The sequence below is a fragment of the Odontesthes bonariensis genome, chromosome 7 (genome assembly GCF_027942865.1).
Source record: "Odontesthes bonariensis isolate fOdoBon6 chromosome 7, fOdoBon6.hap1, whole genome shotgun sequence".
NCBI lineage: Eukaryota > Metazoa > Chordata > Actinopteri > Atheriniformes > Atherinopsidae > Odontesthes > Odontesthes bonariensis.
Genome location: NC_134512.1, coordinates 21,790,068 through 22,049,335, shown reverse-complemented (window position 1 = coordinate 22,049,335; position 259,268 = coordinate 21,790,068). Strand labels below are relative to the sequence as shown.

Sequence of the window (259,268 nt, the reverse complement as noted above, 5' to 3'; positions counted from 1 at the left end):
AAACAAAATCTAAACACTATAGAAAGAATGCAGTGGATAGAGTTTCAACGAGTGGCAACCAAAACACAGAGCAGAAGGTGTACAAAGGCGCTCAGACATAAAAAAAAAATCAAAACACAAAAACCATGGACTGTGACAGCTTATGTGTGGGTCCTGTTTGTTGGTCCATGTTTTTTTGTGGTTTTCCTTCAGGTAGAAATATGATGCAAAGTCAGACTGAGATGAGGTGACTTGGGCATTGCCAGATATTCCTCTTCTTAACCTTCAGTAACTCCTGAACTGTACTCTGAAGCTCTGTTCAACTGTGCTTGAATCTGGGCAAATAGGATGTCTATATACACTTCAGAATGCAACACAAGTGAAGCTCTGCCAATGGAAGCTATGCATGCTAATGCCATCTCACTTGTCTTGTGTTTCATAGGTGATGCCACGTGCTGTCGATTCTAAGACTTTTTAAAGGTCTCCATACTTTCACTCAGTCATTCAGGTGCACATTTAGTCTAACCAAAGACCTGGTCTTTGCTAGATTTGTTTTCTCTTTTTGGTAAAGGTTTCTGGTCTTTCTTTAATTGAATTGTTTGCTTCTTGTGGTGAACCCACTGCTGTATTTGCTAAGTCTTCTTTGAGATAAACTTGTGTAATTACTTGTCTACCTCCTGGTAACTGTTCACCATTTGGCTCAGTGTTATGAAGAGGTTTATCTTTACCGGGAATGCTTCAGTTGTTCACCACTGTTTTTTTTTAAGGTTAGCAAACTCATCAGTGCACTCTTATTTATAGAATGTGCCTTATTTTTGATTAGAACTCCCTTGTTCCTGCTTTCCAGTGTATCAGTGAGTGTGGCCTGCTTCACCTACACTGAGAGCTCCCTTTACTGAGTAGGTTCACAACATTTTTAAGTACAAATGCAGCACATGGAATAAACCTCTGTGCTTCTCCCTACTTAGTAGATTAAACAACAATGAAGAAACATCCCACATCTGTCAATGAAACAGCATCGGAGTCAACAGTAAGTTTGAGCTATTGACAAAAAGAGCTCTTCGTATGAAAAAGCTGTCATTCCTTATCTGCTCCTCCAATCTGGATGTGAATGCCCTCAGAGTAAAGCTCAGAGTCTAACATCTGTATTCATAATTAATACATACAGCAACTTAACTGTGTTTTGTTAAACAGCTAAACTAACTTATACTGTATCAGTTCTGTGTCAAGTCTGTTCAGGCCTGACTCTGAATATATGAGTATGACAGACTGAACACTGTTAAGAATACATTCTCTCAAGGGTTTTTAGAAACTGAAAGGCACTTTAATCCTTCATTATGTTGACTGGTTGTTTTTAGCAAAGAAAGTCCCAAACTTGAGTGTTAAAATGGGCTAAGGTTAGCCTTAGCCCAATGACCACTCCTTGGTCATTTTCTATTTTTCAAGTCATTCATGTTCAATCTTTTGCCCAATAAAAATCTACATAGTAACCTACAGAGTAGTCTAACCAGTGAAATGCAGATGAGCGTCAGAAACAAAACAACTGTCAACAAAGTCATGATGACATCAAGAGAGTTGTAAACGAACCAGGACATTTTGTGGGACTGTGCGCGCAGATGACGGGCTCCTTTATGTCTTATAACATGCTCTATCCAAAACACTGCCTGATCCAGAGGTTTCATTGGCTGATCTCTGTGCAGCCTTGAGAGTGTCTGCATGTTTTCTTTGTAGGTGGAATTGTAAAGAACGGTCGTCAGTGCATCTTTAAAGATGTGCCTGTCCAGCATGGCGATATCCAGTATCACAGCTGCTCCCTTTGCTCTGATCCTGGAGAGATTATCAGGCTGATCGAAGAACAGGGGAAGTCCAACTACAGGAACCCCGTGGTAAATTGCCTCTTGAACACCATTGGTGCCCCCATGGGTCACAAACACTCGAGTTTTGAGATGTCCTAAGAGGTCTTTTTGTGGCAGCCAGTTGACCAGCAATGTGTTGTTGCCTAGGTTGGTTGGCCTTTGTCCCATATACCTCCAAATAACCTTTTGAGGGAGCTGAGCAAAGGCTGCAGCAATTTCCTCAGAGACTTCCAGAGGAAGCTTTCCGACCAAAGTTCCTAGAGTCATAATTATGACACCGTGATCTCCAGAGCTCCGGACAAAGTCCTCTAGATCAGCAGGGAGTGAACTTGGGGGCTTGCACTGAAATCCACCCATGTAGACAATATTTGGCATCGTTGGACGTGGAAATTCAAAGATGAAATCATTTCTCATTAGCCATATATCAGCATCCAGGAAAAATGTTGAGTAATCCACACCAGGGCCAAAGAAGCGCCTAACTATTGGCTTGTAAGCTGGTTCTGTGATGTGTGATAGAGTGTACATCCCTGCAATGTAACTCAAAACATTCTTTATTCTTTGAGTGAAAGTCATCTTATCTGTCAGCTCTGTTGCAGTAAAAGGGATGTATGCCAGCGGTGAGGGAGCCATAAGGAAGTGAGCTTCACCTTGAATGGTCCATCTCACATTGAAAACCAGAGGAACTTGGAGCCACCGTGCCAGCATCGCACCTCCCCCAATGCCAGGGTCAGTCAATACCACATCGTACTTGGCAGCATGAAAAGACTGCATCAGGTTTTCATCTTCAAACATGTGGATTATGGTTTCACCAACTGTCTTGTGAAACTGTGCGAACTGGCCTACAAGAAGCTGCTCCATCTGAATATGGGTCCATAAGTGGGACCAAAAAGATGCAGATTTCCGCAGCAGCCGGATCTCCAGCTGTTGGGTCAAAAAGCTTTCAAAGTTTTCCTCAAATCCACCACGACAGGGAAGGGTGACAGAGGTGTAGAGGGGAGACTTTTCACTGATGTACCAGCTGTCCGATGGACGAATCACGGTGATCTCGTGGCCGCTGGCATGCAGTCCCTCTATGAGTACTTTCATGTTTACCCAGTGGCTTCCATCCAGTGGGAACACCAGAATTTTGCCCCCTGATGTGCTGGATAGTTGCATGACCAGTAGAGCAAAGGTGAACAAAGACAAATGAGGCATCTTCATGTTGACTGTCAGTTACCTTGAAAACAGACAAAACACATCAGTAAAAAGGTCTTCCTGACTGGTATGCAGGTTTTTCTGTTAGCGTGCAGTCATACAACAAGATTATACCACATTTATATTATACTACATCTTATTCCTACAGCTCAGAAGCATTTTGTCCTTTTTCAAAATTCACTCATTTATTTATTTTACTAAATCAGTAGTTGTAATTAGTTTTAACAATTAAGAAAATGCATATCAGTGACTGGGACCCTATGTCCTTTTTCCCATTTCCAGTCGTTACTGTAGCAGATTCTTTGTGAAGGGATTTTTTTCCTCTAATCTTTCAAAATGGTTTCACCGAAGTTACTGATTGAGGCACATACTGATTGCCTAACAGAGCCTGAGGCCCAGAGGCTAAAAGGGTTAAGGGTCTTCAGATCTTTTCTCAGAGGTATGATGTGCCTTATATCCCATAAAAAGAGACACAAAATGTCCAAAAATAGATTCAAACAGTCACAAATAGATGCAAAAATGTCCAATATGTGAAACAAAACAAACAAAAAATTCAAAAATTAGGGTAATTGGGGTAGAAATAAGGCTCATATGTGGATATAATGTTACAACAAAGAGACACAAAATTATTGAAATTAAATGCAAAACTACCTTAATGAGACCCAACGTCTAACACAAAATTAGCTGACACACAACAGTCAAAATTTGGCCGAAACACAAACATAAAAAGGTTACTAAAACAAAATACAGTACAAATGGCTGACAATGACTAAAGCAACAATCATAAAGAAATCTCGAAAAAAAAACACCAGCAAGATATCTACATAAAAACTCAGTCTATACAGTTTAGGATTGATTTGGTTCTCTTTCAGTTTTGGTGTCTTAGTCTTTTCGGCAGGAGGAGCGTGTGTCTTTCACACGTTTGTGCTCAAGAGACACGTTTCATTATCTGTTCATGGTTTCGGTCAAAATATATAAAAAAATCCATGTAAAAAAAACTGGGACCAATCTATGTGTTATCACAATGACTTTACATTATTCGGCTTAAGTTTCCCTCAGATTTACCTTGCTGTTCCTTGAAGTGGGAACATCTGGACTAAAAGGGCTCCTTGTATTTGAAGTAGTTTGAACTAGTTCCACTTTTAATAGCTACAAAATTATGTCGGTTACATAGGATATTTTACTGCCCTCTTAAAACTATTCGTACCTAATCTATTGGTCGTATTCACACAAACATTTGTACTTTTGATACCCCGTTTAAGTTCTCCAGATAATATTTCTATACTTTTACCTCCCATTTTGAAGGGCCATTCAAACTTTTACTGATACTTCTGCTAAAAGCACAAGATTCTAATCATTTTCCACCTGCAGCCTCAGCGCAGTCATTGATCTCTACATAAGCACGAGTGAGCCAAATACCAACACAGAAACTAAATGCTTAAATGCGGTGAAACAAAACAATGATATTCAAAAGTATACATTTACAACAATTTCTGTAAACATATCTCAACTTCTATCACTTGCACGACAAAATTGTGACCTTTTGACTCACATTGCACGCCAGCTTCGACTTCCCTGTGTTTGTAACAGCTTTTCAGGGTGTGTTATTTGATATTCTCACTTAAATCCAGGGAAAAAAACAAGACTTTTCGAACTGCAGCCAAAATGTCACAGTCATTTCAGACTGAGCTCACCCTCTAGTGCACTCATCGGCGTCACGACTATAATGCAGGTCACCTGTCATGTAGCCGCTCAGATAAGGATCCTGTGGTGAAACGTGTGCACTGGTCAGTGAGCAGCCACAGTACAGTTTAACACAGAACTGATTCATTGGTTGTGCCATCTAGTGTCAAGTCAGTTCATAACTTTAAAATGGCTTGTGTAAGTCAAACTGATGTTGAGGAGTTCAGCCGCACCGCTGTCCTGAAATAACGTGAACTTTACACTACAAAGGATTTTTCTGTTTTTACACGTTATCCTGCATTGCCTGCCAAACGCACTGAGGGCAGAGCAAGCTCAGTTGCAGAAGGGTTGTGCATTAATCAGCAGCCGTCTCGCCTGCTTGCATGTCGACATTAATAATTTAAGCACAGTACGAAAAAATCTAATAAAGCAGACTCCTATCATTTAATTTTGACTAGATTAGCCTGTCTGGGCAAATATTTTCTGTTGCCCCTGGGATGCCTACAAGCTTCAAGCTAAGTTCGCCCTGCAAACTGTAGATGACAACTTTACACACACACACACACACACACACACAGACCCAGAAACAAACCAATGATCCTTAAGGTTTTTTTTGTTCACCCCAAGGTCAAAGTTGTTTGGACTACTGTGTAAAATCTAAATAAAAGACTGAAAGTAACAGTAAGTCAATAATTTAAACACTTTGTGCAATTGAAAATAATGAGTGATTAATTAATGTGATTAACCCGACCCAAGTGAACCTCTCCATGCAGGTGGTGTTTCAATAGGTACCCAAACAGATAAAGAACAAATGTCAAGGACATAACAGAGCCATACCATCTACTCAGGACCTCCACGACTTTAACCCACATTTGTTTGACTAGTATACATTCCCAGATACCGTGTGGGAAAGTTCTCCCCTGGTTTTACATTCCCATCGTAAATGGTCCTTGATCAGTTTAATTCAGCATAGTCTTATTGGAGTGTGGTAATGCCTGTGTACGATATCAGGTTTTGTGAGCTTTCCTCTAGCTTCCTTCAGCAAAATTTCCAGCAATGTCCTGTCATCGATGTTGTTGTACCACAAAAAAAAAAAAAAAAAAAGCTGTGGGGCATTCCTGTGTTATATTCAGGTAGTCCAAAATGTTGTCCTTTGTAGTTCCACTATACCTGGATTTTCATTCACGAGTAAAAATTTCTTATAAGACATTAATTTAACATCTTTATGCAGTCCCATTGTGTGTGTGCAATTTGAATGCAACTGCTTTCAGTCTACAAATACCCAGTGCAATGCAACAGCAGGGCCGTGCCATAGTGAAGCATATATCACATAATGCAGCCTCAGTTATGGGAACCAAAAGTTTTTCATTATTAAAGAGCACATTCTTCTTTTTCTTTATTTTACATTTCAAGCAGCTGAAAGCTTTAGCTTGTCGGTTTCCTATAATATTATAAAAAAAAAAATAAATTTTAAATTCTCATATAGATGATATATTATATAGATATAATATGTCTATACCAAGAACATGAGATGTATGTCTAACCCTGTACTCACATACTCTGTAAGAATTCAATAAAAAAATTAAATGAATAATCATCTCCTGAGTGTCTCTGTTTCTTATCACGCTTACATGTCAATTAGTTTGTGGTCATTTTAAGACTGTGAGCTTTACATTTAAATCTAGGCTAAAAACCTACTTATTTAGGATTGCTTTTAATACCCAGTAGTATGATGACACTTTTATCTTATTTTATCTTATTTGATTTGTTGTATTTTATTGCTTTCACTGTTCTTTTATTGTTTTTATTTGTTTTTACTTATTCTTCTCTTTATTTATTACCTGCTGTAAAGCACTTTGGTACATCGTAAGGATTGTCTGTAAAGGGCTGTATAAATAAATACATTTACATTTACATTTACATCACAGTGCTGGACCTAGATGTGGCCTATTGTGATGCAACGATTTGTAATTAATCAATTTTGCATTTTATATATAAATATATATCAACTAATTTGCACTGAATCCACTAGCGTTGATGCCAGGGGATAAACAAAAGGAAGATCAAACTAATAGAAATTATATTGTGTCATGTCTGTCAATATGCTCACGGCAAGTGTGCAGCATACTGTGGGTTTATGATAAAGCTGAGCTCCAGCCCTTTGTTGTTGTTCTCACGCTAACATGCGAGATCCGAGGACCCGACTCCACTGCGCGGTCGCATTCCGCCCTGACTTCCCCTCTGCCAGCGGCCTGGTGGTTTGAGATGAACAGAAGATGTCGGTTTCGGGGCTGAAGGCCGAACTGAAGTTTTTGGAGTCAATTTTTGACCCAAACCACGAACGATTTAGAATAATAGACTGGAAACCCGACGAACTCAGTTGCCAATTCAACGTAACAGGCGAGAAGCTGCTGATCATTCACTGCAACATCACGGTGAGTCCAGGCCAGCTCAGCTCTGCGCACAAGCTAACACAGCCTCCGACTACCCACTGAAACCAAAGCAGTCCACGGAAGATACCGTGTTTACTAATGGAACTGCGAATAAACTGTGGACTTGTTTTCCTTCAGTAGTTAGCGGCTAAGAATTAAGAAATACGGTTGTTCAAAGGAGTCACCGCACAGTCAGTGTTAAATTAACTTTAAAAAGTGTACAATAAGACCTCGGTTGGTAACGACGCTGCGGTAGCTTTTTGCTAGCCTGTTAACTGAAAGTAACGCTAGCTTGATCTGTTAGCCAAAAATAACTGCGTTACCTCTCGCAGTGCTGGGACTACCAACTTTGTAATGATTGAAATGTATTTGATTTAGTCGCCACATGATTTAGTTTAAGCGTCGGGACACTTTTATCCCATTGCAGTTTTTTTTTCCAACAAGATTTCAAGTAATACATTTGCCAAGCCCGACGAAGGGCTGTAGTCGTATTCGCGTCTGTAACGTCAGAATACAGGCGATTTGATGGAATGTTGATCACTGTTTTTGTGCCTGCTCAGTAAATAGACTGATCCCCCTTGGCTCACTTATTACAACGGTGCGGTCAGTGGCTCACCAACCCGATACCAAAACCCACAAAATCTAGAAGACCTATGTGCGCACTCTCTCCACTGTACTTGATTTGTTTTGTGTGTTTATTTAATTATTTGTTAACACAAAAGATGGGCCTTGCACTTCACCGCTATCAGTTTTAATAACTCTTTAATGAATCATACGTCATGGAGGATTTGAGTCCCCCTCAAACTTGCGTTAATCATCACATCATAGATGAAAGACGTGAGAAATGTCCCTGTTGTCACATCACTCGTTTTTTTTTTGTTACGGTTCAGGTGGCACAGATGAAGAACCTTCTTGACAGCCTGACCACATCCTCATCTCTCTGCAGAAACACGCACACAGTTCCACTTTTGCTCTCTTTTGGGGGCACAAACAGGCCCGTATGAGATCATATTCAGACTCCACATCACAATATGCCTGATAGGATGACAGGCGAGGGAGTAAAAGGTGGAGGGTTGGTCAGCTTTTCACCTGGCTTGAAGCAGTGGTGGGCGATACAGCGATTTTTGGTATAATGGGCAAACTGCATTATTTTAACGCACTGGTGCAAAATGCAAGAATTGTAAAATGATTGATCCCATCTATGTGGGGCCAATAGGAAGTTAGTTAGTTTGTCTGGTAGGAGGCTCGGATGCGCATGCTCTTAGTGCACCTGATGGAGAACACTAACGTACAGACTCCAGGGTCTAATAATGCAGATTCCTGCTAAGACACAGCCGGTGTTTTTTTTAATTTTTTTATTTGGTCTGTTTTCTGATCAGGTGCTATTTTCGAATGTGCCGTCTTGTTCTCTCTCATGCACCCACAGTTTGAGGCCCTCAGTTTTTCCACCTCCCGGCCAGCTCCCGTCTTTTCTGTTCGGCGGCAGCACAAAGGCAAATTCTCTCAAATTGCACATGAGAGCGCAAATCTCAGCAACGTTCGCTCTAGATTTCTTGCAGTTGTCTGACCAGCCGCTTAGTTAGAAAAGTGTAGGCCGTCCTCTGGAAGGTTTACGGCGAGCGAGTGGGTGTGCTGCTAACGTTTACTGCTTCATTCTCATCTCTGCTGACCCGTATGTTGCTGTACACTCACGCAACAATATCGGGGATGTAAGTAAGTAATACAATATGTGCTTTTGATGTCTGCATTAAAGAAAAAGGAAAAAAAAAGGGCTTCTGGGAGTGTCATCTTCTTTTAGCACAACAGAAATTTCTTAAAGCATGCTTTTTGCATCATGTTGTGCATCCTCTGCGCTCTACCCGGGCACCCCTCTGTGGTTTTTCCACTTATGACAATGCACCGCCTGCTGTGAAATGCCCGATAGAGAACCAACAGCAGCTGTGGAGGAAGTCCAGGCCAAAGGTTCTGCACGTTCTCTGGTGTTCATGTGTGAAAACAACCATTGATGAGCAACCCTGCACGACATCATAACTCTTTTTTTTAAAATTATTATTATTATTATTATTTCCATAGGTGGAACCGCTTCTATAGAGGAAAAATTACACTTTATTTTTCAAATTCTACCTGCAAAAGTCCAAGAGGCGTCAAAATTCAGCTTTTGAACAGCCATTACCGCATTTAGTGAGGCTTTGAATATTATTAAGAGAGTAAATATTTCCCAATTAAATGCATCTGCACCACTTATTAAAACCCACAATTTATCGATTGGTACAGTAATGACTTGTAAAATATAACAGACTTGGTATATCTAGCACGAGTTTGAACCTTGATGAAGCCATGAAAAAATATTTCTTGCTGGTTTGTTTGTGTAGACGGTGTCTAGCAGCCATGATGGCATTGTATTTTATTTCACCAATGGCATCACCCTCGAGCTTTGGTAGTTTTCAGCAGAGCTGATGGGAGTTTTGGTGGCTCCCACCACGAAAAGATGGTGACTGAATCCACCATAATTCCAAGTTTCTGACATTAAAAGCTTCAACGATCAATCATTATGACCTAACTGGAGTTTAGAGCAGCACAGAGCCACCTGTCATTGCCGCTCGAGGTGCTACTTCAGTGGGCGGCTGTGTGGGCCGAGCCTTTAGGTTTTGAATAATTTGCAGCACTGAAATCAGCACTTTTAAGTCACAGTAGAGCGCCATCTGTAAACAATAAAGGTTTTAACAGCGAAGCAGCTAAATGACCGTGTCTGTTGTCTGTTGTAGGAATCCTACCCTTCCACACCACCGATATGGTTTGTTGACTCTGATGATCCCAGTTTGGCTGAGGTGTTGGAGCGCCTGGAGGATGTGAGAAAAGGCAGCACGTTGGTGAGTTGGCCGATCTGGATCCCTCCTCAGAGAGAACAATTTATTTTAATTTATTTTTTTTTCAAGATTCAGTGTACGTCAATGTTGACCAAATGTTTGAGAAAAAACATTTTAGACTTATTTAGTTTTGACATCAAGCGGCAAAGCCTGCTTGCTGGACCCTTCATATATCACATTTTAAGGATCTCAATGTACGGTCGCAGGTAAACCAGCTCCTAGGCCTCACTATCCAGACGACATTCCAGTTTCTGGAAGTAATGGACAGATGCCGGGTACTCAGTCCCAGTGCAACCGTCAGTATCACAACATGTCACCCTGGTCGTCTGTCCCATGCCTCCGAATACCCGCTGCCTCTCCATTCTCCTTCCTCCTCCAGTTGAAGCACAGTGGATTAGAGTGGGCAGCCCTCAGAGCTCCATTTATAGTCATAAAAACAATTTGATTTAAACGGTGAGGAGAGTCATACCATCAAGGGCCATTACAGACATCAATGGCTTTAATTCCATGCAGTAACCTGCACAACCGTCACCCCATTTCACCCTCGGTGATACTGCATTTAGTTCCGTTGAACTCTCCAAAAACACAGTAGCCCAACAAAAACAAAGGACTCAATCAACACCTCTGTGAAAGTATCAGTAAGAACTGAAACGTTAAGTGTAAATCGTAAGGCATTTGGATCGGATTGAAAGAAGACTGCCTGCGCAGCCAATAAAGTGGACGCTTGGTAGTTTTTATTGCTACAACAATGCAAAGTTTACAGAGTTGTTTGGTCTTTGTTTCCCATTTACTGATATTCTCTTCCCTTTATGATGCCTCTAGCTTCTTCAGCAGTTAAAGCGCCTCATTTGTGATCTCTGTCGACTTTACAACCTGCCACAACATCCAGATGTGGAGATGCTAGACCAGCCGCTACCTGCTGGGCCGATTACCCAAGAGCGTAAGGTATGCGCGAGAAACGAGAGCTCGGTGTTCATTTGTTGCATTCAGAAAGTCCTTGTTTGTCAGCTTGCCATTTTTAACCCCACGACAGCACGGTCCACCAGACGAGGTGACATCTGAAGAGGAAGAGGAGGAAGACATGGGAGAGGTGCCTATATATGATGCTGAGGGTTCAGTCAATTCATATTATAAAAGGTCTATTTCTCCAATCTATTTTACATTCCTTGTTTCTTTGGGGGGATATTTTACACGTAATCGTTACACTGTGGCAGCAGGACATAGACCTGGACCAAGACCTGGACCATTACGACATGAAAGAAGAGGAGCCAGCCGAGGGTAAAAAGTCAGAGGATGATGGAATAGAGAAAGAAAATCTGGCCATCTTGGAGAAAATACGTAAAAACCAGAGACAAGATCACTTGAATGTAAGTGCCTGCTCTGTCTGCGTTTGTCTTTTATCAACCTTAGTAACAGAGCGGAGAAGTTACGAGGGTGCTTCCTCCATTCGAGGAAAAAAAAAAAAAAAGAATTCTCATTCAAACAGTGGCAGCCGCCTCAGTATTACTCCGCACAAAAGCACCGTGTTCTCCTTGTTTGGACTGTTGTTTGAAACCTGCATAGATGTCCCAGATAGTAAATGGCACGTATAGCCTTATCTTCCTTTGGGCATGTGTGGGTGTTTGTGTTGCAGGGTGCAGTCTCTGGCTCAGTGCAAGCCTCCGATCGCCTAATGAAGGAACTCAGGGAGATCTACAGGTCACAGAGTTACAAGACAGGTAGGTAACCACGGGCGACATTTCTGTGCAGTTTTTTGTTTGTTTGTTTTTTAAAGTGTTCTGAGCCGATTGAATTGCAGCTATATTGTTCCTACTTGTTTTTCAGGTATTTATTCAGTCGAACTAGTCAATGACAGCCTTTATGAATGGCACGTCAAGTTAAGGACGTAAGTTCTCGTTTCCGGTGATTTTTGTATTTTTTTTAAAAATGAAGCCGCTGTGGATGTGATGTTTGGGTTTTTTTTTGTTTGTTTTTTTTTCCATTTCAGGGTAGATCCGGATAGTCCATTACACAGTGACTTGCAGGTTTTAAAAGAAAAGGAAGGAGTGGACTACATTCTGCTTAATTTCTCATATAAAGTGAGTTATGTGGAAACATTCCCGTTGTGTGTTTATCTGGAAGGGGTGTGAGGGTGGAGTTTTTCTCAAGTTTTCCTTTGTTGTCTCCCCCGTGTGACAGGATAATTTTCCTTTCGACCCACCTTTTGTACGGGTCGTGTCGCCTGTGCTCTCCGGAGGGTAAGTGTGTTGCGGCGTCTCCCCGCCTCACTCACACAGCAGGACATGCAGCAAACTGTGCTTGTTTGCGAAGCTTCGGTTGTCAGATCTCCAAGTGAACTGTTGTACAGGCGCACAAAACAATTTTCTCTAGACTTAAGATTAGATCAGATATAGACCGTGAAGAGTTGATAATACTGTGATAGTTTCTTCAAACATTCCAAATCATATAAATGAGCCAAAAGGCTTCAGATTATGAAAAGACGAGAAGCAAACTGCTTGATCTTAGTGGGACATCTGTTGCATTCACAACGGTTTGACTAATCATGTTGAAGCTTCTTTTTCCTACAAGGAAAATGACGAAGTGACGTTGGAAGCAAATTAACTTTGTTGATGACGGTGGCTAACGCCTGATATTTAAAGTCTATTTTAATCCTGTTTTTCATTTTTCAGGTATGTTCTAGGAGGGGGAGCCTTGTGCATGGAGCTTCTCACAAAACAGGTATGTGGAGAAGTTTCACAAATCTTCTGACGTTCCTTTAAACGAATGGAAAAACTGGATCGATTTGGGTGTGTGTTTACAGGGCTGGAGCAGTGCCTATTCCATAGAATCTGTCATTATGCAGATAAATGCAACTCTGGTGAAAGGCAAAGCCAGGGTGCAGTTCGGAGCCAACAAGGTAGTTTTAACACGCTGTCATGTTTGGATGATTGTCTGGATTTATACTGTAAAAATGTATGACGCTCTCCTTGTAGTTCTTCAACTGAGAAGTTTCTAACTTGCAGGAGATGTGTACTTACTTCACACAAACGTAGCGTTATGCAGCCGGCACAGAGGGACTCGTGTACGTCGATCGAGAAATTGAAGTTAATCATCAGCATGTGTTTTCTTTTAGAACCAGTACAATCTTGCAAGAGCACAACAGTCGTACAAATCCCTGGTGCAGATTCATGAAAAGAATGGTACGTTATGGTCTTAAGAGTCACTGGTTCTTAGCGAATTGTCCCAGTTGCATCCATAAGGAAAGGAGTTGTTCTTTTTCTTTTCTTCCAGGCTGGTACACACCACCTAAAGAGGACGGATAATGAGCTGCCACCACTATGCACTAGGAACGTGTCTTTGGGTCATCTTGTTTTTTTCCGGAATATTTTCCCTCTCTGACTTACTGGGAATATTATCATCTTTCTCACGGAAACCATCTCGTTGGCTATTTTGACAAGTATTCTTTCGCTCTGCCCCAGGAAAGACTCAACTCCGGTCTCACTTCTCCCCTCAATGAGGAGCGTGATGATGTCACTCGTCCTGTTTTCTAGATATGCTCATTTGTCTTTTGGAAAAAGAAGAAAGAGAAAAAAAAAAAGAGACTTTTCTCCCTTTTAAATGTGGGGAAATGCTTTTTTCTTTAGCTGCTTTGACAAATTGGGCCCCACAGTCAGTTAGCCCTCTTTGAATGGGAATTTTAAAGGAAGATTGATACCGAAGCTCTTGAAGTGGCACCTCATTGCACCTGTTTTTAATTGACTGTGATTTCTTTGCTTTGTTTTTCTTTTGAAAATGAACAGGTACATAAATGCAAATTTTGTTTTAGTCGTATTACTCGGCAATTGTTTTTGTTGTTTGAGCATCCGAGACAATACAAGGAGCCGATGTCTTATGTTCGAATCTTATCTTGAAATTGAGATTATCTACTACTCGGTATCATTAGCTCCCTTTTTAAGTGTAAAAATAGAAAAAAAGAGACATCTGGTCGCGCAGATTCAAAATGCCGCGGTGTTGTCGAAGGAAGATGGCCGATCAACAAGACAGCCGGTGATAAAATGAGATGCATCTCTGCATCGTGTATATCTTGGAAAGATGGAGTTTTTATCAGAAGACGAGTGTTGTTGTGAAATTTTGGCAGTTCTAACAGGCCTAGTGTTGAAGCTGAAAGGCTCTTTTTGCCTGATTTCTTTTAATGGCCCCGCACGTGCTATTGTTCTAGTCTGTTGATTATGGCAGTTGGGGATGATGCTGACAGTGAAGCCCTTTGTGTGCACACAGTCAACAGCTCGTTGTACAGGAGCCTCATCTCAACCGCTGCTGTGTAAAAAGATGGTCGGATTCGACTGCAGTCGGAGGAGTCGGGGTCGGCTTGATAGAGGGAATAAAGAGGGGTCGCACAGATGTTGGATCTTTCATCATTCTTCTGCCCATTTCTATAGCAGTTGTGTCATCTTCCTCACGTCGTGAGGTGTGGCTATTAAATGAGACTGAAAAATGTAATTCTGTCACGATGGTGGCCTTTCAGTTTCCTTCCCCTTCTGCAGCAGCACGCGACTGCGTTCTGGTCCTTCTTCCCGTGTCTCAGATGTTTTTTTTATTCTCTCAGACGAACCACATGGTACTATACGAAGTGGGAGGTGGTCAGGTACAGCGAAGCAGTTCTTCGGTTTAAAGAAAACTGCCCCGCTGATGCTCCGTCCACATGGAGCAGGTTCGGTGTTGCTTTTCCTACGTGTCTTTCTTCCGTTTTGGAAATTTTGACCAGAAATCTTAATCTCTGAAGTTGGCCAATAAAAAGTAGCTTACTGTCGCAAACGGTGAGGAAATCTGCAGGAGTGACATATCGTTTAGGATGGACAGAAAGGATGTACGACTCTCGTGTCGATCTGGCACAGCGGAAATTGTTGGCCGAGCTCTTAACAGGAAAGTTTAAGGATCAGAACTAATATGGTGCGTAGAGGGCTGTGCTAGCGCTTGTGCCGCTGGGGGATGACACAATTTTCCTACACCTTCAGCCTCCTCTTTTTGACCCTTCAGCACAGCTTCCAGACTCCGTTTGCGATACTCGCGTGTGGAAGGATTTCGGAAAACTAAATTACAGTTTCAGTCTCATTATTTAATAGCCACACTTTGTAGATTGATTATAGCCCCATCCCATGTAAAACCGTTGCTTTCTTTTGCAGCCGGGGATTATCCCTGCTGTCTCTGCAGCTGAATGTCCGTCATCTGTAGGACTCCGTACCGCAGGTGTGTTTTGATGTTACTATTAGAGAGAGGGATCATTTGTAGTGTGATGAAAGCCTAAAACTCAGTACCTGTATGAAACTTTACATTTTATCCTTAAAAATGCAATATACTGCTGTCCCCCCATAACACAGGACACGCACTGTATCTATCAATCTGATGGCTCTTTTGCAGCATATTTGTCAACGTTGCAAAGCTGTCTAAATGGCAACTCAGGTAACAAAGAATTTTTTCGGGCGGGGCTGATACACGTTCCTGTTATCGGTGACTTTCTGGGATTAATTAGCGCTCTGCACCGCTGATGTTTGGCCTCCTCGCCCACTGAGCTGATGTCAGAAATGGAAAGTGAAACGAGCTTTACAATAGAGGCCGCATGCTTTTGTAATTCAAACAATGCAAGTTGGAGACAGTTACACAAATAGTCTGGGATTTCAGTAGCATGATGACCTCCTTAGCATCCATTGTAATCTTTGCTTTCGTACTCCAAGTTGTAGTTTGTGGTCTTCGAAATTTTCCGGCTTAAGGCGTTTGCACGACTGGCAGAAATGTGCCTACAGAGGTGGTTTAACAGAAAGGTGAGGCGAGTATGTTCAGATCAGGAAAATGTTTCTCAATACCCTGATCCACTTCCTGTTACATTGCTGAGATCTATCCGAGGGGGGGAGGGGGGTTACCAAGCATCCTTAGAAGTGTCCTCACCTCTGGCCGGTCTGCTTTGTGGTGACGAGAAAAAAAGTTATATCATAAATGTTTTGGAGTTTTAACAACAAAATCTATCCATCTCTCTTCAACCATCCCAGAGAATGTCTCAGAAAATGCCAAAACTGGTCACAGGAGAAATGCAGAGATGATTCATTTTGACAGTCATGCTGTGGTGATTGGACTTGCACGCTTCACTAACTGGACTGTGTGTTGAAAAGATTTAATTTATCTCAATTGTCAGTTCGTTTTCTGGATCAAACAAGCGATCGAGTCTGGCTCTGTTGACTCGCTTTGGGTTTCTTTTGTTTTTCATTTCCCATTTGAAGAAATTTTGACCATGTACAGTAATTTGTAAACTTGCATCAAGTTTATGAATAAAGAATTTTAAGATTATTGCTGTTTTTTGCTGGTTTGTCTGTGTGCCGTTAATACTATCACTCAGGTTATTGGTGTGAGCAAGGCTTGCACATAAAATAGGTGGGATTTATGAATGTGTTAAATTGTGTCGACTAAGATCTATGGTTTTATAATTACTGTAATAGAACGCTTAGTTTGAATAAGATGCACTAAGTTTGGTGCTAACTTAATTGAAAATGAGGATTTCCTTGAGAAATACTCCATTTAAACCTCAGCAAAGATCCAGGAAATTAGATTTATTCATTTTAATCAGAAAGCCTCTTGGAAATCACCTGTTTATGACACCAAGTGGAACCAAATTGCGTGTCTATAAATATTTCAGAACCCCAATGTAAGCTATAGGAGAATCTCTCCTTGTATTGAATGGATAAGAATGCATTGGGAGTAGATGTATTGGAAAGCTTTAAATTGGAAAAATGTGGTCAGAATCCTTTTTAGATTACATTTTTTAATCAAAAAGTAAAAATCTTGCATGTTTATTTTCTTACTTGTAGCCATTTTAGAATTTCTTTTCACACCTTCCTGGTTCTGAATGGGTTTTTTTTTTACATGCCAGTTAAGATCAATTAAGAAGGATTTGGACACATTAGAATTGGTACTAAAATTACATAAATACTGTACTACATTATATCTTAAAAATCCTGCTTTCGAATTCTAATTTAGTGGTTGGAACTATACTATATAAGCAAAATGTACTCAAAAAGTGAGGGTAACATTTATGATGTCTCATCAGCCTGCTTTAAATTGTTTAAAAGTGTGTGTTGAAATATCTTATGGACAATGTGTGAAATTTGACTCGCATCCAGGTTAAAACGGCTCTGCGAGGTGTATTGAATATAATCTACATAATAACTCGCATAGAGGGAAATTAATTAACAATATGTTGAATCGCTGCTTGCCTGAGTGATCAAAGGGTGAATGATTAAGAACATTGCCAAAGCAATGCTGTGACAGGTTAATTTTGAGAGCAAAAATGCTTCAAGAATGTCGGAACAGATTGCTTTCAAAGCCCAGCTCATCCTTCTGTCAAAAAATGAAAAGGAACATGTTTTTTTTTAGGTGATTGCTGTTGTTAAAAACTTGTCAGAGTTCATCTGAGTAGATCTATCTGCTCAGAATAAGAAGCTCACACTAAATTGGATTTTAACCAAGGAGAAAAGCTGTTAATTAAAGTTTTGTCAGTGTGGAGATGAAGCTTGGAAACATTTATTTAATAGAAGGGTGTAAAGGTTGGATGTCCATGCAGACTGTGTATGTTTTTGTGACGATCCGCTGTTTCAGGGAATCATTTGAATCCTTTTTTTAAAACAGAAAGTAGTCTCCTCTTTCATGTCACCTAAATGTATCAACAACACCTGAAATTGAGATTTATGACTTTTCTACATCAACAAAAATGGCCGGGAAATGTAAAAAAAAACCTGTGTGCATTCCTATAACAAAAGAGCAAAACAGGATGCAACAAGAACTATTTAATATCTATAAGGATAAGACCAAATAATACAAAAGTAATACACAAAAACGTATTCCTCATGTAAGTCCCTCATGGAGACACAGCCCCCTAAAACACTTGGTTCACCTTATCAGTGCATGTTCCTTTTGAATGTGTTTATCCATGGCTAACATTTACCTCCAGTAATTATATATTTATAACTACTCATGATATAGTACATGTTAATACATTTTATACAACATACAGTACAGTACGTGTGGGAACATGGGAAAGGAAATGGGAGGTGGCTTTTCAGAAGCTTTGATACAGCAAAATGAAACGTGTAACCTGTCCGAAGCAGTGCAGTTCCTAGTACACAATAACTACACAGCTGTGAATTCCATGTTCACATGAACCGTACGTCCATATGGCAGAAAGTTCACCGTGAGAAGTACTACACACACACAAATGTGGTTTGTTCATTCTTATGCAGTCCTTCGCATTTTTCCCGTGGTGTATAGGAGTAATCGGCTGTGCATTTACTAACGGACGAGCAGACATGTAGTGCCGTTTACAGCGAAATAACTACTTCTTCTGCATCTGCTGGTGAAAATGTTACACAACCGCAAAATCATACTCGTGCGGTCCAACTTGAAAACAGGCCCATTTCTTTTTCATTTCATAACACTTAGTGTTGTGGGTGTTAATCTTTACTGAAGCCTGCTTTTTGCTGAACTCGACTCGGTACGGTTTCATATAGTTACATCAGTATTGCTGCACTGTAGGTTCTCTGTGAATTTAGTCTGCAGTGAAGATCAACAGATGACCCAGCACGAACGTTTGCTAGAATTCTCAAAAGAATTGTACGTTTAAAACGGAGAAGGGAGAAAAAAAAACTACGCCACAGCCATGGAAAGACACAACAAGTATGTGCTTCAAACTCATCCGCACATCCCCCAAACTACATTGAAAAACAAAGGTCAGTCCAAAATGATAAAAGAAAACAATAAACTGTCTACTGAATATCGCATCATCACAATCAGACAGAACCACTCACAGATTTTGAAATTAGGAGCATTCAGATTTGTATCTTCACATCTGTTTCAAGTCTAATACTGTATATAACTGTAGTAACCATCTAATGAATGTGGACAAAGTTCTTAAAGAAGACTCGAAGTGACAAAAACCCTCTCGATGAAATCAACATGGCTCTGACTCAACACACCACGCCTCCCGGGGGATTCACATTAGTAGCCTCTTGTTGAATTCCACTCCATAAAGAAATAATTGGCTTTAATTGAATATTCTATCTTTTTTTTATATTACATTGATTCATGGAATAACACCAACAGCCACAAAATGACACACTACTGTGAGTCCTGAAATTCACAACTTCAGAAACAAGTAGTCGTTGAAGCATTTACATGTAGGGATAAGCGGGAGAATTTACCAAAGGGGGAGGGGGGGGACATCCATCACTCCAAACGATGCTATGACCACCCACAACAAATATTACTATTATTCACTGTTTTTTCCACCTGGTGGGGTTTTACTTTTCTTTTACTTTTCTTTCACTTTTCACATGTACAACATTGATTTGGAATGTTTATCCAATAAGCACTAATCCCTAAATACAGTGTGTGCTTCACTTTAACATGAAATGATAAAAAACATTCAACTGAAATCAGCCTACCCCACATATAACCAGCATGTAATGACAAAACCAAACATCTCGAATGGTCAAACAGGATAAAAGGAGACAAAAGCCCGACATGATGACTCTCTATGGGCTTTAAAAACGGCTATCACACCTTTCCTGAGAATGTGAAAAAAGTTGGCTTCAACTGCATCATCAGTTAAAAACAAAATAAGTCACTAAACCAAATATCTAAACATTCTGATTCGAGTTTAAAAAGAAAAGATAAAATGAGACATGGTTATATTGACCTTAGTTGCCTTGTTGAGGAGATTTAAATAAGAACAATAACAGTGCTATAAAAATCGTTATGGAGAAGATGAAGTTATAGTCCGCAGCCCGTTAATTTACCTTAGCTTAGCTTAGCATAAAGACAGGAAGTAGCAGAAACAGCTAACATGACCATCTGCAGAGGTTATAAAATCTGCCTCCGAAAAAACCTCTTAGATGAAATACAACATGTTAGTTACAGAATCGGGACTGCTGTTGAGTGGATTTTGGTATATTTGGACAGACTTAGACCAGTTGTCTCACCGCAGTCTTTATGCCAAGCTAAGCTAACTAGCTGTCAGTGGATGCATGCCATTTATTCTCATTTAACACTTGGCACAAAAAAAAAATGTAAATAAAGGTGTTTCCCAAATTGTTGAGCTATTGTGTGAATTAGAAATAACTCATACATTTTTTAGACACGTTTTATGTGTGATTTAGTAGCTGAATAATTATTAAAGTGCATCAACTGAGAAATGTTTTAGCATTCATTGACCTTCAGGCTAAATAAAAGTGAACACACTGAATGAGAAGTGAAACACAGAGTGTGGCTCTGTGCAGATAATACATGAACCTGCCTGAATTAAGCTAATGAAGGGCAGGGGATTGCTTTTAGCCATGTTATGTGACACTGTTGGAAATCAACATACAAATACCTGCTAAAATTAAACAGCAAAAACAAAAGCAACAACAGTTTGTTGGATAACTGTCGACTTGAGTGTGAGCTGTTTAAAATGATTAAATCCCACATGTCATTTTTCTGTTTGAAATCAGCTCGCACTGTGTTATAATGAAGGGCACCTAATTCGGAGTTGTGTTCATAATTGATCCCTTTTTAGCTCTCCCTCTCTGTTGTCTGGCCCCCTCGTCTGTCCTACATCGGGTCGTCATAGTTGTAGGTGGGAGCTGCAGAGTACTGGTTCTGCTGCATGGCTCCCTGTGCAGCCCCCATGGCTGCCTGCTGAGCTGCCTCTTGGACATGTGGGTTCTTCCAGGCCCCCGTGGCCCACTCCTCCTGGGCTTTACCCAGGCTGCCACCACTGCCGCGGTAGAAGTTGTGAACCTGCAAAGTACAGCACGTAGGAGATGGGATGTAAAACGATTTGTTCGGCCATTACAATGTTCAAGAGCAAAACACATTTAAGGCATCCTGAAAGTAACATACCTGTTTGCTCAGAAATCAAGATCATGCAGTGTATTCAAATCATTTTGAGACTAAATCCAAAATAGATTTTTTTCCACGGTCAGTTTTTGACACGAGATTCTACACGATGCAAAATGGGAAACAGTTTTTTGGTGTTTTACTAGTTTTTAATGAGTTAAAGAACAAGATACTTCACGTATATAAGTATTCAAACCCTTCACTTAGTGCTTGATTAAGGCACCTATGTGAGCTACTTGAGCTTCAACGTTTTTGGGAATGATCCCAAACATTTGGCACACTGTTCCTTTGGAAGCCTCTTCGACTCTTTCTGGCAGAAATGAGCAGCCAGGTTGGTTGGGGAGTGTCAGTGACAGCCATTTTCAGCTCTCTCCAGTTATGCTGAATTCAGATCCACATTCTTGGACACTCTCTCAAAAAGTTTCACTTTGTATGACTCTCTTTTTGCTGCTTCCACAGTGCCTGTTCCTCACAGAGTGTGTTTGACTGTTGGGACAGTATTAACGAGAGGACGCTCGGTGCCTGATTTCCTCCACTCATGCTGCTTGGAACTGTGGCCAAATAGTGCAATATTTGTTTCAACAGATCAGAGGATTGTGCCTCTCAGGATCTGAGACTCTCTCAGGTGCTTTTGGCAGATTCCCAGCTGGCCGTCATAGTGAGGAATGGTTTCTTTCTGGCCAATGTACCACAGAGGCCTGATTGGTGAAGTAATGGCTACAGAGAAAACCCTCCCTTTTCACTCACATGAATAATTCTGTAAATGTGATATGTCTTATATTTTTGAATAATTAACAAAACTCCCTAAAGCTGATTTTGTTTTGTTATAGAGGAGCATTGTATGTGCACTTGCCCTGCAAGAGCCCAGTGCCAATATTTGAAAAGTCGTAGCTCAGAGCAGGAAAAGGATATCGATTGTAAAGCTTTTTTCTATCCAATTCAAATAGTTACTTGCTTCATCCATCCTTATGTACTGTCTATGACTGGATCACATCTTGCCAACATGAGACACAGTGTAGACGTGTACGAAAGCCTGTGACAGTTTATGCTTCATCACCTCATTGCAGTGATTTGTACTGGCCATGATCATTCTGTGTAATTCCTAAAACCATTTCCAACCATCTGTTTGAAAATGTCTGACATAAAACTCTATGTTTCTATGACTGTTTTGCAGTTTATTCTGTGGTTTAATGGCATCAACTCTTTTTTAATGAGCTAAACTTCTAATTTCAGACCATGTGCGGTTTGTTGGGGATCTATTTACACTTATGTCAAAGACTGAGACTTTTTGTCTTAGTTGTAAAATCAAATTTTGTGACAGACCTGCCTGTTAAACCAGAAGATGTTTTACATCGTCTTATGTAGACTACAGCAATATGCCATTGCAAAGTTTCAGTAAGGTGCATCTACACTGAAGACCTGCCCTAGTCAGAAGAAGCTGAAACATTAATAAAGAAAAGCATAGATTACCTTTGTGAGGGCGACGAAGGACAGCACAGCCACTGCAGTGAACATGATGGTAGGAATCAGCATCACCACAGCTGAGCCGATGTTGGTGCTGAAGAAGGTGATGGTCGCCAGCCAGCCGCTGTAGGGATCAACGGCGGCGTCATCGCACACATACAGCAACGTATATTTCATTGATACAGTAAAATTCCAGTGGGGTTATATTCCCAGAATTGCTTTGATAGCATGTGTCATCACTGATTTTATTGCGTCGCTGATTTTTCAGACATTTGGGGCGAACTGTAAACACAACAATGACGTCAAATAATCAAGTTCACACAGCAAAACTGTCAGGAAACATTTGTTTGTTACACTCCCAGAATAAATGGAGCTTTAATTCAGAGTTGTGTTAGCATTCACCCAATGAATCTCATATCAACTCATCTCTGTTGTTTCTTGCTGTTGTGCTGCGGGTTATTATTTCTTTAAATGCTGGTTGTTTTTTTTTATTACAGCAGAGTGAACCAAAAATAAGGGAAGCCCCATTCACATTACACACAACAGCTTATCGTGTTTTTAATAGGAAAATGTTCGTATGAAAATAGTGAGTACAGTTCTGTCTGAGGACGAAAAAACCTTTACTGACAGATTTTGTTTTAGATTCATTGTTTCTCTTTAATACATACGGGTTAAAAAGAAAATGTTTGCTGCTCCAGTTGAACCTTTGAGAACCAATGCAAGCCAAGTGGCACTAATGCTCTTTTGTTTGAATTCGTCATCTATTTTTACAGGAAAGATGATAATATATGTTACTGAATAAACCATTGAAAGCCTCTTACCACACTCCCCAACCTGGAATGCCAACAGTCTGGATAATACTGATCACCACCTGAGCCATGAAGACGAAGAAGAAAGCCATGAAGTTGAAAGAGCTGTCTGTCCTGCAGAGAGAGAAGGATCAATATAATAAATTATGTGATTTGGAAGAACAGTGGTCGATACTGTTAAATATTAGAGCAGGAATGCTTACTTAAAGGCCTTATAGATGGGCCTAAACCAGCACACATAGGAGCAAGGGGTGAACAGTAAGAGCCACAGGAAGGCCATGCCAAAGTTGGTGGCTCCGCCACCTCCACACATCCATGCCAGGCAGCCAATCAGATTCACAGCTAGTGTGGCAGCATTCACTGTCAAAATCACATAGAAGAAGAAAGGGAACGGAACGTTAAACTGTGGAGAAAAAACTGTCTGCTGAATATTCCAATACTCATAATGGAGCAGGATTCATTTCTATGAATCTGTGCAGATACTCAGAGGATCGTTCCACGCCAACTCACTAAACCCTCCCAGATCATTTTTTGGTCTTCCTCACAAAAAAGTGAGAAAATATATAATGTGAAAATTCTGTAAAGTCCATCACACAGAAATGTTTTTTTTTTTTAAACAGACAGATAATTAGCAACTAAACTAGTGATGTTGTGTGTTTTACAGCCGAAATAGTAATAAATAATATTCCACCTGAATGAAGAATGCTAAGTTCTCAATATCTCCTGAATAATAAAACGAATGCCGCAGGTCTTGCAATATTCAGCTTAGAAATGCACCATTTGCAGTTTTTTGCTGATATATTTACTCATGAAGGATAATTGCACAAGTCAAACAGTTAATTACAGAAATCAAAATAAAACTAAAAGATGTTACATTATTCCATTATTCATCTATTCCATCTATTAGCCAAATGAGGTTTAGGTTAGGGGGCCAAGCCTCTATTATTCATAACTAAAGTCATATTTGGAGCAGGGTTTAAGTTTTGTTAGGTGAACTTAATGGATGACCAGTGACATTAACTGGGAGGGTTACGTGAGTTGGCTCCAAAGCACAAGACTATGAATACTATTATTTTGTGTTCTATATTACAGCTACAATAATGTGGACTGGAGCTACATTTTAACACACACACAGCATAAATGTTCTTCTCTAGTATCAACTTACTAGTGCCAAACACTGTGTCTACACTAAACTACTTTTTCACCAGACTTACATTCTCGTTTTCAATGGGCAGAACCTAAGCAATAATAGAAAAAGATGCTATGTGAATGTCACAAGTTGACACATTCATTATATCTAAAGCAACGAATGATATGTTTCTTTGAGTGATTAATAATTTCTTATTATTTTCTTCAGATGTTATACTTCATGTAATGATTGAAACTTTGGGAAAAACAAATGAAAGGGCAGTGCACCCTCCTAGAGTCCAAGATATCTTAATGCGTCATGATTTCTCTGGTTTAATGAACAATTTCTGATCTTCAGCCATTCTATAAGAGGCTGAAAACATAGAAAATCTGAAACTATTTTGCTATAATAACAATAATTGCATTTTGTGCCAATCCAATTGATCAAAATCAAATGGATCATTTTGTTAGTTAAAATAACAGCAAATGTGCCATTCAATCTAATTTAAAACGCAAACATATTTTAAAAGACAATGACAATGGGGGGGGAGTTCACATGTTGTGAGACCAGTTGTTCTGGTCTCCCTGCTGTACGATGTCTGTGATGTTTGGATCTCAGTGTTTTGGGTAAAACAAAGTGGCGTTCACAGGGTTCTTAGACAGCGTTGCAAACGATATAAATGCTGACAGCTCATATTGATGGGAATAATATGGAGCAAGGTGCATTTACTGCACGACAACACACAGCTTTCTCCCTCAGGTGCACTCACAGATCCAAAGGTAGTAGAGCCTCTTGCACATTGTGCGATGTTGGTCTGGGATTTCATTGAAGTCTTGGTAAAAACACGGCTTGAGGGGGATGAATCGAGGCAGGGGAGGGAAGTTGTTTTCTAGGACAGAGACAGATATTTCATTTCCACACGCCAAAGTCATAAGGACAAGTCAAGTCAAGACAGCTGCACAAGAACTTAGCTTTCACAAGGTTGCTTAAGCGGCTATAGTTCAATGAAAAAGAAAGAATATCTTACCAGCCATGATCACGGTTGAGTATCTTTCTCCACTTGCAAACAGGCACACGAACCTCAGTGACAGCTGCCTTGAAAACCAAACTTCACAGAGAAAAGTTGTCTTAATAAGAACATCAGTCACAAACACTGCTCTCCTTGTGACCACAGGCCACAACCCTCTACAGGCCTTAATGATCATCACACACCACAACGCGATAAGAAACTCCCCATCCTGATGTGCTTTCATGAAAGGTGATACCCTTCTAGAGCATCCACCTAACATGGAGCATCATTCATTGAATGTTCAGAAATTCATATTTTCTTAACCACGTTACAACAGTATAGTGCGCGCAATTGGGCACAGTGTGGCCTTGTCGCTATCCATCAAATTTACCTTACCAAGGGCGCAAAATTGGCGTGTTAACCAGCCTGCACCAGTATTTTTTGAGCTATAAATAGTTCAGCTGGTTGTTTAATTTAGGATCATTGCCAGTGGGGTATAATGAACCGCCTCCCACATTATCGGATTGTTTGTAGCCCTCCTCCGGTAGGGATCATGGTGGATGTATGGTGGGGTATGAAGGGCATCTTTCTGGCACATATAAAGCCATATTTGCCGAACGAAACGCACTGATCCGGGTGGATTTGACGTACTATCATCCCCAGGCTGTCTCAAATGTGAATATCATACGGCGGGTGGCAGTGATGCAGCAGTGGGACGCGGTGCATCGTGATCACAGGCGATGGAGAAGCGTCCTTCAGCCTGTGCGACACGGCGCGCCGGCGCTCCTTTTTTCATCCGGACAACGCGCATGTCGAGCCACAAACCCCTCACGTTCAACACCCCAGCCTATAAATTTCGAGGTTTTATAGGGGTCAACAACACGGAGATTTCCCCTCCTCACCTAGCTGGAGTGTAATGAGTGAAAATGCAGCGATTGAAACGCCTTACCTCCAGCTTCGTCCGAGAATGGCGCTAGAATCCGTCCGCTCGTTTAAATTGCATCCTACAAATGAATCTGCATTAAAAGCACGCAGTCGGAAACAGCCAGACCCGCCGCTGTTCAGACAGATATGTGCCCCGTATATTCCTCAAATGATGGGCGACTGGGATTCAGATGTGGTCACGTGACGTAAGGTTTTTTTTTTTTTTTCTTTACGCACGTACCCCCTCCTCCTCTGGCTTGTACCCGCGCGGGAGGACCACGGCCCCGGGAACAACATGGGATTTGTTACTAGTCTGTGCCAACCAATCATTAAGCTGAGATGTTTCGCCAAGCCCCGCCCCTCTCGAAATGCTGTCCACAGTGCTGAAAAAGAGGCTGATTGGCTGCCTCTATTTATAGATATGTTGTATTTCTGTTTTATACGTGTTGGTCCTCTTGTAAATGTACGACATGCAAGTTTATTTGTGTAATGTCAGAGCCACTGTGTAACTAGGACATCTATTGTGACAGAGTGTGGGTTCAAATTTTCAAGCAAGTTCAGAGGTTAAAAGATTCTAATTTGAAAAGTTGTCTTTCTATAATGTTGTTTCCTGGGACGGATGTGTTCCTGGTCAGTTGGGTCATTTCATTGCGGTTTTTGTGGGATACAGACACCAATAAACAGATCAAGCAACACCATAATATCTGTGATTTAAAAGGGATTCAACCCCCCCCCCCCCTCTGATATGAGTTGTCTTACATTATAACCCACCTCTGTGGGTATTTGGTAGGTTTTAGGCTCACTTTGTTTTTGATCTGGCAAAAGGAGACCTGGAGAGATTGGGTCCAAAGTGAAAAATACATCTTAAAAGATAACCAATAAAATGCAGGACTCATAGATTAAAAGCAAGTATTCTCATACGGAACACAATTTAGTGTAGAAAACAACATAAAGTCTGACGCAGGGTAATGCAATGTTTTCTTTTTCTCCAAAAATGTGCTGCTCTGAAGTGACACCGGGTTGCTGTGGAACCTTACAGACTTTTATGCACCTGGTTTGGAGTGATATCTGTTGGCTGACCACCTCTTAACACTGCACTTTAATTCCTTCAGTTTATCCAAATATCTGTTTGACCATGAACTGATGAACTCCAGACTGGGTAGAGATTATATTTCTGACTGTTTCCTGCCTGGTGAGCACGAAAACTCTTTTTGTGAGGTCTTGCCTTGTGCCACGACAAGGTTTAAACATGACACACTGCCAACCCAAACCCTTAAATTAACTGTCAAGTTGTCAGACCCCAAAAGTTCACATCCTTTTGAGACTCACAAATGTATAACATGCCACCATTTATTTCAATGAAAATGTCAAGTGTGTTCGTCTTACTTCTTGTCCTTGATATTTAGGACTTGTGGGGAAATTTGATGATGTTTAAGTCATATGTAGAAATTCCTAATTCCATGCAAACACCAATCATGTCAAAATATTCATTTTCATGACCATATTATTTCCTAAATTCTTGACTCAACTAAAGTTCACCTGATTTATCTGTGCAGCCACATTATGTTACAATTATTTAGTTTGTTTTCTGTCCAGATTTTTTATTCCAAATCAGCGCCTTTATGTAAGAATGAGTCACTGCCGAGAAGAGCTCTGGACTGATGGGTTGTCCAGTTCATGGTGACCAGCTCTGGCCAATGTTAATTGATTGAAAACATTTCTACTATTACCACAAGATGGTGCGAATGAACCACTTCATTTTGACTGCAAAAATAGTTTCAGACTGGGCTGACATGATAAATCAGAGAAACAGAGGAGCAGCAGACCTCAAACTATCCATGTATTTCCTCATATATGAGGATATTTAAAGATAGAAACGTATGTCTTTTTAAAAAAAGATTTCAATGAAAGATTCAAAGGATATGAGAAAGCCTAAATAACTGTAAATAAATTAATAATGAAGATGTGAATCTGATACGTTCCATTTTCAACGGAAAAGTTAAAAATATGTTTGCTTCTTTTCACATTATTTCACAGAAGAGCTTCAGCGTGAGATACTAATGATTTGTTTTTTGTTTTGAAAAAAAAATCACATTTCAGCATGTTTTACAAATGAAAAAGGTCAAATGTGAGTAGAAAAAGTCAAACAATTTCCCACAAAGAATCCAGTCCATTGTCAAACATATGTTTTATCAGTTTCATGAAATCAATTGCATCTCTCTAAATGTTTTATTTTCCCTCATGAGCCTCGAAACAAATAAAGACATTTCATCAATGAAGTTCCCCTTTGAACCTGTTAAAGTTGTTGCGTATAGAAGGAAAATAATGACTCAGTGGAAGAATGGGGTAATATTTTGAAACTGAAATGAATTCAGTCCCCATGTGATAACTTGCACAATGAGAAGCTTTTATTTGGTATAAGAATGCTTTCTAGGTTTTCTGTGTAAATATGTGAACAATTCATTGTCAAACTGAACACGCAGTGAATTGCATGAAGTGACGGTAAAACATCGAAAGGTGTGTTTGGATGTTTTCTTTTGACTAGTCTGCAAAAAAAAAGAGAAAAGACGTAATGAAAGTCTCAAAACGAGCTTCATTTGCACTGCAAATTCACCGTATAGAACTCGTGGAACACGAGAAAGACAATTACTATAGATATTTTTTAAAGAAAAGTAGAAAAAGAAAAAGCACATTGTCTTAGACAAATGACATACAACATAAGTAACATGACATGACCACAAAATTCAGTGAATACAATGATGAGCATGTTACACACTGAATCTGGAAGACAGGAGCGCATAAACAAATTCAAACTTGGAAAAAAACACATTCTGACAACATTCACATTCTTAATTATTTGATGGCATCACAGAGTTCTGATGTGTTCTGTTCTGTGAAGGTTTCCACACGGGTACTATCTGACCTCCAGACAAGAAACCTATCTGAGTGGAAACAGAGCGCAAACTACAACAAACTCTTCACAACATCTACCAAAACCACAACAACACGATGTGTTCAGTCAACGTGGAGAAAAGGGAAAACTGCAACAAGTCCCTCTGGACTCCCAAACAGAAATTCAGAAGCTGGCTGCAGAAAATAATGCTCTGAAGGCACAGCTCGCCATCAAGGAGCTCTGCAGGGAGCAAGAAAGACAGACGATGCCGAATGAGGCCAAGGTAAAGGAGGAGGAAGTCCGCTCCTTGAAGGAGAGTCTGCGTCTGCAGCGCAGTGAGACCGAGGAACTCCAAAAACTCTGGAAGGCCGAGAGAGACAAACTCAACCGGGTGAAGAGCTCTTTTGACAAAACCATCCAGGAGTGCAGTGCTGAGTGGGAGAATCGGTGGCTCAAAAAGCAAGAGGAGATGGACACCCAGTTTAAAACTCTGCAGGAGGAGTTAAAAAAGAAAAAGTCAGCGACATCATCCAGGAAAAGGAGACTGATCAATGTCCAAAGCAAAATGAAGTGTCTGGCAGAAGAGGCTGAAAGTCATAGAGACTGAAACAAACCAGAGAAAGGCTGAATGGGAGAAGAAACTCCGAGCTCTAGAAGGTCACCTCCCATCTGAGCTGGCAGCAAAACAAGAAGTCCTCAAACAAGCAGAGGAGCTGCAGAAACAGATCAGTCACACTGAGGAGAAGTGGCACACAGAGGAGCAGGAGTGGTTGAAGAAGGAGAGCAAGATGGAGGAGGAGATCGAGCTCCTGATGCGGGAAAATGCTCAGTTTCAGGCACGTCGCATCAGCTGATCATTTGATTTGAATATGCTGTTGTTTGAGGTCGGGCCTTTGGAGTAAAATACTGACATGTATGCTGACTCTGTCTTTCAGGAGCAAACCTTACAAACTGACAAAGAAAAGGCTGAAGCTGAGATAAGCTGAAAAAGGAGCTGAAAGAAAAGAACCATAAAGAAAAACAAGAGAGAAAACAAGACGACAAAAAGGAGGAGGAGGAGAAGTGGACTAAAATCCCTTTTGTGTTTCTAAAGCTCTTCACCCTTTACCCCTCCCCTCTTCCCCATTCCCTCCTCTTCATCACATCCTCCTTCCTCTCCCCACCTTACATCCTTACTCCTCCACCTCCATCTCTCCTCCCATCAAACCCATGCTCCTCCTTTCCTCACCTAAATACTGCATTCACCAGACTGAACAAGGTCCCCTTCAACAATGCCGATGATTAAAACACAAACTCATCAACCAAATCTCACAGCAAAACATGAAAGAATCACATGCTTTTCTATTATGTGACTATATCCCATTTTGATGCGAGACTAGGATGGACTGTAACAACATTAGGAGGACGAATAGGATTATTGGAGGTGGAGTCATTAGTAGAGAAAGTGATGTGGGAAAAGGGTTTTTAAAGAGAAAAAGATAAAGGTATTTTTCCACCACCTGGCTGCCATAGCTCAGTATGCAAGTCTACAGGACACTTTATTCATGAAACCTGAAAAAAGGGACATGTAATTAAACTTGTAAATTTAGCAGTCACTAGAATTTCAAATTAAAAGCATGGTTCTGACTCTGGAACCTCTTCTTCTACATGAACGGATCAACACAAGACAAAAGCATTTGCTGTAAATCTAAAATTTATTTTCAAGGGTCTAAATAGCATTCAGATTAGTCAGATGACTTTTTAACTGAGAATTTGATTTAAAAATACTTGATTTATCATGATAATAACAAAGTAAAAATGTATCCAAATGCAAATGAGAGAAATGTGCAGGCCAACACAGACAAGCAAGTATATCTTACATTTCATATGAAATTTTTTTTTCACAAATATCATATAATTTGTGGGAAAATAGTGTTATACATACATTCTATCATTGTATTTTGTTGGTCACACTCATGACATAATGAGACGCAAAACACCTGTGATTTGTCCGTTCATTACTGTCTGATAGATGCTGCCTTCTCGTGTCCTCGTAAATTATTACTTCCCCGTTGCCTCAGGGTCTGTTTTGAAAGAAACTGTTGAAATACCGCACCAAAATGGATTTGGATGTATCAGCATGACACGTCTGACACAATGGTAGTGTATTGCTCATTCTCAATATGCAAGAAATGTTTTCCGCTTTCACGTTTTTTTATGCGCTCCTGAAGATTTGAACGCACAAAGTTTTCGCTGCACTTGAATGCAGCAGCACGTATGCTAAGCTAGCATTAGCTTTTGCTGTAGTGCTATGAGTTGAGTAAGACTGGAGGTAAGAGCGATTAGCTATTCAAAATTAGCGCCTGTGAAGGTATAGGGGCCACACTGGCATTTCCCTGATATTAACAGGAACCAATAGGACTGTGACAATGCAGTATGTGTCGTTTATATTGTTAAAAGGTGACGGATGTGTAGCTCTGAGCTCATGTTAGCTATGTTTACGTAGCTTCCTCCCAACCCCCTGCTAGTTAACAATGACAACTAAGTATGGAATTTAAATGGTAACGTAAAATATATATATATATATATATATTGGGAGTGTGCCAGCTTCTGTCTATATGTCAACCATAAAAGTTCCCAGTGAATGTAAACTCATGATTATATCGACAACACGGTTACCCAGTGTGGTAAGTGACCTGATTTACAAGTGGTGTACAGTCAAGTTTTGCAACGTCAGCAGAAAACGTCACCTCCTTCAGATCATGAGCAGAGCTGCAAATGGAAAGCTAGAAATAACCAAAAAATGCTGATTTCACTCCAACAGTTGTAAGCATCGGAAGCTTGTTGTCCTTTATGAGGTTAAACATCTTTAGATTTTGGACATAATAAAGACACAAGCCAGAAGGCATGAGACTGAGAAATGCATCAGTTAATGAGAAAAATACACTTTAAACAGTAATAGAAATAACTGTCAAGTTCAGTCTTGAATCTTTTGTCAACCCTCATATTGCCAGCTCTAGTTGTTTGTTTTTCTGTTGACAGATAACTTAATTTTTCACTGAACCCTCCCGTGTGTTATCACTTGTGTGTGCAGAGCTGGGAATGCAGCCACCGCTGCCACCTGAGACTGTCAGAGAGCTGGTGAGCTCCTGCCTGCACAGAGACCCGGTAGCAGCAGACCTCCGCTGCAGCCTGTTTGTCGCAGCTGCAAAGAGCTACAAGAGGGACTCTTTGCTCAGACCCTTCCCTCCTCGGTACTTCAGTCGTGACAATAAGGACTTTGAAGAGCTGGTGAGGGCGATAGTGATTGTCAAAAGCTATTGCGGGCCATAAATCGTAGCAGTCATGTCCACATGTCAAACACTACCGGTCTTTGCGTATGCTTGAAGAGGTAGATGCAGGAGCCACGGAAAACGTTTCCAATGCAGATAATCTGGAGTTTTGTTGAGAAATGTTGAAAGAAAATTAGGTTTGTGATGTCAGTGCAGATTTAGATTAGATCATTTTTGTATTTTTGTATTTTTTTTTTTTTCAAATGACTCATTGGTCATGGGATTTGTGGAATCTGGTTATTATTTATGCTGAACTTTAAATCAGTCCTCAGTTAAAATGTGACATTTTTGACAGGCATTGTGCCTGGTGTTACAGATTTTTACTTCTGTGGCTCCGACAGTCACTCACAAGATTTGACTCTTGCTTCATTAAAATGATCCAAAAAAATTGTTCAGTTGGCAGATGTGAACCCATTGCCGGGTGTGAGAGATTTGGTAAGACTGCGACCTGGAGAGGGAGATCATCATCTGGCTCTCACACACTGGATTCTGTCCTCAAAGAGCTTCGCTGTAAAGACTCTACAAAAAGACGAGGTACGGTGCGACAAATGTAAATGCTTTTAACACTTTAAACGCTTTTTCATGTTTTAATTGAGTGTTTTTCGATCCTCATCAGTATGCCAAACTTTGTAACCTGACGGAAAATGAAGGGATCTCTGCTCCCGTGCCAGACTTCCTCTTTGAGCTGGAGTACTCTGATCCCGCGAACGCCAGGTTTGAGAGAACGAGAGAAGGACGAGACGTATTCTATGCATTCCACGGGAGCCGACTGGAGAACTTTCACTCAATCATTCACAACGGCCTGCACTGTCACCTCAACAAGGTAAAATGCTGAAATCGTTTCTTATCGAGATGTAAAACACAAATAGTTTTTTGTCGCTTTCTACGAAAGAATGATGACTTTTTCAAGAGTGGCCCGGAAGTGGGATCCACTTCTCAGACATACAAACTGACATCCTCCTGTATCTGGTTTGATCTGTGCGTGTGCAGAACTCTGTGTTTGGAGAGGGGACCTACCTCACCAGTGACCTCAGCATGGCTGTGCTCTACAGCCCCCACAGCAGCGGCTGGCAAGAAAGCATCCTGGGACCACTGCTCAGCTGCGTCGCCCTGTGTGAAATCATCGATCATCCAGATGTTAAGTGCCAGGTGAAGAAAAAAGGTGCGTTTGAGGAAGTGACACGTCGACTGGGTGTAACTGATGTTTAACTCAGCAGGTATGACTGACTGCAACCTGAGGTTGGATCGTCCAACTCCACTCGCTTCTACTCAGACTGCTTAGGATTAGGGCAGGCTCAGTGCCTAGAGTGTGTCGCATCTCAAGTAACACGAAAAAACATCGTAGATTAGGTTGGAGTTGGATGGTCCGTCGCCACCTTCCCTTAGGTCGCAGCGAGTGTTCATCTCGCATCGGGTTGAAGCCCCCTGCTTGTTTTCTTTTTCAGATTCTGAAATCATAGACCGGCAGCGCTTGCGAGCAAAGAACAGTGAAGGCGGGGATGTGCCACAGAAGTACTTTATAGTCACCAACAATCAGCTTTTACGAGTCAAGTACCTGCTGGTTTACTCGCAGAGGAAGCACCTGTCCAGGTAAGAATCTCCTGGGTTGGATATGAATGCTGTAGACCTTGTAAGCCACAGTGGAGACACAAAAAAACTTCCAAATTTATTGATTAATTTATTTAGTCATTTATTATTGGTATTATTATTATTATTATTGTTGTTGTCTAATATACAATCATTGCAAATATTTTTGTTTTGAGCTACTTGACTCATTTGAATTCCCCCCATTGGGGGATGAATAAAGTATTTTTCTATTCTTTTTGATTGTAAATGATTGACCTTGTTTATGAATATTTTTTTTTTAAATCCATTGATCCATTGACATCGACGCGACTTGTGTTTCACTCCGGGCTTGAAATGAAAAATGATGCATAAGTCATTCGGTTAAATGTCTTTGACACCATTTTTTGTCAAACCACATGAGGCTGGTTCAGTACAGTTAACTTCTATGGGAAGTACTTAATGCCCACATATGACTGAGGCACAGCGCTGTTTCCGCTCAGGACCGCCGTGTAAACGAAATGAAAGTGAGGCTGACTGTCCTCCCACGCCGCTGTTACAAACTGCAGAGTTCCCACTATGGTTGGAAATTTAAAGTTTTATTATCTGATGATGTGCAGTCATGCTGATGTGAGGAAATTGCATCCCATCTGCAAATCCTGTGCTCATCTGACTTTTTACTCGACTTTGCATCTTTGGTTGTGTCTATGTCGTCTTCATCTAAAAGAACTTCTGCTCAGACCTGTGATCAGCCGACAAACGGTGAAATGTACAGATTAGTTAAGAACGACTGTTTCCAGTTCATAACTTTACTCTGAGCAATACCTTTTTGTTGCCGTCTTATTACAAATAAACAAAATCTGCTGAAGAATAGAGAGAGATAGAATAGAAAAATAATGTTATTTTAGTAGTATTTGACTTTCAGTATAGCTGGAAAAACTAAATGAATGGTAAAATATAGGCCTATATGTTTGCTGGTTGACTTTTCCTGATGAGCATGGCTTTCCTCGTGTTTAAATTATTAATATTATTATTATTTTTTTTTAAATCAGGCATTCCCGCAGCAGCTCGTGGCTCCTTAGGCACCACTTTGCCATCATGATGAGTCTCTACCTTCTGCTGCTCGTATTCATCGGTGCCTTGAACTCCACCACCTTCGTCTCCTTCTGGAACAGACTGTTCAGGTGACGAGACGACAGGACAGGTGGCCCGCCGTGCCTTTCTGATCAGGGACTGACTGGCGGTCCGAGCTAATGTAAACTTTTATGCACATTTACACTGTTTATCTCTGCTATAGTTCTTTATTTGTATAAATAGTTATAATTACTGATATTCCATGTTAACATGTCTTTAATTAGCGACAACAGGGATTCTTTTCTGCATTAATTCTGTTGAAATAAGACCACTGTGCATTTTAAGAATATTATGCAATGTTTCATCTGTAATTTGTATGGTTTAGTAAACATTCTTTTGTGGGAAAACTCTGCTTTATTTTTCCTTTTTAACCTCTGAGGACATTTTTTCCCAACCAGAGACGAGCGCAGGACCACGCCGCACATTCAGTCATCTGGTTGAAGGAACTGCACAGTGTGTCTGTGGGAGGGTTTGAGAGGAAGCCTGGGAGGCCCCTCGGCCATCTTGATCCTGGGGAGTTTTCTATTGTTTTCAGGTTTTGCGTTGCATTCGAAAACGTTAACACGGGTCACCCATGACAGGAGCACGTTTATTACAGATGGCACACAGACAGTCCTCTGTTATCTGCTGTTTTTATCAGTGACAAAAAGCCAGACGGATATATGGGGCTGATAACGGAGGCGGCCTGGCTTTGGTGCGGATCCTGTCGTACTAATAGAAAACTGATAATATTCATAGAAGCTCGAGCAAAGCGTCTCTGCAGCAATGTGAGATGATGGAGCACTAGAATACCACACAAATTAAAAGACCAGAAAAGATCTTCTATCGTCAACTGGATTTTTGCTAGTTCATAAAACTGAAGCGCACATTTTTGACAGATTCGGGTAAAACTGTAGGTCTTGTGGCTGCTCATTTTTTTCACAGGTTCGTTTAATTGATTGTACAGTTAACTATACAGTGGAATAAGTCAACGCTTAACTGATCTCCCTCCTCTGGCTCTCTTTGGTTAAGAAGTCTCATTAGCCCGATAAAACTTTGGATAATATTGAAAAAAAAAAAAAAGAAAATCACTCAAGGTCGAAAATGCAACTGAATGACTAATTTAAAGAAGATGAAAGCAAGTGCAGGCCATTGTTTTGGCTCCTTCTTGCGAAATCCTTTCAGATAAACTGCGTCTCTCCTTCAGAAGCAGCTCACATTTGAAGGCCACAGAACAAACTGCCCATTGTTGGTCCACACTTCAGTCCCTTTCTGTGCAAGCTCCATTATTGCAGCCTCATAAACTGTCTGTTATTCAATAACCATCATCTGTGTGGGGGGGGGGCGGCAGCAGCGATGGTGGAAAGACTCCCAAAATGGGAAGCACTTAATCAGAAGAGATGCGGTGGCACTTTTAGTTCTTTTACAGCTGGATTATTCCACTTTAATTCCTGGCCTCAAGTATTGGTTTTTTTTGGTTTTTTTTTTTTTTTAAACCATGCTTCTAATGCAGGTCTGCTCATTCATTATTAAAAGCTATAAAGAAGCACGACTAAGGCTGATGGAAATTGCAGTACTTTTGCAGATATCTGGTCACAAACCAAAGAACAGAAGCAGAAACACCCAGTTGCGTCTTTTCACAACCATCCATTCGAACCGGGCTGACGTCAGAGGCTGATTGATCATCAGACCTCATGGCGATCATCAGTAAAACATTTAAGATGATCAATTTACAGACATCATTTATTAGCTACTTTTTATGGGCCATTGTGACATTAACTGTATGCCAGTACATGAAGTGCACAGACTACATGTTTAGATAAAAATGTGGTAATTTCAGATTTTATTTGCCCACATTTGACTGAAGAGAATTTATCAAGTTATGTTCACAGTTGGTGGATTTCAAATTGGGATTAATGACCTAAACTCGACGTCAGTTATTTCCAAGACGACACAAATCTTATTATATACAGATGTTTTTTGTTCGTTTAAACACCCATTTCAAATCAAGAATCGGTCGATGGATCGTGTATGGATGAACAAAAATAAGTGCACATATAGTTTATATGGTAAGGATGCTGATTATCATCACAATGTGTGGATTTAAACTGACTGCAAAAGGTGTACAGTGAAGCATTGGCTTATTAAATAAGCTTATTATTATTATAAGTCTATTTGTGGAGAAGAGAGGAAAATAATAAATATACAATCACAATCTCCCAGAACTACAACACCTAATGATATCCATCTCTTCAGTCTCTTTTTAAAAACCTTTTTGATTTGGTAATGCATCTTCAGTTTAACTTGTTTTTGTTTCTTCATCACGTTAACCCTCTGGCTTTATTTTTTATTTTTTGGCTTTAGTTCTGATCTTAATCTTTGTAAACATGCAGATCCCTCTTTCTCCACATTTGTTGTGTCTGAGAGCTGGACAGAGCCTGGACGTATATCACATTTAAACTTTAAACACGAGTATGTCAGAGAATAAAAACCCCGAAGATCTGCTTAAACCAGCATCAACTGAAGTCTGGAACATCGATCGTCCCCCTCACGCAAAAGAAATCAGACAGTACGAGATGACATGGAAATGTGTTTTTCACCCTTTAAAATACAGGTTATTTTTTACAACTTTTTTCAGATTTAAATCACAAGGTTACAGTTTGCATTACAGAATGTGATCGTAAAAGGTATTTTCAAGTTATTCACATAGTTTAAACATAGCTGCCTTCTTCTCTTTTGCTACATGGGTTTGTGGTGATGTCCTCTTGCTTTCTTCTCCTTACATGAGGAATCATTAGTGCTAGTTTGCACAGCCGGGGACCAAACACACAAAGTGCCCCTCACTGTTTCTCTAAGAAGGGGGAAAAAAAGAAAAGGAAACAGATCGCACAGATTTAGTCTAAAGTGACAATAAAGGAAAAGAGCGGACCGTTTCTCTGCACTTTCTCCCACCTGTAGGTTGCTGTGGCACACAGGGTGTGGGGGAGCTCTCAGGTGATTGTGAACGCACTTCCCAAATCGGTGCAGACAGTTAGAATCAGACGGGGTGCAGGTGTGGGGGCACGACGGGCGCCTCATCATGAGGCAGCTTGAGCAGGTGGTGTGCTGGCAAGAGCCCTGACACGATTTTTTCTCCAAAGACACGAACCTGCGAAGAGGAGGAATTCTGGTTTAAGATGCAAAAATACACTATCCAAAGCATTAGGAAAAAGAAGCTTCCCTGCTCAAACTCAGTCACCTGGCAGAACAGATTGCAGAGTGGTTGGCCTGACAGTACTCCTTGGTGCAGTCTGGGTTACAGCTCTCTGGATCCAGCGGTTCAATCACTGCACAACACAGAATCTGTCAAACTCCCACATCTTCTCCAGAGCGGCAACAAAACACGACCGTCTCCACTCTCGTAAGACATTCGATACGACATCTGTAACGGTGTCAACGCTTTTCATCACGGGCAGATAAGAGGAGCAATTATGTGAGCAGAAACCTTTGAATCAAAAGAAGCCTTGACCACGCTATCAGTCCTCGCAGCTCATAAACGAGACTGGCACCATTCCCACGGCAATTATTTACATTGATTAAAATGCAACCGAGTGTGTTTACGCTTTTGGTGATTTCTCCAAAATATTTCCTTTGCATATTAGTGGCACAAAATGTGTTGCAAGATGATGCAAAAGTTCAGTCGCTGCTGCATCTTTTCCCATGTTCCCACCGAGACCTCGCCTTCGCTGTCTGACTGCAGTGGAATAACACCCGAGAACCACTACCTGCCTGTTAATCTTATCTCAGGGCATGAACTACTGTCTCACCTGCCTTACAGACTCCGTTGCGCTCCGAGTCTGCTCTGTCATCGGCTGATTCCTGATAAACACACACCAGACCCTCGTCGCACTTTCCCAGGTAGTCCCACGTCCCCCCGCAGGTCTCCCCCTCCGTTCTGGCGCACACGGGGCAGCAGCCGCAGACACCTGTGGTGACACCACCTTTGCACTGGAGCCTCAGCACCCGTCTGGAGGAGCAGTGTATCCTCTCGCAGGGCGGGCAGTGAAGAGCCTGAAGCTGCTGAGGGTCTCCAACAGGCGTTTCCTGGGACCCCGGGACCCCCAAGGAGGCGCACAGGAAGAAGAGCAACCACGTCCTCGATGTCACCATGGTGTTATCATAAGGTGAGCACACCTGTCTGCACCGTTTATATTGACAAGGACCAGAAACTTCACACCAGCAAGGCCTCCTTGTTAATAAGCCACAACCCCTACCAGCAGCCAATAGATGAGGGGCAGAGGGAGAGGGGTTTAATAAACCCCTCGTCTTATCTCCACACTATCGGGATTTTGTTTTGAAATAATTCTTTCTTCTGAGCACAGTTAGATAAGTCTGATGAAGCTGGAAAGACTGCCCCCCTTTGTATTTGGAGTCACATGACCTCCAGAAGGGGCAATTCACTGCACACCTACAATCAGGTAATGACCTGTTTCTCGAAAGAACAAAAGGATCAAGACACCAGCAGGTTATCTGATCAGGAGATCTCGTAAGTGTTGTATCTGCGAATAAAAACTCTGGCGGGATGTGTGCACAATAATAAAAGATGGCTGTAGGGTGTCACAACCCATTATATGGCCGTCTCACTCCCCATGAAAGAGTCGGTTTCATCAGTAGAGTTCCTGCTTTGCGCCACTACACAAATTTTTCGGGTTTTTGATCATCTTTAAAAAGCATTTACTGTGTTGGTGCCCTCGAACTGTAATTCAGAATTGACAAAAATGCTCAGAAGTCAGTACGAATGAACTCATTCTGAATTCATCGGGTTGAAAGAGTGACAGCCACTAAATGTTTGATGTAATAGCACAGTAGCCACAGTTCCCCAGGACCAAACTGTTTGCAGGAGTTCTTTTTACAGTGTATATTTCAGCTCACTCTGGAGGTTTTTCAGTGGCATTTACCGTGCCACCCAGTTTAAAACAGCCCACCATCTCTTTGGTGACGTTGGACGCGAGCTTCAAGTAGTTGTTCAGCTGAATAGACTTTAAAACAGCTCTGCTTGTGTACAAGTCTCTTCACAGTCAAGCGCCAAAGTACATCTCTGACATGTTAGAGCCACATGAACCAACTCGGGCTCTGAGAACCTCAGGGAGGGGTCTCCTGCTGGTGCCCAAAGTCAGGACTAAACAAGGTGAGGCTGCGTTTCAGTTTTATGCCCCTAAAGTCTGGAACAGTCTTCCAGAAGATGTGAGACAGGCCTCAACTCTGACAATGTTTAAATCCAGGCTGAAAACAGTTCTATTTAGCTGTGCATATGACACCTGAAAGTATTTTATCTGCACTTTTCACTTTTAAATCAATGAATTAATGATTATTTTTTATGTTTTTATTGGAATGATTTTATTGTCTTCTTGTGATTTTATGTAGCTGTAAAGCACTTTGAATTGCCTTTGTGTACGAATTGTGCTCTACAAATCAAATTGTCCTCGTGGGCTACATTTCATTAGCCTGGCGACGCCATCCTACGTACTTCCGCCCAAAGATTTTGGCTCCGCACATAGTCTGGCCAAATCCCCCTACCTCGGTTCGCTCAGTGTTTTGCCAATCAGCAAACAGTTGCGAGTGGTGACGCAGAACTCACGCGCGGAGTCCATTGTAGTCCATATAATTGTAGTTCAACCGCAGCGGAAATAAACATGGCGACGGAAGAATGCTAGAAGCTATCCATGAAGTTGTCTCAACTCTGGAGATCATTACACAATTAAAACGAGAGCAAGAGGAATGCCTCGTCAATTTTGTTAGTGGCAAGGATGTCGTAGCTCTCCTTCCAACTGGCTTTGGGAAAAGTTTGATTTATCAAATGGTACCGGTATAATGAAAGCGGATGTGGGAAGCGTGATTCGCGAGCTAGAGACTCGCGAGAGTAAGCATGAACCTCGGCGCATAACCAACGTCATTTCTAAACATTATGATTGGTTAAGGGAACTCCGTTACTCCAATGAATTTAAGTTGCTGAGTAAGGTCCCACCCTCCATGGAAACGGATTCCTCTTGGGTTTTCCCAGACTGTTTGACAAAGTCAACAGTCGGCTTTCGCCCAGGCTAACATTTCATAGCCTCCACAAAAAAGTGATGCACTGCTTTGGTCTCATCCAGAGAGACTGTGGCCTCTTTGCTCTCTGTGTATGTTGCAAACTGGAACCACCGATCCGAGGGCTTCAAATCAGCTCCTAAGATGTCCTTTTTTTTTTTAACTTTGAAACTTCTTGATCATTTTTAGACAATTTGCATAACCTTTTCATTGTTCATCTCTGTACACATGACCACTGAGAGTTTACTTCAATTTTTATTTTTTAATGTATGTGTATGTGATTTGTAGTCTGCTTTTTTTTTTTCAAGTTTCTTCATTAGTCAGACGCTTTGTTAAATATTAGAAATGTACAAAATCTGTTTGTGTAGATTTTCTAACCCATGAGCCTATTAAAAAAAAAAAAAAAAAAAAAAAAAAAAAAAAAAAAAAAAAAAAATCAATAAATCAATAATCCGTGTTACTGCAGCCCTCATTTAAATTTATTAATTGATTATTTATAAAAAGGATGATAGGTCACATTCTCCAGTTTGCTCACAGTTAAGCGTTTTTAGGACAACATAATCCGTCATGTTCTTGGACCACCGCTGTCGCACTGCTAGAGCTCTTTGTGCCGTCCACGCCTGCCGGTAACGTTCATGTAGTAAAACATTCTCCTCGTCTGTCCTCCATTTTAGTTTGTCTAATAAAACATTCACGAGGAGGCCGCAAGTCGTATAAAAATGCATTTATTTTCAAGGAAACCATTGAGTAACACTGAATACACCGGGAGTGATCATTCAATAGTCAATAAAACGCGTGACTCCTACATCAAAGATCCAACATACAAGACATCTTGGAAAACAAGATTTCAAAGCAAACATGTTGGCAATTTGCTGGTGCTACAATTACACACACCCCCGCCCCCATCCCCACATAACAAATTTAGGCGATACACACCTGTGTAGAAAAGTGACAAGATTTTACATCAACTTACAAAGGGCTGGATGTCAAAGTGCAAGATGCCTGAACCTCAACCCCCCCACCAACATCAGAGAGAACGATCAAAGTGTCGAAATCAGAAATGGACTCTCAAGATACAAATTTCCAAAATTATTGTTTGGCCATTATGGCTTTGCATTCATTTGATACCTCATTCTAGCTTACATTTCATAAATTTAAAATATTTCAGAAACATTTTTCCTCCCAAAGAGATACACTTTTTTTTTTTTTTTTTAAACTGCACCTTATTACAGACGTAATGGAGTAAAGCGTCACAGGAATACTGCAGGCTTACCACGGAAAAGCAGCCGCTCGTCGACGACTTCAAACAAAACCGGGACATTTTGTCGGTTTATAAAAGCAACTGAATCAAAGGAGCACGTACTAAAATCTGAAGTGAAAGTAAAATTACATAAAAATCTTTTTTTTGGGGGGGGGGGCAAAAACCCAAAAACAATTATGTACATATATTTACAAGTAAATAGAATGAATAATATACAGGTCTGACTGGCCGTTCAAGGTCAGGCTGAAACCATCAGGGTCCGTATGAACCAACACTGCGTGACATTCAGTTTAGTCAGTCCAAAAAAAAAAAAAAGGTTGTTAAAGACAAACTGTCTTCCAGAAGGCCGTCCGTTTGTTCCGATTCTGGTCTGAGTGTGTGTACGAAAACATCCAGGACGTTTAGACTCAAACATAGCTGCAATTTACTTCTTTAATGTGTGTGTTTTAAAAAAATAATAATAATATTAATATGGCAATGTCGTGTGTGTGTGTGTGTGTGTGTGTGTGTGTGCAAAGAGAAAAACCACTGAATGCATCCTTCCCAGTCTTTATCCACGCAACCGTTGTTTACCGCGTCAGAGTGACAGACGAACACGAGCTCCTCAGTCTGGAGGAAGGAGGTCGTGCAAACGAAACTGCTCTCGGATGTGCGGCCTGACGTCTTGGTTCTGTGATTAAAAAAATAAAATAAAAAGGGGACGGGGGGGGGGCATTATAAAAGCAGCAATGAAGCGGACTTTCACAGCTGCATTCGTCACATTGCGTGATCGGCTCTGCAGAACTTTAAGAGCAACATTTCCCCCTTTATCGAGATCCATCAGCCTGCTGACAAACGGATGTCTAAAGCCAACGCCGTTCGATACTGCAGCCCAGCAACACACCGCACAATTTAAATTAGAGTGCAGCGTTTGATACCGTTCGGAGACGTGTGTGCAACACTGCGGAGGGGGGGTGCCAAATGAACTGGCGACTGATCAGAAAGTGAAACAAACAAAAAAAAGGAGCCACTGCGTTGTTTAATGGCCTTATTTCATCAAAGCAGGATAATAAACAAACCACTCATCACTGCAGTCTTTCTATAATAGGGACCTTCAACAGAATTACCTTTGATTTAGAATTTAGTGACGGGTTCTGTCACAGTTATTTCACTTAAAAAAAAAAAAAAAAAAAAAAAAAAAAAAAATCAGGCATCTTTTTCCCTCTTAGAGGACTTGCACTGTGAGTCATGTTGTACAGAGGACTGATAATCTCTGATAAACACTCTGCTGGCAGCAAACGGATATTTCCAACATGCTACAGATGCCAAAAGTCAATATACATACCAGCTGCACGAGTTTCTCGAGGAAAGGAACGAGCTTCAGAAGCTCGTTGTCATTTCTATCCACAAACCAGCTCTCAATTGGGATTCCGTTGGCAAGCTGCAAAAGACAAAACGCATAATAGTATCCCGGTGACACAAAAACACCACAAAAAGTCTCTTTTTTTTTTTTATAGTGTCAAGTTTTACCTGATAAGCAAAGGCTTGGGGCGAGTTGTCGATTATTACCGTCTTGGAAAGATCCCGCCCGAGAATGTTCAGGTCTTTAATGTAATTTCCTTGAACGCACACACAATGCTCTCGAAACAGTCTGTGCCTAAAAAAAAAAAAAAGAGGAGAAAATGATCCTCGACGTATAACAAACCATGGTTACTGATTACCAATCTTGTCGTTTTTCAAGAGTATTAATGACTTGTGCTTTTTCCTTATTTTACTGCCTTTACAAACTTAAAAAAAAACTATGCTCATCCTGAGGGCGATAGACACACAGTGACACACAGGCCCAGACAAACTGCTCCAACTCCTTTAAGTCAGCTGCTTTCTGCTGGCGTTCACCCATCTTTAGGTCACACCACAGATCCTCCACCTGACTGAGGTTTGGCCTTTGACGAGGACATTTCAGGGCAGTTTAATATTTTGCTCTCAGACCCTGCGCGTTGTTTTAGCAGCACGTTTGGGGTCGTTGCCGCTTCCGTTATCGTCTCAACCCTCTGAAAGACTGAGATGGGTTTAAGTCAGCAGTGTGCGTGCATTTTAAAACCATTCGTCCTTCCTTCAATTCTGACCAATTTCCGAGGACCTGCTGATGACAAACATTCCCAAAGTACGCTTCCCAGCTCACTTCTGGCCTCTTTGTTATGGTTACCTCTCTGAATAATGCCTTCCTGCTATGTGAGTTTGGGTGGTCTGACCTTTACTTGGTGGGTTTGTCGCGGCACCGTATATTTTCCATTTGCCAATTCAACGCTGCTCTGGGGGATATTAGTTTTTTTTAAATTACCCGACCCCAACCTGTAATCCTCCAGAACTTTGCCCCGACTGGTTCGGACGACATCTTTGTCTTCATTGTTCTGCTTGCTTCGTGGTGTTGAAGACACCCGTGAACAGTGAAGGCAACGTGACACACAGGCGGTGTTAACCGAACTATCTAACTTTGTCACTTCTGAAGGTAACCGGCACCAACCGACTGTGCCACCAAACAATGAAGGGTCATTATAGACGTACCAAGAGGATTGAACACTTTTTTGACAGTGAGATGCCGAGATCAGAAATCACCAACCTCACTAATTGCTTTTTGGGATCCAGGATGTTGAGCAACTTGTCCGCGTAGACTTTCTTCGAAGCCGTGAAGAGAATAATCTGAAATTTTAAAACGGACAGGATTAAATGCGCTTCATTCAAAGTGACGGGGGTGAGATCCAACAAACACTGCCAGGACGAAGCGGTGAAGAAAAGTCTCACCTCGTACAGCTGAGACATGCGCTCGAGGAACTCCCGGAAAAAGGGCCTCAGCCGAACGTACACCTTCAGACGCATAAGGAGGAAGTTTTAAATGATTGGCGGTAGGGGTGAGACTCTTTAATTAGAGAAAGACTTTGTCACTGCTCCTACCTGGTATATCACGTCTTGAAAGAGCACAGGGAATGTCAGGGCTGCGTCTTCCAACTCATTCAAACTGCAGTGAACCAGAGTTTCATCCTGGCAGCGGGAGCACAAAAACCCATTAGAGTCCATTTATTCCTGATGCTGAGAAATAAATGCACATCAGGACGTCACTGCTTACCAAGTCCAGGACCAGAGAGAACTCAGGCGTGCTGCGTGTTTTCAAAGGTAACGCTGGTTTGCGTGTTAACTGCTCTTCTGTGAGAGGAGGCACGTGCTTAATGAAGAAGTACCTTTAAAGAGAGAAGCCATGAAAAGAAGATAATGTTAACTATACTTCTGTACTAGCACAGTAACTACAATATCATCGTCAGGTAGGTGAGATCTGGCTTTGGTTTGTCTGATGAAGTGCAACGGTGGTGTGAACATGGAGGCGCATGTTGTTAGTGATTATACGTAAGCTCTGGTTTTTTGCCTCCATCTGGTGGTTAAAAGTTTTCCACTGCAGTTAAAGTCTCCTCCCACAAATGTGCAGTGTCACTTTGCATGCGATTTCAACTTGATCAGATTATCACAAACGGCTATCAAAAAGCAGAGCGGAGGTCCTTAAAATCCCTAAAAAGCACCAAGTGTGATCAACTTACGGGTCAAAAACTTCCCAATCCTCATCGTATGAGGTTTCAGGAGGAGCTGAGGGTATCGTGTGTGCGTAGCTGCCATCTGACATACATCCAGGAGCTGGTGGAGACACAAAGACCAGAAGATTAATTCAACTGCTCAAATTACATTGAGGGGAGGCTATAACTGTATAAAAGATTAAACCCGAGTCTGAGATTTTAAACCAATGCGGCAGAGCCTTCAACCTGCATCCTATGGTCTGCCTTCCAGGCTCTTGTCATCTCCCGCCTGGACTACTGCAACTCCCTCCTTGCTGGCGCCCCGGCTTCTGCCATCAGACCTCTGGAGCTGGTTCAGAAAGCTGCTGCTCGTCTGGTGTTCAACCTCCCCAAGTTCTCCCACACGACTGCCCTTCTCTGCTCTCTACACCCGCTCCCTGTAGCTGCTTGCATCCAGTTTAAGACAGGGCAGTGGAAGGAACAGCTCCTTCATACCTCCAGGCTATGGTCAAGCCCTACACCCCCGCCCGACCACTTCGATCTGCGGCCTCCAGGCGCCTGGCTGCCCCGTCACTCAGCGGCCCCTGCGCAAGATCAACACAGTCACAACTTTTCTCTGTTCTGGCACTCCGATGGTGGAACGATCTCCCGACAGATGTCAGGACAGCTGAGTCGCTGCCCATCTTTCGCCGCAGGCTAAAAACCCATCTCTTCAGGAAACACTACCCTGGTCCACCCTCTTAGGACATCTCCTGTTTCGTCCTAGCTCCTTACGCACTTATTTGTTTTCTAAATTGTCTTCCCATTTGTCTAGTTACCTAACTTACCGCACTTACTCTAGCACTAGTTATGCTCTTAGCTGTTTGGTTTTGAAAGGAAATGCACTTGTGATTTCTTGTGACCTGAAGTTCTTTTGCCTACCGATGGGGAACACACTTATTGTAAGTCGCTTTGGTTAAAAGCGTCTGCAAAATGACTGTAATGTAATGATGGTCGTTTTGTTGCTTTTCTCTACATTAGTGCCTCCCGTGATGTTAAAAAGCAGTCAGCTGATATTTGCCGTGAGTCGACGAGGAAGTGACCTCACTCTTCAACTAATAAATGACCTCAGGAACAAACTGAAGTTTATGGCTCAACTGCTACTTGCCCCATCTTCTTGAATGCAGCATTCTGTAACTAATAACCCAATTTTCAGTAGAACAGACGATAAGGCAACGTGTGTGTCAGGGCCAGGCCACAGATGATGAAGGTGGTAACGAACAATAATATGTTAAACTACGTCCGTCTTTTTTTTTTTTTTTTTTATTAGGCAACATCCTGTAATTCAAACTTACTCTGCTTATGTCAAAGTTTCCTAAATCACAAGAGTGACGTCGAGGCTCAACGGGAGCGTGGTCTTACCCGTTAATGGGGGCATGTCAATTTCTGTGACGATCTCGCCTTCTTCGATGGCTGCATCAGAGGCGATTTGAAGACTCTGAGGTAACAACGAGGAGGTGAGACACTGAGGGATTCCTTCGGTGGATGTGAGAGTGCTGCTCGGTATTTCTTCCGCCTGCTCGATGTCCAGCTGCTTTATGATTTCCTCTGCTTCCACTGCTTGGCCCGGAGAGTCCGAGCCTGGAGTGGCTAAAAAGCAGAAGAACAAATGGCGTGAAATATCAATGCCACTTCACTAGGAAATGAGGTTATGTCAAATTTATAGGGCTCCAGAGTGTAAAAAATGGTGGTCGCATAAGATAGCTGGAGAGCATGCAAGTGAAACTACGGGTATCTACAGGCTTGTTACTGTGTCCATAAAACTTTAAACTTCAACTGTGACATAGGAATCGCTCTGTACTGTGCAGCACTTCCTTTTTCTGGCAGTGATAAGATGGCAGAGAGGAATTGAGGAGTGCACGTGGGCAATCACTTCTGTTAATGAAGACTCAAACAGCTCTGCGAGTTGTTTCTAATAAAATGCTTCAACATAAACACGAACGCAAGAGAACTTAATTCATCCTCAATGGGAAATTTACCACAACAATTAAAAAAATACCAGTGTTTCCCACACAGACTAATTCGTGGCGGTGCGCCACAGATTCAACACCGGCCGCCACATATTGCGTTTCGTTATTATTATTTTTTTTAACGCTATTTAAAAAAATACTCGTATTCGTTAAGCTGCATTTCCTTTCCCTGCTCTCCCTCCGTCTCTCTGTCCCTCGCGCCTCTCTCGCATAGCCTACTCACACACACACAGCCCCTCCCCTCCGTGCTTCCCTGGAAGCTTGCTAGCTTCAGCGTCGCGTTAGATTAGCTCTATAGCTCTGGCTCAACCGAAAGAAGACGGCTGGCGAAATTCACAAAAGGTTGGTATCACTTGCACCTTTATAAAATCACACATTAAAAAGTCCTATAAAAATATTTTATATTTTTAATACAATGTTGTCCCGTCCCGACCCATAGCAAACACGCGATTACGCCTTCTTTATAAAGTTAACTAGTCGCAAGTTTGTCGTAAAAAAATAAATAAATAAAATAATGTAGTTGGGTTGTCGAGGTCTAAACACTAGCAGCTGTGAATCAAATAAAGTAGTTTTTTTAAACTCTTACACTGAATGTTTGCTGCTTCAATCCAGATGAGTATTAAAAAAATATTTTCCGCGATTGAAAGAGAGACGTGCGTGTTGATGATGAGGACCAGCCTGAACCGGAGGTATCAGTCTGAAACAGCTGAACAGTCCGACCAGTGTAATTAGCTATGTTATTCATTTGTTTACAATGAAGATGTGAAAATCTGCAGATAAGCCGCACCTGTGTCACCCACCGTGACACAGGTGTCACACATCCTTACGTCCCCCATAATTTTCCTTGATGGAGAAATTATCCAGGTTCTTAACTCCCAATGTGACATATGTCACATTACAATCTCTGACAGTGGGGGGTGGTATTCTGGAAAAAAAATTCTGAAATGGGTTCTCAGTCCTGAATAACTCACGTCTGCAAATTCCCTAAAAATTAATGAACTTCACTGCTTTCTTACCGGTTTTGGTTGCTGGTGAGAAAAAGTTAAAGACTGGAGAGAAGATGGTTCCCAGCAAGGTGGTGCGCGGTGGGCTGCTCACTGAGTCGACGGGTGCCTCCACTTTACCGTTTGGCTTTAGGGGTTTACTGTTGCAGGTCACCGTGTCTATTTAAAAAAAAAAAATAATAATAGCACAAAAGGAAGAAAAAAATAAGAAAAGAAAAAGTTTTTCCAGTTCTCAGTAAAGTTTTTTTTTTTTTTTTTTTTTTAATACATAGCTTCAAACAGGCTGCACAGCAAAGACTCAGCCTGCATTACCTCTGTTGGGAGTTTTCCGGCACACTCTGGACACAGACTTGTTGGTGAGACCCCTGGTCTGTGGCGTTGAAGTAATGAGATCATTGCCAGAATTACAATCAATTCGACTCCTCTTGGCTGGGATGTCCTGCTCCACCTGGGAAAGAAAAGCCAAAGACACACGAGTCTGGATTAAAAATGAAAAGTCGCTGAAGAAAAAACAAACAAACACAGAAAGGTTAAGTAAATAACTGAATAAAACCTTAATATCTGGAATTCATCTGAATTTAACCTTGAAACAATCCACAAATCAAAGCTCTGTGGGTCTTTTTTGTTTGTTTTCAGAAGGCGTGTGTGTTTCACAAAAGTGCCTTTGCTTCACAGAGGGACAAAACAAAACAAAACAGTTGAGAACAGCACCAAATTACCATCTGTACCTACCTTGACAGCATTTCCACGAATAAATTTCTTTATGGTGGAGAGCAGTCCAGTTTCATTCTTCTGCATTTTGCCTCGACCTCTCACCGGGGATGGCTGCACTTCACAATGTTTCCTCTTGGCCTGGGACGGGTGCGTTCGATGGCCTGCGTTCAGCTGCTGAGGAGCTTTACGCACTCTCAGCCTCATCATGCACCAACGTCACATAGACAAATCTGGCTAAAGTAGAGAAAATCTGCTTCAATCAAACTCTAGATTCAGGTTTTGGCTTGTGAAGGTCTACGCTGGAATGCATTTTGCAGCCAACAGGGGTTTGATACTCCTAACAACATGTAATCATATTTAGGTTAACCTGTAACATGCAGGCAACATTTCTAATTTTCCATAAAGTCCAGTGTATGGTTTGGACTCTTCAAGCTCAAGCATGAAAGACAAACAACATTTTGACATACAGTATGTTATCATCCACTTATGTTTGCAGTTACTCAGTTCCTCCATCTCAATTCAGGACAAATAATCAGAGATTACAGCTGCCCCTTAAAAATCCAACAGTTGGTTGCTTACTTTGGCGAGACAACTCGCTCACCTAAAACCTGGCGTAATAAACCTTTAATTTGACATCTATAACTGTGAACTTAAGTCTTTGAAAATCACAGAGATGAAATCTCCAATTTTGACCAACAAGTCACGTGCAGTAAACCCGATCCCACACACACACGTCTATCAAAACATATGCAATTTGCTTGAATGGATGAAAGTAGAAAGTTTGTTAGTGAGTTTTTTTTTTTTGACAATCGATATTCACTCAAAAAAACCCTCCAAACCCAACAAACAAAAGAACATTCAACCAAAAGCTGTCAACAAAACAAAACAAATGTTTGTACGGGCAGTCTGAGGAGTGCTGCTGTTCATCATTTCACAGACATAAGAGGCAGTCGTAAATATTATCATTACAAGGGATATGTTAAGAGTTCAGCTTGTGTACAGTAGGAAAAAACATGCGTTTTTGGTGATTGTTTCAATAAGATCCAATCGCAAACGGAACCGCTGACTGTCGTTATGCAACATCGGATAGGCTGTATTAACACAAACAGCGTCAGCCGCTAACGCTAGTCAAGTGCTGCCATGTAGCAACAACAGCGCATTTGAAAATGAGGTTGACGCTGACGTCTCGTGTTCGATAGTTAAACTGCGTGTGCGTTTGGTCCCAAGGGAGACTAATCAGTTAAATGGGTCAGCCGTTAATTACAATTAATGCCACCACACTGTCCGTGGGTTCTCTGGCTAACAGGCTAAAGCTAGCTTCGGGGCTAACAAAACGCGAGAGGCAGCAAAAGCAATGCCGTGACATTATGCAGACCGCAATGTAGCGCACCATGTGTCCCCGATAATGTCTGCTTGTTTACTGTGCAAACTATACATAATGTCGTTGGTCAAATGAAAGCAAATAAACAAGCCGTTTTGTTCGCTCCATAACTATGTTCAGCCATTAGACTACGCCCCCTTCGCTGACTAACGTTAGCCGCTAGCTAGCAGCTGTTGGCTCTCACGAGGACAAACGTTTCTGTTTATGTAATGTTTATTACATACCGATTATCTTGGAAGCTTTCGGAAACTTGCCCCAGCGCTGTCAGCTCTCGGCCGCGACCGTGGCGGCCACCAGTAGAGGTCGAGCCGTGCTTACTGCCGAGCCAGCTGTGTCCGTCGCTCGTTGGCTAATCACAGATCAACCATGTCTTCGGACGCCATTTCCCGCCTCTTCACAAACATAACGTTGGTTGTGCGCAGGGGAATGTAACACAGACGTAGAGGAACCAACGTGGCGGAGTCAACAGGAAAATGACAATAATGTGCACAGCTGGGCTGACGCTCTCTATCACCCCGCTGGTGCTGATGCGTGACAACAACAAAGCTTTAAATAACAAATGAGCCGATTATTTTCATCGATATCAGTATTACAATTTCGTGTGCACGTTTGTTTTAATTGATCACATAAAGGACTTAAAGGGCATTGCTCCATGGGCCCAAGGAGTCAGGTGGTCTTGATATGATCCTAAAGTTGTAAAGTTTCATATGTTGAACAAAGCAATACAAAGCGACCAATATTAGACGGACAAAAGATAAGTAAACTTTAGAGGGTTAAATGGTAACAAAGAGGCAAAGAACATTAGAACACCATTCATCCATAACAACTTAAATTACACACTAGACCATTTTAAAAGAGACTTAAAATGGGGTTAAAGTGAACAAAAATGGAACATTATAGAGGAAAATCTACGTCAAGAGTCACGACATAGATATGTGGGTCAGATATGGAAACTTAAGCATTACAAAAAAGGAAAAACAGGGAAATAATTGCTATCTAGGCCCTGTGATGGGCTGGTGACCTGGGCAGGGCGTAACCTGAGAGAGGGTTCGCTCTTCACAGCAGACTCCAGGAACTGTGACTTGATGCCTCGAGGTAACAACAAATACAATTATCACACTGAAAACAGGTAGACCGGTTGTGTTAACCAGTGACAACATGCAAAAGTGAACCTCAATAACCCCCAGCATCATGATAAGAGGGACAAACCTTTGCCAATTTACAAGTAAAACAAATCTAATAAAACTGCAAAGCAAATAATATTTGTACACAACACTGAACAATGTATTGTATGTTGAAAATATCCTGCATATAATTTCATTGCTTTCAAATAAAAGAACAGCCAAAAAAAAAGTTTTTGAAATTAGTTATTTAATTGATTCAAGAGTTATAACTCAATTCTGAAATTCAACAATGAACTCAGTACTGTGTACCCTGATGTTTAAAAATTACCTCGGGATACAGTTAATAATCACAATGTAGGAAAACATTACTTCGACAATGAAATTTTTAATGTAAGAAAAAGCACTTGTGGTAGTTTCCATGTTCATGGTCCTGTATGAATAATGCGCTCATGGATTGAGCGCCTCAGTTTTTACAGCTTCACAGAGTGAGACATTTAAAATCCCACTACTAATAAATGTTTGATACATAATTAGCGACAAAAAGAGTATATTCGTATGCTGTGCTTGGTGACTTCCGTCGACAACGCTCCTTTATCACAGCTGTGGAGTTATGCATACATAAAATATTCTGCAGCGAGAAATCAACTGTTTAATTAGGCCAAAAACGGGTGAAGCAAGATTTCGCTTTGCAAGCTTACACTGCAATTTTGCACATACAATGCACAGCTATTATGAGTTCAGTCAAAGGATTGTGTGTCAATTTACTGGAGTAATTTGAGCCACCTGGACGTGTAGTCTATACACAGCGGAGAGAAGCTGAGTCAACTTCATTCATCTTCCGAGATTTCGGTTTGAAAAAAAGAGAAAAAAAAACAACAACAAAAAAACCGGCAGGCTTCATCTGATGCGCACAAGCATGCAGAAAGGTGCAAAATCAGCACTTGAGAAAGAATGCTTAAACAACAGAAACAGAAAATTGTTCTTGGCTGCAACAAATCTTGACATTCAACGAAAAAAGAAGCATAAGATTCGCCTACAAGCTGCTTAAAGCAACTTGCACTAAAGTGAATCATCAACAGCACTCTTTGTACGCATTTCTAGACGAAACTGATATTAAGTCCAACACGTTGCGACATTCAAGATAAAAAATTTACCGATTCCTGTTCGAGCCACGCACGTCCATCCTTTTAGGCCCCGGTAATTCTAGTAAATGTGCCCTTAGTCGCGCGAGCTGAAGCTCAGCTTCTACTTCATCCCAAGATGAAAGAGCTTCCTGTATGGTCCCGGTCCGCCCCACAGGCCCCTAATGAAAGAGAAAAAGAGGGAACTTTTTAAGTTGCGGAAAGACTGATCCCCATCAGCGCTAAAAAGGTTAAGTAACGAAATACGTACCTAAGAAGACCATGCCAGTAGAGGTGAGGCATCACGTCAGCTTTCATGTAGTACATCAATCTTCTTTCTTTGGCTTGGTTGATGGGGAATGTTTCCAGTGGCTGGGCATTGTAGTCAAACTCTGCCAGGACGACTGTGTTGTAGCTTGTGACCAACGGACAAGAGGTGTACCCATCGTACTATAAACAAGAAGATGATTGAGGTGTATTTTCAAATTCTTCAAACTCAAAGGAATGAATGACGGTTGATATTCGTGTGCCTCTTACTTTTTTATCTGGCTTCTGATTTTTCATTATTTGGCTGATAGTTCTGCTCAGGACTGAAGACTGTGCGGCTGAAAAGAGAAGACAAGATTCAAGTTTTTTTTCAGACTACTCGTATTGCATGAATCCTAACCCTTGAACTCTATTCGCTGGGGTAGAACCCCCATGGCATCTCTTTCTCGTTTACATTTTTAAGTCGAAACAATGGCACACATTTTTTTTTTTTTATTTTTTTTTTTAGCATCTGCTACTTTTACAAGTAGCAGATGCGAGGCAACAAAAAGGGTAAAGGGTGGTGCTTAGTGGCCATGTAAACAGGACGTAGTGTCAACATGAGATATCGGAAGGCAATTGTTATTTTGAAAAAGAAATATAAAGACAATCTCAAAACTGCGGGCAGGCCAGCACCATCAAAGAGTGGTGTTGTCTCCAACCTCCACAGGCACAGGCAGTTTTTATGAAACGTTTCAACCAATCAGAAGCCAGAGCTGTTGAGGATAGTTACTGCTCAAAACAAGGCACATAGCAATGCAGCAAAAAAGCTTTTTCTTTCTTTAAGCAGGCCCGCTGTAAAATAATCAATGATGACACAGCTTATCAAGCTCTTTGCTGTATTAACTCTATGCACTGATTTACTTCAACTTGGTACCTGAATATTTCAATTAGAAGACATTTCTCAGAGCTCCACTTAAATTTAAGAGTGATAATTATCACCTGATTTTAACTTAAAATGATGTATATGTATATATTTATTGCCAAATGTTCATCAGCATGATCTAAGCTAATATGTAATGTTTGTCAACACAATCATATCTAAACTAGCAGCCTTCAATCTGTGCGGCATTTTGCTGCAACTCTGGCAACCTGCTAATGGTGCGGCCTCTCGCTCAATAACTGCTGGGATAGGTTCCAAGATTCCAGGGAAAGGTTTTAATAGAGTTTCACGTGTTTCCCAAAAACATGTTTTTAACTTGTCATTAAAGGTTACTGAGTTTCAGCTGATGGGGAAAAAAGTCCATTTGAAACTGCATAACTACGTTACAGTGCGGACAAGGTTAACAGGTCTTTTCTGGAACAGTACTGTACGTTTTTTTACACTAAATGATGATGAGATGATAAAGAAGGAGTCTTGACTTTACTGCACTAAACTGCCAAAAAAAAAAATATCACAATGAATTTCGTTAAGAATAAACTGAAAGGAAGTGACACCATCCCCCGGATGTTTGATTCATCCTGCCAGACAGGATCCAGCTTTCTCAACCGTGTGTTTTCGACATGCAATGACACAACCGTACTCAAAGATAAAGATAACAGCAGCTCATCAGGTACTGGGTGAAATTCCATCACATTAACTTCATACGGGTGTGGTTTGTGTCTTTATGGTGCTGTGTAAACAGCGGATTGTGCAATGAAGTTTTTAAGGGTCATGGCCTTAAAATCACAAAAGACGACAGCACAAACTGCTTGTAGCGACCTGGCACGTTCCAGCAGGGTTAAAAACGATGACACAAAATCCGCTTACCTACAGCTGCGCCAGTTTTGGCTGTGGGCAGGCTGGTACAATCTCCAATCCCAAAGACATTTGGATATCTGTTATGTTGGAGGGTCTCTTTGTTGACATCCAACCAGCCGATCTCGTCCGCCAGTGGACCGCCTTTAATCACTAAACTTGGCCCCATTGGTGGTGTGACATGGAGCATTTCATACTGATGGAGGAAACAGAATATTTTTTCTGCCAAAGGTTGTCCATAGTGCTGTATCATTAGGGGAACTCTGGTACGTGACAGAAAAATTAAAGTTACCGTTACCGTTTAGTTGGACAGTTACCTCAAACACTTTGGTTTCGCCTGGTTTGTCAAGATTTTCAAACACAGCCTCTTGCTTGTCTGCGCGCACTTCAATCAGATTATGCCGAAGGTTCACCTGTAGATCACGAGTCTTCACAATATCCCAGAGCGTGTCGGCATACTTCTTGATCCCAAAGAGCACCGGCAGTGACGTGTTGTATATCACATTTGCCTTTTCCCTTTTTCCTGTCTTTAATAGGAGCAGAAAACTGAATCAGGCAAAACAAACTTTCAGTTCTTTTAATGTATGATCAATCGATTCCCAAAGATTGTAAAGTACCTTTCTGAGGAAAGCATCGGCCAAGTACATGATCTTTTGTGGAGCTCCAGCACATTTCACAGGGGTATTTGGGAAAGTGAACACTGCATTGCCCTCTTTGAAGTCCTGCAGAGCCTTCCACGTTTTCTCCACAGTTTCAACAGAGTAGTTTGACCCAATCTTTGGATGACCAAACCCCTCTGGCAGTCCTTTAATCTACACGTAATAAGCGTATCTACATACAATGGCAACATTTACCAGGTAGACGCTGAATGAAGGAGTGAAAAAAAAAAAAAGCAGGATCTCACCTTCTCATAATGAAGTTGTAAACCAAGAGACACAATCAAATATTCATAAGAGATCTGTAGAAAAAACGTTGACATAGGACTACATTTGATGAAAAGCATTCTTTTCACTACTTGTGCATATTTATCTTAATCTGAACACAGCAACTCAATGCCAAACGAGTTCAGCCTCCTAAATTGAACATACCTCAGACCCATCATCTGTTCGGACACTGTTTGTCTCTGGATTTATTTCCTCAACCTTTGATTTCACCCACTTCACTCCAGATGGCATAATACTTGAAGTGGGGCGACCTGATGAGGCTACAGTTTTTGCACCAGCACCAACCAAAGTCCATATTGGCTGATAGTAGTGCATCTGAAAAAGAATAGTGGAGCTGTTGAGACAGAAGCTTTGCATAACAAAAACACTGCCATATGTCTGAAGGACTGAAATTTGTATGAAAATGTACAGATTCGTAACTTTTTGACGTCAACTAGTGTACTGTGTTTCACAAATACTGTAAAAGAGGCAGGGTAGACATGTGCTAATAATAAACACATGGATTCTTGCCTCAGATGGCTCCACAACAGCCACATTCTCCGCTCCAACCATTCTCTTCAGACGTGCACTCATTGCAATGCCCCCACTTCCTCCTCCAAGGACGAGCATTTTGTAGTGCTGCTTGGCCGAGGCCCGGCTGCTGGTGTGATACTGAGAGATAGCGATGCCTGCAGGGTGGCACTGCCTCAGATGGCGCACCAAAGTCATTTTGACTCCGATCCTTCAAAAAAGTCATTTTTGTTTAGCAAGAACTCCACTTGTGCAGTCTAAGGCTCAATCTCACCACTGCTGACAACAATCTGCTCTTCCTGTTTTGTTGCTTCACATTCAGATTGTTTTTTTCTTTTTAATCAGAGGTGGTGGAATGGGTACAGTAAATAACCCATTCTGATCACTTATTTAAAGAGTATTTCATCAGTCCAAATAATTAGCCTGCTGCCAAGCTCTAATGATAGTAATGAGGTCATGGGTGTGATTGTGGCTTTGATAACCACAGTTATTGTAATAAGGAGGCTTACAAAGTAGCTGGCTTTACACAAAAAAAATGTCAGAATATGTATAAATATTTAAATGTCTAACATTTACGTGGATGGCTGCGTTTTTACATTTCTATAAAGCAAAACATAGCAGAAACAGGGCACTTGTCTATGATGACTTTGAGATTTCAGACAGTGAAAATATGCTATTTACTTACTTCGACAGGGCCTTTATAGCTGTTACATAAACAGCAGAAATAAACACGGAAGGTACATTTTATCTTAGTGTATTATTTGTCTGACCCCATTGTTGCTGCATACTGCGCACTCAACTGTGCTCACTACACTCATTCCTACACAGACTTTAATGGCAGGTTCCGCTTAGACACACAAACTTACATGGCTCTTACCTTGAGGAGCGGTGATGTCAACCGTCCGTTTTTCCGTGAATTCAAGGTGGGGGGATACAAGACGATTTGTCTTTCCTCCTGTTACACCTGAATAAATGGAGAGGAACTACACCACTCCCGAAAAAGCAGCAGTCATGTAGACTTTTAATTACCGCCCCCTCAGATGATGGGCAGAGCTGGTGTCCAATAGCAATTGAAATCTGAAACCAAAGGTCCCGCCCTTCCAATTTCTAACCAATCGCAGACGATTGTTTTTAACCGTCACTTCAGCAAATTAACTCCAACTTAAACTTCTGTAACACGTCTTAACGTGCAACAGCAAAGCGTGGCTTTTCGACCTCACATCGACGTCAAAAATGTAGGTCAACTATTTTTAACGGGATGTTTTGGACATGTGTGTGGGAAAGCTGAAGGTTATGCTGCAGTTAAGTAACTCTCTATGGCCTGGAAGCACCTTTGTGTGGATGTGCGTGGAATGACCACTAAGCACGTCGCCATCCTACGTAAAGTAAACCGAGGCAGTAAACAATAAAGCATTGGCACGTAGTGTTTCTAATACAAAGCCAGACGTGCTTTCTTACGACAACAAGAACGCTTTAAATAACATATGAACCGATACACTTATTTTAATCGATATCAGTATTAGAAATTTGTGTGCACGTTTGTTTTAATTGTTCACTTAAAGGTCCTAAAGGGCATTGTTCCAGGGGCCCCAAGTGGTCTAGATATTTTCTTAAAGTTATAAATTTCCATATATTGAAAAAAGGAATACAAAGCAACCAAAATTAGACGGACAAAAGATAAGTAAACTTTAGAGGGTTAAATAGTTACCATGAAGGAAAGAACATTAGAACACCAATCATCCATAACAACTTAAATTAAACACTAGACCATTTTAAAGAGACTTGACCAAAATGAACCAAAAATGGAACATAATAGAGAAAATCCACGTCAAGAGTCATGCGGTAGTCTGTGCAGGGCGTAGCCTGAGAGAGGGTTCGCTTTTCACAGCAGAGTCCGGGAACTATAGGCGCATTCCCACTGTAGGAACCTTTGGCAGTTCCTATAACCTTTTCAGAAATGGGGCCGTTTTTTCCCACATTCGGACATACAGGAACTCGGGACCACGGCCCTCAGTTCCTATAACCATTTTAGCTCCTTCTCCGAGGCGGGGTCTTTTCTGGGTTCTATAGGAACACATCTGACGTAGGTGTTTGGTAGCTACACCCCTTGTCATGTTGCCACACCTGAAATGTTTACTCATACGAGACGGACACAACCTGCGCGTGTTTAATAAGTTAAACTTACACTTTGTCTCCTTTAGCCGCTTTCGGACAGAGCCGTTCTAAGAACGCAGTTATCAGAACTGTCCTACTGGAATTTCATTCTGATAACTATCCTTCCCCAGCGGAGCTGTTTCAGTCTGCATTCGCACATGAGTCGGGACCAGGTCGGGACTGATGCGCAGCCGTCTGCATCAGTGACGTGTTACGTTAGCCGTTTAGCGGCACATTCAACAACAAAACAAAACAAAACCCGTAAAAGTAAGGAGAGAAGAAAAAACACCACAAAGAAACTAACATGGAGAGCGGGGAGGCCACCGTGTTCATGGTCTGCATGATGGTGATATTAATCATGGACGATCATATCAGGCGTCTAACATCGAGGCTGGAAGAGCACACAGAGAGAGTCAGGAGACGATACTTTTTCATTTCATGAAGGAAGAAAGGAGAGCAGAGCGCCGCAGACAAATGAGACCAGTGTAAGTTTAACTTATTAAACACCCGCCGGTTGTGTCCGTCTCGTATGAGTAAACATTTCAGCCGTGATAGCATGACAAGGGGCGGAGCTACCAACCACCACACACCTAAGTCAGATGTGTTCCTATAGAAACCTGAAAAGACCCGACCTCGGAGAAGGAGCTGAAATGGTTATAGGAACTGAGGGAGATAGCCCCGAGTTCCTGTATGTCCGAACTAGAGCCTGGCTCGGGCTTGATTTTTCTGTCCGAGCCCGGCCCTCAACCGACAGAAAAGTTCTCAAATCCGACCCGAGCCCGAGATTAATTAAAATATTTGTGTCCGAGCCCGCCGGAAGCCCGAGACCAGTGACCAACGCAAGACGGCGCACCCTAATCAGTAAATACACATTGGTGACAGCACACCATTATCCACCATAATCCACCATAATCCATTATAAAACATAGGCTACACATTAATGGCGGTGCACCATAACAAATGCACAAGCACTCTTCGACCAGAATAAACACCCATTAAACTCAATACAGAGAGAAAAAAAAAGTTGACTAATAAAACAGTAGAAACATTCTCATTTTCCACGACTTTCAGTTCTCCAGAAGCTATTTTTCTTTTAATGTCCTCCATAGCGCTTCCAGCCAACTGAGCTCGGCTGCACTGATCGCACGTGTTTAATGTAAAGTTGTTCGAATGTTCGATGTGCGTGCGTGCGCACCGAGCATGCACAGACCACAGATGCACACAGATGCATGCTGCACGGCATAGCATGAGGCACGAATAGCCTACCAACATTTTCATTTATGCATATTCAATTATTTATGTTTATCACAAAAACTGACGTTTGCAATGAACTGAAACCTGTCCTCTGGCTGTTTATAATTTTCACGATGTCTGCTTGCTTTCGAGCCCGACCCGAGTCCGACAAGACATTCTAATTTTTTGTCCGAGTCCGGCCCGGCCCGTCGGGTTCCGACCGGGCCCATCGGGCTTCGGTCGGGTTGCCATACTCTAGTCCGAACACGGGAGAAAACGGCCCCGCGGATTAAAAGGTTATTAGAACTGCTAAAGGTTCCTACAGTCCGAAAGCGGCTTTTGTCTGTGGCGTTCTGCTCTCCTTCCTTCATGAAACAAAGAAGTATTGCCTGCGCTCGATCCTGGCTCTCTCTGTGAGCTCTTCCAGACTCGATGTCGGTTATTAATACTTTACCCCAGGTCCCCCCATTAAACTAGTCCCGTCTGAATAGGGCTTAAGGCTCAATCTCACCACTGCTGACAACAATCTGCTCTTCCTGTTTTGTTGCTTCACATTCAGATTGTTCTTTTCTTTTTAATCAGAGGTGGTGGAATGGGTACAGTAAATAACCCATTCTGATCACTTATTTAAAGAGTATTTCATCAGTCCAAATAATTAGCCTGCTGCCAAGCTCTAATGATAGTAATGAGGTCATGGGTGTGATTGTGGCTTTGATAACCACAGTTATTGTAATAAGGAGGCTTACAAAGTAGCTGGCTTTACACAAAAAAAAAATGTCAGAATATGTATAAATATAAATGTCTAACATTTACGTGCATGGCTGCGTTTTTACATTTCTATAAAGCAAAACATAGCAGAAACGGCACTTATCTATGATGACTTTGAGATTTCATTCAGACAGTGAAAATATGCTATTTACTTACTTCGACAGGGCCTTTATAGCTGTTACATAAACAGCAGAAATAAACACGGAAGGTACATTTTATCTTGGTGTATTATTTGTCTGACCCCATTGTTGCTGCATACTGCGCACTCAACTGTGCTCACTACACTCATTCCTACACAGACTTTAATGGCAGGTTCCGCTTAGACACACAAACTTACATGGCTCTTACCTTGAGGAGCGGTGATGCACCTGTTGCACCTAAATAATTGGAGAGGAACTACACTTTACACGAAAAAAGCAGCAGTCATGTGGACTTTTAATTACCGCCCCTTCAGATGATGGGCAGAGCTGGTGTCCAATAACAATTGAAATCTGAAACCAGAGGTCCCGCCGTTCCAATGTCTCACCAATCGCAGACGATTGTTTTTAACCGTCATTTTAGCAAATTAACTCCAACTAAAACTTCTGTAACACGTATTAACGTGCAACAGCAAAGCGTGGCTTTTCGACCTCACATCGACGTCAAAAATGTAGGTCAACTATTTTTAACGGGATGTTTTGGACATGTGTGTGGGAAAGCTGAAGGTTATGCTGCAGTTAAGTAACTCTCTATGGCCTGGAAGCACCTTTGTGTGGATGTGCGTGGAATGACCACTAAGCACGTCGTCATCCTACGTAAAGCAAACAATAAAGCAATGGCACGTGGACCCCGACGTGCTTTCTTACGATATCTTGTGTGAGCAGCGTCAGACTGCTGCATACTTTCCCCGTTTTTTTTTTTCACAATATCGAGCAATTCTGTACAATGTACAAATACATGTCCGTAGAAATCAGTGTCATTAAAGCTACACTCAGTTTAATTGTTGTAAGCTTTCATTCCGTGAACTTTAGAGTAACTCTCAATGTATAACTTGACGTTTCAGTTGTGCTGCCTTCGCATAAATCATACCTGCCTCATTGTTAGAATACATCTCTAGGATGCTCCTGAACACATCATCAGTGATGTGACCTGGGATCCTCGGGTGTTTCGGGTCTTTCAACATCAGACACCCTCACCCAGGCGACCCAGCCAAGGTTGATCAGACCCGGCTTGTGTTCAGGTGGCATTCGCTACTCCCCATGGATCTCTTCTCCTGATCCAGAGCCATCTGGAGGCTTTCTCTGCTTCCTCCGTGATGTTTTGATGGCTCTTTTCCTCTCCATCCCTGTGATGCCCAGCGAACTCAAGGCTTTGTAGAGTGATTGGCCCGCAAACCCTCTGCAGCCTACCTCGATGGGCATACACTTCGCCTTCCAGCCCTGCTTACGGCAGTCAATGACCAGCGGTTCGTACTTGGTCCTCTTTCTTTCATGGGCCTCGTCCAGTCGGTCCTCCCATGGCACTGTGAGCTCCATCAGGAGGATGTTCTTCGTCTCCTCTGAGACCAGGAGGATGTCTGGCCTTAGGGTGGTTGTGACTATGTGCTGGGGGAACTTCAGCTGTTTTTCCAGGTCAACAGACAGCTGCCAGTCTTTCGCAGTCGCCAGTAGTCCTGGTGGATTCCTGGCTCTTGCGGTTTTTCCCAGGCGCTCGCCAGCCTTCACAAAGGCGATCGTCTGGGTGATGGAGCGGGACCGTCTACTGCTGCTGATTCCCATGCTGATGGCTTCCGCGATGGGTTTCAGGACTTGGTTGTGGCGCCAGGTGTATCTCCCCTGCCCAAGAGCTACTGGACAGCAGCTCATGATATGCTCTAACGTGCCCCTGCCTGGGCACTGCGGGCAGTTGGGAGACTCCGTCTTGCCCCAGATGGAGAGGTTTGATGGACTGGGCAGGATATCGTACACTGCCTGGACAAGGAATTTTATGCGCTGAGGCTCCGCCCGCCACAGCTCTGTCCATGTGACTTTTCGGTCAATGGCCTGCTCCCACCTTGTCCAGGTACCTTGCTGCCTCAGGCCGACAGCTCTGCTAGTCCTCCGCTCCTCCACCTCTGCCCTCACCTCCTCCTGCACCAGTCTGCGTCTCTCCTTCCCCTTGGCCTTCGCTTACTTTGGTGTTGTAAAGGTCCCCAGGCCAGCTCTACCACGGGTTACAGTTCCAACCAGGTCTCTGTGTCGTATCCGAGACTCTGCCTGTGATACAGCTTCCTCGGCTCTCCACTTCCTCCCGGTTTTCACCTTGACCCCTGCCTGGGCCACCTTGGGGTCGCTGGAGTCCCTGTACATCATTACCTCTCTGGCCCTTGTCACCTTAAATTCCTCTTCAAGTGATCTCAGGGGCAGTTGGAGCTTGGTGTTGCGTCCATAGAGAGCAATGCTGCTAAGGCTCCTAGGCAGACCCAGCCACCTCCTGAGGAAGCTGCTGACTTTCCTCTCTAAGCCCTCCACGATTGAGATGGGAACCTCGTAGATGAGCAGAGGCCAAAGTACCCTAGGCAGGATGCCGTGTTGGTAGATCCAAGCCTTGAACTTACCGGGAAGCCCAGACCGGTCGACTGCTCTCAACCAGCTCTCCAGCTCCTGACAGGCTTCCTGAATGGATACTGAATCCTTCAGGCTGCTGTTAAACACCTTGCCAAGGCTCTTCACTGGCTTCTCTGAGACAGTTGGGATTGATGCCCCGCCGATGCTGAAGCGGAACCTGTCCACGACTTTGCCCCTCTTCAACACCAGTGACCTTGATTTTTCAGGCTTGAACCTCATCCTTGCCCATCCGGACAGCTCCTCCAGCCCTTGCAAGATCCACCTACTGCCGGGTACTGACTCGGTGGTAATAGTCAGGTCGTCCATAAACGCTCTGATTGGTGGTTGACGCACTCCCGTTTTGGTCTTCGGGCCCCGACACTGAATTTCGGCGGACTTCACAAGCATATTCATTGCCAAAGCAAAAAGGATCACAGAGATGGTGCAGCCTGTGATGATCCCGACCTCCACTCTATGCCACTCTGATGTTATGGACCTCATATATATATATATAAAAAATTTTTTTCATGCATTACAAATTACTAATATGAGAAGTTAACACTTTGCTTCCATGGAGCCCCTTTTTAAATGTCCACGCACACACAAAAAAGTGACCTTTTCAGTCAGTCACCAGCATATCATGTTACTTTTTGTTTTCCAGAATCTGACGAGTCTATATAAACATTAGTGAGAACTAAAAATCCTGATCAGGTTACAAAATCTGATGACTGGTGTCACACAAAAGCTACAACACAAGGTTTTAATCACCATGACTCAGCTGGACTTTACTCATCGTGCTGGATTTACAAGTTCAGATCCTGTCCCCATGTAGGCTGCATGTAGTCTGATATTTATATATAAGTAAGTCAAAAGTATCCCCCCCCCCAATTAACTTTTTTTTTCTTGCTTTCTCTCTTTCGACCAATAACAAAACTGTCAACACATAACACTTGTTTCCAGTCCCAGTCTTTTTATCAGTCTAATCTCTCTATAATGAGGACATCAGGTGGTTTTATGTCCCCTACAGGCTCTGCCTCGCCCTCTGCACACCTGCTTATGTTTTTCCCTGTTCAGACAGTGCAGTTTACGATTCGAGCATTGCAGTGACCATGAGATTAAATGCTGAAATATATAGAGGCACTTAATTGATTAACCGTCTGATGTGGCTGATCTATTTTAAAACCTTCAGAGGAAAATGTCACAATCAGAAGCAATTGCTCATTTACAGAGTAAGGTTAACAAACCTCTTGGCAGTGGTTTATTTGATGGCCACAGTAATACTGCTGAGCCCAGCCTGTGCTTTGTAACAGCGCGTGGCACCTCTGAAAAGGTGTGGTAGCGTCCAGCTACAGATAGTCAGATGTGTAGACAGAACAAAAACAGCTCCATGTTCTTTCCATTGTTTTTAGGCTTAGCATGCTGGGGTATTCTTAGATAAACAACCAGAAAGAGGTGTGGAGAAATGTGAACGACAATGATGGGAATGACAATTCTTTCTACAGCCTCCCGAGCCATCGCTTAATCAGTGTTTGAACAAGTGGTGTCTGGTTCCTTCTGGCTGTGTTATTGAGGAATTACTGTGGCACCGGCTACCATTCACAGACTCTAGAAACAAAACCACTGGCTCTTAAAAGAAAAGACAACAGCTTTGTGCAAATTAACCTGCCTTTGTTGTCAAATTTCAGATATTTAAAAAAGGAAAATCAGATCAGGACAAATAATCTGTAGTAGTGTTTGTTAAACAAACATGAAGCAGTCTAATGGGTGACCTGCCCAGGGTGTACCCCACCTCTCATCCAGTGGCAGCTGGGTTAGGCTCCAGTATTCTACCTTTATGGGTGGATGTCCACTGTAAAGTTTCCTGTTTGCTCTTAGTATTTGTGGTACCAGGCTGCCGTCAAATGAGGAGACACCTAATGTAACAGGAAGAGATCTCACTCTCTACATTCCACAGCGATATCTTTAATACAGTAAAGTGAGTAAATAAAGCATTATGATACAAACGCTAGAAGCATAAGAGTCTCCAGCCTAAATAAGAATTAATTTTCTCTTTACCCAAACATTTTGGAAAAAAATCCAGGAGCACAAACTGTTTGACCAGAGTTCAGCAAGTTAAAGATAAACTAAATGTTACAGCCAATTAACAGTGTCACAGTTATTTATTAAAAGATTATCTCTTTTATAAATCAGGATTATCTGAACTACTTTAATTGTTGTTCATATTTCCTTCTATGGTAAACATTCCTCTAAATCTGAAAAAGAGGAGTCTCAATAACATGTTTCTTTCAATGAAAAGTCCATTCATCCCCAGAGGTGTTTTTCAACATATGAATGAGTTCGTTAAATACAGCTTTCTCTGAATGACATCATTCACAAGTTCGGCTCCGACATTAAGATACGAAGCGAGACTGCAGCTGATCAACATCCAGACGCACTTCTCTCTTATGGTAAAAAGAGAAGGGGTCCGAGGCACTCTGAAGTCCTTAAAAGTCCTTTATTAAATCATGGACATCCAAACAAGCCGACGCGTTTCGGTCGCGTGCGACCTTCTTCAGGGCTAATTAAAAGTAAGGCATACAGGTGTGTTTTTTTTAAAGTCACAGAGACATGTAAATCACATGACAGAAACTACACCATTTGACATACAATAACACAAAATGACACAATGAAGTACAACTAGAGAACTACACTCACTATCCATTTAAGACGATGTGTAGTTGAGACAGTAGAAATGTACAAAGCGCCACCAATCAACATTAACACAGTAGAGCTTGGGACATATGCATAGTCAGACAACTCATGGGAATTCCTACGGATCTTGACTCATCACATCACATAGGACCAACAAGGAGCAAAATAAGATTACATTATAGTATACAGTAGTGTGTGTGTGTGTCATAGAAAAACAGAAAAATCCAGTTCCTCGTTGAGTCCAGGAAATGTCACCGCCTGTAAAGTGTCAATCCAGAAGGATTCTCTCTGGGCCAATGTCCTTAGTCTATCACCCCCCCTGATGTTTTTTTGGATCACCTCAATGACCATTACTGTAAGGTGAGAGGGGTTGCAGTGTATGGAGGACTGAAAATGTTTGGCAATGGGGTAGTTTAAGTTCTTTGTTTTTATCGCATACTTATGTTCCCCAAACCTGTCCTTTAATCTCCTTTTTGTGAGGCCAATGTAAAAACAACCACACTTGCAGTCCAGACGATAGATAACATGAGTGGAGTTACAATTAGCAAAATGTTTGCACTGGAAGGATCTTGTACCTGTAGCATTCATGAACGTAGTGGACTTGTTAATGTGAGGACAGTGTCTACAGCCTCCGCACTGAAAGGTGCCTGTAGGTTTCACAAGGAAAGTTTTGGGTTTGGAAGCAGGGATGTAGTTTTTGACCAGCTTATCCTTGAGAGTGGGGGCCTTTTTCACAGCAAATTGAGGGGGTTCAGAGAAGACAGGGGCCAGAGTAGTGTCGCTCAATAAGATGTCCCAGTTATTTTTAATGATTTGTTTGATTTTATTGGTTTGGTTGGTGTATTGTAGAGTGCAAAAAATTCTGTTACTCACAGGTCTTCTGGGTTTGGATTTGAAAAGGTTTGTTCGTTCAGTTGATCTTGTTTTTGACAATGCACAATTTAGAGTTCTGTCCTTGTAGCCCCTTTGTTTGAAGCGCTCATACATTTCAGTTGACTGGGTCTCAAAGTCAGTGTCTGAGTCGCATATGCGTCGAAGTCTCTGGAATTGGCCGTAAGGAATGTTCGAAATTAAACTGGTTGGGTGGAAACTGTCCGCTCTGAGAATGGTGTTCCTGTCGGTGGGCTTCCTGTAAATGGTGGTGTGAAGGGTCCCGTCTGTGTCCACATAGATTTTCAGGTCAAGAAAGTTGATAGAAGTTGTACTGAAGTCCAGGCTTAGTTTTATGTTGTGGTTTATGCTGTTCAGGTACAAGTGGAAATCCTTCAGCTGTTGGACAGCACTTCTCTCTTATGTTGACCTTTGTCAGTGCCGTCTGTAGAATAAGTAACATCACAGCAACGTGACTCGGTGACCTCCTCTAGTGGCGACCCCATCATTAAGGAACCAGGTGAACCATCTGCGGGTCACTTCTTTACTGGAGTATTTTCAGTTCAAGTTAAATGATTGAAGTTATTTTGCATCTAATTTACAGCTAAAGTCACTTCAGTTTTAGAGAAAAAAAGTAATCAACTTATACAATGTGCTTTTCAGTCAGAGTAAAAGATTTCACTGAGCAGTGGGATAGTTTGAGTGTACTTCATCTGATTTTTACTTTCCAGCCTCTGAAGTTTACACGTCACATTGTTTCTGATTTAGTCTGAGCTGTCGGTGTCTCTTTCTTGATCATGTTGATTTCTGCACACAGTGACGGCTTCGTCTGTGCAGCTCGGTTTAGGAAAGTCTTCATCATCCTAGTTTTGTTTCAGGGTTCGGTGGTGCTGCTGGAGCTTCCTGGGATAGGCTGACGTCCACCTACAGGTGATCCAAGGAAACTCAAACTAAAAACAAGACATGAATAAAAGCTCCTAAATACATCCATTTACAAAACTTTGAAGAAATATAGTTATGATCTATTATGATTTAAACCTAATCACAATTTTATCTCTATTTGGTATCTTTTGTTGTCTGAATAGTAGCTTATTTTCTCACATTTTTTTATCCAGCTCAATCTTGGCTGTCGTCCACTTAAAGGGATAGTTCGCCTCTTTTGACATGAAGCTGTATGACATCCCATATTAGCAATATGATTTATTAAATTTGATTAACCCCCTGCTGTGTCCTGTGAGCCGAGTTCCTGCCTCGTTTTGGTGTTGACGAAGTTAGTCCGGCTAGTTGGCTGGGGCCACAAAAATAAAGCGTTTTGATTCTCAAAACAATATGCGTTCAAAAGAGTAATACATTTGCATCACAAAGTCGTTGTCCAGGAAAAAGTCAGACCTCACAATCGCTTGGCACTATTATCTCTCCCTTTGTATTTTGAGAAGCAAAACGCTTGAGTTAACTCACAAACTTAGCTGCACCAGTAAATAATGATATAATCTTGCACAACATATTATCCAGCAACACCTGATGTATGCTTACATATAGGCATAGCATGGCCACCACAGGAGTCTGAACTCAAGCAGTTAAAACAAAACCATAATCATAGTCGCCTGTCATCAAAAGTACAAGAAGGAAAGTTTGTGATGACGCATAAAACAACAGTTCATATTCTGGGTCGAGTTACAAACACTCCTTCTCACATCTCTCAGCCTGCCCCGTGTGTCAGACACTTTTTTATAGCTACTCCAGCAAGCCTCCTCTCTCGTTCCTCCTCTCTGCTCCAGATGCCCTTTGGGACTTGAGACGTCCTCAGTGGTGTTGTGCTGAGGTCCATTTCTGAGTCACAGGCAGGTGGACCGAGAGGAGACGAGACGCGGTGGCACTAAGTAGAGGAACGAGAATAACCCTGTTTCATTGCTTCATGACTCTAACCGTGCTTTCTGTGTTTTCTTCCCTGAGTTCCAGATTTTCTCTTCCCCAAATGATTTGTCATCCTGGACATCAACCGCCACTGGCCTGCTCATTTGTCACTTTTCCGCTGATCCACCATCAGCATGTTCATCTGCTCTAAAGTCTTAGCATTTCAACATGTTCTCAGAGTTTTGCATTTTAATTCTATCTGTTGTCTGTAAGGACACTTTTCTTGAAAGTGATAGTAAAGGGCATCAGTTTTTTTTTTATTTCCCACAATTAATCTATGCTGGCAGCACTGTGTTTGAAACTGTGCTGACCTTTGTGCCTCTGCCCGCCCATGTTAAATATAAAATTTGTGGTTGCCAAGGATCGACTTACAAAGTCTAAACCCACAACAGCATGTATGCTCACTCCCACACACTGACAAGGACTAAAAGCAGCATCACAATGTGTAAAGTGTGGAGACAAGAGGATCAGTTTAGCATTTGTGAGACTGGTCTAATATATTGTAGGTCAACACTGCGTATCATTCTTTCATGTGCAGTGTGACCATGGGAAGAGAAAAAAGCTGTCCAAATCTGTTTTAAAGGACTCTTGTTAGCATCTGTTGTTGTTCGTCTCCATGACATGGTTGAGTTGTACTGCTGTTACGCGCCAGGGGCCCAGTATATCCGTCTTCGGCGTATGGACATCAGATGCCAACTGATTGAAAGTCAACATTAACCATGTGAGAGTGTCAGAAATCGTTTATTGGCACTTTCTTATATTTATTCAGCTGTTGATCACAAGTTGTCTTCAAATGCTGGTGTAACTGAAATATTTGTCGTGTGCCAAGCTTCTGGAAACTTGGAGTCACCTTTTCAGCCAGGATTATGGTATATCCACAACCCCTCATGTGGCGATCTATAAATGTCATCTCAACATATTTTGCACATAAACAGCCCCATATCATTACAAACTAAGTTTTGGTGTCAAGACAACGCATACAGTGTGACTGTCCTGTTTAGGTTCACCCCAAAGATGCAGGACCCCATCTTTCTTCTGACCAAAGAACGTGGCCCCCATCATAATCAGGGTTTCTTTCACACTCCTTTGCTAAGTTTCAACTTGCAGTTTTGTGCCAAAAAGCAGGATAGGTTTTGTGTCTTTGGACATCGACGACTGAAGTTGATATTTCACAGTGTCCTTCACACTGTCTGAGCTGTTAGAGAAATCTGACTCCCACACTGGAAAAATGCCCCTCCAAAAATAAGTGAAAAAACAACAAATACAAGAAGTTTTCGCTTGAAATAAGCAAAAAAAATCTGCCAATGGAACTAGTGAAAATCGGCTTGTCAGGATTTTTTTAAATAAAATGTGATATTTAGGACTTTTGAGTTCAAAGTGATCTTGAAATTAGCTTAAAAACCTCTTCAAATAAAAAAAAAAGCTTGTTTCATGTGAAATATGTCTCAAAACAAGATGTTTTCAAGAATTTTTCACTTAACAAGATATTGAAGATGTATTCTAACAAGTCCCTATATCTGGCTGAAATGGTACTTGTTAGGCAGTTGTGTCTTATATTAAGTGTAATGAGATACTCAATGAGAAAAATATACTTGGTAAGATTTAGATTTTTTCCAGTGCACTGCTGACTCCCACTGGTGACTCCTGAGCCAAATCAGAGGCACCTGCCTGTTTTTCATGTGATGCACTGCGGCATGGCCCTTTAGGAATACGGCGACTGCAGCTCTGATGACTCGTCCAACACCTCCTCATCACTAACGCAGCTGTGATTAGACTAATTTCGAGTGGGATATCAATCTTCTTGTATCGTTTTTCTGTACTTCAAGACTCACGGTCAGATTTTTGAGTTGCATTTGAGGTGGAGGCACAACGCATACATGCAAACAGATACCACCTGCAGGTCCAAAACTGAGAGCCTTCTAGTGTTCACAGATCATTTTTATAAACACGTTCTTACAGGCAGAAGAATTGGAAATCATGGAGGTATTAGCTTTAGTTTCACTGATCATTTTCAAACTTGTGTGTCAGCAGGTGTATTTGTGGCAGTGAGTCTCTCACTTGAAACATCTTTTTAATTAAGGTCTATTTTTTTTATTCTTAATAAGCAAATGAAGAAGAACAATCTTGTAAACTCAAAAATAATGTGATTATAGAAATGTTACAGAGTTGAATAATTTGACATTTAAGTAAAACTGCACACGGACTGAATCACTTCTATTGTGAGTAGTAAAAAACATGACATCTTTTGGATGACTTTTTATTAAACCTGTGGGTTTTTAATATAACTACATATGCTCTTATTGGAGTCTGCAGTCTTCTCTAATGACTTATGATTATAAGCTAAAATCGGAATAGTTAAATATTGGGAAAATGACTGTCCAATCAGTCTAAGATGCTACGATACAAGATGCGTGACATTTAAAGTGAAACGGGTAATACAGACTGGTGTAAGCACCATTTTGTCTCACAGTTTTCTAGTAGTTTTAGTCCCGGGTTTTTATCTTTTTTTCTCTTCGAAAATGGCAGCCACATCACAAACAGACCAACAGCTAAAATCAGTGTTAATACTGGCACAAAGAAACATGCAACAACAAAAAAAACAGCCTGACTGCAGTGATGCATTTCTGCAGTGGGCAGTGGATTCTCACAAATACTCCACGCGGGGGCGCTAAAATCACGAAGATAAAACCTAATATGAAAGAAAGGAAAAAGAAAATGGAAAATAAAGGCAGAAGACGACTTAAAAAAAAATCTCTTTTAAAATACTTTCTGCTCAAATAAAACGACAACGAAAGAAAAGCCAAACATGTTTATCTTTAAATAAACGTAAAGGTATAAGATACTACCATTCTATTTTCATGTTGTTTCATTAATGATGTTTGTTTTTTTTGCCTTTACACTGCATTATTTGGGACGACACAGTATTGTGGTTAAGTGCAAAAAAAAAAAAAAAAAAAGCATTATGCGCCTTACCTGAATTAACCCAATTAATTCAGTGTAGTCTAATTAGAGCCCCAGACCTCAGCAGTTTCATCATTTCAATAAACAAATTTCGTGGGATGAACATTCAGTGTGCGACTGTTGTTTTTTAAAGTCCGCAGGTTTTCAGGATTCTTCACGCGCTCGGGGACAGAGAGGTGCTCGTTTGGAACACTTGCACCCGCACGCGCACGAACAGACTTCCACCTTTCCCCGGTGATGTGGAGACTCCTGCTCCTGCCTCAGCTGCGCCCACACGTCCCCCCTTCTTCTCGGTTCTCCTCAGGTTAACAGACGCTTACCATCCGCAGCTTTCCTCCGCTCGTTACAGCTCTCTCTACTGACTCACATGAGTCCGTCCACGTCTGATGGTTATTTCAAGAAGTGGATAGCGTTTACTGCGAGGAAATCTGCGGAATGCGGCGCTTGAAATAAATGGTTGTCAACGACTGGTAGGATTCATGGAGACAACACAAGACTGCGCCTGTGACAAACTTGCGCAAGGTATGAACGGAGAGAGAGCGCACTTAAGATTAGTCTGCTCCCATTTTGTTGGCATTTCATTCCGCAGACAGATATGAAGAAAACTGCATCAAACAGGCACTTGTATTTCGTTTAGAGCAAAGGAAACATGGATAGACTTTGTTCAGAGGTTACACGCCCAGCTTTGGGCTTCTCATCTGGGATCTTTTTCCCACTTGAGATGTAACCACTGCTGCTAGTTACACCTCTTTTGTTTCCAAGTTGTTTGTCTCGACAGAAAGGACAACACTTTGCCATGTTATTTTTATTGCTCGTTCTGACATTCTGTGAGTCCGCCTTTGGCGTCGGTAAAATCTTACGTATGGTTCCTCCATGTGTCTGATAGGGAAAGCCTGGGGATGTCCCAGGAAAAGATGGCATTCTGGAGGAGAAATCCTCATGTTGGTAAGACACATTTTCATTTGTTCATTTATTCTGTCGTCAACAGTTTCCTCTGTTCAACCCAAATGTTGAGATTGGAGGAAGTGTTGTATTCAATAAGAATGCAGTTGCAGTTTACTGACAGCCCAGTTAATGCATAAATACATAAAAGAATAGTTAAATAAATAAGATTCAAGACTACTACAAATTTGGGCAAACAAATTGTGCCTATCTTGGCCAGGACACTCTTGGAAAAGAGATTTCAAATCTCAAGAGTTTTATTTTGTGGTGAAAAAAAAGGTTGAATACAAATTTTAAAGAACAGGAGGAAGAATTTGTGCTTTCCTGGGTGGATACACACCTTTCCCCAGGTTTACCTTTACCCAGGGGTGTAGAGATTAAATAAAACTTCAAACAGTAGCTCTGTCTCCATCTTTGAGTGTCTGTCTGTATTAGTTACTCAAACTACTGTTTGAGTTATAAACGTCTCAGGGATAAAGATGTCTCGTAGCTAATGAAAACTGACCATCTTAATTCTTCTGTCGTCAAAATGAAACTAGGGTTGTTTTTTTTCTAAAATACATCCTGAAGCGTTTGTGAACCATTTCACTGTAAGCCGCCCAGACTCGCAGCCCAAGAATCAGTGGAAAATCCCTGGAAAAAGAGACACACATATTAGACTGGGAACAGCTGAGATAACTGAGCAAAACTGCACTTAAATATCCTCAAATGAAATGCGTAAACAGTCTAAAAGCTTTGAATAGCAGTATAATGAATCAATAATTAATAGTTGTAGTAACTGATAGCTTGGCGCTCTCAGTTGTTCTGTGAGATCATCTGTCCTGTTGCAGCGCGTTGCAGGTGTGTCATGCATAATTCAGCAATGATTTAACCTTGTTGGGCCCCAACAGATGTGTGTTCTGGCTCAGCTGCTGGTGAAAAGTTAAAGTGCTTTGGTAAATGGTTTCATCACCTTTGAAGCTGCGACTGTTATGCAGTTGTTTATGTATTGCGTGTTTTTCCTCTAGAGACATTATAAAGCGAGACGAAGCCTGTTACCGAGCCTGAATGCATCACCCCGGAATATGAATGATGAAGTTGTAACTTCAGGTGTGGAAAGGGCAGGTGCAGGCATGAATATACGGGCGTTCTCTCAACCTTGTTTCATCAAATCCCTGAACGAGACTCAGCCAGTGAGGTGTCATTTCAAGTGGTAGATTCCCAAGCCGACCCCATCAACATATCAGGGTTCATTCATGTACATACATACACTCTCAGACAAAGGCTCATCCATCATAAGTAAAAGATTAAAGGATATGTAAAAGAAGCACAGGGACGTATCAGATGATCATTTTCTGCATACCGGACAGCTACTCAGCTTTTAACAAATACTAAGAATTGTTGAAATAGTGATGACTTGTGGATTTAGAACAGGGTTTACACTTTGGTTTTGGTCCATACCTGCTACAACACATTCATTCCTGAGTTTTGTGCTGGTTGGTGGATTGTATTTCCTTTAGTTAGAGCTGTGCTAACCGTCTTCCTATGAAGCAACTCTTGTGTTTTCCTTCAGGGGTTGAGTGTGAAATTGAGCACGGTCAGTCTGTAAAAATTGGTGTAAAATCTAGTGCTTTTGTAGCTTGAGCTATACTAAATTCTAATAGTTATTAAATTTGCCTCAAAATCGCTCCAGTTTTGACCATTAGAAAACTCTGGTGGGAGCACTTTCCCTTATGAAAGTGCAGTACAACATCTCTGGATTATTACTTCAAACAAGAAGTCGGATATCAGGTAATAAATCAGACTGAAGTAATAAGCAGCTTATAGGCAGACACTAGATACTAATTTGTACTCCACTATATGAGAAAGCCTTGTGAGGGGAGAAAGGTATAGGGACAGTTTATTCATTGAAGTCCCATGTCTGTTTTATACAATCAGGATAAATGTTTTTTTTGCCTTTACTCCCCCTCAGATTTATAATCTGTATTTTGCTTTCTGGCCCCACTGAGAATCTTGTATCCAGCTGGTATCTCTTTATGCTTCTGTACTGTCTGAAACCATGGTTACCATGTTACTTGGGCTGTTGTCTCAGGACTGTATAATTATTTTTGCTTTTATGACACACTAACCTGCGCACACATCAGTCAGAAAAAGAATAAATGAGACCAGCAGGTCTTGCTACAAGAACATTGGGAGGCGGGATGACAGGAGACTGTGGTTTGATCATTTCACTAGTAATCTGTGCCCACCACCACCACCACCATTATCCCTCATATCCTCATATCCTTTACTGATTTAATTCAAAGGTAGCTTTGGGAATCCTGTTTTTTGTAAAAATGCTTTTCAGTTTGAAAAAAAATCCAAGTCTATAGAATTTTGTCCATGTTCTATTCCTGCTTAATCCAATTCAGGGTCACAAGGGGACTGGAGCCTGTCCCACCTCTATAGAATTATGTTTACGTAACTTTTTTCTTGCTCAGATATTGACTGTGGGGTCTGTGTTTGTAGAGAAGGAACGCCGTGTGAAAGCCAACGCACGCGACTACAACGACAAGTTCTCCTATGCTGTAAGTAAGCCTCAAGTTGCATTAAAGGAGACGTGCCTCTTTTTTCCCCCGGAAGTTGACACAATTTTCTAAATTCTTAATTAGATTTTTGTCACAGGCTTTGGTCGAAATTCCTTAGAGAGACAGTATGACACTCCGCCTTTCACTAACTCTTTCCATAACACCTGGTTTTAAGGAGTGGAGTGAGCAGCTCGACTCCACTCTCCTTCCTCTACCATGGGGTGTGTCTTAATGGAGATCTGTCCTCCAGCTTTGTGCTACTCTGCCAATTAAAGGATGTTATCAGCATATGAGAGAACATATGGTAAATAGCCTGAGAGCTCACACTGGCACACACAGCAAACTGAGCTCCGGCAACCACACACCAAACTGATTTTATTCCCAATAACACACATTTCCCTCTTCTGAAGTTTGGCCTTGGGACAGCTGGCTCTGCTCCCTGTTGTAGGCACAATCCCATTTTGAGTCGTATCGAACTGGCTCAGGTTGTAAAAAGACCACACCACAAACAGGAGGTCAGAAATCATGTCATAATTCCTTCACATAAAGGCTTCAGACACACAAATATATGCTCTCAAGCATAGAAAAAATGATAGTTTTTTCGAAAAATGCCTGCTCTAAGTTAACTTCAAACAAAAGTGGAAGGCTGTAGTATTTAATCCTGAATGTTTCTCAACATGTTCTTCGCTCAGGACAATCGCATCAAAACCTCAAAGTACAACATCTTCACCTTCCTGCCCGTCAACTTTTTCGAGCAGTTCCAGAGGGTGGCAAATGCTTACTTCGTAGTATTGTTGATACTGCAGGTATGAGCAACAGCTATTGTATGTGGATAAAAACCTAAACTTTATCAGTTTGATAAAACTAAAGCTCGCTAATTCTGACTTTTTCTTTCAAAGTTAATTCCAGAAATCTCCTCCCTGTCCTGGTTCACAACTATCGTGCCTTTGGTTTTAGTGCTGGTAATCACAGCTGTCAAAGATGCTACAGATGACTATGTCAGTTCCACTATTCATCAAGTAACGACTCCTCTAATCTGACATCTTTTAACTGCCGAGGTAACATTTTTACACATTTTCAAAATTTAGTTCCGACATAAGAGCGACCGACAAGTCAATAACCGCCAGTCTCAGGTTCTCATCAGGGGAAGGTACTTTCTTAATTTTTCTGTCTTTTTCATTTGAACGTTTTTGCACCACTCCTTGGCATTTATTTGCTTTTGTTTCCAAGTTTGCAGAATGAGAAATGGATGAACGTTCGAGTGGGGGATATCATCAAACTGGAGAATAATCAGTTTGTTGCTGTGAGTAAACACACGCTGTCTGACTTTGGATGATCCAGTCTTCCTTTTCTCATTCCAGTGCAGTCTTTGTTAGAAGTTGTTCAAGTGCGTATTTCATATTCAAATAGAATAGCCAATATTGAAGCTGCTGAGTGCTGTTTCAGGTTCAGTAACGCAGATTGATTTATTACCTTGTCTAACTCTTGAATGTTTCATATTTGATTTACATGCAGGCAGACATCCTACTCCTCTGTAGCAGTGAGCCTTATGGTCTGTGCTATATTGAGACTGCAGAGCTGGACGGGTGAGTGCCGCAGTTGTTGTGTCAAATGAAAGAGGGAAAACCCGCACAAAAAAAATTGGGCAAGACGTTCATATGAGCAAGGAAACTGAGAGCTGCTCAGTAGTTTAAATGCATAGTATGACGGTGACTTTTTTGATATTCTCCCCAAATAGAGAGACAAATCTGAAAGTCCGTCAGGCTTTGACTATCACCTCAGATTTGGGAGACGTTTTAAAACTGATGGACTTTGATGGTGAGATGATGCAGAGTATTGAGTTTTTTGGATTTGTAGACTTAGAAACTATGTCCAGAGTTAACACTGAGTATTTGCCAATCAGTCCCTTTGTTTTTGTCTTTGCTCCACAGGAGAAGTCATCTGTGAGCCACCAAACAACAAGCTGGATAAATTTACAGGAACATTGCACTGGAGAGACAATAAGTACTCACTGGATAATGAAAAAATGCTTCTGCGAGGTTGTGTTCTCAGAAACACTGAGTGGTGCTTTGGAATGGTCATCTTTGCTGGTATTATTATCATTAACGATATTAATATTCTATTTTTTTTCAGCTATTATTCACCACGTCTATGAGCTTGTTTTTTTTATGTCAAGATTCTCAACAACCGAACCGTCTTATTACTGTTCTGTATACGCTGACTGTTGTTTTTGCCTCCACCCAACAGGGCTACAAACCAAACTCATGCAGAACTGTGGGAAAACTAAGTTTAAAAGAACTAGTATTGATAAACTTATGAACACCCTGGTTTTATGGGTAAGAATTTTTTGATTTTTTTAAATAACAAAACATGAAACTTCATTATCTAAAGAGTTTGGAGGCTTTGCAAAATTGAAATGAAAGACAGGGATTATTTGCTATTTGTTATTATTCAGTTTATAATATAGACAACTTATGAAACAAAAGGCCGCACCTGTGAGCATTTTGTTTTAAAACAATAAACTATGACATTTCTTAGTTCCATTATTTGTTATGCTGTTTTGAACACACGAACAGCGCTAGGCTCGTGTTTTTAAACTAATCAAGGTTATGGTTATGCTGTCAGGACCAGTCACCATGGAGTTGTATCACAGAAGTTCCCCTCATGGTGGGAGAGTAGCCACTCCAAGGTAGAAGTTAAAAAAGACCATCAGATGGAGTCCTGTGAACCATAAGACAAGCACACACAAAGAAAAAAAAACAAAGTTCCCGTGGACCAAAGGCACAAATTTTCCGCCAAAAGTCCACCTCAGGCGTGCTGAAAAATGCTTTTCATTAAATTGATATAATCCATCCCTGTAAAACCTTAAAAAACGCTGTTATTTTTCAGATCTTTGCCTTCCTCATATGTATGGGAGTTATTTTGGCAATTGGAAACACCGTTTGGGAGACTTGGGTTGGCACAAGGTTCGAGGTGTTTTTGCCGTGGAATGAGTTTCAGAGCAGTGCTGTTTTTTCTGGCTTCCTCACCTTCTGGTCCTACATCATCATCCTCAACACAGTTGTGCCCATCTCACTGTATGTCAGGTAAAACCAAACAACATTCCCAGCTTCATCATCACACATGACAATGCACATATCACGTTGAAAGACAAGAGTTGTACAGTTACACTGAGTTAATTGATCTGATGTGTGAATCTTCCCTCAGTGTGGAAGTCCTGCGTCTTGGTCACAGTTTCTTCATTAACTGGGACCAGAAGATGTACTTCAGTCAGACGGACACTGCTGCTGAAGCTCGCACCACCACCCTGAACGAGGAGCTCGGTCAGGTGGAGTTCATCTTCTCTGATAAGACCGGCACCCTCACGCAGAACATCATGGTCTTCAGCAAGTGTTCCATTAATGGACAAACGTACGGTAGGACTGGCACTCATACAGGGTCAGCGCACTGGGATAAATCCTTTCTCATATCATTTGGAATAAGCACAAACGTTGTTGAATAGTTCAGCAAATGGTCTGGAAAACAAACAAATTCCGAAAAACACAGAAGCCGACATTTTGCCAGATGTCCTGGCGAAACATTTACTACCAACATTTATATTATTTCGGGGGGGGGGGGTCATGGTTATGTTGAAGTTTCTTTAAACTCATAGCCAATCAAGTAAATTCAGGGGGCAAAACCATAATTCTGCAGTCTTTGTCAAGGCGATGCACTGATTGAACACCTTTTTCCTTTCCTAGGTGATGTCTATGATGAATTTGACCAGAAGGTGGAAATTACAGACGTAAGTAGTTTGAAACAAGCAAAAAATTTCCCCTTTTTTTTTATCATAGACGTATAACAAGGTTAAAGTAGTTATGCAATCTGTATCTTCAGAGAACAGCCTGTGTGGACTTTTCCTTCAACCCTCTCAGCGACGGAGCGTTTAAGTTTTACGATGGCAGCCTGGTTGAAGCCATTAAGCAAGAGGTTCCTGCAGTGGAGGAGTTCTTCAGACTGCTGGCTTTGTGCCACACTGTCATGCCAGAGGAGAAGAGTGAAGGTAGACTGTGACCCCGTTGTTGATGCAGTAATAACTGCTGTCATTCAGTGTTATTAGATGTTTTATTTTCTTTTTCTGATAAATGTTTATGTTTAAATGAAGGGAATTTGGTGTACCAGGCTCAGTCACCTGATGAGGGAGCGTTGGTCACTGCGGCACGAAACTTTGGGTTCGTCTTCCGGGCCCGAACCCCAGAAACCGTCACACTGTGGGAGATGGGAAGAGCTGTCACCTACCAGCTGCTGGCCATACTGGACTTCAACAACGTGCGCAAGAGAATGAGTGTCATTGGTTAGGTCTTAACTTATAACGGCAATGCTCTGATTAACTCATCGAAATCAATGGCAAACTCCATCTGATGACACTGTCTTTAAACATTTAGTTAATACACGTCTAACAGTGTATGTACATTTATATGCAGATCTGTGACCTATGTATTTTTTTGTATGTTTACTTATAGTATTTAATTTTTGTTCAGTAATATTTGTTATCTCGCTGTGTTTTGTTATCTAGTAAGAAATCCACAGGGCCAGATTAAACTGTACAGCAAAGGGGCCGATACAATTATATTTGACCGTCTGGATCCATCCAATGAAGACCTCATGAACACTACCTCAGAACACCTCAATGTAAGTGGTCTCCAAATCAGACGGCCAGTTTAAATAATGATCGCAAACAAGTTTCTTATCTAACCTTTCCATCAGAAGACGTTTTAATGCGTAAAAGCACATATTTTTTCTTATGGTCTACATTGCTATGTCCTGTCTTTTGTCATCTTTTGAATGAAACACTTGATTTCAGCTTTTAAGTCTCTTTAGCACTTCATGCCTAAGAAGTCAGCTTTTGATTTGAGAGAAAAGAGAGAAAAAATTGCTTGTGGGCACGCCCCATGCAAACGTTTAACACGGCGATGAAGATGTGTAACCGAAGAGAAACCGCTGCTTTGTCTTCTGGGAGAAAGAATTCTGGCGCTTGGCGCTCTCTTTATAACTTTGGAGACCTTTTACAGGCACAAAAAGTCCTGTAAACACACATAAGGATAGAAAAAAACCAAAGAAGCACAATTTAAATTCTATAAATGATTGCATTGTGAATTATGCATCTGTATCCGTAGCCTCAGAAATTTGGATTTGGAATTTGTTCTACCAGATTAATTACAAAAGAATTACTCATAATTCAACCTAATTGCTGTTTTGTGTGTTTTTTTCTTTTTCTTTTCATCGTTTTCCTTGCAGGAATTTGCTGGAGAAGGGCTTCGAACGCTAGCCCTGGCCTGCAAAGACCTCGATGAAGAATATTTTGAGGTTTGGTTGAAGAAGCTTTTGTTCGTGAGCACTGGGATCGAGAACCGCGAAGATCAGTTGGCTCTTCTGTATGAGGACATCGAGCAGGGCATGAAGGTAAAATTGACATCCTTGTGTTTCCATCCTTGAAGCAATTGATCCCGTTCAGCAACTACAGGCTGACTGTTTGACTCGGTTGAAGCTTTTAGGAGCCACAGCGGTTGAGGACAAACTTCAGGAAGGAGTGCCAGAAACAATCGCCTGTCTGAATTTAGCTGACATCAAGATCTGGGTCCTAACAGGAGACAAACTCGGTAGCTAAAAACTAATGAATCTAAATTATGCTCTTGATCAGAAAGACAATAGCTGCTTACTTATCTGTGGAGAGCTACACAGCTGTAAACTGTGATATTTCAGAGACAGCGATGAACATTGGCTACTCCTGCAACATGCTGCGAGATGACATGAATGAGGTGTTTGTTATCTCTGGCCACACACTCCTGGTAGTGCAGCAGCAGCTCAGGTGACTCATCACACTCACACAACAAAAGCCACAGAGGAGCACTGCTGTGCAGCCTTGTTTGCTCACTTGTTTGTGGGAAATCTGTGGCTTTAAGTCATTTCTTCATCTGCCTAAAGAGATTACTGTAACAATACTGTAATTAATTGATTTCGTCAATGTATTGAAAATGCGTGCTTACCACCTTTCCTCTCTCCTCAGGAGCGCTAAGGAGCGCATCCTCGGCCTGAGTCGAGTGAGCACTGCGGGAGAAATTGAGAAGACTCATATGTATGCAGAGGATTCCGTGTTTGAGGAAGCCATTATTGCAGAGTATGCCTTAGTCATCAATGGACACAGTTTGGTAAGATGTTGTTAAACAGCGCACAGAAATGTCTCAAATTAAATGTTATTTTATCCCCCGTCGTGCTTGGGTTCTTATTTAGGCTGTGATGACTGCTGATTTTACACTATTAAATATTGGCTGTGTTGTTGTCTGCTGAATCTGGCGTTTCTCTAATTGCTGCTGACTAAACATAGTCTAATTACCAGAAAGCTGCTGTGCTGCCAAGGGCCGTCAGATCTATTACAGGTTTTCATTAACATCCATTGCGTACTCCCTCGCTGCGCCTGGGGCAGTGTGCAGCATACACAGTTACACTGGGCTGTTGCTTGGCGCTGCCTCTGCGGGAGGTTGAGGTTATAGCGTGGTAATGATGGGTTAACTGGTGTGATGTATGTGTTTGCCTTCCAGGCTCAAGCTCTGGAGCCCCAGCTGGAGCACTTGTTGCTGGATTTGGCCTGTTTGTGTAAAACAGTCATCTGCTGTCGGGTCACTCCAATGCAAAAAGCTCAGGTGGTGGAACTGGTGAGGAGGCACAAGAGGGCTGTCACCCTGGCTGTGGGAGACGGAGCCAACGATGTCAGCATGATCAAGAGTAAGTCTTAGAAAGAGCAGTATAAAGCAAGCCTCTTGTGTGTTACTATTACATTCAAGTCACAAAAAATTCCCCATAAAAGCACAGTTTACATCAAGATGTGTGCAAACCCAGAAAAATATAACTTGACACTTAAGTGTATTTTGGGCAGCCCAAACTAATCTCGTGCCAAGCAGGAGAAAGCCTCCAAAGCAGACCTTTGAAAAAACAGTTCTATGAGTTTGGTGCATTTTTTCCTTCAGAACGCAAAATCTGAGCTTCAGAATATTTCCTTATAGCACCAAAACTGCTCAAAAACATGACAGTTGATGTAAATTACACAGTTTGTGATCTTAAGCTTCTGGAGGCACACAGACAGACAGACAGACAGATCATTATTGTTATTATTTCATTTCTTTATGCAGGATATCAATGAGTCAAAGACCGGTTACGCCTTTTTACTTTGACTTAGAAACATCTTTTGTCAGAGATTTATCGGCCAAAGGGAATGTTTGTGCACCCTAAAGCAGGGATTGGTTACTAAATAAATAAATGAATACTTTTGACCTGACAATGGTGCAAAAATTATATTAATTTGCTTGTTTATAACAAATCAATATTCTTGTTACCTCGGCTATCTGTAGCAAATTCTAACTCACATTAATCCATCTCCATCCTCATGTTGACCAGCTGACAGCAGTGATAGAAAAGTCACAATAGTTTGTAGGATTCTCTGGGAGAACAGCGACATAACACCTACTCTTTGTTTTTGTAGGACAAGCAACATAAATATGCATTTAAAACTTGTGTGTTTACTCCTTTAACTCAAAGTTTATGACCACACAGCATACATCTGATATAAGTTTGCACACATTTGAAGCTTCCATCCTACGGATGGAAAATCAGTTTTGGTCTGTATGACTGCTGATTTTAAAGTGATCCTCATTTGGATCATAAGATGGGCCTTTAATTTGGTAAATATATGAATTTTTTCTTCTTCGAGGTCTTAAACCACAGTCGTGCATTTTTCTGTGCAGCTGCTCACATTGGTGTTGGCATCAGTGGACAGGAGGGCATGCAGGCCGTTCTGGCGTCAGATTACTCTTTTGCTCAGTTTCGATACCTGCAGAGGCTACTGCTGGTACATGGACGCTGGTCCTACTTCCGGATGTGTAATTTCTTGGCCTACTTCTTCTACAAGAACTTTGCCTTCACCCTTGTTCACTTCTGGTACGGCTTCTTCTGTGGTTTCTCAGCACAGGTAAGAAATTGCAATGTATCATGAAACCTTGGTGCTTTACCAAAGTTAAACCAATTATGTATATAACTGTCCTTGTTCCCACAGACTGTGTATGACCAGTGGTTCATAACCCTCTTCAATATTGTCTATACATCTTTACCAGTACTGGCAATGGGACTTTTTGATCAGGTAATGATAATTGATATGTGACATAAATAATTTAACGCAGACTTTGGTATTAAATATTAAATCAAATGTCTTTTAAAGGCTACATCTTCATTTATGCATTTGCACAAGAAATATTTCTTTTAGCGGTCTCCCTTGGAAACCTCCTTACCTATCTTTCATTTATTTATTTTTCTTTTAAAGATACTGTAAAGTCATGCAGGTGAATATTTCATTATTACTTGAAATTACATTATTTTTTCTGTCATCTTTGATAAAAGTCCCACAATTACCTAAAATCTAACCCAGCAGGGACTTAATTGAATTTAACTTCATGTGTGACTACAACCCCTAAAACCAAATACTACTACGACTAATACTATATTGCATACTCGTCGTGCACATCATCAACTCACCGTTTGCCATGCAACTCCTCTTAATAACCTTTCCTAACCATGATACAGTACAATCTCTATAGTATTCAATAGCAGAGCATATCACGTTATAGCCACGACACCTCTGTTTTTTACAGGATGTCAATGACCAGAACAGCCTTCGCTATCCAAGCCTGTATAAACCCGGCCAGCAGAACCTTCTCTTCAACAAGCGCCAGTTTTTCCTGTGCGCACTGCAGGGGATGACTACATCATTCTTGCTTTTCTTCATTCCCTATGGTGCCTTCTCTGTTTTGGTGAAAGAAGATGGCTCCCACTTTTCTGACCAACAAGCATTTGCTGTCACCATAGCAACCTCCTTGGTTATTGTTGTGAGTGTTCAGGTGAGTCCCTCAGCAGAACAAAGTGAGCTGAAGTAGCCCTGGTTATTAAAAAGGCTTACACTTTAATAACGTGTCTGCTCCTAGATCGGACTTGACACTCACTACTGGACGGCAGTCAATCTTCTCTTTGTATGGGGCAGTCTGATGGTGTACTTCGCCATATTGTTTGCAATGCAAAGTGATGGCTTATTTGGTATTTTCCCGAGTAATTTCCCATTTATTGGTGAGTTTGGCTTAATGTGACAAACACGAGACAGGAAAATTGATACGTGGAAATTGAGCGCCGTTAAATTTCTCTCTGTGTCTCCTCAGGCACGGCCCGGAACTGCCTTTCAGAGAAAAGTGTATGGTTGGTCATTCTTCTCACCACTGTGGTGTGTGTTATGCCTGGATTAGTCATTAGCCTCTTGAGAGTGGACCTCTTCCCAACTCTAACAGACAAGGTACACTAACTGTGCTGTGAGGAGTCTGTATGAAGTAGGTAAAACCAACTCATCAAAAACCAGTTGGAACAGTAAAACGCAGTTTTCTCAATGACGCATCAGTTCTGGAAACATAATTGTTATATATACCAATATTTCAATTAATGTCATAAAATATTGTGTTTACTCAGAATAGGGATCTGAAGAATTTCATCCCTAAGAGCTGTATTTCCACAGGTCCGTCGTCTCCAGCAGTCCAGGAAGAGGCAAGGACCCCAGGAGCAGAACCTAAGGCGAGTGCGCAGGACAAGCTCTCGCCGCTCTGCCTATGCCTTCTCCCACCAACAGGGCTACGGAGAGCTGATTACCTCGGGCAAAAATATGAGGACGGGCCCAGGAACTTCCGCTAGCTCCCCTCAAAGAACAGCACATAGCTCCAACTGGATAGAAAATATGTTAAAGAAAAAGAACGAAGTGTCTTGCATCTCCCACCAAGAAGCAGGTGCAACAGAAAGCAGCACCGGAGTGATACAGACTGTGAACTCCTGAGTGAGGGACTGTGGACAGTACAGGATTTATGGATCCTAACGACCAAGCACAAGTTTTCAGTGTCCTTCATTTGGGTGAATCTAGGCTCAAATCAACAATACAAGCGTACCTCATTTTTTATTAGTATGACTCATGTGGGCTGAATGGTGAAGGCCAGACAAAACACGTTTATCTGGAAGAACCGTTTCCCAAGAATCTAGCTGTAAATGAAAAATGGTGAACATTTTCATCTCTTAAATTTACAGACTTTCCCTTTTACAGCAGCGGGTATATTTTTTATGCCATATTGTTTAGAATTTGTCAAAGAAATATTTCTTGTTAAGCGAATATTATCAACGGATCTTCAAGCATTGGTACGTTTTGGTGTTACATACATACATACATACAGGTGTTTGTGTAAATACTCAAATGGAGCTGCTGAACATCTTGAAAAGCACAATGTATTACATTTTCCTCACTCTACATTGTGAAAGTCTCTATGCGAAAGTGGAAGTATGGAAGCTGTAAGGCTAAGACGAACTGACTTCCCTGTTCTGTGCACACCATAAAGAGTCTTTACCTCTTTTTGTTGATGTTGGATCTTTCTTTGGCCTGAATGTATTAGAGGGGGTGTGACTCTAGGATGCATGGCTTGAATCCATGTTCTTTAAAGGAAAAAAGAAATGCTTCATTTGAATGTGGTCAGTCTCTGAAAACGTTGAAGATAATAACCGATCGAATTACGAACATATCAACAAAACGAAACACTAAAAATAATTCTAAAAGCTATTTAAAACAAGCGCACATTTTCTTTTACACGTGGAATATTAATTCGATATTTGAGCAAAAAGAATGGGCCTGCGCCATTTACACGCTGGTAAATACGAGCAGGATGCCGAGCCGGCAGAGTCCGCGCCTCATTTAGATGGCGTCTCAGCTGGTGCTTATGCTGTTGTCCAGCTCAGATCCAGCAGGCATTTACACTCACCTCAGCCATATGGTTGATGCAAAAAGAACAGGTTCTTTAAATACCAGACAAACGGTTGTTTTAAATGGATGAATAAAGTCATTGACTCCACCGAATGCGTTTCATTCAATGCTATACATTAACCAGTACATAATTACTCCTCCCTTGCCGCTTGTCATCGTCTTTAGACGGCTCACGTGCCGACGAAGGGTCAAGGTGGGGGACCCAGTGACACCTCGACTGTTGACCACCATTTGTTTCAGCACCGTGGAGAAGCCTACTGTCACTGGTCTCTAATTATGTGAGAAATGAACCTGAGCAGAAACCAAAACCCAGTGTCGGGTCCAACCATTACTGCGCCAATGATACCCAGTAAAGCCTGAATAATTTTTTCTTTTAATTTTAGATTTTTAAATGCATTTATGATTTACAAACAGATTGCTGGATTTTCTTAGAATAAATGTTTTTTTTTTTGTTTTTTTTAAATCTACAAACTGAAAAATGCATCATTATGAAAATCATACCAAATCATAGCATATATAAAAAATAAAAATCACATTTTAATGCAAAGTAATTGTTTGGCCCTTGGTCAAATCAAACTTGTAAAAATCACTTTTTTCCCAGCATCATTGCATTTGAAATTAAAACACCGTGATATGAAGCATAAATGAGTGAGAAATTTCACTCCTCCATGAAAACTGCGGCTCCGCCACCTGGCTTCGATACAAACAAACTTTGCTTTTCCATCGCTGCTCTGCGTGCGTCAGGGAGGTAGTATGCAGCTCTGACAGCTTGCAAGAAAGATTCCACCTTCTCATTTGGAACCATGGAGACGGCACAGCCTCCCCATCCAGCTCCTGTCAATCGCGAACCAACAGCCCCCGACTTCCTGCGACCAGAAAAGACAATAAAAAAAGCGCTTTTTTTATGCTGAAGACAGCATTACTGAAGCGGTAGAATAGAGTACTCAATGCTAAGTCAATAGCTATGCAGGAAATGGATGTATTCTTTTCACAAACACGGGGTGCATAAATATATGAAAGACCAAATAAAAGCATAAAACAGTTCAAAGTAAAGCATATGGAGCAATATAATACACACCTGTCGGTGCCGACCTGGAGATATGCACACTCATGTCCAAGCTTCTTCTTAATCTATAAAAATGTACTTTTCAGTTAAATCCGACAAAGAGCGTAGAGCTCTGCTAATGTTTCTGTAAGGCTGTGTCGCACGCTGACACATGCTCAAAAGTTCACAAACAATATTTAACAGTTTAAAAGTCTGACGGTTGGGCATTTTGTGGAGATATCAAACACTGGACCAAAAACAGAAGAAGGGATCAAATAAAGGAGAATGTCTCAGGTAGATTTGGAGTGTAAACTTTCCCCGCAAAAAAACGACATTAGCTGCTGACTTTTGTTTCTGAATAAACTTGAAAGGCATTTAAGATGCATTAAATCAAATCAATCAAATCAAATTTATTTGTATAGTGAATTTCATGTACAAAACAATTCAAAGTGCTTTACATTATTGCTGAGTATGTCTGGTTTAGAGACATGTGATCACATATTGACTTGGTAACGTTGTGGTAGGAACAAAATACTTTGAAAAGGCCACTTCATTTTTCAGAGAGCATTAACACCATATCCCACAATGCCGTGTGCTCCAAGGCGAAATGAAAGGGTAGCTTCTGGTGAGGAAGAGGTAAAAATGCTCAGGACTCACACTGAAGCAGAACAATGGACCCAGCAGCAGTTCTAAATAAACCTTTTTCTACATTTATCAAAACGCTCTGAAATGGCGCTCACTGACATAAATGTCTATCTTGCGGCACTTACAGACAGATGTCCACCAGCTGGTCCAGTTCAGGACAGCTGCACTCATACAGGTCTCTGCAGCTTGCGTGGCTCTGGTTCATCAGCTGTCCCAGCAGCGGTACGGATTCAGCAGCTCCAGAGTCGCACACGCTCTTAAACGTCATCACACGCGCAGCTTCTCCGTAAACATGCTTGGCTCGCTGGTGAAGCTTGAAGTGTGTTTCTGCGGGAGAAGACGAAACGCAGAAACAAAGTTTGAGAGACATCCACTGCTCTTATTCTCCTGTATGGAGACTCAAGTCCAGCCATCTGTATGGGACGGACTAAAGTCCAGAGTCCAGACTAAACACGGAGAAGCAGCATTTACCTGTTATGCTGCAAACAAGTGGAACAAACTGCCAGTGGAGATTAAACTTTCATCAAAAGTAGACATTTTTAAACCCAGGTTAAAGACATTTCTTTTCTCATGTGTCTATGCATGAAATCTGCACGATATCTTTGAACTTATCTGGACTGTTGCTTGTTTTTAAATTAATTTAAATTATTTTATTTGTTTCTCTTTATATTCTTTTATGTATTTTTTAATTGTTTTGTACATGAAATGTGCTATACAAATAAATTTGATTTGTTTTGATAAAGATTTCCAGATGTGAGGGTGTATTTCATCAAACGCTTCAATTATCAGCTAAATGTAATGGTTTCTTAAGGATTTCTTGGTGATTTATGGGAAACTCTGATAAAGAAGAAGCATTTCACTCAACTAGGTGAATACGCTTTAATACTATAAAATATAATTAAATCCAGGATAGCACAGACGTCATAAAATAAATAAATTCCAAGATGAGAATTTTCTTTAAAATTGACCATTTCAGTGTGAATAAATGACAATTTGGTCTACAGCCGTCAATCACTTTGACTATCAATTATGTAGCAACTGATCTCATTTGTGTAGTTTATTAAATGTCCTGAATAATGACAAATGCCTGAGTCTGAGTCTGCTCCAAAAAGGCTTTTAAAAGCTCATAATTGAGTTGACACAAAGACTAATGCTGTTTCTCACCTTGCTGAGTGTTAGCGCTCAGCAAGTCTGTGGAGAACTGCTGCGAGGTGATGCACAGCACCTTGCAGATCTCCTCTCGGCTGTACGGCTCAGGATGCAACACTTCATCCACCAGAGCCAGCATCTCCTCCAGCGAGGCCTTCAGCTCCCCCTGAACCTGAGCCAGCTTCAGCAACCTGCTTGGATCTAGGCCCCGCGCCTGCGCCAGCATCTGAGCTTACAAACAGATTTATTTAGCATTAAATTGGATGCAGTCTTGCACATTTTTTCATTCGCTGTTCATAATCATGCATACGTGCGATCTCGTTGCATTAAATGTCAACAGTGGATGTCTCGAAATAAATGAACAAGGAAATTAGAGTTCAACTCAACGTACATAGTAATCTATGTTTTGTAGGCAGCGATCTTCTCAACTACTCAATTCAACTGCAGATCAAATACTTAATCAAGCTCATCAATACAGTAGTCAACATCTGAGATGCACCCGTTGGGATCACGCACCTTTGTGGCGATCCGACACTCCACTACACGGATGTTGTAGTGGGAAGAAGCAGCTTTATTCATCTCTTTGCAGCAGTTGGAAATCACAAACACGGCACTATCTGGAAGCTTGACGTCAGTGGCCCGCAGAGGCTGGAACTCGATCAGCTTTGCCTGACAGACCATTCAAAACATTTGAAAATTAATTGAAAACAAGGCCTTTGGACACGCAGCTTTTGCAAATGATCACACAATCAATCGTTCTTGTGTGCTTCTGGATGTGCCGATGCTTCGTGCGCATCACTTCTGTCATACGTACTTGCCAAATATGGTATTTTGAGTTTTGAGAATTTAATTATACATTCGAATGTCTGTTTACTTCACAAAATTATTTACAATGCTTACACTCCCCCTCTGAAAAAGTCTGTAATGCTCTGCTCCGAAAACACAGCACGAGTAACTCAGTCTGTTACAAGGGGTGAGTGTAGCATTCCTCAACGCAGAACTCAGTTTGGTAGCTCTTCTTTTTCATGTGGGGCCATAAGTCAGTGGAATGTCCTTCCCACAGAAATGATCTCATGTATGAATCCCCACACATGCTTATCAAAGCGCTGGTTATTAAGTAAGTAAGTGACATGTGAGTGTGTGTGTGTGTGTGCGTGTATATATGTCTGGTTGCTGGTGTGTGTAATGAGTGTGGTTGTTGGGGGAGGATGGGGAAGGGGAAAGTTGGACTGTTATCTGTGTGTGTGCTTGTGTTTGAATGTGTGATGAGAGTAAGAGAGAGTATGTGCTGCTGATCCCTATTGTGCACTTCATGATTTTGGCGCCCTTGTTTCCTGTTTTCCTTTCTCCTTTTTCTTAATTTTTGCCAGTGTATTTTGTCTATTTTTAAAATATTATGGTCTGCATATTACTTTAATCTGTCATATTTTACAATCTTAATCTGTTCTTAATTTACGTGCCCAGGGACTACAGGTGGAAATTAGAAAAAGTTGCTACAACCTGGCACAAGGCATCTCTTCTCTAAAGATTAATGCTTTTGTGCATTGTTCCTGTTTTAAATAAATAAATAAATAAATAAATAAAAATAGGCAATCGTGGATGTCAGAAAGAATAACTACGCACAGTTCCTTTCTCTGCCAGGAAAGATATGGACTGGTCCATGCCTCCTCCCTCTGTACCAATGTATCGCTCACATTTGGCACATAGCTCAGCAAGAGCCACCTGGAGGAAGGATTACACAAGAAAACGGAACATTGAGGCACCAAAAAGTGAAGAATCCTCCATCTCTCTATCAAATACTCGTTGACTGCTGGCTTCAAAGTTAAACCTAATAAGAGTTAATTTCAATGTTATGAATCATCTGGTTAAATATCTCATTTTCTGCCTAGTAAAACTTTAAAAATATGCCTGAAATTTTTTTAAATCCAAGTTAAATTTAAAAGATTTCACCTTGGAGAGGGACTTCTGATTTGCCTCCATGGTTACGAGACCAGAACAACAAACTAAGGCACTTGAACTGGACAGACCAGAGCTGGGAGGAATGGTTCCATCCACCAGACATGACATCCCTGCTAAACGAGTGATCCCAAACCTCTCCTGTAAAAACCAAAACACCCCATCAAACACTGCAACACATTTCAACAAAGTATTGTTTTAAAACTGCATGTTTTTACATCTAGGGTTACACGCATCTTACCTGAATGCCTTTAACTCCACAGAGAAAATAATAATACCACTTTGGATTGTCTCGGTCTATGGTGATATCCTCCGAGCATGACACTGTGAAATCCCTGCAACAGACAAGCTTTCTGAAGAACAAGATACCACATATGTGCACGTTTCAAACTAAATCAACATCATAAGAGAAAAAAGTGCAGCAAAGATCACGAGTGTTGGCATCTTACTGGTACTGAGGATTTGTGTTGGACAGCTGGATTGTCCCTGAATTGTTCATAGACACGGCGGCCAGGATGTTCTGCTCAATGGCCATTGGCAGTACCGAATACCCACAGTAATCAATATGCTCTCCTGGTGAAAAGTGACAAACATAATAAAGGGATATATCAGGAGGGAATTATTGTCGATTTGACTGAAAACTTTATAATTTGCCTGGATATATTACTTTTACACCGTGTTTAAGCATTTAGGTAACCCACAAACAAAGTCAATTCTTTCTGGGGGTTGTTTAAATATTTTCAAAAACAGGGCTGTTCGTGGAGAAACTAATTAAAAACACTGAACATAGAAAAAAAATTCTGAAATATCTGGAGCCTATCAGTTTTTTTTTCTGACATCAGACATCACAATAACTCATTCCTCTCACTGTAACAATTACGAAAAGATTATTCTTACAGTAGCAATTTAGAAATAAGACTACAATAATCTGTCTATTGCCTAAAGCTGCAAAAACAAAATAATTTGAAAAACTTAGTCACCTATTAGATTTACCCTTCCAGGTGCACATGAATAGAAGATAGGTGATTCTCCATATTTAGTTTCAAATGTGTTCTTCAGGTTTTTCAGCCTGTAAATGACAAAAAAAAAGGATCAAATGAAAGTACCACTGGCTACATATCAGGACAATCAGCACCTTCCACTGCTCCTCACCTTTCATTAGCAGTTATCTCTGTCATTATCTTGGGTGGGCTCGTGGCCATTTCCACCTGATCAGGAATAATAAGCCCAATACTGTAATTTTCGTTGTTAATCTGAAGAGATCCAGGTTCTCGCCGAGCCTGACTGCTGTCAGCTGACTGACGGAGGGATCCCGGATATGAAATCGCTGAACTCCGGTCAGCTAAAAAACAGAGGCTCGGCCTCCCCCAAGTCGGAGGAGCTGACTCTAGAACAGCAGCTGGGGCAAAACACGGAAGTTGCCGGAGGAACATGGAGCGTGTGCAACGCATGTCCGATACGGGCCACCGTACACCGCGAAGCTCCAGGACGGTGAAGGTAAATTTCATCTCCACAAGTCTGACTTCAGACGCCCAATCCGAGTGTGATTTTATCATCAGTCTGCCACTGTTGAATGGATTTCCTTAAAAAACAAAAGCCAAAAAGAGTTTTAATACTTAAGAGAATTCAGGTTGGATGAAATTCAGTGGGTGTAAAAATAAAGGCTTCCCTTATATCTCTCTTCGCTTTTGTGTTTTTAGCAAATAGAAATAGACAGGAAACTTTTTGCTTCGCCAATATATTTGTACTTCACAGCTGCACGTTGCCAGTTCACTGTTTTGCCACAAGATGAGAAGATAATGCAGCAGATCCAAAGCTTTGCGCAGAAATAAGGATGTCTTGTGACAAATGAGCTATACAATCTCCATGTTAGAATGAGAAATGAAAAAGAACACATATTCAAAAACCAGCTTGTAGTTATATAAGTGACCATATTTTGTACACAAAAATGCTTATCTTTTGTCGAGAAATTTTCTGAAAAATCACTACAAATGCTATCGCTGTGTATTCATCTCCAAAACAAGAAACAAAATCATATAATGGCAATTACGTCATAGAAAAAGAGAATAGTAGATTTAAAATAAAAAACAAATTGCATTCATCAAACTTTGGGATTTCACGTGTACATCTCAGAAATGCAGACCGTGACTTCTTTAAACCCGGAGAAACAAAATTGTGCAAGATAAGGCCCATTAGAGTACAACATTTTTCTCAGTCTCAGAATTTTGTTGAATTATTTGAAGAATGTCATTTTATATCAGAAACGTTACAAATGGGCCTTGGCACTTGAGGAATCCTGAATAAAAATAAAACAGACGATATATTCAGCTGAAAGAATACTTTATGTTTGAGGAATCGTGAACAAAAAGAAATAAAGGCTATACTTCAGATTTGAGAAAACTGTATACTTTGGGCTTCGAAGCAGCTTCAATAAAAGCCACTGACTACACTACCCATAATTCTAGATACTCAGTTACCATGGAGACGGGGTTAGCTAGTTAGCATCTTGTATTTTCTAGTTCCGGGATTGACAGCAACTACTAAAATATTTCAAGCGTGCACGTTTTGCCCAGGTGATAGTATTTCAAACAGATACAGCTGTGCCAGTAAAGTAAAGTAATTTGGTGACATTTGACGCCGTGAACAGTCACAGTGTGGAAGTACTCTGCCGCGTACATCAGCAGTTGTTTGGCGCTGCTAATGCGCGCGAGTTTTCAAAGTGGGCAAGTCCGTTTAAAGCAGAGCCGTAAAAGTGGACCCTTAACCGGCTAGTTAGCCGGAGTTAGCTTTGTTCTTGTTAAAGTTTACCGTTCGGGGAAAATGCTCGTGAAGTGGCTTTGAACATTAACTTGACCGAAGAATTTGCGTAAAATATCAAATGTGTTTGGCATATGTGTTAAAGCATGTCTATCCTTTTTTTTTTCACAAAGCGAGGGTTGACGCTTGTTAGCTAGCTAATGTCCCTGCTATGTGATGTAAACAGCTAGCTGTGAATGTTACCACGCATCAACGTTACGTTGAAAAAGGGATAATCGGATAAGGAAACGAAAATTCTGCCTGTTTTTTTCTTACAGGTAATAGGTAAGCGATATATATATATATATATATATATGTGTGTGTGTGTGTGTGTTTGTTCGTGACCGAAATTTGATTTGTTTTGTATTGTTCTGTTGTGACCGTTTCGTAGCTAAATAAAGTTGCTTGTAAGTTGTAACGTAACCTTGCCTCGGTCCAGACCCTTGAATCCCAACGTTCCTCTGAGTTGGTTGAGTGTAAATAGTTGACAGATTTGTCTGATAAATGCAGGACCACCTTATGCCTTACCACATTTTAAATTAGTTTTACTTCTTTCACCCACCAGGCTGTGGAACATGTCCATTGATTTTGATAGTGCTGCTCTTCAAACTCAGCATGATGAGGAAGAATACGACCAGGAGGACTATGCAAGAGAGCAAGAGGTGCAACACATACACAGCTACAATTGTTGGAATAACATTTGTGCTACAGCATTTCCATTTGTTGGTCGTGAGCTGTTCTAACACAAATCCACCCATACACACACACAAAAAGAAACCTAGAAGGAATTTTACCCCTGAAAACACTTATTGTTGCTGTGTATTGCAGTTAAAATTTTCCTTAACTAGCAATTTTTCTATGTCATGTTTACATATTTCCCAAAAGACTCCTCTCCTTTGCAAATGTAAAGTCTATCAGGCTCCTTTTTGTTTTTGATTAAATTGTGTCATTTGGGGAAAGGGGTGAGGTGTACATTGCTTGAATTTCACAATCACTGCCAGCCTCATACAGATACACATCTACGTAATGTTGTTACTCACGCCTACAGTCCGTTTTGCTGTGTGGTCTATTATTGGCTCATCTGGAAAGCCTCCTTCCAGGTGTGTCACTGCCGAAACTAGCTCTGCCTTGTGACCTCCTTAAACTCTCTACGTTGGTTATTTTTGCTTGTGTTACTGATCCTGCAGGAGCCAAGGAAAGCTAAAGAAACTGTTGGATATCTTAACAGTGGGCTACAGAACTTAGCAGAATGTGACTTGAATATTTATACTAGATTTTTTAAATTGATCATTTATTCATTTTTTTTTTTTGTAATAGCCTGTTTGTGCTATAAGTTGGTCAAGTGGAAACTGTTTGCCACCAGTAATTGGAATGTTTCTGCTCCAGTTAACGCTGCTATATGTTTTGTCTAGACAATAGACTTGTTTTTGGAGCAAAATGCAGTAATACCACAGGGAGCCGACAGCATAACTGGCACGTTTTGGATGTTTCGTGCAGGAGGTCATCTGTGCAGACAGAATAGGCTGGGCTGGTTGTTTTCTTCATAGCTAAAGCAGAGGGGGTTTCCACAGTCTTTACCAAATGTGTAATTGTGCTGATATGGGTCCCTCGCTTGTCGACACAGAGGAGGATTTGAGGAATATTCAGCAGTCTTTGTGGGAAGTAAGTCCTGCAGGCATTGATTTATTTATTTATGGTTATTACACATGGCTGGTTGAAAAGGAAGCCTGGTCAGTATGATACTGACAGACGGGAGGTGATTTGGCTTGCTATACGTGTTTTGTGAAGAGCTGATATATGTACAATAAATCACACTTGTTTGTAAAAATCAGGACTTTACTTCAACTTTTTTACTAATGATTCATTTAAAAGTATCAAATCCATTCATTTGAGAGGACTTTCTTTGGATTTGTATCTGATAAATCACTTGCATGATTAATGGATTATGCTTAAATTAGTGCTTAAAAATAACGGTACAAAAGGAGGGTGATTTATTTTACTTTCATTTCTTAGATAGATATTCAGTTAAACCCATCTTCAGGCTGTTTTTATGAAAACTTTAATGTAGCAGCTATTTTTCAAATAGATTTTTATTTTTCATCTTATTTTCCATACTTTTGGGCAAATGAACAACCCCCCCCAAAAAAAACAAAAAACACTTTTGCTGCCTCTTGGCAATCACTGACTGCTTCTGCTTCTCTGTATTGTTTATTGTGTGTTACTTTATAACTCGGTTGCGGAGCAACCTTGGTGATTCATTTCCATGTGCCATATCTCTGCAGCTGCACAAACTGCTTACAGACCTGCCAGATGACATGCTGGATGACAGCAGAGACTCCTCCTCCCCCGAACTGGAGTGTTCTACCTCCAGCAATAAAAATGCTGGCAGCAGGTAACACATGTTGCCATTAACTCATTAGTGTTAACAATTCTGAGGACCCTTATTCTCAGAGCCATGTTTCCCAAAATGATAATTTTTTGCATTTTTCTTCTTAGCCCAAAGTCCAAGTGGACTCAAGAATGGTCTGATCCCGCAAGGCCGACCTCTCACGTTCAGGTAGAGTGTCAGTTTATATACGTTCCATATTTTTGCTTTCTGATCTTATGAAGGAAACAAAGAATGATGCTGGTAGTGTCTCTCTCTCTGAAGAACTGTAAAGTTGACTACAGTGACGGCTCTCATGATGAGTACGCTTATGAGGACGAAGCTGCTCACATGAATGGATATGGAAGCCACCCTCAAAGTCAACCGCTGCCTCACGCTTGGAGCCAGGATCATCAGTTTGCACGGGGAGATCATACATCCACGAGTATGAGCACAGAAAACTGTACGGGGATCAGCAATTTTTCTGCAGAGTTTGAGTCTAAGCCATTTCCTGAAAGCACCGAAAACCGTGTGGAATATATTGAGGAAGGAGGGTACAGGGATAAGCCACACCATGAAGACCATAATTCCAGAAACCATTTTCAAGTAAGTGCCTTACTTCATCATTGCAATCATCAAATATTAGCTGTGTCCTATATATTATATCACACCAAACATTTTAATACATTTTAAAGTTGTATGTAATCATTACTGCTCTTTCTCAGTTATTCTCAACATAAACACAATACCTGGGGTAGCTGTTTTAAAGGTAGATTAAGCAAGAATTGAACCCAAAAAAGGTAGAAAAATGTACTCTTCTACCCTATATTACATCTCCTGTGATCTCTTAGAGGTGCATGGAAGTGTATTTATCTGAGGAGAGATTTTCATCTAGCCACATTCTCTTGGTTTTCATCATACTTGGAGGATTTGGGGCTATAAAATAGGGCTGAACGATATGGACAAAATTTCATATCTCGATATTCATGCCAGATATCTCGATATCGATACGATATGACTACGGGTTCGGTGAAAACCAAGCATTTTTCAGAAAAATAAAAACATCATAAAACAAAAGAGTGCAGTTTTATTGATTAATTTTCGCCATGCACGACCTGCACAACACCTCGCTCTGGTCGACATCCTTTCTAAATCCAAAATACCTCCAAATAATGGAGGATGATTTATGTTTTGGCACTAAATTAGATTCTGCACTGCCACCGGCCGAATTATCTTCCGCGCTCATGTCACTTTTCTTTCGTTTCTTTCGTTTTGATTTCGCCGTGAATTCCCCGTGAATGTGTGTGGCTGTGTGCGTCTCAGTCTACTTCTCCCTCACTCCCACCCTCCTATGTTTGTCATTGGTTGGCTTCAGCTGTCGATCCACAGCAAGCGTGAAATAAGCTTTGTGGTTGGCTGGCGGTGGGGTGCGTTCAAGCGCAATCTTAAAAGTAATGTTTATGGTGACTGCCGGAGCTGTATAAGCAGGGCGAGCGCGGGGGAAATATATCGTTTATATCGTTGCTTTTTCGAAATTACTTTCTTGAATGTTCATGTCTCGATATAGATACGATAACGATATATCGTTCAGCCCTACTATAAAATCATCGCAGGCCTAAAAAAAAAAAAAAAAAAAATGCACATCTGTGGAACACACAGAGACGAGGACTTTCACATCATGGTGATCCCATGTAGTTGTGTGGAGGTTTGGCTGCGCTTATATATGCTGTTTTATCACTGTGAAAGATTCCACCGTAGACCCACCACAGCTGAAATTTACCCTCAGACATCCTTTTGCAGGTGTTAACGTTGGACCCATCCCACAGTCGTCTGAAAAAGTCATAACAGAGTTGATCAGAAAAATAATCAAATTTCCACATCTTTCTATTGTCTAAAAGCACTAAAACGTTGATTGTTTAGCTTTAACTTGGTGTATTCATGAGCTATGGAACAGATTAACATCTACACCTCTAATTCATATTTGTTTTAATCTGTGAAATTTAAAGCCTGGACCGGGTGACAGGGGTGTAAATCAGTATAAAGCCAGCTACAACCCTCACCATCCTGCCCATCCTGCCCATCAGCAAAAGATGTTTAACTCTCAGGCGGCTCAACAAGAAGGTCAATTTGACCATCTACAAAGAGAATTCCTTGATTCAACACAGCGTAAGTCGTGCTGTCCTCATTTCTTTGCTGGATTAAAGGTCCCAAATAATGAAAAGAAGATTGTTTTGTGAACCCTTTGGTGTAAAACACAAGTTTAGAGAATTAAAGCTGGAACAAATCGGTGGTGCAGTGCTGCAGCTCGCCCCATGCACTGATACAAAGCATCGTGATGCAGCCTACATCTGATCACACAGACCGTGGGTTGTGTCATAATGTCCAGTTTTTCATTAATCATTTTTTATAAATCAGTTCTAATCAGTCATTTTGTTTCTTGAGAGCAGCAGAGCAACCTACGGAGTTGGATGTCTGGCATATATTGTTTTTTTCTGACTACAAAGAGTCTCAACTTACTGTTTTATTTATGTATATTGAAAGGATAATGCAGGGGGCCTACCAGCTTCTGTCAGTGGGTGGCATAGTTATACCATTTAAGTGGGATTTAAGATGAGCTTCTACCAGAAAACATACAACTATCATTTTAAGATTACTCCAGCTATTTGCATTATAAATTGAAATGTTCACCCCCAAAAAATGTTGTCAGCTACAGGAAAACATTAGTTTAAACTTCTGGATGCACACAACTTAAACTTGGAGACCTACCTGAGGTGCTGTATATCTGACAGTGGGGTGGGGTGGGGGGGTGGGGGGCTCTGTTAGAAAATGATAAGAGCTTTTGTTGTGACGGGAATCATCCTGCACCTTTTCTCCCTTTAAAACTGTTTTACTGCTGTTATTCCATCCAGTATCACAGGAGGTGGTCTGCTTCTCCATCACAGTTTTTATCTGCTAGATCATTTGTGTTACTTTGTGAAATTGGGGAGTTTTGTGCTAGTTAAAACAGCAACGTTGCACATTAAGCAAACAGTTACAGATGGAGGCAGCAGGGGTTTCCGGTAGCTGAAATGACAATGGTTTGTCTGATATGAGAGAGAGAGAGAGAGATATATATATATATATATATATATAGAGCAGTGAAAATGTCCTAAATGTAGCCTTAGAATAGTCCAAAACAACCCTTTCACGCAGTTGCTAATTTATTGAAGCCATTTCAGCTTCTATGAAACAAACTCAGCTGGTTTTTAGCAATTTGTTCAACTGTTTGTATTTCTTCATGTCTCTGTGCTCACATACTGCAATTCAGTACAACCAGATTATTAACAAAGCCTTCTCATTTGCTTGTTCTTCTGTTTGTGTATTTTGACATTGGGAAAAGTCTGAAAGCTTGACACAAATGCAGCTCATTAGGACGTCGTTAACACATAAAGTTACGAACCACTTGTTGTCTTGGCAATAGCTTTGCTCTGTGCGGCATCATCTGATTAGTTCAGTGTCAAAGAGATTTACCAACAACATGAACACTGTTAATTCAGCTCTACATATCCAAGATGTAAAGGCAGCGAGAATATCGGAGGATTCCTTTTTTTTTTTTTCCTCTCTCTGAATAATAGGAGTGCTAAAGTTGAATTGTGTAACGTACGTCCACTGAAATGACGCTAGTTAAAAAGAAGTGAAAGAAGAGTGGTAAATGATCGGTGTGTTGAATGGAAACCTTTTCTGGGTTTTAGAAAACGTCGATCGGGAGCAGCTTGCCCAGCTGCAGATTTTGCACAAAGCTCAACGGAGGCAGATTGAAGACTTGGAGCGAAAACTGGAGGATTCGCGGCGCAATATGAGATACCTTGAGCATCAGTTTGCAATAGTCAAAGGTATGTTTCTTAGTTTCTTGCAGTAGACACCTTCAGATGAGGGGCGTCTCATTTTCTTGTTGCAAATAGGCTCGTGGAAGGTAATATGATCATTAAATGTCATGATGTTGCACATTCCTTTAGAGATTAAAACTCACACAGGTGCCATCAAACAAATACCTTGAACTTTTACGTTGAGCTTTCACTTAACAGTTATGAGTTATGCTCTCAGAACAACACATTTGACGCCACATATCTTCAGTATTGATAGGTGTACTTTCCCATACTGCCGTCACATAATTAAAGCTGATGTTGTGTCTACAGTGCCGACTGAAACGGGTGGAATAGATTAGAATGACAAACACACAGTATTTACTTCATTATTTACCTGCCCCCTTGTGCCGTTTAAAGGGACAAAGGCACAAAGTGGGCCCAGCACTAGCTTTGTGTAACTCTTGCTTCATTTTAGTGAATGTGGGGCTCAGGACAATATGATATCATTGTTTTCATGAATTATCAATAGACGAAAAGGATGGCCTAGCGGTGAGTCTAAAGGAGTCGAGTCGATTGATCGAAGAGGCCAAGGAGAGAGAGGTTCAGATGCAAAACAAGCTGAAGGCGATGGAGCAGCGAGTACAGATTCTCAATGACAGAGACCAGGAGGTAAATGCCTAAATGACACTCGGTTTTTCTTGTATCTCTTTCTTTTCCTCATTATTTAAAGCAAAGTGTATCTTGTAATAAGCAAACACACTTGTAAAATTGTTATTTTTAAGACGCCAATCGCTTGTATTATGTAAAGCCAGCAATGGTCTACAGGACCGTCCACCGGAGCTGTTACTTTTTAGTGTGTTCAGCGGTTATCGTTTGCTCGTAGAACGCGAAGAAACAGAGGGTGGCAGATGCTGCCGTGGACAGCATGAAGCAGCAGATGTTGGAGCTTTGTCGCTCCGACACCCTGTCCAGATCCCGGGAGCAGCACGACCGAGACCTTGCCATCATAAAGGAGCAGCATGAAGCTGCACTACTGGGCCTACAGCAGAAGCTCGACTCCACCTCTCAGGCTTTGAGTGAACAGGTCTGAATGTGTCATTTATAAATCATTGTTGTTATTTTTTTAATGGAAAATATAAATAATCTATCAAACTGCTGTTCTCAACACATAATTTTGTAATTGGACATATGATATATTCTCTGGGTCACTGGCAGATCTCTTTAGCTCCTGTGTTGTTCTGCTGTTTTCAGGCTGATGTTAATCAGAGGCTACAAGAACATATGAAGTTATTGCAGCGCCAGAGAGAAGAGGAGCAGCTCGAGAGGGCCAGAGTTGTCAATTCTCTCACTCAGCGTCTGGAGGAGAGTCAACAACAATGTGCCAAACTGCTGCAAACAAGTGAGTGAAGGGGTCTACATTCATCCAGACAACATATCACTGAGTAAACTCTTGTGTATGTATTCTGGTTTTACTCCAACACAAATGACCTTCAGCTGTTTTTATTTATTCATTGTAAGATTCAGTGCAAGAGATGAGCCAGATGCAGATCAAACTACAACGGGTTCTGTCAGCCAAGACACTGAGTGAAAACACCAACAAGGTTTTACAGGTCGGCTCTCTCATATTTTTCTTCCATATAACACAACAACTTTCTGAAGAAAAGGCCGAGGTGGCTCAAACTGTCTGTCTTTTTATTTTTATCTGTAAGGAGGATATGGCTGATCTTAAGGAGCAGATCACTCTGTATGAATCTGCCATGAAACATGGCGTTATCGCGATAGATGTAAGCGGTGACTGGGAGAACCACCTGTCTGATTCCTGTATGGATCTGGGATTGAAGAAAACAAACAGGAAAAATGGCGCTCTTCACAGGTACACTATGATCATCTTCTCCTGGGGTCCGTTTCACGTAGCAGGTTCAACCAACTCTGAGTCTATTCCTGATCTCTGAGTTGATCTACTCTGAGATAGAAAACCCTGAGTTTTCGGTTCCACAAACGCTGATTTGAGTGAGGTTAATCAACTCTGAGTAGGACCTTGAGTTTAGCGCGTGCACCACAACTTTAAAAAGCCAGCATCAATGGAGCCCCGATTCGACGAGTCACCTTGGCAACGGGGAAGAGGAGGGGCTACGTTTTTCACCAACCTCGAATTGGAAATCTTAATGCGCTCATACGGCGAGTTTCAACACGTTTTTAGAAATAAGTGCAACACCGTTGCAGCAGCAAAAGTGTAAGTTTAAATGTAGTCCTTTGCAATCACAATAATATTACAGGGAAACTGCTTGAATGGTAGCCCATTCATTTATTTCATTTAGGTGCAATCTCGCGGGGGAGAAGCGCACTTGGCAGTTTAAGATGAAATATAAAAACATTGTTCAAACAGGTGAGACCTCGGCATGGAGGTTCCTCATTTTGATCATGTTTTACACTGTAAAATAAATATTAAGTGGCTATTTGACTGTGCAGTTATTTTATTCCCAACATAATGCTGTTTTCACACACATAAACTATGTCTTCTCATCTATATCATCCATCCATCCATTATCTATACCGCTGAATCCGTCAGTCGGGTCGCGGGGGGGCTGGAGCCTATCCCAGCGGTCAATGGGCAAGAGGCGGGGTACACCCTGGACAGGCCGCCAGTCCATCACAGGGCCACATAGAGAAAAACGAGACAAACAACCATACACACTCACACTCACTCCTAAGGACAATTTAGAGTCATCATCTATATCATGTTCTGTTAAATAATTAAGCCTATTTAAACTAACACGGACTTCTACTGAGCCAACAGAAAGAAGGCAGATGCCCGTAAAACGGGTGGTGCCCAGCACCGCCACCTCTAACGGGAGGGAAGTGGCTGAGGGAATCCCTGGAGGGAGTCCACCCCCAAGACACGAGTGCCTTTATAAAATATAATAGGCCTATATATGTCTTTTTTAAGCTTATTCATACAAATATTTATTTGTCTTTTATGTCTTTTTTTTCTTTTGTCCCAACACATTCTGATGGTGCCGCTCAAAAAGATAATTGTCTGTAAATGCAAAAATCTATGCGCGGTCTGATAACCATCTCCGACGAATATTTATTTCTCTGCGCAATAATGCTGCACCTTCATCCACGGGGTCGTTGTCAAAAGGACATGCCATGTTCGTGAAAAAAGTCGCCTCCTACTGTGCCTAAAGGACTTCTAGAAGTAGAAGAACTCGCTCTGCTGACTGAATGAATGAGGAAATCAAATGTCGTGTGTGGCTGAAAGAGGACGGAGACAGAGAGAAACTCGAGGTTTCTTGAATAAAACCTGGTCCCGACCAGGTTAGGTTCAGAGAGTCTGTTACTATGGTAACTGACCGTGAGGTTAAGTTACCTCTCTTTGTGAAACAGGCTAGAGTTACCCCTCTTTCTCGGGGTTGAGTTACCTCCCTTTGTGAAACGGAAAACTCAGAGTTTCCCTCATTTCAGGGTTAACCAACTCAGAGTTTTCACTAAACCTGCTACGTGAAACGGACCTTTGGTCTGCGGAGTCTTTTTTTGTTTTTGTTTTTAATGAGTGCTGGTAAAGATGAAGCATCGCCTTCCAGCTGTAATTTCATATCCACACAAACCAACAGAACCAACAGGTTTACATTGTTCCTTTCGCTTTGTCAGTCCCGCTCTGGCTCACCTGTCAGACTCCAAGCTGCCCAAGGACGAGGCTTTAAAGCTTCTGCGAGCGGAGATGCAGCGCTGCCTGGGATGTTTGAAAGGGAAGAGGAAGAAGATCACTCAGCTGCAGGAGGAGCTCCAGCACTGCCAGGCTCGAGCGAATGAGCTACAAACCGAGCTGGAGGAAGCCAAGCTCAACTCCTCAGTAAAGAATCCCCTTAACGGCCATTTTTAAGATTGGATTTTTCTCTTTCTTTTTGTAATCTTTTAGATTTAGCTAAGAATAAAGAAATGCGCACGCACAAAGGCTCAATAATGTCATCTATGATGCTATCACTGATCAGAAAAAATAGTTCAAGTTTACTTCCTGTTCTCAGGTCAGAGAGAGCAACCAGATGAAACATCCAGAGATGACAGGAGACTCTCAGGAAAGATTCACGAGACTACAAGAAGAAAAACGCCACTTGCAGGAACAAGTGGAAGTTAGTTGAAGTTTATTGTCTGATTGTATTTCTTTTATAATAGACGAAATCCTGAAACCTTTTTGTTTTTCTTCAACTTGTAGGTGCTAGAAAAGAAGAACAAGGAGCTGAAACAGAGCGAAGACAATGTGAAAACTGCCAATTTGGAGCTTTGCACCAAAATGAGGGAGATGATCCAGGAGTTGGACCAAGAGAAGCAGGAAGCTGCTGAGAGGTAAGACACAGAGAGAAAGAGACATTTAGTGTTTTCTCTACCTTATTTTGAGTCGATTTGGTTGACTATTTGTATGTTGTTGTTTTTGTGTTTTCTTTAGGTCTGAGAGGATTCATCAGCAGTACAGAGATGACGTGGTGAACAGAGTCAGAGCAGAACTCGTGCAGGAACACGATGCTGATATTGAACAGCTGAATGCACAGCACCAGCAGCAGGTTAAGCAGTTGCAGTAAGTCTTCTGTTAATACGGCTGAAACTTATTGTCATCTGGAACCCTCTGTGGCATCATTTCCACAACTTTTTACTTCCTTCACAGAGAACAGCTGTCGGAAGTCAATGATAAGGTGTTGGCCGTGCAGGAATGTTACATTTCTGTCTGCAAGGAGAAGGGCTTGCTTGAGGAAAGAATATGCAGCAAAGAAAAAGGAGAGGCTTTGATCAAAGAGGAGAGTAGTACAGCTGTGGAGAGGCTTAGAAGTGAACTTGAGGCTCAGCATCAGGCCTCCATAATGCATCTCAAAGCAGTCTGCTCCAAAGAAATGGAGACTGAAATTCAGCACCAAGCTGAGGCTAAATGGAAGGAGAAACTGCTAGAGGTCAGACTTAAGAAAAAACAAAATAGCCCATATCGTACCGATGATGATTTCATCTCATACTCTTACTTTTTTCTTCTTTTTTTTTCTGCTTCAGCAGATGGAGAAGACCTGGGTTCAGAAGCTGGAGGAAGTGAGGAAAGAAAGACACAGAGAGGTTGCTGAGATCACCTGTCAAACAGATGAGACTAAGCCGAGCAGTCTGACACTTTCTGCTGAGGAGCTGGACTCCAGGCTCAGTGCCCAGAAACAGCAGCTGCAATTGGAAGCTAACAAAGCGCGACGCAAAGCTGTAGAGGAAGCCAGAAAACAGGTCCAGAGAGAGTTACAAGAGAAACACCTGGAGGACATGGCCAAGCAGGTCAGTGGCTTTGATAATCCCCAAAACAGTTGGCAAATGGGCTTTACTGAATAATTATTCCTTTAAGTTATTTAAATTTAGGGGTTTACATCAGTATTTTGGTGTGTCAGGTTGAAGGTGCAGTAACCCGGGCCTACAACCGGTGGATTGAGGACCTGTCTTCATTACCCGAATACCGAACCTCTCTTCACACAGAGCGGGAGAAATGGCAGGAGCTACAAGATGAGCTCACAGAACAAAGGGTATGACATGGATTTGTGACTTTAAAAAAGTATCACTGATGTCAACTACGTTTTATTATTGATTCTGAATGTACCAGGTGTCCCAGGCCTTGAGGGAGGCAGAGGAGCAATGGCACAAAAAGCACAAGAACCAGCTGGTTGAGCACGGCTCCGGAGCTCAGAGGGCGGAGGGGCTTGAAGAGGAAGTGACAGATCTGAAGAGCCAGCTGGCGCAAGCAACCAGAGAGCAAGCCGCCCTGTTGAAAGCTGAGCTTGCTGGAGCCAGAGCAGCCTGGAATAGAGACAAACAGCAGGAGATCTCCATCATTAGGGTCCGCAGCGAGGAAGCGTACCAAGTCAAGCTGGAAGAGCAGCGCAAAAGGCTGGAGCAGGCTGTGAAGCAGGCCAGGGATGATGCTGACCTCCAAAGAGAGGAGCTACACTTGCAGATGGAGGCAAAGCTTCAGCAGACTGCGAGAGCACAAGAGGAGGAGTGGAGGTGCCAGTATGCAGAAAAGGAGCTGGCCCAGAAACGGCAGATGAGAGATGAATTTCTAGCAGAAGTTCAAACTGGACTGACAGAGGTCCAAGCCCAGGTACTCAGGGCCACTAAAACGGATCAGCTGGGGCCTGAAGACAGCAGAAGAACCAGTGGATTCACATCAGAGGTTACAATAACAGACATCCAAACTTCATACAGAAACCTGGTGACCAGAGCAGTGTCGGAGGCCAAGATGGAGTGGAAGAAGGTGAGATGTTGTTAGATTATCTCATATGTAACAAGTGATTGGAGCATGTGGTGATACAAGAAGGACGGGCTTCTGGCAAGATTTTAAAGCATTTTTCCTTTTAAGATTTCGATTATGCTTCCACAGATAAGTGAAGAGAAACTGATTCGTGTCCTCAAAGAAACACAGGAACAGCATGCGAGAGAAATCACCAAAATGCAACGTATGGAATGTGCCCATGTCAAGTTTAATTAGTGTAATGCGCATTGTTAATTTCATAAAGCCACAACAACGCCATTCCTACTTTACGTGAGACAAATGTCCGTGACTTTCAGGCTCTTTATCCCAGAAGAAGGAGCAGTCTCGTTGCAGGAAGGAGTGCAGTGAAACTGTAAGTAAGCTGCAGAAGAAGAACCAGGAGCTCCAGAGACATTTAGAGAAAGCCTGCCGTCAACTTCAGCACAGCATTCGACAGCACAAAACTGCCCTGCAGAACCTTAAAGGTATATTTATTGCATTTAGAGTTTTACTCTGAATGATGTTTAAAAAAAAAAAAGATCTTTGTTGACTGGATACACTGCTCTGGCTTGTAGACGAGCATGAAAGCAGCTTACAGAAGGCGAAGGAGCAACACCTGCAGCAGTTAGACGAATTGAAGAGAGCCACAGAAACTCAAGGGTTTGTTTTTATTCTCTTGATAATGATCTTTCCATTAATTTAAAGTCCAGTGAAATGTTGCATTCTGGGGCATATCTAACACATAGTTGGGTAAACTAATGGGTGAATCTTTTTTTCTCACAGAAGTTCTGATCACCAACAAAATCTTCAGCAAGGCCTCGAAGAAATGAAACGGCAGTACATGATGACTGTAGAGAAGATTCGAGGTCTGTGTGGGAGGGGTCCTGTGACACCCTCTGTGTCCTTGTTTTAAATGTGCTTTAATCCTCGCCCTATGTTGGTACCAGGTAAATAAAACCGATTATTCTTTTGTTTTTGTTACGTGTCAGGAGACATGTTGCGTTACCTCCAGGACAGTCGGGAGCGTGCAGCAGCGATGATCCGCACTGAGGTGCAGAGGGAGAGGCAGGACACGGCCAGAGAGATGCGGCGCTATTATCTGAGCTGTCTGCAGGAGTTACTGGAGGATGGGGGAAAGACGACCGGGCAAGAAGCCATTACTGTGCTAAACTCGTTTGCTTGCTTCATTTGGGCTCCTCGGGCTAATCGTATTGTTCCTCCTGTCTTCTGCAGAGCTGAGAAGAAAATAATGAATGCTGCAAGCAAGCTGGCGGCTATGGCTAAAGTGCTGGAAACACCTTTCAAAAGTAAATCTGGAAAGATTTACAGTTTACCAAGTGAGTCCTATATCAGAGAAATTATTATCACTGATTATGGACACACCTAAATCAATGCGTGCGCATCTGTGTTTTGTGCTGGCAGATTGTTTGACCGCCGGTGGCTTGCCAGTTAGGAACGTAGGCCTGGGTAAGAACCTGTCAGCGCCGACGGAGCTTCCTGATACCAGGCCAGAGAAGAAATCCCACAGGGAACAGACTTTTGCTGATTCGAGGCAGAAACAAGCCGTTACAGTTCAAACTAAACTGTTAAGCCAACCGGACACTTCTGGATCTAAGGGGGACTCGGAACCCCAAACGTCTCACACAAACCTTCGCTCTTACAAACCATCCTATCAAACAGCCTCTCAATCCTGCATGGATTTCGTCAACGGGAGGTCTAAAAGCTCGGAGAGGGAGGGGGGAGACTCCAGTAAACAAGGCAAACCCCTGGAGTCAGAGAGACGGAGCAGAGCTTTCCTCACCCAGGAGACTCCCGTGAGAGATGAGAAATGCACCAACTGGAGCATGACCAGTAGTGACGCCGACATGGGTCTGCAAGTCCCCCGACTGCCCTACTTAGAGAGGAAAGTGGAACCAGTGAAGCCATTTTCTGTGTCTGCAGCGTCAGCCTGTGAAATGGGAGAATTCGGCAGCCTCAGTCCAGATGTTTCTGACCTTACAGTTTATAACGAGATTCCTAAGAAGACACCTCGCACAGAAATCTTTGCCCACGCGAGGACACGTTCACACAGAGAGCCGACTCCTGGATCTGAATGTGAGGACCAGCAGGAAGCTTGTTCCAGGCCTCTGTTCTCTGAGCTGAGAAAGCGACAACAGGACAGCGGCTTTGACAGTCCGTTCTACCTGCAGAAGTGACGAAGGATGAGTAGATGTGAGGTGAAGCAGGGCAACAAGCTCGGAGACGATATTTCGGTTGACCTATTAAATTGTGCCTTTTCGTATAGTGTATAATGTTTACATGATAAAAGAGCTTTTTTCCTTCGAAGCTCATTGCAGTTTGTTTGTGTGCGACGATTTCCAAAAGTAAAGTATGAAACCAAAAAAGCTGCTCAGTCAGAAACCTTGTCGGTCTTATTTGAATGTACACCATGTGGCAAGTGAGTGTTTCCTCTGCTTTTGGAAATTACAGATGTATTTTATATATATTTTTTTATGTTATTTTAATAAACCTTTTATATTTTCCTCTTTTGACATTAATAGACATTTTATGTGTAATTCACTGCTTCAGCTGCAATATATACGAAGAGCTTTGAAGACTGAATGGATGTGGCTTCCTGGAAGCTTCAAGCCAAGCAGCCAGAGTCCTGTTTAACCTCAGAGTTCAGCAGCCTATGTTGTGGAGAAAAAGGGGTCGGATCCGCCGTGGTCAGCCTCTCATGGGGAATTTTATTGAACAAACCGTCACAGAGACGTGCATTCAGAATGTCCGGAAATTCCCTCTGACCTCAGTTTGTGCCAAGCCTTTATACCGTTCTGTATCATACAATGCGTACGTGGCTCAAGCCCAATGTCTCTAAGGCGCCTGGCTTTCGCCATTATCGTAAACAAGCTCATTCTAACCTTAAACAATGTTCATATGAACCGGACAACAAGGCACACAGTGTAATTAGACCATGTCATGACATTTCTCTCCCACATAATCCCCCCTGAAATCACTTATCAGTGATTTAACGAAGAAATAATCTAAAAGGAAAGAAAATCACCACACATAATTAACATAACTAATTAATTAATAATCAACACTAAATTATTCTAATAACTCTACATTCTAAATCAAAGGGAACATATTGAATAAATAAAAAAGGAATATATATGTACCCAAATCACATTAAATGATACTGAATTCAACAATCATTTAAATTTTTAACATTGCCATCACACTTGTCCACTGTTCGCAGTGCTTAGGAGCGAAAAACCCACCGGCTGCTACTTTCGTAACTCATGTTCTTATTCTTGGGAAAACTCTCCTACGGCCCCACCCAACTTGGCGACCGACCACTTTACCAAAGGTCGCACTCCGAACAGTTGACTGACACAACTGGCAATGGACATATGAGTGATTAGTTCTGATTGATAATAAACATAGAATGAATACACAACCATCATCAAATGAATAAATCACAGTTTTGTACCAAGTACAATACAGAAAATTATGAATGATCAAACAATAATAGTAATAAAACGCAATGTAATGCAGCTCTTCCAGTCCCGTCCCATCACCCGTACTCTGGGAGGAGAGGTTACCAGCACTTCGCTCCCAATGAAAGAGATCTTTACCATCTCCTCTCCCTGTCAGGCTATACTTGGTTCCACACCCAAGGAAAGAATCTTGTGAACCGTCCGTTGGTAACCTTCGTTCGCCGTCCAGTTCTTCCATGCGTTGGTCCTCAGACCCGGACTCGCAAGGTCAGCTGCATCCTGGCTTCTTCCACTCTTTGTTTGAACATCACTTGCAGCAACCACCTTCTCAGAATGGGTATAATGCAACACACCAACATGGAGACCATTATAAATATCAACAATATAGCTATTCCCGCCTTAACTGTCATCGCTCCCCAATCTCCCACAATCCCATCCAGACCAGTCCACCACCATTCACTGCCACCAGCATTACTCTTCAGCTCCTCTTTCAGTTCTCTGATTTTCTTCATGGCCGTTGTAAACGTACCATCAGCTGCAGTGTTCCCGGGTATAAATGTACAACATTTTTTCCCAACCATATGGCAAACACCACCTTTCTCTGCTAATATCCAATCCAAAGTCTGTCTGTTCTGCCAAGCCATCCTACTCGTCTCATGTAGTTGTTTGCAAGCCCTTCACTCGTGTAGTTACGAATTCTCTGTTGGTTGTAGTATATGTAGTTAATCCACTCCACATTTTGTTAATCGTGATCCACGGCAAAATAGACTCAAATCCCGCCGCAATCTCACTGCGTGCTTTGAAGTCAAAAGGAATCCCTCTCGGCTGCCCTATTGCATCCAAATAAACGTGCTTATCCATGATGTAGTCACCACTAGACCTTTTAACTCTCCCATTTTCCACATCCAACCCCAGTAACTCGTTTACCTTGTCATACACTAACACAACCGATGTTTTCATCCTCACAAGTGTACAAAGACCTATCCACCTGTTGGGTAACACATTTAACAAAACATCATCTCCACACATCCAGTAACTATCGGCTATTGGGTGTGTCTGACCCCCAAAAAGGTACCGAGTTAGAATTGTCATTTCTATATTTTCACATTTTTGATCCAAAGGAACCGGATTTTTATACCACACAGGTGTCCTGATAAATATTGGTTTCATATTCGCGTGTGGAAACCAAGACAAAACCCATGTGACATTGCATTTAACAGTAGTGTTACCTACGTGAGTTTCACTGTCATTAGTAAATCCACCACTCGTAAAGCATTCAAACTCACCATCGTAATCTACTCTATAATCAGTCGGAGGCCCATCCTGTGTTGTACTAAGATTAAATTCAGCACAGGATGACTCCAATTTGTGGCCCTTCCCTATTTTGAAAAAAATTTGTAATTTATTTGGCCCAAACATCAATCTGCACTTAATCCCACACATAGGAAGCTTAAACAATAACCATTTATCCTCTTCAGGTGTAAACCTACCTTCTCTGCACTCCTGTTGCTGGACCACTGCACAGTCCCTGAAGGTGTGTGGTTCTGGAACAACAACAGGCAACGCCCCTGGAGCGTCTGCGCATATGAGACACTCTGTCGCTGTCAGTTCTCTCGTAGTGTACCATGCCCATCCATACCACATATTCTGTGCTGCCTTCCCCCACAAACCATCTTCCACAGTTACACTCCGTCTGTTCTTGGATTAACATGATTATTCTGCCCTGTAGTGCTAATGGTATCAAGTCCCACTAGACTTTCACGAGAAATCTTTCTATCCTTACAACCATTGTGAACAACTTCTTCTGACCCGAGGACAACATGATCTTACCAGATTGCCCCTTAGTCGTGGCGTCCAGAGGCGGTGATTTGGTTGTCCCCTCCACCGGACCCATGATCCATACCTCCTCACCATCCTTTATTCCCATGTACTTAAATTCAAGCTTAACAGATACCTCTTCACGACTAGCTCTAGTGTGTATTGCTGGCAAAGTTCGTGACGTGGCATGGTCTGAATGGGTGTGTATTGTTGCATCATACTCATCTGACCCAGGCTGGCTACTTCCCCTGCGGGGTGGCTTCATCACGGGACCCTTCCAGCCTCTCCTGTTTGCAGGATCCCGTCCAACATCTCCAGGCTTTGCTCTCCTGAACCGATGCTGTCGGCCAACACCCACACCTGGATGCTCATTAGTGTCAGAAATCTTAACATCTTCCTTTTGTTCATCCTTTCCCTCTGACTTAACTCCGTCTGTGTCTTTAGCCCGAACCTTAGTGCAGTGATTAAAATGGTACCATGTGTTGCTACCTTCCATTTGAACAGCTGTCGGCGTTGCTCGCACCACTGCGTACGGTCCTTCTCGTCTTGGCTCGTGCCACTTCCTCCGGAACACTTTGATGTGCACCTGGTCGCCTGGTGCCACTGGTCTCTCAACCAGCTGTTCGAGACCTGAGTCTCTGGTCTCCTGCTGTAGATAGATTGTTCTATGGAGTGCAGTTAATTGCTTCATGTAAGCTTTCAACTCTGTTTGCAACTGCTCAAGTGGGGGCCCTTTAAAGGGACCTCTCAACTGAGGTGCCGGCATGGGTCGACCCGTTAGCATTTCATGTGGCGTTAGTGCGTGACTCTATGAGTCTGCATACGATAGCTCATTAGTGCAAGCGGCAAAGCATCCAGTTTAGCTTAGTTGAAGCACAGATTTTATTCAGTTTCACTTTCAAGGTTCCATTAATTCTTTCAATCATCCCCTGATTTTGTGAATGATAAACGGCCCCACAGCGCTGCTTGATTCGCAGCTGCTGCAGAATGCCTTTTGCAACTTTCTGAACAAACACTTAACCATTATTTGAACTAATCTCTGATGGAATGACAAACCGAGGAATCACTTCTCTAACCAAAAACTTTATGACTGTCTATCCAATATGTATGACCAATATCCTTGTGGTGGCGTGACATCTGGCTCCAGTGACACCATAGGTCCCAAAACAGCCAGCTGGCACTTTGATGCTACTTTTGCTGCTTCATCAGCTGCGTTATTACCTTTACTGACCACTTCGTTACCTTTACGATGTGCCTGACACTTTATCACTGCCAGTCCCGCGGGGAGCATCATGGCTGCAATCAGCTCCCTTACTTGGATCTCATGTCGCACTGGACTTCCGTCTGCCCTCCTGAACCCTCTCTGCTTCCAAACTGCTCCAAACAAATAGCAAATATCATGAGCATATGCAGAATCTGTGTACATATTTGCAACCTTACCTTTCGCCAGTAGACATGCTTCCGTTAATGCCTTCAGTTCAGCCAACTGTGCCGAACATGGCTGTTCACACTTCTCAGCCTTCACCGTCACAAAGTCTCCGCCTTCCTGCTTCACAACTGCAAAACCTGCATGATTACCCAAATGATCTTTAAAGCATGATCCATCCACAACATAAGTGATGTCAGCCTGCACAAGTGGCTTTGCTTCTAAGTCAGGTCTCAGTTTAATGTATCTCACAGTTTCCACTACACGCCCATGTGGTTCTCCTTCAACCTCAAGTGGAATGATCTCTGCAGGATCCGATGTAGTACACTTCTGTATTCCCACATCTGGATGTGTCAAAAGATGCACAACCTGCAAACATCCTGTCTGAGTCACAACATACCTTCTCTGATTTATTAGTTCTGAAATCTTATGGTGTCTATTGGAGACATATAAGAAAAATGGCTTCTCCTAGTCTGGTGTTGCCCGTTTTTGCCTGATTTTCGCAAATCTTGTTTCAAACTTTCAAATGCTAACTTAGCCTCATTTGTCCACTCAAGTGGTGTTTTCAACCTTTGGTCTTTGGATTGTTTCATGATTCCTTTCAGAGGAAGCACATTTTATTGCATAATCTTCTGTTAGCCCGATTCTTTCATTGGAAGCCCAAGAACAAGCTGGAGAAATCTTAAGTTAAACAAAGTATTTATTCGTGGTCACGTGAAGTTTAGCCGTGCTGAACTCGGAGAGACAGAGCCCTCGCAGGGCCTCCATCAGAAAGAGCCCCGATATCCGGAAACATTTCATATTTATGTCCACCTTTATCTCACAGAGGTTGTACTTACACTCGACAAAGTATAATTGGACATTTGCTAGTGATATGAGCAGGCCATCCACCGTCTTTGTCATGTTCTTTGGATGTGATAAACAATGTGTGTGTGAGTGTTGTTTCAGGCGTGTATCTACTATACCAGACCTATCTGACATACATTTTGTTTGTATGAGCAGTGCGTACAGACTAGGAACATAGATTATTTAGTGAACTACAGAATATGAATACATAAAATCTAAGAATAAAGGCAATTTATAACACTTCCCCAAAAAGATCATAATTTCATCAATTGTTTTTTAATTTTTAATTTTATTTATTTATTTATTTTGGACATGGTGCTTTACTTACTCCCTCCAAGTGGGATGGAGAGATATCAGTAGTTCCCTATGGGATAAATAGATACTCTAATTTAGGCTAACAATGCTAAAATTTAAATTTGGAAACTTTGTTTCGCTTAAATTTAGAAATTTTGTAATAGTGACACATTTAAATTTAAATTTAGAAACTTTGTTTTGTTTTGTAATTTATTTTGTAAATTTTGTAATAGTGACACACATGCGGGGTTTTTAAACCCTTGGGGACATCTGGTGTAAGTGTAGTTAAATGTAAAACTTTTAATTCAAGCTCTCTCTTTTCCTGTCTCTTTTTGCTTTTGTCCTTTGGTCTGTAAACTTTAATTCTTTGTTCCATAATCTTACAGGCAGCTACATTGAAAGTGCCACCTTTTGGCCAGGGTGAGAACTTATTTTTTGTAAGTTTTTCCCATTTTTGAGATATCTTTTTAATATCTTTGGAATGTTCTGGATGCTTTGCGCTGATGGTTATTGTTGGTGTTACAGCCATTGTTTCACCTAGTTAGTTCCTCTTCTTTTCACTTTTTTTATTTATTTATTTTATTATTATTATTAATTTTTTTTTTTTTAACAACTCTTGAAAGTCAATTTAAATGAAACTAACTCTAAACAATGCTAATTTAATGCTCGGCTAAATTGAGCTTAGATGCTGCTAATTATGCTAATTGTTGGCTTGGATATTGTCAATGCTAATGTTAATGTTAGCCCATGTTAGCTTTGAAAGCTTATGCTCTAGGTTGGTTTAAACCAAAAACCAAATTAAACCAATGTTAATTCAATGTTAGGCTAATTTAGCTTGTTGCTATTGTGATTTCTAGTTTGGAGTTAGGTTACTATTAGCTTATCGCTAATGCTAATGCTTGCTAACCATTGCAAATTGATGAGAAGGTAAGCGTAATCAAATGTACCTGGGAGCGTGAGAGGGGTCTATTTGTTTTTGCGGTAGGTGTGCCAGAAAGCAAGTCGAAGTACTTCTGCTCAGCTCCCGGGCCGGTCCAGCAAAGTTACACAGCGCAGTTTTTCCAACTCAGACCCCGAAGGGCATATGAGACAGGCCAATCGTAATATTAAAACTCATTCTAGCCGCACAATTTATTTCAAAATAACTTTTTCAGATTCTCATAACACAGCAGGACTTCACACACAATGACAGAGACAAACTGGTTACACACACCCACCCCAAGTCAGTCGGTCAGAGTTTTGTCAGTCACCGTTCAATTCTTCACAGTTTTAAATGATCAATTTCTTTCATTTATACTTTTAATTTTTCAGGAGATATTGGTGTAGGCAATATATGAAATACAAAATGTGTTTTCTCTATAAACCTTGTGATATGGTCTCTGGGGACCAAAGCAACAGACGCTGACGTGACCTCTTTATGATGTCTCCTGTGGCCAATTTATGATCGAATTTGAATTTTCTTCTCAAAATGTCTTTATACTGAGGTCTCGGATAACTCCAAAGAGTTCTAAGCAGATATAAAATGATATAAACATATATTTAAAATGTGCCCTTATAGAACTGGAATTTACTTTTCGGAGTTTTCTTGAAATGCTTATTGATTCCACCTTCAAACTTTTTCTGTTCGCAAGTCAATCAATTATCAGCATTCGTCTACTCCTTGACTAGTGAAAATGATTTTCACATATAATAATAACTACTGTGCACCTTAGTCCGCGGGTAGCCCGATCCCCAATGCATTACAGATCGGCCGTAGGCTCTATGACGTCACCATGAACGATTGATTAACACAATCTGTCCGCTCTCAAAGCGTATCCACTATTCCAGTTTAAACTCATCGATTCATCACCTGCCAGGGCATAGCGACTAGTCCTTCTTAATCACAACAAAAAAATATAATCCAACACAACACGCACGCCCGGCTTCTTCACAGCCGCCTGCTTTTAAAAACACATCTCACATAAGCTGCTGTTCGCCCAATTTTTATCTCAATTCAAACACTCAGCACCTCTGTGCTCAACAATCAACTATAAACAATTTAAGCAGCTCCTCTGCGTAGAGGAAAACATGAGAGACTTACCGAGCAGAATCCGTACTCTCTCCTGTGTTCTTCTAATTTGGGGAAACGCCGGAGAACCGTCACCTGTACACCACCAACAGAAATCCGCTGTTTAATGGTTAGGAAAAGATCCTACCTGCCGGTCGGCTTTTCACAGCTGATCTCGGCTGCTGTGGCACAGAGGACTCACTCCGCCGGGCTCCAGATGCCAAATCTCACAAAGTCGGGGTCACCATTATGTTGTGGAGAAAAAGGAGTCGGAACCGCGTGGTCAGCCTCTCATGGGGAATTTTATTGAACAAACCGTCACAGAGACATGTGCATTCAGAATGTCCGGAAATTCCCTCTGACCTCAGTTTGTGCCAAGCCTTTATACCGTTCTGTATCATACAATGCGTACGTGGCTCAAGCCCAATCTCTCTAAGGCGCCTGGCTGGCTTTCGCCATTATCGTAAACAAGCTCATTCTAACCTTAAACAATGTTCATATGAACCGGACAACAAGGCACACAGTGTAATTAGACCATGTCATGACATTTCTCTCCCACACCTACATGGTGAGGTTCCAAAGGCGTTGATGGTTCAGGATTCAGCAGTGAAGGACACAGAAGCTGTGCTCCGTGTGCACCTCTGGTTGCTCTTTATCAGGCCTCCGAGGCAGCGGTAATCACTGACACTGACGCCAAACCCGGCAGACTTCCCACCCGTCTTCATGCCACAGCAGCGCCAAAAGATTGGTGGAACTGACAGCTGGAGGGGTGTCAGTCCACCTCCTTGTCACGGCTGAGGTGCCCTTGAGCAAGGCACCGTACCCCCCATGCTCCCCGGGCGCTTCATGGCTGCCCACCGCTTCAGGTTGGCATCTGTCTCTGAGTGTGTGACCCTGTGCATGTGCATGTGCATGTGCATGTGTGTGTCAACAGGTGCCAACCTGGATGGGTTAAAAGCGGAGGACAAATTTCATGTGTATGCATGTATACATGACAATAAAGTGGATCTTAATCTGGATCTTAATCTTCTGCAGATTCACGGCCGCCATAGAGAGAAGTCCGCACATTTATGATGAACTGTGAGACAAAATCTTCCAACAGCAGGTTTATCCTAACGTCAGCAAATCCAAATGAAAAGATCAAACCCACGGTTCTGCAATGCAGCTTCCAACCAAAGTCAGTCAGCTGTCAGCTCATTTTACTATAACTTCAACTGAGTGACGCTTGTGACTTTAGATGTTTAGATGTGTCGAATCGCATCCTTTTATCATATCACGAAAAGGTGAGCCGTACTGGAACATGAGGGAATGAACGGATGATTTGAGCTCATTTCAGAGCTGTCAGGCGATGTTAAACAGGAAGTTTGGGAACACTCCAGTGATTTATATGCAGCAGCAGGGCTGTTTATAGGATTGGGTTGAAGTAAGCTGCGGTTCCCACGTCTGTCATGATGGAACGTGTCATCCAGTTTAACACTGCTGGATGAATATGTTTAGAACTGGATTAGTTTAATACAAATTTTAAAAAAAAAAGGGGGGGGGGATTGCTGGCTGTTGTTCTGAGGTAAATCTTTCTCTGCAGCTCTGGTTGCTGCATTTTCATATTCAGAACATTTTCAAACACTGTGAATTTACGTTCACCATCTCTACAGATAACATGTTTGACTTTGGTCAGCAGCGTGAGAAGTATCGTGAAAGTGTCTGTTCTCTGTTTATGTCTGCAGCAGACTGAGAGGAACAAAGGAGGCGTGCACTCCAACACTGGTGACCTGCTGCTCAGGAAGAGAATTTCATCTTTCAGGATTGTGTTGTCTTTGACTCGTCTTTAAAGGTGAAGCTTAAAATCCTGAGTGCATACATCCCCTCAGCTGTCCTGTTGTTTTGATGCTGTGACTGCGTGTTGAATTGAAGTGGCAGGTCACTACCACTGCACAGCTGAACAATTTCACCTTTCACCCCCTATGAAAAAGAGTCCCGCTTTCAGTATTTGGAAAACAATTCAAGTAAAGTTAGTGTATGTAGCAGATTAAAAGCCACAAAGTGCTTTGCAATAGTCAAAAAGTCAGATGAAAGCAAAGAATAAAAAGCGGTCACATTTAAAAGCACAAGAGCACAGGAGATAAGACAGAAGGGAGATGAGGGCAAACGGAACATACAGCATAAAACCAAGTCCTCGTCTGATTACAAGCCTGCCTAAATAGAAGGGTTTTGAACTGCTTTTTAAAAGCTTCAACACTATCAGCGTAAAAGCGCTGCAAAGTCTGGGGGCTTTAAAAGCCTTTAAGTCCCCTCAAGACATAAAATGGGTCCATGGAACCACCAGCAGTCTTTGCCCAGCTGACCTCAGACTGCTAGAAGGGGAGTGGATAGCTAAAAGATCTGCAATGTGTGCCGGGGCTTGACCGGATAGGGCTCTAAACGTGACCACTGGTTCTCATGGATCACAAATGGGTTTTCAATCAAAGCTCATATTGCTTACTTTCTGCATGTGATTCTATTTGCTACTACACTTAATTACTACATGTTAAGTCAGAAACTCCCTTATGGCATCATCGTATTTGTCACATTTTAGTGTGTGTCCAGCTTCCAATTCCAAAATGTCACGAATCGCTCAGATTTTCATAAAACAAAAAATGACAAATTTATCATTAACTCGACAGGCCGACTGTTTGCCAGTCGTCCCGTGCAGGGGAGCAGCTCATACTTTAAACTCTGGGCTCGTGGAACTCGCTTCAGATTCTCGGTGGTATTTACACTTTGCAGGTCAGCTGACGTCACAAGGGTGCTCGATGTAGACTTTGACACCCAGGTGGTCAAGAGGAGCAGGTTTATCTTGTCTTTCAAGTCTTCTGGAGGACCGATGTTGGTGTGCACTTCCCTTCAGAGGATCCTGCCCCCTGAATTTGGACACAGATTTTCTAAAGCAGCTGCCGGAGGAAGTAAAGAACAGGTGGGCACAGGGTGCAAAGTGAAAAATAATGTTAACCAAACACATTTTTTATATAAGTTGTAGTGTGTTACAATGCCGTATGTATGTATATGTGTGTGTGTGTGTGTGTGTGTGTGTTAATGTGTTTCTAGGTCACTGCCAACATTCCCTGATGATACAGTATGTAAATTAAATGGTCATTTCTGAGATGGTAACAGCATTCCAGCATTCCCACGTCACCGGATGATATCAGCTTGGACTTGACTTGCTTGGTAATACAACTGACGTATAACCCCCCCCCCCCCCCCCCTGGGCTGTCCCATTTCATGTTATAATTATGGAAAAACACTGTTAGGAGTCAACAGCACGGAGTTTTGCCTGTACTCATAGAACAGGGTTAAGGTGTGTAACTGGTGTCTTCAGCCCAGCTGACTAATCAGAGCAGGCTGGCCTATTTCATGATTACAGGCTTCAGAGGGAGGGAGCTACAGATTTCGTTATTTTTCCTAAACAGACTATTTAATATTCTACTTCCAGAATCCCATGACAGTTCAAGCTAATATGACTAAAAAAAAGTTGCCGACTGCAACTTTAAATCCAGATTTTGTTGAATGTGTTAAAATAACATTCATCCAAAAAAAATTATATTCAATATTTTCAGTTATATTTATATTCTGTATATCTAACAAAGTATGCTGGAATAGTGTTCAGCTATTGAAAAGTAAATAGTTTGTTTCAATGTTACGAGAGTGCACTTTTGAGTTTATCTGATTGGTATTGAAGTTTGGAAGGGAAGCATTTTTGGTGAAATATGGTAAAATATGAACAAGAATGTATTGTCAACTTCAGATTTTAAGTATTTTATTTAAATAAATGCTGAAAAATGACCTGAAACACCATGTTTGCCTCATGTTGAATATATTTTACATTAATGCAAGCTGCACCTGATCAAGTCATGATAATTTGTAATAGTGAGTAAATACTACTGACAGATTTTTGGGAAAATTAAATAGAGTAGTCTTACATGTCACTGGATCTAAAACGGTTAATTTTTCTGGACTGGAAAAAATTGGGGCAAAATTGAGAGTATACCCACTTCTCCAGGGACCGCTACACCACTGGTTGTGGTGTCCCTGAGCTACAAAAAGACAAAAAGCAGCAAAATAATTTGTTGCATCTTTCACTGATTCGGGATTTTTTTTGTGTGTGTGTTTCTTGTTTTGGCTGTTTCATTTCCTGAAATGTGGCCTTTTGTAATGTGTTCTGTGCTTTTACTTCTTCGTTTGTTGTTGTTGTGCCATATGACAAAAAGAACAGTGTCCCAGAACTTTTACTCAATCCCATAAAAACTGAACGGGCTGCGTGTTTCTGCTCGCGCCATCGGACCAGGACAGCATGGGTGTTATTTGGGAACACAGTAAAAGCTTGTGTAACAGTAGCTGCGCTCCTCCCCATAAATCAGCAGACGAACACAGCTGAGCTGAGGGGCCACACGCCCACCGCCGCCGCCGCCGCCGCCGCTCAGGCTGAGAGCTCTTGATGAGGGTTGCCATTTGCGCACTAAATGACGTCTGGTTCTTGTTTGAGGGCCATTGTACACGAATGGGGTCCCAGTCTTCTCAACCCCGCTTGCATTTAGAAGTAACAAGCTGTTCAGCTCTCAGTTCGTTTGCAGCGGCGAGATGAAGCGCCCCCCAGCCACCCTCCCTGCACGTCTTTTATTTTGCGCCAGTTGAAAGCGTTGCGCAACAGCACTCGTTTGTTGTAAACACAGGCAGCCTGTCACAACATGAGCAAACCGCACACACGAAATATAAGCGTTAAATAATCGGTGCAGGTTGGATGTGGAAACAGCCGATCTGGCAACTGGAGAACATTCCCCTGAACGAAGGAGGGGGTCGGTGCCAGAGCTGAGCGCCGCCCCGAACCCAGCGAGTGAACTTTGTCACAGATTTCACGGAGAAGCTGCACCATTTCCACCTCTTCTGGCTGCTGCGCTGCTCTCTGCAAAATGTACATGTGCTTCACTGTTTTAGCCGGATTGGCTATTCTGCTGTATTCATACATCAGGACGTTTTGCCCTTACTTCAGCGACGACTACGCGTTCATCACGAGGAGCCTCAAACTCGGCATCAGACTGATCAAATACAAGAGAAGCAAACCCTTTTACAGCATACTGGACTGCTTCTTGGACGCGGCGAAGAGACACCCCGCTAAGATCCTCCTGCACTTTGAAGGTCGCGCGTATTCCTATGGCGATGTGGACAAACAGAGCAACAAGGTGGCCAGAGCTCTGCAGGCTGAAGCCCGGCTCAAGGAGGGGGACGCCGTCGCCCTGTTCCTGCCCAACGAGCCGTGCTACGTGTGGACTTGGCTCGGTTTGGCCAAACTGGGCTGCCCGGCTGCGCTGCTCAACTTCAACATCAGATCCAAGTCCCTGCTGCACTGCTTTTCCTGCTGCGGGGCCAAAGTGATCATCGTCTCTCCAGGTCAGGATTTAGGGGGGCAGCCTCCTCCAACAAGGGTTCTTTCACTTGCTTGTTGCCCACATGCGTGAGAAGTATAAGGAACACAGCACTTATTCGTATTATTATTATTATTATTATTTATTCTGTTGAGGTCATTTTTGTTAATTCAGCCATTTAAGTTGGTAAGCTTGTGAGCTTAAACAAACAAGTGCCGACCCCCCAACTTTTGAGCATGTGGCCCCTTGGAAAAGCACCGTCCAGAAAGGACATCTTGTCACATTTCATGGACCGGAGTTGTCAGCAAGTTAAAACGTACAAACCCTGTGAACATGTTAAAATGTATTGAAATCCAAGTAATGTGTGATGGTTGTACTTCTCATCTTGTCACATTGATCATGGGACTACTTGGGCCCTGACCCCAGTTAGTAAGCAAACTGCTAAAGTCTCAGCAGTATGACAGCAGACTGGTAATGTGTGTGTGGCAGGGGGTTGAATCAATGCATTTAGCGAATACTTCTAATACTCGTACTGAAATTGGAGTTAAATGGAGATGGAGCAAATGAAAAATCCAGATGTTGTTTTGTTACTTTTCTTTCTGATGTATTTACCTTAGAGGTAATGATTGATGAGATGTTCCACTGACATAGGAAGCATTGAGAAACATTATGTTTCTCAATCAGTTGCTGGAATGACTTGTAGAGGTTAAAGGTTAGATTTTGACCCAGGACCTCAAAATTAGTTTAGGTGTAGCGCCAATCGTTATTATTTCTTGTTCTGTTCTTAATTCATGTTGAATTTTTACCAAACTAATGTGCTTTATATAGATCAATGCAGGTTTAATGCCAAATGTACCACTTTTAGACCAGTTTATCCTTGCTTTTTGAATCGGTTCCACTTAAGATTCTTGAAAACCTCGGTGTTGTCAAGCAAACCAACCAGCATTTTCCCTAGTTTTAGTGGAAACACTTTGCAAATTAGGCCCTCCAACCCAGACATGGGCCTTTTTATGTTGGTGGAAAAGAGGAAACGTTCAACCGGGTCCAAGGGGCATTTCTCTGCTTTGCCTCACTTGTTCATGCGCTTCAGCTGCTGCAGAGTAAACTACAGAGTGTAGTTTCTGTCGCCACCTGCCACTGCAGTAATGTGCTGCCCGCAGGTTCGAAGACTTTCAATCCACGCAGGACTACTCTGCTTCGTAATAGATCTGAGCTAATCAGAGATCAGCACTAATCAATCATTAACAAAGCCCAGGGCTCAGCTCAAAGGCTGCTATTGATTTAATCTGCCCCGGAGGTGTGGCGTAAGATCAAGAGGACGAAAGCTGCACGAGTCGCTTGTTCACTGCGCTGTGCAAAATTGTGTTTTATTGGAGAGACCTAAAACTAAAACGATTATCATTATTTGCATATGCAAGAAATGTGATTTATACGGACGCCTCGAAGATGCCTTAATGTGTTATTTCTCCTCTGACGTGTAAGCTCCAGCCCGAATAACAAACCACCCCAGAAGAAAAGATGTGAAAACACTTCACATGTGTTGGTAGAGATGAGTGCAGGATCAAGGAACAAAAGACTTTGCCCTAATCACACGTGCATTTCTGAGGAGTTCATTTGAAGTAACGTTCCACCCTGGAAACATTACCTGTGCTCCGGTTTAGTGTCTCTGCTGAGCAATGCGTCCATTTATGCTGAATCTCCTGCACCACGTGCTCCTATCCCAGTGGGGGTCTGGTAACATGATACGGGCCAACACGTGCAGCATTGCGCAACACCGAGCTCTTGACACTGTGTGTGTGAGACTGAATGCTTTTCTGTTTTTGCAGAGCTGCAGGATGCTGTGGAGGAGGTTTTGCCAACGCTGAGAGAGCAGGGCATCGGTGTGTACCTCCTGTCGGACAGCAGCAGCGTGCAGGGCATCAGCGCTTTGTCGGGCAAAATTTCCCAGGCCTCAGATGAGCCGCTGTCCCCGGACCTTCGGAGCAACATCAACATCAAGAGCACTGCTCTCTACATCTACACGTCCGGCACCACAGGTACACCAGTAAAGCACACTCATTATGGCGATCAGGTGTCGGGTCATTAAATACGTCTGACTGACGGTTAGTCTGAAAACTGGATGGGCAGGTCTGTTTAACAAAGAGGTTTCGGTTGAACTGAGGCCATTTTTTGGGGATCTAACCTTAGTGTTCTTGGATTGTGTTTCTGAGAAGTGTCCATTGAATACAGTGGGGGTAGGCGTTCAACGCCACCAGGTTGGCTGACAGTTTGCCTTAGAGTTTAAAAAATATGTCCAACTTTGGAGTTTTCCCGTAAACAAACAAAATTTGATTTACGTAAAGTTTTAAGAATTGGGACTGTTTGTATCTTAAAAAAAAATTTCAGTAAAAGCATTTCCTTTCTCATAACTCTCAAAGGGAATTTCTTCTAAGTCTGAAGCCTGCATTGTTTACATCCTGGTCAGTGTTCTTCTTTCCTGCCTCTGTTGGTACATTGCAGAAAATATCTCGGTGCATTATCCCCTGTAGTTCAGTGGAGTGGTGGCACCGCTCACAGGTATGTGTTTACGCGCCTCGCCGATGCATGAAACCACCAGAAAAGTGATACCCGCAGGAATATTTAACAGCGTGCTTAACTTCCAAGATCAAAGTTGAATTTGAATTTGAATTTGAATTTGTTTTTCAATGTGAGGCTAAGGGGCAGAAAGTTACATTTTGAAAACTAACTCATTTATAAGGAAACACTTACATTTTCCTTTGGATTAAAAGTCTGAGAAACAAATACTGAAATTCTCTCAAGTTAAAGTCACAAATCACATGTGGCGCGAAGAGGTCGATCTCACTTTGTAAAGCGAAACGATTATTTTGTATTTATTGTGTTCCCCTTGTAAATACACCTCTTTAATCAAAGTGGGGACATGGATTTGGAAGCTCTTGCACGCATTTAACAGGCTGGGAGAACTTGCGCACTCCCATGCTGCACTGACGAATCGGCAGAGGTGGAAAGAGTACAAAAATATTTTACTCAAGTACAAGTACTGTTACTCTGTTGAAATTGTACTCAAGTACAAGTATATTTACCAGTCAAAAAATCTACTCAAGTAAAAGTAAAAAGTAAATAATTTAAAATGTACTTTGAGTAAAAGTAAAAAGTTACTTTTTCACAATCTGTGTTTTCTGCCTCTACTGTGAAGCCCACATGGGACATCGAAAGCCCACCTGGCAAATTCCCATTGTCATTGTGACACAGCACACAGTGTTCACTGCACACAACAAAATTGCATTTATACCTCACCCATGCAAGGGGGCAGCCCCAAATGGCGCCCCAAGGCAGCAGTGCAGTGAGACGGTACCATGCTCAGGGTACCTCAGTCATGGGGGAGGATGGTCGAGAGCATTAATTAAATACTTCCACCACCTCCCTGGTGGGTCGGGAATCAAAACCCTTACATATCAATTACAATAATCAATCACAAACCCATACATATCAACCAAGATGTTTTATTTAAAGGAATGTCACCAAAAGGAAATAATGTGGAAAATGAATACACAAATACACAGATCAGGTGTCATACTTAATCACTGAATCACTCTCACCTCTTCAGAAAATCAACATTGGCCATAGGTGGCTGGCTATTTACAGTACAAAATCATATGAAAGGTCCCCCCCTCTCAGTACATACAATGTAATGAGGACCCAATTCTGCATGGGCCCCCGCTCTCCTTGGGGCCCTGGGCCTGGGACAACATACCTGTTTGTCTCCCCTTGTACTGTGGAGGCTGACACTGACTCCTGGCTGTGTTAAATTGGACAGAATCATTTAAAGACAACATGACTGTAGATCATCAACCAAGTAGGGGGCAGGGAAGCCAACAGGGGGGGACAAAGGAGTAATTTGTCCCGGGCCCAGGTAGAGTAGTAAGTAGTTTATTTCCAGAACTCTATATCAACTTTATATCAATTCCTGTCCAGGGACTACAGATGAAAATTAGCCTTGTGGCTATAATCTGGCTCAATTGCATGTTGTGCACTGTCAAATAAACATTGAACTAAACTAATCTAAGCTAAACTAAACTAAACTTTTTCATGTGTATTTTGCAGCACTGTCAATTTCTATGTAAGTACAGTATTCATTATAAACTTGGAAAGGTGCACTTGTCATACATATAATAAAAAGGTGGATCTTCTCCACGTCCGCCAGTTTGAATTTCCAGTAATAAACATACTTGGCTGCAAAACTTACTGTACTTTGGTCTCACTCGTGGGATGCATTGTGTGTATGATGTGTGGTGCTAACTTGAGTTTTAGATGCATGGACGGCTGTAAGTGAGCCACCATGTCTAAGATTAGATCAGTGTTGGGATACGAACTGCAAAAAGGACACAAATATTTGTGTCAAATGTTTGATTTTGTCCTGTCGGGGCTGTCAGCGGCCCTGACCGTAGAATAAGGTGTTTGTTTTTCTACAAAGACAGTTGGTTTCATCACCGAAAATCGTCATTGGCTACCCCTGACAGTTTACAAATCTGCGGTTATCAATTCAAACATTGGGCTTATTTGTTTTGTTTAATATTCTTTCTGGCCTGATGGACGTATATGTGGTAGGACCATTAGTTCTCGAGGTCAGTGGGTAAGACGGATAACGGCAGGTTAGCAAGCGGACGTGCTCAAACTATTAGCCAGCTGAATAAGCACATTAGTTGGCATAGCTAATTGCCGTTACAGTGCCAACAACAGGTTGCTAATTAAATATTATATTAGCAGTATCATACACAGTTTTCGGGACATGGCTAGGACTCCTAGCCTTGTCAGTTTAAACATGGAAAGGGAACGAGAAACATGACTTACCTCAACGTGCTTACGCAGATTAGATGTCGAATTCTTGTAAGCCGAAATTTTGGACTTCTTTGGTACACATAGTGTGCACTCCATAACATAACTATCACCCCGTTTTTCCGTGAAGCTAAACATCTTACTCAGATAGGGCCAGGGGTGCACTAGGTCAGAAGAACTGCTCTCCGTATTTCCATTGTCCGCCTCCATGTCTGACTCTGCCATCCTTGTCTGAGTGAGTGACAATTCGCACGCGCCAACACTCTTTATAGTAGGCTAGAATTCTAGAGCCATACCGGCGCAGGGGCACAACGTTCAGTATTTGCATCCCATAATAATTCATTACCAGAACGCGAATTTTTTTTTACTCAGTAACGCTTGTGCTGTAAAATGTACCGAAGTACATTACTTGAAAGAAAATGTACTTAAGTAAGAGTAAAATTACACATTTTAAAAAGTAGTTAAAAAAGTACAAGTACACAAAAAAGCTACTCAATTACAGTAACGCGAGTAATGTAATTCGTTACTTTCCACCTCTGCGAATCGGTTCATTATTCTGTTTGTTCACTCCTGACAGAAACACTTGAGTGTGTGACTTACCGATCAGTTTAATCAGATCAGATATCAAAGTCTACTCATTCAACAAGAATTTGCTGGGAGCGGCTCGTGTCTTGCTCAGCGACTGAACCCAGCATGGGCGAAAAAAACAAAAACTAATGCATGCACTTGCTTGTGGGAGCACAAAAAGCTTTAATACACCAACAGTGTAAGGAAGCAGTTTCCTATTAGACGTCCGCCTGACCTGGAGCAGTGATGACGCTTCTATGTAGATTGTAGTCGATGGCATCAGTTCCTACTGAACATTTCTGGCTCTTTAGATGCTAAATGCTCTGTTATGGTCACCAGCTAGTTGCTAACTTTGTCCTCTTGCTGCTTGGTGCTGCGCAGGTAATGCACAGTGAGTGTGTACAACAGCTGCTTACCTGGAAAACGTGGCTGTGTGAGCAGCGGGCGTGAATAAGAATGTTGAATTTACAGGCTGTTAAACCCGAGCAATGAGTTGAGCGATGAGGCCATGGTTTTATTCATCGTTGTCACAGAAATATTGACTGGTGTAGCTTTGAAAATGTGCACAACAGAAGTGGATCATACTACAGAAATTAGTTGGTTTTTTTTTAGGTCGCGAGCAAAGCACTGAATGTTTTATTGTTCTCTGACCGTGGAAGGTTTGCCTAAAGCAGCTGTTCTCACCCACGAGAGGGTGTGGGCCGCCTCCTTCCTCCAGGGAGCATGTGGAGTCACACCAGAGGACATCTTCTACATCAACCTGCCGCTCTATCACAGCGCAGGCTTCCTGATCGGGACGGCCGGAGCCATTGAGAGAGGTAATGATCCTTTAAATCCTCACGAGTACAAGAGCAACATGAACACTGCGAACAAAAGCGGTCGAGAGAGATAAAGGTGGTGTGACACGCTGTTAATTGCAGGTATAACCATCGTTCTGAGGAGAAAGTTTTCTGCCTCTCAGTTCTGGGACGACTGCCGGAAGTATGATGTGACAGTGATGCAATACATTGGTGAAACACTGCGCTATCTCTGCAACACGCCCAAGGTAAAGGAGTCCGGGTCGAGTTGCTGCTATCTCTGCTCTAACGGTGGGTGTGTGCGCACGACTCAAATTTGAAAATTTGTCATTTTGCAGAGAGAAAATGAGAAGGACCACAAAGTTAGAATCGCCATCGGCAACGGAGTCCGAAGCGACGTCTGGTCTGAGTTTCTGAATCGCTTCGGGGACATCAAAGTCAGAGAGTTGTACGCTGCCACAGAGGGAAACATCGGCTTCATCAATTACACATCCAAGATCGGGGCTGTGGGACGGGTCAATTTTTTGCACAAGGTAGGAACAGGAAGCAAGTCTGCTGTTTTTATCCGTGCAAACAGTGCAGCTCCAGTCGATGGTTTAGAGTTTCCAGTTCTGGCCAGTTGATACCTCCTATTGAGCTCTCCACATTGACCCCTTTCCTACATGGAATGAAAGCCTGCTCAATTGTGATTAAGTCTTTGCTGCCCACACATACAGCAAACAGAAAGCTTCTGGTGCCAAAATCCTTTCCCTTGCCTACAGAGTCCACATATTCAAAGACGGATATGTTTATAGGAATACTTTGATTCACAACCAAAAAAATCTCAGTAACTGTTGATGTGCCGTGGATCACATTTTATAGTCTCGATTAGTTCACGTTTAATTGTTTTTAGTCCAACTGTAGCTGAGTTTAGCGAAGAACACCGAGATGTTTAAGATTTGTCACGGCTCTGACATCTGCGCAGGCTTGTCTTGTCGACCTTTCACTGTAAAAGAATCGACCATATAGCAGAAGTGGCAAAGGAAGAGTCTGACTATTAATCAGAATCACTGTGGACAGCACTGTGCCAAACCTTGAGTTTTCTTTTACATATCGCCAGGAAAACCGAAATTAGGTGCAGCAGTTTGTTGAAACATGTATCAACGTAGATGGAAAGCCAATATAAAAGGGTAAGAACTTCCGTATTAGGTACGACCACCTTTATTCTTCAACACAGCCTGAACCCTCTTGGACAAGCTTTCTGTCCTTTCTTTAAGTAGTCAACAGGAATAGTTCTCAAGGCTTCTTGAAGGACATCCCAAAGCTCTTCTTTGGATGTGGGCTGCCTTTTGTTCCGCTCTCTGTCAGGATGATCCCACACTGCTTCAGTAATGTTGGGGTCCGTGCTTTGGACCAGGAGGATTCATCCCTCCATAAGCCACTGATTTTCAGTCCACTTCTTGTGTCATTTGGCGTACCTCAGCCTTTTCTCCCTGTTTACCCTCCCTGAGAATGACTTCTTGTCAGCCACCCTTCCATGGAGACCGTTTCTGATGAGGCTTGGGCCAACAGCAGATGGATCAACTGAAGGTCCAGATGCATCCTGTGTCAGGTCTTTGCTGGATGTCTTAAAATAATCACTTTCAGATACTATTCATCCACAGTAGATTTTTTTTTTTTTTTTTTTTTTTAAGAGATGACACTTCTTCTTTTGTCCTCCACTTGTCCAATTTCCTCAATTGTTTTAAAGACACACTGCACACCATGCTGAGATATGCCAAAAACTTGGCATAAAGAGAAATAGCTCTTTGGGAATCCCCTTTTTGGTGCAGAAATACTGTTTTATGCCTGGCAAACATCTGCCAGTTGGAAGTTCAAAATGTGAAGAAATTAGAGGTGGCTCAATACTCTTGCTCTGTACTGTATGTTAGCCAATATGTTCTGATATCAGAGCTCGGTTCAGAATATAAATGCAGACAAATGGCAGAAGACTATTGGCCAACATGATGATATTTTTTCCCAGAGTCAATTATACTCTGAAAAGGTGTCCAACACTTTGGTTCCTGTGTGGTTACAAAGACGTTCACCGGCATCAGCTCAGCTTTACCTCACACTGCAAACTGAGATTAGTGGAGAATACAGGAGGGCTTTTTGATGTTAGTGTTTGAGTAACACCAGTGACCTCCTGACCCAGTACGAACCTTCCAGACCCCTCAGGTCATCTGGATCCGGTCTTCCAGAAACAAACTCCCAGAAAGCCTCAGATCAGCTGAAACACTCAGTGTATTTAAGTCCAGGTTGAAGACACACCTATTTCCAGCTGCATTTGAAACTCAAGCTCCAAATCAGAAGCTTGAGTTTCAAAACTCAATCATATTTTAACTCTGATTTTATCTATTGTTCTTATTTCTTTCTTTTTTGTTTAAATTTTAAATCGTGCTTTTTATTTCTGTTTTAATGTCACTGTAAAGCATTTTGAATCACCTTGTTGTTGAATTGTGCTGTACAAATAAACTTGCCTTGCCTTGAGTACATCTCAAAGCCAGACCCCTGCAGTCACAGTGTAACTGATGAGCGTTTTCTTTGTTCCTCCCAGTTTTTCTTCCCCTATACGTTGATCAAGTTTAACTTCGAGAGGGAAGAGCCCATCAGAAACTCTGAGGGTCTATGCATTGAAGCAGCCACAGGTGAATCGACAACAAAACGCGGGAGCAAAATAACCTTTTTGTGGTTAAAAAGTTATTGTCAACACATTGTAAACATTATGTTTGGTCGCTCTTGTGTCCTGAACAGGTGAAACTGGGCTTTTAGTTGGAAAGATAACTCAGAGGTCTCCCTTTGTTGGGTATGCTGGTAACAAGCAGCAGACGGAGAAGAAACGGCTTGGCGACGTCTTAAAAAAGGGCGACCTGTACTTCAACACCGGCGATCTGCTTCGGTTTGACCATGAAAAGTTTGTGTACTTCCAGGATCGAGTCGGTGACACGTTCAGGTAAGTTTGACTGATTCTGTGACGACCGAGTAACCTGCTCGCACTGATCCATAGCCCTTTTTTTTTTTTTTTGTTTAGTCATCCTTTTGTGTCGCTTGTCTAATCTTTGCTGGTTTGCTTGCCGTCTGCAACAGATGGAAAGGCGAGAACGTCGCCACGTCCGAGGTTGCAGACACTCTCACGATGGCTCGTTGCATCTTTGAAGCAAACGTTTATGGTGTTAAAGTTGAAGGTAAAACACCACACGGAGTCTTGTAGATATATTTTACAGGCCCTTTAAGCAACAAAGGGAGAAAAAAAAATGACCTCTGACTGATGCCGTTGAATGCTGAGCAGGTCACGAGGGGCGGATCGGCATGGCAGCTGTCACTCTGAGGGAAGGAGCAGACTTCGACTGTTCAGACACCTACAAACAGGTCGTCGACTACCTCCCAGCTTACGCAAGACCCAGATTCATCCGGATTCAGGTGAATATAAAGTATTTTGCTGCATGTCTACACTTGTGAGGTTTAGTCATATAGAACCCTTCAAACTATAAGCTGTACAGAGGCGATGAATTACATTTAAACACAAAAAAAGGGTTTTATGTGGTTTTTTTTTTTACATGCGTTTAAGGTGGTTATTATTTTATATTTCTTTTAGATGATTTTTAAAGCCGCGGCAATCTAATTTATTTAGGCTCTGGTTTAAATGAGCTGATGGCAAAGCTGCGTGACCTTTAGTCTTAATCCTGGGATCACTGAGTAATCCTGTAGTGGGTGTCGGCTGAGTTGTCTGGATGCTCCGTAAGGTACGTGTATTTGAGTACCTGTGCATGTGTGTATCAACAGATGCCAAACTGGATGGGTTAAAAGCGGAGGACAAATTTCGTGTGTATGCATGCATGCATGACCAATAAATCGGATCTTAATCTTAAAGATTGTTAATAGAAAATATCTCCAACCGTCTTACTACAAAAGTGTTAGTCACGGCCCTTACTTTGGAATATCTGTACAATAATGTAATAATAGGTGAAAGAGATGCTATAAACTGTGACATTGTCAGATTATCATAAGTGTACATGTATTATTCATCTATGTGAAGAAATGAGAAAAAAGATGAACTAATGAAACACCATTGTCAGCTCAATATTATCACTGTAACTTTACTGGATAAATGTAATGATCTACACCTGAACCGGTTTACGCGCGCTCCAGCGAATGGGGATGCACTTCTCGGCATAACACCATCTGTTTGATAAATGTTGCCCGGGCTGATTGTGACCTCAGACACAATCGGCTGAAACGGGCCCATTGATAAAATGAGAAAAATGCTGGAAGTTATGAACATCTCTGCATGTGAGATAAACGTATATTGGCAGCACCACAGTGAACACTGAACAAAGAGAGATGATATATTAAAGAGATATGAACCACTGAACAGCTCCTCTCTCCACACCTCCATGACTCCATGACAGGGTCACTGCTTTTAATCTGTTGCATCATCCATATTCTCACTGTAAGCACGTCTCCCTCGGCTGATGTTGGCCACTTTCAGATGCTCTTCATTTTACTAAATAAAGGCCCGAATGAAACCACGTTTTGTTTGTGGTGACAGTTCGATTTGAACGGCGAGCGTCGCCACTTTGTCCAGTGTGCTCCACGAACGGTGAATTTTATGGTTCATTGGTCTCCTCGGTTCCACCACAACAGAACCCTGTGTGGCAGGACATCCTGGTTTACTCATTAAGCACAGAGTCAGAATACAAATACAGCGAAAGCAAGGATGCTTTCAGGCTCCTTCAGGTTTCATCGTGAAGCAATTGATCTGTCTCGTTTGGCACATTAGCAGTCTTACGAAACTAAGCGATTATCGAGACGCAAACAAAGGAACCACTTGTGGATCGGAGATGCCCGGCTGATAATGTGATTGGCTTGAATCGCTGCTGCTAAGATGGGATAAAATCTGTGACCATTGTTTTGCAGCCCTGCCTGGAGATGACGGGAACGTTCAAGATGAAGAAGGTGAGGCTGGTGGAGGAGGGATTCAACCCGGCCCTCGTCGAAGATCCGTTATATTTCCTGGATCCTGAGAAAAAGACTTATGTCCCCATGACGGAGGAGATCCACAGAGCAATCGCTTCGAGGGAAGTCAAACTCTAACACAGAAACTAAAGTAGTTAAAGCTGCATATTAATGGACATTAACAGCCAACTAATCTCAGGGACAGACTTTTGACACATCGCATCTTGTTTGAAGAGACCATTTTAACAGACTGTGCACCTCTCCAGTTTCAGAAATTCCATAAAGCTGACAGCGAATGTCTCACTGTTGTTTTGATTACCAGCTTCTTCTGACTAATGATGTTATACGGATGTGCATTAACTTTGGATACTGACCTTTGTGTACCTTGGTGTATAATCTGTGGTGAGTTTAACTGTAGTTATGCACCGATGTGCTGCGTCAAAACTGATTTTTACAGTGGCACACACGTGCTGACGTTTCGCGCTCTTGTAACCTTAGGGAGTCTTTAGTGAAATAATTAACCTACAGAACCTCTGATGGCTTTGTCACTAATTTTCAAACACCAGCAGAAGAAGTAAAGTGATTTTTTTAAATGTTCTCTTCTTTAAAAAAAAAAAAATAAATAGAGGGGGTTGCTTCTCACAGAGGCGTGTGCAAGTTTTACGGTTTGCTCGTCTTAGATCCAAGTTTGGATCACGGGTGAAACGAATCTGGGAAAACCTGCTGCCAGTGTTAGACCGGACAAAAGTGCTTTCTTAAAGAGAACGTTCAGCGAAATGAAAAAAAACTGAACAATCCACTAGAGAAACCTCCGATGATCAATTTCCATAGCGTATGGAACACTGTGTCATCAGACAGCCATTCTGAGGGGAAAAATAAAACCGGAAACTGCATTTAAAGAACCGAGCCAGAGAGAAACTCAACTACTAGAGTTGTCCATGAGGAAAACTTGTTCCACAAGCCGAGGCCGTGACACCACAGAGAACCACAGGCCAGATTTAAAGACCACTGAACGTCTGCGGAGACTTCAAGGCAGTGATCCAGACACGTGATGGAAGAGCGGAAAAAACCTACAAAAATCCAGATATTAAAAGCCTGCTGAGACTCAAACCACAAGTCTAAAGGCTGCAATGGATTCTTCATATTACAGATGGAAAAAATTCAAATGTTTTTTTTTTATTTTTTTTTTTAAATTTTGCTATGAAGGGTTACAGACCCGTAGACTTGTGAGAAAAACTTAAAACAGAAAATATTTCTGGACACTTTCTGTAACTGGACAACAGAACGATCCATCCGACTGTTCAGTTGTTCAGTTACACACCGAGTTCGTCTTAGAGCAGCCGTAAATCACCGACTCCCGAACCGAACACTCGCAGGAGTCCTCAGAGGGAAAAAATGCCTCGGGTATGTGGCTGTATGCAAAACATCTGGAAACCCACAACACTCCACTCCAGTGAACATTTACTTTAGAAATGAATTTATTTAGTAATACAGTGGTATACTTAGAAATGTGTTGCAAATGAAAAAAAAAAACCCGAAAGAAAACTGAACCAAAATAAATAAAAACAATGTCAGCCACACGGGAAAATAAACTAGTGTTGGGTTGAAGCAGTGTTGTCATATCAAAAGAAAAATAGTACTGATGTGCCATAATAAATTGTCTATTAGTACAAAAATACATTTCAGGGCACACAATACAGCATCCAGTATCACAAATAAAGGAAGGGACCACTCTTCACAGCAGCCCCCCTCAAGTACATCTTTTAAAATCAGTTAAACCAAGCACTTCTCTATTTTGTAAATAAGAATAAAAAGGTTTTCTGACAGTTAAAAATGCCTTACGTAGTGTGTCTGTCTGTGTGTGTGTATATGTTGGTAGAAAAGTCGGACTTATTACTGCTTATGTCAGTTCCAAGGCTCAGGGGTATAACCAGAATACAAACATAACCAATGTGACCGCTTCCTCTTTTTTTTTTTTTTTTTTTTTTTTTCCTCTTTTATACAAAATAACAAAGATGTACAAAAGTTCATTTACAGAGAACCAAGGCCATATGCTAGCAGTATGTACAGCCACAATTTTAAACATCTTCTAGCTTTTGTGTTATTTCCTCAGACTTCATATGCATAGCAGTAAAAGAAAGCATACCTTTTCGTCAGCCCCCCGATTTATTCTCGTGTGCTAAAATCTTCACGGGTTGATGAGAAAAAAATGCAGAGACAGCTTTTCCTTTCCGTGGTGACCGCTACAACTCAAGGATCCGATGTGTGTGTGTTTTTTTTCGTTAAAGTTTCACTGAAAAGTTAATATGCAGATAAGGCATCACTGCTTGCAGTGTACGATGGGGTTTTCGTGTGTTGAACTTAGTAGTAGCAGGCTTCTGGACCTGAGTCATAGCACATGCATAGATCTCTAGACAGCAGGAGTTTGTAAAATCAAGTCAGTATATTTATCTACGATAAAACTTCTCTACAAAACAGCAGTTTAATCACAGAGTGCTCCGTCCAAACGAAAACGGGCGTCTGATACTAATACTTAACCTTCATTCTTCTTTATTATTATTATTATAATAGATTCTTTTTTTATTTATTTTTTTATTTAAATCTACGTCGGGCTCGGCGAGTCCTCAGAGATCCTTCAAAAGTGAAAAGCATGACCGCTGGACTCACAAACAAAAGTTTTGCATATACAAACTTTACTGTTTGTGAGTGATTATTATTATTATTTTTTTAAAGTCTTACACAGTACACAAAAATCCCGTTGCAATATTAAATAAGTTTTCCCCCAAAAAATCCTCCTCTTGCCTTTGCACTGCTCTAACCCTTTACAAAATGAGCTAAAAATGTCAAAATGAGATCATTCAGTCTGTGGCACTGGTCATGCATTCCAACTTCAGTTCCTTTGTTTAGATAACTTCATTTTTTTATTTTTTTTTTTATTTTATAGTTTTTTTCCTTTTTAAATCTTCTTTTTTTTTTGCAAGCCTCGAAAGCACCGAAAAACAAAAGAAACGAACAAGAGTTGCTGGACTCCTCCGACTCTCCTCGTGCGTTTGTGGGAGTGAGAGTGCGTGTTTTCCTTCTTTTTTTTTTTTCTTGAAATTTTGGCCACAGTAAACAATGTGAGAGGATCGAGTTCATACTTCGGCGAGCGGTGCGCGCCTCGCCGCCGTGGAGGAGGGGTGGGCCCCCTGTTTAATCACATTCAGTAACAGGCCAGCTGTCGCCCTCTTCAGAAGTGGTCGATGAGCACAGACACGCAGTTTGCACCCACCAGGTAGTTTGGGTCTCCTGGGAGAGATTTGTTCTGCCAGGTTTTAGGATCACCTGCAGGAAAACAAACAAACAAACAAAAAAAAACGCGTCGTCAGCTTCCGGAGAGCCTCGCTCACACATTAAGACACAGAAAAACAAAAGGCAACGTAAACACAGCGAAGCAAAAACAGACTGGCGGCGGTGCAAGAACATAAAGGACTTTTCACATGATGAAATATAAACTGATGCGGCGTTTATCGGGAATTCTTGTTGGATGTTTAAGTCCACAGTGGTGCCAAAAAAACCTTCATAATTTGTCACATTTTAGCAAAAGGTTTTTCACAGCGAAGCCTATAAGTTGATCGAGAGAATGTAACGAATAATAAATAAAAACGGTCTGATATCACCAAACGGGAGTAGCGTGTGTGTGTGAAACTTCAAATTAGCTGCTGATCCCAGAGGTTACGTTAGAGTCTGGTGCCTTTAATCACCTGCGAGCGGGCGGGAGTCTTGTTTCACTCAAAGAACAAAGATCCATCAAAGTCATCTTCACAACTTGTTTGTGGAAGTGCATCTAATCGTCTGAGCGATTTGTAAAGGAGCAGACTCTGAACTGCTCTTTTGCCATGTTAGTTACTACTCTGCAAACAGGAAACTACTTCCTGTCAGCAGTTTAAGATCACACAAAGGAATAAGGAGGACATTGGGGGAAACAGGTTTTGGGAGCACATGAGACTAAAGGAGAAGTTTCTGATTTCAGGTAGAAGCACCATGGTTGGAGAAGGTAAAAAAACAAAAAAAACAAGAACCTCTTCGCATCTATGGTGGTATAATGGGTTCGGGTCCATTTTTGATGCAACTGAACCGTGTGGAATGATTCATTCTTACATGTGAAACAAGTCTCAGACCTTCAAATGTCTGAAATGTTTTTAAAGTCGCTGATTTTTAGCTCATTTGATGGCGTGCGTGATCAGAATTCACACGACTAAATTAGAGATTTACTTAACTTATAAAAAGTCGTTTTCACAAACAAACATCAGATAATATCTGACGTTTGCGTGTGGAGTTTAGCCGCGGCCATCCGCTCACATACGAGCCACACAGCGGGAGATTCTGTGTGTGTGTGTGTGAGACGCGTTCTCGCTCCTAAAACACAGAACACTAAACACATGCAGCCGAAATCCCAGCGTTCTGTTTACCGTGCATCGTGGATGACGGATGAGACTCCCCTCTGATCTGTGGTACCGACTGTGTTTGTGTCCATATCAATACTCAGAATAAACATATCCGACATACTTACAAACAAAAAGAAAGCACCTGGCAGGCGGGCAGAAAGCTGTGTGATGGAGCAACTGTTCTCACCACTCACACTGGACTGCGGTCAGCTCATTACGTTACTCTACTCACACAAGCTCATTCAGACATTTTGGAAAACTTAGTACAAGGAGACAGATGGGTCAAATCAGCAAAAAAGAAAATGTCTTAACGGGGACATTTTCATCGTCACACGGGGCCTCTCGGATATCAGGGCTGCTCTACAGGAGTGAAAAAAGCTTTCAACACGGAGAATTCATGAATTACAAGTTGTTGTTTTTCTTCATCATCATTATGAGACCCTACTTGGCTTCTTATTTCAGACTTAATCCAAAGGTGGTCTCAATAGAGATGATACAGGGTACAATTTGTTCAATAAAAATCACACCAAATAAGTTGAAAATAGTGACATCCTTTTGGCATAAAAAAAAAAAAGCATCAAATCAAAAAACGGAAACAGTCGTTTGCCACAACGGTTTTAAGTTTTTGTTGAATAATTAACACTGCAGTGTTTTTATTTAGCCCAGTGATTGCAGCTGATTTGAGGTGTGAAAGTAGGACACCGAGCAGCACATGCAGAAAGGAAAAAGTGGGCAGAGTATGGAAAACAGAAGAGGTGACAGTCAAATCCCTCAGTGAACTCTCCTCTTCAACCAAAGCCAGCCCACAGACCCCAAAAGGACAGAGAGGGGACAGCGTACCCGACGAGGAGTCGGAGGATTTTAGAGCAAAAGACCAACCATCAGGGGTCATAGACGCACAGTGAGGTAAGCGCAGCTCCACCGGCTTCAGGAACTTGAGTCCGTGAGGGCCACACATCACCAGCGGACTTAGCAGCGTTTCTCCTGCGCACAACACGACCAGATTTAAATTCCACAAATTAAACACACAGGAATTTGCCCAAACAAAAGGATTATCCTTTACCCAACCAAGTAGAAAAATAAGTACGGTGACAGGCCTTCATAGAGGAGGGGGGGAACTATCTGTGACCCGACTTACCAGGTAATTAAATACGTACACTCCCCTGGTGCTGAATGTTAATTAAAATGTCTCTACAGCCGACTGTTGGGATGGATGCAAATTTGATGTAAAGGACAGATTTCTACATATGTACCCACTGTCCCAACTGTAAATCAGCTACTTAATAACCTGTTCTATCACTTCAGTGTTTCTACAGTTACTGTTGATCCTGTTTTTTTCCTTAAACATATATCCCACAGTAACCCAGGCAAGGCAGAGCCAGAACTTTATACTTCAGCACATTAAATATAACCTCCTTCACTCTTTTTCTGAAGTAGATCACCACCTTGCCGCACATGGGTTTTCACACATGCTCTAACTCATTCCTTGACATATTTAGGATGGAGAGGGTGTCTGTACAGCACCGAGGGACTGACCTTTCTCCTTGTCGAGGGGGGGCAGGATGCTGTTGTCCCGGCACACCTTAAAGTAAATCTCCTGCTCCACACTCTCAGGGATGGCACCCTGGGGGATGATGATGCTGACGCCCGTCTCTATGGAGCTCAAAACCCCTCCGTTACAGTTGAAGATCCCCCGGGCGGTGGCCACCACTGTGTGCCCTTCGTCCTCGTCGTCATCGTCCAGCGCACTGGGGCTGAGGGACGGAGGCAAACAGGTCACTGTCATCAGTCAAACCAGTGTAGGCAGACAGAAACGCACAGCAGAGGACAGATGAGCAAACCTCCCGAGAAGAAAGGGGTCTCTTTCTGTCTCTCAGCAGCGCAGTAATCCCGCTGTGGCGTCTCACTGCAGCAGGGTGCGGCTTACCTTACAGGGATGGCCTTGGGAATGGTGTTGATGTTATTGTGCTGGTATTTGGGCCTGTTGTCCACAGTGCGCGTGAAGGTGTCCAGACCGCTGTCGTGGTCGAGGGGCTGCGGTGACAGCTGAGGTTTCCCGCTACTGTTGCTCACCACTCCGGGCTTCACCTGTGTGTCGTTGGGCAGCAGATTGTGGTTGAACTTGGGGCTCTCAAACTTGCGCTCAAAGGGCCGGGCTGTACTGGTGTAAGGCTTGGGGACGTAGCGGTTATAGCTAGTTGGAGCGGGAGTGCCAAGCGTCTTGGGGGGTGCTGGATCGGTGCCATTAACTGGGGACTTGTCAGGGTGGCCCCTCGGGGGCAGGTAACCGCCTGGTGTGGGCTCGTCCCTGCTGGCTGGCCGGAGAGCGGCCAGGTCAGGTTTAGGATTAGGGGAACTCAGCGGTTCAGGTATGGAGTTGGCTGGAAATGAATCAAAGAAAATGCACACACAATGACTAAAAAAAAAAAATTATTTTACATATTGGCACTCAGAGTTTAGTTAATGCTCTAAATGTACAACAAAAGAAACAGACTTCTAACCATTTACAGTGCTGGGATTTAAGGTGCTGTGTAAAAGTCTGAAGACAATTGTTGACCATGCAATCCAACATCGAAGCACCTGATTGGTCTAAAATGAACTTTTGCTGAGACAACATTTCCAAGCATGCATTCAGAGGCATAAAGAACCAACTTCAGCAACAAGAGAAACCTTGCAGCCTTCTAACAGAGCCCAGATAACAACACCATGAAGTGAGTCATGGATCTGTCACAGAGATACCAAATCTACATCAGAACTGGCAGCTTATCCAACATATCCAGTTAACTACTGTTACTGTTGCTATCATCATTATTTCTAACAGCAGGGGGTTGTATGTTTCATTTAGTTGAGGTAAGGGAATTTCTAATTACTTTAGAAAAGGTGGTAACTTATAAACAAAGCCAGAGATAACCCAAATAAAAGAACATCCGCTCCGCCTAGAAGGATGCACCACTCTTTTCTCATGACACAACAAACTGCTCCCGCTATTAAAATGGAAACTAAATGGGTAGAAATGTCTCAATTCTAAGATGCATCTGGACACAGAACACAACCAAAGAGTTTGCAGCCTACATTAAGTTATAGTAAATTATCGTTAATTGCTGATTTTCACACGTTACGTCACATTCAAATGCCATAAAATACCACAGAAGAAAAAGCAGCAGCAGCAGAAGAAGAAGAAGAAGAAACACAAAGCTCCGACATCATGCCAACATCACTGATGTTTTGGGTGATAAAGTAGAGAGTGATCTTAAGAAATGTTTGAAAGAGAACATCTGGACTCACTTTGGTTTTAATCCATTTAACGGACACCGTGAACTAGATAAAAGATGGAGTTAATAAAGTCTGCCTCATAAAGATGTATTATTGTAGCAATAAAACTAATACGAGGAACCCGTTTTTAACCTCACCAAACGGCTGCAACCTGAAGGAACACAGTCAGCCCAACTCATTAGATAAGAATTAACGAGGTATTGCCAGCTTTGTGCTCGGCCTCTAAACGGGAGGGGCGGGGGAATTCACCGCATCCAATGCAGCTTTGCATAATGTGCATTAGGACAGTAAAAAGGGAATTCAGACCGATTTGACGGCTTGTATTTATTCATCAAGTCATATAGCGGAAGGTAAATGATGTATTTGATCTGAAGGGGAGTCCCGTTCTCCTGGCAGGGTTTTTATAAAAGGAAACACCTCTTTGGATAGAGCGGCTCTCTCCATACTTTCCCAGAGTCAAATTTGAATCTTTTGACATTTTTTTAATAAATGGTCTTGAAATCCAAAATCGAACATTCATGTTATATGCTGACAATGTACGCCATCATTTTTGGCAAATATTTGGCAAAACACTGAGGTTTGAAGTGCAGTATAAGCTGCGGTGTGTGAAAAAAACCACTGATGTCTCTGCGCAGAGGAGGGGAATTAAATGGTGTGATCCATTCTGTGGTTACCTCACCTTAACATGATGAATATGCGTTGTTATTTTTCTCTCCTTTTATCTTTATAGTCTTTTATAATAAATAATGCAAACAGTCAGAAAACAAACACTTTTTTTTCTCCCCAATACTTATTCAGACCCAGAACAAAACAAACTAAAACAAACTCCTCCCTTTCCAACACTACATGCTTGATTCTTGTGCGAGTGTGGTAGACGTGTGCACTACAGCAATACATAATGAAGTTTGAGAGCTGAGCAGGACTGCTTCCAGAGCTTACCGTCACTGGGGCTGAGTTTGGGCAGCGTGTTGGGTGGGACGGCAGGTGCTGGAGGCCCATACTGTGAGGAAGGACTGATTTGGGGTAAGGGTTCGTATCTCTTCTCCACTGGGCTCACCTTCTCCATAGACTCCACTCTGTGACGACAGACAACACACTTAAGAAAACGTTTTTTTTTGTTTCCACAGCTGTTGTGACTGACTGGCAGAGCTCAGGACCGACGCTGCTGGCACACGGCGTGCTCCTCTACCTGTTGTATGGGTAGGACAGCTGAGCTGGTTTGGGCAGATCATGGAAGCGGTTGATGCCAAGAGCGGGTTGGCCCATCGCCTTGCTGTCAAAGCTACGGCGATCAAAGTAGGACAGCTGCTTCCTGTAGTACTCCTCATCCTCATCTGGGTCATAGTGGTTGGAACGCATTAAATCATCTAGAGGCTTAGTGTGAGGCTTTTGTGGTTCAGGAGCCCTGTAGAGAAAGACAAAGAGAACAAGTGAAACAGGTGCACCCATTTAAACAGCACGGCTGACCAAAGTGTCAATGACAGGCCTTTCAGATACTCAAATGATAGTCATTTCAGTCATGATGTTAGAGAATGACGCAGAGTCCTTAAAGATGTTTTACTCCAAGTCATCAAACAAAATATGGACAGGCTGACAATATCAGAAAAGCAAATATTTTCTGCTGCCACTTCGCCCCAGTAGGTGGTGCTCAGACAACAATGGCTGAATTCAGTGTGTGCCTCTACAGTGTTGTCCTTCAACTACTCTGTAACCCGGGCTTCTGAAGTGAGGACCACTTACCTGAAGGTGGACTTCTCCTGCTCCAGGTTGCTCAGGGAATTGGCTTTGAGGACTGGACCAGGTGCAGTCACAGGCTTAGGAACATCTGCAGGCTGGAAAACAAAAGGCTCCCCTTTAGTGCTCCTTGAATCAGGTTTCACATGAACGGAACTGTAATGTCACATTGTGCAGCAAGAATTTTATACAATGTTACTTTGTCTATTGCTTATTGTGGCAGAAGGTGACACACTGAGGTGACACTTGTAGGAAGAACATACCCTGAGCACGGATGACTCTCCTCCCTCTTTAGCTCTGTCCATAGAAACAGAGCGCTTGTTTTCAAACATCTTTACTCTGTTGAGCACTGACTGTGGTTTCATGGCTGGGTCTTCATCCGGGTCTTCCCGCGGCGGAGGAGGCGGCGGTTTGGAGCTGGGGGTGATTGCCGGATCACTCGGAGAGGGCAGGGTCTCTGGTTTAGGCGGGGGAAGGGTTGGTTCGGAGTTCATCATTGGTTCGTGCAATCCTGGCTTATAACCCCGGCTTTGAGGTCCCGGCATGTAGATGGGCCTCAGACCAGAGTCACCGTAATACTGCTTTGGAGGCTCTGGTGAACGAGGCGAATTAATGGGGAAGCTGTGGGATTCTGCCTCATATGGAGAACGGGCATCATAGCCTGCTGGGGGCGGAGGAGGGGGTTCGTCGTAACGAATCGGTCCAGGTTTACTGTGCCGTCGCCTGCCATCGTAGCCTACTGGAGGGGCCTCATCGTACCGTGGCTGAGGGGGGCTGTAGTCCCTTCCTGGTCCATCATCATAGGGGGACCTGGGGCTGTAGGCCATGGGTTGCTGGTGGCCCGGCTTGAACCCTGCGGGCTGGGAGGACGAGGTCTGCTGGTCGTAGGGTGGCCACTGTTCGTTGTAATGAGGCACACGGTTGTCGTAGTGCAGGTGAGAGTCAGTGTTGTGAGGCTTTGGTTCTGTGTAGCCGCCTCCATCATATCCGTAAGGCGGGTGGTCGTATTCGCGGTATGGCTGTTTGTCCTGGAACGACGGCTGGTGACTGTAGCTCATTGACTGCTTCATGCCATGGTTGATTCGCACAGGGTCCTCCATGTTGTACAGGTCTTTCTTGTACATCTGTGAAGAAACGGCACCGGTTGAATACATCCACCGATGGATGAATTATCGCTAGTTTGTGTTTTTAACAAACCACCAAGTTGAAGAACAGAAAGAAACTAGGAAACAACAATATTAACACCAGAAAAAAAATCTTTAAACCTTGAGAAAACTTAACATACATTACTATCACCAAATTATCAGGAGATCCCTTATCAAATATTTAAAGCAAGTTCACTACACAAGCAAATCTTTGTTCAATATTCAAAAAGAGTTTTGAATGCCTGTTTGACAAGATGCCTTTCAAAAATGATCGAATCCATAAGCACGTGTGGCTTTCACATGCTAACGTGTTTAATCGTGTGGTAACAAGCACCTGACATTTCTGAGAGGCCTCATTTCAAACATATGATGTGTAGCCTGTAGACAGCAAATCTAGTTTTAGCACTTGCCATGGAACAGGGTTGATCTGTTGGCATCTTACTCGGGACACAACTACTCAACGGGAGCGTCAGACATAATGCGGTGTGTTGTTGTACGTTTGTTTTCCCGTAGAAAGAATTGTTCAGTGTAAGTTATTACCAAGAGTACTGTCTGCAGGTTAGCTTTCATCATGCAACAAACATTCAGTTTGCATCTAATGCAACGTCAAACTACTGGCACTACAACAGACGACACATCTACCCACTACTATGCCACTGTCAGTGCTGCTATTATTCATCTACAGACGAGAGTTAAAGCTGAGAGGAACCCAAAAAACATTAGGAGCCATGCAAAGGAAGTAAAAGGCAACATTTAGGGCTGGTTGTGGAAGTCTTCACCCTGGTCAGAGACCCAGATGTACCAGTCCTTCTGGTCTCCCAGCCCACTGTGGTGCATGTGGACTAGTGTGTCGCACATTTTCTCTGGGAGCCAGAGGCACACAGTGGGCTCAGTGAGTCACACGGTGTGGGCATGACATGCAGAGAGCGAGTGGAAAGCATTTGTGAGAAGACAGGCAGTGAAAACAGCAGGCTGGGGCCCAGGCCCGGTCCGAGTGGCTGACGAAACAGCGGGTACCTTTGGTTCTGGACCAGGCGGTCCAGACGGGTGGGGTTCATGTGGTGGTGGGGGCTGAATAAGCTCAGGGGCAGGGCTGTGGCTGTTAAGTGAGTCAGCCTGAGGAGCTGCGGCTGCAGCAGGCGGCTCCTCTAGGTGCACACCCTCTAGCTGTACAGGCTGCTCAGCAGCAGGGGAAGCTACCACCGTCGAAGGCAACGAGGGCATGGGCAGAGCAGCCTCACCTTGCTGTGAAGTATCGTTAAGAGACATTTATAACACAGCCTGCCAAGGGCACACAATGCACATCTTACCCCAACACCATGATCGTCGTCTTTACACTGACTCAGTTTTACACCAGCCACAAAAAGCACTTGCATAGAACAGATAAAATACCCGTAGCTTCTAAAAGATGTTAAGTACTTAGCGTAGGACAATAAATCTTAGAGATTAGGACATAACACGGAACACAAAGGAGCTATTCTTCTGCTCTGTAGTCATATACTTTAATGCGTGCATCCATCTTTGGTAAGCAAAGTCACTAGTGGCCTGCCTTTAATTCTACTTAAGAACTTTACCTGCTGCGGAGCGGCCATCTTGAACCCTGCAGGGTCTATGCGGCTGGCTGGGTCAGGCTGCACGCCATGCTGGTATCCGGGGTACCCAGGGGTGTCTTGAATCACAGGGGGGTCTTCTCGCACAGGCTCCGAGGAGCGAGTGATGGCAGGCTCCGTGGGAAGACCCACCTCATCATTCAAAGTTTCATCCAACTCCTGGTCCGTGTACGCTCCACCCTCCGTGTCTGTGTCTTCGTAGTCAGAAGTGTGGCGGCTGTCTGTGCTATACATGGAGTATTCACTACCTGGCGCCGACAGGTAGGACAGACGGTCGTCGTGGATATCCAAGTCATCTTCTGTAGTGCCATCCGCCTGAGCAGAAGGGAGCAGGGAAACCGTCACTCTACAGCTCACTGAGTCTCAATAAAAAGGATTAAACCATCACTGGCAGCTGTCTCACCTTGCCCTCCGACACCCACACCAACTGATTCTGCTGTTGCTGGGTGGTTTCCTTCAGAGCGCCGTACCACCCATCATTCATATTGTTCAAGTTGATGGTCGCTTAGAGAAAACAGTTTGCATAATAATCACTTCACGAGGAAGGAAAATATGTAAAACAGGCAATTTAAGTTTGAAATTGATGGTGTTTTAAGACACTGCTCACTTACTGGTGAACAGGTGGTGATTATTCTTCCTCAGTTTAATGGCTCGCTCGTAAAGCTTCCTGGCGCTCTTCCTGGACTCTGGACAGAGTCTCGTCCTCATGTTCTTCACACCTTGCTTGTTATCGGGATTTAGGAAGACTACAATCGGGTACCACTGAGCATAATTCAGCCTGTCAACAGCATTTGGGGTGATGTCCAGCAAAGCATGTTTGTCCTTTGTTGGATAAATGACAAGCACAAGGAATGATTAAGCAGGGTCCTTTTTTACGAACACATGAAAAACATTCTATAGACAGACTCGTGGCTCACTCTGTCAATGATCTGTTTGATGGTGTGAAGACGAATGATCCCTGAACTACGCTGGTCTGTTCCTGCGTCTCTTGGTTCGCTCTCTGAAAAGAAAAACGGGAGAAATTTAGTTTCTTCATTCTAATTCTTTTTTTTTTTTAAGTCAGCAGTCACATAATGTGTGTAATTTTAGTTTACAAACATACTTGCGAGCTCAAAGAGATCTGGCTCTTCTCTGGACAGCTTTTCGCGAGCAACATCAGCGATGGGTCCAAATATCACAACTGGCCGTAGAAAACCAGCTGCACAAAAAGACAGAATATATCAACAGATACGCAGAGCGGCAGCCAGCGACATACAGCTCGACAAGGTCAGATTCCCCACCTTCTCTCAGTACAACTCTCTCGTAAGCCGGGAACTTCGTTTGGACTGGCTGGGAGGAAAGGTCCTCCCTGCTCTTCCTCAGATTCCTTTTTGAACTGCGAAGACCACGGAACCTCCAGAAGTCGGCCCTGTCGCCTCCTGCTGTTTTAGGGAGAGTGTACTGCACGCTGGAGAGCTGCTCTGCTCTGTTGACGAATGTCAAAAAGACAAAGGAAGCTCCTACTTTAACACGTGCTCAATAGATGGGTCACGAGCTGGGCACAGCTAATCTCAATTTGGCCAGAAATGAATATTAAATGGTGATGATGCCAAAAAAAGACTTTAAGTTCCAGTTAGGATGCCGTTACCTGTTCTTGTTGGGGATTATGCCCCTCTCCACCTCCTGATGATTCTTGCCAATGCGAATAGCCAGCCAGGAGCCCAACTTGCCGTTGTAGAGGGTGTCCACAACGCGGAACACCTCGCCCTTGTTAAAGCTTAACCCATACGGAGATTCCTTCTCGTACTCAAAGTGTGTCCGAATGTAGAAGGAGTCACCGACATCTGACTCCACGATCCGCCGATACACTGAACAAGAAAGAGCAGCAACTGATCAACACCAGAGCAATCATGCCCACAGAATCCCGGCTCATGTTTCCATCCGCTGTGATTACCATCTTTCTTCTTCTGAGCCAGAATGGTGACCTCTTCGCCCTTAGGAAGGTCCAGGAGGAATAGCACCGCCTCCTCTCGAATGATGTTTGCAAAATCGACATTATTTACCTGAAAGTTGGGAAAACATGATTCGAGTTAACATCGCTGTTGTGCTGTAATTTTAAGCTAAGCCTTCATTGTTCATGGAGTGGAGGATGGAAAGCGTAAATCTCTCATTTAGATAAAGGTGTGCATAGCTCTTCCTGTGCTCAGAACTGCCAGGGTAACTGGAGGTTTTATTGTATTGAAAGAACTTAAGTCAGCCCTCAGTATACCAGGAGAAAAGAAAAGAAGGTTCAAACAGCAAGATGTACGATTGTGAAGGAATGGGGCAAACATTGCAAGAGGAAACCGTTTTTTTTTGTTTGTTTGCTCCCTCGTGGCCACTGCTAAGAGACCAGTTTGATGATACAGGAACTTTGGAGCAGACAGTTTTTTAAGACAATAATTCAAAGGGGGAATGCTTGAGGATGTACAATATTGCCAATAAAACATGTCTGTTTACTGACACCATCAGTTGCCCACTGTAAAATCAAAAGGAAAAGATGTCCTGCACATGTAAAGGATCCTTGGAATAACCGCGGGACGTTTTTCGACAAAAGCTCTTATGCGTGTGAAGAAATAACGTATCTCACCCTGAGAATTTGGTCGCCCTCCTCCAGGCCCTCCTTAGCAGCTGGGCTGTCCTCCAGCACTCCGGCCACAAAGATGCCCACGTCGTTCCCCCCAGCCAGCCGCAGACCCACACTCTCCCCCTTCTTGAACTTTACCAGCTTCATGCTCGGCCTGAGGAGAAAGACAGTTGTGAGACTGATTTCCTCTTGATGGGACACCATTTGGCATTTCTTTTATTCTATAAATAGTGAATTACATGTTGGGTGCCAGCCAGGTGTCTCAAGAGCTCTTTAACGGTGCTCTTGAGAACACATCAATCTTTTTTTTTTTTACCGGCTATAGAAAAACACAACTACAGAAAACAGCTTCAAACATGGATGGATTGTGCCCTTGTTCTACTTGCCGGCAAACCAGTGTTTCTATAATTAGTACACATTTAAATAAAGTTTTGAATTGTAAGACTAAGACAACTGAGGGGCAACATATACATATGGGCATTTTAAATACAGATTATTTTTATACTTATAACATTACCGTAGGATACTGTCATCATGGGCAGCACTTGGCACAGGGGCATCAGAGGGACTGACGGGCAGGTCTACGTCTGGCTGTCCAGGCTGAGCGTACACCGGCTTGGGCTCTGAAAAAAATAAAAACACAAAGAAACGCAAACTTATTGTCGTCATGCACGTGGACTAATCAGACACAAAACTGAGTGCATTTAAAGGAGAAAACAAACAAAAAAAACGATACACCCCCTTATGCTTATGTATGACTGGGAATAAATGCGCGAAAATGAAAAACATACACAGGCGTTCAGATCGTCACGCAGACACTTGAGCGCACACATGTACACACTGTCCTTAGCTGGGAGGTCAAAGAGAAAGACAGCAGAGTGCTGCAGGCTGGTGAGGAACGTCAGAACCGATCAACTCATACGGTTTATTTTCACTTGGCTCCGGGTAAAACTCAGCCAGACTCAGCAGGCGTCTGCATCTAAGCATTTTGGTGGTTGTACTTTGTAGGAAAAAAAAAAAAAAAAAAAAAAAGGGCAAAAATGTACCCGTTCAACTCAGAATTCATTTTACTACCACAAAGCCGTTTCATTTTTCTGCTGCAGACGGCAGGGAAATAAACAGCGTTTCATTTCCTAACAGATCTCACAAGTATGTACTGAAGTGTCAAATTCGGACAGATTTACAGTTGATCTCTTGCAAACAGGGATACTGAGTTCACTGACAGACTGCTCAGTCTCTGACCTGGCAGAGGTGGGAGCTGTTTCTCCTCTCTCGCAACAGCCGACTCCTTCGGTTTTGGCAGAGGAATGTCCTCCACGAGCTTCGGTGGTGTTGAGGCCGGCTTTGAGATACGTTCGTCATCACGACTCCTGTGACTGAGGATGAAAAAATACATATCTTTTGAACATTTCATTCTTTAAACATTAAGGCATTGGATCATAAATAATGCTTTAGGGAGATGTAAAGCCTGCAGGGAGCATGAGAATGTTTGAGAAGAATGAGAAGAACAGCTCCAGTAGAAGGCTGCATCTTGGTCTTGAAGGTCATCGCTTTGCCTGTCCACCTCCTTTGTGCCTTATTTTTAGAGCAGCTTATCTTAGGTGTCAGGGGGGATTGGGTCCTCTAGGAGAATTTCCCCATGTGGTTCTGGCTTCAAAGCAGCATGCTTTCACTTCATTTCTAGTTTTTAAAACATTTTGACAATGTAAAGGGATATGCAGTGACCATGGCCAATTATGAGCAAGATAACTGTGAACAATGTCAAAATGAACAGGAACTAGACGCATATGGACATGCTGCTATGTGGTTCGTCTCTGTGGTCCTCCTGGTTCTGTGGCTGCTCACTAGCGCAATTGCTGTCGGAGTACTGCTCTATTCACAGGCTGAGAGACAAAGAAACTACAACGGATCCTGCTCAAACCGGCTGCAGAGGAACAAATGTCTTTTCAGCCCACCCTGGAGACCGACCCACTTCTAGCTGCCAACTTCCTGAACTGAGAAAAGGGTCACAGGTCACAGATCAAGTTCAGATAAACAATTCTATCCTGTTCCTACAACCTCTTCCCGTTATTTAAACGAGTTGAATGACTTGCAGGTGCTCTAGAGGCGCACTTTTCTTCAAAGCAATTTTGCAAAAGCTCAACCACTTGTACGAGGAGAAGTGCTCACACTGGTGTCTGGTGAGGATCTGCTGCTACGTTATTGTTGCAGTCGTTTTGTCCTTGAGCCAAACATGCGGTTATGCCCACCAAAACAACCAGGAGAGACGGAGATCCCGTAACACATTCACAGGACTCTGCCATCTCAAGAAGAGGCGTCACTGAATAATTGATGTCGTACAACATCCCTTCAGTCACGTTCATCAGGTTCCGATTTGCTGTCACACTAAACTCTGGTGTTTCTGACACAAATATGAGACGCCTCTGTGAACATGACGGCTAAGAGGTCACAACCCTCCTCCTGAACTACATTAAAACTATACTACAGGATTCTCTAACAGTGCTACAACCAAGGGAAATTGTGCTAAACTTACGGTATTCTCCAGCTGTTCAAGTGTGAAAGGAACGAAAAGGACAGACAAACCCTATTAAGTGACACTGCTGCCAAAATACATGATATTCAGATCATGATATATGATATTCAGGAGTTAAGAGTGATGAACATTACACACTCTACACCCCCACCGCTGCTTTTATTTAGCGTCATCTTAATGTCTAAAATGCAAATTTTGCGGACGGAGGCTCGTTACCTTCCATTGCTAATTTGCGGGGGTGAATGCCTGGAGTGGTCCGAGGGTTCCGATCGTCTGTCGGGGGAGCGGGAGCGGCTGCTACGATGTCTCTCGTGCGATCGGTTGGAATGGTCAGATGCCATAGAATGGATATCTGAAATGTCTGATCAAACAAAAGTCACCGTTGAGCGGCTGCGGCCCGAAGCGCACGCTAAACAATCACCTGCACACATTTCAGCTGAACCCCGCACTGAGCAGCGCTCTCACCATCTCTGTCGGAGGCGTTGGCTGAGGGAATGCTGTCATCGAGGTCAGGGATGTTCAGCAGGGTCGCTCTCTCATCTCTCTGAACAACCATTTTTAGTTTGCCCTTTGACCTTTCTATCAGCTTCTTGGCGTCTATCAAGGAGAGGTTCTCCGTCACCGTGCCATTAATCTGAGAGAATCAGAAAAGGAGGGCGTCACCCGTGACCCAACAAAACATTTCCCGTTCTTTTAATGACATAAAAGGAGGAAAATAACCTAGCCTTTGTCTTACATTCGAAGCAATAAAAGGTTGCATGTTTGGGTTAAAGGTGCTTTATCTTAAGGGCACGAGATCAAAGGCAACTTAGCTGCAATATCAATTGTGTGTCAGAGGATTTGAGAGCTAAGAGAAGTAAACAAGGTCAGATTACATCCAGCCATGGCTCTGCATGGGTTGGATTTGCGGGCGTGTCCAAACCCATCTTATAATTACTGTGTCCTTCAGATGATGCTGAATTCAGGAGTACAGTTGTGACACTCTTAATAAAAAAAAAAAAAAAAAAAAAAAAAAAACAAGACAAAAGCCCTCATCACTACATATAATTAAACGGTATATTCTCCAAATTTTGAATGTGAGCTACATCGAGCAGATTTGACTGTTTTGCAACATTGGAGAGGAGAAAACACACAGCACAGCATTACAATGAAAACAAGTCAAGTCAATGTTTTTTACTTGATAGTTTCAATCTGTAACGTTGAACGAGTCTCTCCCACCCTCCTCGTCTCACCTTCAGCACAACATCCCCCTCCTGGATGTTGCCATCTCTGGCTGCCAGGCTCTCCGGGGAGATGTCCTTCACAAAGATGTGGCTGGCCAGGCGGAGGCCATATTCTGCTTACAAAGTGAACGACAGCAACAAAGACAATGTTAGCACAGAGTTCACGTGACACACCACACTGACCACACTTTGCTGACAGCTGCTGCTCCCAATGGGATTAGCACAACTGATTAAAGAAGATTAATTGCTCTTTTAACTTAGATTTACTTGAGCTAACTCAGATTTTGCTGAGGCTGGCAAGTTTTATTTACTCTGGCGGTTAACCAATGCTGATTTGGAGGTTTTCTTCTGTTCTGAAGGTTATGGGGGTAACACGGTGAATAAAATGGACAGATTTACTCATTTACCAGCCAACGGAACCGGTTGAGAGCAGCAGATTGCGTCCCCGACATCCTTTTCCAAGCCCGACTTTGTGAGCCTCACCTTCATTTTTCCGGGATTTGACGAGTGTGACCTTGGCGGGGCGTGGGGGAAGATTGTGCGAGCGGCGGTCTGAGCGCGGGGAAAGACTTCTCTCTCGCGAGCCGCTACGCTCGCGTTCCCTGTCCCTTCGCCCGCTGCTCCGGCCGCTGCGTCTTCCCACAGCCCCGCCCACACCGCTGTAAGCACCACTGCGTCCGCTTCGCATTTCATATATCTCTTCGTCGTAGCTGTCCTCCTCCTCATCGTGCTCTGACATGGTTTCCCTCTCTCCGAGGCGGCCCATGGGGACGTGCACCTTCCTCTTCCGTCTGATTGTCTGGTCGGACAGAATGAGATTTGAGGTCAGCCTTGTCAGTTGTCCAGCATATGCAAACATATGAGAAAAAAATCTGAACACCGTACGTGTTCATACACATATGTCGTCTCTTTCTCTTTGAGGCATGCAATTGACACTCACAATTTTGGCAATTTTCCCACTTTTGCGGAGCTGCTGGACAGCGTACGCATGCTCCACATTGTCCATGGAGACGGCATTGACCATAACCACTCTGTCATTTTCCCTGGAGACAAGAAACACCAAGAGCAGACAAACTGGAGTCTTTCTGGAGCAGGCAGAGTAATTCAATACCAAAACTAGAGATCTGATCGGGGCAGCCAATAATAAAATCTTACTGCAGTAGGCCTTCTGCTGGGCCTCCTTTCAGCACGTCCGAAATGACAATGGAGGTCTCGCCACTCTGAAAATGAGGGTTATCCCGACCTCCTGATATGGCTATCCCGAAGCCAAACCCTGGTGCCTGCACAGTGAAACACAGATTAGGACGTGGAACAAAATGATCACCCGCCTGTGCAAATGACACTAAGATTGTAAATTAAATCTCTGGTATTACAAAAGGGAAGTCATGCACTGCTACACCTGCTCTCAACAGACTCTAGAAAACCTATTATTTCACTGACAACAAGCTCACGCACTCCTGGCCAAGTGTCAACATCATAGTCAGATTATTTAGGCCCTGCAGGAAAAAAAGAAAAAAAAAAAAACGCAGGAGAGGAGAGAAGCCATGTGACAACTCGGCTCTTCTGTCAGCTCCTCCTGCAGCCATGTGCACAGCGAGCACACAACCTACAAGATGCGATCCTGGAAAAGCAGATAGATAGAGAGCAGATTCTTACCCTGTGTAGTGTTACTGTGTGCTGTTCCCAAATGACTGTCTCCTCCATTGCTGCACTCTAAAAGATAGAAACACACTGTATTTAAAATTCAGGTTCAACGCAGTTCAGATCCAAACAGGCAAAATGAACACATTTCTGGAATCGTTATCAATAAGGCCACAAACAGAACATATGACAACATGTTCCAAACAGCCCTGTTTTCAGCAGTTTCACACTAATGGTAAAAGTGAGCAATTCAGTGCTTATCTTTAGTGCAAAAACTCATTTACACTGACCCGCCGCTTTCAAGCCAACAAGTAAAAGATACATAAATATAATCAAGCGACTGAGCCAGTGTCCTAAAATTCAATCCAAACGGCACCTCCACTGCGCTCATCATTAACCTTTATCTGAGTTTGCAGAAAGGTCAACCATGACTGTTGTTTTTTTGTTAAACAAAGAGTTATTTGGCTTTTTTTTTTTATGTGAAAAGGTGCTTCCAGGAAAAAATGTCCAATTAGCAATTTTTGAGCATATTCATCAAAAACTAATGATAGTGAATAAATACTATAGACTGTATAGCTTTTATATATAGCTTTTGTGTATAGGAAATACAGGACATAATACAGAAGTAAAGTGACTAATGAGGTGTCACTTCTTTCCAGCTTCAGTATCTACTTTAAGTAGAAGGAGAACATTGTTTCTGGGCTTTTACCAGATAACATTTAGTTAGGAAGTAGATTTTTATTTGGGTTTACACACAACACAGTGTAAGCACACTAGCATCAAACCAGAACGCCTTCTCCATTAAAGCCGGTTCGATGTTTATGGCGTTGTGATAATAACTACAATGAAAAATGATCCAGCGAGATATCATGGAGCTACGCTGACAAAGTCTTTGAAAATCAAACCACTACTTCAGTCAACATGAAGAACCAAAGAGAATAAGATGAAAGTGGACTCCTGCAGCTGTTAACACCGTCCTCTGAGCCCCACAGCTCGCGTTTTATCTCATCTCCGCCTCTGTATCATTTCACCTCCACCGCAATCTCATGACACATTAGACATTCAATGACTGCATATAAAACACTATCAGCTTCATCCATTTGGGGCGAATTACAACCCATATCACAGCATCTAATGCAATAACCCCTTTCATCCTACAAACTGATCCCAAGTCTGTGACTTTAATAGCTGACACGAGCACCCAATAACACATTTCACCCCTGCTTTGCTGGTCATTTCTTTGACACCTGAAATACTTCTAGGACGACTATCCAAGATCCCTTGGTGCCGCACGTTAAAATGAGAAGAAAGATAAGTGAAGGGAGATTTATCTCGCACTTAAGCGGCACTGGCTCCAGAGCCAGGACTCGCTGCTGTTGTGCTGGCAGCTTCAAACCCAAAACATAAAGCGACGTCATTCCGGGTTCACATTTAGGATCGTTACGCACTACATCTGCACGACTACTTTAAATCTGCATGGCTATCAAGCGCCAAAGAGTGACAACACTAACCACAAGTAGTAACAAAAAATAAATAAATAAATAAAATTCATCTTGAATTAACATAATGTCATTTTTAATCAATCTGAAAACGCATTCAGATGTTGCAGTTTCATTCACATTGCTGGTGTTTTACCAGCGGAGCTTTCTTTAAAACATCAACCTCATGTCTGCCACAACCTGTCGGCCAGGGGCCAAACGTAAGCTGGCGACTGAGAACACAGGCAGCGGAATAAATCTCCACAAGTGGCCCCAGACGTTCTCAGCTTGGCAGCAACAGTCACAAACCCCTAAAGCAGCTTATGGTGGGACGCACACAAAGAGGGTGAACAAAAGTTTGAATGGCAGAACTCCCCCTGGCCTTTTAAACCGAATGCACATTAATCGACAGAAGGACGGGGGGGGGGGGACCTCGTGCCCATTAACAAGGTGGAAGGAGGACGTTTTCTTGCGTCTGCTTGATCAGTATTGCTAGAATGCTTAAGCAAAGAGCTCTGATATTTTCTCTAAATTTAAAACTGTTTTTCCCTCTGAAACCGATGAATTTGAAAAGGTTTGGTCTCAGTTAATGTTCAATGTACTTTCAAAAATCTTTTGAATCTTTCGGCGGCAGCAGCATAGAACAAGGACGGAAACAAATCAACGTGTAATGTTTGAGCTCCGTGCTGCAAGAAACGAGATGGACTTGTCTGGGAAAATATGTGTCGAGAATGTTTACTATGCTCGATCAGATAGATACAAATCAGAATGAAATCAGTAAAAAGAAAGAAAGAAAATCTCAAACTGCAAAACAGGATGATAAAAACTAAACAGAACACTGGAGGAAAAACAAAAACAGATTTAGCAGGGTTGCAAAACGCATACCGATCTCACACACATACACACACCTTCCACTTTGAAGGGATGTAACTTTGCTTTCTGCTCCTGCGGAGCTTGTTGCTCTGGTAACAGAGGGGGAACAGCGTGGCGTTCGAGTGGCCTGACATTTTCAGGACGTGTCTGAAGGTTCCTCTCAACAGTGGGAGGTTTGGGAAAGACATGGCCAAATTCATTTGTAAACAAAAGTCCTCTTTTTAACATTTCAGGGGAGCACCAGGAGCAACATGTGCATCTTAACGCAGTTTGAATCAAATGGCCCATATGTGTGTGTGTGTGTGTGTGTGTATATGTGTATATATATATATATACACATATACACACACACACACATATACATACACACATATACATATCTATATATATTTATTCGTCAGATTTAAACTTGCTGTTGCTTTGTAGGAAATTACCAAAAACCCGTCCAGTGAAGAAGAGGAGTTGATCACTTCAGTGAACCGAACCATGGTTTACAGTAGTAGTAAAGCTGCCCCAGCACCCAGTGACTGATAGATAGTGTTCTGAATGCCCTTTATGGCCGCAAATGACCGGTGCCAAGAGAAGCTTCATGCAACATGCCAGAGCCGGGGCTGGCAGCCGCTCCACAGTGGAGACATGCCATGTTGGTTGGGTCATGCTTGGGGGATTACAACAAGGCAACTTGGGAGCCAGCATTACAGCACAGATGGACTTCAACACAGATGGACAACACAGCTGAGAATGGAGAAAGGACAGGAAAGCCCTGGTGGCCTTATTCCTCTGCAAAAAAAAACCAACACATTTCTGTCAAATAAGGCTGAACCGATGCTTTTAAAATGTTGATTTCCTCTTGCATATCAGTCGTGGTTTGGAAGCTTACGATTGTTCTCATCACTAAATACAGATCAAATACATTATTCACATTTGAGAAGATTTAGCTTGAGACAGGACTGATTGCTATAAAAAAAAAAAAAAAAAAAAAAAAGGAAAGGGGCTCGTTGTCTGTTGGAAGATTGGGCATTTGATTCATTTCCTCAACTGTAAACAAAACAGACTCGCCAGGATGTTGCTCAACAGAACGAACGACAGGGAGCATTTCTGCCAATATTCCTGTGCATATAAATTATTTACAAGTGCAGGGACATTTATAGCTTAAGTCACAGCAAGATGATACTTCCAGAAGCGATCTGTTATAATAAAATATAGCAACAATAAACATGCAAATACTTGTGTGACCTGGTGGTCCAATCTGAAGACAGAACAACTGTAAATTTTGGCCTACTGTTGGCACATGCTGCACCAGCAGCCACACGGAAGCCGATGTGTACTGCAAGTCATGCTTCTTCTTCACTTGTTGGATTCTGTACTCATCACTAAACCCGACAGCAGCAAACCCACCTGAAGCCAAGCCGACTGTATAACTGAATGACAAACAGCGGCATGCTAATCCAAAACACTGTGTTAAACTAAACAGCCAGCGAAGAGGGAAGCTGAAATGCCATTTTATTTGTTTTTTTCACTTTAGGAGCATGCTAAGCATCAAAGAGTGCGGCCTTTCCAACTGTGTGCAGCAGACAAACAAATCATATCTCATCTAAAGAGGGAACAGAGGCAATTTGGTCGGATGCTCAATTCTCTTACGAAGAATGGATTTTTGCTGTAGTATGGCTTAAGGGTGAGGCAGAGTCTTATTCAATTCTGACCGCTCTGGGACCAGAGCAGCTAAAAATAGCTCTCATTAATTCTGCCGTTGTGATGCTGCAACAGAGTGATTCCAGAGAAACTTGCAGCACAAACAATGTAGAACACTTAATAAGCCTACTGTTATATAAAAGGCCACAGATTGACTGAAACAAATGATGCAATACTGCAAAGAAAATTTCTCCCTAGTGCCCATTTATTGGATTTGGCTCAAGAATCTGAAGAAGACAAAAAGGAGGTAAATCATTTCAGAAATCCTCCACAGTACCATGGCAGCAAAAAAAAAAAAAAAAAAAAAAAAAAAAAATGCTTCTTTTCAATGTCCAAGTATTAAAACCGTGGGTGCTTAACGATGATTAAGGGAGACTCACGTGACACAGAGTGGTAGTGGATAACATATCTGGCACTACATTTAGCTCGTCCTTTCACTGATTAACTGAAACAAAGCCAACTTAGTAAAATAGCTTTTAAACAATTAAACTGAATGTTCGAAAGACATAATACACATCTTCTATTAGAAGCTGTGGAAAGATCACAGGTCACCACTCCCCACCCGCCCCCCGATGGACCCTGACACGAATTCACCAGCAATGACAATGATAAAAATGAATACACCGGCATTAAACAAAATGCTTATTCAAAACAAGGATTTTCTTCCCTCCCAGAACACTGTTCGAGTTGCACTGCGGCCAGAGATAGAAAAACCAAGAGGATCACACTCCAATGTGGCCGCTGGCAGTGAGGCAAAAAAAGAAGAAAAAAAGAAAAAAGAGCACAGAATAAAATGATTGATCACTTCAGAAAGTGGAATCGATGTGCTGGGGAGTGCTGACAGCGGCTGAAATTCTCTTCCCTCCGAGAACACAGTCAAATGCTAACAGGGGCCCGTGCCTTTCCGCCAGTCAGGGGGGTCCCCAGAGAGAAAAGTGACACTCTGCACATGCAACATGGACAGATGCTGTACTGCGGATCTCTGATGGAGAGGAGAACGTGTGAGAGACGGAGCGACACAAGAGTGATACCAAGGTCAAGGGATAAAACTAAGCCTGACATAAAACTAAAGTATAAACAGCCATGAAAGATGAAGTGCATTTTTTCAGGACTTCACACTTTATCTGTTGGGCTTCATGCACGAGTGCTCAAAACTGGATGAAACACAGGATGCAGACAATCAAAAGGTACTTACAACTTCCATCAGTTCACCCTGGTCATTACAAAGGACAGAGACAAAACCGTCTTCAACATCTAGCTAATTCCTCAGTAAATCCAGCAGGAGATTCCTGCAGACGCACATCAGCAGCAGTGCATGACCGCCCCAATCAGTGGTGGTGGTGGGAGGGGGTGGGGGACTTGCCCCCACGTTCCTTTCTCCTTTTCCCGAAAGCAAAAATTACAACTACAGGTGAGAGGTTATGAAACACACGCCGCAGCTCCGCCGTGATGCTTCCCCTGCCCTGCACGGGTCCGTGTCCTCTCCCAACATCTTTCTTCAAAAATACACCCCTCCCTCAAACTCTTCCCCTTAGACGCTTGTGGGATCGAAACAAATACCCTCCGGCTTGGCAACAATCTGTGAGGGATCTGCAGTTCCGCTACAGTCTGGGATTCTTCTGTACTAGCGAACCTCCATCCGCAGTGTAAACTGCTGTATCGGACTTAACCCTCGAGCTGCCGCTTTGAGACGGAGCAGAGTCTACTAAATGACTCAATGTGTGTCGTTATCAGTACCCTCCTCCTCAGGTATGCTGCAATGCATGCATAAATCAGCCTCATCATGGCAGTGATATCCTTTAGAAGATTAGCTGCCAGCTCAATGGTCAGCTGTCATAGAAAAGGCATGAACACAATGCATCTTGTATTTTTAATACTGCAGCTAAACCCAATCGTGAGGTCATTAACTAATTAATCAAAATAGGCCACCTATGCACTGAAAATAAACTCAACAGTATTTAAAAGCAGGGATCTCAAATTCATCACTGTATTTTTTTGTCCAGAACTTCCTTCAGCAAAGTGCAACAGAAAGGCAAACCACACTTAGGGTGATGTTTTGTCCAACATAAATCTGAAGTTGCAACGGCACTTGAGCGGTGTGCTCTGCAACCACGTGACTACGTGTCTTTTTCCTTCACAAGCGTGGAGGACGTGTACATTCATTCTAATCAGTGTTTTAGAACTGCATCCTGTTGAATTCAAAAACAGAAACTCAACCAATCGGCTCGTCTGATGCGCTGTTGGTGCTGCGCAATTAATCTAGTGACATCTGATCTTAAACACTCAGTCTTCAGAAAGGTAAAGAACACGTAGTAATTGAATAAAAACAAAAAGGGCAGGATATCCTGTGTCAAGAGTGTAATCGGCTGATTCTCCGTGCCCATCACAAATAAATGAGCAATCGGTGTCTGAGTGGAGCATTTGAACCGTCACAACCGCCGCCCCCTGTTGAGAATATTTGGAAATGGATGCTGACAAGCAGGCTGACGCTGAACTGGCGTCCACAAACGCAGTCTCTGCAGGGCTCCACGCCGTTTCACTCACATGTTCGGTGGAATTTTCTTGCATCTTAATGTAACAAATACTTTTACCAGTGAGGGTATACAAACTATAAATGCAATCATTCAGAAAACACTTCTTAGAGCATAACATTGACAAAGTACTTTCGAGTCTATAGCGTCTGTTTTGGATTTTGCTTCCAATGGATGGTTACAGAACAAATAAACATATGTGGGAAAGAGAGGGAAGAGACATTCAGCCATGGTCTCATCAAAGGAAAGCTAATCCCTGGCCTTGGCAACTCTTTTGCCCACGAAATATGCATCATAACCACTATCAGGACATGTATGTTCCTCTTTGGTGAAGCACAATCCAGTAGGGTTGCACGACGCCCACCACTTTGGCATACGATGATGCCTGCATTGAAGCAACACAATGACAGCTCACCGCTGTGATGCCCGTCAGCCACTGGTGATGGCATCTGCTGACGGTCCAACCCTGTAATCCAGAGTTTGAGACTCACCATGGGATAACTGTTTAGCAGTGTCTGTTTTCGTTGCTTCAGAGGGGTCTTTCTTTAAAATATCAGGATGCCGTGAGGGTACGCTGCGTGACTGAATAAGCATGGGAATTCATGCGAGGGGCAACTTCAGGCATCTGCACCATGTCAGCCACATATGCTGACACTTCCCATGTTGTTTAAGAAGAGCCATATTCTCCCTCCTGACCAAAATGAGCTACATTCACAAACAGAGCTATTATTAAAGTTTGAGGTGATCCTTCTCTTGGCAATGCAACTTTAGTTCCAGGAGAAAACAGGTGGGGCCACAGCAAGAGAAACCACTGCACTGATATACTGCAGCAGAGACCAGAGTACCAACATTTCATCCTACTGGTTGACATCAGCAGAATGTTACTCGCATTAAACTCAGGGTGGCTTCTTTTCACATTACATATAAACCATCTACTCAACCTCCTGCACTTTACCTCCGGTCGTTACTTATGAATGTCTGACATTTATGAGTCTGTTCCAAAAGACTGCTGTGAGGGCATCATTTGCATACCCGTCTTTGTCCTCCTCTGAGCAGGTTTAGCAGCAGGGACCCCTAACATGGACGTATTGTGCACTCAGACCAAGTAAAAGGAAAAAAAAAATGCCTCTGTTGAGAACAGGATTGCAGCGTGTTATCATTCATTTTGGAGTACACAAGTTGGAATATATTACAATGCGCTAAATGCAAAGACAGGGAGGAAGATGAAAAGAAGGGAAAAAAAACATTGCCTGAGCAGTGCGACTAACTTTATTGCTTGATTGTATGTCAATCATTTAGACGGTCTGTTATTATTTTCTTTTCCTCACATCTACCTGTGTGTATATGTGCGTTTTTCTTCCCCAAAACACACACAGTCATTAAAGAATATCTGTGTCAGAGGCTCCAATCAAAGACAACAAAGGGGTGGGTCTTAAACTCTGATTGGCTCTGCTGCAGATTCTTGGAGAACTTCTGATAGTTTCTGTGGCCAAGGTATGATAAAAACGACCACTGTGACACACTACAACTATGACAAAGAATATGGCCAAAGTGAGGCCGATAACAGGAATTCAGATGTAGGAGAAAAAAAAAACACCACCAGGTAATTAAACACGTTGTCTGTCGTGACAACTGCTTGACCAACAAATTACTCTTTTCTCTGCAGCATTTCAGTGTCAAGCAGCTGCAAAGTGAAGCAGTGAGGAGAGATGATAATAAATTTCAACGCCGTTCATATTATAGCCAAACTTGCTGAAAACTTGCTGAGAATATAGGCGAATATATAGGGGGGGGGGGGGGGGGGTAATAAATCATCAAGGAAAGAAAAGGTGCTCTAACAGCAATGTGAAGAGTGCTTTTTTTTGTTTGTTTTTTTGTTAAAGTGCAAACCTAAAGTTTTTTAAGATCAAAGCATTTACAATATCAGGTTTATCAAACATCTGCAGCCCCGCTGAGAAATCACAAATCTCACAGAGAAGCATTCAAAGTCGATCGGATGTCAACAAAAGCAAATGCATATTTAATAACAGGACAAACATCGACACAATAAGACACGTGCTAATAACAAGCCAAGACCATCTGGGTCATAAGACTCCACTTATCGGTCTGGATAAAGATCAAATTAGACAAGCCTAACAGACGTCCAATCAGGGACGCCGAAGGGGATGAGTTAACTTTACATCCCTCTCTGCAGAGTCGGACGGTGGTGACAGATTCCACGGATAGTTTGCTCTCTCCCCAACCTTCTGCCTCCCAGCATACAAATGAATGATTTCCACGTCAACCAAAAGAGGCATGTGAAGAAATGAGGTACTAACCGCATCCAGTCAGCAGCTTTCATCTGCCTGGTCTTCTTGGAGAATATCTTAATCTTGACCACAGAACACAGAGCTGTGGCCACACGCGCTAAAATTCACATCATGCCTCCGAGTTTTAAACTTTTATTTCCCGACACAACACCATACTTAAGCCCTTTTTACAATGGTCCAAAAAAACCCACTGAACCTGAGTGCTAAAGGACAGCGTCGAATCCGCATTCAGACCCATGTGAGCAGCAGCCACGGGTGGCAACACGCTGACGTAGATGTTCCAGATCATTCTCATTGTGGTAACTGCGCTCAGAGCTGCAAGAGTGGGCACAGCTCACTTTGTCTTTAAAGAAACATGTGCTCACCCAGCGCAACGCCTGATTTAATAGCTAAATCCGAGGTCTTCAACAGGGGGTCCGCGGAGGTACTGCAGGGGGGGGGGGTCGCGAAATCTTTGGTTGATTAGACGATTTTTAACTTTCTTTTTCCCCCAAACAGTTTTTTCTCACAAATTGTGTGCAAACGTGTGCCATCCACAGATGGTTTGAGGATTCATTGTCCCATCTACATGCATGTTTAAAGTTAAAATCTGTGGATTATTTGAATAGCTCAGTGTTGTATGCAAGATGTTTGTTTATAAATGGCAGTGGCACGGCCACCCTGTACCTTGCACATGTTTAAAATAAAAACATGAATATATTAACCTGTGTATTATTTGAATAGCTTAGTATTGAAGGTACAATAACAGAGTAGCTATGTTTATACACGGCATTAGGCCCCATTAAATATAAAACACAATTGTATGCCATATAAATAGTAGGGGGGTCCCTGCTCCAACTCTCCATCAGTTTGGGGGTCCCTGGCCTGAAAAACGTTGAAGACCCCTGAGCTAAATGATAAAAAAGAAACAAGGTGGACCGATTTCCCCACGTCTGAAAGCCAAACGGCAGCTCAACTGTTTCAAAAGTTTAGAGGGGCTAGAGGTGGTTTTCGCTTTGTTTCAAAAGAGTCGACGGTGAAAACATTTTTTCTTCAAAAAAAACATTGAAGACGACCGGCAGCGACCGCGTTTCTGTTTACAAGTAAGACGTACACCTTCTGATGGCGTTATTCGGCCTAGTTTATACACACCAGTTAAAGGACGCGCGTTGGGTGATCATTTTTCATTTGGCGACATTCCCAAAAGGCACTTCCAAGTTTACTTTTATGGAAAGATGGGAGTGGGGAGGCAGCGTGCAGGAAAATCTTTTTTTAATGTGCTAAACATAGAAGCCGACTCTCAACGCTGCAATTACTTTTCAGATCAGTGTTTAGAAAGGATGACAATTATCTGTTATTAAAGTGTCAGCTGTCATAACACTGATGCTATTAGGAGTCGTATTGCTAGTTCCTGCCACTTCCTGTACAACATTGAACCTCTGGTGTTATAAATTGCTTCGTCAGAAGGATATTCTGTTTTGTGTCCCTACATGCTTTTTACACATTTTCTCATCACACATGACATAAACACTAGTCATATAGCATTTAGGTTACAAACAAAGCATCTACCTATGCAGCAGTTACAGGGAAAAATTGTCATTCATTTTGGTCACTTCAACACCTTTAAATGCTGTTTTGGGTCTCCAACCAAGCGTGTGATATATTTCGGAGCAAAATATGCAATGTACCCCCTGCAAAGAAACTAACAAAATGAATTAATAAAAATGTTCCGCAAACCAGACTCCAGGGGAAAAGGTTCAGTGTGACAGGCCTATTTCCAGGCTCGCAGCTGGAGACAGTGATCATAACCAGAGCCTAAATGTCCTGAACACATGGACAGGGAAATCAGCTCCTAAACTCAATCAGCCCACTAGTTATCAGTGCTCCCACACAGAGCACACAAGAGAGCAGGAATGCGATGATAAGCCGAGGCACCGACCTGCTCCCCGCCTCCTCTTCATCGGTGACTGAAACGAGGACAACGGAGCCAAAGAAAAACAGTAACGATAAGGAATGTTTCCATGCCATTAGAAAAAGGAGGTTCGTGTTGAAACGTGACAGATGAAAGACTTTGCAAGCCTCTGCATCCTGATAATTCCACTCCCCATACACACACGGGGATTTATGATGGACTTGATTTATACTAGCGAGCCTGTGTATAGCATGGGCCATCACCGTGATATAAACGTACCATTTGTTCACACAGACAGTTACTGTGCCAAAGGAACATGGAAGGTGATTGCCGGGGAACCTTTAAATCAGCCATGTATCAAAGCCACAACCTTCCAATGTCAAAAGCACACCTCAATCAACTATCAAACGACTGACAGCAAAATGTAGCATTCAGATTTGAAGCAAAAATTATTAGTACGCACTACTTTCAAGCTCTGTATTTTCATTTGGATTCTGCTAGAAAATGGACAAAAGACAGCAAAAAACGCGACCACAGCACTGCTCTGCATCCTAAGACAACAGGCTGTAAAAATAAAAAATAAAAAGTCATTGTGACGTCACCCGCTGGTTTGGGAACCGCTTTTTTAAAGCTTCAAGTTGGGAATTTCAGTAACTGCCACGAAGATCTTTCTGGAGCCAGAAGTAATCAATTTTGAACAAAAAGGTTAAGTTAAAGGCTGATCCTTAACAGCTGATTGGACAGAAATATGCATCTCTGAAACCTAATAACTACTCAGTATTCGGTTATTTTAAGAAAGACTATCAGCACACCTATCAGAGCCACTGACTGAACAACAACTCCTGATACAAACGTATTGATTTGGTATTTCATGAGAGGAGTTGATGCTGTTTGAATGGGAATCTACTGCAACCAGAGACGTCTTTGGAACCAGCACCTTTGCACCCATCTGTGGTATTGTTACTGCCGACAGCAGATGACTATGGCAAATTTTTTTATTCAATCTATGGCTCATGCAGACAGGGGTATCACAGTACAGATAGTAATGCAGGGTGACGCATTAAATCCTTTCCCTTCGTTACTTCAGTGGCAGCCATCGGCCATCACCAACAGTGTAACATATGCTATATAGAGTGGGCACTGGTTTCTAACGTCCTCTTTCCACACCGCGACGTCACTGAATTCCTCAAAGAGGCAGCAGAGGCTGGCAGCTTCGATGTCGTTCACAATGATCGTGAATGATCGTGAGCCACTTCTCTTGGACGCACCTTAGATAAAAATCAAGTAGACCCAAGTTTCTCCGTGTCACATCATGTCAACATCTCATATAAACACCGTGTTACCGTCCCATTCGGACGTCTGTTGTCCCCTGGAAAAAAAGAAAAGCCCCTTGTTCCAGACAGTTTCCATATTTACACACAGGACTACAAAGCTGCAGTCAGTCAATTTTAACTGAAGTAGGCAAAATATCAGATCCGTTTGCCCTTCGAAAACAACACCGACTCAAATGACAGCTGCTCCCACGACAGCTTAGGGCAACGTGATTTACTGTTCAACAAATATGACTGTCCTTGAGCAGCAACGTATTTTCTTCTTCGCAGGTGACATGTTTGTCAGGCTCATTCCCTGCACCAGTCTGCAATCTCAATTAATGTATTTTTTTTTTTTGGGGGGGGGGGGGGGGGGGTAGTCTAATCAAGCAATAAAACATCTAATTACTGCCACAAATATCCTTTGTGATGAGCTTCTCTCGCTTCATTTGACACATCTATTAACCATGCCCAGCTGCTGTTCCATGTAATGTTACCAACATGACGCTGCTGATGACATATTTTAGTCGCAGGCCTAAGGGAGTCTAGTGCTGTACGGCACAATAATGGATCATCAGACTTCAGTGTAATGCCACCACGGTCAAGTATTGTTGTGAGCTCCCTTTCGTCTATAACAACAACAAGACAAATAAAACACAAGACAGATACACTGAAATGAGATGACAAGATCATACCCGTCCCAAAAAATCCCCCCCCCTCAAAAAACAAAAAGCAACAGAGGAACTAAGCAAAATGGATTCAGTCGAAATGTTTCTGTAGCTTAAAGGACGCCGTCTTAATAAAAAAAAAATTTAAAAAACGGTTCTTTACAGGGAATACCTTTCAAGAGGATTAATCTGATTGATCACTTAATCATTATTTGACCATTTCATACCGGATTTAATCCAAAAACTATCGTGACATTAGACGGACTGAGAGAAGAGCACAACCTGAAAAACATATGTCAAAAGTCGAGTCACAGCACTTACAGGTTACGTAGGTTGTTGAATAGAAACAGTGTAGCTTTTCCTGTTATTATCTTTACTTTGTATACAGATACACTACACTGCAAATAACTCCAATAATTTAAGATTCTTTTACGCTTGACCTATTCAAATCATTCTGGAGTTATACTGAAATTTCAGTGTTTTCTAGTATTACTCGGTACATTTTACTGTTAAGTTTTTCCCAATATTGTGCATCCTCTGCAGACCTGGGCACTAATGACAAGATTACATGTCTTATGCTTGCTATCTTGGTCACAACATGTAATCTAACCTTTCATTGTAAGATGTTTGGGTCAACCGGACTCAATTCATCATTTCCTACAGCACTCACGTTTGTGGAAAACTGAGTTACTTATCTCTGAGATTTTAGAAGGACAAAGTAAAGAAATTCAAGCTGAATCTTAACACTATGACACCATCGAGTCAGGAAATGAATAGTAATCCTATCATTTATGTTTCAAGGCTTTACTTATGTAGATCTGTACATCAAATAACAGATACCGAGTGAGTACCAAGTCCCCACATGTTAATGTCATATGTTCACGTGTGAGCTGGTTGTGACAAGCTTACAGCAGATGTATAAAGATGGCAACAGAGCAACATCAGTATACTAAACGACGGTAAGCATGGTCAACATTCAACAGGTGATGGTGCCTTCAGTATCCACATTCTTTAAAAGGATGGTGAAAACAGACAGATAGTTAGCTTGCATGAGCTGAGGCAAGCAGCGACTGTAGCCCTCACTAAGGAACCCAAACACAGCTGACATGACAGCGCATCATTATGATAGCAAGTGTCCCAATGTCACCAAACTAAAGCTAACCAATGAGCTAAAATTGGCTAGTTTCCACTTAGCTTCACCAAAAACACCCCCTTGGTTTTACTGAAGGAACATCAAAACAAGGTGAGCCACCATGACCTTCCATTTTATTGAGTAAAAGTAAAACGATGACATATTTCTCGCAGCTGAATTCATGATACCACTCCCTCATCTCCCCCTGCCTCCTGACTCTTAATAAATATTGCACCCCTTTCTACCCTCCTGGGCAAATCGAACCCCAAAGTGGCCGACATTTTGTTCCAGAAGCTGGACTAGCTCCTACTCGCTAGCGTTACCAGGGGGTACCTAACAACCAGTCCGACCGATGACAGCATGAATGAAATGCATTTTGGGACTTCGCATAACACCATCTGCAACCTTGGCAACGAATATGCCACCGTGCACTGTTATGAGTGATTTCAATGGGAGGATAACGTTAGCATGTTGGGCAGCTAGCTATCCACTTAGCATAGCGCAGAGGCAGTCTGCTAGCAGTGAGGCAGCTAAGTTACCTCGGCTTGCACCGTTATCGCTCGCTTGTACCCGCAGGGGGACACATCCAGTGTGCTCCTGCAGCTACAGTGGCACATTCGCTTCCAGTCAGCTCAGTCGAGGATAAATAAAGAAAACCCATTCACCTTCGCAATTACAACGGTCCTTGCGACGTGCTTGTGAAAATCTTACAGAGGAGAAAAGGTCTTCCTGGTGTGGCTCCAGAGCAGCAGCAGCCGCCGCACTGCAATGGCAGGCAGTGGATGAAGCCTTCTTTCTCCCCCCTCTGCGCTCACACTTCGGATGCCTTCACCGCCGCGGCGACAGTGACAGGTTCGCTTGGAAGAAACCATTTCGGTTTTTCTGCAGGGGGGAGAGGAAGGATGCAGGGAGGATGTCCACAGCAGCAGCCGCAGAAGCAGCAGTCTTCCAGCAGCATCAAGCGCCATTCCAGCGAGAGAGCGACAGGGAGGGGAGAAAATATGGAGCCTTAACCATTCCCGCTGAACATCCCAGTTCCCGCCATGAAAGGACGAATGGATGCGACTGCTCATTATGTAATCGAGTTTAATAAATCGATTAATAAAGATATGCTCATCATCCTTATTGCCCATAAATATTGCATTGCTGTAATGTACATCCCAGGAAAGTCACTCTTTGTTTTACAATTTACGACAATAGCCGTAGAATTAGATTACTGCCATTTTAATGCTCACCATACTCTGGACAAACTGGCCTCTGTTTACACTATATGGACTGAGGGTGAGAATAAGTAAAAAGTTTCAACTCTACAGCAAATATGAGGACATTTATATTTGTTTAATAAAAGGGAATACTCACATAGTCCTACATTTAGCTTAAACTAAGCATCTTCATTGTATATTGCACATTTTGATTGATTGATCAGACAATAAGATGAAATTGAAATTTAAGGTGAAATTGTTTTATTTCGGCAACTATTTTCAGGTTTTCCTGAACATAGTTCAGCAGCATTAGCCCCAAAATAGTTAATTTCACTGTTCGAGTTTTGTAAAGGTCTGCAAATATGTGTTTGCCCTCACGCGTCTATAAACAAGGTGTTTATGATAGTTCTTATATAAATAGGCCATTTGCAGAATATTTAGTACCAGTGTTCAAACACAAGGTTTTAAGATATATTTAATATGGATTTCTTTGTAAAACATTTACAGCAAGGTGATGTAGATCTTTAAAATATCTACACTGAGATCCTCATCTTCCATTTTCATGTAATATTCATAATAAAAGTCAATATAAAAGGAAAAAATATGAGACAAGGACATTTTCATTTCAACTTATGTGTGGTTGGATTGATTAGTTGTGCTTAAAACTAATTAATAGGCAAAGAGGAGAGGGTTTACCCCTCACGCTTGTCTCCATGTGTGTGTCTGGGATAAACAACTACCCCAGGATAAAGATTAGCCTAGATGTCCTTGGTGTGAAAGATATTTCTCATTGATGTCATATTGTTGTGAATCCACAGTACGTTATCAAGAAATCAATTCGGATATAAATTTTAACTACGGCAAACATAAAGTTTTTATAGGGAACGCTGAGGTAGGTTACTCAAGTAGTAATGACATGCTGCAGAAAGTAATTTAAAATGCAGAGGATAGAATTAAAATCCACCCTACAGTCACGATGCTCAATACTCCTTCCCATGGGGCACACAGATCTAATCAATATACAGTAGAATGTAAATTGTGCACTGCACCAAACCCCACTCTTAAGACTCTATCGCTGGCACTTTAGTTTTTTTGTGCTGGCTTTCCCAGAACCTAATTCTCTGCAGCACCTTTAGTTGTTGAGTATTTTATCAGTTTGAGATTGCGTGACCGTTGCTGTCACCTCTACCTCTGGCACTAATGAGCGCGGGAGAAGGTTGGATCTGAATGTAATGCTGGAGGAGCACAGAGGTCCTGCAATGTTGCTGACGGTAGGAGATTGCTGCAGACTCCATTGGAGGATCGGGAGGAGAAGGGGGCGGGGGCATCTTGAATGTATGATTGCGAGATGGCCAAGGTCATAAGAATTTAAACAACAAGGGCAGTCGCAGAATTTCCTGTGGGAAAATAAAATGTGATAGACAACAAGCGTGCAAACATAAAGAAAACTCTAAATGCATTAGTGACCTGTCCCTTTAGCCAGACCTTTTGATGCATGTCAGGACTGAGCACTAATAATGACTCGATAATGGCACTTCTTATCATACATTTTCACCGTGTTTGACTGTGTTAAAACTGCTTCAAATATTGAGCAGAAAAAAGTCATAATAAAGCTGTCAAACCTCACCAAAAAAAAATACATGGACATACACTTATCCCGACTATCTGCAGTTAGGAGAAGTGGATTAATGCTAATTAATGTATTTCTATTGAAGCCCTTGAAATACCCTCTGTTACTGCTACGACCGTGTTTGCATCACTGGCTCCAACCGCACAGAGGGAGTCTCACACGCCGTGCAATAGAATGATGCAGCCTCTCTCTCTCTCTCTCTCTCTCTCTCTCTCTCTCTCTCTCTCTCTCTCTCTCTCTCTCTCTCCTCAGCACATTTAAGAAGACCCGAACTAGAGTATGACTGTAGGAACAATTCACACGAGTGGAAAGGCAAATTAGAAATTCACAGCAGGTCTGGCCTTAAAATGCACCGCCCCTGATGGTAAGTGAGTCACCTCTCAGCTGTACAGGTCAGGAAAACAGCCTACTAAGCAAAGGCTGGCATGTCTTTCTATGAGCTTTAATGACTGCAGCTATCCAGTGGCATGACAGATGTTAAACATAGCGCTGCCGCAGAGGAAAACAACTGCATTTGTCAAATAGCAGTGTGAGAGAAAGTTAATCATGTGGCATCATTTTGCAAAAAAGTTCCAAACTTTATGCTTCTTAGCTTGTTATCCAGTGTATGTTTTTTTTTTTTTTAAATATTAAAAACTCGTAGTTTAATCCCATTATGGAGTTAATATGCTACTGTAAAAACGGTTGTATCTCTATGATTCCCGTGTTGTCTCTGCCAGCCTCAATGACCTCCAGCGTGACAGGGCAGCACTCTGAGTCGACAGCCGACGCATTGGTTCAGGAGAGAGAGAGGTTTCATAATGCCACGAGATTACAAAGTGCAGCACAGAGAACGGTGTTCATGATCCAGCAAGTATGAGATATCTTGTAAAGTCAGCAGTTAAAGAAATACCTATCAAATGATGCTTTATGGAAGAGTAAAGTGTGACCTGGGTGTATCCGAGCTGAGGATGTAGAGCTGGAAATCCAACTGAGACATTTGGCTGCAGTCTACTGGTCTCTGTTGGGCTGCTTACGAGCTGGTTTTAGTGATCCCGCACATAATGAGATATATCTCATCTTTCATCCAAATACGTATCACTGACGATGACACTGATGCAGCTGGCTTTGCTACTGCTGACTCTTATGTAAGGGCCAGCTTGAGACACAACACTGCAGGCAAGAACAAGTTTTTTTTTTCTTTTTCGTTCACTAGTTAATTTTTAGGTTTTTGGTCAATCCACTTCCATAACGTATTTTAGAGCAGCAGGAAGAAGTCACCCAAAACACAAATCTATGCATTTAGTTTCTGTTTTTTTTTTTTTTTTATCAACTTACTGTTTATCCGAATTAGTGGATATATATACGATGTCATGCTTTTGATGCGTCATTTTCATGCTCAAACATAAACTTTCAGAAATCTTGAAATACAAAAGACAAAAGTTTCCATGAAACAAATAAAGTAATTGTTGTTTTCCAGTGAAAATGCATGTAAGTCAACAGTAATGAACAAACATTTTCAACCTGGCCTCATTCAAAGTTAAGATTTCTACAATTTTCCCTCTCTATGAAGTCTTATTTGCATATTTAAACTAACATTTTCCAGAGAGCTTTCTCTAAATGTAACTGAGCAACATGGGTTTCATGGTGATTTCATGGATTCTATTGGTTCACAAAATTTTGCTGTATGCACTTTGTTTTCATTTGCAATCAATAGTTTACATATTTTTTTCACCGCAATCAACATGCTGCTGAGAGATGTGTTTTGGGGTTCTGCTTGCAGCAGAAATTCCTGCAATGGAGCAACTAAATCAGCATGAATAATTAAATGCAAAAAATATCACGCCTGCACACCACCATGCAGCTATCTTCCAACTGAATTGTTTCTTCATTAATGTGTGTCATGTCACTGTGTCAAAAATAGTATCCAAGTAAAACTCTGTTCCTTTTCTTTTTCAAACTACCATTTCAAAGTCAGGTATTTCATAATAGAGTGAGAGGAGTGACAAACAGGGAGGGGGAAGAGCTACAATGAGTAAAAAAAACAAAACGAGACAAATACCATCTGATGCTGTGAGCAAACAGGATGTGATTGACAAAGATGCAAATCTGTATTTAATGTTTTGTGTTTTTTTTGTTTTTTTACTTCAATGCTAGAATCACAACCCATGTACAGGAAGGGAATACATATTTATTTTTAAGATCCCCCAAATGAATCTATAATCTCTGTCTCATTTTCCCACCAACAGCTGAGAGCTCAGACATATCAGGCCTGAGAATCACATGACAGCAGGCTACCAACATCCAAATCCTCTCGGGATCAAACGACTCATGTACAGTAGCAAAGAAACAATCACCTAAGTATGTTTATCTCAGGAGGGAAGCACAAATGCTAATAAAGATGAACAATTCCAATCAGTTGATGCGGATGACTGTTATGACAGGGAGGTTTTAAGCTGTGAACTGGAGAGTTAATTTATTTTGCCTTTGAACAAACATCCACATACAGACTGCAATGTTGACCTAGAGGTTGAATGGCTTGAGGGGTATAAAAGCTTTTAAAGCAGCCAATCCCGGATCAATCAAATTGTGCAGACAGCTGTAAATATCAGCAACAGATGAATTTTCTGTGTTGAATAACAGGAAACATTCTAGGGCTCTTTTCAGTTAAGTCTTAAACCTACAGTATTGATAAAAAACACATTATATAAAATACAAATATAAGGGCGGCGTGACCTATGCTGTGATTTACCACTTATACCGAAATTAACGAGGTGGCTGTAATCTTTAATAATCCATTAACAAGACCTTTACATGATTTCCAAAGAGGTTGTCAGAGAGAGAAACCCTGCTCAGGATATGAGTAAGGCAACTGGAGGCCTTGGTGGTCTTGGTTCAGATGCTCCCTTTGGACCATACTAAAAGGGAGTGGAGCGCAGCTGATATGGGTAACAGAGACAGGAAGGAAAAAGGGAGAAAAATCACCCAGGGGTAATTTACCGCACTGCGGAAACAAGGCAGGCAATACTATAAATCTCCTTCCCTCTCAATTCAACTGGAAATTAATTTTTTATCACATCTACAGGTTGACTCATTAAAAAACCGCCATGAAAAAAACCTGCATATCTTACAAAGTGAATAGTGCAGGCTACCCCCTATGCAATACATCAAATGAGCATGGGTTTAAACAGAACATGATCTTGCATGGCTTCACAAACCTCATGAGCATCACAGCAAGCCTTCCCATTCTGGTTGCAGCCCTACCCACTCTTTGAACTAATATTAATGTATTTAAAATGTTCTATCTCTAAATTTGATGCTAAAAATTTATCTAAAACCAGCACAACCAACCTCTGCTTTGTCTGTTGCCTTCAGCTATGCAAAAGTGGTTGTTTTGCTGGGTTCCCGCACATTTATGTAGTTAAACTCTGCCCTCTGCAGGACTTCAGCTGAACTCTATTTTACATGTCAGACCTGACTGGAAAACTGTGCAAGAAGACATTTGTATGGAGAGCTTTTTATGATGGTGTGAATAAAAGCACAAGGAGAGTAGATCTGCGTGATTTCAACCCCTGCTGGCTAATGATGTTGCACGCACTGATGATGAGGGAGACACATGAAGGACTAGGGGTTGTTCACTCACGGGTCCGCTGTTATGGGATGCTCCTGAGTCTAAACAGCATATGGTGCCTCCCAGGGCATCAACACACATCCTACATGTCCAGTAACACAGCAGGCTGTATCACACACACAAAATGTTCTCACATTTCTTCCTTTAATTCATTCTCAAACACACTCTAGGTATTCTGGCTTCGTGCAGCCGTTGTATCGTCATAAAACAGACACTTGTAATTGTTACATTTCTGTTTATAAAAATGCTCTGTCATGTTAAATCTCACACTATAATCAATATTCTGAGATCTGACACTAACATAAGATCCAATACATGCCAGGGCATGTTGCTCAGTTAATTTTCTCAATAAATGGGTGACAAACTGTAGCATAATAATGAGAAATACAGCTGAAATTGTAAGTTAGTTTATCTTCTACGAGTGTTTCCTGTTTTATGTAGTGATTGGAAATTGAATATCTTTAGGATTTGAATCATTGGTCAACTAATGATGTGAGTTTTCTTTTTTTTTCCAATATTCAAAAACAAATGTCATCAGTTTATCACATAAATGTATCATGAGGTTTAACAGACAACAAAAGTAATTGTTTTTTCTGCATCCATTAATAAATAATTCATATGAAGGGAACAACACAGCTCATCAGTTATTCTGTTGGGATCGAAAATGTGTCTATGAGTCGATATTACAAAAAAATATCACAAAAGAATCCCAGTGTAGTTGCTGCTTATAAAAACACATCCCCTCCATATAAACAGTATTATCATGACAATCAATCAAGCTCCAATGTAATCTACCGAGCGTCCACAACTGCAAGCAGCAAACCTCATGATTGATTAAGTTGTCTCGGGACAGCCTTCACTGTGTTTCATTCTTCATACTTGACTTCCCCACCAGGGCCACCATCTTCATTCCTACAAACATTACATCATCCTGCTGGTAGTCCTTCACATGACCTCACACTCAAAAGCTCAGGGGAGGGGGGTGGGGGGTTGCATGGACACCCAGCTCTTCTCCAGAATAAGTCGAAATCATAATGAAAGTCTTTTAGTGTTGGCTGAATGGATCCAGATTGTATTTCGTGGAGGGAAAATATTGTATGTGATGTTGGTTTTGTGCCATGCTTTCACTAATCCACAGCTGCTGCGGATGGTGCTTACTGTCCAGGTCTCTCCTCCTGCCATAAATCACAAAGGAAAGTCAATAGAGTTGTTGGGATTTATGCGGGTTTGAGTGTTCTCTCATGAGATGATTTGTAGTTGATGAGCGACACAAGCTCAACCATAAAAACAATTCAAAGGGACGGGTCATTTTCTTTAAATTGTCCTTTTACAGCTAAAGCTGTTGTACTGTGTTAGTGAGAACTATAGGAAATCCATTTTAAGCTGGCTGACTGATAGACATTCACCATGAAACATGTAGCAATCAGTTAGTTAATATTTATCATTTTTATTATATAATTCCCATGTTGTCCTTTTTCAGGTTTTATTGTTTCTGTGAAAGAAAAGGAGTCAACAGAAGAGGCAGCATATTGCTACAAGATGTGTGACATGATGGTTTTCTATACATACAGTGCACAGTGACCCACCATATGTCCCATCAGAGGACACATGAACAGGCCTTGCTCCTGAATCACAGCCTCAAGAAATGCACTCAACATCTGCTATCGCCTGTGGGATCTCACATGGAACCTTCGCAAGCATCACGCATGGTCAGCTCCACATCGACATCATATGTAAACCTCCTGATTCACCTCCAATCACCCCCCCAGTGTTTATCACCCAAAGGACAAATAGAAAAAAAAAAACATCCAATTGACTGTTCTTACATAACAGACCTGTCTCACTTAGAGGAAAAAAAGAAACTCCAATCACAGTGCCTGCCCTCACCTCCCCCTCTACTCCCTCCTACAGTGCTAGTCGTGATAAATCTCCTGTGCCTGTCCGCTCCTCCCTTCTTTTTCTGCCTTTCCACAGCCCTTGTGGTGTATCCCACTCAGGTGAAGCTCCCACCTCCACGCCTTCATCACAAGGGAATGATCTCCCTCGAACAGGCCCTGAATATGCAAATTGGTTAATTCAGCTGCAGTTGCTCTCTCCATAAATGCATCTGCAGCAGTTTCCTAAGACTGAGCAGTGAATAAATGCTTAGGTCGGAGCTTTTTTTTTGGTTGTAGTTAGGGAGGAGTGCCTTGGTCCACGGCAGATTGCAGCCAAGGATGGGATTTGAAGAGTGGAACTAGGCAAGCAGAACTAATAAGAGATTAAGACTTTGACCAGTGCAAACCTCAGGCCCAGCTGGTGACTGATCCTGATCTGTTATGGAGTAATGAATTTAATTGTGCTTTTCATCTTGGCTTAACTTTGTCTGCTCCTGCAGATACAGTTTTAGTATCTCTGCAGCTCACCTGGTTATCGCTTCTGCAGCAAATAGTCCTTTAACATTTTCCAAACCAGCTGAGAATGCAGGAAAAGTGCTGCATTAAAAACAAAATCAAGGAACATGAAACGCCAACCTCTGTCTAGCTTCTACACTGCACCAGAACTACAACTGAAGTTTTCTGTATGTGTGAAATATGTGCTTTCCTATTGGAAAGATGAAACGAGCACCATATGCAGTATTCATAAACACCGCAACATTAATGCACAACAAAATACACACAGCAAAAAAAAACAAAGGCCAATTCCAAAGCAAAGCTGAGAGTTCTTCTAGTATCGAGCCCCACAGTTGTATTTTTAGAACACCAAAGAAAAGTCAGCAATTGGATTCCTGTGATTCGTGTTGAGAATGATAAAGTGAATAAGTGCGTGTGTTAATACGGGAACAAGTGGACCAATGTATCTCCCTTTAAGCAAAAAAAAATGATAATTGCATACTGTGGCTTTGAAATTGGATAAGCTCATGTCGATGAACATAGAAAAATAAGTCCTCCTATACACAAAAGCATTGGACGCATAGAGGACTGTTATTAACCCCCCTTCTCTTCATCTCTGTTGTGCTTTCTGCAGCCTTAGCACTAAAATCTGATTCAAGCTTTCTGTAAGCAAGTGCAATGCTTGCCAACACAAATGACAGCAGGAGTCGGCCGGGAGCCAAAGTCCTCCCCGGACTATCGAGAGAGAAGAGCAATCAAAAGAAGCAATCGATATAAACAAAGTCTTAACTACTATTGATTATTTACCTCCACACTGATGGGCAATGATAGTTGTGGACCTAAATTCATACACTCAGTTGATTAATATCCCCACTAGTCTGTTGAAAATGTTAAGTTTGTAAGAAATAAGGCCAGATCATCCGGCAGCTCACTAGCAGTGTTGTGTCTGTTGTGACATTTCAGTTGGATGCAATGGAAACTGCTCCCGAGCTCAGCATCCTGCAGTCTCATCACTCACTGTAAGGCGGACCGTTACTTCCATCAGCTGCATTTGAGTTTGGAAAAGTCAGCAAGTTTTCCTCTGATGCACACATAGTCGGTACAATATATATACAATATACACTGTCAATATATAAACAATATATACCCTGGGTAATACAAATAGAGATATATGTCTATATCTATATTTATATGTATGTACATACATATGAAGACAGAGAGAATAAAAGCAAAACACCTTTAACTGAGCTCTCACTCAGTGCAGCATTGTCAGAGTAGCAGACCGCAAAGACAAATGACTGCAATTTGTCACTCTCTCGATGACTTAAGAGCAGGATGGATATAAGAATAAAGAAACACTACACTGCCTTTTCCACTCAAATGGAGACTCGGCTGTGTTCATCGAAAAATCAAGGCCACTGCTAATCTGTCAATTACAGCCCTGAAGCCTGCACCATTTCACCGCCACATATACTAGCTGGGAGCTGAATGTTGATTTAGCAGTTCCTTAAACATCCTTAAACATTTTCACTCACTTAAAAACAATGACAAGTGCTACCATACGAGATGTCAGTCGGTCAGTCAGTTAGTCCACCACTTTCACTGAAATATGTCAACTATTTTTTATCTGTCACAGGCAGCACAATTGACCATTGTTTTGCCTTTTAGTGAAATAAAGTATTTTGACTTGTGGATGGATTTATACAACGGGAAATTTGATACAGATATTCATGACTATCAGAAGATAAATCAGCATAATCCAAATGTTTCTCTCTAATCCATCGATATTTACTATGGACCGCAAGATGACATTTATGGTTTTGTTGGAAATTTAAATCACAAGTTATTGCTAACCTCAGAGTAAATTACAATATCTTTGATGTTCTTCAGATTTCTCATGCAGCAGCATCAGCAAGTCATGATTCAACATGTCCACAAATAATCCGTGCAAAACTAATGATATTCAATTAATCCGAGCTGTTTCTCTCCAAGGGTGGGGTCGAGGGGTGGCGTGAGTAGGCACAGGGCCACCCATAAAATTCAACTCACTCCCGCAGACGATGCCCCAATTTTAGATAATCAAATTAAAAGATTTTACCTGCGTGACCGGTTGCGCATTAGGTACCGAAGTGCAAGTGAATGCAGCACATAATGTACTCTGATATCTATGCAGTCCCTTTGTCCTAACATTAGCATGTTTGCACAGGCAGAACTCACTGTTGCCGGGTACGTAAAACATGGCAGAAAGTGGCCATTTTTTTTTGCAGCATGAGAATTTGAATAAAAATGTAAGTGTAAACTGGGGTGGATTTGATTATAACCACTGCAACTATGAAACATCACATATTGAGAGGACTGGGCCAGTTAATACCAAAATGCTGAAGATAAAAATGCTGGTGGGGATGGTGAGGCTGGCTCTGTGAAGGATGGATTCCCCCCCGCCTCTCCCCCAGTGGAAGCCCCCCCCCCAATACCGCGACCCTGAACTAGATTAAGTGGTTATGGAAAATGGATGGATAGATGGTGAGGCATGCCGGAGAGTCGAGAGGACACAGCTATATAGAACTGCACATTTGGCTGTGGATGATCACATCATATCACTGTTGCCATACCAGCACATTTTTATCCGGAAAGTTCTGTTTTATGTCTGCATCAATACTTTCAAGTTCTTGATCATAACTCATTTATACAACATGGTCTTGCCAATTGCTTATGTGGGTAATACAATATACCTGTCAAGACTTTTTACATTTTATGAAGATGATGTAAAAGTCCTAATATCCTAAATAATATGACATGTCAATTAGCTCAGAATGCTGAAAACACACTGATAAAGGCAGGCTGAAAGTGTTCTCTTACACCGGCATTAAAGATAAACTCTCAAAGTACAAAGTGACTTCGTTTTCCAATAAGCTGCGACACAATTTAAATAGAAACAGAATACAAATGATTTCAACTGTGATTGAAAATTGTACAATGCAACACATCAAACTGTGACTTAGAAATGTCAACATTTTATTGGGTTAGCAACATGGTCAGATGTAAAAAGAACAAGTTATAGAAGCTGAGTCATTTTAAGTGACTATGAGGGGGTGTTTACCAAAGAAACATAGTACAAATGGGAAATGATATTTCTCAATGCAATGGTGCAATGAATTTGGTTGTTTCATCATCCACGTGCAAACGAGCCTAAAAAAAAAATACTCTAAATAAAGTTTTGGTTTTTTTTATTCTAAAAGAAATTTCTCTGAATTTTCTGATTGTTTTGCACGTGGATGATGAAACAACCAAATTCATTCCGCCATTGCATTGAGAAATATCAATGGTGGATATCATATCTCTTTTCGTACAAATCAAACAAAGCTAATGCTGAAATCCCTAAATAGGCTCAGGAACACTTCTCAAAACCACTGTTAGTCAAATTCATCACTACACCCACAAACACTATTTAAAATTCAATCATGCAAACAAAAAACTTTTGAAAAAACACAATCCAGAAATGTCAAAGCCTTCTCTGGGCCCACGCCCACGTTAGATAGACTGAGGCAAAGTTGGACACTGTGAGAAATCACAACCTGAAATTAAAACAGTCATGAAATGAGGAATGCTGTGTCCTCCCAATTCACATCTGTGAAGGCATCATTAGTGCAAAATGGTGCATACAGATTTTAGAGCGAAAAAGCTACCATCCAGATTACACCTGTTTCCTTGAATATTTCAGCTAGATAACGCCAAACCAGCTGACTCGGTAGTAGAAGAATCCAGGTGCTAAACTGACCACCTGCAGTTCGGACTTTTCACCGGCTAAACATTCAAGCATTGTGATGCAAAAAAAATAAAAAAATACAACAAAATTGGGAAAACGTTTTGTTTTCCAAGCTACAGCTGTTGTTCTCCTCAAAACACTTACGAAGCGTTGTTAAGAAGCAGGTGGAGGTGATGAAACACAGCGGCAGATAAGCCCCTGTTCCAACTTTAAAAAAACCAAAACATACTGCATTAAACTGGAAGTGATTGTGTGAATGTTTGAAAAAATGAATTAAAAAGTAATTATAAAATTTCTTGATCTTGACATGTGAAATGTCCTCTTAAATTATATGATCCGACTGATTTTCCCATCGATCCTCACTGATTTACTTTTCATTTGCACAGAGCACCCCAACTTCTTTGGAAATAGAGTTGTTGCTCCTGATGTTTTAAGGGCATGAACTAGTTTAAGCAGCTTTAAGCAACCGCAAAGCAGCAAAATAAACTATTAAAATTTAATGCTTGTACCCTTGGAGCATTAAAAACTCTCACGTTCTCAAAAGCCTACATTACTAATACGCACCAAATCTTGTATCAATAATTCAACCAGATCAGGGGTTTTGCGCTATCCTGTAATGAGCTGGAGTGTTAGAGCTGCATTCACAGTCAGGGTCATAGCTGAGCTGTCAACACAATATAATTCCCCTGAGGCTGAGGCCCTCCAGCAGTCTACTGCTCTCTCTGTAAGTAACAAGGTACGGCAAGTGTGCTTATCATGACTACGTCAGCTTCGATTTATGCACATCAGAGCTCTTGATGTCTGCTTTCTGGATTAGCATTCCTAATTTATCAGAAATCTTCATCCCGTGGTTATTCAATGTGACTCAATTGAATAAAAGAATACGAGTTCAACTTTGAGCACTGAGAAACAGTCTGATGTGTTTAAGGACAGTGAACCTCCTGAACAGGAAGACGTGCGTATGACGGGTGTGTGTCCATGAAGTGGATTTCATTTTTGTAACCCCGACAGTGAATCTCAAATGAAATAGTAATCGTTTTGATACCATTGGCATCACATCAGCTTGAAAAATTCCATCAGCCCTTTGACCTATTATATCTAAGAACAGATTATAAAAGCTATCATGAGAACACTGTGTTACGATTGTGTTTGAGGGTACAACCTGCAGCTGGTCAGCAAAGCATAGCCTAGCATAAAGACAGGGAATAACAAATATAACTACATTTTCCTTCCACAAATCAAACTCATTATTATGATGTTTTGTCTGATTAAAGTCTGCAAGGCTCTCTCAAATAGCTTGAAAAAAAAATACACCACATTTACATCCACCTTTTTGATTGTTTTGCTAAATTGGATGCCTACAGGATGACAGTTATATAGTTTAATCCTTTACACACTCAGCAAGTGAGCCAAGATAACTGCATACTGCTGTATGATATATCCAAACTGCACTACATGCATATAACAACATGTCTTAAGACATTAATTTGTTTTCTAGCTTTGGGGAAAGCAGTCTAATTCACCCAGAACTAATGTGCATGAGCTTTTGAACCACATCACAAACATTTAAGTTATTCTTCAGATTACTAATGTAATATTGCCTCACCTTCATTAACTCAACTTTCCCTGAAACAGTTTGAAGCCCCACTGGGAATGCCCACCTCACACTTCGGAAATGTCTGATCTGTTGAATTGCTTTTAAAATCCATCCACTATGCCACAACTAGTTTTATATCTATGGCACAAATGCAAGAGTAATTTTGGTCTACTTGAAAATTCTGAAAACTATTTCCCTAATTATGGAGCTGTACTGACATAATAAGCACTATAGATAGCAAACTCCTGCAATGCTAAATTGAATCAGATCTGTAATACCAGTGCAACAACACAACAAATGGATAGCCCTTGTGCCATCATTGACTTTAACATTTACTTAATCAGATTTCACTGATACTGCTGCATCAAACAGTTCCAAAACTGTTTATGGCAATGAGAGAGCACTGTGGAACCTACAATCTTATTTGCAACTTACAAAAAAAGGAATCATTTGTGAAGAACAACTCCTTAATGTTAGTAGCACTTACATTTGATCTCACTGCTTTCATCCCAAAACAAAAACAAATTATTGTTGTGCAACTTCATAGATGTTCAAATTCCTCAAAGAGGTCATTAACACAGACGTTTGGAGATGTAAGACAAGCTTCTGTGGGTGGTGTATTATACAGGTTTTGGATTAATATTCTGCATGTGTGTGTGTGTCATGCTAGTCCGCTGGCCTGCACATTTGGCCATACATTACAGTGCCTGTAGTTAATCAATACAGTTTATCATTAGTGTTTGCATGTCACTTTGTTTACTCACATTGGAGTCAAGGAGATCAATGCTGTCCAAGCTCTTGCTCCTGTGGATGCGGCCCTTGATGCGGCGGAGTGATGGCTTACCCTGACCGGTGCTCGCTGAGGAGGCTGCTGTGATGGAGCCAGCGGTCGGGCTGGGGTGATGCCTGAGATCAGCAAGGACGCGTATAAGGGAGACAGAGAAACACAAGAGCACAACATCAGGACTCATAAGTACGCAACCAGCATTGGTTGTGTCACAGCACGACAAAGTGCCACAGGCAAGACCGAGGAGGACAAGGAAGAACATTGTGGTCACGTCTGTGCTTTTGAAAAGGCCGCAGTTACCCTCTGGATCAAATGGCATTTAAAGAAATCTATATTAAATGCCACTGGATTTAATTTCACAGAGGCACTGTAGGGGAGCCAATTCGGACCCAGGAAGCACTGCAGCCTTAAACACAGTGGGCTTGGGCAGATCTGGGCACCACAGCAGCCAACATGTAGCTGGGTCATGGAGAGATGTGGGGCTGACTTGTCACAGATACTCTCAAGAAATGTTGTACCCCTCATAAATGACATACTTAAACAGCACTGTTGGAACCCTGCTGATCACATTCAACCCTCCTGCTTCTCATTCCCTTTGTCTTTCTCGCCACTGAGTCTTAATCTATGTGTAATGTGTGATGCCACAACATGAACCCCACTGTGATTAACTACATTTAAATGAATTTGAATTAAATAGTGTTGCCCTCCAGCCAGGTTCATATCCTATATTTTTCTATTGTATGTTCTTTCAGTAGCACTTTTTTTGTGACTTTCTTTTCATTTAAGGCAAGTAATATGTAAACATTTTTAAGATAATGGCTGTATTACTTATATTTACTGTTGATAAATCAGTTACTTCATAAAAATAAATTAACTGTAGGGTAAACATAAGGTCAAAATCTCAGTGTTTATGTTGTACTTTTGAAGTGGAGGTTTAATCATCGTTAATCTGATGATAAACCACAGAGTCAAGAGGTGTGAATTTTCATAAATCTGGTTGGAACATTTAATTTAGGTCAGGTGATGGATTTTTAAGAGGACGAACAAATGCAGTCCTGATCGGCAAAATATTGTTTTTTCATCATTTTTAATTACCAGATAAAACATTAGTAAAAAGTATTTTAATCATTGATAATTAGTAATGACACATCAGTTACTGATTTGCCATAACAATTGTGTCAAGAAATGTACTGGTTTGAGCACATCAACGTTCTTATTATCTGGAAATGACAAATGAAAAGGATTTCTCTTCTTTTTTTCTCACAAATTTCTGCCATTTTATGGATTTTACAGATAAAATATCTACTTGAACAATTTAGCCCAAAGATGTACATTATCAACATATGTGTATATATTATCAACATATATATCAACACTTTGCTGTTACCCTATTTAGTATAGGTTCATTTGTTTCTCATGAATATAGAGAGCTCATACAGCTATTGTTACACAGTTTGATGCTGCTGTTACTGCCTCCTCTCTCCTCTGCTCTGCTCTTCGCTAACATAACATTAGATGTGAAAAAATTCTATCCGCACTGTGTGCCTCAGAGATGGTAGATACCCATTAGCATGCTGAACAGCAAGCCAGAGGAGCTCCCCGAGGTTTGAAGGCTCAGCATGGATACATAATGGGAGAAGAGGATGAACAAAGAAGGGTGGAAAGGGAAAGCCACATTCCGCTTTCCATCTGCAGTAATTCCACAGTTGCCCGAAGTGGACTGAGGGGCTTACTGGCTGGAAATGCAGGGTAAAAGCATTCAACAATATGTGCAGTCAATTATGACCGACCTCAGAATTGTTCTCATAAACAATTCAGCAAACATGACTAATGAGAAAAGCCGCTCGGACTGTAACACAGGTCTGGTGCAGTCCTGCGCAATCAGAGGTTCATTTCTTGGATGTTGATTCTGAAATGGATTTCAGCCAAAACACCTCGGGCCACAAAGGCACAACGTAACATAGTGCCAGCAACTGTGCCGACTCAGATATAACGTGCAGTGAATTATTTCTTCCTTTCTAACAAATCTGCAGGTATAATGCGTTTCACTGGAGATTTGTGGGAATATATAACACAGAGAGATTTAACAGCAGTGTCTCCTTTTCACTTCTCATATTTAGAAGCACATTTAAGACTACATATAGATGAGAGTCCAAATGTCTGCCAGAGTTATGGAAAGTCACGGGAATATTTAATGATTTTTAGACTCACGAAGGCAAAATTTAAAGGAACACATTACAGTCACAGTTTGTCGGCTTTCATTGTTTATTGACTGTCATTCTTGAAAGGGGCAGGTCTTAGGTTTCTTATAGATTCTCACCGTAGTCCAGATGACCACCTGACCCCTGCTTAACTGAGGGTTAGCCAAGAGAGAATGTTTTTGATTTATGTGTACTGTTAAATACTGACACTGTTATACTACATGGAGGCACGTTAACCCCCCAGGTGTAAATCATCAGTCTTATGTCAGGTGCTTTTTAGTTTTCTTGCAAAAGATAGCTATGAAAATGAAACCACTTCATACAGCATTTATGCATTTAATGGGAACCTGCAGCTACGTTAGAGTCAGCTGTTAGCTGTTCTAAACAATGCAGCCAGAGAGGACAGAATTATCAAACCTGAATCTCTCCAAATAAACAAGGGAAAAGTCCTGTCAGGATCACTATGTAAATACCGTACTTCATCTTGTTTGTATGATTTAATACAATAAGCCGTGCATGAGATTATTGCCCAGGGATGCACAGATATGTCGGCCTAACATCAGTATTGGCTCATTGACTGCAATCCGCCTATTGGCAAATAGGATAACATCAGGTGATAGCAGAGGTTGATATTTATCAGTTTGTCCAGAAAATGACTCAATTTATTTACATTTAATTATGTTTGGCACAAAGAAATATTGTTGTGCCAAATGAACACTGATAGGTGATTCAGCTGAGCATGATTTTCATTCATTTATTTTTTAAACTTTTCATGTGAAAGGTTATGAAAAAAATTGCTGTGTTTATTCAAAGGGAAGGCTGAAAAACTTTAAAGCTGCTCAGTTACTTTTTATTAATGCATAATTCACTGCTTCTCTTGCATTAAAAGATGAATAAATGCCAAAAACAATCGATATTGGCCATCGGCCATTGGACAAATTATTTTTAGTATTGGTGTCAGCTTGGAATTTCAAAATTAGTGCATCCCTAATTATTACTGTACATCTTGCTGCAGCCTCCTTAAGACTTGCTGTAAGAAATGCTTCAAGCAGTGACTCCCTATAAGCCACAGCTTTTCGAACACTTCAGCAACAGTAAAGAATAAATAAGCGTACACCCTACTTCCATTGCCCTTTATTCAGTAATTAAGGGTCAGATGGAAGCTATTTTTGAACTAGCCCTTCATTTCTATCTCAGCTACACACCTGTGAAGGTTGCTGTATCGTAGACAGCTGTTACAAACTAAAATATAAAACCCGTCGAGTACTAAAACCACCTTTGTGATAGTGCCCGCCACAGTGGGTGTCTCTAAGACTGCAGTTTGCCACGATGAAACACACACTCCGACTCACAATGTGAAAACAATACCAGCTCTTCCATCGGAAGTATTGACAAGCAGCTTTGTTACCTGGGCTTGTTTACAGTCTTTAAGGACAGGCTAGCTGACAAGCTGCTTTAGCAGGCGACACGTTAAGTGCACAGACACGAGGGTGGCATTGTTCTTCTCATCTAACGCTCAGTAAGGAAGCAAAGGGTTTCCTAAAAGTTGAATTATTGCTCTAATGAGTGTCTGTTCTCTGGCTGAGCTTCTTCTAAATGTACATGCACTCTATCACTGGAAGGACTGTACAGGATGTTCTCGTTTCATCTCCTCTGATGTCAGATAGCAGTGTGGAGGCTGACTTTTACCAATAATGGCCTTAGTAGCAGCCTCAGTGCTTTGTTAGCTGCTTTGTTTTAACAAGCAGGTTCAGCACTCACAGTGTGGCATGTTAACAAAACAAAAGGTGTCTGTTTGGCCCTGATATGATGAGTGTGTGAGAGTCTCGGAGAACAAAGAAAATCCACTTCAAAAGTTAATTGGATAAGATCAATGCCAAAGCCCCTGATGGCCAGATGACCACAACAGAGTAATATAATGTGGTTCACAGATAAGGTCGAGCAGATGCCTGCCATCATTACAAAGAGAGGACGGGGAACACACGCACATTGATCAGTTGCAGGCCTTTCTGCTGTCCCTCAGGCTGCCGGGAGGAGCCATCAGCTACGATTAGCTCAAGCAATAACGGCTGCAGGTCAATATGCAATGTTACGCTCCATTCCTCCTTTCTTGGCCAGTGCTAATACAATATCTAACAATAGGAGCAATCCTGGCCATTGTCTGCTACATACACACACACACACACACATACACACACACAGACCACACGTTAAGGCACACACTGTAAGGGCAGCAGATTAATTCTTTGCCACGAAAGGTGCAAGCGAAAATAAGATGAAGCATTACGTAAATGCAGCAGACTTGTTGTATTATCCCTGCAGGCATGCAACAGAGTGTAAAGTTCATTAAATCAGGTTAATACAAATCGTTGGCAGTGCGCAAGAAAGCAATGGGTTTTTAAGACTACAGGCAAGAAGGAACATCTGTGTGCAGCGACTAATCCTAATTTAGTGAGCGGCTGCTGCTATTCTGCCTTTATGAAAGCGAAGCGGAGCCGTTCCTCCTCTGAGGAGTGTGCACGTGGCACACACAATGCCCGGTAGGTGAATGGTGTTCGTGCTCAGGCAGAGCGGTGTGTAATCTCACCCCCCCCCCCACACACACACACACACACACACACACACTGTGAGATCAGCAACACAGGAAAGCAGCTCTGATCGTTTGACCAGAAACAGGTCAGAATTAATGCTGCAATTACTGAGGAAGCAACCCAAAATAGGATAGAAAACCATTAAAAAACATTTTCTATTATCACAAAAGCAATTGCTTCTTTTTTCAATTCAGACTCATGGTATCCTGTCTTTTATCAGTGCAAAAAAATAAAAGTTTACATGAAATGGGCTGCTATTGGTGGTGGCTTTTCAAATCCATATGGGGAAGAATTATGGAGCTGACAAAAAAACCCAATCTTTTTATTTAGTGGGTTAAGATTTTTCATTTCAACAGATTATATTGATTTTTCTAAATTTGATAGCTTTTCCCATGAAGTAAAGACTTCTGATAAATGCTGAGATATCTTCAAACGTTATAGTCATTCCGGTTATATCCAAACGTAAAGCAGCAAATGCAGAAAAAAAAGTACATTTCTTCAAAACAGCATCAAGAATGTATTTGTATATGAACACAGTGTTAATGAGTAGAACAGTTTTGAGTTTAAAGGTCCCATTAATCAACTTATCAATGTGTATTTGGTGAAAAAGGCTAAATTGTGTAAATGTCTTTCTCTGAACTCCTCGCAGAGAGATGTGGAACAGCTCCTGAGACAGTAATTCCAGCTTTTAAAAGTGCATAAATGAGACAACTGGGCTTTGCATGATCAATAAAGGTGTTTTTTTATGAGTCGTGTCTTCTGGTTAATAAGAAATTTCTTGTGTGTGTGCTAGATCTGATGAATTTAATTTAAGGCAGAATCTGGCCTGTCCAACTTAAAACTCATTCAACAGCTGTATTTTTCCATTATTTAGATAATCAGTTGACACTGCCATTGATGAAGTAAACAGTTAACCCGCCCTATAGTCAGAGAAATTGTGTTTACAAGGTGTTTGGGAACAGAAAAACGTCTCTGAAAATTCAACACAATCTCACAAGATCACTGTGCACCTGGTGATATCAGCTTAGAATAACTACAACTTAACAGAAAAGGTAAACTTCTCTTATGGTCACTACTATTACTGTTTCTGTAGCTACTATTTATGAAGCTACAACGATTCCACTGCTCCTTCACCATATGAATCATGGTAATTAAGACAAAGACAATTAAGCTGCGTGTATGCGTATACTTTGTCAAACCCATGTGGTTTGATTTTATATGTTTTTAGATAGCGCTGTGTTATGCTCTTGAGTACATAAAGGATAAGAAATGCACTGCAGGTGCTGATGTTTCATCACACCACTGTCAAGTCTTAATGTTAAATATGCACTAGTTCTGTCTGTGTTTGCTATAAAAACACAACAGGCAGCATTTTACAAAGGTTTCCAAGCATTGCACATTCAGTACGAAAAAAAAAAAAATACTAATATGACAAAAATAGCCTTGTACTAATGTTACCAAAATGTATGTAACATTTGTTGTGCTTCAACTCTGTTTTTTGACAATATCTTGGTAAGAATTAAAACAACCACCCCCACCCTCGCGCCAGATCCATTCCAATCCACCATTAATATTTAATTTAGGACTATCATATGGTAAAATATCACTGCACGTACAAACAAAAAAAACCCAAAACAGTGGAAGATCAAGGAAGTCGTGTAGAACGAGTTCAAACGAGTTTAACTGCAACATTTCTGTTCTAACAGATTTGGTGGACGAGCAGCTGAGAATCTTCAGAACATTAACAATTTACAAGAGCTGCTCTTTACTCCCTGGTTTAGATTAGGGGTGGAAGTAAAAGAAACAATGTTGTTTCTTTAGAATGAATCAAATCTCACTCTCGTCGAGCAACAAGGATGAGAAACTCACTGTGCCTTGAAATTCCCAGAGAAGGGTTTTATCTGTGCAGCTTAACGTGGTTCACCACGACCTTCTGACTATGCAGCTGTTACTGACACACTTTTTGAATTCTCTTTGATACATTCTTCCTCTTTTCTGACATCCATGTGCCTCATAGTGAAATTGGCACAAATACAAATTAACAGTCGGTTGAAACTTGACACAGGCAGGTAATTCATCATAGTTCATTCCTCACTGAGTTTGCAGTGTCTTTTGTCAAAGATCAAATATTATGTTCTTGCTAAATAATTGTAATGGGATTGAATTATAAATTGATAAATAGCAATGATGGCTTGAAAGAAATTAAAGTACAAGACAATGAAAAATCCAAAATGTACCAATCCATAAGTATGTGCTGTAAAATGGCAGGTATTGTCCTTTGAAACAAAGTTCTAAAAAACAAAGGTTAGTTTTTCTGAAGGCTTAAACGGTTATTTGATGCATTAAACAATGACAAAGGTTACTGCTCTTCACTCAACGGGTAATAATTATTCGACTTAATTAGGAAAGGGAAGGCTGCTTTAACTTTCTTGTTTAACTTTTACGCCAAGCTTGCGCCTTTTGTATCAGTTGAAACAAGAGGCTGAAAAATGCAGATGTAAGTAGGTAAACAACAATAACAGATGAAACACCAAAGGGGCCATCGTTCCCTGTGAAATCCCTTATCTTCTCCACGGGGGTCAATTAGGATAATAAGAAGATGACTAAGGAATATGATTATCCAAAGTCACTGAGAAGTAATGAGCTGCATGTGATAAGCCTGTGACCCCTGCTGAGGTTACAGCAGCACTTTGACTTCAGTGGCTCAGAGCATTTAGAAGGGATGGCAGTCGGACTCTTACAGTTACCAGTTACAGGAAAACCTTATCACACCACAAGAAAAAAAACATTGTGTACAATTTTAGATGTCCTAAAAATCATGCTATGGGGGTGATGGTGTGTGTGTTTGTACGGCCCTTTTCATAATGATTATCTGTCTTTATGGGCGATGCTCGGAGATATCCAGCTTTATGCGTGTTTTGTCCTTTCTTCACTCACAGAAACGATTTAGGTTAAAGAAGCCACGATAATGGTTAAGCTTCTCACACACAACAAAGACACACCGCTGCGATCCACAGTGTCCGATACATTTATAAGTCGCTATCAGGGCACCAATGAGCCCATTGACTCCTAATTAACCATCTTTGCTTTCAAACAAGATAGTAATCCAGCTGTAATTAGGGATACTGTCACACAAATGTTGCGGCCCCGACAGCAATCTGCTTAGATGGAGGAAGAGGATTGAAATGAAGGCTTGCCTTGAAGTAAACAAATGAATTGGGCAGCAGCAGGAGAAAGGCAGAAAGTGAGAGGTGGTCACTGCAATATAGTGGAGCACACAGAGTAATGAGGACACAGAGAAGATGGATAGACAGGACACAAACACATGCTGAGAGTAGAGTATGGATACACAATGTTTAATAGACATGGCAATGAGAGGTGTACAGAGGCCTGCAGCACAGGTAATAAAAACAGGAGAGGATCACGTTTCATGCTTTACATTTTATTAATCAGTTTCAGCACAGCGACCAGAGAGGAGTTAAGGCTGAAGAGTGATGGTTTACCACATGGTTAGCTTGATGATTGCACTTCCAGTGACAGCAGCAGTGCAGTGGAGGCTGGACAGAGCATTAAAGCACATGAAGTTAAAGGCAAAGAAACAATAATGAGGCTATGACATCATTCTACGCATTCAACTTTACAAACTAATGGAGAGGAAGGACATGATTTGATCCACTTGTCTTTGCACGCGCGCACACAGACAGGCACGCACGCACGCACGCACACACACAAACTCCCAGCATGCGGAGTAGTTGCCTTACCTACTGTGTGCACCGAACACAGTAGGGTCTGTGATGATTGCAACATGGTGCAGACTGGCCGCAGTGGCTGACAGGAGTATTATGTCATTTCGGAGGGTGAGCCGGGTGCATTTTGACTCATCATTTGACGAGACGTACGTGGGAGGCGACGGCTCGGTTCATCGCAGCCCCCCTGTTCTCCCAACCTGCATCACATCATCATCACCATCATCCGCACCAAGATTGATACTCACCACATACGCTTCCTAGGTGGAAGACAATGTTCTTTGTTGGAGGCGGTCACCCCCAGAGCCAGCTGCATAACAGTAATGTATTTCTGGTAATTCACCATGGTACTGTCCACCGCTACTAAAAATCCAACCCAAAGAAAAGCACAGGTGATCATATATTTCTTTATTCCTTGGCATCCGCCTGCGCTGCGTCTTCCATGCTCAGCATCACAACGCCATTTCCAGCGCTGAAGGACTGACAGTGAAAACACTCCCCAAGGAGCTGAGCGAAAGGTGCCGTACCGCTGCGACCCATGTCTGCAATGACACCCTGACCGTGTTTTAGCGCTCGCAAAGAGATCGCCGATCCATTCGATGTGTAACTGATCAGAGTTACTATTTTTTTTCCTTTTTAAAAAATAATCAACACGGTCAGGAATTGGACATTATCTCCTTCCTCCTGCCTCCTCCCTCCTATCCAGGGTTGGAAACACTCTCTTAAAAACGCTGCAGCGTCCAGGCGTCCGTGTGTGTGAGGTAGGGGAGAGTGTGTGCGTGTGTGTGTGTGCACGGTGTAGTCAGAGGGGAGCGACTTGGAGGGAGGAGAGGAGGGAAAAGGTAGGGAGGGAGGGAGGGAGGGGAGGGATGGAGAGGTGTTCCGAGAGACTGATTCATTTAAAGATGCTCAGTTGTAGTATCAGTTTATGACGCCAAAAGTTAGTCAAAAATTACACGTCGGCTTGCTTTCGGAGAAAGTCGACTGTCTTTGTGTTATGTAATACTTCCGGGATGCAGCGATGATTTACAGGGGCGTAGCTCGAAACTCAGATCTCCCTGAGCCCCACACCCTTTCCTTGAGAAATGAATGACTGTTGAATTCCATTTGGGGTCTTGCTGTCCTATCCTCGTATAAATAAACGAATAAAAAAATGAATAGACAACTTGCACATTTGGAGGACTTAGCAAGCAAAAAAAAGAAGAAAAAAAAAGAAAAGAAAAACGCAACCAATTGGAATAAAACTGGTTTAACTGGATACATAAACAGGTAAAATCAAGCCTTCACACATGAAAACCAGTGCATGGAAACATCAGGTTGTGTTAGAGGTAAGCAGACTGCACTTGCTCACTGCTTTTCAGGGGAATTACTAGACGTAAAGCTCCACGGGGACACGGACTGATTACGTGAATCACATACATTTCCTCCTGAATGCCTGTTTTGCTGTTTGAGGCTCCCTTGCTTGACCCGTACCTCTGCCACATTAATACTGCCGCTAAAACTGAAACAGATTGTAAAGCTTAAAAAAATACAATAAAATCCTTTCTAAAAACAATTATATCAGCATAAATTCAGTGCTTTCAGATCAAACAGCTCGAAGGGCTCTGTGAGTGTCGTGGGGACTGGAGAGCTCTCTGAAGGATAAGATACCTTGAAGGACTTTTTCTCTGGTTGCAATCGCAGTGCAGATGCAGAGCGCGGATTGAAGTGAAAATCCTGTTATGATTCCTTCATCATTTACAGGCTATAATAATCCTGGGCTTCACTGATTCATTCATTGCTCTATGGTTTTGTTAAGTTTTTTTTCTGTTGTTTATTCGGACGAATTTGCACTGATCTTTTCTTCTTGTTTTTTTTTTCTCTGAAATGTCAGATTTCAGGATTGCATTTGTACATCAAACCAGTTGCAGTATGTGCTTAGGTCGTGTGGACCAACCACAGTACCGTTGTGTCACAGAAGGTTCCCCTCATGTGGGGAAAGAGGTTACTCTAAAGTAGGAGCTAAAAAAGACCCTATAAAAGACGTTCAATAAACTGTGAACAGCTGCAGCTCCTGTGGTGTGCATGTAAAAAAGAGGGGGAGATCATCCAATAGTTATAAGAAGCATGAAAACGTTCCATCCATAAAGAGCCTCCTTGGGTTGTCAGCATTTTTTTTGTTGGCACAAAAGTCTTGCATATGCAAATCGGAGTAATTCAACTGCTGCCAATTTGACAATGTATCCATTATAGTGAAAATCAATTAGGATAAGGATAATTTACAAAAGGCCAAAACAATAATTTGTGACCTCAGTAAAGTAGTAACTTAAAAGTAAACACAGTATTCCTCAATATTTTTAGAATGCCTCTCACGCCCCACACCTCATCCCATTCCTGTTGTGTTGTCATACCCCAGTTTTGATTTCTGCTTCACTCTCCTGCTGTTATATTCATCACTGTGCGTGCACTGTGGACATGCACCAGAAAGTTGTTCATTACATTGCAGCCACACTACAAGATGTGCACCTATAAAATGAATTAAAAAGATGCACATAAAGCTTCAGTCTCAGTACTGAAGCCACTGCAGAAGAAATTGAAGTTGCAATGTCACTGGAGGCCAGCGGGGGCTTATTTCAAATCATCCATGAGCCATAGATTATTTGAAGACTCACTTAAAGAAGTCATTACACTCTCCCCGTAATAAATTATGTTGCATTCAGCGAATGTCACCCCTTCTGATAAGTGGAGCTGATGGTGTATCTCTAAATAGTTCCACAATTATGCTAACCCTGAAAGATTAGTGTTTAGATGCGTGACTGGCATACTGGTGAGTTGGAGTGATTAAAAAACTTTGCTGCTTTTCTGAGAACAATAATCATTTGTCCACAGATGTGTAGTTAATGCAACGCGACTAAGTTATCTAAGTCTGAGTTCCCAGAGTCCAACAAAAGCATCCATCTATTTTACATACACTCTTCATCCTATTCAAGAGCTATTCCCAGCAACCATTGGGAAAGAGGCAGTGCACTCGCTGAAAAGGTCACCAGTCCATCACAGAGAGAACACTCAGACAAAAGAGACAAACAACCATGTACATTCACATACGCTGATCCGGAGAACACCGGAGTAACCCAGGGAGAACATACAAGCATGCAAACTCCACACGGAAAGCCTTTACTGAGATTTGAACCACCCCACCACTGTGCATCCCCCAAAAAAGCCCAAAAAGCCAAAGTTCACTGCGGTTGTGCAGGAAAAATAAATGTCATAAACGGCGGGCAGTATCTGAGCGATTTAAAATAATGATAATAATTAAATAAAGTAATCAAATCAGTCCAAAACACCGACTCTGTACTGTGATGTGGTCAGTCTTTTTCCGACATAGGTGTTGGTTTAGTGCTGATGACCATTCATGTGAGACATGAAAAACAGGAGATGTTACCAGGAACAGTTGTCATTCAATTTGAACGGTAGACACAGATAATCTGCATCCAAGGCACTGTTTGAGTCAACTCTGGGAAAACTGATTTTGACAGAACGAGTTCAGAAATGAGCCAGGTAAATATTACCGATGCTTCATTATAAAGCACACTCGGTATGAAATATGCACGCATGGAGAAAATCAGGATCTGCTCATCACATATTAACCGCTGATCATCAGGCAGAAATATCATTCATTCAACCGGATTCATTTTCATCAGACTTATTCTCTGGAAACAACTTGTGTATTTTTCATGCTAAAGGGACGTATTATTTTACACAGCTATCACAGCCATTCAAAGAGATTTTTCTTTTTTGTCTCCTTGATTGTTTGGCTTACATCGGGAGATTTGGGATGTGTTGAAAGCTCTGGATGTTTGTTATATCAGGGATGTCAAACATATTTCACCCAATATCCAAAAGAACAACAGTGTTGTTTGAAGGTCACAACACTACATTTAGTCTTTCTAAGTATTTCACTACTTCAGTCTAATTATTTTTTAAGATTAAGATAAGTACTTGATTTTTACCACAGAACATGTGTGTCTCCGTCCAGCTGTTGACTATACACTGACTTGGAGTTTGATAAAAAATCCAAGAAGGTGTGGTACACAGCAGCTCTGCCTCAGTGGACGGTGCCTGTACCACCTGTCATTAGCAGCAGACAGAGGCTGGTGTGGGTTGTTTTTCAGTCAATAGACTGACACACTGGTGCCTTTCTGAGCTTCAGAGTAAGTTGATTAGTCTGGACTTTGAGGTCTTAGAGAAGTGAGCCGCTTTCTCACCTGAGTTGGAGAAGAGTACTTCTCACTCTCACTAGACAGACCAGACAGATTTAAACAAAGATGTTTGTCTGTGAGCAAAACAACCCTACGATAGAGAAACTACTGTAGATGATATAAGCATATCATACAGTATATAAGCATTTATCATACAGCTACACAGACTGAGTTGAACAAAGACAGACTTTAATACTGTTTTATCCAACAGGCCAGACAATGTGGAACTCTTATTATTCGCATATCAACTACATGTGTGAATACACAGAATATGCTTCTCTAAAAACGAAACAGTTTGCTTCATTTTGTACGAAGACTTAAAACTATGATAAATGTCACTGATAAAAAAAAAAAAACAACAGTGTTTTTATATGTGAAGTATTTTAGTAATCATGGCATTTATAACAAGGCTGGTGTACAGTAATACACTAAAATGAACATCAAGCCCTCTCTGAAATGTAAATCAGCTCTTTTTGTGGTTGCCAGCAGGTTACTTCTGGGTGACTGGAAGCAGAAAAGCCTTTGGGGCATTAGAGGAACCTAAATTCATCCACTGCTCATTTGCTCAAAAACTCTTTCATCCAGTACCTGCTGATGACATAGCCAAGATCAAATGTTATCCGTGCCGACATTTTAAAAAATGCTTTCAGTTTTTTTTTAAAAAGTGTAAAAATGATGTTACCGCAAGAGCCACAACAGAGAGCGATTAAAGACATAAAGGACAGTGATATACTGAAGAAGTCAAGCACACTTGGTGATTAAAATCATCCTACAAAGTTGGATGACCCGACTTCCAGAGTGCAACCTTTCCACAGCCTGAAGTCCAGGACGGTAAATTCGCAGTCTCCTCACATTATTGATCTTTTACATGGTTCAAGAAGCAGGACTCGCTCTCAAAGCCTGAAGAGCCTGATGTGGACATTAGACATTAATGGCTCACTGATAGAGTCGACTCTTGGTTAAGATAATTAACCGTACAGATGAGGAGGATCTTGTGTTGAATGCTGAATTTTATTGGAAGCCAGTAACATGAGAGTGATAAGAATTCTTCAGAAGTAATCCTGTTGTGCAGTCTCAGCCTAGTTGTAACTGAGTAGCACTGTTTTGAATCAATGTTGAAATTTGATTATTTTGAAATTTTGTACAATAAAACCTCGCTCCGTATTTAGACTATGACGGAGAACTACATCTTTCCACATAGGAAACTGCTATATAAAGTCCCGGCTACACACTGCCAGTAATGTTTCTGTTAGTGGCATCTTGAACCCTGTCAACAGTTAACTAATGCACTGCTAATGAAATCATCAGAGCCCTCCAACAAACCTACCAGCAAAGCACTATGTCTCCTCCCATTAACTAGGACGCCACTGAGATAACGCTGCTGACAAATAAGACACAGCAGCCATTAAGTCTATGGGGAAACTGCTCGGGATTACCAAAGCCTGCCTGGTAATGTCTCTTTCTGTCTGTCTCTGGCTTTCATTCACATGCACATATTGTGGGGCGTGTGCATGGAAACCAGTGGTAGTGTGTCAGTGGGGAAGCACGGACAAAGGAGTGGGTCAGTGGCTGTGCTGCAGTCTGAAGCCCACTGCATATCCATGCACACTCCACTGCAGCACTTTGATTTCACATTGGCATCCCCCCCTCTGCATCTCCACAGTAATGGCTCAGAGCAGCCTGCCCCATCATTACCCTTCTCACATGAGAACCCACTGCTGACATCTTTTATTGTAAGCCGCACACTCACATTTACACACGCCGACGGCAGCAAGCTCATTCAGACACGCTCAGGCACACGTGTGCGCTAATAACACACTAAAGTACTTTATTTTAGAACGAAAATAGGACAGATGGGGCTGCCCTTCTTTCTTGTGTCCTCAGACTTGCTTGTCCACTTTATCCCGTACAGCAAAAATCAAAGCTGGTTTGTAGGACTCGGAGGCTGCTCCCAGTGGAGACAAACCTGGACGAAAGCCCCAAGAACCACTGACTGCTGTAACGCTGTGATTTATTGCTTTTGCGCTGAACAAAGAGGAGTTCACGGAGAAAGTCCTCTTCACATGAATGCACTGCACCAAGAAGACCAAGAGTAATGAAACACGCACACGCACAGTCACACCTCAGTGCTGTCGCAGTGCTTTCTCTCTATGTGCTGTGAGGTGAGTCATCAGCACAGAGTAGCATAACCTCCCAGCTCCAGCTAATCTCTCCTCCTCCTCCACCTCCTCTTCAACCTGCCAGCATCTCATTTTCTTCACTTATAGATGAAGGGATGGTGACTTACATCACCACAGTGGCTTCTCAAATGCATGCAAGGCCTCAGATCCGAACCAAGCCTGGTGATCTTCTTAAGTGTCTGCACAATCATGCATTTATTCCACCTAAATCAGCACTCCTAAATGTGTGCCCAGAAAATCCTTTGCATGTTCAGACTGAAATGATTGCTCGAGAGGTTTTGTAACTTAGTTTCAAACAGAACATCAGTCCCTTGTAAAGAATCTGGCAGCCAGCAGGCCTTAGACAGATACCCAGAGATGTGATTAAATGCTGAACACTCACTCCCCGTCAGCAAGATACTGACCAGAGGCGGACACGAAAAGCCAAACTAATAAACACAGTGCCTCTTTGAACTGCACACAGCTGACAATCAGCCTGCTCTTCCACTGTGGCTCAGGAAAAGAGGGACTTTGTTTAAAGATGCAGTTCAGACAGGAGAAACATGCTGGCTGCCTCAACATTCAAAACAAGCCAACATGCTTCACTCTGTCATACAAATATTCATGCTGGCACACAGTTGTTGAAGCAAAGCTTCCATTACTTAAGGCGGTCTCTGTCCTAATTCTCCTCAGAGTGAATAAACAAAAGATTATGCCATTTTTATCTCTTTATAAATTGAGCGATTATCGCCAGACATTTGACCCCTTGTCTTGATAAAAGTGTGTATTAGCAGTGGACACACTAACAGCATTTCACGGATACATTAAAAACACTAGAGCAACAAAAACAATCCCCCTCATGTTCACACAAATGTAAAGGGTGTCCCAGCCCAGGTTGCATCATCACATACAGCTACACCCAAGAGAGTAGCTGTTTGTAACGATCAAAATATGTAACAACGTAATGATGACATCAAATTTTAAGAAGACTTACATTGCCTTGTGATCGTGCTGCTCCTGTTGAGGCTCTGTGACCATTCTGGCAGTGTGTGCTGCTATGCTTTGTTGTGTGTGTTGGTTTATTTCTGTCAGCCTGTCTGTTTCTGTGTGCATGTGCGAGTCACTACCCAGGGCCAGACCACTGGGATAGCTGTCTCTATGCTGACTTAGCTGTCATACATTAAAAAGGCCTCCTTAACGGTCTAGAGAGCATATCAACTTGTCTGTCCTCATATTTCAGGCATCACATCTGAGCACAATCCTCCCAGTACATGCATACATCCATACCTACACACACACACACACACACACACATATATACTGTATATATATACATATATGTCCCCAGCCTCTGATTTAGTTTAGCCAGGGGTACTCCTGATAGCCACATACATCCCCCCCAGACAGTCACTCAGTCATGACGCATTCAGAGGGGAAAAAGCCTGACACACAGTGACAGCAACCTCACACACTCCTCTGGTCCTCCTTCAAACGATAAACTCAGCAAATATAATTTTATGCTCCTCTGTTATGCTGTTTCATTTATAGTAGTTCAGCAATCTTCTCACTGCCCCACGGCAAACATTATTCTTTAAAATATTCCCTCATATCATGGTGCACCACGTTTTTGCTTAAGTTGACAGCAATGTTTAACTAAGCAGATAAAAATCTGGTGCTCAGTAGGGTTGAGATTTGGTGGCTGCAGCATATACAGTACCTCGTGGGATTTTATCACCTTAATAGGTCCTCATGACAAATATGGACGCATCTATATTTAAGCATCCGACGACTCTAAAAAATGCAAATACAATCACTTGTAAATGTTTAGACCGTATTTTTTAAATGACAATAGTGCAAAGTCAACAAATCAGAAGTTGAAACCTATAAATGTTTTTTGCTAAAAAATATGCTCATATATATATATATAATTTTGGAATATACGACGTTTGGAATATATGCTGGATTTTGGATGTAGAACTCATCTGAGGTTTCCATCGTTTTAAGAAGAAGAAGAGGTTGAAAGAATTCTGTAAGAATTTTGGAAATCAGGTGGCAATTGCTGTAGTTATGAAACAGCACCGTTTCATTCCCTTTCCTTTCCTTTTTTCTTTTCCCTTTATGTTTTCAGGTCTGGTCCACAGGCAGGCCAGTCCGAGACCCTCCACCACAAAGCCACGTTGTTCTAGTATATGTGTTGTGCGGTTTAACATTGTCTTGCTAAACGGCACAACACGTGCAATGCTAAAGTCATTCTTTCCCTGAAAAAGACATCATCTGACTGGCAGCATGTGCAGCTCTAAAACCTCAATCTATATAGTTCAACATTCATAGTGACTGCATAGATATTTCCTATCTCATGTGAAATAATGCGCCCTGATGGCATCACAGTTACTGGCTTTTTAAAACAAGCTGGATCGTCTCTCCGTTCTTTAGCTTGAAACACAGAGCTCAAATCCCACCTCAGTCCATCTTAAACGAGACCAGAAAAAGTGCAGTATTTCTGGATCTTCTTTATGAATTCCTTTGCCTTCATGGCAGCGTTTTCATTTTCATTTTCTGGATGCAATCACTGACAAGGATTTTTCAGAAACGTTCCTGAGCCCTTGCAGTGATTTCCAATACAGCATCATGTCTGTGTTCACAGCACTGCTCCTGAGGAACCAAACTCCTTTTTACCGACACAGCCTCCTCATCTTTCTTTTGAAAGACTCAGCCTCTGTGGGACGCTCTTTTTTTTACACAGACGTGTCACTGGCTTCTTCCCAATTAATCATGTAAGTTATGAGAAGTTTTCGTGTTGCACATTTCCAAGTCATCTTGTTGGAACTTTTTTCAAAGTGTGTCACTGGCATCAAATTGACAATGAGAGCGCAGTTTTCAAGAAACAGTCCATTTTCTCAGTTTCAACATTTGATACGGTGTCCTTGTATTGTTTTTAATTTAGATATAAGTTTTAAATTATCAATATGGATTTCTGTTAAACCCAGGCTGTGGGATTGCCATCGTTGGGCTCATAATCTTTTTGAAACGTTTTGAAATAAAAGTTTAATGTACATCTAGGCCGTAAACAGAGAAAAAGCAGCTCATAAAACATCATGTGATTCGGCAGAAATTTCCTAAGATAGCAGTGATTTGAACGGTGTCTCACCTGGAGTCAAACACACGGTTGGTGTACACGGGAGGGGAACATTGAGGTTGCTCTCCTGGACTGTTCGGGGGCACAGTGAGGCCCACTTTTCTGCCCCATCCTGGGACACCATCTGTGGGAACAGATGAATAATTTAGCCCCTTTTTACAGCTCTGATCATTTACACCTCCTCCTCTCTGTCTGGCTGAGCTGCAGGAGGATTCACAAGTTCTTAACTGCAGGATATTAGCCACACATAAAGAAGACACTCACTCAGCTCTAAATGTGAGTTCAAGAGAACACTCAGTTTTATGTAAATGCGAGTGAAGTATATTGATCTGAAATGGTGCAAAATGCAGCCACGTTGTGACCATATGTTGTCGGAGGCTAGTTAGGAATGATGGTGGCTCAGTAATCCCCTCAGCCACACAGATTTAAGAAGCTATTTATGCTGGCTATTAGTCTGTGGCTCCGGCTTACTACAGAGTAGTTTCCCTCTCTTTCTATTGTTTTTGTTTTCTTTCAATTTTTCAGAGTAAATTCGCTGCAACCCAGTATGGGTGAAAATATTGAACATATAAGTGGAAAGCTGCAACAGGTGAATGAAATGTAACTTGGCTTTTTGAAATTCGGAGATGTTTCAAAATTCACAACAGCACCAGACAATCCTTTGTTTTTGTGTTGGTCATTGCTGTAATTACTGGTTAATGGGCGTACCTTCTCCATCCAACAGAAAGCAGGTGAGCAGGTAGGGACACACCTCCTCCAAAACAGAGCAGAATGAGCAGAAAGCATCAGGCCCCTTGGAAGACAGTTGGTCCAGAAACACCTCTGTCCGTCTCCTTTTGGACTCCTGCTCCAGTATTTCCTTGTACTCCACTAGTGAGAAAACCCTATCGTACACCAGGTAGGGAAGCACAGTGTTGACATCCAGCTCACTCAGGATCAGTTGCCGGTGCTCTTTGAGGATCTTAGCTGCCCATCTCTTCTTCTTCCTGGAGCATGGCCTCCTGCCAGACCTCTGCCGCTGCCTCTTTTGCTTCCTCACAAACCACTTCTTGGTGCCGCTGCCGAACATCTTCAACTTAAAGAAACCCACCAAAACTTCTTCTGCAGCTCTGTCAACACAGTTCCCAAAGGAGGGGAGGTGCATATTTCGTGCCAGAAAAAAGACTATGCCACATATTTCTCTGAGCCTCCCTTTGTTGTTGTCTGAGTCGTTTATCTGGGGCAAGAAGAGACTATCTGGACAGTAGCTGATTTCTAGTTAGGTACTTAGTGACTCTAAGTAGATTAACAGCCGCTTAAGTTCACCGATGCACACTGTTCACCACTGCTCAGACATCCTCAACGTGTCTTGCATTACCTTTCCTGTCTTGTCAAACATTTAGAAAAGTAGTCATTTAATTGCAATATTTTTAAAAATAATGTGCCCAACTATTTTTTCTCATCAGCTACTTCCTTGAGGATAATTCAGAGCAAACATGACAAAGAAATCCAGTTATTTGGGGTAGTGCTGACTAGCCCAAAAAACTCCAAGGACTTGAAACAGGGCTGGTGAGATGCAAGTCATCCACTCATTGTGGATCATTTGTGTAAAGTGAATGAGACTTACAGAAAAGCTGCATCCTGAGCAAGAAAATTGCAGCATTCATCAGGCCACTGATCAACACTCCAACACCTCACCTTCCCGCTTTTTTGTTGTGAATGTGACACCTGATTAAATTAAGAGTAAAACACTTGGTCATGTGCAGTGACCTGTAACATTTAAATATAATGCCTGCACCGAGGAGAAGCATAAACGTATAATTGGTTTTAACAAGGGCGTTTAAAGGGGAGCTTGATGTATTGTACTGAAAATCTATAAAATAGAGTAATGCAGCACAAACCAATATGACCTTGAATCACATTTTATCCAGATGCTGTGTGAAAGAATTGAGGGCAGACTGCTCTTTACCAGAAGAGGGTGCCATCAGCGGGTAAAAGTGTATTTATTTCTAAAATAAATGTATCACTCGCAGTACTATTTCTGTGTGCAATGTGTGGAAATGTGGAGGTTTGCAGTCAGACTGATCACAAACGATCTTATGGCTTTTTACGATTTGCTGTATTTCTTTTTCTTTTCTCCTCAAAGAATTTCTGTGAAACGTCTTGAAAAAATTTCAACATTTTCCGCTGAAACAAATGAGAAGTAGATGCTTTTAAAATCAAAATTTTAGTTACATCGAGACTGGTGTAAGAGAACCAAATGATGTCAGACAACAGTCTCAGGAGTTTTCCACAAACAGTAGTGCTGCAGTGGAGGGGGCAACATGACGAAGATGTGATGTACTCTTAAGTGTTTTACTTTGCGAAATACACACTTACTTTGATTTACTGTAGCTTTATCTAAGCTACGCGGGCTGAAATGATGAGTGCAACAGTGTGGCTGTTTTCAGCAACATTAACCTACATATTGGCTCAGATAAATTTCCTCATCTGCTGTTGATTGTGGCTATAAAATACATTCTTGTGTTCATTATAATTCATGTTTTCCCATTTACGGTCTGCTCATCTCTGTCGGTGCTCGGCAAGGATATATAAATCAAGAGAAAAAGGATAGTTTGTAATGTCAAAGCCACTTATCTTATTGCCAAACAATTATTTACCCCTGCAAGTAACACTTGTAATGTGTGTATGTTTTGTACAGTGGGAATATCACAAAACAGTTGCTTGATATCATAGTTTGATAATATCAGGAGACTGATATTACATCCTGAAAGGCTCAACTCATTACAGATTTTTTTAAACAAAGCGAAATCTGTTGATTTTTACTGATGTGTTTATTTGTTCCTTCAGACAATCCTCGTGACATGGCCCTTTGTGTCATAGTTATCAAAAGTGGAGCATATTTTGAAAACCACAAAGAAACAAATTCTCAGAACAATGGATTCATTTTCATTTACATTTTCTTCAAGGAAATATTTTAATTGAACTGGAAAGGCCATTATATATTCACCTGTCAACCAAAGATAAGCAAAAGAAGCACAAAGAGGTGAAAACAACCAGCCGAGCCCATATGGACACATGCGAACGCAACACGTGTCGATTCTACAAATCCTGGTCTGTTTTTAAGTCTCACGCAGCACTGAGAATCCAGCTGTTTGAAGTCGTTTGCAACAAAAGGTGGAGCAGGATGAAACTTGATTAAGATGTCTTAAGTTAAGTCATGGCACAGAAAACAACAGGTTTGACAATAAATAAAGAAAAAGCCGAGTGTGGAATTAGGAAGACATGCGATCCTGACTAAAGCGGTCCATCTGTTGGCCTTGTGACATGAAGACATCAGTTGATCCTGCTCCCAGATATGAGACTATAAAAGCAGGGTTGTTAAAATAAAATAAGAAAGCTTAGTCCTCCTTCATTTGTGCTGCTGGGGTAAGCATCTAATGACAAAGACTCTTAACCACAAGTGCTCCAGAGGAGCTCTCAGTGGCCTGCAGATCAAAGGATAATTGCCAGGTCTCTCAGTGAATGAGCAATTTTTCATCCTACTCAAAAAGGTTGACTAGAGACTGATATAAATGAGTGCATAGACCCATTTTTTCCCTTATCTGAATTGTACGTGATAAGCAAACAAATCTGTGCGGGCTGTTTGAAAAGCAGTGAACCATTCACTGCGTCGAACAAATATTTATCTTGTGAATGTGTGTTCAGTTTGTTTTAAAGGTCAACAAGAGCTGAAAGTGCTCAATTCAAATAATCATGTGGCATCAAAAAAAGAAAACAATGCAACTCCTTGAGGAAAATTAATATTTCACTTGAGCTGTGTGCCTTATTGCTCAACCAGCAAATCACACTTAGGAGCTTGGATGAATTCAAGTGTTTTTTTTTTTCCCCAGTCCGAATGCGAGCAGCAGCAGAAGGAGCCATGAGAACCTTGACTGCACCATTCCCCACGTCGCCTGACACAATTGAGTGTTCGCACAAAAGATGCAACATTTAATGACACATTAGGGTTTAAGTTATGACTTGTTACAGATATTTCATACAAATGTGCATGCAAAATATTAAAATCACACAATGTGTACTCAAAAATACATTTGTACAACAAATGAAGGCAGCACAAGTCCAAACCAAGTCCTTACCTCACATGAGGAACAAACTTTGGCCAAAAAAAAACCCCCAGAAAAACTAACAAATTATGAAATTAGCATTTTTGTGACATTGCATTACGCAAGTTTTCCCCCCATTGAGTGCAATCAATGGGGCAAAAATGTTCATGATTGAGAGAGAGAAAAAAAAAGTGAATATGATTAATCTGGTGGAAACAAGTAGCTTGCAATAAAAAACATGGAATCAAAAGATTAGAACTGGTTAGAAATTCTCATAGTGATGGATGAAATGGGCCTGATCCCTCTTATTTATCTGCTGGCAAGCTTTCTCAACGTTCTTGGTGAGTCCAGGTGGTCCACAGCTGAATACACCAATTTTTCCCACCTACAGAAAATAATGCGCAGTCATAAGTTAGAATAATGGATCTGTGTTGTCCAGGCTGAAGTACTGAGCTAACAGGTGGACACAGATGGAAAAATGACTGACCTCAGGGTGAACTTCCTGCAGTGAGCTGAAAAACGACACGAAGGGCGGACGTCCGAAGTGAGTGACAGACCGCAGGCCAGTGAAGAGACTGCGGCTCCACACCTTCTGAAAGTGGCGCTCGCACACATACTGCACAAAAGTTACAAAGAAAATGCTCAGAAAGTCATCAAAAAAAGTTGGCATCCTGTGTAAAGTTTGAATGAAAACGATAGAATACAATGATTTGGAAAACTCCAGGTTTGCCGCTGTGTAGCATAGCATCACCACTCTGTAAATGACTGAGAACTGAGGAGCCCAGCTGCTGAACCTTTGGAAGAGGAATGTTGTCCCATTTTTGTCTGATAAAGTCCTTCCTTATCGTATTTTGCATTTCATAGTCCATTAAATGTTTTCAGGTGGTGAAATGTCGGTACAGCAGGCAGGCAGGCCTCAAGTGCTCCTTTTAAACTCAGCTGTGTTACTGACTTGTTGCCAATTAAACTAATTAACTGCAACATGTTCCTCCAGCTGTTTCTTTTTTTTTGTACCACTTTCTTTTCCAGTCTTTTCTTGCCTAGTTCAGATTTGTATATCAATATCAATATCTCACTTTTAACATTTCATATGTTTTATATGTTCTCTATTGCGAATTAAGCATCCGTTTATGGGATTTGCAGATCATTGCATTCACCTTGAGTTTTACACGGTGTCCCAACTATTGTGGAGTTTGGATTGTATGTGCTGCTTCTGAAGATCTATTCTCTATGCAAATCAATATGTGTGCTGTATATAATGTACTTGTATGAATGTAAGTCCTGTCAGTCCACTTCCTGAGAGCCTTATTCCCACCTGGAGCAGGTGGGAATTGCATCTGCAAAGGCTTATCTGTCAACATTGATCAACTAACTTAAGATATGCTGCAGGTAATGAACTGAAATACACTAAAATCGAACCGCTATTACAGATATTACAGCTCAGCTCGCTAACTTTCTTATGTGTACCTACTACACTGCACTGTGGGAAATTAAGGCCTGCTTTGTCTCCAGTGCTTGCACACTGAAATATATATATATATATATATATTTAACACTTGAATAAGATGAATAAGAATAAGAGTCTACTACTGGGTTCATACAAAGGTTTCAAAGTAAATTACAACAAAATATCACCTATATATCTACCCCACTAAAGAGTATGGTAATGTAAGATTCCAGGCGTAGCCATACTTCAACATCTGGGAAATGTATTTTTCTTTGTTAAATGAGAAAAATTGATAGTGCTCTCATGTGTTTGGATACAAGATGACAGTTCAGCAGACTTTCTGTAAAAAGGTAGCTAAGAGCACCTCTGAAGCTCAGTGATCTATTATACCTTATTAGTGTGACCTGTGAAAAAACAAAACAGTAAAAACATGGAGCGGTTTCATGTGTGGATCTGTGCATGATTATTAATCACTATAAGGCTGAGGAGCTGAGCTGAGGTGTCAAGTAGGAAAAATGTGTTTATTAGTGAGCTTTAGAAATGCTCATTGGTAGACCTCAATCTTTTTATTGGACATTTGGCAGAAAGTTATCAACCATATCTCTAAATATCACAATACTATGTTAAACCATTCTTTTGATATCAGTAACAATAACAAATTGAAAATTTGATCAATTCCCATCCACTCTCTGTTTCATGGGGTACTTTGTAATTGTAACAGCAGATCTCACCAGCATGGTGGTTCGCAGGTCGAACTTTTCAGCCACCTGAGTAATGTAAGTGTGGACCGAGACCAGCTCCTGGATGTCCATTTCCTCCACCTCCCTGATGATGTCTGACACCCACTCAAACTGACGCTGCGTCCGTGTCACCCAGATGAAATACACCTTCAACCAACACACGGCTGTCAGCAAGAGGATTTCTAGGTAACATCAAAAATGTGCTGTTTGATTTCAAGACCCACTTTTTTACACAGGATCTTGGATTTGATGGAGGACTTGAATACCAGGTCTTTGAGGATGGAGGTGAAAGGTGTGACTCCTATTCCTCCACCCACCAGAACGGACACCTCAAAGTCAATCCACTCCTGATGACCTTCACCAAACGGGCCATCCAGGTACAGCTGCAGATGAAACAACGTAGAAACATTTGTGTCACAAAAGTTAAAAAACATCGGGAAAACTAAGAAAACCGCACGAGTTTAAAAAAAGGAAAGCCTGCCTTTGGATAGGCTCCAAGCTCGAGCAGGCTTTCTTCAGTGTAGAGTTCTCGCAGCTGGCTGGTCCAGGGGCCAACAGCTCGAATGTGCAGGCTCAGGGTTTCTTCGTGAGGTGCTGACGTCAGTGTGAATGGGTGGTACTCATCTGTTCCCAACATCAGGCATGCTATCCGAACCCACTGGCCTGAGCGGTACACAAAGCCCTGGGGTCGCTTGAATTCCAGATGTGTCACACCTAAAGGTATTATAGCCAAAGGGGAAGTTTTAGCTGCGAACATTATGTGGAAAAGTCAAATCACACGGTGAAAAACTCATTTTAAGGAGAAACAGAGTGATGAAAAAAAAAGCTTAAATCTTAATCATTCAGATGTGTCACCTGAGGGCAGCAGCTCCGCTCTGACAACAGGGAGCTCCACCATCTTCCTGCTAAGGCTGATTAGTTTGTCCAGCAGGAAGAGCAGAGCAGGTGGAATTAAGTAGATGTGGAAACGAGGCTCTTGGAGAAGAGCAAAGCTGCCATGAAGAACGGTCTGTTGGATAAACACAACGTCGGTATCAAACCACTCTAAACCAGCCACACTGTCAGTGTATTAAAGTCAGAAAGTACTTACTAGAATGTACACAACAACGTAGAGGTAATGAGTGATCCAAAATCCACGAAAACTGATGCGACGGAAATAGCGAGAGGCAAACACATACATAAATGCAAAAGCCATAAGAAGCAAAATGCCAGTAATCCCTAGGAAATGAGGAGGAAAAGAAAAAACGACATCGTAATTTAAGAGTCAGTTTGGGTATTTTACAGCTCAAGGTGTAAGTTTTAAGGTCAGTCTCATGATATACCTGGGACAGTCTGAAGGAACCACCAGTACCACTTGGGAGGAAGTTCAGACCTAAAAGGAAAACCAATTTTGAAAAACCCAAAAATAACACCATCATATCTATTAGTTTCAGTTTGGAATCTGAAATGTTACCCGTTGTTGGTTATGACTTTGGGGAACAGACAAGACAGGATGCTGAGGTCGCTGATGGAAAATACGTAGATGTTGACCACGTGGCCCAAACTATGAGCAACTGCAGGAAGAACACAGAGAAGAGCAAGCAAAGCATGAAAGAAACATAACGTTTAGTGTCTTTTCAGTGTAGCATTTCTAGTGTGAAAGCTGAGGACGCTACCTGGGCAAAAAATATTCATAATGCAATCAACTGCGCCTCGAGCTCATGGTCTTATCCTGTTTAACTGGAAAGACTTTAAACCCCTTTGTCATGCCAGATGGCTGAAGGCTGTCTTGTCCTATTTAAAATTAGAAAAAGATTAAATATGCCCTGATACAGAAAACGGCTGAGTTCAGGAAAACATGGACCCATTTATTTTACTACTGTTACTGGGAGAACAAAGCAGAATGATTCATAGAGCGCTCCTCGTGTAACACTGCCAGAGAATATGGATTAAAATGTGTAGCTGGTGAGTATGAACTCATTTGTTCTCCTTTATTGTTCTTTTTCTTTTTTTTTTTCTATATCTTCAAAGGAGGTTGTGTGGTTGGTTGGTTGGTTTGTCTGTCTGTTAACAGGGTTACTCAAACAGGTATTGAGATATCTGCATGAGATTTTTTTATCCAGGGTGGGGCAGGGCCCAGCTTGTGATTAACATATATGCAAATCCGGATCCGGATCCAGAATTCTGTTTTTATAGCCTCGGGATAGCATATTCTGCTCCTCTTTTATTTTCTTTAGGGTTGTCTCTTGTCTTATGAATATTCCGGTCAGCTGCGGTGTGCTAGTGTGGGAATGGGAGTGCAAAAGGTTGGTGGAATGTATCTGGAGGATGAGTTGGAGAGACAAGATGGATGTGAAAAGGAGCATTTTGAAAACTGAAGAAAGAATCTATTATCAGTCCTGAAGTATTCCCCACCAACCTGAGAGGACGATGGCCGTCATGGCCATGAAGCGGTGGAAGTCAATGGCAGCATCAAAGGGGATGTATCGGTTGAGGAAGGTCTCTCTGCAAAGCGTGATGAGGTTGCGGCACACGGTTAGGAGCATGTAAGGAAACAGAAAGGAGATGCCAGCCGCTGTGCCACGAGCAGTGATGATGCCCGCCACGGATATCTCAGGTATTCCCATCGATGCAGCCTGCAAACCATAGTCTGAACGCAGATTTTTAATCAGGCCAAACATAAAAAAAACACAAGGTACAGAGCAAAGGATCCCTTGAGTAGTATGATCAATCGACAGTAGTTTTCCACTCACAGTAACATTTCTCCGCTGTCACACCAGCCGCGATGCCGTATACGACGGCAAAACACACGATGTGACGGCGATAATTCTCAATGAAACGCTTGAACTGTTGGATTTTCTGCTGTATGGGGTTCCTGATGTACTGCTCACGCTTGGGCTGCACGTAGACATTTGGAGTTTTGACACCTAACCTGAAAACAAAGCATCCAGGAGCTTTATGCAGTGAATGTTCTACTTTCTGTTCCCCTATTGTCTATCCTGACCACACACAGACCACAAACACAAGAAGAAGAAGAATGTGACACAAATATGTAACTCACAAGCAAACATAGTTTTCCACACTAAAACAACTAGTCTCTTCTAGGCAAAACTATTCAAAATCCACAAACAAGAGGAACATTCCAAGTTAAATCTCTGAACATGTGATGAGTATTAGGAAACGATCACCATGTTAAAAACTCGTAGTGCTTGTTGAAATTGTTCAAACGTATCCATAGGGATTATATCTTCATAATTATTCCTTTTCCCATAGTCAGAATGTCATTTGAAAGAGCAGTAAAAGTAGAAAACAGGCATACTTTTTTCGTCTTCGTAACTCCACTCCATCTGTTTTGTTGCTGCAGTGAACAAAAGTTAAAGAAAAGCGTAAGCAGATCATGATCTTGATTTTATGTGTCTGCAGCGATTAGGAACATTAGCTTTTTCTCTGCTCTCTCTGTAAGTTATTACAGCTTCTTACCTGTTTGCTGGGCAGATAAAGGACACTCTCTGGTCTCGACTCAGCCGTTTCTTGCCCTGTTTTTCCATCCCTGTGCGCGACAAGAGACACCCATCCATCAGACAAGGTCGGGGAAGTGAAGAGGCAAAAAATATCTTCTTAAACTAAACTTTCTCTAACCTTTGACATTGAGTTGAGCAAACTGCAGCTCCTTCTCGTGGTCCCTCAAGAGGAAGTGAAAGTCCTCCCATGAGATTTGCTCCTTGTTATCAAAGCCAGCGGCCTGCATCATGGCCTTGATGCCGTCCTCTGCCTGTTTCTTTGACAGAGCACCATTGGAGATTTCAATGAAAGACCTGCAATTCATCAAAAGGGTGAGGATGACCCATCAAACACACACAGAAAACATTTTGTGTTGTCACGAAATCAGAAAAAGAAGCATCACTGAAACCTGAGCATCCTGGCAAATTCTTCTTTTGATAAGTAACCAGTTCCACCGATGTCATTCATGGTGAACATCAGCTGGGATTTCTCTTCTGGAGATCCTGGAACCATACAAATATCAGCATATACACGTCATCACCGACATGAGTAAGTATGCAGATGTGTGTAAGTATCACACATCTGCATTTGTGTAGTTTATTGCAGATGTCGAGCCGCCCAAATCTACAAAAGATTAGTCTGTAAATCCTGCGATAACATTGAATTTTTTTCTTTAATTTAATCAATTGAGCAACTTAATTGTCTCATTGTGTGTGCCGTAAATCTAATTTCAATTGCAGCTATCACGGGTCATCAGAAAGGGGGCTGACCAAGCAAAATCAAATGACTATTAATAATTCTGGAAATTTAAGAGACAGACGGTTTAAGTTTTGCTTCAGTCTTTTGGTGTTTGTCATAAATTTTGGAGACCTCAGTTAACTTAAGATGCCAAATGTGTGCACAAATCCTCATTTGATATCCATCAGTTTTGTTCTTGCTAAAACCTGGCATAAACATCCTCAAATTACCTGTGGCCTCTTTATATTTACATTTTGTCTGAGGAGCAAACAGGGTGTCATGTTTAGAGTGATCGGTTTTACCTTTCATGAAGATAACTATAACATCGAGAAACTCTTGAAAGGAGAGGTAACCGTTCCCATCTTTATCAGCTAGTGTGAACATGGAGTTCACGAACAAGGAGTCAGGCTTGAGGCCAAGCGCGTCAGCAAACTCTGACGCTGTCAGCTCACACTGGAGAACCTCTCTGGCTCTCTTGCGGGAAACACCACTCATATCTCCAGCGTCACACTTCTCTATTTCCAAGACCTGTGCTCCAGAGGGAGAGTGAGGAACAGAGTTGTTATTTGTCACCATAGTGTAATATCACCAACGTCAGTGGAGGATGTCATCACAGATGATGTCATCACAGATGATGTCACTGTCAGGACTAACCAACAATTAGTTATTTCGGTTTGAGGTTGGACCTAATTTGACCTCAAACAAGAACTGACGACATTTTGTGGCTGGGTATGAAGCTGCTCCTGCTGTAGCAAAGCAGAGGATGAGGTAGACATCCAGAGACTGACTGTACCTTAGAGAAAGCATGTCGGATGAAAGTTTCCACAATCTGAGCCCTCTGCTCTTTGGTTAGAGCCTCCTTCAGCAACTCCTTCTCTCCCATCTCAGTCACTCTAATCTCCTGCCTGACGTCCGTCGCCTCCAGGCCCAGAAGCTCGACGAATTCTGCACGCTTGCTCTCTTCATCAAAAAACAGCACCTGGTTGTGCAAACAGGGAGAAAGGGAAAGGATAAACAGGGCTGGAGGGTGATAAAAGTAATGGAGATCAGATGCACACTCATGCCTACATTGGGGACCAAATGAGGTGAAAAATTAAAGCAGGAGAAATTTCACCGTACTGAATAAAAATCTCGATGAGCATAAAGTGTAAACTGTCTGTAAATGCTTGCAGAATACGCAGCAACATTTCTTGCCTCTTGAGCGAGATTGCATATGCATTTTCAAATCAATCACAAGTCCTCACCAGGTCATATTCTTTTGGTACTTTGAGAAGCAGAGCTTTATGGTGACGGTCGTTGGAGAGAAGGACATCCAGGTAGTCCTGGTTGCCCAGATTGAGGCAGCGGTGAGCGGAGCCAGATCTGTCGAAGACCTCCACCCTTCTCTTCTTGACCTCCACACTGACTGGGTGCAGCTGTTTTTCATGGCCCTGCCACTCGTACGCTGGAGTGAAAAAGCAGAATGAAAGAGGAATATCACTGTCATAGTTAGAATTGTCTTTAGCTTTTTTTCTGCTAACTAGCTTAACGTCAGCTATCACTTGAGTTTTGTAACTAACATAGCTGACCAAATTTAACCAACCTAATGTTATGTAATTATCTCTCTTTGTAAATTCTACGTCGTTTGTTTCCAGTCACTCCCAGTTTTTTTTTTTAGTATTATTAGGCTTATAATAACTAAATAAATAAATAAACCACACTTTGGTTACATAAAATCTATTCTATTTTGCAGGTCATGACCAGGGGCACCCTGGCTGCTGACTGTTAGCTGATAGTGAGTTAATGTTAAATCCTGCATGTTTTTATCAACACTGGACAGCGAAAATACATTCTAAGAAGGATTTTCTTTTTAATCCCACAGATTTCATACCAGTGACTCCCACAGCTGGCTCCTCTGCTCTATCACCAGCTTTTCTTCGTCTTCTCTGGAATTTCCTGTACCTGTGCTTCCGAAGACAAGCCACCATACAGGCGACTAGAAAACTCACTGTGAAGGTAAAATAATCAAATGTGTCAAACCTGTTGACCAGCGATATCTGTGTTATTACTGTGCAAAAGAGAGAGAGAGAGAGATAGTAGGATACTGACCAACAGGGAAGAGGAACAAAACAACAATAAATATTCCAAAGCCAGCTTTGCTCCCATCAAAGTAATCAAGTTTTGTAGCATTAGTGCAGGGATGCAGCATTGATGCGTTCAGCTGTGTGGGCTGAGGACAGGGGTCACCTGTGAACAAACAAGGACAGCTTTTGTATTTCAAAGGGTATTTCAATTATGAAAAATAACTCGGCCTCATGGACGTATTGCATTTTTTTTTTACCATCTCTCCAGAAGAACACATTATTTTGTATATCAGTGACCTCTGCACTTGTGACTGCAATAAGAACATCATGATATGTGACAGTGCGGATAGTCTGAATCTCCTCATCTGTAAACAGACTGGAGATAAGAACACAGAGATGACAGACAGTAAGGGCTATGAGCTTACAGTTGTATTGCATTGTTTAAGTGTTGGTAAAAACTCCTTAAGATTACCCGTTTTGTTTGTTTTCAAACCAGAAGCGGTCTCCGTTTCTGACGCGTTCAAACTGGTCCAGGATTATGGCGGTGAAAACTGGACCCGGACCGTCATGGGATTCCAGCAGTCCTCCAGGGAAGAGCTCCAGTTTTGAGATGTCTCTGTTATACAGCTCTGCAATATCATGGAGCAGCTGTTGTAACAGATCACACAACAAAGTTTAACTCCCAAGATTAAGCTTTTTATGGAATAATGGGTCAGTCTTTTCATAAAGATGCTGTCGAACTGAAGCATTTAACCTTTGGCTTGGTCCTGTTGAGCTCAGGATTGATTTCTTCAAATGTCTTTATGGGGGGCAGATCCAAAGCCTTTCTCATCTCTGTGTAACTTCGTAGACCAAAGTCCCTTCCTCTCTGGATGGTCGTAGCAACCACATCTGTGCGGGTGAATCTTAGCGGTCCGTACATGTAGTCTGTCAACGTGCAAATCATATCAGAGGGTTGAATATTGTTTTGGTGTCAGGGACGACACAAAGCGAATAAGAAAAACTACCAGCCTCTCAAATCCTCCACGACAATATTGTCTTCTTGTTCTGCAATCTGTGAAGCCATGCCCATGAGGAGGTCATCCACATCCTGGCCTGTCTTCATATTGACTCTCTGGAGAAGAAAACTCTATTTAACCTCAAGGACCATCTATAAGATCGGGTAGTACATGCAGTTTTACTTAGAATCAACTTCATGCTACATACATGTCTGCATACAATTACATATCGAGTTAGGACCGGAAATATTTGAACACTCAAACAGTTTATTTAAGGTGTTTACTAAACCATGTTCAAATTATAGTTATATAATGTTTAAAGGATTCAAATGCTGATTTCCAGCTTCACATAGAGGCTTATCACATCAAAACTGAAGAAAGCCTTTGGGTATGTCAGCCGTTTAGTAAGTAATCACAATAGACCAAACTGAATGTTATCTCTCTGATAGTTGGTATTTACAAGGCCAATTTTAAACAGCACAACATGTATATTTTAGTCTTAAAATAAAAGGCTAATTTAATAATTCCTTAGAGGGAGAGCAACATTATCCGACGCAGTGAGCATTTTCTCTGTGCATAGAACCTTTAATGTATCTGTACTCAGCAGAAAATAAACGTCAAAGAGATCTCCCCTAAGCATGTGCAACTGCAGAAGTGAACATTTCCTGTATGCTGACTGAGGATTTATCAATGCGAACACACGTACCGTGATTTGTAAAAACAAACAAGCCGCAAAGGAGTTTTTTTTTAAAAACTTTCTTAAAGGCCAGTTTACTCATGACATACCTGCCGCTTCCAGAAGCTGTTACAGAGCCGCATTGCTGGCGATGTACTCCCATCTATGTTGATGATCTTTCGAAAATGGCATGTTCTGTTTCTGTCGGAAAAAGCAGGGCCAACGCAATATGATATATTTTTCAAGGAATCTACACACAGGGCTTTGGGTGGTGTAGGACAATGTTCTGAGCAGGCATTGACATTGGCAGGGGAGCAGTGGGGAAAAAAATAGAACCACTACCTCATGTATACACCAGGTGGAGCCATAGTGACACCAAATCGTATGGCAGCAGCCTGAAACTCAGGCGAGATCCCTGGATCGACAAACTTCTGGTAGCCTGTATGCAGGAAAATACAAACGTAACACAAAACAGAATGACAACAAAAATAAAGTCATAAAGATCACTGTGCATGCAAACCTCCTGCATTATCCAAACAAAAAAGTGAGTCAGCAACAGCAGCAATGAAAAGTGACTAAGGTCATGGGATCATCTGACCATTGTCCTTTAACCTTCCTCGGTCATGGCTGCTTGTTCAGCAGAAGATGGAGACTCAGGGGGATGCTTTTGCTGACGGAGCACATTTTTGTCAAACACCACTAACGATAGCTCACCTCACCACGGCTTGTGGTCACTGGTGCATTACCTGTTCCCCTCTACTTGTACGCACATGCTCTCTAGTGGATTCTTACCTGGATAAGGAGGAAGCCTTTTGTCTCTGAGGTATCCAGGCAGCCATTCATAGAGAGCAATATTCTGTGTGGAAATGCAGCAGGGGTAAAGGTGAGAGCGCATTTATTTTTCACTTTTTCACTGTAACTGTCACTGTGGCTTTTTTCCCCCCTCACTTTCCTTCTTATTTTGTATAAATTTCTTCATTAGGCAAATTAAACACTTCATTTATCTAGTTTTAAATCTCATATGACCAAAAATAATTACTCCTTTCAAGAGTTTGTTTACCATTACTTTCGGTACAAAATGTATTCATATAAGTACATTGTTCTTCAAGATAGTACGTGCAGGACACAGGACTGCGACAAGTGAGGGATGACGCATTGGCCGTTAACGACCACCTGTCGTTGATGCAACCTCTGTCTTTCCAGACTGCAAATTAAATCAGCATCTGTGCAGCGAGAGGATTACACGGAGACTTTTCCTTCTACCTGGAATGTGGCCACAACGGTCTTTCTGGCATTTTGAAACAGCCTCTCATCTGACCACTCTGGGTGTTCCTCATGCAGCCTGGAGGCGATATAATTGTGGTAGCGAAACCAGATAATCCCCTCTGCTGCCGTGAACATGTTCTCATTGGCCTGGGCATTTCCCAACTCTAAACACAAAGGATGGCACAAACAAGCTGTTTCATCAGGTGAATTAATGGCACAACGGCCATAAAACAGAATACATAAATGAGTCAGGTATCACAATCAGATTTCATCCAAAGAAACTACCTTCAAAATTCTCAAATATGCTGCACATCATTTGCATTGTGTCAGGATCGTGTCGCATTGATTAATAAATATCTGTAACAACTGATGGAAAGATAATTGGCTGTTTGTCACAACAGAACATGGACAACGAGAGAAGATCCTCCATCTCCGGCCCAGATAACATACCAACACCTTTCACAACACAAGCAACAAAACAATGGTTTTGTGACACATGTGTGGCATCTTCTCTGCTATAGAAAGAGGGATTTACTGTGGTGAGTTTGAGATGCCATTTACACAATAACTGAAGAGTCACAACCCACGTCAGGCTGAGCTTCTCCTGACTCAACCTCCGATTGCCCCGATCAAGGGTGAAATAATAATATTTGCCAACAATTTTTTGCTTTTGTTTGCTTTGAGCAGCCTGTAAGACTACAGTGCCGTTGTACCATAATCCTTATAGACACAGTTCATTTTACGGTCCAGTCATGAGATTTTCTGAGAGTTGGACATCTAGTTTGTGATTACTGTATGCATGCGCTGTGAATCTTTAATGTCAGAGCTCAGCTTTTTGTGCCCCTCACTCCATTTAAGCAGGAAAATAACTTTTGGGTTAAAGCATCCCTTTGATTAAGGATTTCTATTAGAAGTCAATTCAAAGGCTTCTGACAGACAATTAAAAGTGTCAAAACTCTCACGATAAAGGCCTTCTGGTCCATGTTCTCCAGTAGAGGGATCTGCAGCGCTCCACATGAAACTGCGACCTCCTCCCTGATTCGGCATGTTCCACTCAGAGCCCGACGTCAAGAGCCCTCCAGAGAGGTTTCTCAAGGAGTCAGACCAAGATGTGGAGGGGCCATAGATGGAGCTTCCATCTATCCACGCTGTCACCAAATTGACCTGCAAGAGTTGCACAGTTTCTCTAAAAATGACTTGACTTCTGATAGAAGAAAATTCTGGCCAGTGTGAACTGGCCATGTTTGCATTTACACCTCTCTCTGAGGGCTGTGGTGGGATGCAACACCAGTCATACACTGAGAAGAAGCACTAATCAGCACCTGCGTGCGAGGGTTGCTGGGACTTTGCCCGGACTCTTTGTCCCATGGTCCTCTCTGAAAGGGCAGCAAGACTTTTCCAGTGGCGCTGGGGTCAAAGACAGGGTCACCTTTAGGGACTTGGATGTTCATGAACTCAGGCGGACAACCAGGAGTTCTTGAGTCAAAAACTTCAAAAGCAACATGATAACCTGAAAAGTTTCAGCAAAGTTCATCATTTCAGGTGGGCAATACCTACTATATTATCTCATTGGTATATTCTCAACCAATAGGATGAAGCAGAGGAGAAACACAACTCTATGTCGCAAAGATCCTACAGTCATTTCCTCAAATATTGAATATTTCCTCGGTGTTAAGAGAAAAACATAACAAAACGAGCAGTTACCAATTAATGCCGATCCACTGTTAACAGGATAGTTAAATCTGCTGTGCTCTGTGGTAAAATATCAGCGTAATAAAGTACGCTATATAACAAAGCAGGACAGCTGATACACCTCAGCAGCACTTTGATTTAAAAATGGATAGAAAACATTAGTGTGTCACTGTAAAGACGTCTATGTCTTTTTCACAGCTCATTTGAGTGCTACAAAAAAATGCATTTTTGCATAGTTACCGAAGAACAGAGACAGCACGGTCTGGTTGCGCGTGGACGGCAGACCGGAGGGCCCCGCAGTCAGCAGCCTGCTCAGCCCGCGAGGGTTCGGTTGCAGCGGCTCGTGGACGGGTTGGTAGACGCCGTCCCAGTAGTGCGCGGGCACGAGGCGCATGAGGTGAGAACCTGCGCGAGCATGAACAGTGAGGTGAACAGGTGCATTTTGTTGCTGCCTGTGCTCAACCGTCCGGCCGCCGCCGCTGCTGCTGCTGCTGCTGCACACAAGTCTCGCAAACTTACTGGCAACTGACTTACCGACAGCTCCGCGTCTGGGATTTCCCAAACTGTTGTACCAGCCGTCGAAGCGAGGGACCTCCCAGGTGGTTTCACACAGCGCATCTGCTCAGTGCATATTGAAATAAAACAGCTCGCGTGCTTTCTCTGCATCCGGTTGACTCTTACAGTGAAATATTGCTGCTGTTTACTTACGTTCGCCGACAAGGAGCACCAAGCCAACCACTGCACACACACTCCAAACCCATTTACGCAAATCCATTGATGCGAGAGGTGCTCCTCAGCTCAGTCTTCAGCTAAAGAGAGTGAAGGGCTTCTGAAAAGTGAAGACAAGAGGCAGGTAACTGACACGCATCCCTGTTTTTGTTTTAATGTGGTACTTTGTTAGTTTGGCAGAGTTGGGAAGAAAAAAAAAAGCAGCAAGAATTCAACTCTACATGCAAAATTAGGTGCATTTTACGTTCTTTAATGAATATCAAAATCATTGGCATTGATGAGGTAAGTAAAACTGAGTCATCCTAAGACAATACCCCTTTTCATAACCTCAAGGGTTTAATTAAAGCAGATGAAATACTCACTCACTGCAAAGTTGGAGATGGTGAGCGGATGCAATGCAGGTTGGAGCACAGGTGTAGCTGAGGAATGCTGCAATAAAAGCCAACATGTGTTTCTCAGCTTATCTCCAAAGTGTATGTGACCTGTTTCCCAAATGGGAATGCCCATCGTGTCTAGATCACACCTCTTTTCCACAGCATTCCAGTAAATGCATCCACCTCCTCCTCCTCCTCTGTGACATAAAGGGGGCCGCTGCTATAAAAGAAGTGTATGTTCCTTCATCTTTCAGACTTCACTCGCATCTTCCTCCGTCCTTGTCCTGAAACTTTCAGGTAAGCTATCTTTTTACATTTTTACACATTTCTACAAGTGGTTTGTTTAAAGGTTTGCTTTTAGGTTTAATTGAATACATTCAAATCGAGAGAGAGCCTCGTCCAGGGTTAAACTGAGGGAGTCACATAGATGTATAGAACTGCATCCCTTTGTGGATTTTAGATATGCATTTCTTTCTTTGCCATAAAGACACACAGTACGAGCCAAAGTTGGATGCCATTGCAGAAGTTAGACACGCTCATTTTTAATTATGTGCAATGTTGCAAGAGGATACTATCCCTTATCAGTTGAGCAGCAAGAGCCTTTATCTCTGCATCTGGAGGAAACTGAGAACCCAGCCAGTAACACTGCCTTCTCTGTTACAGTGCCTGCTCTCAGCTATATCCTTAGATCAGAAGCTGAGATGACTTTTTACTACGACATTTACCCATTCTACACTCTACAAAGGACTTCCTTCATCATCAGTGGCCGCTTGCTCACTATTATTCTGGTCTTCCTTGTGCTAGCAGTCAGTCTTCTTCTCATTCTGCCAGGAATACGAGGGAAGTCGGTGAGTGCAATCCATCAGTTAACCTGTGACTCACGGCAAACGGCTTCCAGGGTTGTCTCTCCCTCTTAAGTTTTCTGGGATGACTATTGAAATTGAAAAGCAATGGGGGTACTATGCTGTAATGCTTTGATCTTTTTGTTTTCACTCTTTTTAAAAAAGAAAAAAATTCATATTTAAAACACCTGCAATCCTTTTAATTCTGCTTTTTCACTTCCTGTCAGCGGTTGTTCTGGATGTTTAGGATAATTACCAGCTTGTTCATTGGAGTGGTGATAGTGGGTGAGTTGTGGACTCCCATCAAACCTGTGGAATAGATTTCACAGATTTCCCTTTTCCTGCCATCAATATCTACCCTGATGTCCTCTTTGTGCAGTTCTCAACTTCACTAACAACTGGGCCGAGGCCAGAATAACCACAAACGCCACCTACAAGTCTTTCAGCAATGCGGTGATTAATGCTGATGTCGGCCTGCATGTTGGGCTGTACGGCATTAACGTGACATTAAGAGGTGAGTCACTGTCGCAGCTCATCTGCGGATGTAATGTGTCGGCAATTTTAAAGATTGAGCAATTTGGACAATTGGTTTCAGTGTTCACACAACACTTCTAATATTTGAGATTTTCTTTTGTGTGTTATGAATTTTAGGTGTATCTTCTGTATGTTGCACATATGACATCCTGTTTTTTTCCTCTCAGGGAATCCTATTGTGCAGCACAACGAGACCATTAACTACAATGAGATGTTCAACTGGCATGACACAATTGAAGAAGAGTATGAGGGAGCTCTAGAGAAGGGTTTACCCAACCCCATCCTGTACATTGCTGAAAAATTCACCCGGGGAAGCCCATGTGGTCTCATTTTTCAGTATAGATACTCTGGACGATACGCCTCTGCAACCCTCTGGTGATTATTAACAACTCATACTTTAATCTTGTGGCATGGTATGTTGCTAGTCCCATCAGATACTTCAGATAAAAGCAGAAAATCAAACAACTTAACTGCAATTGTGCCACAGGACAGCATTTTGCTGCTGGATGCTCGCCAACATCCTCTTCACCATTCCGGTCATTCTGTACGCCGGGTATATGATGATGGCCACCGCTGCCTTCATTTTCTTCTCCATGGTCTCCTTCTCCACAATCATGAATGCACCTCAGTGTGCTTTCTCCATAGGAACGGACTCTTTTGTGACAGAGTACAGCCATTCATTCTGGCTGGCTCTGGCAACAGGTGATCCCATTGTTTTTCCCTCTTTTTTTGTAAACTTTTTTTAATTTTTAAACTGACATATGAAGCCACACGGAGAGCAGCGATTTTTTTTCACTAACTCAGACCGTTTGCAGGTGTGCTGTGCACCGTCATTGGGATTCTCGTGGTGATTTTAAATTTTCTGATGCCAGAGAAGATAAAAGCAGCTTTCAGTGTCGGTGTCGACAGCTGTGAGGACGAGGATGCGTCTTGCCGGGAGGGCTACCTGAATTCAGTTTTCCTCGATGGAGCGACAATATCACCACTGGATTCAAAAGGGGCGACGGTAAGCTTGGGTAATGTTTTGCAAGATGTAGTCGCTCTTTAATTTTCTTTTCACCAATTTGTTGGAAAAACACAAGTTTGAATGTTAATTACTGTGAGATATGCGTCCGCAGCTAATTTAGGAGAAATAAATGTGACAAATGCAGAATGATTACTCATGCCAGATTAAAACAGAATTCATTTTACAGCTATTATGGCCATCGTGTCAGATACAATACATCCCTAATCCAGAGGGTCTCATTTTTTTGGCAGGTATAATATACTGTAGCTATTCCACATTGGCAGCATACTGACTGTGACCATTTTGTTTGTGTTTTAGGAGTTTGTATGAAGTGGTCAAGGTTCCTCCCAGGAAGCCTCCAGAGTTTATACTTGAAGATACTTTAGCCGAATGTGTTACAGACAGAACCCTGTTTTAATGATCTATGTAAGCCTGTAAGTGTTACGTGTTAACTGTAAATATCGGAATTTCTAAAGTTCATTGTCAGAGTGCAGTAGTTGTAAACAAAATATAGATTTGCATGGGATCCATACAGTTTGTGTGTGTGTATGTGTGTAGATACACTGATCAATATGGATGATGGGTTTGTCTGTCATAAGAAAAAAATATGCGGTGAGATTGCATTTATGTTGGATTGTGTCACCAGGATTTATCCAGTAGCCTTTCAGTTTATTCTGGTACCAACATGCTGTAATTTGGGCGAATTCTGTGAGCAGCCTGAGTGGTTGAACATTCTGAGTGTCGAGTGAATGTGAAAAAAACGTGGGGACGGATATATGAAATGCCTCATATAAGTACAAATTCCCTAATTCAGCCAAATGTATTTATTTTGTCGTATATTTGAAGTTTTTCAGCACTTTCTTTGTTTTTGCAACACCTTAATAAAATGAAAGCAAACATGAGTTCAGCAGTGAAATTATATTTTTAAGAGTGTTGTTTCATTACATTCATCCAGTAAGGTGTATATTAATACATTCGTGTATGCTCTGGTAAAGGTAATGATCACCCGATACTGTATGTCTTTGAATAGTAGGTGTGTCTTTGGCCTTCAGCATTACCGTAATACACAGAGTTTAATGCCTTTGTACAGCTTATTTATCATCTTTTAATACTTACTGTAATAGATTACCATGTCAGATTGAGAGTGAATCCCTGGTCAGCTTTTTTTTTTTTTTTTTCATAATCACATGCATACAGTATTCTGCAGGAGTAATATGGCCTTTCCGAACAAGTCCTTGAGGAATCCAAAGTATTTACAGTATAAGTACAATTTCAAACCCCATACACTTTATAAAAATGACTAAATAAAAAATAAATGTACTAATTTATCTCTTCATAAGAAAATAAACATGACCATAAAGCTACTTCTCTTCGATACCATAAACTCACGTACAGTACTACAGATGGTATTCACATTATAAGGCCATTATGACAATGTAATCCAAGATAGAACCTGAAAATGAGAACTGGATGTTCTTTACAGCATTGTAACAAGAGGCCAAAACTAAAATGATAGAAAAATAAAGTCTTCTCATCCCGCGGAGACGCCTGTCCACCGATGCAGCCGGTCGAGCAGAATCGCAGTGGGCCGATCCATGTGGGTCTCTATATGTAGACAGGAGTCTCCTGTCCTGTCAGCAGTCTGAACATCACAGCAGGCATCGTCTTCATGTTGATCTGACAGAGAGGCAGAGAAGAGAGGAGTGGGGCCATTCTGCAGGTGACGTAAGAGGCCCAATTGACTCCCATCTAAGTCAGAAGAGACCTTGGACACCTTTCTGACAAAATGAGTGTTTTTTGTTGTTTTGATGGAGCTAAGTATCGCAACAATAATAAATAGATAAACAAAACTAACAGTATGTTAGCAGCTGTGAATTGTCGCCAAGGAAGGTTTTGCCTGTTGAGAGTTATATTAGATCAATTCTGATCAAATCTAGTCAGCTTAGCAGAAAGAGTGAAAGCCTCTTTAAGATTAAAAAATAGAATCCACCTCAAATTAACACCCTGCAGATTATTTAAAATAAATACGAGGAGGAACAATATGTGGTGGTTTTATGGCGACTAAAGTGGCTGTTCCTGTTTGCACTAATTCATCAATTTGAGGTGAATATTGCACAAAGCAAAGGCCACAGAATAATGCCACCATCACTTTTACTGTGCAATTCTGTCTGCCATAGGGCACCAAAAAAAGGCCCATTTTTATATGTGGGTACATGCAATCTGACTAATTCCTTTCCCACTGCCAACAGCAGGAGGAAATGAGATTCAATTGGCTACAGGTTGTGGTGGACCACAGGTTATGCTCTGTATGAATTTGTGAGAGAAAGATTTCATTGCTTTTGACTGGAACGATGGAGTCAGCCCAACACAGCAAGTCTGACAGTGTAAGGTGTCGGCTGCTCTCCCAATTGGCAACAAATGTATTTTTACGTCTAAATTGATGCCCCTGGCAGTTATTTACTTTAAATACAAAAGTGACAGCTGCAGGGTCATGTGACACAGGACGGAAGGCTGATTTGACCCTTTCTCATTGAAGAAAAAAGCCAGATGTGAATATTAGTGGGTTTTTTTGTCTAGTCTGAAAGAGGCTTTGGAGCTAAAAAGGGGTGCATCTGCTACACTGACGCACAAACATATTTTCCATCCACTGATTTTCACTTGGACAATTATCAGTGTTGCGCAGTCTTTCTTCCCTCTTGTAGATCCATACAGAACATCATGCCAACACAATATCTCAATACACACAAAGCAGTTTCAAACCTAATATTTTTTTTCCTCCTTGATGCCAACCCCTGCTGCAATTTTTTTTTTTTTTCCCACAAATCACTACTTAAATCATGCTATTATTACTATTACTGCTACTATTAGTTGCTGTGCTTTAAACCTCTGCTGCACTGCTTGCACTTGATTTTTTATCAGCTTTTGAATCTAGATTTACATATTTAACTAGCTTTAACAAATTGAATCAGCTTTTTGCCAAAAACTAAGATTGTTTTTATTTATTCATTAAATGCATGCTTTCGCTACCTTTTTTTCCCCTCTTAGAATCAGTCCGAGTTCATAAGCAGCTCTGAAATCTCCGTTTGTGTGGTGCAGTAAGCAGGGAAAATTGCCATCTTGTGTCATGACGAGCTCTTACCTCACCCACTGAGACAGACAGGGTTTGAACAATCTTCTCATGTGCCATGGCAACAACACTCTGACCATTTATTTCAATGATTCTGTGTCCCACACGAACACCGCCTCTCTCAGCAATGCCACCTCGCATCAAACTGCAGATCTGAGGATGCCCAAAACATACCAAAGATATGCAAGATAATATGCAACTCCCGCCATCATCTGCACAGAGCAATTTTCACTTTGAGCCTTGACTCAAGCTTACTCACAATGCCATTCTGAACACTGAAACCGAGCTGAAACTTTAGGTCAGGTCTCTTGATGAGGACAGTGGTGACAGGGGGGCAGCTCACAATACTCAGCTTTACCTTCACCTGATTCTTCAGACCCTGGAGCAAACACAAAAACACATTCCTGTAGTGGTAATTACAAAGGCTACTATGTCAATAATGAAAAGAAAAGAACCAATGATACATCTTTTAATACTGTTGTAACAAACTTATTACTTTGCAGCATAAAGCTCTTGTGCAACAAAAAAATGGATTTGGATTTCAGGGGCTGCTGAGATATTTGACTGATTTGGGGAGATAGATAAATAAAATATTGCAAGCCGTATCATTCTTTAGTTTTTGCACGATTGGAATAACTAACTTAGGGTAAAGTGTCATGATTACATAAACAATTATTCACTCATTTGTATTGTGTTTCCACCTAATCTTTATGCAGATCAAGAGAGGTTGTGGTATATCTCAGTATGCAATAAGCCCACCAGAAGGTTTTGATTCATATTCATCCATCCATCCATTTTCTATAACCCCTTAATCCAACTCAGGGTCGCAGAGGGGGGGGGGGGGGGGGGGGGGCTGGAGCCTATCCCAGCTGTCATTGTGCGAGAGGCAGGGTACACCCTGGACAAATCGTCAGTCCATCACAGGGCCACACAGAGGCAAACGAGACAAACAACCACACACGGATTTGAACCAGGAAAATTCAAATTCATACTTTTTGGAAATTTACCAGAATACCTTCATCTGACTTGAAATAAGTATAAACACTAACTGGATGAAAGTGCACTATATGCTCCTCACCTTTATGATGCCCTGACAGGTGGCCAGTGGCAGCCCCACCAGACTTGTGTCATTGATGGACATAATCTGATCCCCCACGCTGAGCTTTCCAGAGCGAGCTGCAGGGCCACTGTTCAGCATGCTGCCCAGTATGACGGTGGGCAGAATGGAGCCCCAGCCAGACTCCACTATCACCACGCCGAGGATCTCCCCTTTCTGTTTCTCCACATGTAGCTAGAACACAGATTTAAAAAAAAAAAAAGAAAAAAGAAGAACAAAAGCACGTTTTTAACCCTTTCAAGCACATTTTGAACCTCACAAACTGGGTCTAGAGGATTTGGAAGATTCTGTTAGTGCCATTGCAGTTGGAGGGAAATCCATCCACAAATTTGAAAAGAAAAATGTCTCACCTCTTTACAGTTATCTGAGTTTGAAAAATGGACAAGGTCGTCATGGTACATTTCCTGGGAGTTGATGATGTCACTGTATTGTTTGTGGCTCAAGTCGGTCGGGTTGATGCCATTGGCTCGCAGGAATTCTCTGTAGGCAACACTAAAAGCCTGACCGATGGACTGTGCAATCAGCTGTGCCTATGGGAAGGGGAGCGTTTGGGGAAAACTACTCAGAAGAAAGGCTATCCCAGTTGACAACAGCAAGGAAGTGAGAAAAATCACAATGGTTTAAGTGACCACAGAAGAAATATCTAAAAACTAATGTACAATCCAGATGCAGCCGGGCAACTAACACTTACATCCTCGGACTCAAAGACATAGCAGATCATCCTGTACTGACTCTTCCCTTCAGACGATTCAGACGATTCAGAGAAGTCCTCCGATGAGGCCTGCGACATGCGCATCCGTGCCATCAGAACCACAATGCTGCCAATGTCAGCGATGTAGGAGATGGTCCGCAAGGCACTGTCCATCATTGTCTCCTAAAGACAGCATGGACCATTTGTAAAAAGTAGTCAGAGAGAACGCTTAATCACCACACAAAGCTCATAGAGTTACTAACCTGTGTGTCAGCATTCAGTACTTTGACAGCTTTAGTGGAGATGAACAGGTCCACTTCTGTCACCATTTGAGAGTCTTCATCTAGGCTCTTAGAAATAATTTTCATATTAGTCAGACATGTTACTTTTCAGTGCTTTGTGTGATGCTCTACTTGCAGAATACAAACATTCAGCTACATGAAAAGGAGGAGCAAATAAAGGCATGCAACAGCTCCACTATGTGGTTAATAAATGAATTCACTGCACAGCTAACCTTTACAAACAAGGCAGCGGGCACACAAACATCTATAAATGCTGTAGATTTTTCCAAGTGCACAGTAAAAAGGCAGTTTGATGCCTTTACTATGCCAGTGCTGGTGAAGTATCTTAGAAATACAACCATTTTGATTTCTTAACTGCAAACATACATCTGGCATTCAGTTTTTACTAAGTCTTTATCTCTCTTAGTTTGATAACCCAAAATTATAAAGCATATTGCAAATTCATTCAAATCTAATCAATACTTCTGGGCCCAAGTACTGACTTTCTTCTGCCCAAATTGCCTCAAATCTAACTCTTCCATTTTGAAAAAATACTGGTCCACTTAAAATATTTACCAACCAAATCAATGTGTTTTAAGGGGCTTGGGACAGATTACCTTGACGTGACTGACGGCTTCGTGAGCCTGTGACATGCGGACAGACTTTGATGGATTTTTATCAGACAACACCTGAGTGCAGCCAAGGTAGTTAGCAGCAAAGATGATCCCATCAATGAGATCCTCTGGTTCACAGGGACCTGGAACTATGCAGCAAAATAGAGCACTCTATTGTATGACATGTCATGACACTGTCATGTGCTGCATTGATTTATAAATGCCATGAAATTCAATAATTTTCAGAGATATTTACCATCCTCAAAGCTGGGGAAAGAAGAAGCCTCCTGTGTTGTCTTTAAAACAAGTTCACAAGATTAGATATGTTAATGGACTTAAAATTGAAATGTTCCTTGAAGATAATACAAAAATCCATATCGATTATCAATTATCACAACTCAGAAAGGTGACCTTCTGTTATAAAGTCAGTGCAAAATAGATTTGATTGCAGAGACAACTACACTGTGATTTTTTTTGTAGTGAAACCCAAATCCACCTTTGAAGAGTCGCTTTCCTCTGCAGAAGCGAGCTCTGGAGGCCTTCTCGGCTGCTCTGGGACCTCTTCAGTCATCACAGCGGTGCTTGGCATCTCACCCTGCTTTACACAAACATCAGCTTTAACTTGGGTAAGTTTTGTTTTGAATATCGCTTGCAGAGGATAACTCAGTGGGGAAAATGAGACAAAGACCATTTTTGAATAAGTGTACGATGAAAGCATGATTAAATTCAGTCTGCAGTGCCGTGGTGGAAGATTAGACATAAGCAGTGACAGTCATGATCTACAGTGGGTTTGATCCGACTCAGACCTGCTGTGTTTGCATTTCTTACCTGCTCTGGTTTCTCTGGCCCTCTCTGTCTCTCCTCCAGAGACTCCTTCTGTTGTTCTGCTGTGTGATGAGGAGCCAGAGATGGTTTGATCACCCTGGGTTCGCTGTCCCGGCTGTTAGCAGCAGAGAGACTGGGTCTGGGAACAGGAGGAGTCTCTCTATGAGGCTCAACCTTCTGGGTGTCCGTAGGTGGCTGAGCATGAGAATGACGCAGTGGTGGAGGAGGATGTTTCTTACTAGAACCGGGCCTAGCCTTGGACCTCACTGTGGACTTTTTGCAGTCCCTGGACGCACTCTTTGGACGCTGCTCAGTACTGGTTGTTACGCTCCCTTTGATCCCAGAAACAATGTGCCCAGTGTCCTCTCCTGTTCCCCTCCTTCCTTGTCCTTTACCCTGCCGCTCCTTCTCCTTTGAACCCATGTGGGATGACTCACACTTTTTACTTGCTCCTGTGATACCATGGTTTCTTGTGACCCGAGTTGCATCTTCTCTTTTTCTATCATCACCTCCCTTCTTGATTCTATCATTCTCATGGTTCTGATAAAGACTGGTCGGCCTTTGAACATTTTTCTCTGTCTCCCCTAAATACTCTTTAAATCTGGCCCCATCCAGAACCTCTTCTAACTCATCCTCCTCACTGTGGAAGAACCTGTCCCCTTTGCCTTTTTTCACCGCCCCCTCTGCTTCAACCCCAGCTACTGGATCACAATGTGACCTAAAGTGATGACCCAATTTATATGGCTTAGAGTCTGACTGTGGCCGCTCAGTTTTTTCTGTGCTCAGTCGGGCTTTTGGGGTCTGAATCTGGTCCGCAGCAGCAGCATTCTCATTAATATCATCACCCACTGTGTGCTTCTCGTCCTCGGGACAATACTGTTTGTAATATCTGATGTCAACGATGCCTTCTCTGTTCAAGTGTGCTACCTCTTCATAGTCCTGCTCGACATCAGAGCCCACATTGTCATACTCAGAACAGGTGTCCTCCATGTCCTCTGGACTTGGGTCACAACTCATGTAGTAGTGCTTTGCAAAAAGTGGAGGAGTCAGCTGATCTTTGTTGCCATCCTTCAAAGAACAAGATGGTTGCTGAGTCGTCTCCCTCACCAAGCTTCGTTGCTCTTCTTGGCTTGGTTTCAGAAGTCCTGCACCAGGGCACGATGGAGGGCTGAGAGCCAATACTTTGGAAATGGTTCCTGGCTTTTTTCCATGAGCCATAACTGGCCCCCTAAATCCACTACCCTAAACCCTGTGAACATTCATAGATATTTAAAGATTTAGTACATTTTCACTTGACATTCTCAATATCCATGATTCATATGTCTTATAAAAGTTATTGAGAAAAATATTATGTTTTATAGTGGAGATTTCTCAGACATTATCTAAGATAACAGTAGAAAATAACTATAAAATACAGAAATACGGAAACTATAGACTTTTTTTTTACCTACAAACTAACCTCTTCCCTTGTTCACTTTTCAAACACAAATCTCTCACTCACTTAGCACATAACTGGATGCAAGTTAAATGTGATAAAACATTCTTAATCTGTTTTTTCAATAAGATACTTCTTCCTGTATTATGATTAGTGAGACACAAATAAACATTTCTTTAAGATCTAGAAGACATCCATGACAAATAGTAATACAACAGATGCATCTATTATTTCTACACAATGTGAGATCCACTGATGAGCTCAGTCCTTTTGTCTGTGATGTTGTTTGTTATCTTTCATCTTGCTTGGTTGCATCTGCTCCAATGTTGTCTTGACATCATGCAGAGCAGGAAGTCTATATTAAAACTGGTTCCGACCAAATTCACTAGTTCCAGCCACCTTAACCTTTAAATGAGCCTTTAACTGAAAACTAGTTTTCAATTAATGTTTAATCTCTGAGATGTTGATTGTGTCATCAGCTATTCAAGACAACAATAGGCTAAATGATTGTGGAAAACAGGCTGTTTTCAGGCCCTTAAAATATGTATACATATCAAAATGACTTATTCCAGCAAATTCACTTATAAAGTCACACGTTACACTCCTTATGAATCCCTGAGCTGCATTAAATCCATTTGTCTCTGTTAGCACTTTCAAAACTGGCACTCTAGTAATACTGGGTTTATCATTTGTTTAGCAGTGGGCGTGCTGAAGCTAGCACACCGAGCAGTGGTTTAATACAAGGCCAGGCCAAAGATGTCACACCCTTATCTGAACGTCAAGCATGTAAGCTTGTGGCTAAAAACAAACTGTGCGGTTTGGGTTCAAGCTCTTGTTTATGGTTAAACACCCTGTCCACAATGAAACGAGTTGAAACGGTGTTGATCGGATCATAAATCCATTGAGATTATAGCCTCATCCGTGCAAAAAAAAAACAAAAAAAACTGTAATCCCTGCTCACAGCCTCAACCATGACCTCTCCATGGTGCTGAACCGGCAATTAAAATAATTAGGGTCATTATGGATTTCAGCCGAGGTTCTGTAATGGAGTTTTCTTGCATCTGCCCTACCCTTGACGTGATTTTGATGGTATCTTATACAGGCATTACGCCGAACTTCTGCCGCAGCTGCAGGGCTGGTTGTTGTGGTTTCCCACAAGTGGACGCCGCATTTCCATCTGCCTCCATGTCGATAAAATAAACGGATATACTGTTTCCCTGCGCACAGTGATGGAGCTCACTCCCTACACATTCACTCTGCTGGCTTTACCATCTGAAAGCATCCCATTATCCTACCGCTGCTGCAATTCACATCGACCTTGATTTGAAGCATCGAGACTGCAGCATGCTGACATCCTGCTAATGGGCTGGAGAACCACAGGAGCACGACCAGCTTTGTTTTCAGCCCTGATACCGTAAACCGAGCAGGCCTACATGCATCTCTATTGCATTTCCCTCTCTATGCGAAGATAGATTTGTGTGCCACTTACCGACATCAGTTTTGTCGGCGGCCCTGTGTGATCAGAGCAGGCTTTCCGGGGAATGGCTGTTTTTTTTTTTTTTTTTTTTGTAATAAAAGCTGCACAGCAGCCCAGGAACCTGTGTAGAAAATACATTCTTCATCATGTGGTCTCTCCCAACAAACGTCCCCCCCAAAAAAAAAACACACACGCACACACACACTTAAATAGCCGCAATGAGCACACAGTCAAACGTGCACCAATATGACTTAAAAAATCCAGTTTATGTTTAAATAGCCATAAATGTATTTCTTATTTTCAACTGAACGACGGGGTGTCAAACGGAGTCAACGTTTTGTGTGATGAATTTTAACTTAAAAACATGTGCTTTTTTTTAATGTAAATACTCCTTTTTTTTCTTTAGTTCTTTTTAACTTTACTTCTGGCGTAAACGTTAAGATTTGATGAAAAATATCGACGTGTCTGGGATTGATTTTGACGAGATAAAAAAAAAAATCATTCTGCGCTCTGCTGGTTATGCCTGAGAAGCGGGATTGTTGTGGAAGAGTAAAGTTTGCTACCATGTTAGCTGTTTTTTTTTTAGCACAACGGACAGCTTGCAGCCTTTCTTTTCTTCTTGTGAGTGTTTTCTCCCTCATATGTTGAGCACTAAAAGCCGCACGTTTGCGACATGTTTAAACGGGCCATTTGTTTTTTCGCAGTAAATGAAGCTAGTGACAGCACGAGCATCCGTCCCTGTCAAGTGTGCAGCGAGGTCCGGCTTTTCGAAAACGTCGCTTTCATCGAGTAAGACGGCTGCAGTATGACAGAAAGAGCCAACGAAGACAAACTGCAGCGAAGGTTGTCGCTGTCAAAAAGCAAGAAGAAAAGCCGTGTTAAAGCGGGGACCTCTGCAAGCCCTGCCACCAAAACTCCAATCACGTCGTTCTTCAGCAGCCAGCCTCCACCAAAGCTGGCCTGCCCTCTGTGTGGGCACTTGGTACCAAGGTTCAGGATCAACGAGCACATCGATTTGCAATGTCAGAACTTTGAGAGAGGAGACGGCACCGTCGCCTCAGGAAGTAGTAGCGTTGTGTCGAGCCCCCAGTTGTCACCCACAAGCAGTCTCCCAAAGTCCACAGACCTGGGTCAGAAAGTGGAGGAAGAGGACAAAGAGACAAAGACGAGTCCCTATTTCAAAAAGAACTCTCAGCGCGGGCCACGGGAGATAAACAGCAAGACTGTGGTTAGGGCCATTGACCTGGGAAGTCTAGCCTCTAAGTTATCCAGAAAAAACCAGAAGACACCTGCTGGAAAACTCAGGGAGGATGAAAATGCACTCGAGGAGATGCAAGCGTCTGAGACTGTCAGCAACTCCCAGAAGGAAAACATTCAGATGCAGATGGTAAAGGACGAAAACGAGTGCGATACAGTCAGGACCACCAGTGTCGACACTCCAACAGCAGAGGAAGATCCATCCTCTTTCAAAAAAGGACATAATCTCGAGCACCAAGCACCTAAATCAGATGCTGTCCAATCAGTGATTATTCCCAAACTGCACTCCTCTCCCTCTAAACTAAAAAAGAGAAAAAAGGAAGTGACGTCTAGTGTTAGATCATCTGGCGTTCATAAGAAGGCAAAATATGAGGGCAATAGTAGACAACGGGGGGAGATGCCCTCTTGTGAAACTACAGCTGAGACAACTCAGAAAACGGAGGTACCTTTCTCTTCTGCTCGTGACCCACCTTTAAGTTCTGAGGAGACGCATGAGAAGATGATCAGTGGTGACTCAGTGCCTGAAGCTATTGATGAGGACACCACCAGCGGTGAGAGCGCTCACCCCCCATCTCTTCCCTACTACCTTCGTAACTTCAGGACTGTACTCCAGGCTGTGTTGGAGAATGAGGACGACAGGACGTTGTTCAACCAGGATGATATGTCGCTCATACGTGCATTTGAACAGCTATCAGGTAACTGAGATTATCGGTCAATGATACCAATAAAATAAATCTGTTTGTTCACGTTTAATTTTTTTTCCTCTCTTGGAGTTATGGGTCAGAAGCTGTATGCGAGGCTTTTTCAGAGGAAACTGAAATGGCTACAAGTAAATAAACTGGATTATGAGGAGATAAGCAGTGATTTGAGACCTGTTGCACAGGAACTGGCTCAAAGTGGTCTTCTCCAAACGGGTAAGTGATCCTGAACAATGCAGTTATGTATGTATTATTCTTTTCATTCAACGTGTTGGTTTCATTCTAACAGTTTTAGCTAAAATGAACGTTGGGACTAAACCTCCTGGAGTTGCCTGCTGAAACGCCACATAAACTGAAATGTTATCAATTCCACCTGTTGCCCATTCAGAATCTGGTGTTTCTGCATCTCACAGAAAATGACCTCGAGGATGTTGCAGAGGCTCTGGACCTCCTGCCTGCCCCTGAACTCAAAGCTCTCGCCAAGACTTTCCACCTGGGCAGTTCTGGGACTCAAAAACAGCAGTTAGTGGACGGGCTTCTCCGCCTAAGCAGGCAAAAGTCCTTCTTCTCTCTTTCCTCTGCTCAAAATAACATTGGAACAGTCATCCTCAAACGGTAAGATGATCATCGACGCTGTGTTCATGCGCTTTGCACGTATAGCAGTGAGGATCTCATTCCTTGTCTTCCTTTAAAGGGCAAAGCAGCTTGCAGGTTCCTGTGTGCGCCTGGCTCGTGGCCCTCGCGCAGTCTTTTCTCGCATCCTTCTCCTCTTCTCCTTGACAGACACGATGGATGAAGAGGAGATGGCGGCCGGGGGACAGAACCAGCTTTTTACCATCTTGATGGTAAACTCGGGACGTCTGGCCTTCCCAGACTACACAGTGCAGCGAGTAGCCAAAGTGTTTCGGGATAGAGAGGACCTCATCAGGTGAAGTTCTGCCAAAATATCCAAAAGTCTGTTGTGTTTGATTTAAGTCAAGACATGTTAATCCTTATACCTCACACTGCACCAGATTTGAAGCTTCCATGCGAGTCCTCATAGAGGTTACCTCAGCCATGCAGGGTGGTCAGTGGGAGATGGCGCTGGAGCTGTACACTGCTGCCAAAAGCACCTGGCAGGAGCTGAGGAAGCACCATGACCTGAGGTCAGGACCTGAGAAATCCTTTCACTTGTTTCTGTTTGTGTGTGCGTCTGTAGCAGATATGCTAAGTCCCTGGTGATTCTCCGTGTCGACCTTGTCCTTTGTTGCGTAGGCACCAGGAGGAGCTTCCTGTGTTCCTGCGCAGCTTCACTACAGGATGGGCTTACACGCGTGTCCTATCCAGAGGGGTGGAGATTTTGCAGAGGCTACGTCGCTATGAGGTTTCATAAACTATCCCTACCCACTCTCACAAAGCTGTTTAGGAAGTTAAATGCGTTGGCGATAAAGATCTACTTTTCACATCACAGGAAGCAGTAGAAGAGCTGCAGTCCTTACTACGGCAGTCTGTTTACTGTCCTGACAGCCGGGGCCGATGGTGGGATAGACTGGCACTGAACCTTCACCAGCACCTCAAAAAACCCGAGCAAGTGAGCTCCAGCATCTGTGTTTTCTAATCATCTGAACCTGTAATTTCAAACGATTCCAGAAAAACTAAACTCATTTAGAAAAGGGTCACATTTGCTCCAATGCAACAGTCTCTCTCTGATCTTAAAGCCTATTTGGACCAAGCAGCTCTCTGAGGGTTATGGGTATAGAGAATTTTCTTTGACTGACTGCAGTGTGGATACAAAAAAGAGGGGGACTGCCTCCAATAGTTATAACAACTATGAAAAGGTTCTTGTAGACCGATTGTGCCTTATATATTCATGTCTCTGTTGTCTCAAGAACTTAGAAGCACATTCAGTTTCACAGTTGCTGACCATGCCTGAATAAGCAGGAAACAACCTGAAATTTTTAACATAGATGTTGAAAAGTTCTCCTGATTTGAACAGAACTAATGAATAAGGCACTTCATCGATATCTGCGTTGGCCTTGAACAAACATATCGTGTTGACCTGTACTTTCCATCCACCCCCTCAAAGACATTTTTATTTTTTCCTCTGTGTTTTTTCCCGTGTTTTATTGGCCTGTGTTCCTTTCCTGTCATACTCAGGCTATTTGTGCTATCAGAGATGGGATGTCAGACCCGCTGGTGCGCACCGGACATAAACTGTCCCTCCATCAGAGAGCTGTGAGGATGAAAGAGTCTCCCAGTTGCAAGAAGTACCGGCTACAACTCAGAGAACTGCCCACTTTCCAAGTACAAGATGTCAAACATGTGAGGTTTTTTTTTACAGTGTATGAGTTTATGGGTTTCAAGGTGGATAAAATGTGCTCATTTGAATTTTTGGGTGCATGCATAATAAAAGATTTATCCATATTCGTAATTGCAGGCGACCATCCGAGGACAGCTGTTTCCTCACGAGGGCGGCACAGGGAAATCAAGGTTTCTTTTACAAGCAAATGAAGAAGGAGAGGAGTGTACTCCCGCCACTGTGATATGCTCTGTGGAGGAGCTATCTTTAGCACACTACCGACAGCAAGGTTTTGACCAAGGTAAACGGCTTTTCTTCTTCAGCCTTTGAAAAAAAAAATAAAATAGTAAAATGTGGCCCTCGCTCATCACAGCAACGAAACGTCCTCTTGTGTGTAACAGGCATCCACGGAGAAGGCTCGACATTCTCAACCTTGTTTGGTATTCTGATGTGGGACATAGTTTTCATGGAGGGGATTCCAGATGTTTTCCGAAACCCATACCAGGTAAAGTAAGCCCCAACAGGTTTTGTTTGATTATGTGTAGGCACACAAAAGCTTCACTCCGGTGTGTTTCCCCTCACAGACGTGTCCGCTGGATCTTTACACCGACTGTTTTTACGAGAGGAGAAAGGAAGCGATTGCAACTCGTGTTCAGTTACTTGGTGAAGCGTCTAAGGAAACGCTGTGTGCCATGTTGGAAGATGTCTGGAACTCCCAGGAGGGGAAAGTGTGTTCACTGGTAAACTGGGAACGTTTCTCATCTCTTCAACAGGCACAGGTATTTACTGTCAATCTTAAACGGGAATATTCATTGCTTACAAATCTGATGTGTACCACATATTATGTATAAATGTAGTGAGAAAGATTGTGTCAGTTATGTTGCAATAAACATGAATAAATCTAAATTTCTCATGTATTGTTTTACTTTAGGCAACAACATGAGTGCTAACAATCACACTTGTACTCTCATGCTTGCAGTCTCTTGTTGCATGCCTGGGTGGAGCCTTCTTAGGTGGAATAATAGATCGAATGGCAAAAGACTACAGACACTGCCGTGGAGGTTTGCCTGATCTTGTGGTGTGGAACACCTCAAACAACAGCTACAAGGTGAGATCATCATCAACACAGGCCATCATGGCTGGTCTTGAGTAGAGATTTTCCCTTTTTTGGAACGATTCAGTCCGTATGTGGTACTTGACCACCTGAAATCTTATAATGACTGAATGTCATGTTGATACAGCTGGTGGAGGTGAAGGGGCCCAGTGACCGTCTGTCCCACAAACAGCAGATCTGGTTGGATGAGCTGCAGAAACTGGGGGCTGATGTGGAAGTGTGTCACGTGACGGCTACAGGAGCCAGAGGATCTCGTCTGGAGTGAAAATGCAAAACAGCGGGATGAGTCATCGCCACTAATTAATCAGTCAAAATTGAAAAACCGTAAACAGCATGAGACAGACTTGTTGGAAAAAGGGATCCGAGTGCTTTTTCTAACCAACTGTCCAGATCAGATGATGAGTTTGGCTCCAAGGAAGACACAATTTGGACTGCTTTTACATGTTTATTTTCATTATCAATTGTCCCGCAATGTATTTTCTACTGTCTACTAATTGATAAATTGTTGATTTTGTAAAGATGTTTTTAAAAAGTAGCTTCTGAATCGGACAACGTGGGTTATAATTAGTCCATAAAAACTGAAAATGGCTGAACTCATTGAGCCAAACGAGGCAGTAGTTCATTGTGTGCTGCTAAAACATGTCACTTTACTGCCAGCAACACTACAACGAAAACCCTAAAATACTCTTAATTGTGTTGTCTTAAAAGTGCTTGTTCAGTTATTTACAGTTAAATGTTTCAGCATAAGAAAATTTGTATCTAAGCAATGCTCTGTGGCTGAACTGCACTCAGTTTTACATATTGTTGTGATGTACATGTGGCAGTTGTAATTTTGTTTTGAATTATTAATTGTCATATTTTCAGGCTTGTCTGTAATGTTGTACGTATCATAAACTGTCTCTGTGATATACATTGAACACATTGCAATACACCAGGCACAGAGTGTTTTATGCTTGGGCGTGCAGTAATGTATTCAGGCCTCGTGAATGCTTTTGGAGGGAGGGGGGGGGGGATTCCAGCTGCCCTGCGTGTGACGTCACGGCGTTGGAGATTGAGGAGGCGATGAGAGGAAGCTGCAATAAACACACAGGGCGTCTGCGCCTATCTAAATAGGACAATAAAGTGAAAACGGTATCAATGCTCTAACGATGGATTTGCCACATATGCTTCTCTTTAAAGTTTTTCTCTTCGTTTACTTACTAAACTACACCCAAGGTGAGTCGAAGCATTTTGAGAGAAAACCTCGCGGGTTGCGGAGATCCAAGAAGCAGCGGCTGAGAGGAGCAGAAATCCCGATAGCCCGTTAGCTAACAGAAGGGATCAGCAGGGCCTGCTTGTTATGAAGAGGACTGCACCCTTTTTGCCGTATTACTTCAAGCCGGTGAAAAATACGTAGCTAAAAAGCCTATGAAGATGTATGCAGTTGAATGTTGTGCACTGATACTGCTGGCTAATTTGTGTGTGTTGTCACCGTTATTATGGTCGGGTTTGAGTTGGTTTTGTTGTTACCGTGCGAACAGCGCCGACAGCCATTGTTATGAGAAGATGGAGAAGCCGACTGGGCTAACGGACTGTTAGCTTTGTGCTAGCTAACACATTAGCCGCTAGCGTTTACAGTTTTGTAGAATCTCAGCTCAGCCGCTGACAGTATATTATCTGCATCATTTCTGTGCACACACTTTGTACCGCTCTAATTTTCGGCTTTGCTTGCACAAATTCCAGGGTTTTCTCTGTCCAGTTTATGTTTTAACACACTTTATTCGCGTCCCTCAACATAACGGATTTGAGACTAGATTCGGTGTTTTGACAAAAATCGTCGTTCAGTGAGTTTGGTTTTGACATGAAAAGTGGCTGTCACTGCAACGATTGGCATCATTCACCCAAGTGCTGTGTGCTGACCTTTTGCTTTCAGTTTGTGATGATAAACCAAAACAATTACACGATTTAAAAAAAACTAAAACATTTATCTAATTTCACACACATCTCATTTGTCTCATTGCTCGGTCAGTTTAAATATCCTTTGTGAAGCTGTCCAAAGCATCGCTCGTTACTTCTACTACATTATAACTTTTGTCACTACTGCACCTGCATTTTGTATTAATTTAGCGTTTTGCATTGGCTTGTTTTCCACAGAAATGTACGAATCACGAGTGCTTGCCACTTCTACTTTTCGTTAAGCTTGAGGAATTAAGTCATTTCAGCGCTATAGCCATGGCCTTCACTCCTCACAGTCACCCCAATGAAAAATTTAATGTTACCACCTAAATATTTCATACTGCTCATGAACAGAGAAGTGGCTGAAGCCCGGTCTGTTTATTCATCTTTGTTATATAGCTCTACTTTCAACAGTAAATTATGGCTCTCTCGGGCACTATAATTACCAACCAGAGAGCCCTGATTGCATCTACTCTTTACTGAAAATACATTCAGTCCTTTGTTTTATAGATGTCATGAGGCGAATATCTCCACTTATAGATACTGCAGTACGCTCAGTTTGCACAGAAAACAAAGTCACCGTCACAGAGAATAATGTGTTTTCTTACAACTGAGTGTTTGGACTGCTTTTGAGTGTGAAATAGTTGGTGAAATGGGTGGAGATGCTTAAGAGTCTTTGTTTTTTTTTCCCTTGAAACCCGCCACCTACTCCTCTGGTGGCAAAGTGATTATTCTGTGATGCTGGGGGCTGTTGTTGGGCCGGAGACTCAAAGCTGGCATTCATTTGCTTTGAATAGATTAATCTCATTGTTGAAACACAGACCATACTGTTTTTCTGTACATTTCCATCATTTTATTAATGTATGTCAGATATCTTCCACTAGACCAATCTAACATATGCGCTGACTCAGTTATTCATGCAGATGTTTGACCAAACAGAAACCAAAGCTGTCCGTTTCTGCTGAGACTAAGTGACGTGATAGACTCACTCGTTTAGCAACTTGTGCACACACAGCTTCGACTGAATTTCTAAAAAACATTGGATGACAGTGCTGTCACTTTGTTTAACAGGTGTTCCTCTGTTCTTTCCTCCCAGGACACTATAGGAATCCTCTGAACAAGTACATCCGCCACTATGAAGGCCTGTCCTACGACACAGAGCTTGTACACAGCAAGCATCAGAGGGTCAAGAGGGCACTCTCTCACGAAGACAAGTTTCTTCATTTAGATTTCCATGCCCATGGAAGGTTTGTGCAGTCTTTTTTTTTCTTAAGATTTCTGGTTGCCAGTGGCCTTTATTTGAGAGTATGTGGATAGAAAAGTGAGGGAAGCAAAGAGCCTCAGCTCAGCTCAGCTCTTAAACCCAGGCCGCCTGTGTCAAGGAACTACTGCCTCTGTACTTGGGGGCGCCTGCTTAACCAGTTGAGCCATACGGTGCCTGGGTTTCAACCTTCTTTTTAATGATACTGATCTAATGTGAAGATGTGCTGGTCTCTATACTAACGTGTTTTGTTTTTTTCAAATGATCCCTTTATACCTATATTGTTTGTCAGTAAAGGCTTGAGTTACCAGTTGCAGGGATTTCCAGTTTGATTAATATCTGTTTTCCATCCTGTTTCTGAAAATGACAAAATTGCTCGTGGACATCACTGCATATCAGCTCTGAGGTGAACATAGATTTTGCTTGTGCGCTTTGTTTTTTTTTTTTGTTGTTTTTCTTTTCCTGTCTCAGTTGGAGCCAAATGATTCATCGGTTGGTTTAATGCCAGGAAAAAAGGGAATTCATCAGTTCTGTCCTCTGAGTGGTGCAGATTTGCTGCTTCTCTTTTTGTTATGCGATCGTATCTTGATAATTTGGGGTTTAAGATTAATGATGGGACAAAACGCGCTACCTAAATGCACGCGCTTGAGCTCTGAAGATTGCACTCGCAGATAAATTCTTGCTTGAAATAAGTTGGTTTCGGTTAAGACGTGAGGTTGATCTGATTCCCACAATCTTGAATATAATCAAGTTAAATGAAGTAGAAATGCGAACGTGTTTGTCGTGATGAATAAAGTATTGAAAGTGTATTTCTGTACACAGCAACTCTGAGTTGACATTCTGAATATGGAAGATAGATGAATCCATAAGGTTCTTTCACAGAGGTGGTTTTTATTTTGTGATAAAAAGTGTCTACAATTCATAACAAACTAACTACAATCTGGGTTGGAAATTTTAAAAGGTTGTTTTCTTGCCTGTGAGAGTTCCTGCTCTTCTGATTCTGCTTAATAGGGAGGAATGATAAGAGCCATGTAAACAAACACACGGAAGGAAGATGCCTCTTCCTTTGAAAAGGAGGAAACTGTCAGCTTTTGCTGTCTGAATTACTGACAAAGCCAGAGAGACACCTCACGATGTTCACATTTAGTTCAAACTTTTCCTTTGTTGATTTGAACAAAATGAACTGAATGCAGCAGTCTTTGCAGACATTTTAGGCACCGAAATTGATGTGAAGATGCTTTAAAAATGATGCCACGAAAGGCTTCTGTCGGTTCACGAAATTTTCCCTTTAAAACCCCATCGGTTTTTGAAAGTATTTAGCGGGAAGGCAGTTTTTGTGCATCTCGAAGAATCGCCACGATTATCTGAGGTTTTTAGTCTGTTTCAGTTGCTTCTGTCTCCCAGAGTGACTCAGCGACGGTTAGATCAAGGTCCTGTTGTGGCCATGCCATCTGCTGCAGGACTCCCTGTTCATCTTGTTGTTTAAAGTCGTCTTGTGTGACTCCTGTATTTATTTAGATCATTTTAATGCTAAACCGCCATGTTTGGGGGCATCAAAGGCTTCCCTTATGAGTCGGTGTGAAAGATAAGAACATTGATGCGTTTGCACAGAATTAAAAGAAAAAGCGATACTAAAGTGTGTTTTCACACTTGCACACAAAAGAGTGGAGAATGGACACTTTACTGTTAGAGATTGTCTGCTGGATATGCGTTCTCACGACTGTGAGAGCTCCTTAGCAGTTACTGGGTAGGAGGCACAGGAGTGAGGAGATGAAGCCAAAAGTACACTTCAGAAATCACTGTGTTTAATATGAAATATGATCCGAATTTTATGATGGGGCTGCCTATGTACCTATCAAACCAATTGACCTTTTTGGAGTTGATAACGATTTCGTCTAAAAAAGGCCGGAGCCTTTTTATTTTCTTGCGTTGCTCAGGAAACCAGGTCTCTGTTATACACTTTTTATACCAAAAGTGCCAGTTTCAACAGATTTTTCAAAATGCGGCTCCGCTCGCCATAACAGCCTATCCCACTGCCTGTAATATTGGGTTTATACCCACATTCTGAGGACTAAGACTTACCGGTCCTGACCTCTGCCTCCCAAAGGAGTGTCACAACAACAATATGAACAGATGGCTTTACACTGTATCCAACAGGCGGTATTGAACCATAGTTCCTGATGATCGCAACTCTCAAACTAGTTTGCTACCTTCATTGTACTGTGGAAGTCAGCCTCACACAGTGGGGCAGAGAATAAAAATAAATAAATAAATAAATCAGTCTTATCGCTTTTTGTCCCGCAGTTGTGGCTGTCGGTGTCAGAGCCTCCTATTTTTGTTGCCCTGACCAAAACATCCTCGATGAGAATCAGCACGTACACCCGTGTGCGGTGTTCGCGTTGATGGCATGAAATGGTGGATATGATATGATATGATATGATATGATATGATATGATATTTTCATGTACGTGTTCATATGCGAGTCAACCGTGATTTGGTTAATTATTTTGGGAATCTCTATGATCACTTTATCACTTCCTGCTCAGTATTAACGCTGTATTAACATCATACCCTGGACGGATTGTACATTGTACTTTTTCCCCATGAGATTATGTTGCAGAAAACAACAGGGATTCACTTAGCGGTGTGTGTGTGTGTGTGTGTGTGTGTGTGTGTGTGTGTGTGTGTGTGTGTATATATATATATTATGGGCTTGATTGTTAGTCATAATATCAAGTCTCAGTTTTACAAAGACCTCGTGTTTTCCCTCATTTAATTTAGGTCTAGTGCATTAACTTGCATAACAGTAACTTGTAGACAATACAAGAGTACAATAAAAGCTCTGTGTGGGTGTTACATGAACCCAAACGTTTACTGTTTTCGTTTCCCTGCCATATGTCTGATCAGCACAAAACCGCATTGTTTCAAGATGCTTTAAAGATTAATTTTCTCTTAGCTGTTTTACAAAGTGAAGCATGCTGTTTCCTCCTTAGGTGTTTTCTCCCCGCCAGTGCTCTTGTTTTCACCCTCCCCGTCCACTCTCATTTGTATTTCCCTTCTCCCGGTGGAGGGGTAAATGTAGCCTCTTTTGCAAAGTGAGCCCAAACTCAGATTCTCATCTAAATCTGTAGCCTCACACTCTTTAACAGAAGAAATCCTGGCAGTCATGTCACCCACAGTGTAACACCGTGTCATTTCAGGCATTTTAATTTACGAATGAAGAGGGATACCTCCTTGTTTGCCCAAGATTTGAAGGTGGAGGTTTCAGGAAACGAGATCCCATACGATACCTCTCATATATACACCGGAGAAATCTATGGTAAGACCCTTGTTCCAGGAGACTTGTTATAATCTCTTACTGCACGTTACATTTCAGGACGTTGAATAGTGGAGTGTTTTTGTGATGGTGTGATATGAAAACCCGATCCTGAGTCCTCTAAAACAAACTGCTGTCTTTGTATTCTCAGGTGAGAAAGGTACCCAAACTCATGGCTCCATTGTGGATGGTAAGTTTGAGGGCTTTATACAAAGCTACCATGGCACTTACTATGTGGAGCCTGTCGAGAGGTACCTGGAGGGCAAAGACGTACCCTTCCACTCTGTCATCTACCATGAAGATGATATACGTGAGTCCATAGCAACTTCACAGACACAAATACTTTGACAGGCGACTTTCTTTCATCATTGAGCATGTGTGATTTGATGCATGCGTATATATACATGTGACCGGGAAAGTGCAAGGTGAGGGCAGCTGAGCTGATGGAGGCAGATTGACGTGATTGCCCCTCTAAGAAACACAAATACCCAAGGTACTCATTAGCCGAGTAACACCATCTTTCTCTCAGGCAACTGGCTGATTTATGCAGTCTACACAGTGTTGCTACCAATACTGAGTGCAGAGTACACTTCACCACACCAGCACCCTGTAATTTCAAATCATCCGTATACACATGACATGTGGCTGAGGGGCAAATTTAACAGGATTGTGAGAGGAATCGCTAATGAGAGCGACAGGAAAGTAACAGCTCACACAGCAAAGCTAGGCTCAAGTGGTGTGTAAGTACTTCCATTAGCTGATCGTGAATAGCGCCAGGAATAGAGCGCCTCAGTGGGTTAAGTAGCTATCATTGTCTCCGTAATCCAAACAGTGTTGTCTGCCTCTGTCACTCAGACTATCCACACAAGTACGGCCCACAGGGAGGCTGTGCTGATAGCTCCGTGTTTGAAAGAATGAAGAAGTACCAGGCCTCCTCCTCATATGAGCCAACCAAGGTGAATTCACAACACACCACAATAAGATCTGACCGGGTTAGAAAAAATAAAATCATTTTAGGACAAATTTTTAAGACAAATCTTACTTGGTCAAGGTCATACATACCCGTGAATGCAACGTCAGTGTCTTTGTTTGAAATGTGAATCTTAAAGCCCCGAAATATTACAAATATAACATATCTCTGGAAGTTATCAACTTATAATATTCAATCTAATTAATTTTAACTACTGTATTGTTAACTAGTGAAACATACAGGGAATCCAGCACTGTCACAGCTAACACTCATCATTGGTGAAATCTTCTTGATTTCTTTGTAAAAGGTAAGATTACATACAGAAGATATAAAGTCACCATCCACTCTGTCTTTTAAAAAGTTGAAAGTAAGCATTATTTACCTGCTAAAGGCCTCATAGTTCTCCTTGAAATGAGGAAAGTTTCAGCTCACTCACTTAAAATGAGCCGAATTGGAGTCGCAAAAAAGAATGAATCTGTGAAAAAATAAATAAGGAGATATCTAGAAATTAAAGAATAAATGGAGAAATACAAAGACAGATGACATGATAACAACAATATTTAACATTTTAATTTATATTTGTATTTATATATACATTTTTTTTAATAGATATTTATGTATCACTTGGATGTGAATTGCTCAGATTTATTTTCTTATCATTTTATATATTTAGTCCCTCACATGTTCATTATCATTACATTCAAGTCAAAGGCCCAAGTGTAAAGTCTTTCAGAAACCACTAATGCAACTAATTTTACAACAATTAAGGGAAAAAAAACTCAATAAAATGTGCTCCGCTCACTACACCAAGTATTTTAATCCGTATCCAAACCCAGATGGCAGCCACAGATGACACTCTGAATGGCTGTTTTCTTTGGTATTTGATGCCGTTTCTTTCCGGTTTGATTCTGTACAACATGAGTTACTATTGTGCATGTGTGGCTTATGCATGACTGCTAGATTCAAATCTCAAATGTATCAGCTTGTCTCATTGTAATATAAAACTATAAATGTTCCTAATCTTGTAAATGACAGAGAAAGTACATGGTCCCTGCAGACATCCAGTTCATGAGCATACTGCAGCTTGAGAACCATGCCTTAGAATGCCTTACATAATTTATTTACTCAGTGTTTGGCTGAAAATGCGCATATATATATATATATATATATATATATATATATATGAGTGTGTGTGTATGTGTTATTGAACCACCTACGTTGTGCTCTCCCTCACATGTGCCTCTCACACCAGGACCTCCACACTGAGGCTGACTTTAATGACCCTGTGCTGCTAAGAAAGAAGAGGATGGCCCAGGCTGAGAAAAACACCTGCCAGCTTTTCATTCAGACTGACCACCTCTTCTACAAGTACTACAAGACCAGGGAAGCTGTCATAGCTCAGGTAATGCACATATTCTCACTCAGTCCATTCAGCACTGTGTATTATTACAATAATATTACAATTTTACATTATTATTATTATTACAATAATACACAGTCCTGTGTATTACAGCGTGCATTCACCAAGCTTATGCAATGTCGCAGCATTCACTTCCATCTGGACTTGCATTACTCTTTCGCGAAGATCTTTTATTGGTGATGGGCGACTCAGTCCGCCGCGTCAAGCCGTCGCCAGCACACACCGAAGATTTTCTATGGAGTTAAAGGCTATGTACACACGTAGCCGGGTATTTTTAAAACCGAATGTTTCCCCCCCTCCGTTTATAAAATAATTTGTATCCACATTACCTCGTTTTCGAAAAAAACACCTTCCACACATAACTGAACATCTGCGTTTTCACCTGTCTTGACAACCCAAATGCATTTGCTGTTTTGCGCAAATCTGCCCTCGTCAGCTAAATAATAAAGTGTGCACGCAACTTTTTTGAGCACACTGACAGGTGATCGCATGACAGTGGACTGCCCCTAATGAGGACGTAATAATTCCGACAGCGACAGGAGTGAGGAGTACGACTTGGGCGTGTAAAATCAAGGCAGTAAACAGCGCCTGCACAATAATAACCACCACAGTTCTCAAGACATCCATGCTTCTTCAGTGAACAAAGGTCGCACTTTAGACTTTAAAGCAGATTTGTGGTTGTTTTGGCGCATATTGTGACGTTCAAAAACGCAAAACTCCGGTTATCTCTGTCTACACGCAGCTGCATAAACGGAGTTTTGAAAAATCTTCACTTTGCCCGGAGTTTTTAAAAACATTCGTTTACGATGCGTTTTTATGCGTTTTCATGTGGATGACAGGTCCAAACGTAGAAAAATATATTCGTTTTAGCAGATACCCGGCTACGTGTGGATGGGGCCAAAGTCTGATCTCTGTGGTGACCAATCCGTGTGTGAAAATGATGTCTCATCCTCCCTTAACTCGTCATAATTTGAGCCTGATGAATCCTGACATGTCATCTCGGAATATACCCATGTCGCGAGGGAAAACAAATCTGTTCAGTTTGTTTATTCAGGAAGTCAGCTCTGATTCTTTTTTTTGGGGGGGGGGGGGACATAACGTTGATGAACCTAGACCGGTGCAGCGCTCCATCTGCTGCTCTTCTTACCTTGATACCTTCAACTGTCTTTATGCACCCCAACAAACTGAAGCCTCTTGTTTTTTTATTTTATTTTTTCTCACAATTAACCTCACTGATAAGGCTACACAGCTGTTTGGTTCCAATACCTTTACTACCCTGCATCATGCGTGTGGAAATGCTCTTATTTTACGGTTAAACAGCACGGTGAGTTCGATTGTTGATTTTCTTCTAAATCAATCCCACCAAACGTTTAAGTGAGTGCAGATCACAAACGCTGGGGGCTCGCCACTCCCCGTGCAGGTTTCAATCATGCGTTGAACAGTTCTAAACCCGGTATTAGTAGTTTCTGCAATCTCTTTAGGCGTTTTGTTGGCTTGATGCTGTTAATACAGTAAAATGATCTTTCTGAAACAAAGTAACATCTTCTCTACAGCCACAGTACGTGTTGTCCGACATGGTTGTCACTGCGTCAGTTAGGGTTAGATAACTGTCTTCCCGACTAAAACATTAATTTCCAATGAAAGGCTCTTACTCATTTGCATAGTTCAGTCTGGTTCAGTCTTTCTTTTTGGCCAGACAGTGTACATTTTCAAAAACTTTTCTGCTTGGTGAACTCCTGTTTTCGGAATGAATTAAACTGCATATGTCATTTTTACGTGTACATTCAGTATTCACAATGTTATAGTTGCACATGGTATCAATTGAGTGACTGTGAAATGCTTTTTATTGGGTCAACAGGCTGTTCACACCTTTGCCCTGAAGCTCAGCGTGTGTGTTCTGTCTGTGTGTGTGTGTGTGTGTGTGTGTGTGTGTGTCTATTTTAGATCTCCAGTCACGTCAAGGCCATCGATGCCATCTATCAGGGCACAGACTTTGTTGGGATCCGCAACATCAGCTTCATGGTGAAAAGGATCAGGGTGAGTCCTGTGCTGAGAGGCTGCCGTTAAGTTCATGTCACAGTCTTGGTTCCCCATCCTCCACCTGAACACCTCCTCTTACTCCGGCGTAGATAAACACAACCAGCGATGAGAGAGACCGGTCCAACCCTTTCCGCTTCGCCAACATCGGAGTGGAGAAGTTTTTGGAGCTGAACTCGGAGCAGAACCACGATGACTACTGTTTGGCTTACGTGTTCACCGACAGAGATTTTGATGACGGGGTGTTAGGATTGGCCTGGGTGGGAGCCCCCTCAGGTACTGAAAGACCCCCTTGCCATCAGCACACAGTTGTATTACTATACCGTAAACCTATCTTGACTGAATCTTAAAGAATATTCCCTCTTTTTTTGGGGCACATTCAGCCATAATAAGTACCAGTGTCTGTAAATTTTGGAAATGCAAATAGTGACTTATTCAGCTATCAAATCCAACATGTATATATGTGAGGATTCCCAAAGGTTATCATTAAGGCCTTAGTTGCAGTGTTGCTGATTTACTAGAAGGAAAAAGTCATGAAGACATTTTCTTTGCCTCACTGTTTGAAGCTTAACCATAAAACACTTCTCTGTTGAAATCCTTCCACTATGGGAGGTCACGAGTCTTTTTCCAGCAATGTCAAACAGAATTTGCATTCCGCATGTGAACGTTTTGATGAATTATGTTTTCAAGTAAGGTGCGATGTCGGCTGGGTAATATTTGAATAATTGCAATTAAGCACATTGCATTCTCCCTCTCTAATGAGTGAAAACCTCAATGTTTTCGTGGCTGTACTTTTGAGCAAGGTTTGTTCCAACTTGTGCTTTTCCTTCCAAGGGAGCTCTGGAGGCATCTGTGAAAAAAGCAAGCTGTACTCTGATGGAAAAAAGAAGTCTCTGAACACGGGTATAATCACCGTACAAAACTATGCCTCCCACGTGCCTCCGAAAGTCTCTCATATTACTTTTGCACACGAAGTAGGACACAACTTTGGCTCCCCGGTAAGTTAATTATACATGCCGCGTTTGTTGCGTGATTAATAAAATGCGTCGGCTTGCCACTCTTATCCCTTCCTCTTTTTCTCTACTAAAAGCATGACTCCGGATCCGAGTGCACCCCGGGAGAATCCAAAAGCCAAGACATGAAGGAAAAGGGCAATTACATCATGTATGCAAGAGCCACATCAGGAGACAAACTCAACAACAATAAATTCTCCACCTGCAGCGTTCGTAACATCAGCCAGGTGCTGGAGAAGAAGAGAGGCAACTGTTTTGTCGGTACGTTTGCACTCGTTTCCGCTGACCCTCGTGTGAACTGCTCCGCATTCTTTGCAGTCAGAGTGGATCAAAGTTGAATCACGCACTTTTGTTAATATCCCGTTTGCTACTTCGGACTATCTCTCTCTACCTCTACATGGCTTTTGTGTGAGCTAATTGATGATGTAGTAAACACTTTATGTGTAGACTATCACTCATCACACATTGAATTAACATGATATATGACCAAAAAAGCTACAATTAGCTGACGGGATCAGTTTAGTTTGTTCTTTTCTGACGTCCCCTGTGACATCTGTCAGGATATCATCAAGTTGATGTTGACTCCCATGAAAATATGAATGACATTTACCCACAAAGGACAGTCTGCATAATAGTGATAGATTCTTCAAGCTCCTCATGTCAAAATCTGAGGTATTCAGAGGTGTTGCCCCTCCTATTGTTCTTTTTATGGTTGTTGTTCTCAGATTTGCAGATTGTACAAGTGTGCCTGTCTTGTTTGTTTGTTTGTTTGTTTTTAATGCAGATTACTTGGCACACTTGTCATGACTTTCAAGTCGGTAGCAGTACAAAAAGATGTTTAAAATTCGCTTGAGGTTAAGGCGCCTAAAAGCTAAAAAACTGTCTTCCGCTTGGCTGACTGGAAAATGGGCAGGCCTCCAAAAACTGTCCTGTCACAGCTGCACTGCCTGATGTTCCTCCTCTTTCACCAACAAACTGACTGTTTGGATGTTTTTTGTTTTTTTTCCTTTTTAATTTGTTTTATTGGACGCTCTCGACTGTGTGTTTGAGTCGCTAATCCTCTTCAAAAACTATGTTCGTTCCATTTTCTAACAAGCTTTTGGTTGTCAGCATCTGACCTCTTGTTAACATTTAGCATTAAATGCAATTCATTTTCCTCCCTTCCAATAGAGTCCGGCCAGCCCATCTGTGGTAACGGCCTGGTCGAGCCCGGGGAGGAGTGTGACTGTGGCTACAGTGACCAGTGCAGAGATCTGTGCTGCTATGACGCCAACCAGCCAGACAACAAGAAGTGTAAATTAAAGCCCAACAAAGTCTGCAGGTAGGTGTCCTTGTTACTTGTTACTTGTTACGGTTTCTGTGTGCCTGACAAATTGGATCTGCCAGCTCATGTGTAACAAGTCTTGACTCCACACTTGCGTCTTTCTCGTCAGCCCCAGCCAGGGTCCTTGTTGTACTTTTGAGTGCTCTCACAAGGGTCGCAATGAGAAGTGCAGAGAAGAGTCTGAGTGCGCTCACCAGGGCATGTGTAACGGAGTCAGTGCCCAGTGCCCCACATCTGAACCCAAGGCCAACTTCACCGCTTGCCACGGAGAAACTCAAGTCTGCCTGAACGGGGTGAGCGGCCCAAGACTTCACACCTGAATGGTTTGATTGTTACAGCGACATGCTCGTACCAGCCAGTGTCTAATATCGTCTGTCCTCATCCGCCTCCCCCACAGGGCTGCTCCGGTTCCATCTGTGAGAAGTATGGGCTCGAGGCGTGCACCTGCGCCAGCCAAGACGGCAAGGATGAGACGGAGCTTTGTCATGTTTGTTGCATGGAGAAGAGTCAGTCCTCTTCCTTTTTCTCGGCTTTTGCTACATACTTTTTGATTCAACGTGCTCACGTTTTTTTTTGTCTCCACAGTGAACCCCAACACGTGCAGCAGCACAGGGTCGGAGCGCCTGACTCGTTTCTTCAATAAGAAAGTAACCACGCTGCCAGCCGGCTCACCTTGCAACGATTTCAAGGGCTACTGTGACGTCTTCATGAAGTGCCGACTGGTGGACGCAGACGGACCCCTTGCCAGGCTAAAGAAGGCCATCTTCAACCCAGAGCTCTATGAGAACATTGCAGAGTGGATTGTGGTATGCATCCATCTCTTGGTTGAAACTGGACATGTCGTTATTATGGGGTGTTTTTTGGATTGATTGCATTTGATTTGTGCTCGATTCTCCTCCTGCTAGGCTCATTGGTGGGCAGTGCTGTTGATGGGCATTGCCCTCATCATGCTCATGGCTGGTTTCATTAAGATCTGTAGCGTGCACACACCGAGCAGCAACCCTAAACTTCCGCCTCCCAAACCACTTCCAGGTGAGTCCAGTCATCCAAAAAGAAATTTGCAAGAGAACGTTTAGCCTTCACGTCTGTACCCCAAAGCAGTTTTTAGTAAGTTTGTGTCCGTTGCGTCCTCACGTGAACAGAAAAATGAAACCGGAAGATATTCTGAGGAGGAAGAAGCTTAAACGATTACATCATCAACAACAAGCAGTGTTCAGTAAGGAATACTATGGACACAGTATTTCAGAACAGGTTTCAGGCTTCAACTAGTAGAGTGAAATCGGCCAAAATTTAACACCAATTGAGCTTTGTGGATTTGCACAGATTGAAGTCGCTCTTACTGCCACATTGTGGGTCTTATAACTACACACACATACGTACACCGATGTCCGAGTGTGCACAATGATCTTCGATCAATTCTTTTCTTTGGCTTTTCTCACACTCACACTTCATCTTGCAACCAAATTAATGAAGAGTCCAGACTTTTTCAGACTTGTCCCTGAAGTAATAACTCAAACTCTTTTTGACCTCTTTTTGATGCCATTTCAGGGTTTGTCCCAGTAAACAGTCGGTTCAACTTTCATTTGTTCGCAGAACGGATTTGTTTTATTCAGACCTTCTGTTAAGGTCCACAGTGGAAGGAGACGTATTCATGCGGTTTTCCTTGCAGCTCGATGTCTTAGCATTAGCAGTTGGTGTTTGTGCATGTCATTACAAACGGCAGTCTTGAGGTTATGAACCCCGCTCCGTGTGCTCCTTAGAGCAGCTTTCACAATCATTGTTAGAACTTCATTTATACACAGCAGTGTTATGTTTTAATGTCACTAGCTGGAGTTTAAAAGCCCTGTTTACTGTGGTGTTTATAGATGTCGGTTGGCATTGCAATAGGACTTTGTGATAAATAGTGAATCACAGATACCACATTTTTTAAAACCAAGTACAAGTGCAATTTTATTTTATTATTTTAACACATTTTATTTTCTTTAGACATATTCAACCCAAATATACAACTGCACTTTGTGCATTTTAGTAATATAAAACTACTCTTAGTGCAACATATTGTTTTAACATTTTAACTTTCACAAACACATTGCAGGAAAATGAAGCTCTTGTCACACTGGTATCGGTTCTGTAGTATCGGAACACTTTAATGAATACTGAGTACGAGTACACGCACACGGTATCGGTGCATCGCTAGTTATAAATCAAAAAGTCAATAAGGCATTTTTTTTTTTTTTAAACAATAACATTTGTATCAGTGCAGTCTGATGTTGCAGGGCTGTGCTTGCGAGTGTATTTATCTCCTCTCCCTCTCTGCACTGCCCCTCCCCGCAGTCTTTCTGTGTCTGTGATGAGGCTGGGCGACATGAACCAAAATTCTTATCTTGGTATTTCTAGGCTCAATGGCAACATATGATTATATACTAGGGTTTTATACGAATTGGGCTAAATGTCTGTTTTTTTGCCTTACATTTGCCTTAAAATGTGACTGCTGGTCGACCAGGAGGAGTTTTAGTGTTTGTGGGGGGGGGGGGTGTTCCAAGTGGACAGAGCTGCTGGTTTCTTGGTCAGAAAGACGCGTGGGGGGGGGGAGAATTTGGATGATGTGGTGGCTTTTTTCCACAGATGGAGTTGCTGTTCACAGCAACGAGGAGTTTAGTGCTGCTTTTAGCCGACGGGCACAGAGGGAAAGATGTATGAAATACTCACAGGCAGACGCATACAGTGTTAAATCATACGGGGATAAATCTTATGGGGCAATTTCATACCTTGTTTGAAAATGAGTAATTGAATACTGGAATGAATTTTAAAAGTCGATATGCCGCCCTGCCCTAGTCTGTGAGCAGAAATCAGACAAAGCGACATTACTTTCTGTGGAAAAGTCTCCAGAACTGCTCCTCCTGTTTGTCTCCCTGCATAGTTTCAGCTGACTCCACAACAGTGAGCTGCCCGCGTCCTTTTATGTGTAAGCAGTCAAAGTACTTCTGATAGTAATTCCTAAAAGAAGATGGCATAATATGAACTTTGCCTTGCTTTTCTTTCTAAAAACATATGGCTTCCACAACGATTAGTCAAAAGCAAACAAGCTTAATGCAAATGCTACACATTGTTTGGGGAGTTAAAGGTTGTTTTTTTTCTGACAGGCACTCTGAAGAGACGACGAGCGCAGCAGCATGCCAACTCCCAGGTGCAGCAGCAGTCCCAGCACCCGCACTCTCACCAGCACGGCGGCCACGGCGGTCAGCGGCAAGCCCGGGGACAGCCTCAGCGGCAGGCCCAACCCCAGAGGCACCACCGTCAGCCCAGAGAGAACTATCAGATGGGCCAGATGAGACGCTGAGTCCCTGCACCCAGCCCCCCTCCCCCCAATGCCTTGGCTCCTCCTTGTGCCTACAGAGGGAAACAAAAGCGTCACTCCATCCAAAGAAAAGCCTGACATGGTTGTTACTCATCGTCATATCCTCCATCTACTGACAAAACAGACACGCGAAGAGGAGAAAACACCATCCAGCAACAAGATTGGCTCTTTGTGGAGTAGACTCGACCATCAGCCATTTCCAATGCAGTGCGATCTAGCATCGTTTTCCATCTTCTTCTTTTTTTTTCTCTCTTTCTTTTTTTCTTTTAAGGAGTGCCAAGGAGTTAAGGAATCATGTGTAGCTTTAGTACATTCTGTGATGTGATTTTCGTTCTAATGCAACGTCTTCTTTGAGTGACAAGCCCGTGGCTGCTGGTGAATTGTTCTGTGCTTTTTCTCTCGCCATTTTAGCCAGGAAAAACGAGAGACACTCAGTGGGGGATTTGCGGCACTTTTGTGATTCACACATGTCGAAACGGCAAAAGACACAGGCTCCGGTCTCCCGAGCAGACGGTCTTCTGCATGTGACTGTAAATATTTAGTGTATCATAAGTGAAAACAAACTATTTCTTCTACTGTAAATGTGTAATTCTTCACTTTTTTTTTTCTTTTTTTTTTTGGTTAGTGCTCTCAGGATTCTTAACACATAAATGAAGGAGCGATGGTTGTCACGACTACCTTGGACGTTGCTGTTGAGTTCTCTTCATAGTCCAGTCAGGTGGAACTCACAGTTTTATTAGATAGCCAGACGTTGATTTTGATTTGAACATCGGGGCTGTCATATCTCACTTTTTCAGCCCGTTCTGTTCAAAGTCCTTTTTTTTTTTTTTTTTTTCCCCATCTTTTCTTCTTTTCTTTTTTTTAAAAACTGAATTAATTGTCTAGCTAACGTCATGTTGTGTAACGAGCTAACAACTAGATTTCGTATAGCATCATGGGAACAGAAGGGGGAGGATCACCTAGTTTGGCGCGGGGTTTCCTCCCTGTTGGCGATTTTTGGTTTTTGATGATGAAGAATGAAAAAAACCACTAACTGAAACTGATGATGTTCGGATATGAAGACGAGGAAAAGCGAAGGCCGCAGCGGACTAGTGTAGGAGCGAGAAAGTGTGTCATGTTACGGAGTTAGTTTACATGAGTGTGGAAATAAATTTTTAAAATGACTAAAAAAAAAAAAACATATAAACTTAAGTCATTCTATTATTCTTCAGATAGCAAATTTAGGAACTTTTCAATGTGGGCATGCAGACACATTTATTAAATGTGACTATTAATTGACCGAGGTCTGTAATAATTGTACGTCACCCAACACTATTTACTTTGACAGCTGTTAGTGTTTGTCTCAAAGCAGCCCGGAAGAGAAGTGCAACGCAGCAGTATTCGCTAAACCTATTCCTCAGTGTGTTCGCTGCTACCACGGGAGACGAGCAGCAGTTTGATCTGTGTATTTTGTTTTTCCCTCACTAACCCCCCCCCCCCCCCCCACCCACCCACCCACCCACCTCCGGCAGCAAACTCCCAGTCTCATCTCATTGAGCACCGAATCCCCTAAAGAGCTCACGAGTGCAGGATGTTTACATCAGAGTGCCATAAATCTTTGCAGAGTGAATCTTTGCGCACAGGTTTTCTGAAATACAGGAAGCACCTGGAAGGGAATGAATGAATGGAAGGATGTGATTGTTTTTTTTTTTTTTTTGTGGAATTGTGTGACCTCAGGTGTTTTCTTCCTCCCCTTTTGCTGCAGCAAAGGGGCATTTTAGAAAAAAATAACAACCAAACTCTAACTGGTAACTGTAATAATATGGTGCAAAATGCTGTGACATTTCGCCCACGGAGCGCCTCTGCGCAGGGGGGAGAAACAGTGAAGCACAACACACGTTTTGCATAAGTAGCTTTGCGAGGAGAAGTTGTCCGTGCTCTGACTTTATTTCATCTCGGCACTGTTATTTATAGATGCATGCAACACTAATCGTAACTGTTGATCTTAACAACACTGTCCCGGTGGGTTTCATAGCAACACGTGCGCTCTGGAGGGGACGTGGGGACGAACACGCCTCCCAGTTTCTTGCGCGATGCAGAAGATTTGGACAGGTTGGCAGTTGCTGTAACTTCTCATGTCTGTACAAAAATGGAGCGCTTTTTCTTTTTTTTCTTTTTTTATAAATTTCATCTCCCGGCCCACGTCACACCTGTTTGTTCTGAAGAATTTACCCTGTAAACTTGTACAGTACTTGGGAAAAAATATTTGCATTTTGTTTAAAAAACGAAAATTCCATTTTGATACATTCTTTTTCTTTTATTCTTTCTTTTTTAAATTTTTTCCCCCTAGAGTAACTCAAAAATGTTCAAATGTGACAAACTTTCCTCTCCTCTTAAGTTATTTATGTTCTTATATGTGCTAGTTGATCTGCAATTTGCTTATGCTTTTCACCGCCATCCGTGGAGAGAAGAAAAAAAAAAGAAAAGAAAAGAAAAAAAAGAACATTTCAGTGTGATGGAGTTAATGTTTCATTCTCATTTTTGTCTTTCTTATCCTGTGGCATGGTTTGGCTAGAAGAGCAGAAGAAAAATGCCTGTAAATTTACTTTTCTTTTTAATTTCCTAGTCTTGGTAAAAGTTTTTAGATAAACGTGCACTGAAAATGTCCAAAATTGAGTTGAAATGTTGTAGGTGATGTAGGCCGAAAGAACACAAGATTAAAAAGTAATACTACTGTCTGATTTTAATGTTCACTGTGTTTTATACAGTATCCGAAATTTTTGTTCACTTTGAACATTTTTACTAAAAGAAAAAAAGAAAAAAAAAAGGGATAAATTTCAAATTGTATTGTGCAAAGAGATGTAATTTTTTGGAGTACTTGAAATGCATTAATTAAAAGACTCGTTCAAAATAAAATAGACCCCTGTTTACTGTCTGCAGAGTGTGCTCTCTTTGGCTTCTCGTGTTCCTGTGGTCGCACTCACCCGGAGTAAAGGCGGTTTTTAAAGGGTGTATGGGTGAGCGTCAGAGAAGCTGTTTAAAAAGTTGCATCATGGGAAATGTAGGATGTTGGTGAGTATTAGGCAACTGCTTGTTGGACACAAGAAAAAAAAAAAAAACCTACTCATGAAGGTTAGAATGAATGTTGTCATCTTGACCTGAGATGATGGTAGCTACATGAAATGTAAAGACATCTAAAGTGAAATTTTAAACTGGGTGTCCATCTCCTCTTGCTTTTTGAGCCACCGATTCTCCCACTCAGCACTGCACTCCTGGATGGTTTTGTCAAAAGAGCTCTTCACGCGGTTGAGTGTGTCGCTCTCGGCCTTCCAGAGTTTTTGGAGTTCCTCGGTCTCACTGCGCTGCAGACGCAGACTCTCCTTCAAGGAGCGGATTTCCTCCTCCTTTACCTTGGCCTCATTCGGCATCTTCTGTCTTTCTTGCTCCCTGCAGAGCTCCTTGATGGTGAGAGTCCAGAGGGGCTGGTCGCAGTTCCTGCTTTTGCTTTTTGGAGCATATCCACGTTGTTGGGCAGCAGATTCAGGCTGCACTTTTTCAAATGCCTGAAAGACAAAAAAATATACATGTAACACATAAAAACACAGTCTTATCCTAACTCTGGAAACTGTGTTCTGCTTAGAAAAACTTACCTCCTCTGTTGAGGTTTCCCTTTTCTCCACGTTGACTGAACACATCGTGTTGTTGTGGTTTTGGTTGGTGTTGTGAAGAGTTTGTTGTAGTTTATGTTGTTGTAGACTTATCTGTGAAAAACTGCACCGTTTAAACCGTCTGGTATAACTCTTTCAAGTTAAATATTATTCAGGTGTTTTATCATGGTGAATTTTAAGAAAGAAACGTTTCGATGTGATTATATAGATTGTCATTCGCATATTTGATCATAAGATTTGAAAATACGAATGATCCAAAAATAAACACTAAGTATTAGATTAAATGAGGAGCTTTTCCTGCTATATTTCTAAGTTATAAAATGTAACCCCGTCTTTCCTTAATGTTTTTCAACACAAATTTTTAACAGATCAACTTTAACACATTTAAAAAAGGGTCGAATATACTCTTTAATAGGCAGATTATTTCATTAATTTGTGTGAATAACTTCTTAAAAGGATTTTTTATTTTTATTTTGAAAAGCTGAAATTGTTCACATCTGCATTTCTTTTTTACATTAGTTACAAAAAGACAGTTTCTGTTCTTCAGTGGAATTTCTTTGATTTTTCTTTCTTTTTATTCAACCCACCATTGATTTTATTTATTTTTTATTTTTTTGATTATTTGTCAGTGTGCAGAATTTGACATTTTTACTACTGAGCATCTTTTCAGGACAGTTTCTGCTATATCAAACCTTCATTAGTTTTCAAAACAACAAAGAATTCTTAAGAATAATACTCCTATTTGCTGGAAATGTTTACTTGCTATTTTATTTGAAACAGTGGCCTTTTGGAAGAAGAAAGAAATCATTAAAATATTTTCACAGTCTGCTGTGATCCATTTTTGGGTGTTTGTATCTGGCGTTGATCCAGCTGAAATGTTCTCAACTAACCAGAGACCTGTACACAAATCTGTCCCTATACACAAAGTGATGGACACCAAAGCCTCACTCTGTGATTTAGAAAATTTGTAAATCTGAAACTCCCTCATTAAAGGTGGCTGTGACTTGGCAAACAATTCTTCCAGGGTCTAATAATTTGGATTTCTCTGTCATATGATATGTATCTGTCATATAACAGCATCACCTTTCGGTATAAAAACAGCAAAAAAATCTGAATTTGATGAGGGAAACTCTGGTTGAGCTGACATGGAATCATCCAACAGCAGTTTTGTCTGCTGACGCTTGAATTTGATCTGAACTTTTACATCCATACATCGTGAGGTTGTATTGTCTGTGCTCTTTTTTCTTCCTTATTTGATTGGTCTTTGTATGTTTTATATTCTGCTTTATGAGTAAGCTGTTTTTATCACATGTTTGCTCACTCCATGTGAAACACATCATTCGTGTCTGAGGCTGATGTTGAAGTTGGAATGTGTCAGATTCACTGCTTCATATTCTATCTATTCACATTTACTTGGAATTTCTTTTATCCTTTGAATCCTCCATTTTGAAGAATTGGTGTTTGTGAAAGCATATATGCCATCATTTTCAAATATTCCCACAAACTGGATATAGCAATGAGAAAATTCATACGATTGTTTTCTGTTCCTCTTTCTCCATGATTTGTAATTTAGTGTTTTGTTTAAGTGAAATTTGCTCCGTCTGGTGGATGCAGTAGAGGCACATTTACAGCAGAGGGAGCAGCTGCTTTGGCAAAAGTGTTGAGCAGGAGGTTTCGAAGCAGACAACTTCCCATCACATTTGTTTCCAGAACAGCACACACACTTCAGCACTTGTTCATATATGCTAAGATGGGAACTTCACTCAAAATGACATGTGGTCTTTTGTGTACTTATACAAACAAATACAAACAGTCAAAGGAGACGCTATTTTCATCCTCTCAGCTAAACTGCTTCGATGTCCTCCGCATATTCTTCAGTTCTTTATCATATATTGCCTATCACCTTTCATGACTTTACCTTATCAACGTGTTTGGTGATGTAACAGCCATATGAGTATTATATGTCAGATTCCGAAAGCGTATGTTTGCACACACACAGCAGTGTGCGGCCTGCTATTGATTTTCAATATGGTAGTTACTGGATGTGACACGAGCGAGCAGAGTCACCCTCAACAACAACAGTTTAGGTCCAGTATTTTCTGGAACTGTACTACACTATTACACTGATGCACACTGAATGTCCTTAACACAGAGGATGCATGTGGAGCTCCAGCTCTCTGCAAGGAGCTGATGTCACAGCCGATCAGCGAGCAGTAGCTTTTGTCTGTCCTTGCAGTGACAAAGCATGATTGTGAAGTGGCAGCGACCTGCTGAGTGTCATCCACGCTGAACTGAGAGGCAGCTCACTCTTGACTACCGTAAACGCTGCCAAACAAACAATGGAAACACTCTGAAAGCACAGTCAAGTCTCAGTTCATTGTCCAGTTGCCAGTGCTCCTCCATTCAGTCCGTCTGTGGAAGCTGGGTCAGATTTAGCTCGTACATTTCATGAGAGGCGATGAGACATGACTGTGGCCATGCTAATCCTTTCACTTGAACAACCTTCCCCAAAACAAAATGCAACCAAATCTTTAAGGTCCCCAATTCTAAAAGGAGTCCGTCAGTTAGGTTGAAGGTTAGATCTGCTTTTGAAGGACAGTATTTTTCAAGTTGGACTTATTTTCTGTGCTTTATGTCATTTTTGGCCTAAAATGATACATATTATAATGCACCCAGTTCTTAGAAGTCTGAGCAGCTTTTCCAAAGCTGAATCAGCATGTCATGTTCCCACATTCGAAGCCCAGAGTACATGGTCATGTACTGCACTCGATGTCATGCGGCTGTATGAAGCATGGGGTTGAACAGGAGGCGAAGTCATGTGTTACGGTTTTCAGTCACGTGTCAAACTCCATGTCAAACCCTTCCATCTCTCAGTCACGTTTCTTTTTCTCATCTAAAAGCTGATAATTATGCCTTTCGTGTGATTTTCATGTGTTTCCACGTGCATCGGAAAATAGAAAAACTCTTGTGTGAGACTGTGAACTTTGTTCACCTCGTGTATCAACATGTCAGTCTTGACAAAACATTCATTTTTGTTCGCGTCAAGTGTTTTTTGTTGCTGTTACCTGCGATGCTCGCTGACATCTTCTGACAGAATGAAAACACTCCACAGCTGACTGAGCTACCAACATCGTCACTGATAAAAGTTTTTTTTTTTTTAATGGAACTTTCATTCAAGCACAAATTTGAAAATTAGAACTTTTACTAGTAACAGAGTCCATTCAAATGAGGATATTTATTAGGGTTAAAATGGTTCTATCACCTGCCAAAGATGTAACAAAGCCCTTTCTTCTTTTCCCCTTAAACACATCTTATTATGTATAACCACATCCCTTTTACTTCTTAAACCTAATCTAAATCTCAGGTAATGGTGACATCCACTGAGGTTCCTAGTAGAAGTGATA

At 41.9% G+C, this 259,268-nt stretch overlaps 16 protein-coding genes and 2 pseudogenes across 33 annotated transcripts; 8 read left to right on the top strand and 10 right to left on the bottom strand.

Moving 5' to 3' along the window:
• Window positions 1–1,056: 1,056 nt before the first annotated feature.
• On the bottom strand, window positions 1,057–2,921 carry LOC142384878 (UDP-glucuronosyltransferase 2C1 pseudogene; annotated as a pseudogene).
• A 3,971-nt stretch (window positions 2,922–6,892) lies between these two features.
• LOC142384121 (ubiquitin-conjugating enzyme E2 Q2-like) lies at window positions 6,893–16,329 on the top strand. 2 transcript variants are annotated; one of them, XM_075470101.1, is made up of 13 exons: window positions 6,893–7,147; window positions 9,910–10,014; window positions 10,834–10,956; window positions 11,045–11,101; window positions 11,229–11,378; window positions 11,645–11,729; window positions 11,836–11,896; window positions 11,999–12,089; window positions 12,190–12,248; window positions 12,681–12,729; window positions 12,812–12,907; window positions 13,124–13,190; window positions 13,282–16,329. In XM_075470101.1, the coding sequence occupies exons 1-13, from the start codon at window positions 6,989–6,991 to the stop codon at window positions 13,311–13,313; spliced, it is 1,134 nt and encodes a 377-aa protein (XP_075326216.1). In that variant the 5' UTR covers window positions 6,893–6,988; the 3' UTR covers window positions 13,314–16,329. The 2 variants fall into 2 exon arrangements, with proteins under 2 accessions (XP_075326216.1, XP_075326215.1); XM_075470100.1 differs by having other exon boundaries at window positions 11,226–11,378.
• A 1,478-nt stretch (window positions 16,330–17,807) lies between these two features.
• On the bottom strand, window positions 17,808–26,525 carry scamp5a (secretory carrier membrane protein 5a). Its single transcript, XM_075470097.1, has 7 exons — window positions 26,271–26,525; window positions 25,340–25,420; window positions 25,082–25,201; window positions 23,387–23,543; window positions 23,196–23,297; window positions 22,381–22,498; window positions 17,808–20,811 (listed from the first exon to the last, which is right to left on the bottom strand). Exons 2-7 carry the CDS (start codon window positions 25,344–25,346, stop codon window positions 20,623–20,625), a joined length of 693 nt encoding a protein of 230 aa, XP_075326212.1. The 5' UTR covers window positions 25,347–25,420; window positions 26,271–26,525; the 3' UTR covers window positions 17,808–20,622.
• Window positions 26,526–31,370: 4,845 nt separating this feature from the next.
• parp16 (poly (ADP-ribose) polymerase family, member 16) lies at window positions 31,371–35,493 on the top strand. Its single transcript, XM_075471018.1, has 7 exons — window positions 31,371–31,449; window positions 32,212–32,408; window positions 32,846–32,983; window positions 33,066–33,272; window positions 33,440–33,611; window positions 33,895–34,039; window positions 35,065–35,493. The coding sequence occupies exons 2-7, from the start codon at window positions 32,220–32,222 to the stop codon at window positions 35,198–35,200; spliced, it is 987 nt and encodes a 328-aa protein (XP_075327133.1). The 5' UTR covers window positions 31,371–31,449; window positions 32,212–32,219; the 3' UTR covers window positions 35,201–35,493.
• Window positions 35,494–37,727: 2,234 nt separating this feature from the next.
• Window positions 37,728–39,274, bottom strand: LOC142384877 (uncharacterized). Its single transcript, XM_075471185.1, has 4 exons — window positions 38,932–39,274; window positions 38,364–38,451; window positions 38,078–38,273; window positions 37,728–37,976 (listed from the first exon to the last, which is right to left on the bottom strand). The coding sequence occupies exons 1-4, from the start codon at window positions 39,272–39,274 to the stop codon at window positions 37,926–37,928; spliced, it is 678 nt and encodes a 225-aa protein (XP_075327300.1). The 3' UTR covers window positions 37,728–37,925.
• A 2,626-nt stretch (window positions 39,275–41,900) lies between these two features.
• ctdspl2a (CTD (carboxy-terminal domain, RNA polymerase II, polypeptide A) small phosphatase like 2a) lies at window positions 41,901–51,576 on the bottom strand. The gene is made up of 13 exons (XM_075470098.1): window positions 51,324–51,576; window positions 49,737–49,952; window positions 49,317–49,452; window positions 49,017–49,163; window positions 47,393–47,620; window positions 46,019–46,112; window positions 45,556–45,667; window positions 45,384–45,470; window positions 45,234–45,296; window positions 45,052–45,131; window positions 43,962–44,088; window positions 43,777–43,872; window positions 41,901–43,122 (listed from the first exon to the last, which is right to left on the bottom strand). The coding sequence occupies exons 2-13, from the start codon at window positions 49,923–49,925 to the stop codon at window positions 43,057–43,059; spliced, it is 1,425 nt and encodes a 474-aa protein (XP_075326213.1). The 5' UTR covers window positions 49,926–49,952; window positions 51,324–51,576; the 3' UTR covers window positions 41,901–43,056.
• An 877-nt stretch (window positions 51,577–52,453) lies between these two features.
• Window positions 52,454–57,867, bottom strand: sqor (sulfide quinone oxidoreductase). The gene is made up of 10 exons (XM_075470099.1): window positions 57,720–57,867; window positions 56,843–57,053; window positions 56,477–56,647; window positions 56,293–56,346; window positions 56,006–56,200; window positions 55,706–55,915; window positions 55,401–55,584; window positions 53,882–53,949; window positions 53,616–53,794; window positions 52,454–53,526 (listed from the first exon to the last, which is right to left on the bottom strand). Exons 2-10 carry the CDS (start codon window positions 57,038–57,040, stop codon window positions 53,469–53,471), a joined length of 1,317 nt encoding a protein of 438 aa, XP_075326214.1. The 5' UTR covers window positions 57,041–57,053; window positions 57,720–57,867; the 3' UTR covers window positions 52,454–53,468.
• Window positions 57,868–62,158: 4,291 nt separating this feature from the next.
• Window positions 62,159–64,062, bottom strand: LOC142384876 (uncharacterized; annotated as a pseudogene).
• An 8,147-nt stretch (window positions 64,063–72,209) lies between these two features.
• On the top strand, window positions 72,210–86,270 carry atp8b4 (ATPase phospholipid transporting 8B4). Its single transcript, XM_075470095.1, has 28 exons — window positions 72,210–72,519; window positions 72,884–72,942; window positions 75,427–75,485; window positions 76,178–76,291; window positions 76,385–76,483; window positions 76,574–76,635; window positions 76,716–76,788; window positions 77,001–77,071; window positions 77,224–77,303; window positions 77,417–77,575; window positions 77,733–77,821; window positions 78,375–78,571; window positions 78,693–78,901; window positions 79,226–79,269; window positions 79,362–79,527; window positions 79,630–79,818; window positions 80,041–80,156; window positions 80,763–80,927; window positions 81,013–81,124; window positions 81,228–81,333; window positions 81,532–81,673; window positions 82,064–82,247; window positions 83,264–83,487; window positions 83,572–83,655; window positions 84,164–84,409; window positions 84,494–84,632; window positions 84,722–84,852; window positions 85,069–86,270. The coding sequence occupies exons 2-28, from the start codon at window positions 72,897–72,899 to the stop codon at window positions 85,378–85,380; spliced, it is 3,618 nt and encodes a 1,205-aa protein (XP_075326210.1). The 5' UTR covers window positions 72,210–72,519; window positions 72,884–72,896; the 3' UTR covers window positions 85,381–86,270.
• galk2 (galactokinase 2) lies at window positions 85,548–92,523 on the bottom strand. The gene is made up of 10 exons (XM_075470096.1): window positions 92,297–92,523; window positions 92,125–92,213; window positions 91,594–91,717; window positions 91,386–91,479; window positions 91,139–91,285; window positions 90,812–90,910; window positions 89,705–89,857; window positions 89,204–89,414; window positions 88,165–88,366; window positions 85,548–87,215 (listed from the first exon to the last, which is right to left on the bottom strand). Exons 1-10 carry the CDS (start codon window positions 92,344–92,346, stop codon window positions 87,008–87,010), a joined length of 1,377 nt encoding a protein of 458 aa, XP_075326211.1. The 5' UTR covers window positions 92,347–92,523; the 3' UTR covers window positions 85,548–87,007.
• A 1,560-nt stretch (window positions 92,524–94,083) lies between these two features.
• cep152 (centrosomal protein 152) lies at window positions 94,084–108,801 on the top strand. Of its 2 annotated transcripts, none has more exons than XM_075470094.1 (27): window positions 94,084–94,225; window positions 94,506–94,602; window positions 96,223–96,332; window positions 96,437–96,497; window positions 96,591–96,911; window positions 98,312–98,471; window positions 100,037–100,177; window positions 100,680–100,819; window positions 101,034–101,234; window positions 101,402–101,549; window positions 101,669–101,760; window positions 101,860–102,023; window positions 103,802–104,003; window positions 104,176–104,280; window positions 104,364–104,494; window positions 104,595–104,723; window positions 104,811–105,090; window positions 105,188–105,448; window positions 105,559–105,690; window positions 105,768–106,418; window positions 106,545–106,620; window positions 106,733–106,900; window positions 106,991–107,075; window positions 107,199–107,281; window positions 107,405–107,561; window positions 107,649–107,752; window positions 107,838–108,801. In XM_075470094.1, exons 2-27 carry the CDS (start codon window positions 94,516–94,518, stop codon window positions 108,608–108,610), a joined length of 4,962 nt encoding a protein of 1,653 aa, XP_075326209.1. In that variant the 5' UTR covers window positions 94,084–94,225; window positions 94,506–94,515; the 3' UTR covers window positions 108,611–108,801. The 2 variants fall into 2 exon arrangements, with proteins under 2 accessions (XP_075326209.1, XP_075326208.1); XM_075470093.1 differs by having other exon boundaries at window positions 105,185–105,448.
• Window positions 108,802–121,007: 12,206 nt separating this feature from the next.
• Window positions 121,008–133,482, top strand: slc27a2 (solute carrier family 27 member 2). The gene is made up of 10 exons (XM_075470092.1): window positions 121,008–121,743; window positions 123,545–123,754; window positions 127,778–127,936; window positions 128,039–128,163; window positions 128,254–128,448; window positions 130,491–130,581; window positions 130,688–130,886; window positions 131,021–131,118; window positions 131,223–131,353; window positions 132,851–133,482. Exons 1-10 carry the CDS (start codon window positions 121,266–121,268, stop codon window positions 133,025–133,027), a joined length of 1,863 nt encoding a protein of 620 aa, XP_075326207.1. The 5' UTR covers window positions 121,008–121,265; the 3' UTR covers window positions 133,028–133,482.
• An 859-nt stretch (window positions 133,483–134,341) lies between these two features.
• tjp1b (tight junction protein 1b) lies at window positions 134,342–191,233 on the bottom strand. Of its 11 annotated transcripts, none has more exons than XM_075470079.1 (29): window positions 190,715–191,233; window positions 181,906–182,047; window positions 153,096–153,152; window positions 152,595–152,719; window positions 152,380–152,482; window positions 151,923–152,238; window positions 151,449–151,555; window positions 150,682–150,850; window positions 150,433–150,577; window positions 148,926–149,059; window positions 148,201–148,306; window positions 147,687–147,837; window positions 147,012–147,120; window positions 146,706–146,925; window positions 146,359–146,543; window positions 146,181–146,276; window positions 145,996–146,078; window positions 145,690–145,900; window positions 145,482–145,582; window positions 145,043–145,393; window positions 144,486–144,713; window positions 142,587–143,447; window positions 142,330–142,421; window positions 141,779–141,994; window positions 141,529–141,665; window positions 139,244–139,697; window positions 138,853–139,070; window positions 138,157–138,300; window positions 134,342–136,213 (listed from the first exon to the last, which is right to left on the bottom strand). In XM_075470079.1, exons 1-29 carry the CDS (start codon window positions 190,864–190,866, stop codon window positions 136,119–136,121), a joined length of 5,508 nt encoding a protein of 1,835 aa, XP_075326194.1. In that variant the 5' UTR covers window positions 190,867–191,233; the 3' UTR covers window positions 134,342–136,118. The 11 variants fall into 11 exon arrangements, with proteins under 11 accessions (XP_075326194.1, XP_075326196.1, XP_075326197.1 ...); XM_075470081.1 differs by having other exon boundaries at window positions 138,196–138,300; XM_075470082.1 differs by having other exon boundaries at window positions 138,217–138,300.
• Window positions 191,234–204,154: 12,921 nt separating this feature from the next.
• Window positions 204,155–217,959, bottom strand: duox (dual oxidase). Its single transcript, XM_075471017.1, has 33 exons — window positions 217,893–217,959; window positions 217,719–217,802; window positions 217,425–217,589; window positions 216,815–217,002; window positions 216,455–216,656; window positions 215,490–215,656; window positions 215,019–215,082; window positions 214,569–214,665; window positions 214,337–214,427; window positions 213,564–213,666; window positions 213,307–213,479; window positions 213,025–213,200; window positions 212,810–212,928; window positions 212,578–212,715; window positions 212,360–212,476; window positions 211,734–211,933; window positions 211,283–211,468; window positions 210,792–211,017; window positions 210,161–210,254; window positions 209,890–210,065; window positions 209,731–209,800; window positions 209,570–209,608; window positions 209,004–209,182; window positions 208,670–208,900; window positions 207,725–207,824; window positions 207,594–207,643; window positions 207,362–207,489; window positions 207,127–207,280; window positions 206,753–206,985; window positions 206,496–206,654; window positions 206,263–206,418; window positions 204,572–204,700; window positions 204,155–204,469 (listed from the first exon to the last, which is right to left on the bottom strand). The coding sequence occupies exons 1-33, from the start codon at window positions 217,957–217,959 to the stop codon at window positions 204,347–204,349; spliced, it is 4,584 nt and encodes a 1,527-aa protein (XP_075327132.1). The 3' UTR covers window positions 204,155–204,346.
• A 1,029-nt stretch (window positions 217,960–218,988) lies between these two features.
• On the top strand, window positions 218,989–220,999 carry duox2 (dual oxidase 2). The gene is made up of 7 exons (XM_075471183.1): window positions 218,989–219,135; window positions 219,357–219,414; window positions 219,509–219,643; window positions 219,831–220,038; window positions 220,151–220,365; window positions 220,479–220,669; window positions 220,988–220,999. Exons 1-7 carry the CDS (start codon window positions 218,989–218,991, stop codon window positions 220,997–220,999), a joined length of 966 nt encoding a protein of 321 aa, XP_075327298.1.
• A 489-nt stretch (window positions 221,000–221,488) lies between these two features.
• Window positions 221,489–230,327, bottom strand: apba2a (amyloid beta (A4) precursor protein-binding, family A, member 2a). 5 transcript variants are annotated; one of them, XM_075470077.1, is made up of 12 exons: window positions 230,249–230,327; window positions 227,328–228,573; window positions 226,996–227,097; window positions 226,756–226,795; window positions 226,503–226,648; window positions 225,868–225,954; window positions 225,605–225,787; window positions 225,264–225,443; window positions 224,875–225,087; window positions 224,056–224,175; window positions 223,809–223,949; window positions 221,489–222,346 (listed from the first exon to the last, which is right to left on the bottom strand). In XM_075470077.1, the coding sequence occupies exons 2-12, from the start codon at window positions 228,540–228,542 to the stop codon at window positions 222,275–222,277; spliced, it is 2,499 nt and encodes an 832-aa protein (XP_075326192.1). In that variant the 5' UTR covers window positions 228,543–228,573; window positions 230,249–230,327; the 3' UTR covers window positions 221,489–222,274. The 5 variants fall into 5 exon arrangements, with proteins under 5 accessions (XP_075326192.1, XP_075326193.1, XP_075326189.1 ...); XM_075470078.1 differs by having other exon boundaries at window positions 226,996–227,094; XM_075470074.1 differs by having other exon boundaries at window positions 221,489–223,949.
• A 373-nt stretch (window positions 230,328–230,700) lies between these two features.
• fan1 (FANCD2 and FANCI associated nuclease 1) lies at window positions 230,701–236,575 on the top strand. Of its 2 annotated transcripts, XM_075471016.1 has the most exons (14): window positions 230,701–230,857; window positions 230,941–232,188; window positions 232,267–232,407; window positions 232,605–232,806; window positions 232,886–233,119; window positions 233,205–233,336; window positions 233,446–233,554; window positions 233,642–233,761; window positions 234,328–234,492; window positions 234,608–234,770; window positions 234,871–234,974; window positions 235,054–235,248; window positions 235,449–235,577; window positions 235,711–236,575. In XM_075471016.1, exons 2-14 carry the CDS (start codon window positions 231,042–231,044, stop codon window positions 235,846–235,848), a joined length of 2,979 nt encoding a protein of 992 aa, XP_075327131.1. In that variant the 5' UTR covers window positions 230,701–230,857; window positions 230,941–231,041; the 3' UTR covers window positions 235,849–236,575. The 2 variants fall into 2 exon arrangements, with proteins under 2 accessions (XP_075327131.1, XP_075327130.1); XM_075471015.1 differs by having other exon boundaries at window positions 230,701–232,188.
• A 54-nt stretch (window positions 236,576–236,629) lies between these two features.
• On the top strand, window positions 236,630–255,131 carry LOC142384109 (disintegrin and metalloproteinase domain-containing protein 10-like). The gene is made up of 16 exons (XM_075470073.1): window positions 236,630–236,798; window positions 238,615–238,765; window positions 241,980–242,098; window positions 242,247–242,405; window positions 242,951–243,051; window positions 244,318–244,467; window positions 246,430–246,522; window positions 246,615–246,798; window positions 247,357–247,520; window positions 247,613–247,796; window positions 248,706–248,856; window positions 248,969–249,152; window positions 249,257–249,365; window positions 249,445–249,665; window positions 249,765–249,891; window positions 252,003–255,131. Exons 1-16 carry the CDS (start codon window positions 236,732–236,734, stop codon window positions 252,197–252,199), a joined length of 2,361 nt encoding a protein of 786 aa, XP_075326188.1. The 5' UTR covers window positions 236,630–236,731; the 3' UTR covers window positions 252,200–255,131.
• The last annotated feature ends 4,137 nt before the right edge of the window (window positions 255,132–259,268 follow it).

Coding starts and splice junctions, on each gene's coding strand:
- LOC142384121 (XM_075470100.1), top strand. CDS start 6,989: ATGTCGGTTTCGGGGCTGAAGGCCGAACTGAAGTTTTTGGAGTCAATT. Junction 11,379..11,644: donor AGAGACAAGATCACTTGAAT/GTAAGTGCCTGC, acceptor TTTGTGTTGCAG/GGTGCAGTCTCTGGCTCAGT. Junction 12,908..13,123: donor TGCAGTTCGGAGCCAACAAG/GTAGTTTTAACA, acceptor GTTTTCTTTTAG/AACCAGTACAATCTTGCAAG.
- scamp5a (XM_075470097.1), bottom strand. Junction 23,298..23,386: donor CCCATCTATAAGGCCTTTAA/GTAAGCATTCCT, acceptor CTCTCTCTGCAG/GACAGACAGCTCTTTCAACT. Junction 22,499..23,195: donor ATTCCAGGTTGGGGAGTGTG/GTAAGAGGCTTT, acceptor TGATCCCTACAG/CGGCTGGCTGGCGACCATCA.
- parp16 (XM_075471018.1), top strand. CDS start 32,220: ATGCAGCCACCGCTGCCACCTGAGACTGTCAGAGAGCTGGTGAGCTCC. Junction 32,409..32,845: donor ATAAGGACTTTGAAGAGCTG/GTGAGGGCGATA, acceptor AAAATTGTTCAG/TTGGCAGATGTGAACCCATT. Junction 32,984..33,065: donor AGACTCTACAAAAAGACGAG/GTACGGTGCGAC, acceptor GATCCTCATCAG/TATGCCAAACTTTGTAACCT.
- LOC142384877 (XM_075471185.1), bottom strand. CDS start 39,274: ATGGTGACATCGAGGACGTGGTTGCTCTTCTTCCTGTGCGCCTCCTTG. Junction 38,452..38,931: donor CAACGGAGTCTGTAAGGCAG/GTGAGACAGTAG, acceptor TGTGTTGTGCAG/TGATTGAACCGCTGGATCCA. Junction 37,977..38,077: donor TGTGCCACAGCAACCTACAG/GTGGGAGAAAGT, acceptor CCCCCTTCTTAG/AGAAACAGTGAGGGGCACTT.
- ctdspl2a (XM_075470098.1), bottom strand. CDS start 49,925: ATGATGAGGCTGAGAGTGCGTAAAGCTCCTCAGCAGCTGAACGCAGGC. Junction 46,113..47,392: donor TGACATGCCCCCATTAACGG/GTAAGACCACGC, acceptor TGTCTCCACCAG/CTCCTGGATGTATGTCAGAT. Junction 43,873..43,961: donor CCCAAGCCTTTGCTTATCAG/GTAAAACTTGAC, acceptor TGTCTTTTGCAG/CTTGCCAACGGAATCCCAAT.
- sqor (XM_075470099.1), bottom strand. CDS start 57,040: ATGACTTTGGTGCGCCATCTGAGGCAGTGCCACCCTGCAGGCATCGCT. Junction 56,201..56,292: donor TACAACTTCATTATGAGAAG/GTGAGATCCTGC, acceptor TATTACGTGTAG/ATTAAAGGACTGCCAGAGGG. Junction 55,916..56,005: donor CCGATGCTTTCCTCAGAAAG/GTACTTTACAAT, acceptor CTCCTATTAAAG/ACAGGAAAAAGGGAAAAGGC.
- atp8b4 (XM_075470095.1), top strand. CDS start 72,897: ATGTCCCAGGAAAAGATGGCATTCTGGAGGAGAAATCCTCATGTTG. Junction 84,410..84,493: donor TTATTGTTGTGAGTGTTCAG/GTGAGTCCCTCA, acceptor GTCTGCTCCTAG/ATCGGACTTGACACTCACTA. Junction 84,633..84,721: donor GAGTAATTTCCCATTTATTG/GTGAGTTTGGCT, acceptor GTGTCTCCTCAG/GCACGGCCCGGAACTGCCTT.
- galk2 (XM_075470096.1), bottom strand. CDS start 92,346: ATGGCCACGAGCCCACCCAAGATAATGACAGAGATAACTGCTAATGAA. Junction 90,911..91,138: donor ATCAGAAGTCCCTCTCCAAG/GTGAAATCTTTT, acceptor TCCTTCCTCCAG/GTGGCTCTTGCTGAGCTATG. Junction 88,367..89,203: donor GAGCGCTAACACTCAGCAAG/GTGAGAAACAGC, acceptor CTTCTCCCGCAG/AAACACACTTCAAGCTTCAC.
- cep152 (XM_075470093.1), top strand. CDS start 94,516: ATGTCCATTGATTTTGATAGTGCTGCTCTTCAAACTCAGCATGATGAG. Junction 96,498..96,590: donor GGCCGACCTCTCACGTTCAG/GTAGAGTGTCAG, acceptor CTCTCTCTGAAG/AACTGTAAAGTTGACTACAG. Junction 96,912..98,311: donor ATTCCAGAAACCATTTTCAA/GTAAGTGCCTTA, acceptor TGAAATTTAAAG/CCTGGACCGGGTGACAGGGG.
- slc27a2 (XM_075470092.1), top strand. CDS start 121,266: ATGTACATGTGCTTCACTGTTTTAGCCGGATTGGCTATTCTGCTGTAT. Junction 128,449..130,490: donor GGGTCAATTTTTTGCACAAG/GTAGGAACAGGA, acceptor TGTTCCTCCCAG/TTTTTCTTCCCCTATACGTT. Junction 131,354..132,850: donor CCAGATTCATCCGGATTCAG/GTGAATATAAAG, acceptor ATTGTTTTGCAG/CCCTGCCTGGAGATGACGGG.
- tjp1b (XM_075470079.1), bottom strand. CDS start 190,866: ATGATCACCTGTGCTTTTCTTTGGGTTGGATTTTTAGTAGCGGTGGAC. Junction 182,048..190,714: donor CCACCTAGGAAGCGTATGTG/GTGAGTATCAAT, acceptor TGCTGATCTCAG/GCATCACCCCAGCCCGACCG. Junction 144,714..145,042: donor AGATGGCCGCTCCGCAGCAG/GTAAAGTTCTTA, acceptor GATACTTCACAG/CAAGGTGAGGCTGCTCTGCC.
- duox (XM_075471017.1), bottom strand. CDS start 217,959: ATGGATTTGCGTAAATGGGTTTGGAGTGTGTGTGCAGTGGTTGGCTTG. Junction 214,428..214,568: donor CCACCTGGTGTATACATGAG/GTAGTGGTTCTA, acceptor TTTTTCCGACAG/AAACAGAACATGCCATTTTC. Junction 208,901..209,003: donor GACAGCGGAGAAATGTTACT/GTGAGTGGAAAA, acceptor ATCTGCGTTCAG/ACTATGGTTTGCAGGCTGCA.
- duox2 (XM_075471183.1), top strand. CDS start 218,989: ATGACTTTTTACTACGACATTTACCCATTCTACACTCTACAAAGGACT. Junction 220,039..220,150: donor TACGCCTCTGCAACCCTCTG/GTGATTATTAAC, acceptor ATTGTGCCACAG/GACAGCATTTTGCTGCTGGA. Junction 220,366..220,478: donor CTGGCTGGCTCTGGCAACAG/GTGATCCCATTG, acceptor GACCGTTTGCAG/GTGTGCTGTGCACCGTCATT.
- apba2a (XM_075470074.1), bottom strand. CDS start 228,542: ATGGCTCATGGAAAAAAGCCAGGAACCATTTCCAAAGTATTGGCTCTC. Junction 225,955..226,502: donor AAGCCGTCAGTCACGTCAAG/GTAATCTGTCCC, acceptor ATTATTTCTAAG/AGCCTAGATGAAGACTCTCA. Junction 224,176..224,874: donor CCTGTCAGGGCATCATAAAG/GTGAGGAGCATA, acceptor TGTTTGCTCCAG/GGTCTGAAGAATCAGGTGAA.
- fan1 (XM_075471016.1), top strand. CDS start 231,042: ATGACAGAAAGAGCCAACGAAGACAAACTGCAGCGAAGGTTGTCGCTG. Junction 233,120..233,204: donor GATAGAGAGGACCTCATCAG/GTGAAGTTCTGC, acceptor ACACTGCACCAG/ATTTGAAGCTTCCATGCGAG. Junction 233,337..233,445: donor AGGAAGCACCATGACCTGAG/GTCAGGACCTGA, acceptor TTTGTTGCGTAG/GCACCAGGAGGAGCTTCCTG.
- LOC142384109 (XM_075470073.1), top strand. CDS start 236,732: ATGGATTTGCCACATATGCTTCTCTTTAAAGTTTTTCTCTTCGTTTAC. Junction 246,523..246,614: donor TCATGGTGAAAAGGATCAGG/GTGAGTCCTGTG, acceptor ACTCCGGCGTAG/ATAAACACAACCAGCGATGA. Junction 247,521..247,612: donor GACACAACTTTGGCTCCCCG/GTAAGTTAATTA, acceptor CTCTACTAAAAG/CATGACTCCGGATCCGAGTG.